The sequence below is a fragment of the Leuciscus leuciscus genome, assembly GCF_965113295.1.
Source record: "Leuciscus leuciscus genome assembly, chromosome: 1".
Classification (NCBI taxonomy): domain Eukaryota; kingdom Metazoa; phylum Chordata; class Actinopteri; order Cypriniformes; family Leuciscidae; genus Leuciscus; species Leuciscus leuciscus.
In genome coordinates this window covers 59,290,157-59,578,514 of record NC_138725.1, presented here as the reverse complement: position 1 = coordinate 59,578,514, position 288,358 = coordinate 59,290,157, and the positions used below count along the sequence as shown (strand labels likewise).

At 39.2% G+C, this 288,358-nt stretch overlaps 1 protein-coding gene and 1 long non-coding RNA gene across 4 annotated transcripts; both read right to left on the bottom strand.

Moving 5' to 3' along the window:
* Positions 1–88,076: 88,076 nt before the first annotated feature.
* On the bottom strand, positions 88,077–224,410 carry crhr1 (corticotropin releasing hormone receptor 1). 2 transcript variants are annotated; one of them, XM_082184077.1, is made up of 14 exons: positions 223,576–224,410; positions 176,029–176,116; positions 162,794–162,844; positions 160,542–160,661; positions 149,761–149,846; positions 131,821–131,927; positions 110,865–110,985; positions 105,411–105,564; positions 104,008–104,068; positions 101,927–101,999; positions 101,611–101,696; positions 98,655–98,790; positions 96,086–96,127; positions 88,077–90,120 (listed from the first exon to the last, which is right to left on the bottom strand). In XM_082184077.1, exons 1-14 carry the CDS (start codon positions 223,597–223,599, stop codon positions 89,980–89,982), a joined length of 1,290 nt encoding a protein of 429 aa, XP_082040203.1. In that variant the 5' UTR covers positions 223,600–224,410; the 3' UTR covers positions 88,077–89,979. The 2 variants fall into 2 exon arrangements, with proteins under 2 accessions (XP_082040203.1, XP_082040204.1); XM_082184078.1 differs by lacking the exons at positions 160,542–160,661; positions 162,794–162,844; positions 176,029–176,116; positions 223,576–224,410 and adding an exon at positions 154,816–154,993.
* A 24,688-nt stretch (positions 224,411–249,098) lies between these two features.
* LOC309509647 lies at positions 249,099–287,509 on the bottom strand. 2 transcript variants are annotated; one of them, XR_014209968.1, is made up of 5 exons: positions 287,264–287,509; positions 286,251–286,297; positions 286,058–286,156; positions 284,595–285,022; positions 249,099–251,682 (listed from the first exon to the last, which is right to left on the bottom strand). It is a non-coding gene; the product is annotated as an uncharacterized lncRNA (long non-coding RNA). The 2 variants fall into 2 exon arrangements; XR_014209969.1 differs by having other exon boundaries at positions 249,099–251,687; positions 284,601–285,022.
* Positions 287,510–288,358: the final 849 nt, after the last annotated feature.

Below are 288,358 nucleotides of genomic sequence, written 5' to 3'. Positions count from 1 at the left end.
TTTGTTATTTTGGGCCATGTGCTCGTGTCATTGTCTGATCCCTCCCCCTTGTTATCTGATTATTGGTTGACTTCATCCACCTGTTCTCTCCTGATTAGTTTCCCTTTTTAAGTCCCCTCTTGTTTGCAGTCTGTGTCAGTACGTTGTCTAATGTTTCCTGTTCCCCGTGATCCTCCAGGAAGTTACATGTTCTGTTTTTGTTTTGTATTTATTAGTTATGTTTTCCCCCTCGGGGGTTTTGTTTTGTTTTGTGTTTGTTTTCTTTTGTAAATAAACATTTATTCTCCTGCACTTGAGTCCTCGCACCTTTTTGCATTGTCCCAGCCGTGACACAACGTACCGACCACATGAGGACTCAGCGGAGAAGAGGTGCGCAACCGGTCTCCTGTTCACAATGGGAGCGGATACTCCAATTTAAAGGGATAGTTCACTTTGAAATTAATTTTTGGTATGTTTTAGCTTACCTCAAGGGCATCCAAGATGTAGGTGTCTTTTTTTCCGCAGTAGTTTCAATTTTGATATTTTTAGGTCAAACCGTTCGTGTCTGTCAGTCATATAATGCAGGTCTATGGTCATTATCTCAAAACACAAGCACAGAGTCCAAATTAAAACAATTCCCCGTCGTCCAAATTAAACAATTCCCCATCGTAAGTACACATTGATGGCCTAAGACACGAAACGAGCGGTTTGTGTGAGAAAACGAACAGTATTTATATCGTTTTGACCTTTTATACGCAGCCATGTCGAAGTGATCTGATCTGACGTGTACGCAGACTGGTGCATAGATATATACACTAGATGTCGCCTTAAAGACATTCATTCCAATGAACTGCCGTAGACAAGGCGACATCTGGTGTGTATATATATCTATGCACCAGTCTGCGTACACGTCAGATCAGATCACTTCGACATGGCTGCGTATAAAAGGTCAAAACGATATCTCATTCGCCATCGGGAGAGAATTGCCAGGGAGGTGGTCCCAGTTCCGGTGGTCCCAGTGCCGGTGGTCCCAAGTCCAGTGGTCCCTGTTCCGGTGATCCCAGTTCCGGTGGTCTCGAGTCCGGTGGTTCGGAGACGGAGGAGGAGAAACCCCTCCACAACGACTTGTCCGGTGCTCCTAACCCAGAGACCATCCCGGAGGTGACTGCCATCCCTGACGCGTTGCTCAGGCGACTTGCTCTGCCGGCCCCGCCCGAGCTGCTCGCCCTGCCGGCCCCGCCCGAGCTGCTCGCCCTGCCGGCCCCGCCAGAGCTGCTCGCCACGTCTGCCGATCCAGAGACTGTTCACGTCACGTCTGCCGATCCAGAGACTGTTCACGTCACGTCTGCCGATCCAGAGACTGTTCACGTCACGTCTGCCGATCCAGAGACTGTTCACGTCACGTCTGCCGATCCAGAGGGAGAGTCTCCGCCCTGGCCGCCCGGGGGAGAGTCTCCGCCCTGGCCGCCCGGGGGAGAGTCTCCGCCCTGGCCGCCCGGGGGAGAGTCTCCGCCCTGGCCGCCCGGGGGAGAGTCTCCGCCCTGGCCGCCCGAGGGAGAGTCTCCGCCCTGGCCGCAAGATGGACTGACATTTCTGCCCTGGCCGTCTGCACAGCCTGCTCCGCCCTGGCCTCCCGAACTCTATGGTCCGCTCTGGCCTCCCGAACCCTGTGGGCCGCTCTGGCGTCCTAAACGTTTTGTTTCCCCTGTCCCGCCCTGGTCTGTCCCTCCCGTCCCGCCCTGGTCTGTCCCTCCCGTCCCGCCCTGGTCTGTCCCTCCCGTCCCGCCTTGGTCTTATGGAGCATCTGGTAGCCGCTCCGTAGGGAGGGGGTAATGTCACATGCCTGTCCTGTCTTGTGCTGCACATGGGTGTTTTGTTATTTTGGGCCATGTGCTCGTGTCATTGTCTGATCCCTCCCCCTTGTTATCTGATTATTGGTTGAGTTCATCCACCTGTTCCCTCCTGATTAGTTTCCCTTTTTAAGTCCCCTCTTGTTTGCAGTCTGTGTCGGTACGTTGTCTAATGTTTCCCGTTCCCCGTGATCCTCCAGGAAGTTACATGTTCTGTTTTTGTTTTGTATTTATTAGTTATGTTTTGTTTTGTGTTTATGTTTTCTTTTGTAAATAAAAATGTATTCTCCTGCACTTGAGTCCTTGCACCTTTTTGCATTGTCCCAGCCGTGACAATTTCACTACTGATCCCACCTTTAAAGAAACCAAAAAGGACATGAGAATTGAGCTCTGTTTAGCTCACCCTTCTAAGAGGTTATTTGTGAAACTTATTGCAGCTTTGCAAGCAGTCCCATACAGTTTGATCTGCATTCTTCATCAACACTCTCTTCGGTCTTGTATTTTTTTTTACTTGGTTTAATTTTATTCTAATTGGTGGGAAAACAGTAGTGATAAGCTACAAGTTGAGTTCTGAACAAACTGAGCTTGGAACTCTGAATAAATCATCAGGAGGATATATCAAGTGAGTGTATCAGAGATTATGAAAGGATGATTCAAGTTCACTGTCTTGTTCTCCGCCATCTCATTGTGAGACTGGTGGGCAAAAAAACAAAAAAAACCACAAAAAAAACCAAACATCTATAACCTTGAATGACCTTGATAAATGCCTGTTCACACCAAATCCAGTGACTAAGGGAGACATATTGGGGATGCATAATATATTGGCAATCATATCTTTCATGATCTGTGTGTTTAGTTTCATTTTTTATAATGGACTTTTAGTTTGTATTATAGTTTGTATTGTATTATAACTGTTTTCTGTTTTTTCTTGCATCTGCCAGTCATTAGTTGTCATGGACACGCATTCAGTCATTACACCTGTTTGTTATTTTGTCCTCATCACTGTGTATTTTAGGGCGCTTTCACACTGGCAGTTTAGTGCGGACCGGGGCACGGTTCGCATGAAAAATCGTTAATGTGAACGCTGTCATCGGACCCGGGTGCGCACTAGAGTACCGAACCCGAGACTAGCTGGAGGAGGTGGTCTGAGCTCGGTTGCTCCCGAACCGTGGTGCGGTTCGCGTTAATGTGCAAGCAACACGGACTCGGGTGCGCGCTTGTTCAGGAAGTATAGTATCCCGCGCATGCGTATCACTGTTGATATCATTGTTTGATTGAGTTTGCGATGACGTAAGATCACTGCAAACGCACCTGGGTTCGATACAATTAATTGAGTGTGAAACCAGACCAACGCTGCGGGAGGCGCCGGGAACTAGCGCACTCGGGTTCGGACCGCAGCAAACGAACCCAGTGGAAAAACGCCCTAAGGCTACGTTCAGTCCCAAAAAATGGACAGCATTTTTTTTTGCAAAAAAAATAAATAAATCACAGACTTTCAGCTGTTTGCAATGAAGAAATCAAAGTAATTGAAATAACTCAAAACATGTTTCAAATGTTTCAAGTTATTTCCCAGAATTTAACTTTTAATTACTTCTGCAGTCTCAAAAAGATTTTATAAGTCATTATAAAATCTACTGTATCTCTCCCCTAATAGATTTACTTCATTAGCCTACCAAACGAAAATGGTCACTATAAAATAGTTAAAATGTTCAGTAACCATTAGCTTTTAGGCTGAGGTTGTTCTGTTTCTTCTACAAATGCAGTGGTTTTGTGAATGCTTTAGACAGATATGCACAGTACAACAGCAACGGGAAGTGAGGCAGTCATCATTATCCAGCAATGAGCCGACGCAAATGACCTTTTAAATATGTGCAGGAGGAGATTAATTCATATGTCAGAGGAGAAAGCAAAGGAGGGTTTTGAAACCCCAGGCTAGATTACACAGACATGTGTGAAGGTTTCATGTTGTGTTGAGCTTCTTATTCTATGTAAAATGTTTGAATACTAACCTGAAACAAAATCAGTAGCTAATATTTGCTGATAGTGCTACATATTCTCATCAATAACATACCATAGTCATGGATTTCCATTTTCACCATTCAGGATTAAATAAAAAAACAAATTCTGAAAAATATCATGAGCCTTCTGTCATAATTTACTCACCTTGTTCCAATATCTGTAAGACTTATTATCTTCTGTGCACTGCAAAAATTAAAATGTAAAAAATTAATTATACATTTTTATAATTTTGTGATTTCAGCATAAATTCACTTAATTTTGATTTGATGAACATATGGAGTATTTCCAGAAATATTACAAGATAAATATTAATAATAATTTTTGAAAAGCTACATATATTTTTTTTTAATTCATTTTTCAATAAATGATGTTTTATTAACAAAGTTCGGGAGGAGCAGGTTCAGATAATTAACCAAATTATGCACAGCTGGAGATTAATCAGTAATCAACTCAATGACAGAGTATAAATTCACAGCAGACCTATCTCTGTTCATTGAAAGTTTGTCAGCATTTGGCTGCGCCCTATCTTCCCAACATGTCCGAATCAAGCGCTCCCATCTGATGAAGGAATTTTCCGTCATTTTTGGAATATTTGCCAGAATCCTCGGGCGTTATATTGCGGGCGTCAAGCCAAATAAACGGGTCATTGCCACCACGGGCGAAATACCAGCGATCTTCTTCCGCACTTTTTTTTTCTTTTTTTTTTTTTTTCTAAACCAGATCATTCAAGTAACGTTTTTTCCTGCCATGGAGAATGGTCATAAGGCCTGCAAAGCACCACGCTCGCGTTTCGGGCAATGCCGCCCTCTTCACGCGAAAGAACGGGCTTCCCCAGCAGCTCTAGGCCGAAGCCACAGATTCAGTACCGGTCGGCCAGCCTACGCTCTCAACCCCGTTGGCCGAACTCCGCGAGCGCTCCGCTCCGTGGTTAAATTTCGCATCGCATTCAGTTGTTCAGTTATAACGAGGGGAACACGTTTTAAATGGTGTCGGTCCAAATTATTTTCTGTCATTAACACGCTGCTTTATTGTGGCTAAAACTCACAAGTAGGCCTACAGTAGCTCGCGGCCTCGCGCATTACGTGCTGAACGCATGCGCTCAGAATCTTTAACCTAACTTATATCGTTAACTATGTCCTGCAATTTATCTGCATAAATCACGTAGAAACTTAGTTATAGTATAAATGTTTTTATACATGGTTACAAGCAATGTGCTTCACACCAATAGTTTAGTGATCCTTAAATTAAACAAAATTAAACAACACAAAGTGCCTAAACAAAATTCATGCAAAGCGTCGTCTTTTACGTAAGCTGTCTCCTCAGAAACCAGCAACAGATAAACGAACAATCGTTATCTAAATCAGAGTGTACTTTGACGTTGTTAATCATCAAACGTTCAATAATTGATCTTTCAGCCCTGCACAGTTTGGCTAAGCTCTGGATTCCAAACGCAGGTTAAAACCATGCGTTCAGCCTCATCGAATCCTGGCCATTAATTTGAACACAGTTGATCTCCAGTCCTCACGGCAAAGAATAAATGAATAAATAAATAAATAAATAAATAAATAAATAAATAAATAAATAAATAGGACTTTCTGATCTCGTCCACCTCTCAGACAGTCAGTATCGTTCTAAGCAAACTGATATCTGTGCTCGGCCACTTAAACAACAGAAATGCATAATCCTGCAAGGATTTCATCTTTAACCTCCTCTTCATCGCGTCTTAGATTAACGCACAAAAAAGACGACCATCGGCTCTCCAAGCCCCACTCTCCTCCTCCCTTTGCTCATCCACACACTGCAGGAGCTCATTGGTTTCATGTTACTCTGGCTATTTTCTCCTCTGCCACAGCAGTGATGTTTCCTCTGCTCCCACAGGTTCTCTGTAACTCTGGCTATTTGCTCCATTGCTGCAGCAGTGATGTTTTCTTCTGCTACCACAGGTTTTAACTTACTCCAGCTTTTTCTCCATTGCCGCAACAGTGATGTCTCCTCTGCTCCCGCAGGAGCTCTGTTCCCTTAGCTAATCTTGTTTACTGCCACTGCAGTGTCTCCCCTGCTCCCACAGGATTTCCGTTTCTCTTGCTATTTTTCTCCCCTGCCACAGCTGGGATGTCTCCTCTGCTCCTGCAGGTTTTCTGTTACTCCGGCTAATTCTCCACTGTCACAGCAGTGATGTTTCCTCTGCCCCCACAGGTTTTCTGTTACTCCGGCTATTTTCTCCACTGCCACAGCAGTGACGTCTCCTCTGCTCCCACACCCACAGGTTTTCTGTTACTCCGGCTAATTCTCCACTGCCACAGCAGTGATGTTTCCTCTGCCCCCACAGGTTTTCTGTTACTCCGGCTATTTTCTCCACTGCCACAGCAGTGATGTCTCCTCTGCTCCCGCAGGTTTTCTGTTACTCCGGCTAATTCTCCACGGTCACAGCAGTGATGTTTCCTCTGCCCCCACAGGTTTTCTGTTACTCCGGCTATTTTCTCCACTGCCACAGCAGTGATGTCTCCTCTGCTCCCGCAGGTTTTCTGTTACTCCGGCTAATTCTCCACGGTCACAGCAGTGATGTTTCCTCTGCCCCCACAGGTTTTCTGTTACTCCGGCTATTTTCTCCACTGCCACAGCAGTGATGCCTCCTCTGCTCCTGCAGGTTTTCTGTTACTCCGGCTATTTTCTCCACTGCCACAGCACTGATGTCTCCTCTGCTCCCGCAGGAACTCTATTTCTCTGACTAATTTTCTATACTGCTGTAACAAGGCTGCAGGAACTGTTTCTCCGGCTAATTCTCTACTGCCACAGCAATGAGGTTCCTTTTGCTCCCTCAGGATTTCTGTTACTCTAGCTACTTTCTCCCCTGCCGCAGTAGTGACGTCTCCTATGCTCCCGCAAGCTCTGTTTCTCTGGCTAATTCTCTACTGCCACAGCAGTGAGGTTTCCTTTGCTCCCACGGGATTTGTTACTCCAGTTCATTTTCTCTACTGCTAGCAGGGATGTGTCTGCTCCAGCAGGAGAACTGTTTCTCTGGCTAATCTCGTCTTCTGCTTCAGCCTTTCTCCGTCCAGCGGGCTTCGGTCTCCCAGAGGATGTACTGTAGCATGAATCTAAGTTTTCTCTTCTGTCCAGCGAGCATTGGTCTCCCAGCGGACACTGCATGCATCTGTTTTCTCTTCTCTGCAAGCATCGGTCTCACAGCGGAGGCAGTCCTTCCGTCCAACCTCATAGACTGCCCAAATAATTCCAAACGCGAATTCTTCTCGCCGCTTGGCCACCTAAACCATGCTATACACAATTCCGCAAGGCCGCCCTTTCATCACGCACCTCCTCGCCCTAAGTTTATGGATAACTTACTCTAATCAGCGGAATGGCTTAACCTTTTTCTACGATTACATCTCTCTCCCCCTCAATTTAAGCCGTTGACAGCTCCTTCCAATCGTCGTCACGGCTTTCCCAGGGGGGAAAGTGGTATACTAACAGAATCCTGGTCCATCGCGACAAACTAAACCTATGCACTGCATCAACAAAAGTCGTTCTTACTCACCCGCGTTAATTGCCACTCCTCAGATGCCTCATCTGGAACTCCGCTTGATCAGTTGGTAATAACTGCCAAACACGTTCCAGGAGCACAAAATCAAATCGCTGACTCTCTCCCATTACTCTTTCCAGAAATTCAGGATGTTGGTGTCAGAAGCATAAAAAAGCTAATAGAGCTATCTAACCAGCATTCAGTTTTCAATAAATTAGTCTACGGTAAGCCTGCCCCCGCCATAAATAAATCTCAAACATCCCTGCTCATTAAAGGATTCAAGAACTTATCCCACTCGTCCGGATACCAGTCAATCTATTGCAATTGACATACTCACCAAATGTATTCCAACACTGTCTCGCATACCATTCCACCAACTCCATCTGCGCACTGGAAGCACGTCTGTCCTAGCTGTCTTCGGTTTTCTCCACCGCTCCGAATTGACTATCACATCTAACGTCGACTCAAATACCCATCCTTCAATCTCAGATTTACAGATCGTAGATATTGGAACCATATTTTCTTCATTAAACAAGTAGTAAACTGATCGAGCAAAAAGGTCACTTCGTTACATTTTCAATCCGCCAACCCCCATCCAACTGTACCACTCGTTTTATTTACTGCAGTATAAACGTTCAATGTTCAAATCCCCACTCGGCCCACATCAGAAGCGTTCAAAACCTACATCAGATCCAGCCGCTTCCACATCAAAACGCTCACCAAGCCATAATTAAATCATTCATTTCCATCACCTGCTGCGCTCCATCCATTGTCACTCTCAGTACCAGTACCAAGTTCCAACCCACTTCCAGTATCATTTGGTTCGCTGCGTTCAAGCTCGATACAATAAACATCTACAATACAGCGTATTTTTTACAAACAATGGCAGGCTCCCCTGTTCGCACACGTAACGGCTCCTCGTTCAAGGGCCGGGCTCTGACCCCCTTCCGAAGCGCTGATCGAGCCCTTCCGTTCGAATCGCAGTGAGAGTCTGCCCGTCTTAGTCGTCGTGGGACAGCCGCGCTCGTGTCGCTGTGTGGGCTCCCCATTCGTCGGGCCGCGAGGGTTCTGTTCCCGTGTCCCAGACCCCTTCGAAGCGCCGGTCGAGCCCCCCGACAGAGTCCAGCGGACGCCCTCCCTTCCGCTGGTGAGGCCTACCCATCCGATGCCGTGAGCATCCAAGTTCCCGTCGGACGCTGCGAGGGCCCTCCCAGTTGAATGGCTAAACTCTTTCTCAAATCATGCTCGTAAAAATCTTGCGTCATCGAGTTGACAGTTCAACTGCCGAATGGGCTTATCCGTCCGATGCCGTGAGCATCCAAGTTCCCTTCGGATGTCGCGAGAGCCCTCCCGGTCGAACAGTCAAGCTCGTTTTTAGTAAATACCTTCTCATGCCCTGCACTTTTTGGGGGGATTAATTCCACATCATTTTACGATTGCTGTCCTGCGCTCACCTGGCTTTTATGGGGGGAGTACTCTGGGTTCGGGCCTAACTCCGAGCTCGGAGCCCTCCCCCCGGACAGCACGCCAAATACGCATAAACTTATTGTACTAATTATATGTAGATGTGAACTCGTGAAATGATGTTTTATTAACAAAGTTCGGGAGGAGCAGGTTCAGATAATTAACCAAATTATGCACAGCTGGAGATTAATCAGTAATCAACTCAATGACAGAGTATAAATTCACAGCAGACCTATCTCTGTTCATTGAAAGTTTGTCAGCATCCCTCCTCCACCCCATCTCCTCACTTCCAGTTCCATCTACACTTACCAACTGGGGGGAGTACTCTGGGTTCGGGCCTAACTCCGAGCTCGGAGCCCTCCCCCCGGACAGCACGCCAAATACGCATAAACTTATTGTACTAATTATGTAGATGTGAACTCGTGAAATTAACTTTCATTTTATGAACCACGATGGAAGAACACATCTCCCAGAATACTCTAATTTAACCAAGATGAATATAAACAACGTGAAGCAGTCTAAATAGATGGAAATGTAAACAGAACACTTAAAATGAGCTGTTTTTGCCCATTTTTTGATTGTGAGTCTAATACAATCTTTGTGACTGCTTTTAATTTATTTAGCAATTCAGTAAAACCTTCATGTCTTTTCATTCAGTTTCCTTTGTGACCAATTCAATTTAAACTTGTGAATTGAAAAGAAGCCAATTCTTAAATTCAGAATTTTACTCAAACCTGACTTTCACAAATCAAGCGTATAGTTTATCAACTGTAGTCATCATTTTCTACATCTGTGCTTTCCGGATAACCGCTTCCTTTAACTTTCACAGTCTGCGAAGAGTCTCTCACTCGGCATCAGCTATGGATTAAACTTCTGGAGCATGAAACCTAAAGTCACTTCAAACAGGCCTTATTCCAACACAAACACAAAAAATCACATGCACTCTCACACACATTTCTCCTCAAAACACAAGACATTACAGTAAAAGTGCTACATGAAGTCAAGTCAAGTTTATTTGTATAGCGCTTTTCACAATACAGATTGTATCAAAGCAGCTTCACAGTATTAAATCAAAATAATACAACAAAGTTTGTTTCAAGAGGAATTTATTGATTGATAAAATTAAATTAAATATCCCCAAAATATCCCCAACTGAGCAAGCCAAAGGCAACAGTGGCAAGGAACCGAAAAACTCCATCAAGTGACCTAATGGTGTCCTAAAACTCCATCAGGTGACCTAATGGAGAAAAAAAAAAACCTTGGGAGAACCCAGGCTCAGTCGGGGGCCAGTTCTCCTCTGGCATTTATGAGCTAGAGGCCGGATTGTAGTTTGAACTGTAGGATTATATGAATGCCTGGCTGAAGAGATGCGACTTTAATCTAGTTTTAAACTGGGAGGGCGAGTCTGAGCAACGAACAGTATCAGGAAGACTATTCCAGAGTTTTGGAGCCAAATGTGAAAATGCTCTCCCTCCTTTGGTGGTTCTGGATATCCTAGGTATGACCAAAAGCCTTGAATTTAGTGATCTTAAAGAGCGCGATGGATTATAGGGCGATAGAAGATCCGTTAAATAGACTGGAGCTAAGCCGTTTAGGGCTTTATAAGTCAGTAGCAATACCTTGTAATTAATCCGGAACTTTATAGGTAACCAATGCAGTGATGATAAAATCGGTGTTATATGATCATATTTTCTTGATCTCGTAAGAACTCTAGCGGCAGCATTTTGGACTAACTGTAGCTTGTTTATTGAGGATGCAGGACAACCAGCTAATAAAGCATTACAGTAATCCAGTCTCGAGGTCATGAATGCATGAACTAACTTTTCTGCATCAGAAACTGATAGCATATTACGTAGCTTAGCAATGTTTCTAAGGTGGAAAAAGGCTGTTTTTGTAACATGAAATATGATTTTCAAAAGACAGGTTGCAATCGAGTATAACACCCAGGTCTTTTACTGTAGAGGATAAAGTAACAGGACATCCTATGATGTTAAAGTTGTATTGTGCGAGGTTTTGTGGGCGGTTTTTTGAACCGATGAGTATTACCTCTGTCTTGTCTGGATTTAATAAAAGAAAATTACGCGTCATCCAATCTTTTATATCTTTAACACACTCTGTCAATTTGGAAAATTTAGCGTTTTCATCCGGCCGTGATGAAATATATATTTGAGTGTCATCAGCATAACAATGGAAACTAATTCCATGTTTCCTTATAATATTTCCAAGTGGCATCATATATATTGAAAATAACAGAGGGCCTAATACAGATCCCTGCGGCACTCCATAGTTTACTGGAGTTATGATAGATTTTTCTCCATTTAAATAGACAAAATGGTAGCGGTCAGATAGGTATGATTTGAACCAGCTTAGTGCTTGTCCTTGAACACCAGTATAATTTTGTAGTCGATCTAAGAGTAATGTATGATCTATAGTATCGAACGCAGCACTAAGATCAAGTAAAACTAGTATTGAGATACAGCCTTGGTCAGAAGCTAAAAGTAAATCATTTGTGATTTTAACAAGCGCAGTTTCAGTGCTATGATGCGGTCTGAATCCAGACTGAAACTTTTCATAGATATCATTTTGTTGCAAGAAAGAGCCCAGTTGAGCGGACACCACTTTTTCTAATATTTTAGACATAAATGGAAGATTTGAAATGGGTCTATAATTTGCTAGATTATTATGATCTAATTGTGGTTTCTTAATGAGAGGTTTTATAACTGCCAGTTTAAATGTTCTTGGAACATGACCTAAAGATAAAGACGAGTTAATAATATTGAGGAGAGGCTCTTCCACTACAGGTAACACTTCTTTCAGTAGTTTAGTTGGTATAGGATCTAATAAACATGTTGTTGTTTTAGATGAAGTGATACGTTTATTTAACTCTTTTTGTTCTATAGTTGTAAAGCACTGTAATTGTTCTTGCGGGGTGATAATTGAAGCTGAATTATAAGGCGCGATTGAAGATTGAACGTTTACAATTGTGGTTCTGATGCTTTCTATTTTCTCAGTGAAGAAGTTCATGAAATCATTACTACTGAACTGTAACGGGATATTTTGTTCGGGTGACGTCTGTTTATTTGTTAGTCTAGCCATGGTGTTAAATAAAAACCTTGGATTGTTTTGGTTGTTTTCTATTAGTTTGCGGAGGTGCTCAGCCCTGGCCGCTTTTAGGGCCTTTTTATAACGTGACATACTGTCTTTCCACGCGATTCTAAAGACCTCTAAATTAGTTTGTTTCCATTTACGCTCTAAAATACGGGTTTCTCTCTTTAAAATTGTTATACCATGGTGCTTTATTTTTCTCTCTGACCTTTTTTAATTTAATAGGTGCAACCACATCCAATGTTCTAGAGAGAATGGTGCTCATAGTGCTAGTTAGTTCTTCTAGTTCATCTGTTTGTTTGGGTTCAGGCGGCAGCTGAGACAGATTAGATAAGCAATTTGAGAAATTATCTATGGTGGATGGGAGGATTGTTCTGCCTGGTTGATAACGCGACGCCGCATGACACATTACAGCAGTACGTAATATGCAAGTTACCATGTAGTGATCAGTGACTTCATCACTTTGTGGAATGATATCTATATCGGTTGGATCGGTTCCATGTGATATAATTAAATCGAGTGTATGATTAAGACGATGTGTTGGTCCGGTGACGTTTTGCTTGACCCCAAATGAATTTAATAAATCTGTAAACGCAGCTCCTAACGCATCATTTGGATTATCTACGTGTATGTTAAAATCTCCAACAATTAATGCTTTATCGACATTGACTAATAGGTCTGAGAGAAAATCTGCACACTCTTTTAGGAAATCAGCGAAAGGCCCTGGCGGTCTATATACGGTAGCCAAGGCTAGAGATAATAGGGATGTTTTTCTAACATCTAAGAGCGTAACATTTAGTACAAGTACTTCAAATGAAATAAACTTATAACCCGTTTTCTGAGTAACATTTAGAATATCTCTATAAATGGTTGCAACACCTCCGCCACGACCAATCAGACGGGGCTCATGCTTATAACAGTATCCAGGAGGAGTAGACTCATTAATACCGAAATAATCATTTGGTTTAAGCCAGGTTTCAGTAAGGCAAAGTACATCAAAGCTATTATCTGTGACTATTTCATTTACAATAACTGCCTTAGGTGTGAGTGATCTAATGTTTAGAAGACCTAGCTTTAGAAATAGTTTTTGTTTACTAATAGCAACATTTTCTGTTTTAATAACAATTAGATTTTTCCTAGATCCTGCATTAGATTTATTATTTGATCTCACTAAACGAGGAATAGACACGGTTTCTATGCAATGTTCTACACTAGTATTTATATCAGTTGAATTGGTGCAGCAGAGACTATGATTTGGACTTTTGGTTACTAGTCAAAGGGTATTTAACATTTTGGAGATGTTATCTGACAGAAGATCCGCTCCGAATCTGCTTGGGTGTAAGCCATCAGCACGGAAAAGCCTAGGACGCTCCCAAAACAGATTCCAATTATTTACAAAGAGCAGTTTCTGCTCATTGCACCATGGCATTAACCATTCATTTAGCGCAAATAATCTGCTGAACTTTTCATGCCCTAGTCGGTACGTGGGAAGCGGTCCTGACACAATGATCGTTGTTTCAGGCGATGTGCTGCGTACCGTATCGATCAGATTCCTGAAGTCTTTCTTCAGAATATCCGTCTGGCGCAGCCTGATGTCGTTCACTCCCGCGTGCAGGACCACAGTTCCGACGCGCTCGTCACCGTTCAGGATCTTGGGAACGCGAGCAGAGATTTCAGAAACACGAGCACCAGGAAAGCAGTGACTTTGCACCTTACTTTTACCTAACGTAGCGTGTACGTGCCGAACGATGGAATCGCCGATGATCACAGCATCGCGTTCTGTTTCGCGTAGAGGGGAGAAGCGGTTTTGTGTGGATAACTCGAAAACCGCGAGGGTCGGAGAACGTCTTGGTCTAAACCTGACTCGCGTCTTCCGCTGCGGAACCACCCAGGCTTCGTGGTGGCGTGTTGGAGCCGGAGTGAACGAGACCATGGCTGATTGCGACCGATGCTGAGGAACGCACGGAGTAGACGTGGTCGGAGTCAGCGGGTTAGTAACGTTAAACACTGATTTGTGTGCATCGGCGCGTGATGTTTCAAGAGCCAAACACCGGTCTCTCAGCTCGGCCTGTCTCAATAAAAGGTCGTGGATCTGTTTCTCAACAGCTTCCAGCTCAGACTGCAGTGCGTGCAGCTCAAATGTGGCCTCACCTGCACCAAACGGTAAACTACTTACATCTGATATATTCGCCATTTTAACAGATGGACAGTGAGTTAGCAACGAAGCTACCAGTGATGCTATCAATATTAATACTAATTTATTACTGAAGTCTTGGATATAATCTTGGATATAAAATGTTTGTTTCTAAGTGAGTGTGGAAAAGACGCGTTCAGCCGTGATCCACGGATGTAACCTTTAAGAGTATGCAGCGTTGGATCACTAATAGGCTTGAGACGCGTCTGCTCAACAGTCCGCGTTGTAACTATGAGGTTTTTTAGGTTTTTTAGTGGTAGGGGTGTAGAGTAGACGCACGATAGGCGAAAAAAAATGTTTGTTTGTGAGTGTGGAGAAGACGCGTTCAGCCGTGATCCACGGACGTAACCTTTAAGAGTATGCAGCGTTGGATCACTAATAGGCTTGAGACGCGTCTGCTCAACAGTCCGCGTTGTAACTATAAGGTTTGAGCAGTAGTGCTTCTCAGTGAGGAAAAGTAGAAAATGTTCGTTGTAAGCGAGTTTAAAGAGAAAAATCAAGAATTATAAATCAAATCGATAGAGCTCCAAAAACAACAACGCATTCAGACGCAACGCATGATAATAACAGGACAAGACATTACTCACAGTGTTTGTTGAGTGTTTCTTACTCACCTGAGCTTTTATGAACTCAAAGGCGCGAGCGCGCGAGAGAAAATAAATAAATAAAAATAGCTGAGCGCACGGGTGGCGCGTTAACAGGCTAGCGAAATTACTAGCGTGTTGTGCTAGTAGTAACGGAAGCTAGCGATGTCAGGGTTGGGTAAGCTGTATTTAGTAGTAATATAAACAACTAGAAATTGTAGTAAATGATGGTTCAAAACAAGGAAATACGAGGCAAAGACGGAGCTTACAGCACCGAAGCAAACACACTCACAGCAGGCAGCGAGGCAGAGAGAAAAATCAAGAATTATAAATAAAATCGATAGAGCTCCAAAAACAACGCATTCAGACGCGACGCATGATAATAACAGGACAAGACATTACTCACCGTGTTTGTTGAGTGTTTCTTACTCACCTGAGCTTTTATGAACTCAAAGGCGCGAGCGCGCGAGAGAAAATAAATAAATAAAAATAGCTGAGCGCACGGGTGGCGCGTTAACAGGCTAGCGAATTACTAGCGTGTTGTGCTAGTAGTAACGGAAGCTAGCGATGTTGGGTAAGCTGTATTTAGTAGTAGTATAAACAACTAGAAATTGTAGTAAATGATGGTTCAAAACAAGGAAATACGAGGCTAAGACGGAGCTTACAGCACCGAAGCAAACACACTCACAGCCAAATCGATGAAGACCATGTTCTTTTCCATCTAACCCTTTTAGCCTTAATTTATCAGAGACGTGCCCCCCTGCAAAGCCCATACATACATTCTCTCTGAACTGTGCCCTAGGACGTGAAGGAAGACCACCAAACAGCAAGGCAATGACTAAATGGACACAACAGCATACCCTTTACGTGACTGAGCATATTGTTTTGTATTTATATTTATATTACATGTCCATCTCAGTACCTACTGTGTCATTGCATCTGCTCCTTCTTGAGCATGTTCTGAGATGTTCCTCATTGAAAAGTCAGTCCTTTTGAATTTTCTGTGATTTCTGCACCATTCAAAATGTGCTCTTGTCACAAAGTGCTTATAGTGTGTGAAATGTTTCAACTGAGTTATCATCGTCATTTACTCATTCACCTTCTTGCCATTCTGATGCCATCTATTATAATTCCTTTACTCCATGAAACACAAAAAGAGATTATATAGGCTGAATGTCTGAGCTGTTAATTTCCATGTGATGACAGTGGGGGGCCTATCTTGCACCCAGCGCAAGTGACTTTGTACACCGACGCATGTATCATTCCTATTTTGCACCCGTGCAAAGCGGACTTTTCCCTCCACAGAAGCACGTCGGTAAGTTAGGAAATACACTTGCGCTCCCGGGGGCGGTTCAGCGCAAAGAGGAGGCGTGTTCCGGCGCAAACGTTCCTTCATGCTATTTTGCAGGTTTAGAAAACAATTGCGCCACTAACCAGGAAAAAATTGTTTAAAGTCAGTGGCGCGTTGTGCATGTTATTCATATGCTATTTTAAGGGCGCATGCTTGGCCATAATCAATGTAGCGTGTGCACAACGCGCATACACTTTGATTCTCTCATCTACACAGTTTTCATTTTTGCAAATCATACATTATTACGATAGATAGATAGATAGATAGATAGATAGATAGATAGATAGATAGATAGATAGATAGATAGATAGATAGATAGATAGACAATTTATTATAAAAGCATACATCTAGCTTACACATTTACCCAAATTATCATATACGCCTGTTTAACCGAAGTTAATTTGGGTGGGTTTCTCCATGTCAATGTAACTTCTCTCTTTTACGGCCGTGACGAGAGCGTTGCTCTCCTTGGCTGTGAACCGCTCCTGACGCGCCTGGCAAATCCGCCGTTACAATAGCAATCCGCTATGGAAAAAGCGCGTCTGATCTTAAAGGGAATGTGAGATGACTATCTGATTGGTTTATTTCACGTTACGCCCAAACCACACCTATGAATAATGAAGCTACTTCAGACCAACCCATTTTAGATTTGCGCCTGGCGCAAGAGTCATTTATCCCGCCGGGAAAATAGCAACAGCGCAGAGAAAGCCCACAAAGTTACTTGCGCTTTGCACTTGACACTTGCGTTTCAGATCTTTAAAATAGGGCCCTGGATGTTTTTTTAAGTAGTCTGACTGAAAGTAGTCCATATGACACATGCGTTATATCAAATGTTTTAAAGCTATATTTTAGCTTTGTGCAAGACTAAAATTCAATCTTAAATGTAAAAGACTTAAAGGGATAGTTCACCCAAAAATGAAAATCATTTGCTCACCCTCAAGTTGTATGTACCAAACCTGTATGAATTTCTTTCTTATCTTATTTTGTAAACGAACCCATTCGCTCAAGGCTACCTGGGGGAAAGATCCACTGGTCCCTGGAGCAATATGTTGATCATGCTCTGTTGTTGAGCAGCTCATCATTTACTGTGGGCTTTGTGGATGAGGAGCCCGCAATCCCACAGTAACTGCCAAGCCTGAGACTCTTCACGTCATGCCTGCCAAGCCTGAGCTTCTTCACGTCATGCCTCCCGAGCCTTAGTCTTAGTCTTGTGTGTATTTAAGCCCTCATGTCTGCCATGTGTCCTTGTCAAGTATTGTTTCCCTGTAATCACTGTTGGTGAGCACCATGTTCATGCTTTTGTTTTGAGTTTCATGCCACGCCATGCCTTTATGTTTGATCTTGCTTTTGAAGAGTGAAAACCTGCACCTGTGGAACCTGTGGAAAATAAATATGGAAAATTGTCTCAGGTTACATATATAACCCTGGATCCCTGAGAAGGGGAACGAGACACTGCATCAACAATGCAGCAAATGCCCTCAGCATGACCAGTGTCTGAATACATGTAACAAACATGCCAATTTATTGGCCAACAGCAGTCCATGGCGTCAGAAGCCCATGAATATAAGAGGGCGCCTGCAAGACACATAAACTCTTTTGTCTGAAGGAGACGTGCAGGCAAACCCAATGCATGGCAACATGATGCAGCATCTCGTTCCCCTTCTCATGGATCCATTCCCTTTCAAAGTGGAACTTCAACGCTGCGGCGACAATGACGCTATGGGGAACTAATACCCACTATGCCATGCTGAGGGGATGCCTGTCTCACTAATGAGTATGCACAAACATAGTGGGCATAGCATGAATGGACTACAGATTATTTAGCCAGAGTCAGAGTACGTCAATTTACAGGGCGCAAATGCAACTCATAGACTGCTTAGTAGAGCAGTGCCCAATATCTCTAATAGCAAGAGAAGGTAACCAGGCTTCTGTGCCCTCCTGCCAGGGAAGTCCCAGCTGATACATCCTTCTTCCCTCCCTCACAGGACAGGCAAGAACCTTAAAGGAGTAGATTACCAAAGGGAGCATTTTAACTACAACCTTCAATGTACTACTAATTACAAGGGGATAAACCCTTAAACGTATCAGAAGGGATGAAAATACAAGAGTGGCATAGAGTAAATGCCAACTCTTGCCATTACAACTCAACACCTAGGGAAACCATAGGGGAGCTTAAGCTCTACTGAATTACCCAAGAGTCATGGGGGACTGCTCAAACACTTGAGCAAAGATCTTCTCCAGGAACCACAAGGAGACTCCGTGCACTCATTTGATTATAGAGTGCTACAATTACAAGAATGGAGGCCACCAGGCAAACTGCCTCTACTTGCAAGGTTCTCCAAGCATGGATAAACTAGAGACTTTGCACGATACCCAGCCATAGGCGAGCATAAAACCCTACTTCAAGACTCAACCATAGTTGGTGAGAGTACAAATGAAATTAATGGAATTTTGCCTGAGTACTTCACACAATTTCATTCATGCTGCAAAGGGGTATCTTCAGAGAAGCACAGAAAAAAAGGTAGCATGCAAAGTGCTAAAAACCTTAGTAATTTGCCTTCCAGGCTACAACCTTCACTATTGCTGCCCATCGAAGGGGGAGCCTAAATTCTTACGCCTTCTCAGGAAAGGAGGGAGAATGAGAGCAGGGCATAATGCAGTGTGTCCAACACTTTTATCATCCAGACTCTAAACCCTCCAGGGAAATGCAGGGGAGATTAGGTTCTACTTTAAGACCCCAATATAACTGAGGTAGAACAGCTGATCTCTACTTTGAATAAGACCCATTAAAGCTAGTGCTTCTTGGGATATTACATGACAGAAAACAAGGGGGGATGCCCACAGGCAAACTTCTACTTATTAGTATTCACGAGTTCACACTTACAAATAAGTTAGATAGAATAAATGGTATGTATATTTGGCGTGCTGTCCGGGGAGAGGGCTCCGAGCTCGGATATTGGGCCCGAACCCAGAGTACCAGAGTGCTGATTACTGATTGTTGACAGCTGGTTGGAATGATGTGATAATTAGATCAATTATTTGAACGTGCTCCTCCCGAACTTTGTTAATAAAACATCATCTGTCGAACCAGGGCCATAGTCACATCCAAAGGGAAGACCCTGCTTCAAGACACAACAATAGTTGTGGTGGGAGGTAAATGAAACAGATAGAGTTTGAGAGTTTTACCCTGCTCTACTTGAGCAGCTTATCACAAGGAGCAAACAAGGTGCTAAAAACCCACAGAAATTAGCCCTTCAGGCTCCTTCAATGTTGCCACTCCTCCAAAGAAGGATCCTACATTCCTACTCATACTCAGGAAAGTGAGGGAAATGAAAAAAAGGACATAATACAGTGTGCCCAGTAACTTTCATCATCCAGGCTCTAACCCCAAACCACAGGGGAGCTCAGACCCTATTTAAAGGCCCCAGTGTCATTGGGGGAGAGCAACTCATACACTGACTAGAGTAAAGGTACTCGACTCAAAACCCACTATAGCTAGCAATTCGTCTTTAGTAGAGCGCCCATCCAAAGGGGACAGAGCAGCTAAAGAGTTTTGGAATGGATGTCAATGGAGAAGAGGGTTCACTACACTGAATAAACCGCTTTTGTGAGGATATAGCTAATCCTTTAATGAATCGACTGCCTGTTCACTAATCTTCAACATGTTTTACGCTAAACAATACTTTTGTTGGGAACGATATGGGTAGATTTTACTATGATAACAAGGTTATTTTATAAGAGAAGGCAGTGAAGGCAATGTCACGACAGGTAGAACTCATTTACGGCATTATCATATAATAGTATTTAATAGTAATATTGAGTGATATTGTATATTGTCAAAAAAAAAAAAAAAACAACAACAAAAAAAACCAGATGTTTTCTTTCTTTGGCTTTCAGGTTTGACCAGTTATGATAAAATTTGATTTGTAATGACTATTATAACTGCATATGACGCTGATATGATGCATTTTAATGAATAAAGTTATTTATAATTAAAATAATTGTATTATAAATAGTGTTATATTGTATAAAATGACTAATTATATTCAATATTAATTTTATATTGCATAAAATAAAAAGTGTTCTTTTATCGCTGCCAGGTTAGTCTTGTGTTGTAACAATTTATGTCTGCTGTGTGCCTAATGATGATGATATAATGCTTTTTAATGAATGATGGTAAAATAATGCATATTTAATTCATTAGAATTATATTTATTAAATTACAATGAAGTTTTTGGTGTAATCTCAAAATGTAGTTTGAGCTGCAAAGACAAATATTCGCAATGGTGTGTATGTGTTGGTTTTAACCCTAAATCAAACATTTTATCAAGCATTTGTTGTTTCTTAAACCCTTTCTTACAAAACCCATAGCCCAATCAGTACAAACATAGTCTGAAAGACTTAATAATTCACAAGATTTAACAAGTTGTCAAATTCGTACGATACTCTTACATATTTGTATACACGTACATAATCCATTGGATACTGCCTCAATTCCTGTACATATTTATCGCGGTATTTGTAAATCAGTTGCACCCCTTCTTGGAAAGTAGTCGGATGTCCCACACACTGTCAGAAAGTTTATATTAATTGCATTGTATTCTTTAAAATTATAACAAATTTGGCCCTGTCTGTTCATGTTCCAATGATACATGATGTCTCTCCACGCCTCATAACCTTCCTCTGTTTGCACGAGTGGAAAAGCTAATCTTACTTGTCACATGACATAAGATACTCGATTATTTGTCCCGTTTGCATGTAAATCATGTTATTTTTAAACAAGTTCATATGATTATTGCTTGCTATTAAAGACATACTTTTAATCATGCCCACATATCAGTGAACTTATTACATAAATGCAATTATGCAACTCTCTTTACATAAAAATATTCTACAGTTATGAATAAACTCACAACATCATCATCAAGTGCTGTGCTGGGCACATTGGGCAACAAGTGTCCTCCAACGTATTCGATCCGTGGCCAAGTTCTCCACATCTTCCCATGGGACACTGACATTCTTCAGGTCTTCGTGAAACATCTGTCTCCATGTCTTTCTTGGTCTTCCCTGTCTCCTGCATCCTCCTGGTGGTGTCCACTTCATAACTGTCTTTGGGTGTTGTTGTTTGGGCATGCGTAGGATGTGTCCAGCGAGGTGCACCCTTTGCTCTGTCACAGTTTCTGAAAGTCTTCATGTGAAGTCCCACTCCTCCTTGTTAAAGCATTTTGTTTTCTCTTTTCAGCTTCATAAACTGTTCTTGATGTCTGCTAATGCCTTTATCAAAAAAGCGTCAGTGCTCATCAGGTGTTTTGCTAAAGGACATATTCATTGCCATCCATTAGTTCTACATGCAGTGACTTCATGATGCAATAGACAAATGTAGATTTCTGCAAGTGTATATAGCAGGTGTTTGTCCGAACAATTGAAGAGAGTGAGAGTGTTCAGGAAAACCTTTTGAAAACAATCAATATTTTTGTAATTCTTTTTGGTGCTGAAAGTTTTTTATTCTGAGTTTGTTACCTTTACATTTAGATGGACTTAATGTTTTACATTTAGCTTCATTAAACCTTGTATTACAGTGGTCACTATAGTAAATGTCCACCATAACTACATCTATGGTATCATTATATCACTACCTGGTTAATGTAAATGTAATATACCCGTGAACATTATAGAAGCATTTTCTTGCTGACATTTAAAATCATTAAGTATTTTAAGTTGCCTTTCATTTAGTTACAATAAAAGTGACCAATAATCACAAGGATATAGAATTAAAGTTGAGAATGTAAAATGTTGTGCTTAAGTTTTTGCCTATTTTTTCTTTAAACAAAGATGAATCTCATCTCTTAGTTTGTAAAAATATTACTTCCTCATAGCGATTTTTTTTAACGTTACTATATGTGTCACTATAATATATTGCCCCTGTATATATATATATATATGAAGAGTTCAGATGCAAAAGCCTCTAAGTGCCATCTGGAATTTTCTTCTAGAATTATCATTTTTATCAAGCTCGTAGATTTAAGTTCAGTAATTTCACTTAAATGACAATTAATAGGTCATTTTCATTGCCATTTAAGTGAAATTACTGAATTTAAATATACAAGCTTGATAAAAATGATCATTCTAGAAGAAAATTTAAGATGGCACTTAGAGGCTTTTGCATCTGAACTCTTCATATATATATATATATATATATATATATATATGTGTGTGTGTGTGTGTGTGTGTGTATAAATTTATATATAACAGATTTTTATACTGTTGTACAGTAGTTTTGGCACTACAATTGTTTTTAAACAGTTTAACATCAAATATTGGAAAATGCTTTCAAAATTGTATGCATTCATTATGCTTTTGTTAAATTTTTTAATATAATTCATATACCTTTGATATACTATACATACACTGTAAATGTTAGAAGCACTTTAGTAGGCCTACATGCAATTATCTTTAATTAAAATACTGCAAAACTACTGCTGTAGGCCATTGCTTAGAAAAAAAGTTTCTCTTTCAAATGTATTTATGCATCAGTCTAATCAAGTAAGCAAATTTGTGACATTGATCATGTGAACTCGTTTTTGGATGGTAACCACACAAAGGAGTCTTTTGTTTTTAAATGTGAGTTTTATCATTTAATTAGAAGGAATACATATTTAACAGCCCAAATATTACATATTTAAGGTATCTATCCCTGCAGCCGGAACCAGAAGAGATCTGTCATCATTTACCATAAATGGGCAAGTACTTGTGACGCATCTGTTCAGCTGGGTTGTCATTGGCTGGGACTTTATCGCAGAACTCGCTGTAATTGGACTTTCTAATCGTTTAACCCATATAAAACGGCGCTTCATGTTACAAAGTATGTTTTGGTGTTATTATTACATTAGTTATACATTAAGTTAACTATAAAATGTCTCTATGTTGTGAGAAATTACTCCTTTACTGCGATCCCAACCCAAACCCTAAGCATGTCTGCACATTTCAATGAACTTCAGCACAATGTTTCCTGTTCCATTGATAGAATGACAGAGATATGTGGGTAATGTAGTTTAAAACGTTTAGTAATGAAAAATAAATATTAAATAAATGATCAATTTAATGGAAAACTGGATATCTAAATTTGTTCATTGTGAATTTGATATTTTACTGTGAGCTCTTTTAAAAAACCTTTATGCCAGCTTTTCATATATGTCTGAAAACTGTGCCCAACATTATTTATTAAACATAGCATAAGCAGGTGTCCTGCCGATTTTCTCTTTGATACACTAACCGGACTTTGAGTTACAGCCATTTGAAATGTGCATTTGTTTGCTCTTCTGGGGGCCGTTGCTGGGCAGTACAATCCACACAGATCTACACACACTATTTCTATTACACAAGGATAATGCACCATTCAGTAAAACAACAAAAAAACATTGCCAACATTTCCTTTTCATCCCCTCTGATTGCTGCTTATATGCCTGACATCAGTAATGTCTATGCTTTCATTTGAAATGCAGTAGTAGATGTACTAGAATGATCAACATGGATCATCTTCAATTATTCTTGAAGTGTTTATAGCAAGATAGCCCACTGCAGCCTCTTGTTATTCACATAGCTTCACTTTATTTCACTGAAAACTGGCATACATGCAAGTATGTGCAACTTTTGTTGCATTGTTGTCCCAAATATCATTAACCAGATCTAAATTTGTATGTCCTAAGTAAAATAATCATGGTAATTAATTATATGTAGGTGTTTTTAAATGATGAACTAAACTAAAGAAATAAGAAATTAAAATGTCTCAAATAAAATGTTCTATTTACTGTACCAAACACCACTTTCAATACACAGTATTCACCATACTTTATTACAAAACACTTTATTGGAGGACATAGCATAAAGTTGATAAACTAGCATAAAGACAAATTAAATTCAAGATAAATAAAGATGTGTCTTCAAATATACATTAACATCATATGAATCCATTCACAGCTGCTGAAGCCACAAAACGAGTGCCAGAGAATCATATTCAGTCACCTACAGAAAACAGATTTGATATTGTGTTGGAAAATAATGATTTATTATCACAGCTAAACTGGTTTCCTGCTCTTCCCTGTACATCTCTACTATCGTGTTCATGTTCTTCTTCCTCGTCTAAACAGTTTGTTCAGTTGTACCCAACAGTACAACAGATGAACAGAAGATGTGATCACTGATGTGGTGTAGCTTTTTCTCAACCAGAGGAAGAAGTCTCAACATCCCATTGTCAGGCATTCTCCAGTGCTGGTCTGAAAGTAAAACAAAAAAACACAAACAATTCAAATGAAGTAACTGGACAGTCAGGTCAGCTTATGTTCTGCGTTATTTAAAGCAGTGATGGGCTACTCTGGCCCTCAGCGTCCACTGTCCTGCAGATTTAGCTCCAACCTCAAACCCACCAGCCTATTGTCTATAAGTAAACCTGAAGACTTTGGTTAAAATTTTCAGGTGTGCTCGATTAGGGTTGGAGGTTAACTCTCCACCTCAAAAAGGAGAACGCAAAAGGGCCAGAGTTGCCAGTTCCTTATTTAAATTTACAAAGCAGCAGCAGTCAGTACATTATATAATATACACATTGAAGTAGTATATATATATATGAAGAGTTCAGATGCAAAAGCCTCTAAATGCCATCTGACATTTTCTTATAGAATGATAATTTTTATCAAGCTCGTATATTTAAATTCAATAATTTCACTTAAATGGCAATGAAAATTACCTATTAATTGTCATTTAAGTGAAATTACTGAACTTAAATACACAAGCTTGATAAAAATGATCATTCTATAAGAAAATTTCAGATGGCATTTAGAGGCTTTTGCATCTGAACTCTTCATATATATATATACAGTATATATATATACAGTATATATATATATATATATATATTTTATATATATATATATATATATATATATATATATATATATATATATAAATAAATAATATTGCAGCACATAATATAAGCTAAGTACTGAACAACATGGGTTTTACCCATAACAGCAACCTATTTTAAAAGATCTTTAAAGGGATATAAAGTATATTTTTTTCCTACTATGGAAGTCAATGAGACCAGAAACTGTCTGGTTGCTGACATTCTTCTAAATATCTTCCTTACTGTTCAGCAGAAGAAAGAAATTCATACAGGTTTAAAAAAAAACATGAGGGTGAGTATATGATGACAGAATTTTCATTTTAAAGTGGAGTATCCCTTTTAAGAAATGCACAGTCTCTTTTGAGCCTTTGCAAGTGATGCTTGATTTCTTTCAAGACAACATACTCTTCTGTCACTTGTTTCAAGAGCTTCACTTGGTCAAAAACCAAGTGATAACCTGTACAATGTAAAATTGTCAACGTCAAATTATGTACAACATATTACAGCATTGTTTCAATACAAGACATACCAATGGACTCGCACACCTTTCTGTCTTCTTTGGGCACCAGATGTTCCTTCCTCACCCGAAACAAAGGACTTATTCGATTAGTTTGCGTTGATATAAGGACTGGTCTTCCTTCTCTGCTGTAAAACAAGAAAGTCTCGACTTACTCTATGTGCAATTACTATTGTTCTTGAAACATATAAATTAAGACGGTTATATTTCAGTTAATTTACCATATGATTCAGGAGAGAACATTTGATGAGTAAATACTGATTGAAATATTCTAGAAACTTTACCTGGGAAGGGCTGGTATTTGATATTGTAGAGATCTTAAAAAAAGGTAATCCTGCAAAACATAAAGTAAGGTAATTTTAATACATTACTTGCAAGTAGCCAGTTTATATATAACTGTAGGATTTATTTCTGTAAAGATTTTTGCATAATTAAATGTTTCAATGCATTTATGTAATAAGTTCACTGATATGTGGGCATTTCTATGAATAAAAGTATGTCTTTAATAGCAAGCAATAATCATATGAACTTGTTTAAAAATAACATGATTTACATGCAAACGGGACAGTTATCAGCAGTGTAACTGATCTGATTACGACAAAATAATCGAGTATCTTATGTCATGTGACAAGTAAGATTAGCTTTTCCACTCGTGCAAACAGAGGAAGGTTATGAGGCGTGGAGAGACATCATGTATCATTGGAACATGAACAGACAGGGTCCAATTTGTAATAATTGTAAAGAATACAATGCAATTAATATGAACTTTCTGACAGTGTGTGGGACATCCGACTACTTTCCAAGAAGGGGCGCAACTGATTTACAAATATTGCGATAAATATGTACCGGAATTGAGGCAGTAGCCAATGACAGCACTAGGAGTAAAAGTTGTAGGATTATGTACGAGTATACAAATATGCAAGAGTATCGTACGAATTTGACAACTTGTTAAATCTTGTGAATTATTAAGACTCTGACACTATGTTCGTACTGACTGGGCTATGGGTTTTGTAAGAAAAGGTTTTAAGAAACAACAAATGCTTGATAAAATGTTTGATTTAGGGTTAAAACCAACACATACACACCATTTCGAATATTTGCCTTTGCAGCTTTCCGTCTCCTCAGTTTACTTGTCCTCAAACAATAATGGGCTGACTGAGTCCGAAAGGCCCTTTTGGTCTTCAATGTGACGCCGGGGGCGCTTGACCATGCTTCAGTTTTTTACGCCTTGAGAGTGAGAATGGGTTGCGTCAGCCAAGAAATTTGCGTATTTTTTATACATATTCAGACACCGATCACGCTGAGGGTGTTCCCCATAGTGTTATTGTCGACGTAGCGTTGAAGTTCCACTTTCGAAAGGGAACCCTTAATATTAACAGTACATTGGGCCATATTTTTACGGACTTTTCTTAGAGTGTAGAAGTGTTTTGTAAGTCTTTGTATGAAATCAAAAGCTCTGCTTCTTCCTTGTAGTTGACTTGCACTCAACAGAGGGCTCTGATAGCATAAACCCTTTCATTCATCTCTAGCAAGGAGAAATTTGTATTATAGGCTTACAAAACAAGATAATTTACACTGTCGCCTCCTTTAAGCGATCAAAGCTTGCACATGTGTCCTTTTTTCATGTTTCCACCTGGGTCTATTCACAGAGGAGAGAAAATGTATTTTTAATGACTGACTCACTCCTGTACCGTATGTCTTACAGGTCAAGGATACTGCAGGTATTCACAGCAGCAGTTGCTTCATGCTACATTGTTCCTTAAGTGAATTCAAAAGCTTTTTCTTGAAGATGCCAATCACAACAAATGCTGAATGCTGGTTTAAGCTCATAAAGTTAACAATAACATGAATAACAGAAAATGTAACTTTAATTCGATAATTGGATCTGTCGGATTTAGCTTGGCAGCTGTTTAACCCTAACCCTAACCCTAACCCTTTGTCGAAATTCACCAATTGCTACCACTATTATTGCTTTATTGCATTATTGCTACCACTATAGCTGAAAATGTTCTTGCATCTGGGTAAAAAAAATAAAAATCCTATAGCATCTAAATTTCATAGATTGACAGCACTAATATATATATATATATATATATATATATATATATATATATATATATATATATATATATATATATATATATATATATATATATATATATATATTAGCTGTCAATCAATAAAAAAATAAAAAAATTAAAAAACTAGATTAATCTCACTTTTTTTTTCTGTGATTAGTTGCAATTAAACCCCCAAGTTTGTATTATAAGTTTTAATATTTTATAATGTACTAATTTCACAGTTAATCTCCAAATGAATGTAGAAACAACATAAAGACAATATTAAAAATATTTGTTGTAATGGCATATTTTTATGAATGAAGGCCGGAATCATTGATAGGTGCATGTCTTCATGCATTTCTTTTTACAAATATATTTTAAATATTAATTAGCCATATAAAATTACTGTGTAATGTGATAGTATTTAACTAATTTAAGACTGCTCTTATGAAGATACTCGACACAACGGTAATTTTGGCATAACTGTGTGTGTCATTGTTCCTTCAAATGCGAAAGAGAACTGTATTCTGGCGCGCTGTTTGTGCGCACGACACTGCCGCGCGTCTTTCTGTGCGTTGTGTGTGTGACGTAGACAGGACATTCATAGACAGCTCGTTCTCTTTTGTCTTGTCGCGCTAGAATGGTTTAAAAACATTTGCATGAATAACAGCGTGATCATATAATGTAATGCTAGCCAAAGGATGACAGGAAAAATAATTTATAGACTGCATCAGACATAATTCATCAGATACCGAAAGGGTGAAATTTCTATCCCCAGGACATTATATGTATAAAATTGCATGAAAATTAACTCTAAAATACATTTTATTATTAAACAAAATGTCCTTCACATTAAGCTAATTACAAATTTAAAATGTATAATTAAAAACTTTAATAAAAACTACATAGAACACTAAAAAATTGCATTTTCTGCATGGCCCGACTCTCTATCTCTAAACTTTACTATGAAATATAATTATTAAAATCCTTCAGAAATCTTATTATTTTTTGCATTGTTTTGTGACTTTATGTCCAATCCAATATAAATCATATATGTTTTAAAATGTTTTTTTGTTGTTGTTTTTTTAAACTTCCACAAGTTCCACATTTTCAACAGGAAGTTGCATCATCTGGATCTTCTGAAGGCAATGGGAAGACCATAAGTAAGTCCTCTCATTTTAATTTATGTGTATTTGATGTAATTATGACTGAGAAGGTCAATCTCAACATACTGTCCTGTTACCTCAATTATTTCTTAGATTTTATTTGTTTATTTTAAAAATATTAACTTTTGGTAAGTCACTAGAATTTGCTCAGTGTCAATTGCTCAATGCTATTAGCATGTATCTATGTGGCCATATGCCATGTATTTGATAACTTTTTGCCTAAAAACTCAATCATGTTACTTTCAGTCCTGTTACTTATGAAAAATAACAGGATTGAGTTAAAGTAACAGGAGTGAGTAGAGTCTTCTGTTTTGTTGATTTAATACTGTAAATATTAGTAGATTTAATACTATTCACCTGAATTATGAGTTTTAAGGTTGCAACTACTTATATTGTAGACATTAGTTTTACAATGTGAACCCCATACTTCCAGGAAGCCAGTCCACCACGAAGTGACTTAAACGTTTTGTCTTTGTCTTTCTTATATTTTGTAGAAGATGGAGAAAACCCATACTATGCAGGTGCCAAAAACACCCATGGCATGCTGCAATGGAAGAAGCAATACACACCTGCAACCCTCTCTTTTCTCCCTTTTTTGTCTTAACTTCCCTCTTTCTCCATTCCTCGCTCTTTTTCTCTCTCTCCTTCTTTCTCTTTCCACCTCCTTCGCTGTGAAGTACTACTACATAGTGCATCACTTCAACACAGAAATCTTATGCACACACAGTTATGTACACTCTCTCTCATACACACACATGCACACACATATGGACACTTATTCCTGTTACCCAATGTTCATTCCTCTTACCAAGTGTTCATTCCTGTTAATATATTAAAAAATATATTAAAACAAGTTAAACCACTGTTTTTATCAGTTTTGTTTGGTCCATCCATCATTTATACAATTGTTTAATAAATTAAATTCTATACAAATATATATATGTATATATATATATATATATATATATATATAAATATAAACTTCGTTCTTTAAAATTAAAAAATGGCTTTGTGATTTTTATTAAAAAACATCTTGCCTTAATATATAGTGATTTTTTTTGTCACAAATATCAATTATTTGAACATAATAACCAACAATTTCTTTAATATAAACACTTTCTTGAGGGGAAAACAAAAGAATTAATTGACATGATTTTAAACATGCTTTTTAAATGGCACATGAGTTTCGGTAACAGGACTGAGAAAACATGCGTCCATCTTCTGCTTAGAAACCTTGTAAAAAAAATTATAAAATTGCCTGAGATTGACCAATACACATTTTGAATAGTTAAATATGTGTAGTATTAGATTCAGTGTTGAAAAAAGATAAAAAATAAAGTTTAATTTTGACATTATAACAAGTAAATGTCACAACAAGTTACAACAAGCAAATGTCACCCATTCGGTGGAATGGCCCTTATATTAGCGTACTGCTGAATAATATTATATAATATTATAAAATATTATATACATTTTTACAGCAATTTTTATAATTTTTTTAGTATTCCTTTTGATTGATTCTAGCATCCTAGCTAGAATGCATTTTTAATAATTGGCCTATAACTGGTCCATGTTAGATTATACAGCTATTGTCACTATTTATGTTATCACTGCTTCAGAGTTTAGTGTTGTTGGGAGCATTTTTTGTTTTCCCAAGTTGTTTTCCATCAAAAACCACATTAGCTACACATTCAACAGCACTTGCCTCTGAGACAATAAATACAGATTTCTGACAGCTAAAGGTCACTACAGTGTCTGCACTAAACCAATATTAAACCCACAGGATTGGCCTAGAATAGAATATTATGAAATGTTATGAAATATGTCAAACATCCCAAACTATCCCCTATCTGGGAAATTTTTTCCCAGAGCTCTGGTTAACGTCACGCTGTGGCATCTTTCCAATTCAGTTTCAGTATTTCACAAAGAATGACAAATGAATTATAAAATTTCATTCCAGACAGGCTGCCAGTCTGTGCATCAGTGGTAGGGGTTTTTCAGTCTTTTCTGTAGGTTACATCATTACACCAGTAGTTGGCGACAAAGAGATTCACTTTACGCTTCAATCATTCACACAATCGAGTTGTTCCAAAAACGATTTTTTAAGGATTGAAACAACTACTTGCAATACTATCTTTTTGGGGTGAGTCATTGAATCATTCACTCAAACAATTTGTTTAAAACACTTATTATTTTATTAATTTGAACTAAACAAGTCTATTTATACTTGAGTGAATCACTGAATTCAGTTAATTCAAAACACTAGTTCATTCAAAAAGCTACCACTCTGTGCTACTCGGAGATGCAAAATAGTTAATTCTGCTGCTGTGAACAGGGAGAGCAGCAATAACACCCCCAAAACAAAACCATATGCCAATATGCCCCAAACCCAAACTGTCAGCGCAATTCATTTATTTTTTTTATTTTTTTTATTTTTTTTATTTTGCAGTTACCTGAGAGAGCCGAAGCAAACAAGCATGTTGCCAATACCTGAAAAACTTGAACAACAACATGTTACCAACAATACCGGAAAGCCTTAAGCAACAATATGTTGCCCTTACCTGGATGACCTAAAAAAGTATGTTGCCAATACCCACATAAGCCATAGCAACAAGCATGTTGTCAATATCCGAAATGCTTATCAGTAAACATGCATTTTGCAATGAATGACATGCCGCCTGAAATGAAGAAGTGAAAATTGAAATATCAAAATGAATCAGCTGCTTGCGTGTGGTTATATATCCGCAGTCCAGTTCCAGTTTCTTTGAGTGACGACTGTGAGCTAGAGATTAGAGATGAGAGATGGAGATTCATTTTCAGTTATCTTTTTCATTGGAAATACGTCACAATACTGAAGTAATGTTGGTGGAGACTTCCGGTGCACACAGAATTAGCAACACATGTCATTAATACAGCTGGATGGTTTAATGCAACAAGCGTGATGCTGATACTTGGATATATTTAGGCTCAAATATGTAGAATTGCATAAATTCCAATCATTAGACAAGTTATTTTTTGACGTGTACTGCGTACACTGTTACCTGTCAATGACGTCATACCTTGTTATACTTGGTTGTAGTTCCTTCTGTAAAAACCAAGAAACTATGATTTTTTTACACACTACCCCCACCACGGCTGAGGCTGATAGAATGGTTACATCCTGATGTTAGCGGCATTTGTTGAGCACTATAGATCCAATCTTATGTGGGAAGCATCACCCCAAGCTGGAGCAAGCAAGGATACATAGCAACAAGCGTGTTGATGTAGCTAATTTAACAATTGTATGGGATCTATTAGGGCAGTGGTTCCCAATCCTGGTCCTGGGGACCCACAGCTCTGCACAGTTTGCATGTCTCCCTCATTTAACACACCTGATTCAGATCATCATCTCGTTAGGAAAGAGCTCTGAACTGAACTGGGTGTGTCAGATAAAGGAAACATACAAACTGTGCAGAGCTGTGGGTCCCCAGGACCAGGATTGGGAACCACTGTATTAGGGGAAGCTTACACCCCTAGCGGCAGCAAAATCTGATACAACAAGCATGTTATATAATCGTGGAACTTTTGCTAAAACTAGTGTAGTTTGGCAGGGGAAGCATACACCCTATAGCAATAAATCAGACTAACGGCAACAAAACTCAGTCAGATGCAGTGCGCAGCTAAGCTATGAATACAGCGCTCCCATCCTACAGATTCCATCGGCTGTGGAGGTGAAGATGATGACTCCCATGATTCAACGCTCCTTCACAGGACCATCAATATGATGTTGTTAGTGTTGAATAGGGCCTTAGAGATGCACACTATGGCTTGCCAACCTTTGAGAGATAAATATTTGTTGCTGTAGCTATCTATTGGTTTAGTGAATAGTGTCACATTCTTCCTTCTTGACTGAAATAAACATCACATCACTTTGTGTGTTACTGTCACGATACCACACACAGGAAACAGGGGTAGATCCAATCGCAGTTTAATGGGTAATCCGTAAATCATAAAACCAGTCCAGGCAGGGGTCAAAACCAAAGAAGCAATACAAAACATAAAACAATACAAAACAGGCAACAAAGCAGAACTCGGAAGTGGTGTGATAATAGACAAGGACTCCGTGACAAACACTGAAACAACCAGGGTATATATACACACAGAACTAACAATGAAACAGGGAACAGCTGGGAACAATGATGACGGGGAACAGCTGAGTGCAATGAACAGTGATTGGTACAGACAAGGATTGTGGGGAATGCAGTTCATAATGTGGATGACACCGTGGGGAAGAGGACCTCTAGTGGACACCAGGAATACACAAACCAGACACTGTGACATAACCCCCCCTCTACGGAGCGGCTACCAGACGCTCCAAGACCTACAAGAAATAAACAAAACAAGAGTCCAGGAGGGAGGTGGAACGGTGGAGGACCAGGGGGAGGGATGGGGGGCCAGGTCCATGGAGGGGAACAGGAACAGGGGGTGATGGCTTAGCCACCGGCCAGGGCCAAACATACAGTACATCGGGCGGCCAGCGAGAAGCAGACAGTCCATCGGGCGACCAGGGCGGAGACGACAGTCCATCGGGCGGCCAGGGTGGAGACCTTCCCTCGGGCGGCCATGGCGGAGACTTTTCCTCGGGCGGCCAGGGCGGAGACTTTCCATCGGGCGGCCAGGGCGGAGACCTTCCCTCGGGCGGCCAGGGCAGAGACTTTCCCTCGGGCGGCCAGGGCGGAGACAACCCCTCGGGCGGCCAGGGCGGAGACAATCCCTCGGGCGGCCAGGGCGGAGACAACCCCTCGGGCGGCCACAGAACAGACATCCGCTCAGGAACAGACACCGGCTCAGGAACAGGCACAGACACCGGCTCAGGAACAGGCACAGGCTCAGGAACAGGCAAAGGCACCAGCTCAGGAACAGGCACAGGCACCGGCTCAGGAACAGGCACAGGCACAGGCACCGGCTCAGGAACAGGCACAGGCACCGGCTCAGGAACAGGCACAGGCACCGGCTCAGGAACAGGCACAGGCACCGGCTCAGGAACGGACACCGGCTCAGGAACGGACACCGGCTCGGCAACGGCCATCTTGTCCGGAGACACTGGCTCGGCGGCGGCCATCTTGTCCGGAGACACTGGCTCAGCAGACTTGTCCGGAGACACAGGCTCGGCGGCGGCGGCCATCTTGTCCGGAGACACAGGCTCGGCGGCGGCCATCTTATCCGGAGACACAAGCTCGGCGGCTGCCATCTTGTCCGGAGATCCTGGATCGACAGACGTGACCAGTCTTTGGATCGACAGACTTGACGTGAACAGTCTCTGGATCGGCCTGAACAGTCTCTGGATCGGCAGACGTGACCTGAACAGTCTCTGGATCGGCAGACGTGATCTGAACAGTCTCTGGATCGGCAGAACTCCTGTGTCTCCTCCATGCATGCAATACTGCCAATGCATAAAAAAGGAAGACAGCCCTCTTGGCCGTGGCAGGACTGATGGTGGGCAGCTCCGGGACGATCTCCGGGATGACAGCGGGGACGACCTCCGGGATGACAGCGGGCTGCACGGGCACGGCCACCGGGACAACAGCGGGCTGCACGGGGACGGTCACCGGGACAACAGCGGGCTGCACGGGCACGGCCACCGGGACAACAGCGGGCTGCACGGGCACGGCCACCGGGACAACAGCGGGCTGCTCCGGGACGGCCTCCGGGTCTTGAGGGACGGTGGACGCCTGCTTCCTCCTCCTCCTCCGTTTATGATGGCGAGGTTCAGGCTCTGGGCTGGACATCTTGTCCAGAAACACAGACGTAGAGTCAGCCATCTTCTCTGGAGACACAGGTGCAGGGTTAGCCATCCCGTCAGGAGACCTAGGCGTGACTGGTGTATCCCACTGGCTCCGATGATGAAGGTACCTGGTGAACCCCCAAAAGTCCAGGATCTCCAGCCCCTTCATTTCCCACCCAGGCAATGGGTCATCCAGACAGACATTAAAAATGTCCTTTAATGCTGCATCATTGTAGTCCAACCCTCTAGAGAGCGTCCAAAAAGTCTGAGCCAGACAACCCACCGTCTGGCCCTGCTGGCGTAGGGCCATCACATTTTGGACCCGTCCCGTCCCCTCCTCTCCTTCTCCGTGTTAGGAGAAGAGACACGAAAACCCATACAGCTGGATCTATGTGTGACGGAGTCCTTCTGTCACGATACTAGAGCTGCACGATTAATCGTTAAAAGATCGCGATCTCGATTCAATCTTAATCCTGCATTTCTACGATTCTGCCAATGACATTCAACGAGATAACGCGGGTGGAACGGATCGCACTAGATTCGGTTCGGCACGCATGTGATTCGCGGATTAAATGCTAAATTTAACCATCATAGAGTGAAAGTTCATAATTTGGACGTGTATTGACTTGCCAATTTACACATTCAAACAATTTTAATCGCGGAAGAAGAGCCGAAAACCGGGACTCACGCGTTATATGTGCGCACACACTCGAAGCGCAGTGAAAGAGAGGCGCGTTTCAGACAGCGCTCGAATGCAGATTTGATTCCTCTTTCGCGTTTCCTTGCCCTTGAACGGAAACATAAACACAAAATTGTCAACATACCGGTCTAAATGACCATCTCGACAAGTATTCTATCGTTTATGTCATATGTGAACAGCTGAGAAAGAAACCGCTATTTGTCCGTTTTTTTCGGTCCGTGCAGCCGGTCTTAAAGTGACAGCACACACTTAATATTATGTATACTGTTTTCTGTCATTGATATAAATAAAACAATAAAATACAGCTTTAACAAAGATTAAACTATATTCAATTTATACAGTGACAAATGGTGTTATTTTACATTTAGGCTTAATTATTAATTTATGTACCTGAATATACTGTTAGACTTTGTAAACTTTGTTATTTAGTATTCATGTTATGTAATTTGTGTATTTGTTCTTATTTTATTACTGACTGTTCACTTGTTTTAAATAATGTGTGAACTTTATCAGTTAGGCTAGTAGTTTTTAATGTAGGCTAGTAGCTATCGAAAAACTTATCTCAATTAAACTACAGTATGAGATGGTTAAAAACAAAACTGCTCAATCACAAAGTAACGTTACCAGCGGCCAGTTGAAACAAACGTATATAAAAGCAACGCTATTCAACGCAACACCATACCCAAAAATGTTGATAGTGTTTCTTGCTAAGAATCTTTAATAGGTCTAGCCTGGCGTATACCTTTGAATGTTGTCAATGTTTAATTGTCTTTTTTTATTTATTTAAATATTACATTCTTTTTGTTTACTGCATTTATTTAAATTTGACTGAAGCAAGCGTTTTATGTCTTATTTTTTTTCTATCTTTGTAAGGGTGTGGCCAAGAACAGGCAGGACAGGTAGTAAATATATTCGATTTATTTCTTCCAAAAATAAATCATATACAGGGGCAGATATAATTAACGTAATTTCCAAAAATAAAGTCCATATAAAAATCAAAGACTTAAGATGGAAATTAACTGAATCTAACAAAAAAATAAAACAAACCTAGAAAATAAATAAATCTCCCCTGTTAACACAATAACAAACAAACAAAAACACTAAAGATCAGCAGATCATGATGTTACTATGGCTGGACAGAACACCCCTCTGAGATTCACCACTGCTAGATATACTCTTTAGCCTCTACCAAACAAAAATAAGAGGTAAATATCAAAAGAAAACGTTCCCCAATTAAGAATAATAATTACAACAAAATATACACTGTATCGTACCTAACATAATGCAATCAAATAATTGAAGCACAATACAAAAACTACTCCAAACAAACAGAACAAAATGAAACTGAATGAAACTAAATAAAAGATTCCCTCCGATTTGGATTACGATGGTACAGTCCAATTTCCTCCGGAACAGTACAAGTTTGGAGGCTAATGCCCCGCCTCTCCCTTTGTTTCCTGACACATGGAATGCGGCCGTTCACTCCATGGACCAGAAGAATCTAGGACTCAGGTAGAGTTTAACAGCAAAAGAGAATATAAGTAGTGTGCACCCTTCTATACATTCAAACTTTAATAAACTGTTAACTTGATAACTTGTCCTGTGTTTATTTCTTATACTAAGGGAATTTAAAAATAAAATAAACCCTATTAAATTAAACCTCAAAATAGACAATTTCAATCATGGTAGAGTTAAACTGTGAAGTGAGCTACGCACCCGTCACAATCTTGTTTGGTAACCTAATGTTCAGGATTTGTAGATCTTTAAAATAATAAAGCTTTTCAGAATCGTGAGAGAATCGTGATCTTGATTCCAAGCAAAAAAATCGCGATTCTCATTTTAGCCAGAATCGTGCAGCTCTACACGATACCACACACAGGAAACAGGGGTAGATCCAATCGCAGTTTAATGGATAATCCGTAAATCATAAAAACCAGTCCAGGCAGGGGTCAAAACCAAAGAAGCAATCCAAAACATAAAACAATACAAAACAGGCAACAACGCAGAACTCAGAAGTGGTGTGATAATAGACAAGGACTCCGTGACAAACACTGAAACAACCAGGGTATATATACACACAGAACTAACAATGAAACAGGGAACAGCTGAGTGCAATGAACAGTGATTGGTACAGACAAGGATTGTGGGAAATGCAGTTCATAATGTGGATGACACCGTGGGGAAGAGGACCTCTAGTGGACACCAGGAATACACAAACCAGACACTGTGACAGTTACAACACTACTGCAGTTCTGTCATTTGCCCTTGATTAAGGTACTTAACACCAGGCTGCTCAAGGCCAGGGCTCTACAGTGCGACCATTTCAGTCGCATTTGCGATTAAACATTTCTGTGTGCGTCTGACCCGATCGAAGCTAAAAACTACAACTCCCAAATGCCCTTACACGTACATTACGTATCAACAGTGACGTTTCGCACTGCGATTGGTTGCTTTTCATGCCAGTCAACCAAGCGGCACGAAAAAGTTTTGAGACGACTGTGGCGTTGAAATTTTCCTGTGTTGGGATGAAGAGTATCACATTTTACTTTAAAAGTTCTGTCTCAAATGAGGCAGAACAGAGTAGCTTCGAACAAAAAGAACATGACATTGAACAAGAACAAGATGTTGGTGCTGTTCCTTGTAAGAAGCCAGTGACAGGTAACGTTAAACAGTACAGGTTCCAAAAAGAATGGCTAGACGCTTTTCCTTGGCTACAATACGAGCAAGATAAAGATGTTATGCTGTGCAAATACTGTAAAGAAGCCGGTACAGAATTAGCAGGGCCAACAATGAAAGAAGAATCGCTAGTGAGCACGCCAATTCCCAGCGTCATTTACGCTGCAGGGACATATTCATTAACAGGTCGCAACCTAATAATCCCTGTACAATTCAGGCAGCCGCTAACAGGCAAATTAGCCTTACAAACGCAGAAGCACTCCGACAACTGAAAATCAACACTGCATACATGATAGCGAAAGAAGAGATCCCATTCACAAAATTTGGGCCATCTGATTGCTGTACATTGAGTGCAGATGCCAATTTAGAGCTTTTATAAGGACAGTTCACCCAAAAATGAAAATTCTGTTATCATTTAATATATTATTAATTTATTATCATTCTTTAATCTTCAGAACACTCTTGAAGGTATTTTTAATATTATGGGTGTATAACAACATTTGGGTTGCTAAATGGCAGAATTTTTATTTGTTGGAGATTTTCATTTGAGGACACTTCAGCATCTGTGCATTGTGTATTTGTGCATATTAAATTTATGAATTTATGCATATTTTTTGTGTTTTCTGAGGACAGCCAGTGTAATTGTTTTTCTAAAACTGAAAAAATTTAAAGGTTAACTTCTGTCACACGCTAACTTACTTCCTGTTCAACCTGTATATGCTCCCACTGAGCCATATAATGAGAAAGAACCAAATTGCTTACCACAGCTATGCAGACAACACACAGATCTAGTTAGCCCTATTGTACGGTGGCCGAGAGAGCTCAACGCGCTGCAACTGAAGAAAACACATGCAAATAGAAAAACACCTGCAAATTAAGAAAACATCTTCATCAGTTTCACAACACATGTGTGCTCCAAATACTCACAACACAACCAAATACAGAAACGCGCTGCAAAAGTTCACAACACAACCAAATACAGAAACGCGCTGCAAAAGTTCACAACACAACCAAATACAGAAATGCAAATAGGACAGAACACAACGGAAATGTTTCCGGGGAACCCAATAAGTGACGGACCCGGCTGGGACGTTTTTTATTGCTCGTGAGCATTACCTATGCCCTAATGTTACTCCCTTAAAAGGGCAGACGGCAGAGCCCTTGACGTGGGCACTTTGGAGGGAGCGGGGCACTTGTGTGCCATTATGTAGCCGTTTGGAACGGACTTGATGAAGGGAGCAACGAAAGCCAATGTAATTTCCTCATTATTTTCACCTGGGATGCTCCCATGACAACGCAGCGCCGTCTCATATTTGGAACTCTTATATGGCCTACTGTCTATGATTTGGACCCTTCATTCTAACATTTCTTATGAAACTTATTTTAACATAACATGAATGTGTACAATGTAACTGATGTATATATTAATATCTTTCCCTCATGTTCTTTTTCTCTATCTTTTTTTCTTTAATTTATTTTAGTCTTCAGCTTGTTCTTTTCTGATTAGTATTCTTATGACATTGAACATATTACAAATGCATTTTGTATATTGTATACAAAGTTGTATGTCATAAACGTGTAATCTCTGTACGTTTTGCAACAAAAATTAAATAATAAATTTAATTTAATTTAATTAAAGTAGACAGCTCCGTAAGCACGTCCCAGTCGGGTCCGTCACTTATTGGCTTCCCCGGAAACATTTCCGTTGTGTTCTGTCCTATTTGCAGCGCGTTTCTGTATTTGGTTGTGTTGTGAACTTTTGCAGCGCGTTTCTGTATTTGGTTGTGTTGTGAGTATTTGGAGCACACATGTGTTGTGAAACTGATGAAGATGTTTTCTTAATTTGCAGGTGTTTTTCTATTTGCATGTGTTTTCTTCAGTTGCAGCGCGTTGAGCTCTCTCGGCCACCGTACTATTGCCTAATGATTACAGCCCCATTGACTCCCTGTGCCAATGCATTGATTAAAGGGATACTTCAGGATTTAGCATTAAGCTTTGTATTAGTAGAAAACCTGTAGTATTTTCGAATTACCATGCTTTCCACCCTCATATCCCCCTGAGACGAGAGATTTATGTATTTTTTTGTCTGGAAAAAATCCTCCGATGACGCAAAAATCGTCATATTGCGTCATCGGAGGATTTTCTGGCCAGAGGCTAAAGACTACAGCCAGAAAGAGGGGCTGTCCCGCATGTGTTCAGCCCGCCCATAGAGGGTGGGATCTCACTCACAGAATGTACACAGTGTCAGCCGTCTTTCTTTGGAAGCTAAGCTAGCAGGCTCTTGTTCTGTGGAGAAAGCTGAGTATAGGAGAAAGCTGAATGGGTTACCATCCTCTTTTTCCCTGACATGTCCGGCGGGCGAGATCGTTCAAAATGTCCGTGATTCGGGATTCAGCTTTTTGCTTTCTGCAGTCGCCATTCATTGTTTACATGCACACCTTTTGTTTCAATCTAACGTTAACTGAATTAATTCCGAACCGATTGGTGAATCTGAATGTAATGTTTACATGAACGCTAAACAAGTGATCGGTTGATGTGCGTTTTACCATTGCTAAGAAAATTCCCGCTCCTCCGTGAGAGATGCGAGACTGGCGCGTCTCAGTAATCACGCCACCGGCCTCGCGCCGTTCTCCCGCTGCCCTCAGCCTCGTCCTGCTAGCCACAGTAAACATGATGAATGGCGACTGTCGAACGCAAAAGCCGAATCCCGGACATTTTAGGCGATCTCGAAATCCCTGGCAAACTCGTCACGGAGACTCACTAGTAGCCTTGTTGTTGTCAGCTGTGCTCTCTAACCGGTAGGCGTGGCTTGGGAGTGGCCTCCTAGGGCAGTGAAGCAAGTGCATTCTGGGAGTTGTTGTCTTTCATCCACATAAGCCAAAAATACATTTTCTGGATTTTCTCAGTCTAGAAAGCTCCAAATTAAAAAAAATTCTTCACATTTCTTCTACATAAATGACCTATTTTAAATACAAATTCATCTTTCCAGAGGTGAAGTATCCCTTTAATTAAACAGTTGGATGTGCCAAAACTTTCTTCAGTTAAAGGAACCGTATGTAAGATTGTGGCCAAAACTGGTACTGCAATCACTTTCAAATTACTGTAGAGCGGTGTATCCCCTCCCCCTCCCCCCTGACTCGAGGTTGCCAGATAGGCTGCCATTTTTTATCCGACACGTTTGTAGCTGCAGCTGTGATAACTAGAGCAGAGCTGGCAACCCGGATGCCGAAACACTACTGACTTAATGATTAGTAGATAGGTGGAGGGAGGAGCATCAGGCCAAAACACAAGATGACAACATCAACATCAGTTGAGGGCTGCAACTTCACTTTTAAATGACAATATCCTGGCCGGACTACTGTTGTCAGTGATATAAGTATTTGAAATGAACATGATTTCTTAATGTCTAGTGACATATCAGGGCCATTTTATGATTAATTGAAATAAATTTCTTACATACGGTTCCTTTAAACAAATAGAAAACTGAAGTCATTGCGTTTGGAAACAAACATGCCGTTCTCAAGGTGAATGAATACCTTGAGGACTACTCGAGGGGTCAAACAACTAAAAATCAATACAGGAATCTTAGTATGACTCTAAAGTTACGGTAGTCATGTCAAAGCAATAACTAAATCAGCATTCTATCATCTGAAAAATATTGCAAGAATTAGATGCTTTGTTTCCAGTCAAGACCAGTTTCTTAGAGAAACTGATGCATGCTTTCATCACCAGCAGGGCAGGGTGCATGGATTATTGTACTGGACTCCTCACTGGCATTCCCAAAAAGACCATAAGACAGTTGCAGCTCATTCAGAACGCTGCTGCCAGGATTCTGAGCAGAACCAGAAAATATGAACATATCACACCAGTCCTCAGGTCTTTACACTGGCTCCCAGTTACATTTAGGATTGATTTTAAAATATTATTACTAGTATTTAAATCATTCAATGGCCTAGGACCTCAATACATTGCAGATATGCTCACTGAATATAAACCCAACAGATTACTCAGATCATTAGGATCACATCAGCTAGAAATATGGTACACTCTAAGCATGGTGAGTCTGCTTTTAGCTACTATGCAGCTGGAACCAGCTTCCAGAAGAGATCAGATGTGCTCCTACAGTAGTCAAAACACATCTGTTTAGCTGTGCATTTACTGAATGAGTACTGTGCGTCCGGCTGATTACACTGTATTTTTTTTTCTTTCTTTTCTAAATTTTTTTAATTATTCTTATTTCTTTTGATTATTTTAATTTAATTATTTTAAAAGTGTAAAGCACTTTGAATTAACATTGTGTATGAAATGTGATATAAATAAACTTGCCTTGCCTTGCCTTCCACTGTTTGTGAGTCCAGTTTGGGTGGGTGACATTTAGAAAAGGGTTCAATACATTTTAGAGAGACTTAGGATATAATCTCTGTCTGCCCCTGCAACTAGCTAGAACTCCTGGTCAAAAAATAAATGGGCCAAGCCAAAAAATTGCTCATTATTTAGTGGTCTTTTAATGGTCTTAACCATTTTAATCACAAATCACTGGTCAGGAAATTAGCAGGAATTGCACAAATACTGTAGATAAAGTAAACACGGAATAGCCTTCCCCTTTGTTTTCTTTAAATGTTTAAGTCATGTGGGTAAACTTGCAGACAGCTTTTAGGAAGAAGAGTATGTATTGTGCTTCAAACAATTCACAAGTATCTAAAAAATGTCTCCCAGATAGTTTGAGTTTTAATGTGAGACCAAATATTCACTAAAGGGTTTCAAATCTGTACTCTGAGGAAATTGCCAAAACTGAGCCTGATGGACTTGTTCTCAAGCCACTTCTTGGTTGTATTTGCAATTTGGACAGGAACAGTGTCTTGCTGAAAAATATCATCTGATTATTCCTTGTTAACAACTTTTCAATTGTGGGAAGCAAGCCATTCTGCAATATTCTCCTGCACTCCAAAGCATTAAATGACTTTTCACAGTGAAGTATCTCACACATACCAGCAGCTAAAAAGGCACAGTCTCTTCCTCCATGCTTCACTGTGGTAGAGATGCATTTATTATTATATTTCTTAGCAGATTTCTGAAGACATCGCTCTGGAGCATCAACATGCAACTTACTTTTCATTGTGATTAATCCCCACACAACTTCCCATAGTCTGTGAAAAACTTAATTCTGTCTTTAATGTTTTTCTGAGACAGCAATGGCTTTTAAAGTAGTGCATTTGCTTAAATTTAGCTAATTTCCTGACCAATGATTTGTGGTTAAGGCAATTAAAAGCTTAGTGTTTAGCCATTTTGGGTTTGGCCCTTTTTGTCCAGGAGTGTACATACAGTTGCATACATACATAATTGCATATGTTATTAATGCATTAATTGCATATGTTAATCATTTGATCTAAATAAAATGGATCATAAAAATGGCTTGTTTTTTTAATTAGTAATAGCCTGAATATTTCAAATAACAAAATAATACCTGAATTTATAAAAAGAATTGGCAAGAATTGATGCCAAACCGTTGAATCAAAATGTTTTTAATGAGAAACATAAATCCAGTCATATTTGTGTCTGTATATATATATATATATATATATATATATATATCACACACACACACACACACACACACACACACACACACATACATACACACTGCAATATATATACAATTTGTAACACTCACCCTTGTAAAACAATAGCTCATTCCCCATTCAAAATACGGGCGAGATTATGGGTAATTAAGGCTGGCATATGTTAAATGTAAATCCAGAGGAGGAGGGGCAGTTTGGAATGCCAGGCTCTGAGGCCGTCAAGGGCGATTACTGGGTGCTGCGAGAGATGCTGTCCTTTCAAATTAAGCGGAGCTGCTGTCAACAGGGGTGAGAGACTTCTGGAGAAAATAAGACCCAGAGAGACAGCTGTGAAATGTGGAGGGTGGAAGAAAGATGCCAAATATGTTGAAAAGGGGGCTTTCACGACAGAATGCGATGGGGAGCTGAGGTCCAATGCAGAGATCCTGGATGGACTTCTCAGATTTAATTAGTGTCCGTATCAACAACTGATGGGGGCTATGTTACTGTGGCCAGGCTTTCAATCGACAGACCAACCATGAATTCAACTTGTTGTTCACATGTGTATCTCTAATTTGCTTCTCTACTACAGTTTCTATGAGTTACTTCTTAGTGAGCTTTTTGCACTCTAACTCACGGCACACGTCAAGGTCAATTGAAGGTAATTGCAACTTTTTATCTCACAATTCTTTTTTTCCCCTCACAATGTCAAGTTTATATTTATTTCTATTTATTATTATTTATATATTTATATTTCTCAGAATTGTGAGTTTTAAAATCTGAATTGTGAGATATGAAGTCGCAATTCTGACTTTTTCTCAGAATCGTGAGGAATAAACGAAAAATTGTGATGGAAAAAAAATGTAATGTTGAGATATATTCTCGCAATTCTGAGTATGATCTTCTTAAGTTTGATCAACTTTTATCAACAAAGTTTGATGCGAAGAGCTGCCTTTGAAATCTCTTTCAGGCGTACCAGGCCGACCTGCTGGGGGATCTCGACCAGGAGGCAGGGATGTCCCCTGAGGCAGTTGCTGAGCTGTGCCGCACCACAGACCTTGCCCTCTGGGCCACTAAACATACTGCTGCCGCGATCGGTCGGCTGATGGTGGCAATGGTGGCCACGGAGAGGCATCTGTGGTTAAACCTGGCTGACATTGGGGAGAAAGAGAAGGCCTTTCTACTCGACTGGCCGGTTTTGCCCTCTGAACTTTTTGGCACGTCCATGGAGGCGGTGGTTGGAAAGTTCAGGGAGGCGAAGGCGCGCTCAGCAGCTTTCAGGACCTGTATACCGCTGAGATCCGGATCCACTCACTGATGTGTAGTACGCCTTAACAGGCCTCCTCAGAGTTGAGTCCCAACATTGTGGGACATACACATTGTGGGACATACATTATAGCCGCGACCAGGTAGCTATCTGTATTAGGCCTCCTGTGGGCGGGCCCAATAGTTATGTTGGTGTAGTATGGTTCCCAACAGTGTATGTTTGTAGCAGAATAGACTTGCTATTAGCTAGTAGGTCCGACCAGGTCAAAATAGGTTTGACCACTGTTAGGCGGTTGGCCTTAGCAGGTCACCATGTAGCTCAGTCCCCAACCTCTCTGGTTCGTGGCATTTAGTTTCTTACATAAGAAGACTTTCAGGAAGCCGGCTTTAACAGGCCGCTTCAAGACTGAGCCCCAGGACTGGCTGGCCTTAGCAGGCTGCCCTGGGACTGACACCAGGATTCAGGGTTCATAGCGACCAGTTGTTTAGCTTGTTATCAGGTGGTAGGCCTCTTCAGGCCTCCCTGAAGGCGAGTTTCCACATAGGGTGGTTGTCAGGTAGTAGGCCTCACCAGGCCTCCCTGAAGGTGAGTTCCCACATATGGTGGTTATCAGGTTATAGGCCTCATGAGGCCTCCCTGAAGGCGAATTCCCACATATGGTGGTTATCAAGTAGGCCTCACCGGGCCTCCCTGAGGGCTAAATCCCAAGGACAGGCAACTGGACAGCTAGCCTGACTAGTTATCGGGTAGTAGGCCTCACCAGGCCTCCCGGAAGGAGAATTTCCACATTTGGTGGTTACCAGGTAGTAGGCCTCACCAGGCCTCACCAGGCCTCCCTGAAGACGAAGTTTCCACATGTGGTGGTTGGCAGGTAATAGCCCTCATCAGGCCTCCCTGTAAGTGGTTTCCCAGCGATGCTGGGTTCAGGCAGCTAGTGGCCACTTGCTATCAGTTCAGCTGGCCTTAGCAGGCAGCTTCTGAAGGTGAGCTTGCACCCTGGCTCAACTAAAGTATTCATTCTCTGGTTCCCACCCTTTTATCCTGCCTACGGCCTGGTTTGCCTACCAGGCAGACCATATGCTCCCCTCACTGAGGGTCACTATGAGTACGCGGACTCCTGAGTCTGGTCAGACGGTCGTAGGCCTCTATTGAGGCCTCCCAGTTAGATCAGTCCTTAGGCCTTTTCAGGCCTCCTCAGTGGTTTGAAACACAAGCGCTAGATAGATCTGTGGATCGAGCAGAGAAACTCCCCTCGCTGGCAAGGGTTGTAAGCGATATGCTGAGTCATGCTCTCCGGGATACCCCGTCTCTGAGATCCGGGCAGAGTGGTTCACTGTTCAGCTTCGCAGTCCCTCGGGTTGGATGCCTTATCTAAATGCAAGTGTCCAGAGGCTCTGTCTTCAGACAGACAGGAATTTGGCCAGACTGATGTATCCAATGTAAATGACACCAGGTCTTCCTGGTGGCATTTCGGGTGAGTATGTTCCCCTGAATAGTGATTGGTTGGGGCTCCTTCGGGTTACCTAGCCCCATTCCCTAGAAGGGACCCTTTCTAATTTGAAGCTGTGGTTCCAGACCCTTGAGCAGGCGCAGGTAGGCCTTTCGGCAAACAATGTTTATGGCTGTTTTCCTGTGAGGCTTATAGCTTGGGCTATGAACGTGGGGAATGCTGTCACTGACAGCCCAATGTGACCTGAGGGTGAGTGGTTCTTGCATTTCATTTGAATTTGCTGGTTCTGACAGTTGTCACTGCCAATGGACATGCACTTCCCATAGCATGGCAGCGTGGGTATATCGTTCCCCATAGCGTCATTTCAATGCAGTGCGAGTTCACTTTCGAAAGGGAACATAGGTTACAGTCGTAACCTGAGACATTATGTGCTTGCTTAGAACTCAGGTTTCCTAGAACTCCTTCAAAAGTAACTTGCCCAGAATAGTTAATGTAGCCACTGGAGATGCTAAAGTACTTTTTAAAGATGTAATATTGCTAAAATATCATAGACATGAAGGACAAGTTCAACAAAAACTGTGTATAGGGAGTTATGTAAGAGCATAACTGAGTCCAGCCACATCTTGTCAACTCAGTATGTGTTAAATCAACTCGGGAGGATTTTCTGCTGTCATTACATTGCCAGTCACAATTTAAACTGTCAATCACAGTTCAATTTGCAAAACCACTGAGATATAGCAGCCATGCGGTTAAGTTGTTATATTGGTGTTATATTATGGACATTTGAGGCATTAAGTTTCCATGAATCCATCCATTCTCCAAAATGCTTGTCTTATGTATTTTAGGTTTGCAAGAATGTTGGAGGCTATGCCAGCATCTCAGGCAGGGAAACACCCTGGCCAGTTCATCTAGTTACATAACTTTTTTTTTTTTTTATGTTTTTCTTCTTATAAATCACTCTTATATGATTTTTTTTCCCCTCAAAGTAGAACAGCTGTATATCGTTATAAATAATAATTATTTTATGCCAATAACAGAACATAAGATTGGTGAGATTGTTTTAAAAATGTATCACTAGTCTTTCTTCAAATAAATAGAATAAAAATAACAATGTACAGTGTGAAAAAAATAAGGAAAAAGTTGTCACACTTTTACTCACTTTGTTTCAGTTTGTACATTTTCCCTGTTGAGATGGTTGTCAGCGGAAACGGTGCATAACTCAATAGAAGGCAGTTTATTTAAACAGATGCAGTGAGATGGATATGAAGATGATCATAAAACAACAACCATTGTGATGATGATTAGTCCAAACAGAAGAGTTGCACCACACACACCTAATGCCAGGGATACACTTAACGACTAGCTGAAACATTAAGACTGAACTGAACACACTGACAGACTTTTCAATGACTGGAGCAGATTTTAAACACTATCTGAACACAACTGTCTCTGACTTGGCGCGTTTGGGCATGATCAGTCGTAAGTATCAAACTGGGTAAGCGATTCATAATCGGCCTTATAGTCGTTAAGTGTGTCCCTGGCTTAAGATCGCTGATGAATGGAGCCTGGCCATTCCGTGGCTGCGTTCCAGTCCAAAATTGTCATGCCCTTCACTCGCTAACTTCCCTCCGTCTCATTCACTCGGATGTACGTCATTGCTTACGTTGCATGAGTGCCCACTACTGGTGGAACCTTTGCAATAGGCTGAATTGGAATGTACTAAGCCCTTGATCACTTAGACTTCACTATGAGGTTGATTTATTATTTAATTTGTTCCCTTTCGAAATTGTTTAATGCAGCATTCAATATGTATATAGGTGTGTTTGAGTTGTTTAAAAAAAAAAAATATATATATATATATATCATAGAGTTGTTTGTGGTGGGGTAAATTAAACACAATGTGCGTTGACGTCACAATCGTGTTGCATTGTGGTGGATGGAGCTGCCTGAAGTGTACATATGAAGTATTCAAAATGAGGGAGCGAGGGTCTGTCCATATAAAAATCCCTCGTCCACTTCACGAAGTGGAACGCACTTCAAAATGGCGACAGGGAATCCCCCGAGGGGAAGTGCTTAGGGAAGTTTGCAAGTGCGTGACATATACTTAAGTTCCTCTGTTTCTGTTCATTGTAGTCGGGTCTCATTCATGTGTATGTTGTAGCTGGTTTGTATTACTTGCCTATGGATCTATTAAAGACTGCCTTGCATCTTCTTCATCATGTTTTGTGTGTGTTTTGCAACACACCTGCGTGACAGAAGACCTGACCTCAGAAGTGATTACGCTACGCGTATATTGTTTGTTCTTTTCATCTCATGTTTTTTGGGTTTAGTCTTTTTTAAATTTTTGGAAGTTTTTCACTATGGACAATCGTTCTTTTCTGTTAATAAACCTTGAACAAGGGAATCTCTCCCTCAAGGAACTCTTAAAGGATTTCATTTTTTTTTCCGTCGCTACGACTCCATCGCGTTTGCCAAGGTCTTCGGTCTCTCTGTTTGCCAAGGTCTTCGGTCTCTCTCCGCATCATTAGCTAAACGTGGTCATAAAATGTATCACTAATTATTCAAGTGTTATAAGTCACTCTTTAAATTTTGATCTAGACCATTATTTTAAAGTGAAAAAATAAAATGAAAAAAAAAAAGAAGAAGAAAGAAATTGCTTTAAAGTAATGGTCCAGATAACTAGTGAATTCAAAAGATACCTCTAAAACCAAGGCCACATAAAAGTATGCTTTCACTGTTCTACAACCAAGCTTAAAAACTATGGTGTATATAGCCAAAAATACATTGTGTTCGTACAGTTTGTCTGCCTTGGCTCCGACACGTGTATGTGGGTGTGTTTTTGTTTTTTTATGTGACTTTTATGTAGTCTACACCAGTGCAGCATTTGCATTGCACTAACTGTAACTGTATCATTCAGGACAGTTTGTGTGGAAATGACATTTGTCACAGCATGTGCACAGCACGGTGATCTCTGTTTGTCTAATCTTCAAGCTCCTGCAAAGAAAAGCAATACAAATGAAGCTGTGTTTTCAAACTGCCAATATGCAATCTGCTCAAATGTCTTTTCCGACAGACTTTTAGTCATATTTCCTTGGCTTTCTGCTTAATTTGGGCGGACATCTAAAAGCTGTCTGCCTCCAAATGCTCACGTGCAGGTCTACTCCCTGAATGACAAATGCACATGGCCAGCATGGTGTGTCAACCAAGGAACACTACTGAATAAAGTTGATTCAAGGCTCTTGTGAAAGTGCCAGAAGCTATCAAATGGAGAACAGCATAAGCTGGATGTGGGGACATAACCAGTAGGGATAAACCCATTTTCTACTGAGTAACTGTGTCAATCTGGCGCCGTTCCACACCTCTCCACTGAAATTTTTTTTTTTCTGTGCACGAAAAATTTGCTCTGCAAAAGTCCCTTAAATAATTCAACTTCAGGTGAGCAGCAGTAACATTTGGGTGGGAATTTTCTTTATTTTTTGCCTGTGAATAAATAGTATTCTGTAACATGGTATACAGTACATGTATACAAACCAGAGAAGATGGCTTAAATTAACAATAGGGAAAATGTAAAAACGGCTACTTCATGTACACTATGGTTCAAAAGTTTGGGGTCAGTAAGATTTTTTTCAGTAAAATATTAATATTTCTATTCAGCTAGGACATTGTGCAATTGTACAAAAGTGATGGTTAAGATATTTGTAATCTTACAACAGATTTCTATTTCAAATAAATGCTATTCTATTCCTCCGAATTTTTTTCACGAAAATATTAAGCAGCACGACTGTTTTCAACATTATTATTAATAAGACGTGTTTCTTGAGCATCAGATCAGCATGAATGATTTCTGAAGGATCATGTGACAAGACGATCATTGTGACAATGATGCTGAAAATTCAGTTATTAGGAAAACTGTTATTTGAAATTGTAATATTTTACAGTAAGGGACTTCTTCCAATAACATTACAAATATTATTGAGCCCAAAATTCATACATTAGGATTCTTTGATGATTTAAAAGAACAGCTTTCCTGTGGAATAGAAATCTTTTGTAGCATTATAAATGTCTTTACGGTCACTTTTGATCAATTTATTGCATCCATGTATTTTTTTAAGTATTTATGATGTTTTATTGTGATTTTTGCTCATTGTCTCCATCCACTTACATTACATGAAAGAAAGAAAGCAGAAAAAAAAAAGAAGTAATGCCAGTTTGTAAAGACACAAGGGTAAAATAATGAAAGAATATACATTTTTGAGTGAATTATTCGAATTGAAGAAGGATCACTCTACCTCTGAGGATCAGTGCAGTGTTGGAATTCCATTTAAGTGCACATTGAAATGATGAATTCAGTTAATTTAATGATGAATTACAATGATAACGCTAAAAAAGAATTACCTTCTCAGACAATCTCCGGACTTAACTGAACTGAAAAACATAAAACATTGAGCTAGCGCTGCTGCTTCTGTTATTCACAGACCTAACCTACTTCTGTCTCAGGTCCAGTATTTATTATACCCACCTCAATACCCTTGAACTCATAACCTATTTTAAAAGCCAAACACATTTTCAGTTCAGGCCTGAAGGACAACAGATAACCACATGTTTGAGGTTTCATCACTTTCACCTCTAACTTGAAAACAATGTCTAATGACTCCTGCACACTCTTTGACCTATTTTTTTCCTCAAACTGGGCCACTTTTAGGCTCTCTCTCTCTATATATGACTTCAGCAAAAAAAAAAAACTATAATGTACATGGATAGTCTTTCAGTTAAAGTCCCTGTTTCCCTGATGAAAATAAGCCTATAAGTAGACCCGACCTTCTTTGTCATTATTTCACAGACATAATATGTAAAACTGTGTGCTGTTTGACAGAAAAGAGGGTGTATATGTCACTGCGTTCTTTATCATGAACATTTTATGGTACTTTTTCCAGCAAACTGAGGATCCCATGAGGATTCATTCTCTTGTATCCAAATTTTAACCTTTATCATACCATAAAAATGTCAACGCTCATCTGAAACGAGTAAGAGATTCTTTCGTGTCCTACTTATTCATGAAGGAGAACAAAAAAGAGACTCTTTTCACTTTTCTCAAAACTGTCATCGTAACTTCAGCACAATAATGAAATAACATGGGGGGAAATAACATTGAATAAGGTGCATTTTATAATGAGTCTAATTTGCATAGAAAAGATGAAAAGACAATGATTTAATTTAAATATGCAGCACTATTTACATAGAAATTATTTAAAACAAATTGCATGCAAAAGTGCCGCAGTTGTTTATGTGTGCAGTCTCCAGACTCCAGTTCTGGACCATGAATCATTTTATACCACTACAGCAGAAGAAATATGAATTATGCAAGTCTTTATTTGAAATACCAGAAAATCATTCTTTATCCATGGTTAAATGATCCCATTTCCAATAACGATTTTACTCGTTGTATACTCATGCAGTAGATTACAACCGGACCGAGCATGTCCAATTTTCATATATTTTTAATGGAAGTTTTGTATGCTCAATGCTGCCAGCTTTACTACATTTCTGTGGTAAAGGAGGCCAAGATTAGCATCTGCCACCACAGAGACTCATTTGCTGGCTTTTATGTGTGCACCAGTGCTAACATGCACTGATGCAAATTGATTTAACCTAAATAGAAGATACCACTTCAAGTTTGTCGATATTCATTTAGAGAGAGCTTTAGACTCTCTGTCAAGGTTTGAGATTCAAGCTCATTTGTGTGATATAACGAGGGAATAAATGACCAAACAAACACTTCGCACACATTCTTGTATCACCCAAGGATTTATTTTGCTGTAATGATTGGCTGACTGCCATGACCACACCTATCAAATAATTAAAAATGTGGAAATTAAATATTGATTTATTATTATGATTTTATGATAAGTAAATAATTTTAAAATGTTACCAAGTCCTTTATATTTAATCTTGAAGCTATTGCTAAAAAATAGGCGGTTTCAGTTCAACTCCAACACTGATTCAGTGTTCCATTTAACACCCTGTAGTGTGCACACTGAGCAGTGTTCATTTCATCAGGGCTAACCCTTGTGGGGCCTACATGGAAACTGAGGACCAAACTAGCTGGACCCCAGTTAGATAGCCCAGGTCAAGCCCATTTCGGTCCCACATGGGTGTGCTGGCCGGGCAATGGTCTTCATTGGCTGCACGCAAACAACGTCTACTTTGACCCGCCCTCAAACAAGTTAGCTGAGGCTTGGAAGAGTTTGGTTTGTGTTGTCAGCATATCCAGAAGACACTGTTTTCTGCTCTGCGAAAGCAAATCCACTTTGCATGCACTTCCAAAGGATGAGGAATCTGACTTGAATTGATAAGGTAAAACCGACGCCATCATTACTCTATCACTGTGTATTAAGTGATAAGGAAGGTCCATCTTACCAATCAGAGCAGAGTAGCTCTCGGAAAGGAGGGGTTTAGAGAGATTGAATCCTTTATCGAATCAGTTCAGACACTTTGAGAAAAGAGGTGATGCTGTAATATAATATGAGGAAATGAAAGTGTTATTTTTATTTATTTATTTTTTTACCTTGGATGCATGTAAATATATTGTAGGAGACCTGCAAAACAAAAGTAGAAACCTTTACAATAGCACTTAAAATATATAGGCACTTTAAATATACCGTATGCAAATGTATACTGTATATTTTACAAGTATATTATCCAGATAAGGGAACTGTTACACAGTGTTGCATTGGACAATGGGAAATATTAAAAAATATCAAACTTGCTGTGATTGACCAATCAGCAACATATAAAATTTACTTAAAGGCCTCCAGACACTGAAATGTGTTTACAGTATTGACTACTGAAAACATCCTGTCAAGCAGTTTTTCTGCCACAGGAGAACAAAAGGACCCGCAGAAGGCGGTACAGTACATTCATTTTAACATATCACAAGCATGGTTTCTTTGGGGGATCTTAAGTCGTGGTTTACCATCAGTTTCTGGAACCACTAAAATGGATGCTTCCCCCCTCAGAGATTTTGCCTACAAGTGCAGAGATGTTAAATATTATATGGATTTTTGGTCGCAGTCCCAGTTTATAAGGTAAATAGGAAACAGAGCGCTGCAATCTGATTATTCAGAATGATGTCTGTTCTTGAGACAATGTCGCATGTGGAAAAGATTTTTACAGAAAATGAAAAATAGAATTTCCTTTAATTGACAGCAGAAAGCAGTGCTATTTTTTTATATACTGACACTATTTTTCCATGTGGTTACAGTGAATCAGCAAGATTTTTGACAGCTGAAATATGCACACTTACATCCCCCCCCCCCCCCTTACATCCCCCTCCCCCCACCCCCACCCCCACCCCCCTTAGAGAAAGAGCTTTCTTTATGATCTTTAAACGTGAACTCAGATGTTTAAATGATTCATGCACTTCATGTTCGTTCTGCTGGCTTGACGTCCAAATTGCAGTGACATAAGTGCATTGTGGGTGTGCAGGTAGATGATACTCAGGTTAGAGAACAAACTGTTGTAAGATATTCAGTTCCAGCAATTGCGAGCAGATGAGAGAGAGGTGAGAAACACTTGCAAATTGTAAAATCAATGACAAAATTCAGTTCTGAACTTGGTATAAAAAAAAAAAAAAAATTCTTTAACATTCTTTTTAATGATCATACATGTTTGGCAGTATATTGAATCATTTTGCTTTCAACTGCATATTCTATAGATATTTAAATAGTTTCATGATAAATTTGAAGGGCAATCTCATTCATATTCGTAGATATTAATATACATGTACATTTTATACATTTGGATAGTGTCACGGTGTGGTGCAGGCAGAAGAAGACGAAGAAGAGTCAAAAGTTCCAATGCAAACATTTACTCACAGTATAAATCATACAGGTACATCAAAGACAACACACATGGCTTTAATACATAGGGAAACAGATCAGGGAAACGAGACACAGCTGACAAGACTAACAAGGAAACAGGTGTGACAGATGAAATAATGAAGGGTACCGTGGAAACAAATGAGTGGCGGGAAAACAGAACAAAGGAAGACATATGACTAATAAAAACAAGACTCAGACAGAACACAGCTGTGACAGTACTCCCCTCCCCGCAAGGTGTTGATGGACCAATGGCGGAGGGAGGGAGCTCAGGAGGAGGACGAAGAGTAGGTGAAGGGCAGACAGAAGGCAGGAGGGACCAGGAGGGAGCAGACGGTGCAGGCGGCCAGGGCAGAGCTGGCTGTGCAGGCGGCTAGGGCGAAAACAACCGTGCAGGCGGCCATGGTGGACATGACCCTTTAGGCGGCCATGGCAGAGACGGCCCTTCAGGCGGCCATGGCGGAGACGGCCCTTCAGGCGGCCATTGCGGAGACAACCCTTCAGGCGGCCATGGCGGAGACGATCCTTCAGGCGCCCATAGCGGAGACGATGGAGGGAGGAGCCATGGTGGAGAAAGGGCAGATGACTCCAGGGGGCCAACTGACGGAGACGGAGCAGGTGGAAGAGGATACCCGGATGGAGCCGGAGAGCCGACGAGCCAGGGCGATGCTGAGGATCCCGAGGGACATGGCGATACCGACGGCTCTGGCAACCGAGGCGCAGGCGGGGATCCAAAAGGCCGCGGTGGAGCCGGAGCGACAGAGGACCAAGGTAGAGCTGGAGGGAGTGAGGAGCCCAACGGAGCCAGAGGGACGAAGGGACGAGGCAAAGCCAAAGGATTGTAGTCCCGAGGCGAGGGCAGGCCGACGAACGACCAAGGCAGAGCCGGGGGGACAAGGGAGCCCGACGGAGCTGGTGGACTGATGGGCCATGGTAGAGAGGAGGGAGGTAGGAGCCAAGGTGGAGCTAATGGACCGACAGGCCGAAGTGGAGTCCTGGTCGCGGAGGTCGGAGGCTGAGACCAGGGTTCCACAGACCCTGATGGAGTTGGTGACTGGCAGACCTGCGGCAAACCCACATCGCTGAAGATGGACTGAGGGTGAGCTGAGGGGCTGACAGGAAGCAGTGGAGGCAGGGATGAGAGATGGATGATAGGAGGAGGTGGGAGAGGGAGGCTGAGTGGGAGTTCAGAAACAGGCTCAGGTTCTGGAACAGATTCTGGCTTGGGAACAGACTCAGGAACAGACTCAGGCTTAAGCTCGGGAACAGACTTAGGCTCGGGAACAGACTCAGGAACAGATTCAGGCTCGGGAACAGATTTAGGCTCGGGAACAGATTCAGGCTCATGAACAGAAGACTCAGGCTCTGGAATGGGGACAGGAACAGGTCTGGGAATATGGACAGTCCTTAGGGCAGGAACAGGTCTAAAGACAGGAACAGGTCGAGGAACAGAACGGGGAACAGGAACAGGAACAGGTATTGGTCAGCTAAGGCTGGTCAGGCATGACGTGAAGATCTGGCTGGTCAGACATGACGTTAAAAAGCCTTGGGTCTGGCTGTGTTCCGGGTCGAGGCACGACGCTCTCCAGACACTGGATGACGGTCTCCCTCCAGTCTAGTCCGGTGGTGTCAGGGAGGTCGATGGGATGGTTGAATGTGGCCCCGATCTGGAACAAGGTCCGTCGTCGAGGGAGCTGGTGACGGCAAGGCAGCAAAAGTCCTTGGTAAATGAAAAAAAGTTTTGGCTCTCCTGAGCCATGAAGATCATTCTAACCCTATCGTCCATTTTGGCCGGTCCGATCTTCTGTCATAGTGTGGTGCAGGCAGAAGAAGATGAAGAAGAGTCAAAAGTTCCAATGCAAACTTTTAATCACAATATAAATCATACAGGTACATCAAAGACGGGCAGAAGGTTTACACACACTTAATACGACATAGATCAGACAATGAACAAGGCAACACACAGGGCTTAAATACATAGGGAAACAGATCAGGGAAATGAGACACAGCTGACAAGACTAACAAGGAATTATATATATAAATTATATATAAAACTACAAAAATATGATAGACAGACAGACAGACAAATAGACAGATAGATAGTAGTATATGTTTGAAATGACACATTCTTTTAAAGTGATCAGTCACAGGTACTTAAACATTAAAGGGATAGTTCACCCAAAAATGAATTGTGTCATTATTTACTCACAGTCATATTCTTCCAAATCTGTATGAGTTTCTTCTGTTGAACACACACACACACACACACACACACACACACACACACACACACACACACACACACACACACACACACACACACACACACACACACACACACACACACACACACACACACACACACACACACACACACACACACACACACACACACACACATATATATATAGAAGAATGTTGGTAACCAGACAGTTGACGGCACCCATTGAATTCTAAAAACGATGTAAATCAATGGCTACTGTCAACTGTCTAATTACTAACATTCTTCAAAATATATTTTGGTTTGGAACAACAGAAAATGTTGACAGAATTTTTATTTTTGAGTGAACTGTACAATTAAAGAGTATAATATACTAAGTATTTATAAGCAGCCAGTTCCCTGCACAGACCTAAAGTTTGACATATAAATTAGTCTTTGTGTTCATTATTGTTATCAGCTTTTATTGTCAGGGAGGAGTGTATTGATGCGCAAGGTATTATATTGTGCATGTTAACACAATGCTGGATGAGTGGTGAATTAATAAACCTGCAATTCTGCATTCAGAACAGGGACACGTCATTGTACTAAACCATCCAAGTGTGCAGTATTTACTCTTTAGATGTGTGTTCGTTGTTCCCGGTGATTTAGTAAAGAAGCGCTCTGCTATCACTCAACATAATTACCATAATTATGTGGTATCTATGTTTTTAACAGAAGAACAATCCTATTACTCTTAGTGCCCATGGCAACTGCTAAGTGGTTTGCCCAAGACCAGCTTAAGAGCTTCTAGAGTGGCAATTTGGGATTTATTTGAACTGTTACAGTATAAACACAATGCTGGCATGGGACCAGTATTACATTACAGGCACCAGCAGGTTGCTCATAAGATCAGATTCTTAATGGCAGATAGATGCCAAATTGGAAAAGTTTTAAGGAGCAGATTCATGACTAACCTGTACACCTTTTGTAAGTTTGCCTTGCCCTTGATTGAAGGACAAGACTTATGAATAAATGTTCTGTAAGCTCTTTGAATGCATGTCTTCAATCATTATTTTGTAAATAACTATAATAATTTTACTATGAAGTGATGCAAAATTTATTATGATAGTTTTGTTGAGGTGTGCTGCACTGAACCAGTCTAGTGATACAGTACTTGCTTTGTTCTTTCACAAAAAAAAAATCTGTTGTATAAAAAAAACTCTCCATAAAGAGTAAATGAAAGGAACAACTTGCAAATGTCCTTAAACCTTAAGTGAATACAGAAACTCAGCTCTCCATGTCTAATGATGAACTGGAGCAATGTCAGAGATGCTAACTTGGTCCAGCTCTCGCTTCAGCCTGCTTATGTGCTTAAGATGTCAACACATGGGTTCTGGTCAATTTCTCTTCTGTTTCACCACAGTTAGTCTTCTCGTTAAAATTTGCTGTCTATTTTCCAGGATGTACAGTTAGGAGCCCATCTGTGAGGTGTGAATGGAAAAGCTGTCAGCAAGATGTGTTGACCGGCTAAAAGCTGCAAAAATGTTGACACAAGCCATATTTGTGCCCATGTCCAGAAATAAACCTGCTACCTGTTTTGGAGTGGCAACTCAGGTATTTAACCATTAGTCCACCTCAACTCCCTCAGCTGTTACTTCATCGCTAAAAACATGGCTAAATGTTTCTAATTTATGTTTATTGTTTCTAATTCTGGTATTACGGTAAAGCACTGTTTCGCTAATAGATTTCCTAAAAACGAATACTTAATAAATGAGTAACACTTTAGAATAATGGTCGGTCATTAATAAGTAACTATACAGGAAGCAATGCAGGACTAATGAGTAGTTCTACATTAACTCTTCAGCTACTACTATTAACTAATATAGAAACAAGCTTAACTAATCAGTAGTAATTTCAAATTTAGGACTAAGATAGTTCCTTATTAGGAAATCAATAATTACTTAATGAGATTGGAATCATTAAGAATAGGTAATTATGACAAATTATAAAGAATTACTAATTAACCCTCTGGGGACCAAGCTGTTTTTGGGGCCCTTGAGATGTTCTGACATGCTCTGACATTTGTGCTTTTTTCAGTTATTTATAAACATGTTAATGGCAAAGGTGTAAATTCACTCTATATAGCACAAACAGGCCTACCATAATATGCGAGCAACATGTATGTAGATGTTTGTATTTTTAAGAGAATAATGTTTATGCGTGGTTATTTAAAAAAATAAAAATGAAAGTTGCTGAAATAAGACCACAAAACTCATACAAAATATGTGCCCACAAGACTTTTGACTAATGGATGTTGTCCCTTTCAGTTCTAGCTTCAAAATTATGTGAAAATAGTCTTGCTTTATCGTTCACAAAAAAAAATACATTTATTTAAATGGTGTAAAACAGGTTTTGCTTGGAAAGCCAATATGCGAGGGGGAGGAGTAGTTTACACCTTAGTCCCACCCACTCTGCATAATGACTCTGCATAATTAGCCATTCATTCAGGTGTGACACTGACTGAGCCACAATGCAAAGACAAAATATATATTTTGAAGAAGACTTATATTGACCATTTAAGATTTTGCTTACATCTATCTTGTAAATATGTTTTGCTATTTTATTAAAAAGGTTACAATTACAACAATAATTACAATTTCAGCAATATTTCTGCAAAAAAGTACTCTTTCTTTGTAAAAAAAAAAAAAAAAGATTATAGGCCTACATTTTATCATATGTATTCATTAGTTTGAATATAGCCAACATTGGAACATCTTAGTCTATGACTTTATTTTTGACAAAATAGTATTTTATATATATTCAGAAAAGCTTATTTGATGTGACAGTATATTCTACAGTAAAAACTGTACCCAAATCTAGTCAACAAAATGTTGTCTTTCATACTTCGCCTGACTGTAACGCAGTAACTGTAACTGTAAAAGCAGTTTATTCTTTCACACACAGACGCGCGATTCATATTTAGGCTAAACACTCTTTACAAATAGACGCGCGATTCATATTATAGAAACGCGATTCATCTTTTTGTTTACATAAGCCTACAACGTTATTCCATAACGTTATTCCACATTAACACTTGAGAAAGGATAACTTAGCCTACCTCACTCCTCAGCGGGATCTGCTCCTCATATCAGCACGGAAAATTTTCTCCATAAGGTAGGCTATATTATGCCTCTTTGTTTACAGCTGATGTGGGGGCGTTTCACAGACTGAAATGGTTCTCAGAATTTGCGTTTGAATAGCACGCGCTCTCCGGGGAGTGGTCACATTACTTTTGAATGGCTCCTAATGAGCTCGACTGGAGTCGCTCTCTTTTTATACAGATTACAGAAGCTGATAATATTTGTTTTTTATATAAATTACTTCATTTAAAAGCTGCGATCTCAAGCTTTATGCCCGTGGGTCTGTTTGCCTGTTTGACTGAATTTTCGCGGAGTTATAGATAATTTTCGAACGCGTTTCAAATGGGAGTTTACTGACAGAGAGAAGGCAGAAATAGCATCATGTTAGTTTTTCTTTATTTGTCAAAAAGCAAAACACTTTATTTGTATTGTGAGTATACAGAAAAAAAATAGAAACTGAACAGGATCGATTGATGTATTACACGAAAATGAAAGATCAAAATTAACAGAGCATTTTGTGTTTATTTTTCATTGCTAAAAAAAAAAACGAGCAAAACGCGTGGGCGCGTTTTTGGTCCCCAGAGGGTTAATAACTAATCATAACATTAACGTGTCTGAGACATTAGCAATTGTCTTTTTTTTACTCTCAACGTGGTCATAAAATGCATCACTAATTACTCAAGTACCTAGTCACTCTTCAAGGACTACTAGTGATCTGGACCATTATTTAAAAGAGAAAAATATGTTTTTCACTTTAAAATAATGGTCCAGATCACTAGTAGTTCCTGCATAGTGACTAACACTTGAGTAATTAGTGATGCATTTTATGTCTATATTCAGAGTAAAAATTATGACTGATTACGTCTCAGACACACTATAATGTTCTTTATAATTTGTCAGTTAGTTAATAGTTCTTAATGAGGCTAATCTTATTCAGAAATTATTCATAAGGAACTATCTCCTAAATTTTATATTACTTACTTAGTTAAGCTTGTTTCTATATTAGTTAATAGTAGTAGCTGAAGTGTTAATGCAGTACTAATCATTGGTCCTGCATCACTTCCTGCATAGTTTCTTATTAATGACCGACCCTTATTTTAAAGTGTTACCAATAAATGCTGTAGAAGTTTTGTTCAGTCTTAATTCATGTTCAGAGAATAAAATAGAAATATATAAAGTAGAAAGAATAGCAAATCTTTGGTCAACTAGTAAAGGGTTGCAGGAATCACTTTTTTTTTTCTGTATATAACACTTGCATTATGTTGTTTGTACTGTGTGACTTTGTAGCATAACATCTATAAAATTGCAACTACATTGGCTTGTAAAGTCATTTTAATTTATTCAATATTCAAAAACAGAATATTGTTCAATATTATTACATTTTGCTTGCTTAATCAAAAAGTGTTTCAAAACAGTATTTTAAGGATCCTTTACAGATCTATTTATTGAAATGGTGAGGTCACCAAAGTTACAAAAACTATTCTGACAGATGCCATGGTAAGAATCAAGATAACATTTGTGTTGTGTGGAAGACATTCAAACATTCTGCGCTTACCTAACCATGACCAAAGGACATACTGGCATGATTTAATTCAATGTGTTGTAGAGCTTTAGTGCCTTAACTGCCTTTCAGTCTTTATTTTTAATTAGGCAAAGACAGAAATTGTGGATGAACTCCGTTTTACCCCCTCCTTCAGTGTCACTGCCTGGAATAAGAAATGCACTGCTTTAAAAAAAACAAAATAAAAAAAAAACTATTAAATAACAAAAAACACATCTTACAAACAATAACTGCAGCGTAATAAGTGACATTTAATCACATTTAGTCACGGTTCACAGGTTTGTGTGTTCATCTTGCTTGTCTTGTGTTGACTGTCACCTGTTGGCGGCTGGAGTTGCTGGGCAACACTTCTCAGCTGATGAGCTAATCAGCTCAGCGCACCTGAAGCTTGTCAGTGTTGCCTTTAAATGTGCTGTGTTTGCTTGTCTTTTGTCAGATTGTTTTGGTGTTCATGATCAAAAAGGTGTTCAAAATCCAGTTTTGTTTCCATTTCTCTGTGCCATTTGTTTCACTCCCTGTTTGTGTCTGTATTATCTCTGCATCATTTCACTGGGTTTTTCATGGCACTATCTACTAGTGATGGGCAGATCGAGGCTTCGTGAAGCAATGAAACAGTTGAACCAAATGGGCCATATTGTTTCGAGGCTTCGAAACAATCCGACACCCGTCTCAACGGTGACACCTAGTGGTCACTTGCAGGTGTTGATCTGAAACAACCATGACGAAACATTAAAAAAAGTGTTGTTTTTTTATTATTGTATTTTTCTAATATGTGAAGCTTGTAACCTATAGGCTCCTCACTGTGCATAATGTTATTTTGGTCCTGCAAAATGAATATTAATAAAAGAAATCAAGCCAAAATGTCTCACTTTTTTAGAGATTTTTATTAAAAAATATTAATTTCTCTGCTGTGGAAGGACTTAGCCTACTTCTTTTTTTACAGATAATTTCTCCAGCCTTTGAAAAAAATCCTCTCACAAGGGACACTTGATGCTGGCATGCAAAGATATTTTTTAGCTAGGACATACAAATGAGGAAAGATTACTGCTCTCTCTTTCCAGTAAGTTAGTGGATCATGAGTTCTGGGCAAATTTCAAATTCTCCTCAAATGGCGCATCATGGATGATGTATTGTTGGAGTAGGCTAGCTGCCGATCACAAAACACACATCTCACTTTATTTGGGGTTTCTAAACGGAAATCCATCCATCCATCCATCCATCCATCCATCCATCCATCCATCCATCCATCCATCCATCCATCCATCCATCCATCCATCCATCCATCCATCCATCCATCCATCCATCCATCCATCCATCCATCCATCCATCCATCCATCCATCCATCCATCCATCCATCCATCCATCCATCCATCCATCCATCCATCCATCCATCCATCCATCCATCCATCCATCCATCCATCCATCCATCCATCCATCCATCCATCCATCCATCCATCCATCCATCCATCCATCCATCCATCCATCCATCCATCCATCCATCCATCCATCCATCCATCCATCCATCCATCCATCCATCCATCCATCCATCCATCCATCCATCCATCCATCCATCCATCCATCCATCCATCCATCCATCCATCCATCCATCCATCCATCCATCCATCCATCCATCCATCCATCCATCCATCCATCCATCCATCCATCCATCCATCCATCCATCCATCCATCCATCCATCCATCCATCCATCCATCCATCCATCCATCCATCCATCCATCCATCCATCCATCCATCCATCCATCCATCCATCCATCCATCCATCCATCCATCCATCCATCCATCCATCCATCCATCCATCCATCCATCCATCCATCCATCCATCCATCCATCCATCCATCCATCCATCCATCCATCCATCCATCCATCCATCCATCCATCCATCCATCCATCCATCCATCCATCCATCCATCCATCCATCCATCCATCCATCCATCCATCCATCCATCCATCCATCCATCCATCCATCCATCCATCCATCCATCCATCCATCCATCCATCCATCCATCCATCCATCCATCCATCCATCCATCCATCCATCCATCCATCCATCCATCCATCCATCCATCCATCCATCCATCCATCCATCCATCCATCCATCCATCCATCCATCCATCCATCCATCCATCCATCCATCCATCCATCCATCCATCCATCCATCCATCCATCCATCCATCCATCCATCCATCCATCCATCCATCCATCCATCCATCCATCCATCCATCCATCCATCCATCCATCCATCCATCCATCCATCCATCCATCCATCCATCCATCCATCCATCCATCCATCCATCCATCCATCCATCCATCCATCCATCCATCCATCCATCCATCCATCCATCCATCCATCCATCCATCCATCCATCCATCCATCCATCCATCCATCCATCCATCCATCCATCCATCCATCCATCCATCCATCCATCCATCCATCCATCCATCCATCCATCCATCCATCCATCCATCCATCCATCCATCCATCCATCCATCCATCCATCCATCCATCCATCCATCCATCCATCCATCCATCCATCCATCCATCCATCCATCCATCCATCCATCCATCCATCCATCCATCCATCCATCCATCCATCCATCTACAGTATGTATCTATCTATAATCTATCTATGTATTTATATATGTAGGCTATATATAATCTATCTATATATGTATCTATCTATTAATCTAGCTGTCTATATATATATATATATATATATATATCTATGTATCTATTAATGTGTCACTATATGTATACTCTGTCTGTCTCTAGCCTATCAGTCAATGTGTTGTGTAATTTAAATGTAAGCCTAAATAGCCTATAACTAATCAAATCGCACTATGTCACTATATCACCAAAAATCCACTATCTCAAAATCAAACTCCTCTCACAAAAACCCACGAGGTCAATATGCGTTGATTTCACTTTTATACAGATGTGCGATTGTGTGGTCTGTTCCCGACCGTGTCAATCAAACGCTGATTCGGCGGACCACACCTGATGAAACACTTATGGCGCTTTTCCATTACCAGTACCAGCTCAACTCGACTCGACTCGACTCGGCTCGCTTTTCGCTCCGTTTTCCATTGCAGATTTTAGGCTTGTTCGACTTCATACAGCTCTGCGCAGACCGATCGGCGGCTGACTTGAAGCAGTGCATGCCGGTTAGAAATTTTGTCCGACTTGATACAGCGCCGACGCCACGTGACTGTGACATATGCCATCAAAGTACCGCGAGAGCATTTCGAGAGTAGCCGGAGAACTCAGCCAGCGCAGCTTCTCAAGAGCGGCTGCACTGGGTTGCAGGAGGGCTGATGACGACACAGCTGTCCCACGATTGGCCGGATTCACCGCATGACAACGATCACGTGTGTTTCGTGTTTATTCGAACACCTTTAGTTACTCTAAAGCTCACAAATCAGTTTTTTATAACAGTAAACACTCTTTTCATGTCGTATGTTATATTGTGTCATGTTTATCAAATTAAAACTGATTAAAACACGTATAGACTCCACTTCATTAATAGTAGCAATTATGTTGAACTTTATTCTTGTTCAAACAGACGCTGTATGAAGCAGTACATAAAGTAGGCCTATTGAATGAAAATGTCTCTGAAACATCTGTGTATTATTTGGCCAATATTACATTTATTTCACTTCAGCTGTGGTAAAGTACGCGAACACCACGTGAGCGGTCACTACGGGAACCAGAAAGTGTCCGACTTCACGTCTCCGTTTGCAGCTCCTCCCCGCCTGCACGCGGCTACTCCCGCCGATCGGTTACATCCAGCCGCAGCCGATGTCGAACACACCTAGTACCTCCACAATAGTACATGGTCGCCATAGCGACGCCGCAGGAAACTGCCGTGACTTTAATCTTCTACGCGAGGCACCCGCTACCCACACACACAGGACAATGGAGGAAATCGAGTGTATGCTGTTTTTGGATGTTTTTGTTTTTGCTGTTTTTTTATTCAGGATACTCCGTCTGGCACGTGCAATGATGACGCAGTGAATAGTGACGATTCTCTCTGACCAATCAGCAGTCTGCCGTGTTTTCACGTCACATTTTAGTATCGCCTCAGCTCGCTCAGAACCTCGCCGGAGGTGGTACGAAAAAAAGTACCTGGAAGCAGGTACAGGTACAACTTTTACACAGTGGAAAACCAAACAGAGCCGAGTCGAGTCGAGGCGAGGCGAGCTGGTACTGTGTAGTGGAAAAGCGCCATTAGTGAAACACTTCGAGGCTTCGTTTGGCCATAGTCAGTCACGTGGCATGGGTGTTTTGAATCACGCTTCGGATCAGTGATTCGAAACATCTGCGCTTCGGGATCTCGCAAAGCTTCGGAAAGACTGTTTCGCGTCAGCCATCCCTATATCTACCAGCAGACGACGCACATCCCTTTGCAGTTTCCTCACTGCCAAGGCCAGCCATTCACCATCTTCTACCCACAATTCTGACCATCTTGCTTGACTATTCTGTTTATAAATAAGCTGAATTTTCTGCATTTGCGACTGGATCAGGATGGATGGATGGATCAGAATATATAATAAGTATTAATTAATAACCTTTGGAGTCAAGATAGCAATATCTAGAAGGGTAAAGTGTACATATTGTGGATATCATTTTTCTTATTTTTCTTTGCGACTCGTCTTACAATACAGGGATAGGCTTAACCTAAAATCAGTCAACCGATCTCACGCAGTGCCTCCAGTCAAATGTTTCCGCCCTGTCTGAACCATTTTGAGATTGTTGTCACCAGACATGCCCGCTGATCTCATAATGCCTGAAACTAAGGCGAGTAAAGTAACTGCATTTGTCAATTCTACTTGTGCTCATGTCAGGCTTTTTTTACCCTGAGGATGAGATTTGGTGGAAGTTTCTCATGTGTACGAGAGCTCAACAGATGGTCTAGTGTTTGTCATTGAGACTGTTGGCTGTCCACCCATGGACAAATCCAGAGACACAGTCCTGGAGTCCCTTCCAACGTTCATCCAGCCATCACTAACAGATTCACCAGAGAAACTCTGGAATGACCATACATCCTTTAGAGAGCTCTGCTTCATGATACATTAGGAAAGGATTTTCTTTCAGTAAAATTTTACACATTTTTACTGGAGAGAATGAAAAGTCTTTTTGACCCGCAAATGACTTTTGCTAAAAAAAATTAAAAATGTTCTCTTTGTCCAAATGGTATGAAACCTTGTACGACTCTCAACACTTTCTAGATCTACAAAAAAAAAAAAAATTTTTTAATGATATCTGTTTTTATGTTAGTGTAAAAAAAAAAAAAAAAGTCACAGACCCCGCTTAGAAAATGGACAAAGTTCATCATCAAAATCATAAACAACGCAGCATGGGCAGAAATGAAGTGGCACAATAAAAGAAAAAGCCTTTTTTTATTGTTATAATTGTGATTTCATAATATTTAGATATGAATCCAACTAGAAAAACTTGTGAAAAAATATATTTTAGTTAGTCAAATAACAAATAGCATATAGTGGAGCTCTATAGCATCTAATTGTCATGATCCTGCCATATAGTCCTTGTGTTTTTATTAGTCTTGAAGCAGGATCATGACAGACCCATGTTTTATGTGCAAACACATGGCCTTTTGTTGGGCCATGTGCTTGTGTTGTCTAGCCCCGCCCTCCTTGTTATCCTCGTTTAGTCATTATTGCTTCCCCATTATCACCTGTTTCCTTCATTAGTTTCTCTCTATTTAATCCCCTCGTGTTTGCTGTCCTGTGTTGGTTCATTGTCAAACTTTGTCAAGCACATTTGTGAGTAACCTGTCAAGAGTTGTCGTCTTGTTGAGCTATTTCTTGTATCAGTTGTTTGTTTTCTTCTAGTTATCAGTCAAAGTCATAGTCTAGTTAGTCACCATTGTCCTGTCTTGTTTTGCCCCCTCGTGGGCTTTGTTTTCCCTATTATTTGTATATAATAAACTGTGTGTTGTGACTACTGCCTGCGATTGGGTTCATTCCCTTCATCACCCTTCCAACATCATAACACTAATGGCTAAAATAATATTTTTTTACTTTTAAAACTGCATTGTCCAAAGTATGGTCAACAATTTTACACTAAACCATCATGTTATCCCCATACATTTTTAAATTTGGGTCTTTTATAAAGTGAATTACATAAAAAGCTGTTGTATAAAAACATTAAAAATATTAAAAATATTGTAAAAAGTGTTTACTCCAAACACTGCACAAATGTAAAAAAATAAATAAACAGAGTAAAATTTAATAAAAAAAATAAATAAAAAATTTACATTTTGTTGCCTGGGGTCTCTTGAGACCCAAGACCATGCGTGTATACCCCTATACGAAGGCCGCTCAAGGGTTACGTATTTTATATATGATATTTGATATTGGTATTGAATAGGTACTGAACAAATCTTAATATTGCCAACATATCCATGTGGGCCCCCACATGGGTTTTATCTGGGTTATGGGTGTCATCATGGGGACATGGGCTCAGAGTGGGCACTTTAATGGGCTGAATGTGGGCCCCAGCTTAGTTAAAGGTGAGGGTTAGGTTGTCCATTATTGTTTATTTGAGGGTCCCATATGCACTTACATCACCTTTCCCACGAGCCAAAATGCTTGGCGTGTGTGCAAAAAAAAACAAACAAAAAAAAAACACTCCCTTCACTCACCACATTATCATCTGCGTGTCAAGGGACATTTTTATATAATTGGATAATTTTGAAAGATTTAGGAATTCAGTAACGGAAGACTCAAGAATTAACGAACTTATCGAAGCCAGCCAAACTACTGCAGTTAAACAGCTATGTAAATAATGAAAATGATAATATTGGTAGCTAACTAGCACATTTTGTATGTCTCTCTTATCTGACACATTAAATTCATGGAGCTCTCATCTAACAAGATGATGATCTTAATCAGGTGTTCTAATCATGTTTTATGCTGTTTGCACATTTGACCAGCTGAATATCACTAATTCAATGTATTTTCTTTCTTTACTCTTTGGGGTATGAAGCTGAGGAGTTGGTGAGAGCTTTTCATGCTGGTGCATGAGTTCAAAAAACATAAAAAATAAAATAAAAAAACAAACAGATTCTGAGTTGAAGTCATTCTCTTTACAGTTCAAAAATGTTATCATATTATTTAAAATATATAGAGAAACATAAAATCAGGTGAAAATAGGCATTTTTTGTTTGGTCAGGTCTAGGTGGTTTGATGTGAATTCTGCATAGTAGCTCATTGTTTGACCCACTGGAATCTTTAACGAAATTAATAAATGGGGCCCAATTTTCAGCCACTGTGGTCCCCCCCCAAAAAAACATAATGAGGCCATTTGTGGGTTCAGTGTAATTCCCAATGTGGGCCCCATAAGGTTATTAGCACCCATTTGGGACCCACGTGAGCCAATATAATGAGCATTTAAATGGGCCCCACTTAGAGCCCACTATGGACCCATCATGTGCCCCTATGGGCTAACATACATGTGGTGCCGGTAGACAAATTTCTCTTGGCCCCCATTTGGGTTGCCAATGCAGGGCCCAAGTGACACCCTATCAAAAACCCACATGGAAATGTTGTCTGGGGTAGCATCCCAGCATAACTAAATAGTTCTGGTTAGTTTGCTCATATTTGCAAAGCATCATGGGAATGTGCTATTTTACAATTAATTGAGTGCTGTTGTGAAACGTGTTGAGTTTAAACTTAATCGATGGATGTTTCAGAACGAGAGTGCTGTTTGAGTTAAGCTCCTGATATACCTCAAGCGAAATCGAAGAACAAACTGGTGTGATGTCATTTTGAACAAACACAACGATGTTGGTTTTGTGTTTGTTTTGGGAGTTCGAAACCGCTTCCATCGAGGTTGGATGTTCTCAAGTAAAACATGAACACACTGGAAAGCCACTTTACAGTAAAAAATGAAGTTGTAATTCTAATTAAAAGAGACCCTGATACTGTTTTTTTTTTATTTTTTTTATGTTTAATACCGTAAATCTATTGTGTAAAGTGGTATATACATAAGCATAACTTAATGTGCCGAATTGCAGAGCTCCTGCAAACATCCACATCGCTTATGAACAGATGCTTTCTTATACGGTTTTCTTACAGCTGTCATTTTTGTTGTGTTTATTTTGTTATTGAAAGGAAAGTGCGCAGCACATATTTACATATTCATCTAAACAACACTGTTTGCTAAAGGTATATTGCTGGTCTTGTATTTCAAACTTCTTTTTACCCCAAAGCGAAGAACAAAAAATTACTTTGCAGTGAGTATATAAAGGCCTTAAGTTTTTCTTTGGTCATAATGTATCTTACACAATTTTGCTTCTCAAGTAAATTGAGCTTGTTTTATGAGAAAACCAAAAAAAAAAAGAAAAAAAAAGAAAGAAAGAACAAAAGCCGCAAAAACATTATGAATTAAAAAACAAATCTTATGTGCCCTTCAAGACAGCACTTAACCTTTAGACAATCTTAACCCCTTTTGATCTCAGTGATTTTATTAAATCACAGAAAACAAAGCCCTAAAACCCGAATAGAAAGATCAAATTTTAATAACTGCATTTCAAGGTTGAGGCGAAATTAAACTTCTCTTGTGAGTCAGACAGTTTTTCACCTCCCATTTTACTTTACAGCTCTTAATTTTTAGACTGCTGGATTGAACGTATATGCTATGATGTGACTAATGATACTACAGTTACAAGAAAAATGACACCATAAGAGACACTCAGTCTCAAACCCTTCACTGGTGACTAATTTCATGGACATTTTCATGGAAAATTGTGTTTTTGTCAAAGACTACATCCAGATCGGATTCAAAACACTGATCAAAACATAGATTGAGTCCATCAACACCCCTAATGCTTGCACAGTCCTATAGCTCGTCCTGGGTCGACATTTCATTCAGTAAAATTATATAGGCAGTTTTGATTTATATGCGGTTTAATGTTGATGATCGTGTTATTTTACGTATGCATGATTACATATAAGTTTCTGCATATTCTTCGCATTTGTTTTGATCTGGAGATTCAGTACTCTTTTCAGAAGATGTGTAATAGCGCCCCCTACGGTATAACAGTGAAAACACAGAAAGCCAGAAAATTCCGTCAATGGCGAGGAAGCGTTATCTCATAAATTACGTAAATGGTGGGGGAAAGTTAAAGTCAGGCAAAATGAAATATTTGCACTATTGATGAATGAAAAAATATAATACATGTATATTTTCAAATGGTCACATGACAGGAAGTCCCTTGGTATTGCAAGATTGGTAGAACTCTGCTCATGGGGGGAATGACAACACACACACACACACACACACACACACACACACACACACACACACACACACACACACACACACACACACACACACACACACACACACACACACACACACACACACACACACACACACACACACACACACACACACACACACACACACACACACACACACACACACACACACACACACACACACACACACACACACACAGAAGCTGTTTCACTCGGATTATATATGTCACAGTAGAGAGGACAAGACTATCATAACTTCAAACTGACCTGATTAAATCACATATTAATAACAATATACACATCACCAAAATCAGTTATTAATTACAATATAATTATACATATATACAATTAATTGTAATTGTAATACAAAACAGTTAAATATTAGCAAACATTTGGATATTTCCCCACAATATTTCATTATCCTTTCGAGTCTTGTGATGATATCACATTCACTTTTGTCAATTTTTTGAGGGATGTACTGTACAAAGTTCCCACACATGCAGGCATTTTAAGAACAATGCAATTTGTGAAAATAAAATTAAGCTATTTGCTGTATTCTGGGAGTCAGTGACTTCTAATTAACTTGATTTAATTAAGTGAAACATACTTAATGACTTAAAGTTGATGCAATGAGTTTATCAGTCTCTACAAACAAACAAACAAACAAACAAACAAACAAACAAAAAATACCATTGTATGGTTATGAGATCATTTTGGATGTAGAGATGTGTTTGAAAGAAATGTGAGAAAAGAAAGCCGGAGGGTGATGGACAGTAATGCAGGAAGACACTTGAAACATTTTAATCATGTAAAGCTTTGACATTTGTGCCCAACCCCATTAAAAAAGCTTTTACTTACTTTGCCATCCAGGGCCTGGAACGTTATTGCAAAGCAAAAAAGTTTTGTTTAAGTTTGAAAGGTTTTATGGAAATGTTTTCTGTGGGTGTAATTGCTTTAACTGCATTGCACTTTAGATGTTATTGTCTAATTCTCTGCGGGTTGATCCAGTATTGCCCTTGCATTGATTAATTTAAAACTAGTAATACAGCAGTTCGTTCTGGTCCTCAAATTTCAATGGCCGGGCTGCGTTCCAAGAGTGCTGATATACAGCAGCATTAGGACTTTTCACCGTTTTCACACTGCACTTGTCTGTGTTTGCTGAATTCCAGAGTAAGTGAGTGACACAGATTGGAAGTGCAGCGCAGAGTTTGTCTAAGTGATATTAGAACAAAGCAATTATAAAAAATAAAATAAAAAAAATGTTTTAGTGCTGGTTAGTTTGGATTTTCAGGGAAGCCTGTTTTCGCCACGGAATAAAAGAAAAGGTAATTGCAACCTTTTATCTTGCAATTCTGACTTTTTAGAATTGTGAGATATAAACTCGTAACTGTGAGTTATTAAGTCAGAATCACAAGATATAAACTCACAATTCTGAGAAAAAAAGTCTGCTCAAATTCGGACTTTTTTTCTTGCAATTGCGTGTTTATATCTCACAATTAAAAAAAAAGAAAGTCAGAAATGTGAGGTAAAAAGGTGCAATTACATTTTTTCATGGCGAAAACAAGCTTCCATATTGTAGTGCTGTAGCATGTGAATCAAAAAAACTGGTTTTGTTAATCAATACATGATTAAGGCAAGTACCATTATAATCATAATCAATAAAATATTTTTTTTTCTGCAAAGGAAGATAACTTATCCTCAGCTAGCTGTCAGTCAGTGTTCAGCTCAGTCGTGACTGATGTGTGTCAGTATTTGTCTTGACATGTCAAGTACTGTAGCACTAAGAGAGAGCAGGTTAGGTAATAGAGTTTGATAACTTATTTGGCATTTAGAATGAGACTAATCCCCCAGTGTGTTTAGTATTTAATATGTGCCATCCCTAAAATGCACTGCAATGTTTCTTTTGTTGACAGTTTCATTAATATAGCTTGACATGCTGTTCTAACATCTGACCCAGTAGGCTTTGCGTTTGGGTAAATAAATCCAACCTGGTTGCATCACCGCCTGACCTGTCCAAACAGTTCTAGTGCAGTCATTTCATATTCAACTGTGGTTATTATCTTACTTTACTGTGAAATCTCCTTTTATTTTCTCTCCATGTTTGGGGCTTTGTATCAAGCAGTCATGCAGACCTGTTCTTTCACAAAGGCCTGTAGAGGAAGGAGCTGTGTTACGAAATAGACCTTTTTGGTTATTTCTACGCCAGCCTCTTTCAAACTGTTTTAAATGACTCGTGTTGTGTAAAGATTTTCAGGGGTCCATGAACCTTTCTAAAGGATTCAAAAATGCTTAAATACTGACAGCAATAACTGTTTATTGATAATCAGGCTATTAGTAGAATCTCCATAATAATTATATATAAAAAATATTGATTCCTCTTAATTGAAGTTCAGCAACTTTTATGTAAAAAAGAAAAGAAAAAAAAAGAAAGAACACCATAGAATGATTTTTTGTGTATTTATTTTTTTCAAGTTAAGTTGTATCAAGTGTTTTTTCAGCACCGAAAATGTCTACTGTAGGCGGATTTTCACTCTGAAAGCTTTAATGGGTAGGAAATGTATGGATGTGTGTGATAGAATGAGACATAATATAAGAATATACAGTATATATAAGATACTCAAGGCACCATTTGGGGTTTCTCAGATCATGGAGCAAATAAGTTCCTACAAGAACTAAAAAGATGGTCAACAGTTCCTCCAGTAACTCCATCATAAAAGAAAATAAATTAATCATAATCGATCATTTGGAGTGGATTTGATTTGAGGTAATTTGTTCTTTCTTTCTTTCCATCAATTATTTTATTTACTTTTTTTCGTTTCTTAAATTTTAGTTTACATACACTGCAGGATTTTATTTTTACTAAAATGTTATATTAATCAAACTCAAAAATGGGCCTTTATTGATCATTTTATTAGCTGGGTGAAGGTCCTATATTGCAGTCCGCAGCCATTTCAACCAATGTACCAGACCATTTTCAAATACTTTAGGGTACAAGGCAAGGTCACACCTTGCCCTCCGCCCTCTTAGTTACCACCACAACTGAACCCTTGACTGATGTCATTAGTCCTTCACCCTCTTTGCATGGCGTGCAAGTTTGATGCCATGAATCACGAAATAAGCCAGCGACATCAATGCCAGCTCTGCTTAGCAATATTGATTCATTCAGCAAATTTTTTGGTTACAAAATCAATTTTTACAAAGCAAAAATCCATTGGGGAGGTTTCAGGGGGGCCTCTGAGATTTAGTATATCCAGGTTAATTTATAACCCTTACTGTAATTTTAAGTAAATGTAAAAAAACACAAAGGTTAAAGTTCGATATGTCATATATATATATGTATATATATATATATATATATATATATATATATATATATATATATATATTTTTTTTTTAAACCCAGCCTGGTTTCTATTTATTTTAATTTGACTGCAATGTTATATGTATTATTTAATAATCTGTACTCTGAAAATTATTCATGCTGCTGTCTGAGCTAAAACAGTGCTTTGTTGGTCATTTAGACACTGATTTCTAGCGATCCTGCATGTGCTTCCAGACAGAGTTAAGTGGATGCATGAGGAATGTAATTCCGAGTGACATTCTTCCAGATTTGTACATTTATTTTTTCCTTCGAAAGAAACCATGAGGTTCAGAAATAGCTCTAACACGTTTAATGCATTCCAATGATGTTAGGAATATTACCATCTCAGCCTGGATCTTGTCTATTTTTCCTCTTTGAAACGTTCCCTCATGAGGTATCTGGTGATGGAATGTCAGTGTAAGTCTGTGTGGTAGTAAAAGCTGTCTGTCAAAGCAAAGCAACACACATGTTAAGATTTTTGAGTCATGAATAAGCTCTGAAAGCACTTATATATATATATATATACAAACCAGTGCTATATACTAAGTATTTTACTATATCAAATAATATAATAATATTGTTTTTTATGTATTTATAATTGTATTATTTAAACTTATACCCACTATGGTAAAATCTATGTAATGTATGTCTTTAAATGGCAATATGATAAATGAATATGATAAAGGACACCCATGTTCAATAAATAATGATAATTATTTATTAATGATAAGAATCACAATAAATAATTCTGCTGAAGAGTAATACAGTTCAGCATAACGGTTTGTTACAATTGCAGAGCAACTTGGATTAATATAGAATTCAATAGTGCATTAGATTACAAACAAAGGTGTATCACTACTTTTTCAGTGCTGTAAAAAAAAATTCTTGACCAGACCTGACTTCCCGTGAGCTTCCAGCTCCTTTCTCAACAGCTCACAGCATTATCTGACATTCTCCATCTGTAGCTATCAACCAACCACAGCGATTTAATCTATGAAGCAGTGTGTATCCCAAAGCACAACCAGGGTGTTTGGGGTGGTTGGACAGATAAGAGGTGGTTTCAGAGCAAGGCCTGCACCATGAGCACTTAACCTTATCTGCACCTGAGTTCTGCGCAGTGTGCAGATAACGTGTGTGTGTGGCATCGCTATGAACCTAAAAGTTGGGCTGCATTGGATGATGGATGGAAAACTGCAATACAAGATCTATAAATGTTTCGATGCTATACTAACATTTGTCTACTTACAGCATTACACAAATAACACAGAACACATCAATAGCAGCCAGATGTTCTTTTAGTCACAATGGCCAGACTTATCGGCCAGTATGAACTGAATGTCCCAGAATGGACCTGGAATTTAAAGCTACACTGTGTAATTTTTTTAAGTTGATTCTTATCAAAAAAACATTTTGTTCTTTCAAAATTATATGTGCTCATTCATGTGTAATTACTTCCCCCAACTAAGTATTCCCGTAAGCGCAGAATCTGCCATTCAGAATACATTCGAGTGAGTCGTTCGAATGGTGGCAGCATAGACAGTAAAATAAATGGACACAGTGGATTCAACGGAGAAAAGGGAAGTCAATTAGAAGCACTCACTTCCTGATGGCTGACCGTACTGCGCAGACTCAAACTGAGCTTGACGACGTAGATGTGACGTGAGCAACCCGTCTGTCTTCTAGTAGCTGTGCCAAGAGAAATCTGAATCATTCCCTTCCGAAACTTGCAGAGACGGAGAGTGTGAGTAGGAGGTGTCCATGAGCTAGGAGCAGGAGCAACTTTTGCTAAGTATTCTGATTAATTATTTTGTCATTTTCGTGTTTCTTTAGAAATAAATAATGGAAAAATTGAGTCTTTAAACGCCTCAGATGTAAAGTTATTCGCTGTCAAAGTGACGCCAAAATGAATGGGAGTCAATGGAATGCTAACAGCAGGTGATGATCTGCTAATCAATGGCGGCGCCCGGGGAAGCTTACATTTTTTCCGAATGATTGCCCCCTGGGTGGCAGCCATGTTGCGCCTCCATCTTGAAAATACATTAGCCAAAGAGGGACATACCGGAAAATTCAAGCTTCGCCTTTCACGCTTTTAAACTCAGTGACACCGTGACGAATGCGAGGGGGAGATTACTCGCGACTGCCGGCAGATTTGAAAGCCTGTTGAAGATGGAGGATCACGCCTATTCTCGAGGACATGTAACAGAGTCGCCAAGGAAGCAAAAGAGAGAATTAAAATGACAATGCGACAGGCAAATCAACAAGACCAAAGTCAATATTGGAGTGGCTTTTCCAAGATGGAAAGAGCTCATGAGGAGCAAGGATTTTAAAAGGGACGCCGAAGTTGCCTGCTTTCTTCTCGACAGGTAATTCAGCCTATTTGTGTAAATTTGAAGTTTTATAGTTGCTTGGCTAACTATTGCATGGTTGTGCATAACGCTAGAACGACGTCTAGGAATAATACGGCTACCGTAGGAGTTAAAACGCCCTCAGAATATGAGGGGCTAGAAAGTAATATTCAGTTGGTAGTCATATACAATTTCACCGCTAGATGGGAGAAAATCTTACACGGTGCAGCTTTAATGTAAAAATAGTTGCAGGGCTTTTAATGATCTTTTAGTTCATAGCATCTGTAAGGTCACAAATTAATTTACTTTCTCAGGTCCTCTTCTGGGCTAAAGTTAGGTGTGGAGGTGCAGTAGCAGAGCTAGCTATTTTTAAATCTGACTGTTAGTAGAGGAGAAGTCTGAAATAACACCGCTAAAGGTGACCCTACTGAGGGAAAAAATATATATTTTAAGTTGTTCAGTGAGGAAATTTTAAGCTATATGTCATCCTGTACCACACCTCAACATTCCAGTAAATGCAATTAATGCCTCATTGTTAAAAAACTGCATTCATTCATTATTAAGCATATATATATATATATATATATATATATATATATACATACACCCTAATGCTCAAAATAATTAATTGAATTAAGTAAGGTACACTTAAATTTAAACAAATTAGTTCTATTAAATTATCTTTTATGAGTATTTAGAACTTTCTTTTTATTTTGAGTTCACAAAAATGACACATGTTAAGTAATCGGAATTGTTTCATTGTTTTGAGTTTTATGACCTTTGAACTTACAAAATAAAATTTAACTGAAACTGGGCTGGGAGAGTAAATGTTAAAATTGAGTGTTATATAATGTTTGGTTTTTTGGTGCAAGATTAATGTTTAATGGGAGATTTAATAGTATTTAATGTTTTGCTATGTTCATTTAAAAGAGAGTTTCTGTTATGTGTGTGTTTTTTTTTTTTAGGGGGTTACTATGGTGACAAGCTTTAATATTTGCTATTCTCATTCTGAAATTGCAATGCTATGCTATGCTATGCTTTACTATTTTATGCTATTTTTAATGCTATGCTATGCTGCTATCAAAGCACTCTGTTACCATTTAGCAAGTTAACATTTATTAAATTAGCTAATTAAAGCTAGACAAGTTACCACAACTAAAAATAGTTAAGATTAGTTAAATGTGTGAATTATCTCACACTTCAAGTTGAGCAATTCAAATGTATGTACAGCGCCCCACAAATTTCCAATGTAAATCTGTGGTGAAAAATGGAACTGCCATTGGGGCAGATTTCTGGCTGCCCCGCTTATTTTCACGTTAGGTAAACACACCTTACGTAAACCTCGCTCCAGACCAAGACGATATCAGTCCGCTTCAGCTATGTGCATCAGCCAGGTCAGTAACTTGGTGCTCTCTTCTTCCAATGTGGAGTAGCGCATCAAATTAATGAACGTATAAACCCTTTAGTTTAAACATGCTCATTTGAATAGCTTTTATACAGTACAGTAGTTCTGTTGTGTGCTTTATGCTTGTTCTGAGAATAGACATGACTTTTTTTCCTCACTGGAATTCCTTCACAACTTGCAACATTCTAAAACAACATTCGGACGCAATAAAGACATTAGGGCAATTCTAAGATGGCATTCTATCCGTTTTTCATGTACTAAAGTCAGTCATCATTAGAGCGCCTCCCTCAGGGTGAATAACGCGACATTAGAATTCTGCCAAAAGTGTTCTACATGTGTTCAGCGATTAGAATATAAAGCTTACAAAATGTTTATTATAAACTAGTGCTAAGACGCAGAATCTGCCCTACCTAAATTTATGCCCAGGAGCCGCTACTGTGTATGAGTACAAAATAAAAATCTACCTTACTTAAATTTTGAATTTCTTTACTTAGTTTACTTATTTTTATTGCCAACTTATTTGGGTTTACAGTACACTGTAAATACACACACACACAATCTGAATCAATTACCATCAACACATATATATATAAAAACATTTAAGTCGCATTCCCTCTATAGATGTACGTGTTCATAGACAAAAAGACTGAACCAGAAAAAAACAAAAAAACCTTGCCCTTAAAATGGTTTAAAAATGTTTTTAATCATCTTTATTTGAAATGAAGTCATTTGTTGAATAGTGGAGTTCAGAGCATTGCGTTAAATTATAATAGAGGAATTTACATCTGAAGAACATGAATGTTTGTTTATTGGCTTTGAGACTAATTTCTGCCAGCTTTTTACAACAATCTGATAAAGATGGATAAAGATGAATAACGATGAAGTAAACAGGAAGTGAGCATCTTCATATCTGGAAGTCTTAGAGGGCAATGTGCCCTTGGGCAAAGTCATGACGCTGTTCCTAACATCAAGCAGGGACCGAGGGACTGTTAAAAGCATTGCTGCCGCATTAGAGCACATAAATGTGTCACAAATGCGAGCTGTGATCTCCCAAAGCTGCCATCATCTACTGCAATTAAGTGAATTTATGTGAAAAATGCCACATCTATTAATTGTTTGTACATACTTAATAGGTGACAGTAAACTGTAAATATGCAATTTTCCTCAGCATTAAGTTGACAGATATATGTAGTTTGGTAAAATGGGTCAAATCCCATTACTGTAACTCAATGTCAAATTCACTCCATCTGTCATAAATATCCATCTCATTGACTCAATCACAAATGTCACTTGAAATTAAACAAATTATGCTTTAATGGCTCCAGTTTTAGTTAGATGACTCTACAATTCGCACAATATGCTCATATTGAGTTTGATGTAGAGTTTGAGGTTACTTACCGATTCAGGTAAAGAGATAACATCATTAGACAAACTGTTTTTATGTGATTTCAAAATACATTTCTCTCCATTTTCATTTGCTGAAAGATCAATTTAAAGTTAAAATACAAATGTGCATTCAAATAAAAGACATTAGAGTTTAACGAGAAGCTCTTGAACCTGCAGACATGCCAATCTAAACCGAGAGTTTTTGGATAAACACCTACACACTCTTCAGCTTGCAATAGTTAATTAAAGTGGTCATACTGTCAGTTTTAATGAAGTTTGCGCAGCATAGAACAACTGGCCTTGGAGATGTGACATAAGTACGTATTATGAAATTCATTACATTTGTACTTTGGTTTGAGAATGTCTTTCTAACACTGAAGTAGCTCTGGTAATGGTTAATAAAATGTATCACATTTTTCAAGATCATGGGGTTTATGCACTTATATGTCCTTCTCTTTTGTCTCTGATATTATTCTGAAGATTTCTGCAGGATTTTGGTGGTCTTGAATGAGCTGGGCAAGCTCTGCATGCTCAAAACCAATTTCTTCTGTGGGCTTTCAAGACTTATTGAGGTCATTGTAATGTGACCCTCTGCTCTGACCTCTTTTTTTTTCTTTTTTTTGGCCTATGTGGAAATCTAAAGTTATTTAAAGGAATAGTTCACCTAAGAATGAAAGTTTTGTCCTTATTTACTCACCCTAATGTAATTCCATGCAGTATGAACTGCTTTCATTATGTGTATTTGGTGTTTTTTTTCCTGTTGGGAGCTTGACAGCTGTGATTACTATGAACTGTCATTATATGCCAAGAGCTATGTGCTTTCATGCACGGAAAAAATAACAGCGTATGGGTTTTGATTGACATGAGGGCAAGTAAATGGTGTGCAGATATTAGTAAAAAAGCAACATAGGCAGAAAATCCTGCTGAATATTTTTGCATCCATTTGTTAGGTTTTACATTTATTATGTTGATGACGTTCTAACAATTTCCAGGACTATTATGGCAATTTCTCTGAAGCAGATTGCTTTCAAAAGCATCATTGTAGCCGTAATCATATAAAATAAATCCATCTCACAATAGGTTAATCAAACTAATAAAAATGTGTATCCATTTATGCATTTTATACTAATGCATCCTGATCCCATAGGCATTTATCTTGTTTCTAATGAAAACCAGCCCTACATGATCCATTATCTATTATAGTTCTCTTTGATTTATACAGTGCTGATGTTTTCAGGTTTGTTTTTGACACACACACACACACACACACACACACACACACACACACACACACACACACACACACACACACACACACACACACACACACACACACACACATGTAGTGTTTTCATTTTTTATGGGGACTTTCCATAGACATAATGATTTTTATACTGTACAAACTGTATATTCTATTCCCTTACACTAACCCTACCCCTAAACCTACCCATCACAGAAAACTTTCTGCAATTTCACATTTTCGAAAAAACATCACTTTTTTGATTTATAAGACGTTTTCCTCATGGGGACCAAAAAATGTCCCCACACGAACAAGGATTTCGGATATTGCCATCCTTGTGGGGACATTTTGTCCCCACAACGTGATGATTACCAACTCACACACACACACACACACACACACACACACACACACACACACACACACACACACACACACACACACACACACACACACACACACACACACACACACACACACACACACACACACACACACACACACACACACACACACACACACACACACACACACACACACACACACACACACAATAAATCAATTGATTTCATTGCAATGAACACGGTCATTTTTACTATCTGTCATTGCAAAAGCATTAAAGAAGCTGAAGGTGAAAGTCTACAGGACGGATCTGAAAGGGGTGTCAAGGTAATCAAATGCTTATCTTTGTAATGAGAAACAACAAGGGAACTTGAGCAGGAAACCCACAATTTTAAAGAAATGCTATTTTGAGCTTTTCAGGCCAAATGAACCAGATAAAAATAGTTTTTTTTTTTTTTCTATGAAACACGAGAACAAGTTTTTTCTTCCGAGACAGATCTTTCTCCCTCTCACATTGTTCTGGCTTAGACTGCATGTTATTTCAGAGCTTTAGAGCATATCCTGAATAAAATATATCAGCATTTGAATACAGATAGCTCATATGTCACGTAAACCTAAAGAGGGCTTTCAAATATTTCTGTAGAATTACAAAAACATGATGTAATTGAAAGGAAACACCATGCCCTTTTCAACAAACTCGATATCTTTGAAGTGAGTGACGTGATGTTGCAGCATTATTTGAATGTCTTGAACTTTTAATATCGAACCTGTGGACATAAACACACCACAAAAGAAAAGGATTTTAGAAAAGAAAAACAATTTAATGCACATCTTGATCAGCACAGTACTATATGCCTTCAACATATGACTTTAATCTTTGTGTTGATTTAATATAAATTTCTGTACAGTTCTGTCAAACATGAAATCAGTCATAAAACAAAGAGGAACAAATGAGCTAAAGTAATAAATAGAATGTTCTTGAAGCACTGGAGGAAATGACAGAAATTATGGCAAAGATTGTCTCACAGAATCACACAAAGCAAGACATAAGATTACATTGTCTTCACACATTCTGGACATTAATGTTATGGATATATTGATATGAGTCACATAGGATTGTGTTTTCTGACCTATTTAAATAGTGAGATAAATATATAGATTTCTTTTTCTTCTGTGCCATACATGTATAAATAAATTTTTTTTTTTCTTTGTACACTTTCACATCAGCGACTAAACACAACATAAAATACCCCCAAAAAATTACATATTGACATCTTTGATACAAGTAGAGCTACACAGCTTGTACTTGTTCGGACCTTCTGTACATTTCACAACTTTGGAAGAACTTCTTCACAACCTCCAAAAAAGGGAAAATAAACTTAGCAAAAATATTTTTCTTAATCATTTTAAATATTTTTGTCTTGTTTTCCAGTGAAGAACTTAAACATCTTTACAAAATAAATCGTTTTTTTAATGTTTTATAATTATTTTAAGAATAAACCGAAGAAAATCTTTCTGTACACAATCATACCTTTTAAGTAAATGTATGCTTTAAATGTATTCAAATGTATAAAATCTTTACTGGAAAACGAGATAAAAATAGTGATGAAGAAAACTATTTTTGGGGATTAAAAGAAACAAAAGAACACAGTCACCAGTGTTGCTTCTCTCAGATATAGAAAATCAAGCTCACCAACACAGAAAAGACAGCACTAATAGAAATGACTGAACTAATACTGATATACAATTCCGTCTGGAGGATGGCGGCCAACAAATCTGATACAGACACTGACCTTACCAAGAATGGTGAGTCTGAACATTTTTATCTTTGAGCAGTAGAAGGTATTTGAGTTATGTGTAGAGATGAAATGACAAGTCATAAGCAGAGATTGTGTTTTAGGCCTTTTTTGAGGCACGCTGGAGGAGCACAAAGTGTGCCTTTGGAATATCGCATATGTTCGAGGGTATGGAGAATGGTGGTTTGCTTTGGAATGGTGACTTTTGTCTGACTAACCAACAAAAGCCAAAGGGAAAGAGAGATACAGTGAGTACTGAACCGGTGGTATTACTACACACGTCACAAAATCAAATTACATTTTTTATTTTTTTATTTTTTGTGGTTTAAAGTTGAAGTGTGTCATTTATGTGCCTCTAGTGCTTGCTAAGGTATTCTGAATGAGTTAAGCACTGGGTGGTTGCTAGGCCAAAGCCAAAAGAGATATGGCTCAGGTGCCTCCTTAAATGTCAGTCTATGGGATTATTCACTCGTGTTATCACCTACCAAGAGAAAAATCAAGAATCTGTTCATCTAGAAAACTAACAGCACACCAGGCAGTATCACCTGAAATTCAATGGCTGAATCAAATCCGTTCGAGCAAGTTCACAGCGCCATAGTGTTTCACATTTTTCACAACTATAAATGGCTTACATATAATTGTCTGCATATTAAAATGGCATACATTTACACACTTCACCTTTAAAGAAGAGCTTAATGTTCTAAGAGAATAGTGAAACCATCAATTCGTATCTAATGCCACTGACAAAAACAGTGGCAATACTGTCCAAAAGTGATTGATTAATGATTTGTAAATAATATACATCACTGGATTATGTCTTATGTGGTACATGAATGGTTTAGGTACTGTTAGACACTGTAAATACTAATAGACACAAGAATATGGCTCCAACTAACACCTAATTCACTAGACATGACTAATTTAGCTCTTTAGGAGGATAATACACTATAATATCATTTTATGTTGTATAGATTGTATGCATCTCTAAAGGGCCCTTCTACTAGTACCCCCTTAGATCTGTATACTAAGTGAACACTTGAGCTGTTTACTGTCAAACGGCTATAAATAGTGAGGCAAAGGCTGATGGAGTGCGTCTGAGCAGTGCTGTAAAAGTCTTCATTCCCACGATGCTAAATCAGATCCCTCAGATGACACATGCACCAGCAAACAGATCTGTTCGACACAAATAGTAACCTAAGCTTCTCTCATTTCTGTACACATCATATCTGTCACTGTCTGTGGAGTTTTGCTATTCAGCATCCAGCTTGGTTTCTCGATTTCTTTGTTTTCATTACATGTTTTTCTGGAATACTAGATTCTAATTGGTCAGCTGCGGTCAGATATTTTTGACCACTTTACTTCACAATTGTCCCTCAAAACTAATTTCTTGTGTTCTAGTTCAATAGCACTCCAGACTCTTCCTCCTGACATAATCAAATAATTTCAACTGAAATCAATATTAATTCATATCTATTTATGTATTTAAAAGGAAAAGCAGACATCTAATAATGTAAGACCATTATCTGTATGGCCATAATCTCAAAATAAACCCATAATGACTGGATTGACAACAATACAACAACATCCATATGTGGTTTGAAAACATTTTAAAGGGGTCATATGATGCGATTTCTTGTTTTCCTTTTTCTTTAGTGTGTTATGTAGCTGTTTGTGCATGTATAAGATCTGCAGAGTTACAAAGCTCAAAGTGTCAAACCTAAAGAGATATTCTTTATAAAAGTTAAGGCTCAACGCCTTCCTAAAACGCTTCGTTCAAACACTCCCCACAAATCTACGTCAGTGTGTGGGGACAGAGTTTCATAACACCGCCCAAATGTATACGCAAAGAAAGAAGGTGTAACTTTTATTTTTACTGTGTTATGGTCCTTGCACACTGAGTCCGAAATTTTCGCATGCGTTTTTTCGTATTCGTGAATATTCGTGATTTGGTGGCTCTAAATTGTCAAAACACCATTCAAAATGCTTGCTACGGATGCGAAAAACGCAGAAAATCAAACCTGATCCAAATTTTTTTTTGACGGACTAAAGTTTCGGAGGCAGTGTTCAAGTGTGATTGACATAACGTGAGGTCGTATTTATTTTTTTAGCATTCATTTTCGGATGCGAATTTCGGACTCAGTGTGCAAGGGCCTTGTTGCCGCCATGTCGTGGAGACACTGTGTTTTTCGTTGCAAAAGCCAAACTACTTTGTTTGGCCTTTCAAAAGAGGACACAATTAGAAAACAGTGCTTAAGCTTTATTTACAACACTGTTAAAGAAAAGTACAACTACAATTTTTGACTGTGTGGTGCGCATTTTTCGGAGGACTGTTTCCAGAACCTGGGAGAGTAGCTACTAGGCCAGCTGTGCACAAAGGCTGATTCTAAGTACATTCTGGCACTTCTGACTCACAGACACAGCCTGTAAGTATGTTTTCATATTTTAAGAATTTGCTACTGACTATTCAAATGCGAGTTTTGAGCACTATAGAGTAGCGCTTGCTTGTCGTTTCTACGATCACAAATGCAGACAGTTTTATAGTGTTACACACCCGTAGCGCGGCGCGACATGAAAAAATCATTATAATCAATAATTATGTCCCCAATGAAATAAAACCTTACCAATCTGTGATACAGTCTGGTCCAGTCGCTATGGCAAAGTTGATCGATCAGGGGTGCGTTTTCCGAACAACGACGTTACTCGCTGCTATTCACGACTGTTTCCAGAAACTGTACTGTCGCAAATTGGTTGTTCAACCACGTTGGTTTATGACGTCACGCACGTGGTGAAGTAATAACTTATTTTAATGAATCTGTTTGAGATAGAATTAACGCTAGATGTTTTGCTATAAATTACAGACATGACATCTGAGGACTATTTCAAATTTTTCTCAGTTATTTTGCTTTATTTCCAGATTCAATCATATAGGCTCGTTCTTGCATAGTAGAGCACGTTCGCACATTCGCACTCTTAAAAAACGGTGCTTTAAATCTCTTGACAAACTAAAAGACGTAAATTACATTTGTATGTATTCTAAATAAAAGACACATGTTGTACTGAACATCAGCTTGCTTATTTTGCTCAAGATAAGGATTTATTAAGTCCACATGTCATGCTAGTTAGAAACTATGCTTCTAACCACAGGTCGAGAGCTGTCGTTCCAACTACACAACTTTGCGATGCTGTTTGCGAATGTTCGTTAGAACGGTGGTTTCGGGAAACACTGACTCGTTGAACTATACTGATAATGACGGAACTTGCGAACATAGTTGGCTAAGGATACTTTTGGGAAACGCACCCCTGCTTGGTTATCTTCATTTTCCGGTTCAGATTTGGGCTCAAATTGATAAGGTAGTACTGACATTATCATCCGTCTTTATTGCTTTGGGAGCTGATCGTTCCAAATATGGTAATGGACATGACATTTCCATCACACGCTTAAGGTTTTTGGGCCAATCACAATGCACTGGATCACTGGCCAATAAGAGCACACCGCACTTTTCAGAACGATGAGCTTTGTAAAAATCGACGCGTTTCAGAAAGGCGGGACATAGAGGAGCAACAATAATGTACAGTATGTGTAAAATATATATTTTTTTTTAGTCTTTTAAAAAATACTTTTTTTTAACCTAAAACCACGTAAACACATTGCATTAAACCAAATACACAAAATAATGTTATTTTTAGAACCATCATATGACCCCTTTAAATCTGCCTTTCAGTCTAAACGTCAGATCATATATATATATATATATATATATATACAGTAGGCTACTGTGCAAAAGTCTTAGGCATGTTAATACACCCCCCCCCCCCCACCCCCCCAAAAAAAGGTTTTAAGTCAGTTATTTATATATTTTGCTGTAGTGTGTCAGTAGGAAATATCAGTTTACATTTCCAAACATTGTTTTTGCCATTAATTGTAATAATCCAGTGAGATTTGTGTATGCACAAGGAGTCTGAGATATTAACTTGTGAGATATTAACATGCCTAAGACTTTTGCACAGTACTGTATAATATATATATATATATAAAGAAATCATCATTCGGAGTGCTACATCACATTCATACTTCCATTCAAAGGTTTGGCCTTCGCAAGATGTCTTTTAAAAAAGCCTCTTATGTGCACCAAGGCTAAAATAATTTGATCAAAAACACAGTAAAAACATTCATATTATGAAATATTATAACAATTTAAACAATAGTTGAATATATTTTAAAAGTGTAATTTATTCCTCTAAAGGCAAAGCTGAATTACTAACATTTTTGTGGAAACCGTAATACATTTGTTTTTTTAGGATTCTTTGATAAAGTTTAAAAGAGAGGCATTTATTTTAAATTTGTTTTGAAACAATGTAAAAGCCTTTGATGCAATTTATATCAATTTAATGCATCCTTGCCGAATAAAAGTATGAATTTCTTGCTAACCTAAAATGTTCATACAACATTCTCAATATCATCTTGGGTTGTGTCAGAATACACTCTCTCACTCTTTCCTCATACAGTATAGCGAACTATGAAAGCCTTCACTATGTGGTGAATAGTGAACAAATAAGTGGTTTTGGACACAGTGTATATGCATGAGTACAATACCCATCACTAATGTTCTCTAATGTGCCTTGTGAGTTCAGCACAGCGGCAAGATGTCATGATATACACAAGCAGAGGCAAAATTTCCAGCTTTCCATCCTCTCTTTCCGCCAACAACTCTTGGATGTTGTATGAAAAAGCCTCTTGGCATCCGGATATTTACTACATTGTCAGAACAAACGGATCAGATTTCACTGCAAAATGACAGTGTGCACAGTCTAAAAACAGATTTAAGAACCGAACAAGCCTTAACGTAGAAGCAACACCAAAACAAACCTTGTGTTTTTGTTTTCTAGCAGTGGCATGAGCTTGGTCCTCAGGTTTGTCAGGAATACACACTGCTATATGGTAATTAGCAAACTCCACAATCCTACATACACAACTAGATGTCTAATGGACATGTACACAACAAATGTGGAATCTGCTGAAGCCTTTGCAAAATATTCTGTACAAGTACTTCAGGAAGGTCAGAAGAGCACAGAGGCATAGATGGAGGTCCTGAGTCAGTTTTTTTTTTAACAACCTTGCTCTCCCTATCAGATGTGATTGATTGGATGTATGTGACACAAAAGCTAAATCTGCTTTACTGTGCTGAGTCAGCAGTGAGCGGTCACAGGACTCGGTCATTGGCGGCTCAGCTTAGCGAGGGTTTTAACACATGGATAAACGTTAAATGACCCTATGCGAGGCATGCAGATCTTCCTTGACTCTTTAATGATAACAAAGCAGATTTTGCTGAGGTGATTCTTTTGACTGATTCTGTTGGGATTTGAACTGTTGGGAGAAGCTGGTCCTAGATCAACACAAAAGCACACTACTCACCTATTTGTTAAATTTAGAGATTTCCTTCCACACAAAAAAAGCTGTCCAGAGAAGCTAGAAAAACAAATATGGTCCACCAATAGCAATGTAAATGTTGAAATGCACTTCGTTTAAAATAAATAACTGACATTTTTAAAGGAAGAGTTTACTCAAAAATGAAAGCTGTCATCACTAAGTCACGCTCATGTTGTTCTGAACCCATTTGACCTTCCATCTTGAAAAGCACAAACCCCTTTTAAACCGATCGTTGTTAAGTCAAATCCTTTTGAATCATGAAATGAAGGCAAGTTTGCAAAACCAGTCTGAAAGATTCATTCACAGATAAACTGATTCAGTTTAACTCAGTGACATTGATTTGTTGAGGTTCTCAAGTGAATAGCTTACTGGAGAGGAAAATTATTATATTAAAATAAGTTTGTTCTATTTTAATTGTTCAGTGTCACATGATACTTCATAAATGCTGATTTGGTGCTCAAGAAACTTTTAATTATTATCAATGTTAAAAACAGTTTATGTGATGTGTTTAAAAAAAAAAATTTGGTCTGTCTTTAACTATTACTATTGATCAATTTAATGCATTCTTACTGAATAAAATTAGATTAAAAAAAACAAAAACAAAAAAATAAATAAAAAAACAACAACCTTGAACAGTAGTGCACATTCGTCACAATCTCTAATTTTGTGTCATACAGGTCAAACAGGTTTGGAACAACATGAGGGTGAGTAAAATGTTCAGTTATGCCTATAACCTTGTACAATAACAATAACAACGTCCAGTCATGTGTGATTAGAATTAGTCTTTTTTTTAAAGAGTCTCCAGAATCCGATTTCCCAAGTGTTTAGTACTATGATCATCTTGTAAGCCTGCATGATAACTAGGAATTTATATGAAACTATGCATGGAAATGAGAGCTGGAGTTATTAATTGAAATACATTCAATTTCCTGCTTGGCTGAGAATCCAAATGCAGGATAAAATCAAAATCCTTTCTTTGTTCTGAGATAAACCTCTTATTTAAAAGATTGTGTTAAGTGTTTAGCATCGGAGCGTGCCGTCTTCTACTTAAGCACGCATCAGAGTCTTTCATGACGTTGTTCTCTTTCCTGTGAGCTTCCTTCCTCTTTCTCCCTGGGGTTTAGATATATCATTGAGTCCCTGGATGCAAACTGGCTTAGAGAGCATTAACACGTACCTTTCGTCTTTGTTAAAATTGTTTACAGTTTTCGCACTTGCACTGCATGATATATGCAGCAATAGATGTACTCATAATTTCATAGCAAAAGCATTCATGTTGAATGATTTAGCTCACAAAAATGTATGAGAATCAGAGGAAACTAATACTAGCTGCAGTAACGTGTAGAGCAGCGAGTGAAGAGAAAAGGGTCACAAACTGAACTACTCGGAGAAAACTCTATACATTTATCTCCAAAGTATCGAGTCAAAAGATTCAATAACAATAATGAAAGTTCACATTGAGATCTGTCAAAGATATTCAGTTTGTTTTCCAATTCCAATATACTCCCAAAACCTAAAACTAATACACTATATGACCAAAAGTTTGTGGACACCTGAAAACCAAACTCACACTCTTAAAATGTTCTATAAGGGTTCTGTCAGGTGCTTGATATATAGACCATTTTAGGGGTTCCAATCATGGGATCATTTTATGGATTTAGTTTTAATTAATTTTGTTTTCATTTTAATAAATTTGTATGAATTAAGCAGCTTGTAAACATACTTTATTAAACATTAAAGTATTATGGAATAGTTTAAGACATTTCTCCTTATATAGAGTCATTTTGGCATAAATGTTTCTTTAATCTATTAATTTAATCTAATCTATTTATAACCGCATTTAACCTTTTTTATATAAGAGTGGGTATGTGCTTCCTTGCCTTAATTTCAAAACTTTTGGCATTACAAAGTGTATCCCCCCTCACAGCTTCCACTCTTCTGGAAGGTTTTCCAATAGATGTTAGAATATGGATGAAGGGATTTACTCCCATTCAAACACAGTTCTGGCTCACAATCACACTACTTTTGGCCATGCAGTGCATATTCAATATTATGCTACTCTGACAGTTCTGGAAACAAGTTAGTAATAAACTGAGGTCTCCAATCAGAGAAGATAGGAAAGCAGATCAGGAGGAGATAATGTGACATATAACTTTAGCTATTGAATAAATACACTCTGTCTGTCTTTATCAAACTTTTTGTTTGTATATCAGGTTCCTTCCACAGTCTCCTATCATAGTCTGAGACCACCGATGCTCTAATCTGTTTCTGAAACAGATTCTTCTTCTCTGTGTTTGGCAGGTGGACCTCATTGTTTGTGTATATTTCCACCCTTCATCTGTGTTTCAGCTGAGGATCATACCCTGTTTGGCCCATAGCTGTTATCCCTGGGTTTTGCAGAGGACATGGATGATTAGCTGAGGACAGAAAGAGCGGAAGCAGAAGAAACGGGGATGGACGCTTCGCTTCTGTTAAGGTCAGACGGCCGACGACTGCTTGATGCTGTGGAAACTGACTCGCGTTGGAGAGGTGGGAATAGACATGGCCCGCGCTACCCGCGCCCGAATGGAGTGCTTATCCTGCCAGCGATGCCACCGTTTACGAACGGCTGAGCGAACCTACGGACACAGGAAAAAAAGACACTTTACTAAGAATATTAATAATTGAATGTAGCTCAACTATAGATAAAAACGTTTCACTGCAAGTTAGTAACAAAATGTAGCTAACGCCATATATGAGGGGAATAACATTTAAATTACATATCAAATGACATAATTCACATAAAACAGCAGTATTGATCTGTCACACACACACACACACACACACACACACACACACACACACACACACACACACACACACACACACACACACACACACACACACATACACACACACACACACACACACACACACACACACACACACACACACACACACACACACACACACACACACACACACACACACACACACACACACACACACACACACACACACACACACACACACACATTAATTAAAAAAATTAAGTGACTTTAAAGTCATTCGGCCTAATTTATTAATTACACTAATGTTGTCACAAATATGTTCTGTTTTGGCTTAGTTTCTTTGTGTTTTAGTACTGTTCCTGTTTGCCTGTGTGCCCTCTAATTTGACCCAGTTTCCTAGTGTGTTTGATTAATCATTCCGTTCACCTGTCGTACGTTAATTACCTAATTTAGTATGTGCATATATACTCCGTTTCATTCAGTTCTTGGTCCGATTTTGTCTTTGTGTAGTGGATGTGTTACCCTATGTTTCTGCCCTGTATCCTGTGGATTATTGGATTTAAAAGACTATTTCCTTGCATTCTTCATCTTTGTGCGCTCTATATAGTCACCCGTGACAAATGTATAGTTCTGTCATTCATTTGTCAAACATGGCAACAAAGAGCAGCATGTATTTTCTGTCAAACCTGTCATGCTACTGCTCGTCACACCAGCTAGAATTTGCATTACATTAACCTTGTCAGATATCCTACTATGCTTTAAAATAACAGGAGAGAGAAGTGACAGTTTTTTTTATTTTTATTTTTTTATAGACAGGTCAGTGTTCTTATATTTAAATACAAATTTCTAATTCAAAATATTCACAATTGAACAATTGTAACTTTTATCTTTGTTCAAAAAGATTTAATGAAAAAACATAAAAATGTGGGAACTTTTTAAAATATATATTTTACTCTTCGCAATGAAGAAGAGTTATATTGAAATGCAATGTGTGGGATTATTATGCGCATGATGGAAGAAGTTTTTCTTTTTGAATACCACACTACTGTATAACTCATCTTCATTGTGAAGAGTAATATTAACAAGACTAATAATGACTTACAGTGTATTCTGACTTCCCCACGTGTGAGTGAGAAAGAGCGAGAACAGGTGTATACGTGCTTACGTGGGCAGGGAAAGAGGAAATAAACATGTGAACCTGCGTATCTGTGTGGGTGCATGTGTGAGCGACTGTGTGTGTGTGTGTGTGTGTGTGTGTGTGTGAGGAGCATATACGTCAGAGAAAAGAGGTTTAATTTACAGCTAATATAGAGAAAAATATGGACAAAGTGGATGAGTGAGAAAGAAGGTAGTATAATAAATATATTTAATATATTTATAAATAATAATTATAAAGTATTATTATTATTATCATCACATTATGAGTGAAACGATATAATCCAATAAATAAATATAATTTCAAATATACAATGCCAGTTCTGAAATGGAACTCAACACTACGTCTTCGATTGACACTATAGGGAACATCACCAGCTTGACCGGTGTCTGAAGCACGTGTGTAAACATGACAATTTTATTGGCTGACGACAGTCCATGACGTCATTGCCGGAGTGCCCGTGAGTATAAGAGGGTGTCTGCAATCTATGTCATCATCTTTGTCTTCTGGAGCCGTTTGCTTGTATTAGCACGTTAAAGGCGATCATCATCTATTAACACTCAAGCAAGTGTTTCAGGAAGTGTGTGCCTCCATGTCCCAGGTTTTGTGTTTGGGTGAGGAGCATGTGCATTCATTTCTCAATGGTTCTGAATGCACCCATTGTGAGAAATTCACAATGACTATGCTCTGTACGCACTTGGTCCTATTCTCGAGGGATATAGGACAAGTGTTTGAGCCCCGCAGCTTGGGCCCCTGAAGTTGTGGGGATCGCAGGTCAAGCTGGCTGAGGAGTTCGAGAAAGGTATGGCTAAGTCAATGACTCAAGTGATCTGCTGGATCAGGATCTACTGTCTCTTATATCTTCTGATTTAAATCTTTAGTCCGAAAAATTGGATTGACACGCCCATTAATTTTAAGATTTTCTCCTAAATCGGCAAGTTAAGAGCTTCTTTTAGCCATAATATATCTTGTGAATACGGCCCCAGATCTGGATTTTGATCAGGACTTGTCAAAGGTTAGGATCATCAAATAATTAACATTTAAATCACACCAGTGTGATATATGCCAGCAATGAAACCCTGCATCATTTGCATACTCAGCGTAGTATCATAGCAACCAGGGAACCCTCTCCCTAGCAACCAAACCTATGACATTTCCTTAAAGGCCCCCTGAAATCAAAATATCAGTTTTTTAGCTCTAAGGATGAATATGTTAGCCTTAAGCTGGTGTGTTCCAAAACAATGACAAAATTTGCATTTAGGAGATATAATCATTCACAACTTACAGTCTCTCACTTCCGCTAAAATGGATCACGGATTTTTATGATGTCACCGCGGACTTCAGCTTTTAATCACATCTTCTGTCCAATCAACTGCTCTCTAGAATCTGAAGCGTCCTGCCCCCTATGCTATAAATACCACCAGGCCAAAGCGACCGTGGCTGTACCTGACTGTGCGTTCGGTAGTAAACACATGCTCAGTCTCAGCTGCTCGTGCTCATCAGTTCCATCAGTTAACTGTCAGAGTTACTGGAGTAACATAAACATATCCTGGAGGATATTGTTTATTTCGAGTCGGAGTGACTGTCAGGCACGTCCGAAAGTGAGTAACTTTAGAAAACTGGATCAGCACTGACTCTGTTTTGAACGATTCAGTTCGATTTGTTGAACTGGTTCGACCGGTTCACAGAAAAAGAAAAAGGTTCACGAACCGGATATCACTACTGTTGTCACGTCACGGAGCAATATGGGTTGGAGATGTGTGTTCGGTTGCTCAAACGCTCAAGTTTTATTCCGTTTTCAGAATTAAATGGCTAGAAATTATTCACACCTCTAATGTTACTATTAAATCCAACGTATCAGCGCTCAGATTCGTTTCCATGGTGTTGTCAAGTACGACTCGCTGTCAGTGAGGTAAACTAAATGCTATTAGCTATTTGAAAAGGCGAAGGAGACATTCAAAATGTCCCGCCTTAGCTTCCTGTTTCAGTGGAAATTATTTAAACGCATCATACAAAGCTGCATTATTCAAGGCACTTCAATTGGCTTTTTAAGCTGTGCTGTCAGAAAAGGTTGACATTGTTATAGTCCTTTGACAACTAAAATGCAAAATACAGGCGAGGTAACCAGAAGCCGGTGGTCGAACCAAGCGTGTGAGAAAAATCTGAATCAATTTTACTGAATCAATGTGTTGGCTTTCAGAAAGACGGGTGTGAGTACTGTAAAAGGTCTCTCTCTCCACAAATCAATGAGATGGATGTCAGAGTAAACATTTAAACCTCCTCTCTGTCTCCACCTCATTTAATGTACTTCTTAGGGGGCCTGTCTTCGAAATGGTCGGCGGTCAAATATCTGTGGGCGCTCCAATGCACAATGGATAGTGCACAGCTTCCACGCCAGTTGCTCTCTGACCAGATTGAGGTTTTGATTCGTAGTCACCAAAGCATGTGTCAACAATGCTGCCTGCACTGGAATTCAAACCAGTAAACACTTCACAAGCCGCTGAAGCAGAAAAACATGGAAAACTTCCAAACATGTTTATAATTCAAGTCACTGTTATTCATGCTCAGGAGCTGAAGGATTTTATATTGAGTAGACTTGTGTGTGTGTGTGTGTGTGTGTGTACTGTATATTCACACACATATATATATAGAATTTAGTGGAGTGCAAAAGTCTGAGATCACTAGTGAACTGAATTATCAAAGATAAAATATTTATTCTGCATTCAAGGTGCATACTTGGCTCAAAAATCTGAGGGGCCACGGTTTGAATGGGCATGAAATAGTTGCTGGCAGCCCGTGGCACAGCATGAACAGTTGGCCATCCCTGTGAGGGTCAAAGGTCAGTCTCCACAGTTGATCAGAAGTGAACAGTAAAGCTCTGGTGCTGTATGTAATTAACTTCTGTGGTGGGTGTCAAGTGAGGGGTTCAGAAGATCGAGGAGGTCAAACTCAATCGCGATCAAAAATCCATCTAGAAAAGAAACTTCCTACTTTGCTCTAAGAGCTTGAGACTCTCTTTTTATGTTTTTCTGTAAAAACATAAAACCCCTTGGGTCAGTGACTGCTGACACTTAAAGCAAGGTTTCAAATACAGCTTTCAGAGCATTTGCTGAAAATAATCCCTGACATTCTTTTTTTCCTTTCAGAACGATAAACAAACTCTGCCTGTCCCAAGTACATGTACAAGAAGGATGTAGTAGACATTAATATCCAAAACCTTACAAAAAACTCAAAAGCTTAGGCTACAATGATTTTTAGAGTTATCATGCTTTTCACTTTAGAATACTGATCTAAAATTAGTAATTGCTTCTGAAGGATTTGGTAAATACTTGAGTTATTACTAGTGGGTTCCCATGATCTTCACTTCAGAATTAATTAATCATTATGCATTATTCACATTCATTATGAACCTGTATATTCAGTAGTTATTGATTAGCTATCGTGAACTACCACATTCGACTAAGCACTATTACTTGCTAATTCGTTAATCAGAGTTTTTGTAAGTTAAATAGTAGTTACTAGAGTGTTAATAATGTGATACTAATTTGTCCCTGTGTAGTTATTAATTAACAGTATTCTAAAGTGTTACCGAACTGGTCAAAGCCAAGCTATTAAAGCTATACTCAAACTCATGTGTAATTTGTATACCTTATGTTCTGAATTATAGAGTCTTAACATGTGAATAAACATCCATTTTTATTCCATTCAAAAGACATTTTGGACATTTTGTTAAAAATATGCAATGAACAACAATAAACTATCCTTTTAAATAGTTTTAACCTTAATAAACTGCAATGCAACACATTGAGAGAAAGTGAACAAATGAAATAAAGTGCTTTATTGCAGTTCCAAGCCAGATCATTTTTGGCTTTTCTAAAAACTTGTGGCAAGTATTTATTATTGTTGCTGTAATTCAGTACCACAGGCCTTTTAGGTCTGAACAGGTTTGCATAGACACATTGGAGCCAAAGGCACCTTCTCAAGGTTCATAACGTCATGCATCAGACATCGCGGTGTACCTTTCATATGTACCGGGAACAGATCAATGTTATCACTTTGACTTTAAGCAACACTGTACACTCTACTTTGCTTGTGTATTCTGATATCTATCTGTGATTCAGGGTGACCTCAGATCAAGCCCCACACTTTTCTGCTTCCCTTGAACTTAAAATGACAAACAAAAGAGCCCAGACGGATCCGATCCTGGATCCCTTTACAGCACCTTTAAGCGTGTTCACTTAGAGGGACAACATGATGCCTAAGATACTTACGTTTGAAATCTGGGCACAGCGCTAAAGAGTAATATTTTGGCTGGAAATTCCCAAAGGTTTACCGTTTTATTCAAAGGGCATGTAATACAAGCCAAATTTAGACTTCACAGGAATGAATATTTTATGAGTGAAGTAGGTTTTTATAGTTATTGACTGCCAGAAGGATGGCTTTTGGTTAACGGATAGGGTCTCGATGTGATTCTTGTTTTGGCCAGGTCTCATCGGGCTGCCATGGTTGAGGAAATCTGAATTACCCGAATTACCTAGACTGCTTGCGTAGCACTTCAAAGAGACCATCGCTGTTGTAGAACTACGAGTCAAAAGCAGAGGGCACATTTGTGCAAAATAGGATGTAAACAGAAGATCGGGAAAAGAGCTTTCTTACCTCACTGTTCAAAAAGCAGTAGAACACTGACACAAAGAAGCCCTGTAAAGAGAATGAGAAACATTTACACTTTATAAGATACATGTTTTTTTTTCTTCCAAGTAACACTCAAATTTCACATACAACTCTATTTCAAAGTCACCATTCACAACCCATTTTTATCTCACATATTGTCTCAAGTTAAATAGGATATTCAATGTGAAATGGAACAAATAAGAACAATTTCAACCTTTCCTAAATTATTAGTTGTCAATCTTAAATGAATCAATTCTAAAGTTGAGTTTGTAAAATATGATAAAAAAAAAAAAAAAAAAAATCCTTTCAACATAAACTTCAAGAGGGAAAATGAAAATATGTGAAAATTATATCACATAAGCTGTCCCACAAAAAAATAAACACTCCAAAACACGTGTGTAATACACAGCTCATCAAAAACAACAAAAAGCCAAAATTCATATTATGATTTTGTAAAAAAGAACCAATTGTCAACCTCTCCCTTCTGAATCTTATTCATCAAATGATGAAAAATGCATTGACTTATTTGAGATGGATAATATTAAACCCTCCATGGGATGATTCCTAATAAAAGTCTTTGAATGAACCAATAAAGAGTTTTATTGTCAATATGGTCACATTATATCCTGGTGGTTATTTTAAACTCATTTTCTGGCATGGCACATGTTGTGGAGGACAATGGAAATTGTATAACAATTAAGACAATGTAAGCATTTTTCCACCCATTAAAAAAAAAATCAAATGAGTTAATTAGTTTCCTTTATTTTAAAACATTTACAGTTAAATTCATTATTTGCATGTTATAAGGAACTGTTAAATTTGTTCGTTGCCTAATATTATGTGACAGTGGAATGGATAAGGATAGACACTATGGACAATAGTGCATTTGTTATATTATGGGTAACATTTTAATAACCGCATGCAATGAATCATTAGTTAAGCATTTGTGAATAGTTAATTAATCATTTATAAAGCATTGTCACTACATTAATAGACATTAATAGTTAAAAAATACAGCAATAAATGCTTTATTCTTGATTTATAAGCATATCTATATTTTGTTTAATAATTGTATTTTCATACTTTATTAATGATCAATTTATCATTTCTAAATTAAGTATTACATTATTTACAAACCAGTTATTTAGGAGTTGTCGTTTAGAAAGTGTAAGTAAATGATTAAACTACTTAAATGTACATTTATACAGACATCTACTATGTTTTGTAACTACCGAGTAGCTATTACTATATGTCTAAATAATAAGATGTTAACTATTTTTGCGAGCTCATTAAATTTGAGGATTATTTATGCCTCGTAAAGCTCTTACAAAGGAGATTTAAAGGCTCAGTTAAAAATAGTTAACATCTTATTATTTAGACATATAGTAATAGTTACTCAGTGTGTTAACAAATGCTTTATTAGTATTCTTACTGTAATCCGTGATTAATTCAGGTAGTTATAAAACATTTTGTAGTTGTCAGTAACAGCAACCAATCAGCTGCGCTATAGATGATGATGCGATAGCTACCAAATTGAGTCAAGGACCTATCAGCCAGCGCCATCTAGAGTTTCATGCCAGAACTTGGTGTTTTTTTAAATTTATTTATCCATTATTAAATGATCGGCCTTATTAGTATATCAACATTTGCTGTTTTTAACATTAAGTAAGCTTAGAGCTTTTTTATAAAATGTAATAATATACAAATCTATTTTTGATTAATTTCTTTCCAATGTCAAAGTGTTTAAAATACCTAAAAAGGACCTCCTCAAATCTTAATTTTAGGTTATTTTATTAATAAGATACTTTTCAGCATAAGATCCGTTTCAGCATGTTTTAGATTAATAAACCGTTCAGCATGTTTGTCTAACGAGAGCACCCTAACATACAATTTTCTGCACAGATGAATTATCATTCCCATGAGGATTTGGACAGATGTGGGGCCAGATGAATCTGTGGAAAACATGGCTTCGACATTCATGAGAGACCCCCGGGTCACACCAGGAAGCAAATGGTGCAAAACAGGGGATAGAGTTGACCTTGTGTGCTTTGGGTGACATGAACAACTGTCGACTGATGTGAGAAATGCAGCACAAGGAAATGGAATGACCGTTTCCGAACACGTGGGCTAGACTTCATAGAAAACGAACTGGTTTGACCTGATTGTTTTTTGCAAAAACAAATGCATTTAGTGATTAGTAGCAAGAGCTGCATCACTTCAGTATGTGATGTTTCAGCACAAAACCTGCATCTTATTCATTAAGCATCTGCAATCCATTTTAACCAAGAGCTAAATGCACTTAAATAGCACTGAGCCGTATATTTAGATTCTGTCATTGTCATTATATTCAATGCAAATTAGGCTTATTAGTGACTTATTCAGACTTATTCATTAACTCAGCAGCACTTTTTTTGGTAAAAGACAGCATGTGCAAATAAACAACTCTTATTAGTGGGTACAATTCATTCTCAGAATTTCCACCTCCGAGTTGTAAAGATCAGATTCGGATCTGTTTTTATCACAATTAATATGGGTAAAAACTGTGCTTGTTTACCTGAAAGGACTCAAGGAAAGAGTTGAAGTATATGAAGACAATCTGTGAGATCTCATCCTCGCCAGGGTTGACGAAGAACAGCATGTATGTGATACCCAGCAGGGGCAGAAGAACCAGTGTGGCTTTTACTGCTTTCCTGTGAGATTCAGAGAAGAAGAGATGAGAATATGGAAACCAGACTTATAAATAAAAGTCATGTCTCAGATATTGCAAAACTGCTGTAATTTCTGCCCTACTAGTTTTAATAAAACAATAAAACATACAAACAGGTTTCCAGAACCTGCAAAAAAATAGACACAGCTTTAATGTTTTAAAGATATGTTAAGACAGGCTTTAGAGGAAATAAGTTTAGTGCAATCTAATCTTAATGCCAGCATTTACATTTACAGTGTAACTTCTCTGATTTTCAACCTGCTTTGTATTGTTACAATGTCGGTAGCAGTGGATCAGCATCTGGGTATGCAGGGCATGCATGTGCATATGGGTCTGGGCGCATTGGAGCCTGCATTCATAAAGCTATGACGTCATTCGCTTTCACAGCGATCAGAGATCGTGCAGCACACACACAGAAACATTTAGGAGTAGAGAAACCTGTTGTAAACGCTGCACGCGACTTAATAGCTTCATTACTGATTTTATGTTTTTTCATTATTACACTAGAAAAAGAGCATTGAGAAACACTGAAAAAGTTTTCAGAAATCAGGCTCAATCTAAAACAAGTGATTTTGTATTAATGCAGGTCTGCGTGTTTATTGGAAATAGACGTTAGACATGAAGATTGCCTATTTTTCTGAGTCCTTCGCTTCACTATTCTGATTTGTGAAAGGTTTCACAGTACAGTTTTAGTCAGTTAACCCTTTCCAGACTGCCTAACATCACTATGTGATTTGTAAAAACTTTCACAGTACAGTTTTGATCAGTTAACTCTTTCCAGAGTGCCTAACTTCACTCTTCTGATTTGTTAAAAATAAATAGCACTGAAAAGGCATGAAGAGTTTTATTTTTGCAGCTGACCTTATTGCATAATGCATTTGTATACGTTTGCCTTTCAGACACTAAATTAATGGGAGGAGAGTATTTAAATGAATCAAAGTGATTTTCTAAGAATTCCGCTAGTCAATTTACTGGTATTTGCGCCATTGTTTAACACCCCCGAAAAAGCATGTCTTAGACCAGACGCTAATTTGCGCTGCTCTTGGTCTGTGTTCTTTAATGTTTGCATTCACATCGTCAGTAAATCACCTGCAGAACTTTCCACTCCCATCTGCATTTTATGGGATTGTGCTATCACACTAATTTGCCCTGTTTAGTAAATCTGGAAATCCCTATGTCATCAAATTTTTTTCTTCAAGACTGATCCTTACTTTGTATAAAAAGTAAAATTGGTCTAATTTGTAAGTAAGACAGATTACCTCTCCTCTAACTGCTACTATAGTTGGTCAAACTTGTTCTTAAGACTTAACATAGAGGCTAAGTTTATGCAACTGAGCCCTGATTTCCATTTGATTGACAAATATTATTAGATTAAACATAAATTTAGCAATATATTCTACATAAAATATAATTAATATAATATTTTTAGCCAGGTGATGTCTGAATAATGATACACAGAGTAACACCACAGTTGCTGATATACAAAGAGTTCAACGCTATGACATTGAGATGAATCTGGCTTAATCAGTATGTATTGCATTTGCTATGGCTGACTGACTGACTGTAAAGGACATTAGTCATAGCTGAAGGGAATATGAGTATCAAACACAGAGAGAGAGAGAGAGAGAGAGAGAGAGAGAGAGAGAGAGAGAGAGAGAGAGAGAGAGAGAGAGAGAGATCCTCAACATATCAATCATCCATCAATCCCTTCCTCTCTTTTTTACACAACAGTTTGGCACAGCAACTAACAGCTTATTATAAAGTTCCAGAACTCAGAACAGACACAAAACATGATTAAATTCAGCATCTCAGTCTGCTCATCCTCCTCCATCTACCCAACAGGAAAGCCAAATCACAGCGTGCAATGTTTTGGATGTTAAAATATCACATTTTAATATGCAGAGGCAACTAGATGTAAGCCATTTATATGATTTACCCATATAGTGTAAACAGTGTGTACCTATTAAAACTGCTCTGTTAGCCAGAGTCTCCGAGCAGCCCAACACTGCAAAATTTGCTTACACAATAGAGTTATGCTTTCCAGATTAATATTCTATCTCTAAATTCTTACTGTATGCCAGCAGTTGTCTACTATCCTATCCTTTTGTACTCATTATTATTTCACATAAGGAGTTTAGGATAAGCGTCTGAGGTAAAGTAACATTTTCTACACTCATTTTGAGGGAAATTATCCAGAATTTTGGCTTTAAACTTTGTAAAATACAGTACCATGTTTGGTGTCATCTTTTACTCATCAGCCATCTATAGTAATGCTGGTCTTTTGAACTTTCTATTCATCAAAGGATCCTGAAATAAATGATCATGGTTTCCACAAAAATATTAAGCAGCACAACCTTTTTCAACATTGATGACATTTTTCCTGAGCATCAGTGCTTATTAGAATGATTTCTGAAGGATCATGTGACACTGAAGACTGGAGTAATGAGGCTGAAAATTCAGCTTTGCCATCACAGGAATAAATTACATCTTTAAAAATATTCCAAAAGAAAACTGTTTTTTTTAAAATCATAATAATAATTATAACAATATTACTGTTTTACTCTATTTTTGATCAAATAAATGCTAAGTGCAGCTTTTTCAAAAACCTTTGAATGGTAGTGTATATTGCTAAGAGTACTACTAAACTCATTTGGTAGGTAACAGCCTAGTTTAATTAGCCAAAATGTTTAATAAATTAAAACCTATGTGGCAGGGGCATTTTATGTTTCTGCATGAAGTCTCCTAGCCCTACAATGAGCAACCTTTCTTTTGGGATCTGTCTGTGCTGAATAATCTATCTCACCTGTACTGAATGGTCTCTGAGGTAGTGGAGGCCCTCAGTTTAGTCATCAGGATCCTCACAATGTTGAAGAGAAAAATGAAATTAATCTAGAGATGGAGAGAAAGATGGAGAGAAAAGGCACTCGATTTTACACACTATAATGGCAAATATGAATTATCATCAATATGAAATTACACACATAAATCATGGAAGACATAATGAGACTCATGCGAAAGAGGAAGCACCAAACAAATAAAAAATGCTAAATTACTTGTACACACCAAATCTCATGAAACGTTTGTGTAAGTGGACATGAATCAAGACTGTGCTGACTCACCAGTAGGACCAGTATCATGGGACCCTGGTAAATATAATCAGTGTAAATGCCGGCCCGCTTCCCAAACCAGCACCTGCACAGAAAGAGTAAGATCCCTTACCTAATGATGAAGCACCTAAAATTATTATAAAGTATATATAATATTTTGAGCCTGTTTCTTCATACAGCGTAACTGTTTATGCATGTAACAATAAAAATGGATTTGGAGATAAATGTTTATTGTTATAGTACAATGATTAAACAAGCCTAGTAAAACAAGTTCAGTAAAGTGATTAAAGACGATCCACTGGAAAATATCTAAAAAGAAGCTTTTCCATAAAAAGAAAAGAAAGAAACAAAGCAAGGAAGAGAAGGAAAGTGTGTCCCAAGGGCAGATATGCACCAGATTTGTTAATCTTACAGTTTCAGTTGGGTACACGGCATAATCAAGACTGTCTCGGCTGAGTGTGTCAGTTTTACAGGAAGGGAGAAACATCTGGCTTTTGGGGATACGTCTAAATGGCAAAATGCTGTCATTTGTGGAGCTCAACCAAAGAGATGCACAAATTCATCTTTTTTTTATTTAATTTTTTTTAAATACTTTTCTGGGGTCATCTACATCTGGTTTGGGTTTGCTCTTAAGGTCAAAGAAAATGACATTGAGATGAATTTGGTTTAGGCAGTTGGTTAAGGGCTAGACTAATCTGGCAAGCCTCTACCAAGGGATGAATACATTTTCAAAACTGAACACCCGGAGTAGCTGTACAGCCATTGATATTAACAACATAATCTGTGTACACTTGTATGGTTAGCTGCATTTTGTAATTAGCATTTAGCATTGTTTTTTCCTTTCTGTGCAGAGCTGTGACCCATTTTTGGCTCACAATGCAACAGTGGTGAAGCGCTGCTCCACAGTGTTCAGCAGATGTAAGTGAGAAGGTAAATTAAAGAGGTGTTAAGGACTGTTAAGAGAGACTTTTTAATTTGTTTAGTTTGGTAGCACCTCATAGGCTCTGTTTAACAACAATTCACATATTAAGTTTAAATTTGCCAATGTTTCTTCATTTCTATACACAGTCTAAAGGAAATAAAAAGTTCACTTTTTATCCATCGATCCATCGATCCATGCATCCACCCATCATCCTTCCATCCAATCATCCATCCAAAACATCCATCCATCCAAACCATCCATCCATCCATCCATCCATCCATCCATCCATCCATCCATCCATCCATCCATCCATCCATCCATCCATCCATCCATCCATCCATCCATCCATCCATCCATCCATCCATCCATCCATCCATCCATCCATCCATCCATCCATCCATCCATCCATCCATCCATCCACAAATTATTACACACTCCCTACTTACTTGTGACATAATGGCACAATAAATCGAATTAATGTAACTATTATTTAATTCATATTATACATGGTAAAACTATTAGTATTTCACGTGCAGAAGACAGTAAATCTGCAAAAATGGAGAAAATATTTTCAGATAATTACAATAATGCCATATTTCATGCATTTAACCCCAAATATAAAGCCTGGACAATGGACATTATATACCCCTCTACCACAATTTAATATGAATAAATTTTCATTTTTCACAATGACACATCGTTTCTTTGTAGTGTCCCATCTTGGGACTAACGAAGTTAATGTGGGCTTTAGTAGAATATCCACCCTAATCCATTCTTTAAAAGTGTCTAATAAAATAAATGTTCGTTTGTTAGTCAGTTGTTCGATTTATTATAAAGTGTCTTTTTATTTAGAAGATCTTTTAACTGTATATATCAAGTCTTGACTACTATTGAACTGTTGAACTGGGATGTTTACATCAGTGTCAATCATCAATTCCGTGAGTAGCAGGTGTTAATTAGCATCACTTACAGAACGCTTCTCTGGCTTTACCGTGTATCGATTGTTTAATGAGCAAGACGAGGGTAGATGATGGAGATAATTGGGGTTAATCTAACCTTTAATTGCTTTTATTGTAAATGAGGTGAGTGAGTTTGTGTGAGTAGAGTAAAATGCAGATATTATACAGAGATAAAAAAGGAAGAAAATGACAGAAAGCGTCAGCAAACTCACTTTTCATTGTCATAGTACAGCTTGCCAATTGCCCATGCGACAATAATGGGGAATGGAATACCTTTGGAAAAAAGCAGAGCAAATTTCCACTCACTTACTTTGAAAATCAAAGACATTGTACAAACAGTATAATTGATACTATTAAGGGACTGTGTGATAAATCCTCGGCAATGACTCATTTGCAATGCATTTTTAATGAGGAAAATCCAAGGCTTTTTTTTTTTCGCATAATAACTCGCCCATGGTTCACAAGAGAACCTGATCAAATTGCAGTCCTCATTAGTGTAATTATCTACTACTGTAGCTGTGTCTCTTTTTCAAGTTATTAATCAAAAGTAATTTAATCAATGATGTACTTTAAGGTGACAAACACAGCAAGATCAGGATTGTGCATTACATGAACTAAGAAAGCAAAAACAGGTCAGTTCTGATTTTCTGTTGCCTTTAAAGGGTTAGTTCACCCAAAATTTTTATTCTGTCATTAATTACTCTTTTAAAAAATATATATAATTTACTCTACTTTCATTTATCTTCGGAACACAAATGAAGATATTTCTGTCCCTTCATTGACAGCTACGCAACTACCAATTTGACGCTTCCAAAAAATAAAAAATAAAGAGATTTGTAAAACTAATCCATATGAATTGAGTGGATTAGTCCACATTTTCTGAAGAGACACTATCGCTTTATATGATGAACAGATTTAGTTTAGGCTTTTATTCACATATAAACATTCATCAAAGCACACATCAGTTATGATAAATGAAAGCTCAAGCATGTTCACTTGACGTGTGAGAACCAGGTTCATTCTTGTGTTATGCAGCTTGGTTGAGCTTCCACAAGAGGTTTATTCTCACGTGTCAAGCAGGTATGGTTGAGCTTCTGTTTACAGTATGTTCACTGATCAATGTTTTAATGTGAATAAAAGGCCAAATTAAATCTGTTCAGCATATGAAGCAATCGTGTCTCTTCAGACAATTTGAACTAAACCGCTAAATTCATATAGATTAGTTTTACAATCTCTTTATGAACCCTTTGAAGTGTCAAAGTGGTAGTTGCGTAGCTGTCAATGGAGAGTACAGAACTGGCTCAGATTTTATAACAAATATCTTCATTTGTGTTCCGAAGTCTTACGGGTTTGGAACAACACAAGGGTGAGTAAATGATGACAGAATTGTTCAATCTTTAATCAAAACTACTTTCCTCTTTCACTGATGTCTTAAATCCAACCCTACATATGCTATGTGACACAGCAATACTTTAGATTATGTACGTAATATGGGTTGTGTATTGTGTGTCACGTTAACTTTAAAGCAAACGGACATGTTCAGGGTAATTCTATGAAACAGGTGCATGATCCAAATCTGGATCATTTCCAGAGTTGTGCATCATGGGATACTTACACCAGCCTATACAGATGAACATCCATTTCCTCAGTTTGTCTGTGGAGTATGTCAGTACTATGGCTGTGTGCAGATAGCAGCCCTCTCCAAACATCCAGAAGAAGTTGGTCACATGGAAATAATTATACGCTGCTGTGACCAGCCTGCACCAGATCTGAGAGCGATGAGAGAAATCAAGTTAGATGAGAAACTGTCCTAAATTGTACACTAGGAGATCACCATACCACTTCTTGTATGCATTATCTGTTTTAAAATGCTTTTATTTTTATAGCTTGAGGAAATGAAAGCTTGTGCGTAATTACGTGTGTGTGGAATGTCTACTCTTTATGATTGAAGCTGAGTTCAAACACCAAGCAGGAGATAAAACCTTTCTACTCCAAAAGAAGGGACATTACAGATGGTGGGGGGGGGGATGGAACAGATTTAGATGAAAGTATGATAAAAGCCAGTGGGTTATCGCTTCTCATGACAGGACTATCAGAAGTACAATACCTCTCAGATGGTCCTATCTGAATATCAAAATATTTATGGGTTTGACAGATCAAACGTAGTAGAGAACACTGCAGAACGTTAACTGCAGCACAAATCATAAGGTTTCATATATAATCTTTAAAGTGTTCGATTTTTTTTGTAAATATTATAGGTGTATGAATGAAATAGTCCCTATGAATAGATAGTTTATCAGTAAATACTTAAGTAATAATAACAACAGTGTTGTTATTATACATACATACATATATACACATATATATATATATATATATATATATATATATATATATATATATAGAGAGAGAGAGAGAGAGAGAGAGAGAGAGAGTGAGTGCTTAAACCACTTTCCATTCGCGAAGTGCTTAAATATAACCTTATATGGAATCGTATTCTGAACGTTTAGCCTTTTATTTATTTTTTATTTTTTTATTTAAAATTATAACAACAACAATTCAGTCTTTCCAGTTCACATTCGTTATAATAGTAACAACACAATACGTTAAAGGTAAAAAAAAAAACAAAAAAAAAAAAAAAAAACATGAAGTTACCAATAAAGACAAATAAATTTTGTGACAGATTTGTATCCCATGACAAAAATAGTTTAGTGTCATATTATCCATTAAACATTTCTGAATGAATGTTCATTACTGATATGCATTTCTTGTTTGTAATTAATTTAAGAGACTTAAAATAAAAATCCACCTCTATCAAAAACAACTTAAATGATGGTGAAGAATTCTGGAATTTACATTTATGGATATGAAACTTGCCTAAACAAATGTAAAGGTTTACTATAGTACGTAGTTTCTTTTCTTTGAAATCAAAATAAGTGATAATGTTCTTCCCCTCAATGTTGATTTTGTGTTTTGTTTTACATAATATATAATTCTCAAGTTCTTTCCAAAATGCATTACTGTATGAACAACCATAAAACAAATGGGTTACATTTTCAAGTTCATTTTTACAAAAAGTACATTTGTTATCAATATCAAGAAATCTTGAAATGTACATCTTAGATGGGTATATGTTATGTAGTATTTTTAGATGTAATTCTCTAATTTTATTTGTGACACAAAATTTAAAAGGAACAAGCCATGCCTTCTGCCAATTAATATTCATTAAAATAGCATTCCAGAAAAATTTCCCCCTAGGTATTATTTTTTTGGCATTGTAGAAACATTCTCTGATATGTTTATTAGTACATTTTTTGCTTAGAATGTCAATACAACGTTTAGCCTTAATTATTAGATTTAACCTAATAATCGTCATCTGTGGATTATCAAGACAAGTCTAAAGTCTACATTCAGGCGGAGATAGCCTACTGACAAAATGTATTAAAACAAACAAGAAAAGATACCTTTCAAAAAAGATGAAATTAATGTAGGCCTAATTTTAGAGGAGATAGAGCGAAACAAAGATGTTATTTTTAACAGATTTAAAGGACACCATACAAATAAGGAAAAACAAAACATCTGTGTGGACATTGCAAACTAACTGCAACCCGGGGATCAGGGAAGGTGGTCTCCAAGAAATGCCCAATACATGGCTGGTTTTCGTGCACGTCCGCAAGTCATTGACAGATTTTTTTATTTCAGATTTTGCCCAGTCTTTGAAGCATATTTCTCACATTACTTCGTTCTTTTATGTTTTTTTTGTTTTTTTTTGGTTTTTTTGTTCATTCATTTAATTTAGATGCGTATTTTTTTCTTCCCTTTTTTATTATTTAATTTATACATTCATTTAAACAAAAAACAAGTACAATAAAGTGTACAATAAAAAAGTACAATCAAAACCTTATATTTGTACTCACTTTGCAGTGTAATCTGTTAAATCTAGATAAAAGTGTAATCTACCGTTTGTCCTGCAGGTGACCTCATAAATCTGTCTTCTTACGATGCACTTGGGGATTTACGATTACTCCAGAGCACTCGTAGATCTACGATGATTTTTAAGTGCTACTTAAGTTACGATGCTTTTGGGAAACAGACCGTAATAGATCGTTATAGATCAGTATAGATCAGTCGTACGATCGTTTTTACGAACAACTTAGGCTTACGATGCTTTTGGGAAACGCAGCCCTGATCATTTTAAGTTGTGTATGAATTAGCTTACTCAAATATTTCAAATTAAGAGCAATAAAAAAATATGAGTACAAAATAAAAATTTGCAATTGTAACTGTAACTGATTACCTCAAATTATTTGAGTTTTGCCAATTTATTCGGGATTACAGTGAAGACTGTGTTTCCGAAACGTGTAGATCTACTTTTAACTGGATTTAATGATTTAACCCAGATCATTAAAGGCTGTTTACTTTACCACGTTATTCTACATTTATGAAAAAATATAGCAACAACTGAAACCACACAAAAAGCACTTACTCTGTACGGCCTTATAATCGTGTTATAAAAGTTATATTTCATCCTAACATGACTATAATTATATTAAAGTATGTTGAATTAATTAATGTTGCAAAAATTATGAAATAATACAATTTAATTTCATCTTAAATACATTCCATCAAATAGAGTTTAAGAGTAAGAAAAGCTGCGTTACAACCTTCAGCTGCAAGGTTTCTCTGAATAACGCAGATATACGCATATGTACAGCTGGCTAATGAGAGGTCTGTAATCTGGGTCTGTATAAAAGGTGTTTATTGTGAGAACTGGTGAGAATGGCACACTTGGCATTGCTCGAGGATCGGGCGAGAGCGCGTCTGCAAACAGTGTGACGAAAGGCTTTAAGGAAAGCGTGTGCGGAAAGCTCTTATAAGAAGATGGTTTGGGCGTGTTTTATGCAAATGAATAACCTTGTGCACGTGGCCGCTCATTTAGAATACTCCAAATTCCCTAACAATAGAACGATGTTAAGAACAAATTCATGTGCATACGAACGTGTTGTGAATTAGGTGGAGATTTTTCGTGAGAAGTTCTCCTGTGCATACAAATGCAAAATAATCCACGCTATTTTTAGGAAATGAGATCCAATGTTCTTCTGCAATATAGGGTATATACTTTTTGTATACACATATAAACAAAGCTGATTAATAAACCAACTGACAGAAGAAAAAAAAAATAATCAAAAACAGTATGACAGTACTGCAGCTGGATGAAAAAGCTGTGACGCTCCTGATATTTGCCAGTCATACTGGCTTCTGTGTGTGTCAGCGCCCTGTTTAATCCTGTTTAATCCTAGCCTCCGTTCTTTTGTTTTGGTCATATTTCATAACTGAGCTCTGTCATGTTGTCTCACGAGAAGATAAAAAATCTGTCACTCTCGACTCAAGATTGAAGATCACAGCTGTGAGTTATGACTGAAGTGGAAATTCAAGTGTCACTGAAAGATTATAAACTTTCAGACCTAAGGCTTCTCATTAAAGGGGGTGACTTTTCTCACAATCTGTAGGAGAATGCAAAATCTCAGTCTAACACTTATATCAGCCTTATAGGGGCTTGAGAAACTATTGTAGACTCATTTATTCCAGGCATTAATCAGCAAACTAATAGTCCATAGACCATTACATGTATTCTGGTAACGATTTTATTTCAACATGTGAAATAGTGGGAAAAATGAAAAGCTCTCTTAGTCATAAAGCCTTCCAGCTCTCAGAAGTACTTATTTAGAAATTTACAACCCTCTTTCATAATAGGCCCCCTGGTGTGACAGGAATTTAGGACCTTGTAGAGATTACAAGCTTCTGTAGGATCTTTATTGCTAATTTTGCAGTTATTTACGGAACAATGTCTTTCATTAACTGGCATTGTGTAAATTCTCCACAAAGTGACACTTTTCACAATAAATGTGACATTTTGCGCTATAAAAGTAAATGAAAAGCAGTTGGCTCTGACTTGTGAGCCTTTCCTAAACGAATGCATCTTGTACATACAGCAAAAAAGATCATGCAAAGCTCAACCCCATTAAGCGAAGCGGATCGAATGAGTCAAGATGTTCTTTGTATAAACCACAAGGCAACTGGGATCACTTGCTTGAACCGTAATTGGAACGATTCAACACAAGTGCATCAATGACATTGTGTATTTACACAATTTTATTCACAGTTAAACAGACAACTCCCCATTTTGTCCAAGAAGGCTCATTTTATTTCATCTAGACAGGTCAATAGTAAGCATTTGTCTTCAAATAATTTCTTATCACTTTTGAACATCTCAAAGGAGCTTTACTTGAATGTAAACTAGGAGAATCAGGCCACTGCTATCTATATACAGACCTAGAGGAATGTGTAATAGCCACTTCCGTCTGAAAACACCTTGCAAGTTTTTCTCTAGGGGAGTTCAGAGGTAGAATTAATGTGCTGCTGTGCAAAATCTTAGCATGAAGAGGCAATTAAGTCGGCCCTTGCATAAAATACAGACAAATTATGCTTTGGCAACAGCAAAAGATAAGTATCAAGGACAAACAGGGTGGAATCGAACTCTGATACCATCCGAAAAGCCATGTGCATCATAGAGTATATGGTTGAATTTGAATGTAAGATGGTAGAGCCCTTTGGGACTGAAATAGACGTGGTGGTAGATGAATTAATTGCTTGACTCAGATGAGTTGATTAAGGAAGCACAGAAATGTAGAGGGTAATTAATTCTCAGGGAAGCATAGTGGACGATGAGCTGTTTGCATTCCTCCCAAAACACCCACAGATACACATCTAGTGCCAGTTAGATTTCCACGCCTGTAATGAGTGCAGAAACGGAGACCCAGGTGTCAGGGACGGTTTTTGAATGCAATCAACAAACTTGTGTTTCTCTGCATGTGTGCCAACAGAATGAGGGAATAGCAGCGGGTTGAAGAGAGGGAAATAGTGAGAACGAACAATGGATTGAACAAAAGAGCGGGTGTGCACATATTGTGAGAAAGAATAACAGATTATGGGTGCACTGTTTGTGAATTTTGAAAGGAAAGGTAATAGGAGAAGGAGAGAATATTTGTCTTCGTATGTGTTTACTCACCACATTGCTCTCATGCACCTCTGGATTCATGGTGAGCTGCACCACAAACCAGGTGGCATTTCGCAGGATAAATGCCGTAATCAGGTTCCAGTGGATGATATTTCTCAGACACCGGATACTCCTGAGAATGGAGGAGAAGGAAAGATGGAGGAGGCGAAAGATGGAAAGAAAGAGTTAAGATGTTAGATGAAAAACACTCTTCTTATCAAGGCTTTTAGTTGTCTTTTTCACAGGGTGTGAATACACTCGCAGCTTGACTTCATTTTGTTGTATTGGTAGATCCATTGTGTCGTTGAGTTTTCTCAGCATGCAGTCCCATCAGAGCACATTATGTTTATCTTTAAATGGCACACCGACTGTGTGAAGCGGTTGCATCTTCAAGTACGCAGAGTTTATATTCAGAACTCGTATGATATATACAAAGGGAGTCAATTGATTAAAAACTGACTGACTTAATGACTGACTTTCTTATATGTAGCACAAAAGACGTATTTTGAAAAATGTTGCTAACAAAACAGTTTTGGTGACCATTGACTTTGGACAAAAAAGAAAAAAAAGAAGAAAAAAAAACCTGAGACATCTCTCAAAATATTTTCTTTTATGTTCTACAGAGGATAGAAAATCATACCAGTTTGGTAAATAATGACCAAAGTTGAATTTTATGTCAACACTTCACAGTGAAATGTGTTGTTTTCCCATCGTCATTCTTTTCGTTTGATTCACATCCATTAGAATTTTGTTGTCAGGGTGATAAAAGCAAAGAAAAATGGTTTGGTACTGAAAACAATATTAAACATTGTGCCTAACAGTCCTTCTTTGTGTGTTTTTTACTGCAGAAAATGTCACCAGTGCCTCAGGAGAAACATTTGGATCAGGCTGCTGCTTTGAAAAGCTACATTTCAACATTTCAGCATTTTACAACACGTTTCCTGGTTCTGAAAGGCTTCAGCAGACAGAAGAAGCTGCTCTTATAAGCAACACACTAAACTGGCAGTCAGGATAGTGTTTTAAAGAATTTAACAATTTAAAGCAGGTCAAGAAGTTGAAGGCTAACTCAATGCACTTTGAGTGAACTTGGCTTTCAGACTGACAACCCAGATTTGTGTCATCAAGCGTTGAAAGGTTTTGCCCTAATGGAAATCACAGCATAAACACAGTCAGAAAGGCTAAAGAATATTTTATGCACATAATTCTTTGTTATCATGTTGTATATCGTCATGTGTGCTGGTATAGAACAGCATCAAGATGCATTTCTCTGTAAGCTTCTATTTTTACAAACACATTTGCTTAAAAATTTTATCTGATGTTTTGTTTTACCTTTGCCTTAAAACTGAGAGAAAATTTGTTATTAAACAATTTACTTAGCTTCAGGACTGTTTATATGATTTGTGACATCTACTGGGGTGTCATACTGCTATTTTTTATGAGGGGACCTAAGTGCCAGTTTTGGCTCAACTTGCCTTGGCAAGATAAAACATGATAAAACAAAGAGAAAAAAAAAAGAAAAGAAAATAGTTAGAACTAGAAGTCAGATGTGTTGGTCAAGTTTTCGATTAGAATGCAAGAAGACTAGGGTTCAAAACCCAACCAAACATTTTCTGAAATAGATGAATCAAAATCGTATCTGATCTTGACATTCAGTGATCCTCATGCATTTTTATTCTTTCACAGCGTGTGTTGTAATTTACCCTTTTTTTCTGCTTCTTTCTCTTATTATAGTTATTGCATACATAACAGAAGTGCGATTCAGAGGTCAACTTGCTTGTGATATCAGCTTCAGGCTGGAGCCGGTATTTACGACTGACCAAAGACCAACAGTGACCTCCAAACCAAAGCTGTCATCATTATTAGATAAGCAGCAAAACTTCCCAGATCAGAAGAATAAAAGAATAACTTACATAAGGACGAGAATTTATGAGTAAACTCTTAGGGCGGTTTCTCACTGCCACAAATGAACACCAAGTGGAACGAAAATCAATAGAAAATTCGGTTCTCTTACGAGAGGTACTCTCGTACTGCGTAATATCTTACGCTAGGGGAAATCTCTTTTCCGCGAGATACTGAAGCCAAAAAATTATCCTTAATTTTGAAATAATGTAAAACGCGTTGCGGCAGCATGCAGACATAGGCGAGACAGCTCGCGCGCCTATTGGCTGCCCTGCGGCAACTGCAGCAGCCTATCGATAAGGCCCTATCGTGACGTCATCACCAATGGGGGCGCTTCGCGCCCCATACGTCACGTCCCGCCGAAACGGGCGTGGCCTGGGGCTATAAATATAGCATCGAAAGGCTAGCTTACCGGTTTTTCATCTCTTCAGCGGAGCTCACGCATCGCTGGATCCAGAGAGAAGAAGCCGCGCCGTGGAAACAGCATTTCAGCGGGACGAGTTCGGTACCTGGAGTCGCTGGCCGCGCCGCCTTCAACCACCGTTCCTGCTACGCTATCCGGCGTTATATCCTTTTATTGCTTTGTGTGTGTTCGCCGCCGCGACTCACACTCCTTCTCTAAAAGAGCAGAGCGTCTTTTTCAAGATGTCTCGTCCATCCTGTGGCTCGTGCCGAGCCCCACTCAGCGACGGGGACCGCCATGTCATCTGCGTTTCCTGCCTGGGTGAAGGACATGCGGCTCTAGCGCTCGCTGACGGCGGATGCCCTCACTGCGAGCTTATGCCTATGGCGACTCTGAGGACTCGCATGGCAACTTTCCACGAGCCTGCACCTCCCGCTTCGACGCCGCGCCGTAAAAAGCGCCGTGCTCAGCGGATCCCTGAGCCTCCCACCGAGAAAAGCTCGCCGGTGCGCCTGCCAGCTTCGCCGTCTGCTTCTCTCGAGTCTCTCACTCCCGGACAGTGGCCGCCGCTGGCCGCCGCTTCCGCCGGAGATGACAAGGAAGAAGCGGCAGTTTTCGAGGAGGACAACTGCTCTATCCTGGCTTCGGACAGCGAGGATTGGGCGAGCTCTGTGGACCTCGCCCCTTCTTCTGCCCGCGAGTCGTCAGGAAAATGGGCCAGCATTGAAGCTGAGCTGATGCGTCTGCTCACACAGGCCACAGAGAGCCTCGGCCTCGAGTGGTCCGCGCCCGCCGAGCCTACACGCAACCGTCTGGACGGCTGTTTTCTACAAGGGGACCGCGTTTCCACGCCCTCAAGACCCGCCCCGTTTCTTCCTGAGCTTCATGAAGAACTGGCAAAGTCTTGGAGCGCCCCTTTTTCAGCCAGGCTACGTTCCTCTGCTTCGGCGGCATTCTCCGTGGTGGACGGTGCCAAAGACAGAGGATACCTCGCTCTCCCTCTAGTGGAGGAGGCAGTAGCAGCCCATCTTTGCCCGCCCTCTGCTGGACGGCGGACTAAGACGGCGCTACCTTCAAAAGCCTGCCGCGCTACTTCCACCCTGCACAGTCGCGCTTACACCGCCGCTGGGCAGGCTGCATCAGCGCTACACACTATGGCCACTCTCCAGATCTTCCAAGCTAACCTTCTCCGAAAGCTGGACGAGGAAGGCATGGAAGCAGTCAACGTGGCGGATTTAAGGAGCGCTACGGACCTCGCTCTCCGCGCTACGAAATCCGCTGCACAGGCCATAGGGCGGAACATGGCCTCTCTCACCGTTGCTGAGAGACACCTCTGGCTGACGCTTTCAGAAATGCCGGACTCGGAGCGCTCTGTGTTCCTCGACGCCCCCGTTTCTGCTACTGGCCTCTTTGGATCGTCCGTCAAAGATTTCGCGGACAGATTCGCTGAGGTACAAAAGACGTCGCAGGCCATGAAGCACTTTCTGCCAAAGCGCTCTAGCTCCGCATCAGGCCGCTCTAAACAGCCGTCTGCTCGCAGCTCGCAGCCACCGCCCCCCGCCGCCGCTTCACAGCGTCGACAGGCCCGGGACCAGAGACCACGCTCTCGCTCTGCCGGCCGCCGCCCCCCACAGCGTGGGACTCGGCCGAAGGTTGAGATGAAGCCCGAGGCCTCAAAGTCTTCCTAGCCAGCTTAGGAAAACGACGGTGTTCAAGCCCCGCTGCGGCCGGGTTTCCACCAAAACTTCCCGCTCGTCCAGTTCCATTACATGCGACTGTTCCAGTGTACTCTGCAGTAAACAAGTCGGTTACATTACCCGCTTGCCTGTACACAAACGCCGTTTTCACGGCGACCCAGATAAATCCTGTAAAGAGTGTATTTTCTGGTATTCCGGCCACGGCCGACGGTGTTATGAGTGTAGTAAAAATGCCCACTGCCCAGTGCCCATTCCTACACACAGACACAGCCCGCCCCACAGGGCTCGCGCACATAAAATCGACTCATGTCGATTGCGCACAGAATGTAGTGAACGTGCCCACGTCCCAGTGCCCACAAACACTACACGCTGCATGTCTCTCGGTTTCTGTAAAAACGAAACCAACACACATACAACCGACTCAGGTCGATGGTGTTTTCAGTGCAAATGTGCCCGCTGTCCTGCGCCCACATTCACTCACAGACATGACGAATCCCTCGGTTTCCCCCACGCTCGCCGTCTCTCAGCTACCTGCCGTGAGAGAGCCGAGCGCGGGCGAACCGCCCGCTGTGATCAAAACACTCCCAGCCTCGAGCGCTGCAAATGCGGTGTCTATAATACAGCATACCGAAGCTCCCCGGTCGCCACTATGTCACGACCAGAGCTCCGATCTCATTCAACCCTTAGCTATGCACGCACATGCGTGGGCAAAGCTTCCCGGTGTATCAGAATGGGTACTGAACATTATAGAAAGAGGCTATTCACTACAGTTCGCTCGACGTCCCCGCCGTTGTGCGGTGCGAGTCGAAACCACGGTAGAAAAGGAAGTAGCAAGTGTACTTCGTACCGAAATTGCGAAACTGTTGAGCAAAGGGGCAATAGAGCCTTTATCTCAAGCTCAGAGCGAAGGGGGGCTATACAGCAGATATTTTCTGGTTCCGAAAAAAGACGGGGGTCTCAGACCCATTCTAGATCTAAGACAACTGAACATAGCGCTTTCAAAACGCCGGTTCAGAATGCTCACAACCAAGAAAATCCTCGTGCAAATTCGCCACGGGGACTGGTTTGTGTCAATAGATCTGAAAGACGCGTATTTCCAAATACAAATAGCGTCACGTCACAGGCGATTTTTGAGATTCGCCTTCGAGGGCCAGGCTTATCAATACACAGTCCTACCGTTTGGCCTGTCCCTAGCACCCCGTACATTCACGAAGTGCATGGACGCAGCCCTCGCTCCCCTGAAACTTCGGGGAATGCGAGTTTTGAACTACTTGGACGATTGGCTGGTTCTAGCTCAGTCACATACGGAGCTCATAGAACACAGAACCATTTTACTCGAACATCTCGAGAATCTGGGTCTCAAAGTCAACTGGGCGAAAAGTTCACTGTCTCCCAGTCAGAGAATATCTTTTCTGGGCACAGAACTGGACTCGCTGTCAATGACAGCTCAAATATCGCTACAGCGCAGATTGACTATTCAGCGCATGACAGAATCCTTCCGCCGCGGCACTATAGTCCCGCTAAAGAAGTTTCAAAGGATGCTCGGTCTCATGGCAGCAGCATCCACAGTTCTCCAGCTGGGTCTGCTTCGCATGCGCCCACTGCAGTTCTGGCTACAAGCACGAGTACCGCGTCGAGCATGGACTTCAGGTCTCTTTCGTCTCAAGGTCGATCAGGAATGCGTCTCAGCACTGATACCCTGGAGAGCGACCGACTGGTACCAGTCAGGTGTAAGCCTGGGGACTTCCTCGAGTGTGAGGGTGGTGTCCACGGACGCCTCCACCTCGGGATGGGGAGCACTGCTCGAGGGCAGACCGTTTTTCGGCCAGTGGTCAGAACGGGAAAAGCTTCTGCACATAAACTGCCTGGAAATGATGGCAGTCGACAACGCGCTGAGGCGCTTTCGTCCCCAAATAGCAGGACACCACGTCTTGGTCCGCTCGGACAACATGTCAGTGGTAGCCTACATAAATCGCCAGGGAGGCATCACATCCCGAAACCTATACAGGTTAGCGAAACGCCTCCTGGTATGGGCTCAGCACAATTTGCGCTCGCTCAGAGCAGCGCATGTGCCTGGCCACCTGAATGTGGGACCAGACAGACTGTCGAGGAACAATGTTCCAGCAGGAGAATGGTCACTGCATCCGCAGACAGTCCAACTGCTGTGGCAGACATTCGGCAGAGCAAAGATAGACCTGTTTGCGTCTCAAGAAAACGCTCACTGCCCGTAATTTTTCTCAAAGAGCAGGGATGCGCTGGCCCACGTCTGGCCCCGCTGCCCGCTCTATGCCTTTCCCCCCATCACGCTCCTACCTCAGGTATTAGAGCGGATCAGGGAAAGCAGATGCTCAGTGTTACTGGTTGCTCCGTTCTGGAAGAACCAGGCTTGGTTCCCAGTTCTTATGCAGCTGACGAGCACTGCCCCATGGCCAATACCAGTGAGGAGGGACCTCCTCTCTCAAGCCAGGGGCTCGATCTGGCATCCTCGCCCGGAGCTTTGGTCCCTACATGCGTGGGCCATCAACGGGTACCCTCTGATATCCCAGAGGGAGTGTTAAACACGATCATGCAGGCTAGAGCTCCCTCTACGAGACGGCTCTATTCCTCAAAATGGTCAGTGTTCTCCAGCTGGTGCACAGCACGCGGCTTTTCACCCCTGGACTGTGGAGTGACGGAGGTTCTCTCCTTCCTACAAGAGCTACTGGATGAAGGCAGAGCCCCATCCACGCTCAAAGTCTATGTGGCGGCTATAGCAGCGTTTTCCAAACCAACGCTTGGTCAGTCACTAGGAAGGAACGATCTGGTCATTCGGTTCCTTAGAGGAGCTAAGAGGTTAAATCCTCCCAGACCTCCCTCAGTCCCCATATGGGACCTTTCTACGGTCTTGGAGGCCATGAAGGGTGCCCCATTTGAGCCTATCCAGTCAGTAGATATCAAACACTTGTCTTTCAAAACGGTGTTTCTTCTGGCTCTCGCTTCAGTGAAGCGCATAGGGGACTTACAAGCGCTCTCAGTGAGCGCGACGTGTATGGAGTTTGGGCCAAATGACTCGAAAGTCATACTCAAACCAAGGCACGGGTACGTCCCTAAATCCCTCAATACACCGTTCAGGGCACAGGTAATTTCCCTGTCTGCCCTGCCGGTCTCTAACGAGGAGAAGGACGCCAGCTTCCTTTGCCCAGTCAGGGCGCTAAGGGCTTATGTGTCCCGCACGTCTGTTTTCAGACAGACGGAGCAGCTCTTTGTTTCACTCTACGGACGTTCTAAGGGACTCGCCGTTTCGAAACAGAGCCTATCCAGATGGATAGTCGATGCTATAGCGCTGGCTTACACCTCTAAGGGCTTGCAGTGCCCATTAGGTGTCAGAGCGCACTCCACGAGAGGCGTGGCCTCGTCGTGGGCTTGGTCTAGTGGGATTGCCTTGCAAGATATCTGTATGGCGGCAGGCTGGGCCTCCCCGTCTACATTTATAAGGTTTTATAACCTAGAGGTTCCCGCTCTGCAAGCTAAGCTGCTTTCAGTCTAAAAAACGGTACTGTCTGCCCCGAGTACGTCCGGCCCAGAATACCGAAATAGCGCGAGCAACGCTCGTTTAGATCGCGCAGCTCTATGGGCAATGTGTAAGACCCACTATATTCATCAGTCCAGGCCGGGGTCGCCCTGACTGAGTAAATACCATCACTATAACTGTTCTTATAGGATGCTGCATTACAGGAATGATGCTATTCTAGCCACTCTTCCTGGGCTCTCTGTGAGTCACTTATGATCATGTACTACATGAGCCCGGGCACCTGCCCTTGGGACTTTGGTGCTGGATCATAGCATGCACGGCGTTTTACACTGTTTCCCCTAGCGTAAGATATTACGCAGTACGAGAGTACCTCTCGTAAGAGAACGTACTCGGTTACTAACGTAACCTCGGTTCTCTCTAGAGAGGAAACGAGTACTGCGTATCTTGCCGTGCCTGCGCACGCTCCGGTTCGCTCCGGCGATGAAAAACCGGTAAGCTAGCCTTTCGATGCTATATTTATAGCCCCAGGCCACGCCCGTTTCGGCGGGACGTGACGTATGGGGCGCGAAGCGCCCCCATTGGTGATGACGTCACGATAGGGCCTTATCGATAGGCTGCTGCAGTTGCCGCAGGGCAGCCAATAGGCGCGCGAGCTGTCTCGCCTATGTCTGCATGCTGCCGCAACGCGTTTTACATTATTTCAAAATTAAGGATAATTTTTTGGCTTCAGTATCTCGCGGAAAAGAGATTTCCCCTAGCGTAAGATATTACGCAGTACTCGTTTCCTCTCTAGAGAGAACCGAGTACGTTTTAATCATCTACGAATCAAAATTAGAAGCAAGCACCATTAAATAATCTCTATTTTTTAAAATGTAACTCTCAAAGCTAAGGACAGATGGGTCATAATGATCACATGTGACATATTACCAGTTCATATGGAAAATGGGCTGACATTCTCCATGCATGTTGAAAGTGGAGTTATGCCAGATGAAATGTACCCAGAAACATGAGGGTTTATTCCTTATCCTTTCTCTGGAAATGTTAACCTATTAAGGGTTATTAAGTGATGATAAATAGACACATGGCATTGATTTTACATCACTTATTTAAACCAGTTTATCATATGTCATTGATTAGTTTAAGTTCCACTGGCTGCTGAAATGTTTATGCTCATAAGAGCTGATCTTTCACTCTCTCTATGAACTTCTGACCTCTTTTCCAATTAATTCTGACAGCTCGAAGGAAACAAATGTAAAACAGAGAGATGGGAGATTTTGTTGAATTGACCTCAACCAATCAAAAATGTGTCGCTTTCATGTTGTCTCCGACCAATAACATTTCCTGTCAATTAACAAAGAAATGGGAGTTTCAATTACTATGCTGTGATAAAGTCTATAAAATAAATGAAAAAAAAATCGAACATTCTGGAATGCTTATTTTTGTAAATATTAAACTAATGCATTTCACATTCACTACAGATCTATAAACACATTTGAAACACACAGATCCCATAAACACACAGTTAGCAGTTGCCTCAGTTGTGCATTTGTGCGTCATCTCAGCAGGAAGATGCTAGTCATGGAGAAATTCATTTATTGCAAGGGATGCAAGGAAACAAATTATGACATTGCTCAGCACCAAAGCTTTTATCTCTCTGCCTGTGTATCTCATTAGCAGATCAAACTTAAAAAGAAAACAACATCAGCATGAGAGGCAAATACTTTCCTAAACATTTCCTTGCAAAAAGAACATAAGTTTTTAATTAAATGTGCTATAGTGCAATTTTATGCTTGAATTGTAGGCGGGTCCAGATGGCGGGCAGTTTTCTACAAATCTACAGAATGGATTTAAAGCTAAGATTTTTTAAGCATCAAGACATTGATAAACAGACAGACAGATATAATTTTACTATATTACTGTTTCTACAGTTTTTTTTTTTTCAGTAAATTTTTTTTTAAAAAATAAGATTTTTTTTTTATAAATGCAGCCTTGGTGAGCATAAGAGACTCCTTTCAAAAACAGTATACACCAGAATTATTTAAAATATTTAAAATATCTAATATATAGCCCAATTATTTCCCATCTGTCATTGATGAATGGGAATGCTAATGGACAGACATATTTCTCCAGGTATTACAGACCTCCTTGAGATATAAACACCCATTCAGCTGTGATGGTAACATATCAAAGAGGTGAGATGTCTTGAAAGTGACATCGGAGAGTGGCTCCATTAGAGGCCTGGAATAAAGATAAAAAGTATCCGTGAATGTTCTTTGTAAAAGCCTCTCTCACACAGACATGGAGTCACTATTCTTTAAGCAGATCCTTTACCCAAGCATGAGACGAAACAACATTTCTCAGCTGGAAGCTCTACCTCAGCTAATTATTTTTTACTGTTTGTCAGATTTTACAGCAAGATCAAAGTACTGAAATGACATTTTGTTTGAGAAGGGATATAAATAAACTCCCGTCTATCAAAACTATCTGTGATAAACACGTTGGGGAGAAAAAAACATCTGACATCTGGAGGATGGATGGATGGATTGTGAAAATGATGATGCAATTTTCTTTGTGACAGATGGGAAGGCGTGCCGTCTTCTGAATGGTAATCGCCAGCTTCAGAGATTTATGAAGAAGAGATGAGATGAGACTTGACGTCTAAACTCAAGTCATCACTGATGTTTTTGTATAGTGTCTCGGATTTATAATTGCATATTAAAGGTTATCTGACTGAGTGCCAAATGTGCTGTCAAGCTTTCTCATTTCATATCTTTTTCATCTAATTTGATTAGTAATATTACAGTTAGAGCTGACAGTTTAAAACATTCGTTTAGTGCAATTAATAAAAAACAAATAAAAAAAACAAAGATAATACAAAGAAGAATCCATTGTAGCAAACTTCAACAAAAAAAAGAAAGAAAAAATTCTGTTTGCTGAAGGCCAGTGAATATTTTCAAAATGGAAATAAAATGAATCATACATTGACTTTTGAATCTTGAATAGTGATTCATATATTGACTGAATATATATACAGTGGGTATACGGAAAGTATTCAGACCCCCTTAATTTTTTCACTCTTTGTTATATTGCAGCCATTTGCTAAAATCATTTAAGTTCATTTTCCCCCCCTCATTATTGTACACACAGCACCCCATATTGACAGAAAAACACAGAATTGTTGACATTTTTGCACATTTATTAAAAAAGAAAAACTGAAATATCACATGGTCCTAAGTATTCAGACCCTTTGCTGTGACACTCATATATTTAACTCAGGTGCTGTCCATTTCTTCTGATCATCCTTGAGATGGTTCTACACCTTCATTTGAGTCCAGCTGTGTTTGATTATACTGATTGGACTTGATTAGGAAAGCCACACACCTGTCTATATAAGACCTTACAGCTCACAGTGCATGTCAGAGCAAATGAGAATCATGAGGTCAAAGGAACTGCCTGAAGAGCTCAGAGACAGAATTGTGGCAAGGCACAGATCTGGCCAAGGTTACAAAAAAATTCTGCTGCACTTAAGGTTCCTAAGAGCACAGTGGCCTCCATAATCCTTAAATGGAAGACGTTTGGGACGACCAGAACCCTTCCTAGAGCTGGCCGTCCGGCCAAACTGAGCTATCGGGGGAGAAGAGCCTTGGTGAGAGAGGTAAAGAAGAACCCAAAGATCACTGTGGCTGAGCTCCAGAAATGCAGTCGGGAGATTGGAGAAAGTTGTAGTAAGTCAACCATCACTGCAGCCATCCACCAGTCGGGGCTTTATGGCAGAGTGGCCCGACGGAAGCCTCTCCTCAGTGCAAGACACATGAAAGCACACCTGAAGGACTCCAAGATGGTGATAAATAAGATTCTCTGGTCTGATGAGACCAAGATATAACTTTTTGGCCTTAATTCTAAGCGGTATGTGTGGAGAAAACCAGGCACTGCTCATCACCTGTCCAATACAGTCTCAACAGTGAAGCATGGTGGTGGCAGCATCATGCTGTGGGGGTGTTTTTCAGCTGCAGGGACAGGACGACTGGTTGCAATCGAGGGAAAGATGAATGCGGCCAAGTACAGGGATATCCTGGACGAAAACCTTCTCCAGAGTGCTCTGGACCTCGGACTGGGCCGAAGGTTCACCTTCCAACAAGACAATGACCCTAAGCACACAGCTAAAATAACGAAGGAGTGGCTTCACAACAACTCCGTGACTGTTCTTGAATGGCCCAGCCAGAGCCCTGACTTAAACCCAATTGAGCATCTCTGGAGAGACCTGAAAATGGCTGTCCACCAACGTTTACCATCCAACCTGACAGAACTGGAGAGGATCTGCAAGGAGGAATGGCAGAGGATACCCAAATCCAGGTGTGAAAAACTTGTTGCATCTTTCCCAAAAAGACTCATGGCTGTATTAGATCAAAAGGGTGCTTCTACTAAATACTGAGCAAAGGGTCTGAATACTTAGGACCATGTGATATTTCAGTTTTTCTTTTTTAATAAATGTGCAAAAATGTCAACAATTCTGTGTTTTTCTGTCAATATGGGGTGCTGTGTGTACAATAATGAGGAAAAAAATGAACTTAAATGATTTTAGCAAATGGCTGCAATATAACAAAGAGTGAAAAATGTAAGGGGGTCTGAATACTTTCCGTACCCACTGTATATATATATATATATATATATATATATATATATATATATATATACACATACATTTTCTTATTAGTTGACATAATACGGTAAAATTATAGACACAATGTTAATGTTAATTTAATATTTTTAAACTGAAAGCCCCAACTATTATATTTAAAAGACAAACAAACAAAATTCCCCTCGCATACCATCCAAAAACTGCCGTAGATACTGAAAACGCTGCATTTCAAAGGTTTTCGCCTCAAGTCTTTATTTGATTTAATTTCCTCCACAGTTAACTGATGGAAGCTTGGCTGAGCTGCAATTGCTAGTGTGATGGATGAATGTAGACAAACAATGGTGGAGGGTGAGGATGACTTTTATCTTGAGGAAAGACGCTGTGAGGCCAGTGTTGTCCTTGTGGAAACAGAAGCTTTGGGCGTTTAGCAGCAGCGTATCTGCTGCTTATGCAGTTCCCTGACCTCGTTCACACAACACTCTGAGCAGCTGCCTCTGACATTACTTTCTCATTAGTTACGGATGAACAAACTGCACGCACGCACACACACACACACACACACACACACACACACACACACACACACACACACACACACACACACACACACACACACACACACACACACACACACACACACACACACACACACACACACACACACACACACACACACACACACACACACACACACACACACACACACACACACACACACACACACACACACACACACACACACACACACACACACAGTGTAAATATACTATGCTGGCAAGTGTTTGTGGATAAATGTGGCTCTACTTTTCTGTTAATTAAGTCCTGTTAAAATGGTATATTCTTTGAGATGTTTCTGTTAGGATGTGTTTTCCCAGCTAACAGATCTGACTCTTACTGCATGACTCATTAATTTTACCCCCTGCAGTTTTCAGTTGCTTAATGCCACTTCAAAAAGAGAACTGATTAATGTTTTTTGTGTTTACAACATAAATATCTGTGTAAAAAATATTGTTGATAAAAGAAAATTGTGCTAGTCATTAAAATGTGTTGTTAATTTGTATTTAAATCCATATGCTGTTGTTTTTCTGTGAAACACACACACACTTCACTTTTTCCCATACAATGACAGTTCATCCTAATCATGTCAAAAAAAGAAAAGAAAAAAAAGTAGTGTATATTGCAACCCCTTGGAAAACCAGACTTCAATTTCAAAGTGAAATGTGCAGTGATTGGCATGCGACAGTTGAAGTTGAAGTTTACGTTACATTAATGTTGCACATACTGTGGCAGTTCGGGAATAAAATGTCCGGTGAGTGGCGCTAAAAGGTTAATATGCCGTCACGTTTAATGTACCATTTACACTAAACCCTACCCAAAACATAAGGTCATAACATAGTACTTTTCAAGGAACTATGTGAAAATAAGTTCAATAATTCAATAATCTGCTCCATTAATCATAATTTGTGTGAAAATAAATAAAAATGGTTGGTGTTTTACTGCCACTACTGTTCATTTCAACTGGAAACTGCAGTGAATTGTATGTATAGGTAAGTTTTTGGAGTTTTAAATAAATTACACAAATATAAAATGAGCCCATGTTGTTATGTCTAGAGAGCAATAATCTTCTGAAGCCATTCAATGGATTTGTTTGATTTAAAAAATATATATATTAAAAGAAAATCTTTGATATTCTTCCCTGAAACTTATTTGTGTCCAATCACAGATGCCTTATCAATGCATCACACCATGTTTGACAATATTGGCAACAAAACGGCATTAGTTCGTGCATGTGTCAAAAGAGAGAATGTTTCAAATATTCTCAGAATATGTGAAATGGAGAATGAACTGACTATCGTGTTGTATGTCAAAGAGCTGTGTAAAGACTCATCGTTTGTAATCCAAGCGGGGGAAAAATAACACCACAAAGGTCTGAAACAACATTGTGATGAGTAAATGATGACATAATTGTCCTTTTTGTGTGAACTATTTATTATCAGACCAACTCCCTGAAGCTCAGTGACGTTTTTTGCAAGTGAGTCTTATCTTCCAATGACCTTCCAGTAGACGTGCACATGGATGTCCACTGTGGCTCTACTGGAGTGTGACTGACCCTGTTTCCCATCCCCCTGTGCTCCAAACAAGCCTCTAAATCCCTGTGAGCCACGCAGGAAAAGGCCACACATGCAATACCAATCCAGCCTACATCATCTGGACATGAACCTCTATTTGATAGTGTATTTGTGTGCAACACATTTAGTATGAGCAGCTGTGTGAAACACCTAAATTATTCATCATTAAACATCAAGCACTGGAAAATCCACTCCTGATCTAAGTGGAAAAAAAACAGTTTTATAATAGATATAAAGGACGCAGTTCCTTCTGGATCGATGAGCACAAACAAGAAAACATGATGAGGTTCGGGATGGGATGTAAGATTATGAAAAAATTAATTATATGCTGGTTATATGCTATTATATGAAATTATACGCTAACAGATGCTGGATTTTGCTCTTCATTCAGAAACAATTTATGGTTTCAAAGCTAGCCTGCTATTGCTAGCCTCTCCATACCCTTCCTTAAATGTTGTTATGTGACTGGATGGTCAAGAAAAAATATCAAGCAAACTAATTAATAAGATACTTAGTATTCATGCGTTCAGTCTTTGTTATTCTTAGTAAATCCACATAAGTTTAAAGTTGTACTTTTTATTGATACAAAGAAGCTAGCTTCATGGTTTGTGTACAAAAATAATTTTGATGATGTTCATAAATAACATGGCTTACTGGGATAGGTGTATGAGTATTCTTTATATAAATAAACAGCCAGTGTTTTAAACTCCAAGGGTTCCATATGTGAGGACATGGATCATGGGCCAGGAACACAATCCTTCTCCAGTTACCACCCAAGCAGTTAATCAGAGCACTATTTTTTGCTATGACAGCTCACAGATTTCACCTTGACAAAGTGGAGACTAATTACACTTTTTCCCCCCTAGAGTGTCTTAATAACATGTGTCAAGGCCTTATCACTGTTAGTACTAATATTGGTTGTCAAAAGTAAAGTTTAACTGACTGAGCAAAAGAGGATGAGAAAATTGTGATTGATTTATAAACCAGACATGAACGTAGAATTCTTTTAAGCAGCTAATAATTAGAGTGAGTGCCTTAAAATCTCTTCTCATTCTAATTGGCTGGCACTTATTAGAACAAAATCCACTTCTTAAGCTGTCCATTATGCCACACACACACGCACGCACGCACGCACGCACGCACACACACACACACACACACACACACACACACACACGCACAGAAATGAAGCAGATTTTAATCTTGGTATTTTAAAGGAATGTTCATGTCTGGTATGAACAAAACATTTTCACAGGCTAATCAGATGTGAGGAAGAATTGTACTAATTAGGTTAATAAAGCATTAACTCCTTTCATACCAGTACAACCCCTAAGGACTAAAATGGTGTCCTTAATTTTTTTGCAATACCTCAAAGCGGGAGGTCAGCAAATCTTTAATTGTTCAATCCACACTCAGATCACACACAGGGCCTGAGTGCTCATGTTGCCAACCAACACCATTGCCGCTGAGGGTGAGGGTGGTGGTGGGGATAAGGGGGGTACTCGTGGTGGTGACAAGCTGGCAGTGCTGGTGACAAGTGGCCATAAGTTCTCCCCAGTGGAAACCTGGGAGTGTGCCTGCTGTAACATTCATTAAACAAACTATTACCACAGAACGAATCCTATTCATGCAGCATAATTATGATTGAAATAGAATTTCTTTTACAAAAGACAAAAGTGTTGTTATTCAGTTCGAGTCAGTTCAGTGTTGATTCATTTCAATTCAGTTCGGTTTGGCCTAAGTGCTAAAATCAATCCTTAAAACATATTAATCCCCACTCATTCAATCTCCATGCTTTTTTAAGCATCTCTTCCTTTCACACGCCTCTTACTTCTGAGTCTCTGTAAGGGTCTTGCAATCTTCCGGTGCATGCTCATGACTGCATGTGTTTTGGTTATTAGTATTCCCAGTGCCTGCACTAATAGGAGTGCATTATCACAGCTGTCTATTCAAGTCCTCCCCCTCATCACTCGCTTCCTATTGATCCACTGCCCCAGGCCTTTTCCGGTTAAGATGTGTCCTTTCAAGAATAATCACCCGCTCAGAGCGTTTGCTATCAGTTGGGCTCCACAATCGGATCCTCTGCGGCTAATACTGAGGAGGGTCACAGGCAAAAGCACAGAGTGAGACAATTTTAAGCCATAAACAAAAACTATAAACTTTCAGGGAGCTAAAGCATTTCAGGCCGCTCTGCAGGGGGTCAGTGCTAACAAGCCATGGCTGCTTTGCGCAGGGCCTGCGGCACTAGAGGAACGAGCACCCTAGAGCGTCCTTGAGCCCAAATGGTGTGCAGATGTACTGGTAACATCCCGTGCTGGGGCCCAGTAAGAGCGACCTGTCTGTCCACTCGCACAGAATGGTGGGGGTGCTGGCGAAGTGCCATCGCCTCATACAGCGGCCATGTGCTCTGAGGTCTGCTGACTCTATCCCCCTGCTGAACCTCATTGCGTAAGCATGTACGGAAATAGAAGAGCAGAGGTCCTCCTTATCTAGTGCTGCTTAAAGTAAGAATAAGTTTTCTTCTGAATGTTTCAGGAGTGAGAGAAATCACTCGCATTTAAGAGGTTAATGGAAGGCTATCACATCACTAAAGCACTATTCAAATGGGAGCACAGTACTGTTCAAAAGTTAACATTTTATAATGTTTTTGTAAAAAGTCTCTCATGCTCTCCAGGGCTCCATTTGTTTGGTCAAAAATACAGTAAACACTGTAATATTGTGAAATATTATTACAACTTAAAATAACTGTTTTCTATTTTAACACATTATAAAATGTACAGTAATTCATTCCTGTGATGGAGAAGCTGTATTTTCAGCATCATTGCTCCAGTCTTCAGGATTCTTTGGTGAATAGAAAGTTTAAAAGAACATTTATTTAAGAGCATTTATTTGAAATAGAAATCTTTTGTAACTTTCTAAATGCCTTTACTTTCACTTTTGATGCGTATCTATACATAGAGATTGATTGATGCGTACATATATGCGTAGGCATATATGTGTGTATGTTTATATGTATGTAATGTTCAGATGGGAAGCCAACAGTACTACCAACTATTATTAAACCCAGAAAGTTGGCAAAAATGTCCATATTGAAGGAGCAGCAGGCAGTAAAACAATTTTAGCTCATAGTATTCGACAAAGGTCAAAACAAATGAGGAAAAGCTATGTGAAATAATAATATACCACAATCACAGACCTTCCTATCCAGACAGGATTACAGTTCTCAGAGGACCATAATTATTCCATTATTTTAACTGAGGATGTTTGAGGGAAAGCACCATCATGTTAGATTCTGACAGGATTAATAACACAAAATGGATTTGTGAAACACAAATTTACATGACCACCTGAGGGAAAACTAGACCTGTCCAAATAGGCTTTATCTTTAAAAACATTTACACCAGAAAACTGTTAAAAAGCTTATACTACTAATGGGGCAGTTTTAACAAAGTGCTATGTCGTCATTTTTATAAATTTGTTTTTGCCAGAGGACATCTAATGGACAGTTCGTCAGCAAAATGTAACAGGACTCATGCTAATCTAGTTAGAGAAAGTAACAAGCACAATTGCTTTGTTTGGTTTTTGTTTTAAATGAAAGCTTTGATTGTTTGAAATAATGAAGCATTATTCAATTTAGTTAGACACACATAATCAAAGCCACTATGCAGTTTTCAAAGAAAAACTATATGTACTACTTTCCCAAGAAATATATATATATATATATATATATATATATATAAACACTTCCCCTGTGGGGTAAAGATTATGAAAGCAGCCTCTATTTTCAACTTGCATTTATTTGGTTTATTTTGAGGCATTATATGCAGAGAAATGCTATGGTGTGTTTACTGTCAAACTCCTTCAGTGAATTCCCTCCTGTCTCTGGCCTCAGGGCACATGCAAGAAGGTTTTTGTGTCACACAGGACAGGAAGGTCCTCCCAGTCTAGCCTTTTGTCAAGAAACAGGATGAAAACAGCTAGCTGCCAACCGCGTCTTGTCATTATGCCACAGCAGCTTTGCTCTCCTTTCATACTTTGATGCCCCCTGTTTTTTACCCAGCACCACTCATCCTGTGAATGACAGAGGAGCCGGGGTAAACTCCGCTGACAGGTGAGCACTGGTGTGGAATACACAGGCCATTCCTAATATTACCTTTGAGGTTACAGTGTTTTGTCATCTTAGTGAGAGTGTAGTCAATTCCCTCTTGCTACTGTCAGTATCGGCATGTTAACATTTAGATAGGATGCCTTTATCTAATATGCAGATTATAAGTCTTATTTTCTGCTCTTACACAATGCAGTAAGGCACCAAACATTGCAACTGTATTTACCTAATACAGTAAGTCCTAAATATATAGTTCTTAACTAAATAAAGTTGCTAGTTCATTTAATGAGGGTAAGGTCCATTAGCTCAGTGAGTACTTCATTCTGATTGCCTGACTGGATCTTGTCTAAACACTACAGCTGAATGGTTTGGTTTTATTTTGATTATTTGACAAATATTGCAATCACAGTATGATATACAAAATCCCATATTGATGCTGCTGTTTAAACATTAATGCTACCAAAATAAAATAATGCAATTTCACACAGTTGATCTTTCAGGGTCTTCACATTTGGGACCTCTTTAAATAAACCAAACACAGAGCACTTGAGCCAACATTTATAATTAATGTATACATCATTTTTTTTTAAAAATAACATTTATTAAATTAATATTTATGATTCATGGAGGGTGTCCTAAAAACACTGCCAAATCCGGGAACCCTTACTGTGCAAATGCTGTTTGCTAAAACATTAATAAGCCAATTTAATACTCCTGTCCTTCTGTCCTTGTGGGCAGACACAGCATGGCTGGAAGGTCTGAGAACAAGAACGCTTGGTGTTTAACCTGAACATCTGTTCACCGTGTATTTCATTACACAGTTTCCCCTGCTAGAGGACCCAATTCAGCCAAACTGCAACTTCACGACCTCTGTACACTTGCACCCAGCCTCAATCGATCCATGGCACACTGACTTTGGAACATTAGCTAGACAGACAGAGGGTAATCAGTAAGGCACATTGTTTGAAAAGCAGCATCCAGTAAAACTGCGTATAAGCTGACTCCTAGCGTGATTTTGATTAGAAATCCAGGGAAAGATGCCAGAATATCTTCCCCGGATTAATCAAGGCAGATTAAGTCTGAGATAATCTAGTCTAAATAATCCTAAACAGCATGGATATTTCATCTGTCCACTTGGCCCAATCTGTGGCACTAACACCAAAGAGTGTGTGGGAATGCTGAAATATGTGATGACCCTCCTCCTCACATCCAGTTTGCCACGCCATTGATCCAGGCTAATTAAGCATTGGACACGATCCCACAGAAAACAAGTCTCTCAGTTTGATTGAGTATAATATAATGAGAGCCAGCTCAATGATACTTCCGGACTGGAATAACCCAAGATGAAGAGGAGTGTGCATGCCCTTGATATCCCGGTAAGGTATCTTCATTTCTACACCATCAGTCTGAAATCTCATTGCCGGGGAGCACTCCGCTGACCCATGGCATATCGATTACTCAGGTGCCTTGACAAGTGAGAGATAACCTATACAGGTTGTCCTTGGACCTCAGAAACTCAGAGTCCAAGAAGGGCTTGCCGCCTATGATCTCATCGAGGAATATATAATTCTCTGTTCCCTGTCATTCGGATGGCCACCTGATGTATAGTTTCGGTCAGCAGCTGGAAAATCAATTGATGTACTGAAGAGATGTGACAAGAAGACAGCCTATATTTGTGTTTGGGGCTGGGCCCATGTCTCTCTTAGTTAAACTGATTTAAAGTTGATCCAAGCAAAGGACACTGGACACATTAGCAGAGCTGTCCAGAAAAGGGATCATTCGTGGGGATATTGGGATATTTGGGATTATTTGCACAGGCAAAAGCGATCTACAGAACCTAAGATTTAAATCTGAAGCTGCCACTGAAGGAGAATGCTGTGATTTATATGATTATCCAATGGCAGATGGGGAAGCCTCTTTGAAATGTTATTTCTGCAATTCCATTTAGTTAGTGGCAAAGAAATGACACAGTTCACCTTTAAATGAAACATAACCAAGGACTCCATTAAAGGGATAGTTCACTCAAAAATGAAAATTGTGTCATCACTTACTCAACCTCGTGTTGTTCTAAACCTGTATGGGTTTCTCTGTTCTGTTGAACACAAAAGAAGATATTTTGAAGAATGTCGGTAACCAAACAGTTGATGAACCCCATTGACTTCCATAGTATTTTTTTTCCCCACTATGGAAGTCAATGGGGTCCATCAACTGTTTGGTTACCGACATTCTTCAAAATATCTTCTTTTGTGTTCAACAGAACAGAGAAACCCATACAAGTTTAGAACAACACGAGGTTGAGTAAGTGATGACACAATTTTGTATCCCTTTCTATTCTGAACTATCCCTTTAAGACTCCTGAGTAATAATGGATCTGTGCAATGAAATTCCCGCCTAAGGTAAGAAACTAAATCCTTTACTGTCCTGAGATCCCTTTGTCCACTCACTTTACAACGTAGTAGCAGCAGCAGCAGCAGCAGCTCATACATGATTATCTCTCATGCAAGTCCACCGGTGTGACTAATACAGAAGTTCAATTCCACTCACTCAGCTCTTGAAAACCCCTCACAGCCAAGGCACTCACCCACCTGAGTCTCATAAAGAGGATGAAGGCGACCAGCAGGGCTCCCAGAGAGATGCAGTGTCCCAGGTAGTTTATGATGACTGCAATGTGGTAATGCAGCTTGCTCTTCTTCTATAAGATCACAAAGGGACAGACACACACAGAACACATTAGGAAGATTAGAGACTGATGTCCTGTAGATATCTGGCATCTAAATCCCAACATGGAATAACTCCTAAAAGCTTTTTGGGGCATTACAGGGACAGAAAAAAAGAAAAAGAAAAAGAAAAAAAAACTTGGCGGGATAAAAAAACAAAAACAAAAAAACATATGAGGACTCAGGAACTGTTATTAAATATTTTAAAATTCAATTGGAAGGTATTGAAAAGGATCCTTAGTCAATAATCAAAGCAGCATCCATTTTCTTATTTGAACTATTCAAATAAAACTGGATTAATATGCAGTGTCATATTAAAAAAAGTTTGCATTTGTATTTGTTAAATTAAGAAATTGCACTCCCATTAGTCCTTTTTCATACTGATTGTATTGACTGCCTTTACAATCCTTTAATCTTTACATTTTCTAGATTATTATGCTTATCTGGTGCTGCCACATTAGACTTGTGTCCCTCAGTGGCATTATTGATAAAATACGCATTAAATAACTTAACATCACACAGACTGACCATTAACCTAATCCATAATCAATGGCCTTGCACATCACATTCCACCGCTCTGCTTGACACTAATGATAACAGCATCTAACCAGCAACTGTTTCCAACTCTTATGAATAGTTTGCTCTGTGATGAGTGAGGCAGATGTTCATGGTTTCCACTATCATGATGATTGCCAACCTGACATAATTCCTTTAATTAAGCGATTAGCTTTGGCTCAGTCAAATGGATTGCTTGCTTATAGCACAACAACTCACATGAAGCTGAAGTTTATGCCTATGCATATGCCTATGTTAATCCTAACATGTTATGTTTTTGGACAAAATCATATCAAAAGCCTGGCCAAATGATTCCAGGAAGCATATGTTGATCACGTAACACTCAGGTTAGTGTGTGTGAGCATATAGGCATCATGTGCTTTTCCATCATGGGCCCAGCACCTTTCCTTTCTCTTGCCCCTGACTGTGTCCTCCTGGTGCAAAAATCTGTCGCTGAATTCCTGTGGTCGTCACAGGACAGGCCTGTGATGCAAACCCCCACTGGTCACTGCAGACCCGGCGGACCACTGAGACCAGAGGACCAGACTGTCCAAGCAGGTGGAGGAAAGGCAATTCTGGAATCAAGTGCCTACGAAATCTATAAGGCTCATGAACTAGCCAGCTAGCACAATTTAACCCAGAAGACATTGCTCAGACGGCAAATCAATCAGAAACAGCAAGAGCGGATGTGCTTATTGCTTTAGGGATGAGGTAATACTTTGGAGAATTTGGAGAACAATGAATACATTTATTTGCTCAACATAACATAGCAGTCCCCCAAAGAGGCATTAAAAATATTACTTTTTTATACATTACTTTTAATGCATAAATACGTCACCCAGATGTCTGCCAAAGCATGCATCATCTAAAAAGCATTATGATCAATTTTAAAAGGTGTGTGTGTGTGTGTGTGTGTAAAAACATCTGATAACAATTTAAAGGGATAGTTTACATCCCCAAAAAATCTCAATCTCAATTTACGTATCCTCATGTTCCAACACCTTCATACGAAAACACAAACACAGATATTTTGAAGAGTGTTTGCCACTGTTTTGGCCATACAATGTAAGTAAATGGGGTCAACAACAGTGGATACCCACCCGACAAAAAAAATTATACTTGTATTCTTGTATGTTCTAAATAAAAGAAGATAGGTTTGGAATGTCATAAGGCTGCGTAAATGATGACAACATTTTCATTTTGGGGCGGACTAACCATTTAAAAATAACGGATTCACATTTGCACAAATACCATTTAAAATTTGGGGTTTGGTATAATTTTTTATATATTTCTGTTATATTTTCAACAATTTTAAGCTCACCAAAACTGCATTTATTTGATTAAATATACAGTAAAACTATTTCAATATATGCCATACTTCAGTCTTCAGTGTCACATGATCTCTCAATCATTCCAATATGTTAATTGTGTGCAAAAAAACAAAACATTTCTAATGATCAATATTTAAAACAGTTGCAATGTTTTGTTTGTTGTATTTTTTTGAGCCTGTGATGCATTTTATTTTCCGGATTCTTTGATAAATTGAAAGCTCAAAAGAACAGCATTTATTTGAAATATAAATCTTTTGTAATATTATAAATGTCTTTACTGTCACTTATGATCAACTTGGCAACTATTTCAACTTAATAAATCCGTTTAGAAATCATTTGGATGGTTAAATAACCTGTTCTGGTGAGAATGGTGACTTTCCCCGCACCCCCCAGTGTTCCCCGGCGGAAAACCAACCTTGCAACATGGGGACTAACGTCCCGGTAAGTTGGAAATAGGAAGTCTCGTGAGAAGCGATAACGAGCGAGAAACACGAACTGCTTTACGGCAATTCAATAAACATATATATAATATATAATATATAAATATATAAATTTAGTGCTGCATATATATAACCCCCCGAAAAAAAAAAAAAAGACAAAATAAAAAACAGAATGACCCCAAACTGAACATTAGTGTATATTCTGAAATGTCACAAAAAAGTCACAAAAAAAAAAAAAAAAAAAAAAAAAAAATATATATATATATATATATATATATATACACAGTTCTTTTAACTGTATAAAATAATATTAAAATAATAATATATAACATGCAGGATATACCTATATATATATATATATACAAATGAAAATGAACATATCAAAGTCATCAAAGGTCCAGGAAACAGGTCCAACTCCCACCCTAAACTTACTGCATTGGTTGAGCCAATGACATTACGTCCGGCCCATTCAGGCTGTTCAAACGAAAACATTACAATTCTGTTGGGTGCTGTTCTGAAATTACACACTCTACCTTTAAACTTTCCCTTTCAACTGTCAGACTAAAGGACTTTAAGAACCCTCCACGTTTTCAATGATTTGGGCATTAGTAGGGGTTCACACTCTCCCCGTCTGATGCCACTTCTTTTAACTAAATCCTGAGAGAAGGGCTTTTCAAAGCAGCCTCTCCTGATCCCTGCATTGTATCAAGCTTGCCCTATTTTAAGAGGAGGCTCGGCGCACCAACACACCCGTGGCATGCTCACCAATACAGCGCAAGATGTTCCCCCTCGGGATGCTGCTGTCTCCAGGCTAGACTACGAGTCGTCTATAGCCAGATGGATTCACAGGCCATGAGCCTATGGGAGCGCTTGCACTCACATTCAGGATTTTACTGTCATTTTGTGTTTTTATAATACAAAGTCTCCTGCAGGCTTTTGGAAAAATTTATACTTCACTAAATACATGAAATGCTTCCTAAAAGTGGGGCGTTCTCTGTGGATGCAAGCTGGGAAGGGGCAGACTACATTCTTGCATTAGCACCCTATCTCTTACAGACCCCGCAGGGAGCTTGTAGGCAATGGGAGACGCATTGTCGATGCCCTCTTGTTGCACTTTCCTCTGTAGAGTGCTTTCTTGTGTTGAGAGAGCATGGGGGTTTAGCAATCTTAGCACCAATGCAGCCTGAAAAATACTTTAGGCAGTTAAAAAGAGGAAACAGTCTTTTAGAGATGTCTTGGCTCTTTAACTTCTGTCTATACATGACTACAACTACAGATGGAAACTTCATCAGTAATATTTAAAATAGTGTCAAATTTCTGAAAATAAATTTGCTTTTGAAAACATTTCCAGTACAAAATCCACAGGAAATTCAACTATTAGCTGGAAATGTCAACATTTCCTCTGGGAAAAAGCGCATACGGTGAGACTAACAAGAATTTTAGGACACTTAAACATGCCCGAATGGCATTACTGTCACGTTCAGTTCAGTTTAGTTTTGTTCATGGACTTTCAGTGTGTTTTCTTTTGTCACATGTTACTTTGTTTTTTACCGTATCAATTCGAGCCTGAGTCCTCATCCCTTGGACGTGCATGCACAATGGATTTGCTTTCGCACCGCAGAAAACAGCATCTTCTCAACATGTCGAACCAAACTTTTCAGGCCTCACCTACAACTACATTGTTTGAGGGAGGGTCAAAGGAGACATTGTTTGCTGGCAGCCAACGGAGACCATTGGCTGGCATAATGCATATTTGATACAAAGCTACGTAGGTTTGTGCAAAAAGTAAGACTGGACTTGTTTCAGGCAGTTCAGAATCTGTTCTTTCTTTTGTGAGACAATATCTCCATTTATCATGGATTTTGATCTTTGAAACTTTGCAGATCTTTTACATTCACAAACAGCTAAAAACACACACGAAAGGCGACATCCCAAAAAAAAAAGAAAAAAAAAAGAAAAAGCATAACAGGACCACTTTAGAATTATTAATGTACTTCACACTAAGAGTCTTTGTTTTAAAAACTGTCCACTGAAATGGTTTTGTAATGCAAAATGATTCTTCTATGATGAAACACCCTGTTGGAACCTTTATTTTTAAGAGTGTACTGTAACTTCTCAAACCAGCAGGTATAACTTACACAGTCCACAGGAAACAAATCAGCTATTGCTCCACTCCTGATCTTCTGCATGTTTCTGTCTCATAACCCGGTGGTTTGAGGGCAATTGCTCGTTGAGGTTTAGCACTATCAAATCTAATATCGTCCCCTATGATCTCCTTTCTGCTACATGGAGTATTTCACAACATTAGTTCAGTTTTTTTTTTTTTACATTTTATTTTATTTTATTATCAATAAAGAGGGCGGGAGAGGTGGGGGAATGGAAATTGGATTTTATTATGGGAAATATGATTTATTTAGTAATAATGGCAATCTGTGAAAAAAAAAAAAAAAAAGTTAAACTTTAGATGAAAGAGCTCAAAATCTTGTGGCTCATTGAACATCTGAAGGTAATGATTAAATTGTGCAATTGGATTAAGAGCATCTTTAGACATGAGGGCCTCAGAGAGCCTGAACCGGTCACTGGCCTTCATTAACTTGTTGCACTCTGCCTGTGGTGATTCCTTTAGTGTTTCAGATTGCGATCATATTATTTCTGAGACATTGGATTGCTATGTGCTGCTTCTGTGATTCAGTTTGTATATTTTTGGCTCATAGTTAAATTACTTTTTACTGCTTAAATCAATCCCCAGACCATCTCTGGCTATTACAAACTTAGTTTTCAAAAAATATGTTTTGAATCTTTTAGAGGGGAAGACACAACCTTTATTTCAGAAAGTCCGGGAAAGGTTACACAGAAAAGTGAGAAAGAGAGAGAGAGAGAGAGAGAGAGAGAGAGAGAGAGAGAGAGAGAGAGAGAGAGAGAGAGAGAGAGAGAGAGAGAGAGAGAGAGAGAGAATATCATTTGAATGAAATTCAAATACTGTAATTTGAACCAAATAGAGGATGAGAAAAACTTTATATGGAAGCATACCACTACAAGGGGAATATTTTTCCACAATTTGCAGCACTAACTTTTTCATTAGTAAATGAAAAATGAAATTTACTAATTTCAATGATTATTACAATTATATGCTTTAAAGAATATAGAATGCAAAGTATAGCAAACAAATACAATGGATTAACCATTTTGTATGGAGTGTAAGGTACTGTATATACATATTTTTCAGCTTGTTTGGCTGCTATGCCATCCTCGGAGAGGTTAAAATGGTTAATCCATTGTATTTGTTTGCTATACTTTGCATTCTATATTCTTTAAAGCATATAATTGTAATAATCATTGTAATTTATAATTAATATTAGAATAGATATATTATCTGTTGCTTTTGTATTATCGACTGTTCCTCTTCTGTTTTGTTTTTTCCCCTAATATTATTTTGGTGGTGTAATTTTATTCTGTATTTACATATGAAGACCTCCGATACAAAAGCCTCTAAAAGCCACCTATGTCAAAAACGAAATATTAATAATATTGAGTGAATGCACTCCGAACATAGTATACGTTCATCAAATACTTTCACTTCAAACTCACTAAATCCCAGCCTCAGCCCATGTCGGTTAGGTAGAAACCTATACATAGGAGCCTGATAAAAATGTTAATATTAAAGAAAAACGTTTGCATCTGAAGTCTTCATATGCTTTGGCAATACTATATTCCAAATGTCATGGCAATAAAGCAACTTGAACTAAAATATCTTGGCTATCTTCAGTTTTTGATACTTGAAAAACAGATGAGCAATAAACTATTCTAGTAATAAATTCCTTTAAATTTTGAATAATGGTGATCGTCAAAAGTGGAAGAAGGACTGGTTCCCTGAATATTAAATCAAAATGTACCATGTCATAACATACTGACAATTACTGGATGTTTCTTCAACTATGTGCACTTTAGTCCGGTGGATAAAAATAAAAACGCCATTAACATTTCAAACCCACTCGTTTATATAATGTGTCTACTAACACTGACAATCAGCTTACATTCTGTCATTTTTTTCCCACCTGAACAATCATGAACAAAGGCTATATCTATCATCCATTTTGTGGTGGAAATATTTTTTAAATAAAATGTCCGGCTCCTTTGTTTGACAATGTCTAACTTTTTACACAGCATGTTATATATCTTAAATGCACATAAAAAATATATATATATATTTTCATGCTTTTTGTATAAACTGTGCACACAGCCTCACACACCCCGAAGGGCACGCACGCAGAGAGAAAGAAAGGGAGGTGTGTTTCAGACACCGCTCAAACACCAAATTGATTCCTCTTTCGCGTTTACTTGCACTTGAACGGACACACATACACAAAAATATGTCAAAATACCAGTCTCGACAACTATTCTCTCGGTTATGTCTAGTGGTCGAACGATATATCGCCAAGGCCGATATATCGGCCGATATTTGCCATTTTTAAAATATCGGCATCGGCCGATAAGTTTTTCTGATTGGCCGATGTGTTGGAAGCGGGAATTTTTTTTTGACGGCACTCCGGACTTTTATTTTGACGGGTGACGCTGAGAACACCAGCGCCTGAGAAGAGAACAGCAGCGCCTGATCACACAGCGCTCACTCACATTCTCAGTCTCATTAGTTTACGATCTCTGTCAGTCATATTTAATACTTTGTTAGACAGAACTGGTAAGCAAAGAAAGTAAATGGTAAGCGAAAAAGTAAAGCGTTTGCTTTTATATTATTTGTAACAGAAAAGGCAAACAATCAGGCTAAAATATTTTCTCATTTACCGTCAACATTCAACAAATGCGCATCTACATCATTTAAACAAATCTCTGAATATCTAATAAACATTTAATTTCACAAACCTTGCAGATTTAATCGAATCCAGCTGTGATATCTTGTGAAGTGTGCATTTGTAGCCTGCATAAACGTGTTACTGCGAGTGACGGAAGTGCGAAGTGAGTGAATGCAAACAGAAGATCAGCCTCACAGGAGACACATAAAAAAACTTTAAATCCTTCATTTTAAAATATGCTGTGCTGTATCCAGTTGCCCACTGTGTCATATTCATATCGTTTTCACTGTCGGCTGTATGTAAAATTAGCGTTACCTTGTCTTTATTTGAAAAACTATGATTACCATTGCGCATGAAATTACCAGATTACCGAGTGCCCTGTTACAGTGTTTACTTCCTTTTTATTCACATATTCATATATTTATTCACATATTCAACAATTACTTTATTTGTGAAAAAAAAAACTGTAATAGGACTGGAGATTCAAGAAGTTGCCATCTAAAGTATAATTTATAAAATATTGATTATATTAAAAATAAAGTATATATATATATGCTTTCTAAGATATCGGCATCGGCCATCAAAAAAACAATATCGGTCGACCACTAGTTATGTCATAAGTGAACAGTTGAGAAAGAAACCGGATGGGTGTCAGTATATTCGGGCCGTGCATTCAGTCTTAAAGTGACAGCAGCCTACTGTTGTCTCTGTCATAAATGTTAATAAATAAATTAAAACTTCATGTTTTTGGGGTGTTCGGTGTGTTGACAATTTGGGTAAAAAAATATGTAATTCATTTTCATACAATAACTATTGAAAATCTGTATTTAAAATGTGGAAAAATAATATTTTATGATGGATCTACTGTCAAAAGTAAACATTATGGACATAATTATAAAAATGTGTATGCAAACCAGTCCATTCTGCTTGAATTCCATGACAGCTGCCACACTGCAGCGTCTCTCAGTCTTTTCTTTTCAGCCTTGAGTGGAGCGATTGTAGATTTTCAACCTGCCTGGAGGAGCACCAAGGAGTCACCACATGTTCGCCTATGTGAGCGAACTTATTAATTATTAAATCAACAATCCCGCAGGAAACAGATGGCACAGATAGCGGGCAGCTAACGTACGTCTGCCTGGTATTTTGTGTGTGATACAGTAGGTAAGTGGGTGGTTTTAGACTACCTAGGATCTGTCACATGTCCCAGCGGCACCTTGTGCCAGTTGGCTTGCATGCAGAATTGTGTGTATCACATAAATATCACTAGAGAGGATAATTGCAATAGCTTTTTATTTGTTTTAATTGTTTTCAAATCCAAACAAAATAGTTTTTTTTTTTTTTTTTTTTTTTTTTTAAAGGCATCATCACCTGCTAAAAAGCCATCATTACCTCGGGTTTAACTACTTCTTTTTTTTTTTTTTTTTTTTTTTTTTACGAAACACTGCTGTGTTTATTTTAATGCACTCTCAATTTGCATCAAGAGACCTGAATGAATACCTCCCGCTGTGGTTTGCTTCTACAGCACACAGTTCACGGATCAACACTAAACTATAATGGATGGTGGTGCTAAAAACATACTTTAACACAAACAAGCCCCATTTATTAAATGTCAAGTCAGATTCTTTCAGAATGTTTCTGAAAATATGTTTCAGCTGTTTTTACTGGGCTGTCAATTGATTAAAAGATTAAATTATATTATATGCTGATTAATTAAATACATTCATTGCAATTAATCACATATATCAATATTTGCTGATAAAAGCCTGTAAATTATGCATTATTGTGGCAAAAAAAGTAACTCGTTGAATAGACATTTCAAAAAGTAGCTTCAGAAGTTTTTAATAATTGTTTGTACTAAATTAATAGCGTAAACTGACACTCCTGGTATACATTTTCACTGGATTTCACAAAGTAATTTAACATCACACTTTGCACCCACAATGCATAGTAATATACTTGGCCTTATGGTGCAGCTAATGTTGAACCACTGGCTTAATATATTTTCTCATGGTAAAGTGAGTTTTGTTAATTGACAAGGAGATGTGTTCTGTGAAAGTCGCTTTTGCAAATCATATGCTGATTTTGAACAAATCTGACTTGATAAACTCTGCTGCTTTCCTGAGAGCAGACGGTCTCTCTCGGTGAGCTTCACTGCCTTCTGTTTCTGATTCTAATTTAATTTGAATTTGAATGTGAATGGCATTACCATCAGTGTTCATTCTGTTTTTAATCTTTTTTTTTTTCATCCTGCTAAAACATGATTCTTAAATAGTTGCCAAGTGATGCCAAAGACTTTGCAACAACAGTTTGCTGAGGGTGACCAGGCAACAGCTTGCGTCTTGAAGTACTCTTCAAAGACCACAATAGACAGACACAATTACAGAAGAGCAGGGGGAGCTGGAAAGCATTTACATCTACAATAAGCCAAATGACAATCGAAGTACAATCATTAATTTAGCTCTTCTGATAGCCACATTTAAAATATTCTTCAGCAAGGACATACTCCACTTCCATTTGTCCTGCAGTGCCAGGCCCAAATGCCAGGCGGGTCCACTGGGGACTCTGTCTTAGGGCAGAAAGGCTAAAAAAAAGATTTAAAGGCTGCCGTTCCTCTGCCGTTCCTCTTTTAGGCTAAGATACCAAAGCCCTGGTAACCCTGCTTTACTTGATAACCAGACATTTTTTGCACTCCTTTCCTCTTACAGACAATGTGCACAAAGTTATGCCTTAAGATGGCAAGAAAAGAAACTGCAAGGAAATATAATAATTTAATAATTGTGACGAGCAGGGCGAAGCAAATGCACCATGTGAGTCACACAGGTCTCAAGTCTCATGAAGGAGCTCCAGAAGGGTATAAGAAGGAGGAACGGAAATAGAAGACAAGGACTTTATGTTGGTGTTTTATTTTGTTTATGTGGCAGTCGCTTACTTTCGTTTTGCTGTTTATGTTTATTTTGTCATTAAAGTTAAGTTTGTCGTTTGCTGTTGCATGCTGTCACACTATGTGGGGAAAGATGTCACAATGAAACCGTGCCACCAAATAGGATATTATAGTTTTAGTTTTTTTAATGAAGGGCATCAAGAAAATTGTGAAAGGCAAAAATATCGAAGTATTACTTTGGCAAACCAAAATAATTATAGTGTCAATTGTACATTGGATGAATGATTTCTCTTGTCGCCAGCCCTGTGTGAACAAAGGCTGGTTAATGCCTACACTGAAAACATTTTTATGTTGACTTTACTTAATTTTATTATGTCAAGGGGTTGCATGAAATAAATTTATCTAAATCCAGATATATTTTTTAAGTTGAGTGTACTTATATTTTGTAAATTGGTTGTACTTATATTTTATAAGTAATTTCAGATTAATTAAATTCATAATTTTAGCTAAACTATTTTGAGTTGAATTTACAATTTTTTTTCAATAATCAGCCTATGAATCCCAACAATGGTGACAATTATAAAGCATGTTGCAGTGCATTCTGTGTGCCACCAATCAAAACTCATTCATGGCTCCCATCATGCATTGCTGCATGAATAAATAATGAGCTTATGATCAGAGGCGATCTGTTTGTCACCATTGCTGAGATTCATACGCTAATTCTTGATGTCTGTGTGTGCCTACATAAAAATAAAATGTTGAAGTTTTTTTTATTGATTTGATCATTTGGATTTCATTGAAAAGGCTAAAAATATTATACTGTACAAGGCCAGTGCTGCTATAATTAATGAAGTAAACCTAACTCAGAAATTGGGCTCTATATGAATTCAATGGTTCAGGTCAAATGATTGTGAAATAATGATTAAGTTAAATCACAACCAACACCATCAGATCACCTTTTCTATTTGTTCATCTGGCTGTTGTAACTCAGGTACAACACTGAGGAGCCAGAATGAACGTTTTTATGACGTCTTTTTTTGACGTGTTCTGCACGTCCGATATAGACGTTCATGGAACCTTCGTACAAGGTTATAACTAGTTCAGATGTGGCCATTGTGGACATATTTCAACGTCATTTATGGTCTCATTTAGTAGTGATGTATGTCTTGAGACCGGTCTTGGTCTCGAGACCGGTCTCGAGACCACTTTTACGTGGTCTCGGTCTTGTCATGGCCTTGACGGTCTTTGGTCTTGGTCTTGTCTTGGTCTCGGACCTCTCGGTCTTGTCTAGGTCTCGCTGTCTCAGACCGACATAGTGGTCGGGGAATTTAGCAATACAATACTACAATATCCACGACGACACAACGTTCGATAATGCAACATTATTATCCACAACGGAACGGATTGAAGTGCGCGTCCGAGTGAAAGTGCGGCGTGTGCGCGAGCCACACCAGAAAACACTTTATCCGCGCCACTGATCGCAGCGGCAACGAGCACTTTGATCACTTGATTTAAAAAACACATATCAGTGACATGATGGGTTTTATCTTCATTAAGGAGATTGTGGGTAACTGCACAACTGACAGATGACTTTGAGCGCACCGCCAACGGTGTGTGTGTGTGTGTGTGTGTGTGTGTAACCATAGCGACAAAACTACCAACTTTCGGATCCTGCACTTCAGCCTATAATTTCGTTTTTAAAAATTGAATTATGTATTTAAAAGTTGCAGAATGGATTAATTTGGAGACTCCGAAATCGGCAGAGATAGGCAGGCATTTGCTTAGATGAATTTGTGACTTTGATGGATGTGTGTGTGTGTGTGTGTGTGTGTGTGTGTGTGTGTGTGTGTGTGTGTGTGTGTGTGTGTGTGTGTGTGTGTGTGTGTTGTTTGATTACAGTATTGTATTTAAGATGGTGTTAGACTAAATAAATGGTCTTTTAAATATCATATGCATATCTCCGTTGTGTTGACTAAACATTAGGCCTAATCCAAGTTTACAATTGTGTATCTTTAATTTGATTTTACGATTTCATCTACACATTAAGTATAATTTCAATTGGTTACATATTTCTCATTCTTTAGACAGTTGTTGGAGGAGCAAGATTGTGTTGGAGGTGTTTGATGTTTTGTCAGATGAACCAGTCAGTACCAGTCATGTCAGTCCTCAACAGTACACAAAAGTTAAGGGAGTCTCAATCCTCTAATAGTGCAGTAACAGCCGTCATGCAATTGCTACACATAGTTGATCTCACCCAGTCTGCAAAAACATTTACAGTGAGATCACAGTCACACACATGACATGGTCTGTCTCTGTATTGTTCTGTAGTTGAAGTAATACCATCTAATATGTATTGAATGTAAACTGCGGCTGAACCCTAGAATGCTGCTATTCTTGAATTCATACAAGTTTCTTAGCTTCAACACTGTTTTTTTCCCCCTCCGGTCTCGACTTGGTCTCGGTCTTGGTCTCGACTTGGTCTTGGTCTTGACTTGGTCTGTCTTGGTCTTGGTCTTGTCTTGGTCTCGATACCCTCTGGTCTTGGTAGTGTCTTGGTCTCGGTTTAGGCGGTCTTGACTACAAGTCTATCATTTAGACATAATTACTTTGACTACTGCTGTCAGATGATCTTAGTGAGAATTAACAGAGGTTTAGATGTTGATATTTGTTTAATTTGAAGTGTCACCATTGTGGTGATTAGTGTTTGCTTTAGTTGGGCTCTTGGTCCCCGTTCCTTTTACTTTAACTTTTATTTGACTGCTTTAACTGTGTGTTTGTAAAACACAATTGTTGTGACAGAGAAAGCCAATAATAAGTAAGATGAGCTGTTTTCAGCTTATTGATGATGAAATCATCACAAAAAAAGCATCTAATGTTGTCAGATGCTTTGGCATTCATAACATCCAACCTTGCGGAACTGCGATATTGGTTTCAAAAGCATTAAAATTATCACTTATTTGAAGGTGTATAAAAAGCATGTGCACATGATGTTTTGAACAAGTGTATCATGTAAACACACAGACATCAAGATTTTGCATATGATTCACAACAACGGTGACAATCAAAACAAAAAAGCTTGGGAATTAAGGATGAGTTTTGTACTATGAAAGCTACCCATCATGCATTGCAGCAATTGTCACCATTGTTGTGAATCATATGCAAAATCTTGATGTCTGTGTGTTTACATGATACACTTGTTCAAAACATCATGTGCACATGCTTTTTATACACCTTCAAATAAGTGATAATTTTAATGCTTTTGAAACCAATATCGCAGTTCCGCAAGGTTGGATGTTATGAATGCCAAAGCATCTGACAACATTAGATGCTTTTTTGTTATGATTTCATCATCAATAAGCTGAAAACAGCTGATTTTATGGTGACACAATGGTGACACTTCAAATTAAACAAATATCAACATCTAAACCTCTGTTAATTCTCACTATAAGATCATCTGACAGCAATAGTCAAAGTAATTATGTCTAAATGAGACCATAAATGACGTTGAAATATGTCCACAATGGCCACATCTGAACTAGTTATAACCTTGTACGAAGGTTCCATGAACGTCTATATCGGACGTGCAGAACACGTAAAAAAAAGACGTCATAAAAACGTTCATTCTGGCTCCTCAGTGGACGTCTTTTCAACGTCCGACTTTTGTGACAAAGACGTTGAAAAGACGTCTTTTGGACATCATTTTGCTTAGTGGGTCAGGTGTCTTCAGTGTTGGCAATACAAAATAAAGAGTTCTTAATTAATCTTTGACGTCTGTCTGTTATTCAGATATTTTTGTTTAAACATTTTTAAATGGTTAACTTTTAAGGAATTGATTTGATTAATTATTACTCAATTCTAATGTGTTAAATTTAATTAATAATATTGCTTGTAATCTGCACAATTTTATTGAGTAGATATAGCGTATTCATTTTACAGTGTAAATTAAATTAAACTTATTTTCTTCTAATTACTTTTAATTCAATGAAATTAACTTGTTTTAAACAAGGGCAGTGAATTTGAAAATTAATAATAAAAAATAAGTAGGATTAAATGACACATTAAAATCAGTGAAATTAACCAGATAAAAACATGTAACATTTACAAGGGGTCAGAATCATTTTTTTTCAGTGTAGTTAAATTACATTTAAACCCAATGTGGCAATACAAATTTGAGATATATATTGCTTGTGACAACTGCTGTGCTTATTTTAATGCACTCTCATTTTGCATCAAGAGACATGAATGAATACCTCACGCTGTGGTTTGCTTCTACATCACACAGCTCATGGATCAACACTAAATTATAATGGATGGTGTTGCTAAAAACATACTTTAACACAAACAAGCCCCATTTATTAAAACTCTACATCGCAGAGAATCTGTCAAGCCAGATTCTTTCAGAATGTTTCTGAAAATATGTTTCAGCTGTTTTTACTGGGTTGTCAATTGATTAAAATCTTAAATTATATAATATGCTGATAAATTAAATACATTAATTGCAATTAATCACATATCAATATTTGCAGGGGAAAAAAAGCCTGTAAATGATGCATTTTTGTGGCAAAAATAACTTCGAAAAGTGATAAACGGCCTCAGTCTCCTCTATTTTTAATATGATTTATAATATATACATATCTTATTAAAGAAATACAATTACTGGTAAGACCAGACACAGATTTTAACCTACTCTGCAACTCCTGCATGACCATCACAGTATCCAACTTGCCTGGATCAAGAGTAGCTACTAACTAGGCTACTAAACAAAGCCTCCAGCAGATCACATGCTAACAGCATGACACGATTAAGAGGCTCTCTTCTTGTTTTAAATATAATGGGGCTCTCTTCTAGTTTTAAATACAATACATATGAATTCCAACAGTACTCTCAGTAGTGAAGATAAAAATCTCTAGCTAAAAAAACAGCATCTAGTGGTCATCACATGCTCCAGTAAGCCACTAGCTGTGGTGAAAGCCCTCCCTTGCTGTCTAAATATAAATGTGAGCATTATCCTTGCTAGCCCACTCCTCCGTCCGACTTGGGACGATTGGATGAGCGATTTCTCTTTTCGCCAGCCCTGTGTGAACAAAGGCTTAGCATGCCTGGTTAAATTGCTTCCTTTGAGGAAAGATAAAAGCCCATACATTATTAACCCCCCCACCCCACCCCATGTTACTTCTGTTACACCAAAGGACAGCTAATGAATCTTGTAGACATGCAGTATCAATGTCTCTGTCTAACAGCCATGCCTGTGTTTCAGAGAGATTCACCTGCAAATATGTTCAAATAAACTACACTTGGTGGATGCTCTATACTAAATGTCAAAATAATACCATTAATCGAGATTTAGGAAGGAGGACTGATATATATAGGCTTCTAAAGGCTTTAGAATTTTTATGAAATATGTATTCAATTTGTAAGAAAATTTATGTAAATTCTAAAAATAAATTCTAGAAGCCAAAAAGCCAGTTATGAGTGCATTTGCTATTTATATCCAAGAATCCAACTAACTTTGCCAACCAGCATCTAGCTGGGACATTTGAAACACATAAAACAGCATAAAGATAAGCCGCAAATAAAAAGCAAACCATGTCTGTCTATGAAGGTCGGATGACAGTCTTGCTAAAGATTCCAAGTGACAACTCTCAACAAGAATGCATTGACTCTATTGAGCAGTCTTTGGAGACTTAGCTTCCTGAATGAAGAACGCTAAATGCCTCAGTTTCTCCTGAAAACATGACAAGTGTCATTATTTCAATAACACTACTTTAACCTTCACATTACATTAGATTCACAAAGTCTAAAGGTAGTAAAAATGGGAACTAACTGATCCAGAGCGCAAAGAAAAGTAACCTTCAGCAAAGCTTTTTGCATTGGTTTGTATGTATGGAGTCTAAGGCCACAAGTGAAAATGCTTCACACTTCACACAATATTAACTCTTATTTAATAGAATAATTTTTACTTCAAACTATTTAATGAGTAGTATGTGCTTCTATGCAAAGCAAGAACATCTGACCTCTTGCACAAAGAGGTTCACGTGGATTTTTTTTCCATCTTTATCCAAATCCTTCAACTAAAAACCATTAAAACCTTATAGAGTGATGGGATGATTATGTTTGAAGGCCAAAACCCAGAAACAATTTAGCATTTTAACACTTCCGGTTTCATCATCCTAAAGTCAATGGGTTGCATGGGCTGTTGGTTAAATGCTTGAAATAAGGTCCATGGTGAACACAAGCTCATGACATTTTCAGATTTTATGTAAAGGTGGGTGCTGGGTGCACACTGTGCAGTTTTGGCCACGATTTGACCGTCTGAGACAAAGGTTAAGATGTTCACCGACAGCCGATTAATGACCGTTGCGATAAAATTTGACCTCGGACGAAATTCTGGCAGTGTCAGAAGATTTGACTCACAGTCCTGCAGTGTGACTTCTCCTACGACGACCGTCGAATCGTCTTCGTTTTTCAAGACAAGCCGTGACCAAAATTAACGCTAGAGATTTCTTTGTAGCAACCATTTCAATCCTGCGTGTAATGCAGCTCACTGTGAACGAACGTGTCATTGATTGATGATGTAAAACTCCGGACAAGTTTTCTTGTGTGCGTGCGTGCGTCCGTTTTTAACGCGTCTTGACTGTCGTACAGTCTGACATTAATGACAACTGAGATCTTACAGTGTGACATGGATTATAGCGATGATCATGTTCATACAGTCTGACAGAGCAACAATTGCAAATGACTATTATAAATCGCAGTGTGCACCCGGCTTAAGGGATAATCCATGGCTATCTGTGCATTGAACAATTTTAATGCACAACATTGAAGGCCACCCAAACCACCCAACGCAATGTGTGGGTTATCCCGCTAATACCATTGTCATTTCCCAGCATTGACAACTTAAAGCTGTTATTGATGTTTGCAGCACAATATTTGTCCGGAAGGGTAAAATTTACAGTTATTTTTGTCAATTACGGCTCATTAGATCTAGCATTCTGTCTGCTTTGAATCAGATCACAGAGATAAAGTAGTGCGTAAGATTACATTTATTTGAATTAATTAATTGAATTAAAGCGTGTGTGAATTACCTGCGTCTGTTCAGCATCTATCTCCATTAACAAAAAAAGGAGTGAGTTTAATTACTTCAAAACCAGCAATGTTACACCCTCTTTGCTGAGAAATATAATGTGGCAATTCAGTAGCGAAGCAATTGTATTAATAAAAGTCTCGGGCAGCGCTGATAAGTTCCTGTGCTCCTGAATGTTTCTGTATGGGCAGCACAATCTCCGCTCTCTGTGTGCGGTTGACATATGTGTGTGCACGCTTCAATGAAAACAGTGCATTAAAACAGAACGATGATAAAACTGACTTGGAACTAACTATCAAAATCAAGTATTCAGACAGACCATGCATGTATAATCAACTATATAAAATACCCTTGTGTGATAAAAAAAAAAAAAAATAAAAAAAAAAAAGAAGCTTTTACTTGTCTTGTAAAAGTGTCTAAACAGAGGTTTTTGGAGACATTAAATGTTATCAGCTGAACAGGTAAACTCATCTAGTTTACCTCATCTAGTTTACTAGTTTACCATAAAACTAGTTTGCTTTCTCAAAGACTGAAAGTGTTGTTATAAACTTAGTGACAGTGACGTCGAAGCCATGCGACCGTGGTGTAGTTCGTTTATAGCCTACGTTTAGCTTTTGACTTCTGCCGATTATATTTACACTTCAAACTCAAAGTTGTGTTCATTTGTGAAGATTATCACAATGTATAATGTGTATGTGGAACCACATACCTCCTCGTTGAGGATTTCCTGACATTGGGTGTAGTTTCCTTTCTTTGCCCAGGTGCCATTAGCCAGACATTCTCTGTACACATTATCTGGGGGGGAAAATACATATATCACACTGGTTATTGACCAATCCCCAACATATTTATTTATTTCTAAGGCAGAAAATGTAACTAGTTTATATAATGTTTATTCTGAACATCTGCGGACAGATCTGTCACTTCTTCATTGCATGACGTAATTCATTACACAATTAAAAAAATATGCAATATGACCTAAAACACTATTAATAGGGCTTCAATCAATATTTGATCTCAAAGTGCACATAGGTTTGATCTTAGCATGGATATCTGTTTAACCTGGACTTTGTGGTAAAATCTCTCACATAAAACTGATCTACAAATTCCAAACCCTCTACTACACCCCATACTGTGCAGCGACATGAAGTATAACATAATATTGAAAGACATCAAACATCTTTTGCTCAATTATAGTTTACAAACATCTTCTGAAACATAAACCGTCTGTGGTAAAAATCAGTCATGGGTGCAGGCATGTATGGATGAAAAAAGTGATTTTAGGTTTCATTTCCCATTTCCATTTCAGTGGATTCCCATTTCACTGTGGTACATTTCCTCTAAGGCTTATATTGTGCTTTGAACAGCTTTTGTTAGATCTGGTGAAAGTTTTCAAAATCCCATAAAATAGGTTGAAATTCAACAACATGAGAATCTGGGGCACAGAGAATCCGAGCACTCCAGAACTCTGCTGACAGAAATGTTGAAATACAGAGGAGCTGTGAGCATTTTATCCAAAGACACTTATATTACACTCCTGCAGGAACATCCAAGCATCTCACTCTACAGTATTAAGGTTGGAAATGGGGTTAGTATTTAGAGATACACCAAAAATTTGCCGGCCGAAAATGGCATTTTCGTTTTTTGTCCAAAAGAGAAAAAAGGCCGAAAATATATGCTGCCTCGCTCGCTCAGTGTTTAGCGCTCAGGTTTCACTCTCGCCCAGCTTTGTTTTGTAACTTTGCGAGCGACTCTGCTTCCAAAGATGCACAGCATTGCGTTTTTTTCAGTTGAGACACCTAATACGTAATATCCGCGAAAGTGTTACTAGTATCTAATTTCACACATACCTTTTTTGTTTCTGTGTTGATTCTATATTAAAATGTCTATACTAAAATAAAATGTAATGTATTTTCTCTGGCTCTTGTTTTAAATAAATTTTTTTCCGTTATTATGCTTGTTGTTGTCATCTGTTGACGTTGTACAAGCAGAATGTGGCGGTTGGTCGGTGTGGTATTAGTCCCGCCCCTCCTCCACTGTGATTGGACAGTTGGGTAAAAAGTGACAAGTGATGAGCGCTGCGTTTCACCCAAAGTTGAACATTATTCAACTCTCGACGACCAGCAAAAAAAGCCGAGCACTCAGCGCTTCAGTGTGAAAAAGACGTTCAGCACCTCGTTACGCTCATGGCGTTTTAAAAACGCGGCGTTCCCATTGAAAAAACACGCCAGCCGCGTGAAAAAAAGTTTTAGTGGACACACGGCCTAAGGCTAATAAATCTTATAAGATTTTCAAAATGTGAGACCACAAACATGACGATAAGAAATCATAGATGAATCATAAGACACAGATTCTAACAGATCAGTGTTCACTAACAGATTCCATTCACAAACAAGCAAAATCTCTCACTTCAAACATGACTTTAAAGTAAACAAACATGGTGGACGACCGGCAAGAAGAAATGGAGCTTAAGAACTGCTTTTTACAGAAAAGATTTAGATGAAGTCATGGAGACGGTATGAACATGGACTTTACATTTTTCCGCGCGAGCTGGAGGTGGGTCTTCCGTCAGCTCGCTTTCTGATTGGGTTTTGTTTCGTTTCACGTGATAATCTCCAGAGCATGTGCACGTTTGTCCTTGGGGTTCCCACATATTTCTGATTGTAAATATTAAACAGGTTGTTCTTCCAAGCAGATTCAGTCACTCTTAACACACCTCACACCACAGGAAAATCTGATAAGATAATCTGTAGAACCATCAAGATAATTGGGAATTTACCTAGGATTACCTATGATTTAATACTGATTTAGAATATATATATATATATATATATATATATATATATATATATATATATATATATATATATATATATATATATATATACCGTATATGTATATATATATATATATTTTTTTTTTTTTTTGCAGTGCATTGCAGTGTAGACACATATTTAAACATTCAGACCTTGTAGAATACTTTAACGATGCATCTAAATATTCATTTCTTTTTAACTATCTGAGAGTGCACAAAGGCTTTTAGCTATTATGAGAGCCATCCACCATTTTGAAAAAAAAGAAAAAACCTTTGTCACAGAGTCTTCTGTCTCATACTTTATTATAGTTTCCATGGGAACTGCTGCAACTGTTGCAACTTTGTCAATTTGTGCGGGTATGTAGAGCAAAGATTCAAGTCGAGGTGATGCTGCAAGATGATTAGAGCCCTGATTGTCCTATGGGCGCAGCATCAGCACCCATCATAACAAGACGCAATTATGGGAATGATATCAGCAAGAGATGACCATCCATCATGGAGCTGTGACAGTAGAGGTCAATGGAATTTAAAGGACATGGCTATTTTCTCGCAAACCATGCAGGCAGGAGACACACTTTGCACACTTTATCTATCTATCTAAACTGTCACTCACCATTTCTCTGGTCAGCTGCAAACTATTTAGTCAACATCTTACAAGCATCCTCCTAAACCAATCAGACATATCTGTCTCTCGAGTTGACTGGCAATGAAATTGACCATGTGCAAAGTCACTATTGCGTCTAATAAAATGATAGCCTGCTTCTCAAGTGTCCGACACTGATATAAAAATTGCTCACAGTCACAATAACTCACAGACATGGTGCTGATTCAGCTCGATTGTGTCCCTGGTCAAATTAACAAAAAATTTGCTCATCTCTGATGTAGCAGTTTATAAATTACATTTAGAAATGTATTTTGTTACCTTCACACCAAAAATAAATAAATAATAATAAATAGAAAAGTTTGAATCACCACCAGTATTTTCCTGTGATTCAAAGTTCATAACTGTTTTGTCTCCTGGGAAAAAATTTAATACTAACATAAACAAGTAGTAAATAAGCCAATGGTAATTTGAAGCACCTTGTGAAACTTCTGATGCAACTCAAAACTTTAACTTAAAAATAGCTGAAGATCCCAGAGAGAGCCTTGAAATAGTGACTCAAACTCACTTACAGGTAAAAAAAAAAAGAAGTGAACTCAGCCCAAACACTTACTGCAGGGAAGGAAACACTCTTTCCATTACTCTCTAACTAACTTCCTCTCGTCTTTGCCTTTTGCTCATGGCAATATTGATTGAGCATCTGAAGGTGAATGGCAGCTCCATAGATCACACAAGCCAACAAGGCACAGAGGAATCACTACACTGTGAGTCATCTGCCTCCTGTAAACCTCCACATCCAGCCTGTCTGAGCAACCACACAATTGCCTGAAGCAGATCTGATGGTGTGACGAGACAAATAGACGGTTGTCAGTGCTTTCTCAGCTGGCACAGCCATCTTTTTGATGATAGTGAACGTCACTGGAAAACAATTCAGTATTGTGACATTATTTAAAGTGTGCCAAAATATTTGTTAAACAGTTGCTGTGCGATTATGATGAAGGGCAAAGAGGGGTGAAAATTCTATTGTACTACTTTTGTATGTAGCATGGAATCTTTTCTGACATGCAGCACTCTAAAAATGTAGGGTTTTTATGAGCATGGTAAATTATGAATATTATGAAATACCACAATCAATAAAACAAATCAATACTATTCAGCAAAGATGCATCAAGCTGATCTAAAGTGACAGTAAAGGCATTTAGAACAATATATATGTATATATATATATATATATATATATATATATATATATATATATATATATATATATATATATATATATATATATTTTTTTTTTTACAAAAACTGTTTTATTAACATAATAATAAGAAATGTTTCTTGAGCAGCAAATCAGCATATTATGATTTCTGAAGGATCATGTGACATTGAAGACTCGAGTAATGATTCAGCATATTTACATATAAATTACACAATTAAATTACATATTTTCAAATAGAAAACAGTTATTTTAAATTGTCATAATATTTCACAATATTACGATTTTTGTGTACCTATGATAAAAATGCAGCCTCGTTGATCATAAAAGACTTCTTTCAAAAACATTTCAAATCTTACCAAACCCAAACTTTCGAGAGGTATAATCAGCCGCTTATTGTCTGTATGGGCATGAGGGCAGAGCCCCAACACAATACTCATCCAAAACATAGACCACTAAGCTGAATAAATAATAAACTGTAAATGTATTCAGCATTCTGCAACAAATATTTTTCGGATTTTCTAGACTGTTTTGCTGTAAAGTGAGCAGGACATATTCAAATGTAGTGCATGGATTTGGCAGGCATGTATTTATGATACTCAGCGAGGCAGCAGGTCTCTGAGCCCTCCCTAGCTCCACAGTGTCCCAAAAATGCCCAATGTAAATCTGTGGTGAAAAATGGAACTGCAGTATGCTCTCATAGAGAGCCATTGGGGCAGATTTCAGGCTGCCCCGCTTATTATCAAATTAGCTTGCATAAACCTCGCTCTAGCCCAAGACGATATCAGTCAGCTTCAGCTATGTGTCTGCATCAGGTCAGTAACTTTGGCATGTTTGTTGTTCCTATGTGGAGTAGCGACGCGTATCAAATTAATGAAAGTATAAACCCTTTAGTTTAAACGTGCTCGTGTGAATAGCCTTTATATAGAACTGTTGTGTTTGTTTTATGTTGAGTGCTATTCCTAAATACGTTAATCAAATTTTCTTCTTAGTTAATAGTAATTACTAGAATGTAAATATTACATTCATAATGTGTTCCTGTGTATGACGCAACAATATTCTAAAGTGTTACTCAAAAGATTACTGTGAAACAATGAAGGAATGATGACAAAAATTGCACATCGGTACGTACAGAATGTTGTCACAGCTCCATTTCTCTCACATGCTTCGCTGGTAACCCATGGAGAGCAAATGTCACTTAGCATAATGAAAAAAGCCCCTGCTCAGCTGCCACTGAACTGGCTTTCTCTACCTGTCATAAGAGCTCACTGAAACGGTGCTGAATTGCAGGCTTTGCCAAAAAAAAAAAAAAAAAAAAACGGCAATAAAAGAGTCTGTCAAGGTCAGAGAAAGACTGACAATGCCCGAAGGAAAGCAGGAAAAGTGAGACAGGAAGAGGAAGAGAGTGAGAGAGAGAGAGAGAGCGAGAGAGAGAGGGAGAGAGAGGTAGAGAGAGGGAGAGAGAGGGAGAGGGAGGAGGGATGAGGAGTTATGTCATGTCATGTAAAATCCTCCTCCCACAGTGGGAGTGTAATTAACTATCACACACTTGCCCTGAGGTGGCAACTCAGAAGTTGAAGCTTTTTCCTTCACATTTTTCCCAAGGGCCGTTATGTTCTAAAACAAGCCTTTTATACAGTAATCTATTTTTAAACTATAATTTAAATATGAGTGCACTATATAGGGAAGTAGCAAATGAAAAGTATTGTTAATTCCAAATTTGATCTAAATACTGTGAACTAAAGAAAGGTTAATTGAACCTAAGGCCTTTGCTCGGTTCAAAATCACTCATGTTTACTTTAACTAGTGAATGACACAAAGTGCACTAAAAGGGAAAGTAGTCCTAGTGAATAATAAAACATTTATAAAAATAGTATGTTCAGACTCTTATAATCCTGTATGCTAGAAAGCACTCAAACGACAAAAGATTTGCATCTTTGTCTAAAATGGTTCACTTACTCACTAATCAATATTAAGCAAAAGAAAACTGATATGTAAATCCTGTGTCCTAGAGAGTTGAAGAAACGGCTTCATCATAAACATGTGCTATTTATTGGACAAAACATTATTTAAAAAAATAACAAATAAATCCAAAAATTGTTTCCTTAGTCATTAATCACTATAAATTTAACAAAATGAATAAATTTTCAGATGCTGGTGTAAATGTGTGCTGGAGAGTTGCACTGCATAATCACAGGACAAAACATTGTTAATTTTTTTTTATAAAAAATAATTAAATACAATTTGTAACTATAAATACATATTTTGTCTCTTGTTAATTTTGTTGTTGATAATAATAAAATATAGGAGAATAAAAACAAGAATCAACACGAATCAACACATAGAATAGCATGCAATATTTTACCTTATTTTCATCCCCAATCAAACATCTCCGCATACAAAGAACACAGTCGCCGTAATCAGATCTACTTACTAGAGAGTAATTTTGGGCTGAGAGCTTGATTAAATAAAATCAGAAATAAACGAGTGGAAAAAAAACCCTGAATAGTAATTGTGTGTATTGATTTAAAATGAATAAATCAAAAACATAAAATAAATCCACACACTTAATCAAACTGCAAATACAAAGAAACGTGAGGCTGAGATTAAGTATTTTACTAAGGAATTGAACAAAATATACATTCTATTGCTTCATTTGAATAACTAAAGACAGTATATCTTGTAAATGTTTTTGTTTAGTACATGTATATTCTGCACAACTACACAACTACAATTGACACTGTCTCTATAGTTAATCTATAGCAATATACTGCACCTGCTACAGGTTTTAAACTGATTTTTATCAGCAGATGTGTAGCATTAAGGAGGCTGTGTAGTTTCTGACCCATTGATTGAACTCTATGTACTACATAAAAGACAGCATCTGTTGCTAGCTCCATATTGAATTAAAAGTTAAAAACATTGAGCGTACATGTGTGTGATTGCAAAAATGCTGGAATTTTTTTCTCTTCAAATTCAAAATGGTATTTTACTGTCCGCCATCTAAGTAATGGCAAGTAATTTCAAGATGAATAAAAAAGCATACTTTTCAAAATCTGACTAACCATTTTCTCAGCCTGTTTTTCTTATTTTCTCACTTTACTAAGACTGTATATTTTCCCGCACATATGTTCTCCAACACTACTAGATGTGATGAACCTTAAATGTTGTCAAGTCCTGTTGCTGTGCTCAAAATTATTTTGGATTTGATCATTCAATGTTAAAGTCAATTGAAATGAATGCACATTATTTTAATTACTGTGAGATTGTTAAACACAGCTGTGTCATGCTGCATGATCTTTAGAAAAGAAGACTCTTACGTAAACGCTTCAATTTTATTTCATTCTATCCAATAAGCTAAACGGTCAGCATGGCGTAGTTGGTATTGACGTCCTCGTAGCGTCAGCAACTGATGCAGCGTTGAGTTCCCTCGAAAGGGAACATCTAAGGGTTACATACGTAACCGAGACGTTTCCTGAGAAGGGAATGAGATGCTGCATTGCATTGCCATGCTTCGCGCAAGCCTGCACGTCTTCCTTTACGTGTGCCTCAGACACTGTTTTCCACAAGGATCAGCAGCTGACGCAGCATCTTGTTCCTTTCTCAGGAAACCGGTGTTACATACGGAACCCTAAGGCTTTGTGTGTGTAGTCTCAATATCTAAGTAACCAAACTTTTTTCATGTTATATGATGTTTACCATATACTGTACATTCAAAGTGTGTGTGTGTGTGTGTGTGTGTGTGTGTGTGTGTGTGTGTGTATGTGTGTGTGTGTGTGTGTGTGTGTGTGTGATTGTGTGAGAGAGAGAATTTGCAATTTGCCATTAAAGAGCACGATAAACTGTTAGAAATAATGGATGACTTTATGGGCAAAAAGCCCATTAGAGAGGTCAGGAAGATGGGCAAGTACATTTCTGACCATTCTAACATAATAATTTACAGTACTGACAGTTATACTACTCTAATCTACTGACAGAATTGACACAAAACCTCATGGTGGTGTCATTAGATATTACAAACATTATGGATTTTATGTCAGTTTGTTTGGGTAATGCAAGATAATTTTGTAATGTGATGACTACATTTCAGCACTGAGCATTTTCCATTGATTTTAAATATGTATCTTGCATTGTTTGCTATTGATATAACTAATGCCCACCTCATTAACCTCTCTGTCAGGCCTCATTTCCACAAGCTCATTGATTTGTTCATCTCCCTTGCAGTCTGTCCTGTTCTGTGTCGACAAAATGCAAATGCTGAAAAGAGTCTGCATATAGTGATCAATAGAGGCAATTCAAATAAACTGGCAACACTGTAATGAAAATTCATTATTATTAAATTCATTTAATTAATTATGGTTTTATGTGGTTTTAAAATAATTAAAACTTTTAATTATACCAACGTGAATAAAAAAATAATAATTCCAATAAAAAAGCATGCACACATAAAGATAAAAAATCTTCTTTCTTCCAATCTTTTCTTTCTCTCATTTAAATACATACAGATTTCATCCCACTGGGGTATAAAAACCAGAGAAAAGCCAATATAAGAGCACAGACTTTGTGCAGTGTGCTGTGAATATTATATATGTTCCTGATGTGCCTGAAGCTCTGCAATATGCTGCTGCCAACAGGACTTTAAAAAAAAATCAATCGTGTTATCAGCTCCAGTGAATCTTAATATACACTAATCAACTAAAACAGCATCTATGTAAGGCCATTCATTAGTGTGTATAAGAGAGTTAATTAACCCAAAAAAATATATTAATTAAATAATTAAATAAATAAAAAATATTGTGCAATCCAATGGCAGTCGGAGTTATATTAAAAAATATCCTGGTTCTTCCAAACTTTATAATGGAAGTGAACGGTAGCATTTTTTTTTAAGCCCAAAACAGTGCATCCATCCATCATAAAAGTAATCCGTACGTTACCGGAAGCAAGTAATTACAGTTTATAAAGTTATAAATACGGAAATACGCTAATTCGCTTTAGAAGGCCTTTATTAACACCCTGGAGCAGTATGGATTACTTTTATGATGGATTGATGTGCTATTTTGGGGTTTCAAAGTCTAGGGTACCAGTCACTCCCATTATAAAGCTTGGAACAGCCAGAATATTTTTTTAATATAACTACGATTGTGTAGAAAGAAGAAAGACATGTACACCTAGAATGGCTTGAGGGTGAGTAAATATGGGATAATTTACATTTTTGGGTGATCTAACCCTTTAATCATTGAGTTCACTCTGTCCCCTGGCCCCATATATTTCTCATATATTTCATAATTAATATTTTATCTTTACTCTCTGAGTTTCTCCTCCTCTTTAGAATTCCTAGTCTGTACACTGTTGTCAGTGGATTGTACAAATAAGTGGATTGCAGTGCAGATTCACTCACACTTATTGTGGTGATGCATATTGTTGTGCTTATTTGCTCTCAAAACGTTTTGTAAATTGGAAGATGTTACCACAAGAAAGATTATGTGGTACTCATTATTAGGTGGAGATATTAGTTTGTTAATTAAGTTTTAGTTACCTTTAAAATTAAGATTACATTCAAGTTTAATGTTTAACATTTTAAACACCAGAGTTAAGAGACATGCAATAGCTTGTGAATCTTTAGCCACAGGGTTTGTTTGACAGAGGTAAACCAGACAGAACCAGACTGAATTAACAACTCAAAAGAAAACACAAATCAGTATGATAATTGTTAGATATGAGGGAGAAAGATGTAAAGGTAGGAACAAATTTGAAATGTAGGGAAGCGGGAAAAAAAGACAAAAAAGAAAAGCAGGCTGACAGGAAAGAAAGAAAACATAAGGAAGGAAGGAAGGAAGGAAGGAAGGAAGGAAGGAAGGAAGGAAGGAAGGAAGGAAGGAAGGAAGGATCAAATGAAAAAAGAAAAAGGAAAAAGAAAAGATATAGGAAGAAGAAAGGATGGATAAAATGATAAACAAAGGAAGGAAGGAAGGACGGAAGGAAGGATAAAATGAAAAAGGAAAAATGAAAAATGAAAAATGAAAAATGAAAAAGAAAGAAAGAAAGAAAGAAAGAAAGAAAGAAAGAAAGAAAGAAAGAAAGAAAGAAAGAAAGAAAGAAAGAAAGAAAGAAAGAGGGAACATTTAGAACTTGGTGTTAGTCTCTGAGGGATACTGTAACAATTTTGTCACAGCAGTGTGTCTCTCTTATTACAGTGCGCGCGCGCACACACACACACACACACACACACACACACACACACACACACACACACACACACACACACACACACACACACACACACACACACACACACACACACACACACACACACACACACACACACACACACACACACACACACACACACACACACAGATTCCTTCACCAAAGAAGATATGGTCGGTACACTCACATTGGCAGAACAATAAGTGACTTTGTTAGCAATGGTAAAACATAACATGGTAGCATGCAAGAGTTCAAAAACTGACCTACATGCAGCCTAACACACACAGGCCAATTTGGCACTCAGACATGAATTTAAAAGCTTGTTATGTACTGTAGCTCTCAGCTGTCTGCTCGGTTACGATGCTCAGACTGCTGCTGTTCCTATCAAGCAGTGCCAGATGTATACATTCATCCAAAACATTACTTCCAGAAGTCACAGGCACAGACATATCCCAAATGACCTGCCATTGTTTGAAGTCCAACAACATCAGCTTGACAAGAGATGCAAGAATATATGAGTCGAGTGACTAGGTCTTCTATAAAACAGATATATAAACTGTCTGCTTGTGCTGTCGTAAACAAGAGCAGACGGAGCCGTCCAGATGGGACTAGCATGAAAGAGTGATTCAATGTGAGATGCTTGGCACTTACTGGTGGTGTTGTATCGAACCCCGAGGAAAGTCTCCGGACAGGGGCGGGACACCACTTCTCCAGCACTGCTCCTGGGCCAGCATGTCCCAATGCCATCAATCGAAGTGTTACAAAACAAACCTGAAAGATAGAGGGAGGAAGAGAAAGAAGGAAAGCTTTGAGATTGAAACATTAGCCCTCAGTTTCACAGTTTGAGCTGTTTTAACTGAAAGCAACATGCACTGACAAATCTTCAAATATGTCAGTGCCCTTGTTTTGTCTCAAGATTCAGACTATTTTTTTTTTTTTTATAAAAGCTACTTAAATGTCCTAATTGAACTAAGGCTTAATCCTTGCTTAATCTAAACCCTGTCTGTGAAACCAGGCGTGTTATATTATGCAAAATATAAACACACATATTTGAGCTTTCTATTTAGTTAAAGTATGTTTCAGGCCTAAATGTGAAGAAATGTCGAAATATAAAAAGTATATAAAAAGTGAAAGTATATTACTATATACTAATAACTAGCTATATTTTTTCAGTAGTGTGATTGTAGTTCAGCTGTTTTCATAATATTGTAATTATTATTATTATAATGATTGATTGATAAAAAAAAAAAGAATATCACAGATTTAATATTATTTAATATTCACAGTGTAAAAGCCCATTCACACCAATAACTTCAGCTGAAAAAAATCTTTCTAAAAGTGACTCCAAAGATAACGTTCCTCTGTCTCATTATTGTTATAGTTGTGATGTGGAATTAGAATGTCAATTAAACTTTATAGTTACAGTTATCATCCTTGGTTTGAATGGACTTTAAATCATCCTCTTTTATTCAACGTGTTTACTGGCACGACAGCGGGACAACCTGTCACTCACATGACATCACAGCAAACCACAACCATCCAACAATCCAAACAATTCTCAGTGGACAAAATCAAGTCCTTACTTTTATCGTTAAGTTATCGTCCTTGCTTTTAATGGCTTTAAATCATTCTCTTTCTCATTTGTAATTTTGGGAAGTCTGATTCGTTTTAGTGTATCGGTTCAATAAACAACGGTTCACTGATTTACTTACCTTGTGCAGCATTTAGCATCTCTTTTTTAGCTAAACGCTGCTGTTCGTTACAATGTTATCAAATATATTCTAGGTTTGTACAGCATTTAGCATTAAACTGATTAAGTTTAATGTAGTCACCCTAATCTGATTAAATTAGAAATGTTATAATCTGCTACATATTTAAAAGATGTTCATTCCTTAATACATCAAATGGTTTTAGGTTTTTGGTGTTAATAGCTTATAGTCTAGTTGACTACTTAAAAAAAAAAAAAAAGCTTGACTGTAGCTGGACTAAGTTGCGAATGACTTGTGTTACAATATTTGCTGAAATCTGCTGAGCTTTCCACTACGCACACACAATCAATATTTTAAATTGAGTCAATCAGCTCCATGTGTTTCCCATTACATACGAAGGAGATCATTTAACACTGGTTATTTTCTATGTGGTATCTTGGCAACGATCGAATCTCACAATTCCTAAAGAAACGTTATTCTCTAGAAACTTGAGAGGCTCTGGCATAAGCACTTAAGGCTATTAGTGGTGATTGCTGCATGGGAGACACGTGGGATTCTTGAGGATGGTTTAAATTGAATATCTTTTTATCCATCTTTATCTCTGTGTTTTTTTCTATGTGTTTATGTTAGCTGCAGGGCACACTTGTATAATTCTTTCTTTCAGGCCTCTTTTCCAGAATTTAGAGTTTTTCCTTAATCAAAACGGATCTCTGGGACCCAGCGGAGATTAAAACATGAGTCCTTAATCCTCCCAGGAGACTTCCACATATATGTCTACTGCATTCAGGATACATTTTTTTCACAGAAAGAAAATACATTTGGCCAATAGAGGATCTAAACATCATGTGACCATCTGTTTTACCAACCAATGACAGACTGTACATAGGTTGTGTTTGGCAAACCTGTTTTAAAGCAGGTTATTTTATTTTTACAGTTCTGTCTGGTTATGCTATAGGCACAGAAATGACATACTTTCACCTTTCAAATTCTGAATTTACTATTTGTAATTTATTATTATAAACAGAATCGCTAGTGCATGATATCATGGCCAAATTTATTGCAGGGTCTGAAGTAATTTCACATGTTCAAAGCCTACACTAAATATTTTCTAGGGAATATCACAGATATGCCCACTGGCTATAACACAGTTTTTCTGTTTCCATTTACAGATTGTAACCTGAGGTGTAAACTGACCTGTAGAGTTGGTGGGACTAGACGTCTGGTTCCATAGGATCAAAGTGCGAGCTGGGAAAGAAAAGAAAAAGAATTAACCTCATAGATGTACAGTATGGGGTCATGTCTGCGATATGTGACTTTTAAATATGTATTTTTAAAAATTATATTAAATACTTACATACACTATATATACATCATATATTATCAAATAAAATAAAAACATTTTAAATGAAAAATAGTGACATGATAAAATAAATGCTAAGCGCCACTTATCAATATTTCCTGTACAGAAATATAAGCTTCTTACACACAATACAATCTTATCCATAACCTTTCTCCATTAATAGGTTTAATGATTTGCGACACCTTATATTGCTTGATGACTTGGTGGATGATGTCGATCCTTGCTGAAAGTGTGACATTTAAAAACACTCCCACATTCTCTCGTTCTTTTGTCTCAACGCAAATTGCCTTCAGATTTAATTTACAGCACATATTTATTGGTTTCTCACTGACAACTGATCGAAGCCTGCAGATGTCCCTATGTAAATAAAACAGGGTATACAAAAAGTTGATCTTGCAGGTAGGGCTGTTTGTAATCTAATCTAATCTACTAATGCACTGGGTATTATTTTTAAATGACATTTTTCATCCTGCCCAGGTGGACCGCTGATGCCTCAACCCGTCCGACGGCCGCAAACCCTCAGTCTGCTCATCACCGAGGTTGACCTCCTGCGGCATCCTCCGCTCCCGCTAAGCCACCGCAGCAGCCATCACCCAGGCCTCAGCGTGGAGCAAGCCGCAGGAAGTCGGCCCCAACTATCCAGGCCGCTGCCAAACCAGGAGGCAAGCGGAGGTGTAAACGACCTAGGGCTTCGGGTCAACTGGGAAAAGAGCAAACTCTTAGGATCTCTTAGGAGATCAGAGGATCTCTTTTCTCGGTATGGAGCTGGGCTCGATCAACATGACAGCGCATTCCATTCCGTGTCCATTCAGTATTGAACTGCGTGAGCTCACTCAGACGCAGAACAGCGAAACAACTGAAACTTTTTCAGAGGCTCCTGGGTCATATGGCATCTGCAGCTGCACTATCGCCGCTCGGATTGCTTCATATGAGGCCGCTCCAACACTGGCTCCACGATCGAGTCCCAAGATGGGCATGGCAGAGCGGCTAGTGCTGGGTCTAAATTACCCCGCACTGTCGCCAAACTCTCAGCTTGTGGTCGGACCCTCCACGTACAACGGGCATGCAGCTTCAGGTCTGTGGGTGGGGCCTCAACTGCATTGTCACATCAATTGCTTCGAGTTGTTAGCACTACATCTTGCACTGGGCTGCTTCAAAACGCCGCTTGCGCCGTTGCGTACATCAACCTTTCTACACTCCCACCGCATGTCATAACTCGCCCGCCATCTCCTCCTTTGGAGTCAGAAGCATCTGAGGTTGCTTCGTGCCATTTATATTACTGGAACTAGCTGACGACGAGCTTTCACGGTAGCAGGTGCTACTGGGAGAATGGCGACTCCATCCCCAGGTGGTCCAGCTGATATGGATGCGCTTCGGGAACGCACAGGTAGATCTGTTTGCCGCTCCGGACACGTCCCACTGCCAGTTGTTCTTCTCCCTGACCGAGGGCACCCTCGGCACAGACACACTGGCACAGAGATGGCCCCGGGACCTATGCAAGTATGCATTTCCCCCAGTGAGCCTTCTTGCACAGACCCTGTGCAAAGTCAGGGAGGACGAGGAGCAGGTCTTGCTTGTTGCACCGTATTGGCCCAACTGGACCCTGGTTCCCGGAACTAGTGCTCCTCGCGACAGCCCCTCCCTGGTCCATTCCTCTGAGAGAGGACCTGCTCTCTCAGAGACGGGGCACCCTATGGCACCTGCATCCAGACCTCTGGACGGGACGCAGAGGTTCTAGGAGACCTACCCCAGGCGGTAGTCGACACCATCACTTCTGCTAGAGCCCCCTCTACGAGGCGCCTCTATGCGTTGAAGTGGAACCTGTTCGTTGAGTGGTGTTCTTCTCACCAGGAGAACCACCGAACTTGCTCGATCAGGGCTGTGCTTTCCTTCCTGCAAGATGGGTTGGAACGAAGGCTGTCTCCCTCCACCCTTAAAGTGTATGTTGCCGCTATCGCCGCACATCACGATGCAGGTGAGGGGAAAGTCACTGGGAAAGCAAGACCTGATCGTCAGGTTCCTGAGAGGGGCGAGGAGATTAAATCCTATTTACCCTATACTCTCTTGGGATTTGTCTCTGGTCCTTTCGGCTCTTCAGAGACCACCCTTTGAGCCTTTGCAATCAGCCGAGTTAAAAATTCTGTCCTGTAAGACTACTCCTGATTGCATTGGTCTCCATCAAGAGGGTAGGGGACCTGCATGCATTCTCGGTCGACGAATCGTGCCTGGAATTCGGTCGGCTAACTCTCACATGATCCTGTGACACCGGTAGGTTCCTACCACTCCCTTCCAGGAACAGGTGGTGAACCTGCAAGTGCTGCCTTCGTATGTTCTTTGTCTGGTGTTGTCCTTTGTTCGATGTTTCGTTGATGTTCTCTGTTCTGCTCTTTGGTTGTTATTATTTTAATAAAGTTATCCTGCACATGGATCCTGCCTTTGCTCATCTCTGAGAGCACTCTGTGTTCCAGAGTGACTCTCTTTATAAGTGAGTCATTGTCTCATTCACTCAACTGATTAATTCAAAAACACTGATTCACATATTTGGATCATCTGCTCTATTTCTTTTGTGATATTGTTTATTTAATCACACGCACCTTGACCATTATGAAAATTTTATTTCCCAAAGTTGAATTATACTGTTTATTTGAAGCTGTATCTTTAAAACAGTGCTGGAAGCACCAAACCAGAATAAAAAAGCTTGAACTAGAAATTCATTGAGGTCTAAGCTGGTCTTTTCAGCAGAGATGTGAACAAAGCCACTGAGCAACAATAACATTCATTGTTGTTGTTTTCATCAGATCTTTTGTGCATCTGCATTCAAAATGTTGTTTACAGGGTCTCATAAGTTGTAAACATAGATTTGGATGTTTAAAGCAAATACAAATAGACAATGTGAAAAAAAGAAGTAAAACAAACTTTTTAACAGTACAATATTGCCTCTGTTTGCCTATCAATCCTTTGCCTATCAATACATGGTTGAATTTGTTTCTCTATTCACCCTCCTGTCCGCTGTTCAGCAAGATAAAACAAGCACACATCTATTAATCTTCTACTCCACAAATACGATGGACAGTTCGGCTGGAGCAGAACACACTGGTCCTAATAACCCACACTAGCATGTCACAGTGTCTGCTCATCCTCTGGCCCGGAAATAACAGGTGAGTGGACAGGGATATCCATGCTGAATAATTCATAAAGGATATGAGCATCTCTGCTCTCAATTTCTTTTCAAATCGCAGAAACGGATGTGCAGAACAATGTATTCTCATTATCGTGCTGTAAACATATTGATTTGAAAATGAGGTTCCACCCTACAGAATGAAGTTTGTTTATTTGGCAGCACAATGAGGGACATTGTTGTTTCTGCAAACATAATTTTTCCTAACATCCATGTTTGTGTTTATGTCAGAGATTTTATGGGAACATTACGCCTCTTAGGAAATAAAAGTGTATGATCTTGATGTGCTTTATACAAGCTACTGCACATCTCTCTCTCTCTCTCTCTCTCTCTCTCTCTCAAAAAAAAAAAAAAAAAAAATATATTCTTGGATGTGATACTTGGAAAAACTGCGCTGATAGTTTGAAGTTTACTTTCATAAATTTCTCAATACATCTGCTGATCTGAGAAGCTGGAAAAAAACATGATAATGGACACAGATCAAATACATTTATATTCCTATCTACAATTTATGGCTAGATGATATAGCTAAAACAATAGTATCAAATGTTTTTCTCACAACATTTTATTTAAAAAATGTTGTAAAAGGAAAATACAATCAAAACAATGTTTTTTCATAATGTTTTCCACTAAATGAACAAGAAAATGGTAAGCTGTTTTATAATTTAATTATATTATTTTACAACAATCATTTGTAATAAACAGCAATATTTACATTACATTTATTTTATTTTTTTTACTCAAAACGCAAACAAACAAGTTTTGAATCAATTCATTCAAACACACATCTCGAACTGATTCTCAGCTTTTAAACAACGCTGAAACACTTAATCAGAACTTGAAAAGGAGAGTTACTGAATGCGCGTCCTTCAAAATGTGTTTTGTACTGAAAACCCGAAAACAAGATGTTCAGCCCCCACTATGTTGTTTATGTATGAGGTCAAACTACATGTGATATCGGTGCCAGAATGATGCTGAGTGAGGACACCCACGGCTCACAGTGTGAACAGACAGAAATGTTTGCGTGCAGATGTATTTGTGTTTTTCTGTTTGTGTGTATATGAGACAAGGAATTACGAGTGTTCACAGAACAGGCTAAACGTATTTGCGGTCACATGTTCAGCATTTGATTTACTTTAAAACAAGCATACATAATTTATTATGCATGAAGCGGACTGCACTTGCGATACGTGTAATTAAAATACATAAACGTGAAGGGTTAAAATTAGGGCTGGGGGAATTAACGCGTTAATCTTTGCGATTAATTTGAGATGTTTAACGCGTTAAAAACAAAATAACGCAATTAACGCAGCACTTTTTTTTTTGCCTCGTTTTAATGATTTGCTGTTGCGGCTGCTATTGAAAAGAAAAGAAAATATGCCGTCCCGCCCCTCGTGTTTGCGCTGTGCGTTCTGTCGTTAACGGCCCAAACGCTCCAGTCATGTACCGATCACGCACTGGAAAAGCAAAGTCCGCTCAAATAACGTGAAATTTCTCAGTAGTTAGACTTCTGCTTGCTGAGCTGGTATAGCCATGCTGGGCAACAATGGTAAAATGACCTGCTCTGATCACATGCTCTGGTAATAATAGCTTTGTAGGACTAAATTTTATTTTGATAATTAGTAAAAAAAAAAATAACAATCTGTTAAATTGATTATGTTGATTGATTATTGAAAAAGAATAATATATTGATATATTGATGTTTAATATTATTTTAATATAGGGCTATTTTCTGTTCCTTTTTTTTCCGTGTTTAATTTAATTAGGTGATTCTAAGTTTAAATGTTGATGATTACAAGCTTGGGGGAATTGCAATTAATTGCAATTAATTACAGCAAATTGTGCAATTAATTAGTTTTTTTGTTTTTTTTTGATTCCCAGCCCTAGTTAAAATGCATTTAAATGAAATCAAGATGAATTTTGCAAAGTGACATCCTAACAATAAAAAGAATATATTGTCGCAAAAAAATAAACAAACAATATCTTTCTTATTTACTTATTTTAAACACTGTATTCAATGTTTTCATCTGCCACAATAACGTAATGTCTTAAGTTACAGGACTGGACAGGATGGAATAGTCATTCAACTGTTCAAATTCAAAAAACTAAATTTAATTGCAATTAATTTTATAAGGTAATCAACATAGTGTATTTCAATAGCAATTGTTTTATGTAATATTTAGTATGATTTAAAATTTGACTGACAGACTGATCATTCTTGACTAGCTGATAAGTCTCAAATTAGTGCTTCTCTAGTAATGGCTGAAGTCATTGTAAGCATTTGAGGTTTTTGTTATTTCATTAATTTCAGCTGTCAAATTCAAATAATGCTTCCTATCCAACAATCCTCTGGAGATCAGCAATCCATGACAAAGCTCTTGACCCATCCTGATATAAACACAAACAGCCCCTTGTAAAACAACAGGCAGCGTTCAAAGGTCAGCTTGTTAAACTTCTCTTCGTCAAGACTCTCAATTATTATCACTATGGTTACCACAGACACACAAAGCAGATAAATCCAGGTAGTCAGAAACACTTGATTAGCCCATTTCACCTTAAAACACAGTCCGTTTTCCAGCTGATGCTGCCAATGAGGGACTGTCAACATGGGTGTTGTTTTCTGTAGGTTACTGTGAAGTGTTTACAGCTAATTAAAGAACTAGACGGCACAGAACTCTACGTTTACAAACTTTTACTAAAAAACCTACCAAGACACAGATCCAATAGGATATCAAAGCCAATGATATGGTTTCTGGTACAGAATAAAAACGACACATCCATCCAGTGGCGGCTGGTGAAAAATATCTTAGGTGGGGATGTGCCATATTCAGTCAGTTTCAATAGTTTGGTAATCATGGTAGTGCGTTGTGGCTTTCAGGTTGTGGAATGCTCTTCCTTAAGACATCTGTCAAGCATCCACCCTTCTCATTAAAAAAAAATATATATATATATTTAAAATCACATTTTTTTATTCTCTGAATATTACTCCTCTCACAGTCTGTAAATTCTACCTTATTATATGTTGTTTGTCTGAATCCCTATTTGTTTGTATCTTTAACCTAATTTTGTAAGTGACCTATTACTTTCAGCCCTCTACAGTAGTCACACCTTTTTCAGTAAGGGACAACATTTGCCCCCTTAAATCGATATTTACAGTGCATTTTTTACCTTTACAAATACCTTTAATAAAATAAATAATGCTTTAAATAAAGTAATGTTAAATAGAGAAATAGGCAATGATTGTAAAAACGAAGTGATGCTTTTAAATATTAAATTAAATCCGCCAGTAGGTGGCAGTTAGTCACTGTCTTTATGAGTGAGTCATCGATTCATTCATTCAGTAACGAAAGTAAATGGCTGTAATTATGAATGAATCATTGACTCTCACGATTTTGTTCAAAGCCGCAAATTCGTTCACAAACACTGCTGTGGCTTTCGTTGGAGCTATTGTTTTGTTGCAAAAAATACGGTCAATACCGTGTTTAAAATGAGCATCACTTAACATTAATACCTACTGTTTGTTGAACTGCTATATAAAATCAATGTCACATTTGAAATCGTGTGGATATTCGTATAATGTGATTAACATTAAACACAGGAACTCACAGGGTATGTTTTTGTATCGAAGAGAGTTTGAATCTTAAATTAATCTCTATGCACATAGATCTGTGTCTCTGTCTATATTTGTTCTTTGTGTTATGTGCTAAATACCAACTTTCAAAAAGGAACATGGTCAAGAACGGCAATATAACGCATTTTACCAAGACAGCATAATCTGCACGTAACCTATGCTCGCTGAATGCTGTTTTCCGGTAATTTGACCAGATGTCACATAGCCTATTTATGGCATTTTACCGGCTAGAAATACAGGCTCAGTTTTTTTGTTATTTTAAGGTGGAGTAGAATTAAATGAACGTCAAAATTCAGCATTTTGTTCGCGTACCCCCTTCTGTCACCTCACGTACCCCAGTTTGAGAGCCACTGCCTTAACCTATCTTTGTAAAGCGACCTTGGGTGTTAAAAAGGCACTATATAAATAAAAATCATTCTTCTTCTTCTTCTTCTTCTTAATAACCACACAAACACAATACAAACTGCAGGATACCAGTGCTCTGTGAAAAAGTCAGTAATTATTTAATGCCATTATTAAAAGGTTGAGGCATTCTTACACAAAAACAAACATTGCACAAACTTTCCATTTGCATTTGAAATTGAACTCAAACTGTTTAGTTACTATCTCAGACAGGTGCTTCATATCCCTCACTTTTGTCCATGCTGGATTTGTCCCCGTTGTTTTAAAAAGTAAGAATGGAAAGCAAATTAAGGCATTAGCATGACCGCATCCAGCTAGCCAGGCCTTTCTTCTGTACCAGCTCCGAGAGAAGCCTCGCAGGCTCGCGCGACCACTTGGGGCACTAAAAGAATCACCCATAGCTGACTAGATTTGAGCTTGCTGATTGGCTACAGATTATGTCAAACATTTATTTCTTTGATCAGCAATTGGCTAAGCTGCTCCACAGACCCGCCTCTCTGGGACGATTTCTCTAGCGCCCCAGAGCTGATGAGACGTGCAGACAGGTGGCGGAGACGTGTAAAAAAAAATCATATTTTTCACATATACTGGGTGCATTTAATATCTCAAACACACAAATATTGGCAATTTGTATACACAATTTATGTATGTATTTACTTTTAAACTGTAACCCTAAAGACGGCATAATTTGAAAATAAATTTTCTTTGAGAGTAAAGGTCCACGTATTTTGGACTGACACTCATTCCAGACTCAGATATTCAAGAGACCTTTCTATCTTGTTCAGAAAGTCTCTGATAGCAACTAGGAGAGGAAGTAACATTCGACATCATCTGTCTCTTTTCGTCGATACTGAGTGTGACAGATGGGTTATTAAATACAAGGTATTACTCGGCATTTCGTAATCATCCCCACAGGGACCAGCAATCCCTAAACAGCCATATCCCTGGCCTGTTTTCCTTCCTTGAAATGCAGAACACTCAATATTAAATCTAAGACTGGCAGACATAGCACATCCATTAAGAACTTTACATTTTTCAGCTCAGATAGCCAATATGAGTGTTTTTTTTGTTGTTTTTTTATCCAGTAAAATTACACAACATTGACTCCCTGTGAGTCTGCAATTGTTGCACTGGCACCAGCAGGCTTTGTTGCCGCAGCTGTGCTGGATATTAGTGGTTGAATTCTTCAAGACCTGTGTAATTATATCATCACTTGGTCGAGCCGGCCAGTGTAAGGTTCTGATTTTACAGGCGTTCAGGACAGATTAATTATGCGTTAAATGGTGAGCGATGTTTAGTCCTGGAAAATCTTAGCTAAAATCACTCAATTGTATTGCAGTGTTAATGCTGCACAAATAATTACCAACACACTATTGACTCACCGAATGGTTGTATGACCCTGTACACATATAGTTCTGTGGTGTAAACATGTAATCCATTAATCTGTCTGTATTGTCTGTATTTAAGAGGAAAGCCACACTATCAGCAGTATGTGAGAGATTTACTCTTTGAAGTTTTAAGGATGGAACGCTTGCCAGATTTCACACAAGATTGGTTACACCTGAATATCTAAACAGGATCCACTTTTCAGCATCCACTACTGCAAGAAGTCAACATCTATAATAGTTTAGGTAAAGAGCGTCTAAATAGGTCTGCAAGTAACTATTGCTGTCCATAGTGAAGAAGAGAAAAATAGAAGAAATAAAATTGGGAAGTTAGGAAGTGGGCAAAGGGCAGGCAAACGGGACTGGTAAGGCCAGGCCAGGCCAGAGGCAGAAGGGACCAGGACAGAGACGGAAGCAGAAGCAGCAAGGCAGGAACCTCCAGCAGAATGGTCAGGATGAAGGTCAACGGCAGAGATGATGGAGGGGGAGCCATGATGATCCAGGGAGATGACTGACTGAAATGGAGCTGTTAGTGGAGATACAGGCGGTATCCAGAATGATGAAGGTCATGCAGCGACAATACAGGCAGAGGTGAACAGACAGGCTTCACAGGAGAACACAAGAATGAACAACATGAATGGCCCTTCTGGCCTACGAGGAACAGGCAGGAAACTAGATTCATACAAAACAGGCAGAGGAGATAGGAGCGGGAGGCAAGGTGGGAATGCACATTCTAAAATGTCAGTGCTGTGTGCAGGAAGAGGTTCGGTGCAGGAAACAGAAACAGGCAGGATGCATTCACTCTCTAAGTCTATAAGCAGTGATTCGCCAGCCACGGTTGAGGGGGTGAGGCTCCACGACATTCCCTTCAAACTCCACCAGTAAATCCACTGGCACGGGCGATGTTGCCAGCTCACACACCTGGTCAGACGAACTGTCGGGCTCAGGCTCTGGGATGATCCATTGCTCAGTCCATGATGCTGGCGCTTCGATTGTGGCAGATCTGGGCACATGCTTTGTCATCGCTGGGCTTGTGGCTGGCACTCTGCTTTCCTCAGCTCTTGCAGATTGTGAATGGGGAACCGTCGTGGAGGAGTACCTACTCCATGTATTTCTTAAAGCTCCCCAGAGTCTCATCTCCGGGCAGGCACGCCCTGGTCTTCTCATTAAAGCCCGCCCGAAAAAAAACCACACGTAGACTGGTGTCGTCATAGTTGACTAGATGTTGTAAATCCAGGAAAGCCCACGTGTGTGTTTCTATGGACTGTTTCCCCTGCGAGAGCAGGAGGATTCTGACTGCCGCTAGATCCATAAATAGGGTCTATTAATCTGTCACGACTGATGAACCAAGATGAAATGGATCTAAACACAACCATTTTATTTAACAGAACCCTCAGGACCAAACTTGAGGCAAGAACAGAACAGCCAAGCACAACATAACATTAATGGACAATTTAACTGAACACAACACTGAGCTTAAATAGACCAAACTAATCAATTAACAAAATTAACATCAGGTGTGATGGATAATAAAGCAATGAAAAAACATGGAAAATAACAGAAACACAGAAAACACATCCCACAAACAGAAATAAAACAGCTTTGGCAGCAACTGAACCGAATTTTATTCATTCTGAATTTTATAATTGTAGCAAAGTTAAGCGAATTTAAATATATCTATGGAAAATGCTGGTTATTATTCAGGAGTAATACCTGTATTCCAAGAACAGGAACAATAATTTAAGTAATTCACAACATATTTACATGTGGCTGTCAATCACAAAATGTTGCAGTGTGTACAAGGCCATAGTTAATTTCAGGTTTCTTTTCTCTGAAACAAGCATCCTCTGTGCCAAATACAAGCATGATACGATCTTTAAAATAACTTTAACCAATTGCTCCAATGCCAATTTAGTCGAAAAATGTAATTATCAAATGGCAGTGGTTTTTGTTACTGTTACCATTGGTATGGTCTGCAATCAAAAGTTGTACTGAGATCAAATTATGTGGGGCATGCTGTCTGCATTAGGTTTTATTGCTCTTCACTCTGGCTCAGTGTCATCTTTTGTCTTATTTTTTGCCTATTTTTATTTTCTTCTCAAGAGTTGATCCTTAAATTAAACATAATGGAGAGCACAGCTATAAATAAGCAACCGTAAAGCAATTTTCCCTGTACAATGTACAAAACACAACACGTAAACAGAGTTTATGCAGCATTTTACTGTTTAAACTTTAGTTGCAGAAAATTTGTATACAGAAAATCTGTTACTTCATCCCCTTAGTGTTTCACACTCGCTAATCCATTGCAAAGCCCTGAACACAAACAGATCTGTGGTGTATTCTAGCATGCATTAGTTCTCGATATACCCTTGCTTCAACTGCAAACCAAAATAAACCCCAGTAAGTCTTGGGCTTTTCAAAGCAGCGCAGAAAACAGCCAACTGAATCCAGCCACCACAACTTTCATCTCCTTATATTGCCTTTTCTGAGCACATGAAGTTTTGTCTGCACTGAAAAGTAAATGTCACATAGGGCTATCCCATGAAAGACCATGGGATAACAATCAATAAATCTTGCTGCACCCTGTATGTCCCCTTTCGTTATGGACAAATTAGTTATGAGTTCACAATATAAAAGCATTAAACCAGGGCTACTCAACTTTAGAGAGCTCAGGGGCCACAAAACCGGATCCTTTTAGCCACAAGGGCCTCACTCCTAATAATTATGTCTAGTTCAGTCATGAAACTCTAGAGGGAACTTTACATGCAATCTGCAAGCAATCACATCATTACCAAAAGCGCAAGCTGATTGGCCTCTGATGTTTTACATGATACAAGGAGTGAATTAATCATAAGCAAAGCTAGCATGAGAATATGCATTTTGAGTTGATGACAGCAAACGCAGTAAATACATCTGTTCAAAATCATGTTTGATGTTTTAAAGTTGCATATGATACAAAGGGTGTATAATTAGGCATATAAGCAAGCTAGCATGATAATATGCATTTTACGTTGGTAGAAGCAGTTAATACACCTGTTCAAAATCATATTTGATGTTTTAAAGTTGTGTATGATACAAGGAGAGTATAATTAAGCATAAGCAAGCTAGCATAATAACATGCATTTTGCGTCAAAAATAATTACAGCAGCTGTAGGAAGACAACCTTTCTGCGAGGTTATAGGCAAACAAAGCTTGCATGAGAACCCATTTTAAATGAAAATCGTTTTTTTTATTATTTTTTTTATGAAGAATGTTCAGCAGTACATGTCTTGGCGATATATCTGCTTGTTTGGGGGACTGTAATGTCCTGTTGTCTTCCTATAGTCTCTGTGTGAGGATTATCTATGTCTATTAATGCACCAGCATGTTTTTACGTACTCTTGGCACCAGGCGTGAGTGTTGGCTTGTATTGTGTCATTCTTCTTGTTCATGAAAGCTTTAGCATAAGTTCTGCTGGGAAGACTCAATTGTTGCGTCACTTATTCTCATCTATCCAATTATGTTCTAATACTAGAAGTATAAAGTACACTTGTCTGAGCTCGGATTGCGAGTTACGGACGGGGCCTACGCCAAATACTTTATTGCATATATTGCTTGCTGGGTCACTTATAAATGCATGATTGTTACAATATCTATTCTCCCGAGTCTTTCTGGTAGAACTACTTTGTCGGGGGATCTACTCCACCAAAACCAAACACAAATTGCTATATTCAATAATATGCTGGGTCCTTTACATTCAATTTGCAAGCAATCACATCATTACTGCATGGCACGAGCTGATCGGCCTCTGTTGATGTTCATTGATTGCTGTGAGCTAGTCCTGCAACATGCCATCAGTTCCTTTGAAATCCACCACCTCCCCCAGCTCCACCTGCCTAGTTCTGCTACAGGACTTATGTATGCCTATTCATGCAGCAGCAGCATATCTTACATGCTCACAGCAGTGTGACTATATATCTAGCAATAATCAACAGCAGCAGAAACAGCGTCACAGATCTAGAATGCCAAGACCAAATACAATAACATTGCCATATTCAATAACATGCTAAAACTATTCTGAGAGTTGTCTTGATTTAAATAGTATTATTTTATATTAAATGGGAAGTTTAATTTAAAAAAACAAAAACAAATCTGTTATCATTTACTCACACTCATCATGTCACGAAAAACAAAACAAAAGAAAGCCGTACAGGTTTTAAAACGACATGAATAAAGACCCAAATCTCCTGGAAATGTCTTCAGTAAAGGTTCTCGAGGTCAACAGAATCCGTTTTCAGATGTACTGGTGATATTCATCTTAACCACAAATCCCATCAGCCAGCATGACACTTTATCAATACCTCAAAAGGGAGACCATTAACACCATAGGCCATTAAGTTGACTCGCAAAACTGATCTATGACCACGCTTCCCCAAACCTTAGCCTTACATACCACCAAGCAAAATTGGTTTCAGATCAGTTATGGAGACTTACCTGTAAGATTTGTGGAGAGTAGGAGCAAAGCGTCGCAGGTCAGGTCAGCTGTTGCCCTGGAGATTAGTGTAATCCAGATGGTCAACACCTGCAACGGTAGTGCAAAAAAAAAAAAAAGGAAATTTGTGGGGGGACAACAAAAGTGTGGCTTTAGCATCCATCTGGACATCTAGCAAGACACGGCATACAATGGAATAGTAAACCAGGTCAACATCTGTCTTATGATAATGCAGGTGCGCTCGGGTACACAGTTGTGCTTCTGAAATCAAACACTAGCTAGACTGACATTTAAGATGTGCAACTTTACTTTCTTACTGCAGCTGAGTGATGTGGTCAAAAACATTATCACAATATTTTATCATTTGATACAGCTATTTATCACAACAGTCATTTCACACCATTAAAGTGGAAGGAAATACATCCCACATATTTGTCAGACCTAGTAAAGTAAAGTCTTCACAGAATAAGCTCATTTTATTTATTTATTTATAATTGAGGGCCCCATGAAATCAGTTGTATTCTTTCCAAAATTGTGTTTTTCTTTTTTAAATTCAAAACAAGTATATCATTAAAATGTATGTAATTAATTAATTAAACTTTAACAATTTAATATAATATTAATATAGGACAACTTTGATGAACTTTTTGATCCACTTAAAAAAAATAAATAAATATATATATATATATATATATATATATATATATATATATATATATATATCTACAGTATATATAGTAGTCAAATTAAAATATGTAAATTCATTTGCATTTCTGTTTTTGTCAAATAAGGTGCTGCACAATAGAACAATATACTGTATAAAAACATGGAAAATATGAATAAAAATGTATTGGTTGTATGATGTTCCTTAAAAAAAAAATAAAAAAAAAAAAAAAATAAAAAAAAAAAATATATATATATATATATATATATATATATATATATATATATATATATATTATTGTTGTTGTTGTTGTTGATATTGATGTATTGCCCTTCCCTAAGTGTCTTGCACTTTAAAAGACTACATTTCAGTCAGACTTAAACAGTAATTCATCTTTTAAAACTGTAATGTAAACCCTTCATTCCAGCTGATTTCAGACCATTTTTTTTTTATTTTTTTTTTTAAGTCAGACTAAACCGTGACAAATATCTACTACAATGTTGAGTCTGATGTTTAATATATTTATACACAATATTTGTGACTAAACAACGTAGCACTAATTTTTTCTTCATGCTTCATTTTCCTGTTATTTCATTTATCTCATACTAAAATTCTTTTCAGCATTGATTTAAAATATTTAAGATTTAATGTGCAGGAGAACAGGGCTTTCATTTCAAAATTACGTTCAGGAAATGAGAGGGAAAATCACAGATGTGACCCTTGTGCCCTAACATCAAGCTGGCTAAATGATTCCCTGTAACTGAACTAAATGCAATTTATATTTTTCAAGCAGAATCCATTAGACATATTTAACTTAACCACAGCTTTAAGACTAATGGCTCTTTGAACGGCAAGAGAGACGGAGAGATTCTGCCCATGTTTGATTTGCTGTTATGAGACTCTCTAATTCATAGCCCTGGAAACAGAGGTGTCGAGGAAAGCAAATACCCTTAACAGCATACAAAGAAACACACACACACACGCACACGCACACACACACACACACACACACACACACACACACACACACACACACACACACACACACACACACACACACACACACACACACACACACACACACACACACACACACACACACAACACACACACACACACACACACACACACACACATACACACACACACACACACACACAAAGAATAGGGATAAATTAAGTGATATCACCTTCTTAAAATAGAAAGGGACAGCAGCCCATGACTGAATCCAATACACTGCCTTTCCATTCTCAGAGGGATAAAGTTTGCAAAGGCCCCGCATGGTCACATGACCTCGAAAAGCTTTCAGGTCGAGCTGGATGATCCATCCACACCCCATAATGAAACCATGAAAATTTACACCATCACCACAAACGCATTATGTCAACGGAAAGCAGCATTGTCTTGCAGAGTGAGGACTTTCAGCTTAGCACTAAAATTTTTACTAGCTGTTTAAAAATGTCTGAAAGTTCCCAGTGGCATGAGGTGAACAGCCTGCCTTCTGCTGTCTACTGTTCTCTGACCTCAGTCACATGAGGACAGGTTTACAGAGTTCAGTGTTGACAGCTCTAAAGACCGTCTGCAGCACATACTCAAACTAGCGAGGGATTGAGTTGGGAAAAACGGAAGAAATACAGCTCCTGGTGTATTTTATGAGCTGGCAGACTAACACTCATCTCGCTGGTCGGCTGCTGGCTCTCTCGACAGTAATCTTCTTGAAGCCTTGAACTGCCTTTTCCTCAGGTCCTTCCAGAAACATCCCAAACGCTCTTGCTATTTTTTTTCCGGTTGTCCCAATCCATTTTCTGTCTCTTTCACAGACCTCATCCTGGCTCGCTTGTTCCGCAAGGGTGCTGAAGGCTGGCTTTGTGTCGAGGGACGGTTGTGCCTTCAGACTTCCCTGTCACTTGGAACAGTTTCACTTCATCACCCTCAGCCACCACCACTGTAGGGCTATTGTAGAACCCATGTGCTGGACAGGATTACACATGAGGGCTTCAACCCATACTGTACACACAAAAATAGCTTGACTAACTGCTAGAGAGCTTCATGCTGACATGACCAGCAGGGGAGTAACTAATCAAAACTAATGATGCTACTAATTTAACTACATATTTCAGTAATAGTGTAACTTGTCCAGTAACAATCCTTCACTTTTTAAGCATTTAGAATCTGATTCATTTTAGCAATTCAGTCATCTAAGTGAAACATTTAATTGAACTAATTCAAACAAAGGACTCACTGACTTCCTGCCAAGATGCCAGCCTAGATTAAAAAAATAATACTATTATATTTATTATTTTCAAATTCATATATTTAGTTAAATGCTGCTGTTTATCTGTGTGTTTTTAATTATTTTTTCATTTAAAAAAGTGTTTTGGTAGTTTGTAATTACTTGTGAAAAAATGAAATAGAAAAAAAAAATGTGTATGAAAGGGATTAAAAAAAATATGTCTAACACAGAAACAAACAAATAAATAAAAATGTAAAAATGTGTTAAAATGCATAAAATATAACAAGAAATGAAATGTAAAGCCGTGGCCAAACATTTTGTCTCACTCAGTCACTCAGAGGTCCTCACGCCTTGTTTAACGCGGGTCTCACGATCACAAGCTCGCCAGCTTCGGTCACCAAACAGAGGTAATTGCCATATACCTAAGATCGGTCGCATTCACGCTTACACAATCAAAGATACTTTGGTATAGCCCCCATGATTGCATACACTTGAAATTAAAGTAACGTTTACTTCAGTAGAGGTATGGCCACTACTACAGATATAAGTCAACCAACTTTACTTGTCTTATAATAGCTTTGGAAACAATAGCTTTTAAATTAAAACAGTGGTAAGACACACCCAGATTTAGGTTGGTCAAGCAGCACTTTTGCTGCCTTAAACGGAAATTCACTTCTTGTCTTTGCAAATACGTACACTTGAACTAGTGCCAAATATTATGCGTCACTAATCTGAGGCAAAACTTGCGGTAAAATACAAATCTGTTTAATCTAATTGGGAAAAAAATTTTCACAGGCTAATTTGAGTTACAAATCACCACGAGCCTTCTTCAGCATCTCCCTTAATACCCAGACCAAGGCAGAAACCTCATTTCAAATGTAAACATGAGTTCACAGTGGGAATTTGCATTAATCACCGTCCCAGACTTACTGGGGACAGAAGTAGTGGTGGAAATTTTGATTCTTTCCAGAGACTCGTTCATTTTCAGTTCGTTCACCAAAATGATTCGTTCAGATTCGTTCACTGATTCGTTCAGTGATAATTTCTTCATATTACATATATACTGCAGCAGGTGGCGAAAAAGAGTGTATTTTATGCTATGTTTTAACGAACGTATTTACTTGTTACAGAAAAACTGATTTGGCTTTGTTAAAATTTGTGCCTTATTTACTAAATTAATAAAATAAGTCTAAATAAGAGGTTCAGATGACCAAACCAAGGTTTTCTTGCATAATTAACATTTTAATTGTTTGGTCAGACATACACATTTATAAATCTGGGATTATATTAAACGTTGAGTTATGTTATGTATGTTAAATATGATAAACAATTATATGCACACCTATAACTGCGCTTTGAATGAGATTTAATCACATGCTAAATGACCGATCTACCCAGTACTCTCATTCACGAACGAAATGTACCAGTTTGATCAATTCGTTCACGAACGACATCTCTCTCTCTCGTTCAGACTCGAAACAGAGCGATCTCGGCCAGTGATGGGCGTATTCGTTCAGTAGATCCAACCAATTACATGCCCCTTCACAGCCCGAACTGAAATGCTATTTGCTGACGTTACGCAAATGAGACCTAACCAATACTGTCATATTTTTTGGTTTGTTTTAGTTTTTAGAGAAGTGCATATGACATGAATAAAACGTAATTAATTCATTTTTGATAATACAAAATGAACACAAGTAGTAAAGTAAATTTTTCAAAGTGCAAAATACCACAAAACTCATTAAAACACACAAACAAAAGAAAAGAAAAGCAGGTCAAGAGAAGTGTAAATTTAAATCAAGTAAACAGTCAAGTACAAAATGACAATGTTAATTTGTCTTTGTAAGCCTATATTTAACCATGCTTGCGTTATTAAATTGTTTTCATTACAATGGTAAAGTGTAAATTTCATTCTTTGACGCAAATATGCTGACTACACAAACCCAGCTCTATCGGTTCGCCATCATTATCGTTCAAACAATTGGTTCTTTTCGTTCACGAACGACATGTACCAGTTCGTTCACGAGAAGATCTCTCTCTCTCTCGTTCAGACTCAAAAGCAACTCGGTCACAGTCAGTGAAGGGCGTATTCGTTCACTACATCCAACAAATCACATGCTCCGTCACATCTCATACTCGAAGGCTATTGGCTTGAGGTTTAGTCATTCTTGACAGGTTGAAAACACAAAGCTACCCGGTTCACTGAGCTGCGCATGCGCTGCTAATAGCGCCGCGCGGCTGTGGAGGGAGGAATTTCAGTGAACGAGAAATATGAGTCAATGGATTACGTGAACGAGAACGATTCGTTCACCTAAAAGATTCGTTCAAAAAGAACGATTCGTTCACGAACGTAACATCACTAGACAGAAGTTGATTTACATGGGGGCACACCCACAACAGTTAACAAGATATCTCTAAACTCTCCACACCTTATTACCTTTTTGGTTTACTTCTGTGGGAATGAGACCTTTTGTACCAGTCACACTGAGACATTTCAAATGATATCAAACATGTTTAATACTGTATGATAATTGTTCATATTAAACCATATAGATTTTTGGGTGAATTCAGGTAGGGATGGGTGAAGGGAATGATGTGTAAATTGGGAGATGATCAACTTAAGTGTGATCGTGTCTCGAATGGGGATGGTAATATAGCAAGAGAGTTCAAATGTTAATTTCCTTTGTTTTCTCAGCGAGTAGCCCTTTCTTCCAGTTCCTCCAGTCTTTAAAGTAATAGAAACCAATACAAATAATATAATCAAAATGATCCAAAATATCAGTTATCTAAATAACCTAAACCTTTGACAAATTGATACATCTCAAAATACACCCGTCTGCACATTACCTAATATTTTCTTTAGCAAACCATGGTCAACCAGTTTCACCACACTGAGCTTATCGGTTTGGCTGAAGAACTGCACCAGCTAGATGAGCACCAAATTAGCTCTAGTAATCATAAACAAGCCATAACCAGTATATACATTCATGTAGGCCTAATGTGATCTTTTTAGCAAGGAGAACACCAGTGTATTTTGATCTCCTTCAAAAGAACAGTGCAAAACACACATTACTTTTCATTATCAAAACACCACAGTCTCCACAGGGAGCCTCTTAGACATCTCTCTGATGCTTCTCCTAAGAGACAAGATAGAACCGAACTAATGAAAAGGCATTAAGTCCAGAAATTAACTGTTGTTGTTCCAGTATATCTTCTCTACATGCTGTAGGTGTGAAACTACTAAAACATTTCAAACAAAGAACACTCTTTTACCTCATGGCCTTTGCCTATTTTTTTTTATGTATTAAGAACGTTTTTTCTTGGTTAATGTGAACGTTAAAGTAACATTCCATTCACTCATTTTGAAAATGTTATTAAACGTTATTTCTGAATGTTGTTTAAACGTTGAAAACGTCCATTACATTTTTTTTTTTTATTAAGAACGTTTTTTTCTTGGTTAATGTGAACGTTAAAGGAACATTCCATTCAATAATTTAGAAAATGTTTTGAAAACATTATTTCTGAAAGTTTTCTGAATGTTCAAAACATCCGTTTTTTTCTTGGTTTATGTGAACGTTACAGGAACATTCCATTCTGTCATTTTGGAAATGTTATTTTTGAATGTTTTCTGGACATTCACATCACCCTGAACGGATGACCCGTCCATCACCGGGCTTAACATCACAAAGACGTTCCATGAACGTTGTTATAAGAACGTTTTCACTCAACATTATGAGAGCATCAGTCAAGTTCAAATAACATCACAAGGACGTTCCATGAACGTTGTTATAAGAACGTTTTCACTCAACATTATGAGAGCATCAGTCAAGTTCAAATAACATCACAAGGACGTTCCATGAACGTTGTTATAAGAACGTTTTCATTCAACATTATGAGAGCATCAGTCAAGAACAAATAACATCACAAGGACTTTCTAAAAACTTTGATCTAAGAACATTTTTCTCTCAACGTTACGAGAATGTATTTATAAACATTTTAAGAACGTTCCAGAAACATTATTTCAGTACGTTTTTTACTAACATTTACATAACTTTTACATAACGTTAGTGAAAGTTATGGGAACGTTCCCTGTTAGCTGGGTCGTTCTGTCTCTCTCAAGGAACTCTTGAGATTGACCTCGAAGGAACCCCCTTCTGCAAAGCAGAGGTGAGAACTCCCCTATCACGCATGTACGGGTCCGGTCCCTGAAGAATGGTGGACAAGGAAAGACTACTAATTGCCTGAGAAGAGCCAGAAATCCTTAGCAGAAACCTAGGTCATTTAAAAAGAGCAAGGATGAAAAAGCTCTGATCTCTGATTATAAGACCTGAACAGATTAAAAAATATTGCCTTTTATAATTGGCCAAAACAGTGCATCTCAAAAAGAGATTTTTTTTTTATTTTTTATATATATTCCACCAAAACTTTGTGAGGAAAGCTCAAGTACTCCTTCATTGACCAAAAACATGTTCATTTTAATTCATACTGGACATCATTTAGTACTATCATTAATATTACTTAAGGGGCCATTATGATGATGATTCATTTTTAAACTGTACCTTATGTTTGTTTATCATTGTTTCAAAAAACAAAATAATAATACAAAAAGATAATAAAATAAAATGTGGATAAAAAAATAAATAAAATAAAATATGGATCAATAATAAAATAAAATAAAATAAATTATGGATCAATAATACAATTTAAAATAGATAAATAATAAAATAAAATAAACAAACAAATAATTTATTAATTACCGCAGACTCACCAAGTCAGATGCTTGAGCTTGTGTATCACAAGTTTGGATTTGGGTTTTCTGAGAACAATAATCTTTCCCAGAAAAAGAGATAACAGCAAATTATTGATTTGATAACTAGATAACAGAGGTCACAGTAAATTGCAAGCTTTGTGTGGTGAAATTTAATTACCAGGCATGAGATATCATCCACAGATCATATTATGACAAAAAGTATAATTCACTTTCTTTTTGCACGCACGCACGCACGCACGCACGCACGCACGCACGCACACACACACGCGTGCACACACACACACACACACACACACACACACACACACACACACACACACACACACACACACACACACACACACACACACACACACACACACACACACACACACACACACACACACACACACACACACACACACACACAAATAGTTAAACCTATTGACAGCACGTCATAATTTCCCCTGGTACATCCTAAAATACTCTCTGGGGTATATGCTGTTAGATGCTTGGTTAAACCAGGAATGAGATGTGACAGAATTCCCCATGCTCTGGCACAGTATATAAACTATTTATGAGAAAATGATATATGAAAGATGGCATCTTATAGTAAATTTACCTAATGGCTCTTAACCGTTACTTTCCATCTCCCCATTGTGACTTGCAAATAGGATGTAAAGGAAATGCAATTTCAACTCCCACCCCTAGAACTGATCTGTATTCTAGCAGAACTTTATAAGACTGGCTCTTTAGAAGCCATTGTTGAACAGCTTAGAGAAGATCAAATTCTATCCAGCATTGCCTGCATGTTTCTCCGAGGCAGGTCTATTTTGGGCAGAGAATCAAACATCTAATCCTCCTTACAGTCTGAGAGGATAAAGAAGCCACATTTTAACTAGCTATGTCCAAACTACACCAAACGATATCCACCTCTTTCCTTCTGATTCTGTCTTGCCATCTATCCCTGCTCTTTTTATCCTCTCTCTATTTCCACCCTGTAGTTGCTCTTGATACTGAAATTCTTCAGATTCAAACCGACAGACTGTAAGCAATTGGAAAGGAAAGGTCTGGCACTGAGCTGTTGTGTGTGATACGACAAAGCATTTAGCAAACAATAACCAGACTTAGTCACAAGTCGTTTATCGCTGCCACACAGAGGTGGCAGCTAATCGACTCAATCCATGTTTGCAAAAGCCAGGTCAGTGTGCTAGATAAAGTATTTTATTTATAAAAAAAGATTTACAATAAACAGTGAAACTAACAGAGGCTGTGATTTTCATGAAAGACTTGGCTAAGACTTTCATCAAAGATTCCTGAAACATTTTTGTGGTTTCCACAAAAATATTAAACAGCACAACTTTTCAGCATTGATAAAAATAAGAAGTGTTTCTTGAGCACTAAATCATATGATTTGTGAAGGATCATGGGACAATGAAGACTGGAGTAATGATGCTGAAAATGTAGCTTTGTAATCACTGGAATAAATTACATTTTAAAAAATATTGTTATTATAAAATCATAATTTTACAATATTACTGTTTTGCTCTATTTTTAATCAAATAAATGCAGCCTTATAAAGGTGAGCATTCTTTCTAAAACATAAACAAATCTTGCCCCAAACTTTTGAATGGTAGTGTAGTGTCTATATGTTTGGTCTGCGACTGCAAATGTGGCAAACAATAGAATTGGAATGGTGATATAAATACAATGTTCCAAGTGTAGTTACAATGCATCAGCATTCCGGGAACTCTTGGAACACCTCTTGTCCAATCAAATTAGTGGACTGAAACTAAACGTTGTACAAAATCTTAATGACAAACCCTGGCACTAAGAAACTGGAGAAGCAACTGGCGAAATGTAGCCGACCGCTCTCCAGCATGCTATTGCTAAGAGGGAAATTAGCCTGGGGAAGATACTCAAAGAGCTAAGAGAATTCAGGAAGAAAAATAATGAAAAACCAGGGGACATTGAGGATTTTAATAATACAAACAAGAGGATTGAGGAAACTGAAGGTCATTTCGCGGATGCCAAGGAACAAATACAACTGACAGGAGAGGTGCTGTCTGAACTGTTAAAACTTCAGACTCAGCTCGAGGCTAGGCTAAAAGATCAAGAGGGCAGGTCTAGACGGTATAACATTTGAATTTATGGGGCCCTGTCTTGCACCCAGCGCAATTGACTTTGTACACCGATGCATGTATCATTCCTATTTTGCACCCAACGCACAGCAGACTTTTCCCTCCACAGACGCACGTCGGTAAATTAGGGAATGCTTCTTTGCTTCTCTACTCTACACAGAAGCAGCAGTTGCCATTTTTGCAAACCAAACATAATTACAAGGGAAAATATTCCACACGAGGGAAATCATTGTGGTGTCCATGAAGATGTGAACAAAATAGGCATAAATCTAGCTTACACATTTACCAAAATTATTATACACCTGTTTAACCGAAGCTAATTTGGTTGGGTTTCTCCCATCCCCATACAATGTCACTTCTCTGTCTTTTACGGCCCTGACGAGAACGTCGGTCTCCTCGGCTGTGAACCGCTCCTGGCGTGCTCCTGGCAAATCCGCCATTATAATAGCCATCCGCCATGGAACAAGCGCGTCTGCTTTTAAAGGAAATGTGAGATGACGCTCTGATTGGTTTATTTCACGTTACACCCAAACCACACCTATGAGTAATGTAGCTACTTCAGACCAACCCATTTTAGATTTGCATCGGGCGCAAGAGTCATTGTGGCCGAGATCCGCCCACAAAGTTACTTGCGATTCGCGTTTTATACTTGCGTTTCAGATCGTTAAAATAGGCCCATGGAGTTCCAGAGGGCAGTGAAAATGGTTCATCAACCATTAAGTTAATTGAAGAATTTCTGAAGGATGGGCTGGGACTTGACCCATTGATGGACCTACATATTCAGAGGGCTCATAGAACCTTGGCGCCAAAAACAACGGACAGTACAAAACCCCGCTCCATTATCGCCAAATTCCTGAGCCTCAAAACAAAAGTGATTTTGGGACAGGTGTGGAGTAAAGGTGGGCTGAAATGAAATAATGCCCGATTACATGTGACCATGACTTACCCCTCTGATGTCCTAAAGAAACTAAAGGAATATGTGCAGACAAAAATAGCGTTGAAGGAAAAGAAGATAAGGTTCCAGACTCCATGTCCGGCGAAACTCTGGGTATTCTATGAAGGTGAAACGTGCTCTACAAATCAGTGGAGGAGGCGACAAATCTTGCAGGTTCACCATCTGGTCCCAGAAGAGAGTGGTAGGAACCTTGGGCACATAGCCAGGCCGGGGTCTGGTGAGGATTCTCTCCCCCCACTGCTCTCCGGGCCCTCTTCGGACCCAGAGATGAAAGAAACTGCTCTTTTATTGAGAATTTGGGAGATTTTTGGAACAAAAACAAAAGGGAACAAAAGATTTTCCACCCGGGGGAGGGAGCGGTGTGGTCATTGTCTCTCATTGTCCCTGCCTGCGACTGGCTCCACGGCGCCGTTTAGGTGGAGGCTGCTGCTGCGGCGCGGGAGCGAGGGCAGACGCAGAAGGCCACCCCCGGCGACAAGCAGACTGAGGGGCCGCGGGCGATGGGGTAGAGGCAGCAGCTGACCGCTGCGGCAAGATGTGTTTGATGGCCTCAGCCAAGAGAACAGCCGATAAATGCTGGGCGATGTTCTCGACCGCGTCGCCGAAAAGTTCCTTGGCCTAATGGACCTGCAGCAACACCATGGTGTGCATGGCAGAGGCGGCTTCCCCACAGGCCTTGTAAGCCTTGCCGGTTAAGTCCGACGAGTACTTACAGGCCCGGAAAGGGAGACCAAGTGGAGTTAGGACACAACTGCATAGCAACGGCCCACTCCACAGGTGGAATGGCCGCCATCAAGGTTGATGAGGGAGGAGGACCCACCTGGATGGTTTCTGGCAGTAAAAGGTGCCGTCCACGTCCCCGTGAGCTCCTCGTGCACCTCTGGGAAGAAAGGCACTGGGGTGGGTTGCTGAGAACCAGCGCGCGCCACCCATAGATACCAATCATCCAGCCTCGAGGGCTCGGGACAAGGTGGAGGGTTCCACACAAGCCCGATCCTGTTGGCGGCCCGGGAAAGCATGGCCATCATGTCCGGGTCCGATTCGGGCACTGCTGGCACAGCCGAAGGAGGCAGCGGCGCAGAGTCGATGTCCGCAAAGAGGTCTGACCCACCCTTCGATGCAGCGATTGACATCTGTTCATTGCGGGGAGCACAGAAGGAAACGACTGGTACACACCTCGAGGATGGTCCAGCGATTTCCATTGGCGGCTCTACTGGCTGCCCAGCGTGAGGGATGAGGGCTCCTAGGGGGTTGGTTCCCCGAAGGAAGCGCACTCACCTTTATCCTCAGGTCTCCCGTGTCAGTGCCTGAAGGAACCCTCTGAGGAGGGTTAGATCGAGGTCCCTTTGCAGAAACGAGAGTCTCGACCGCAGCTCCGAGATGGTCATCTTCCCACAAATATGTACATGACTCATCCACGAAGGCTGCCTCAGAGTGTTCGAGGCCCAGACACACGAGGCAGCGATCGTGACCATCCCGAAATTCCAGGTAGCGACCGCATCCAGAAACACACAGATAGAATGTCATCTTTAGAAAGACGCATTCTATATGTGTAAGCTCTTTTCGGGACTGCTCTCACTGGTGCTGAAGCACGCAGGGGAACAGTCACCGCGAACACAGACAGGAATGTGCACCTGTCTATGCGCTGTCTCTCTCTCGCTGGTTTTACCAGCCGTAAAAATGGCTTTTAGGCGCTCTCAGCTGCCCAATAGTTTACTGGTGCAATATTACTGGTGCAATTCAAAAAATGTGAATTGCAAGACGCTCTAAAATTGGTTGTGTGCTTTTGATACAGACTTCAGTGCAAATAATCTAAACAAAAATTTTAAGAAATAGATTAAGAAAGGAGTTATATTATACTATTCTAACAAACATTTTTTTTTTTTTAATATAATTTAAGAATCGGTCCGGGTTGAGAAATAACGACTTGCATAGATACTTTAAAATAAGACACTACTTCCACTCAACAATGAACAAAAAGGGGAATTGGTAACAACATGATTTTGTGAAGATTCTTGTCTGCATGTAAGGCTATACTACAGTTAGTAAGGTAATTTTATCACTGTCCTCAAAATCATAAATCAAAATCTACCTCCTATGACAGAAATAAATTGGAGAAGGAAGGAAACATGATTATAGCAGAAGAGGCTTGGTTAAAAACATGTACATCCAAATGGAAACTATACAGGCTCCTACCAATGGCACTGGAGATCCCCGGCCAGCGAAGGAAGGATGATCTTGGAATACAATGGCTAGAAATCCTGGGGATTGATGCCAGCCTGCTGGTTGAAAGCGTAAAGCTAGTGTGATCCCACAGCTCCATCTGACAGTTTTAGTCTTTGGGGATTTAAATCTGAGAGCTAGAGGTACTATAAAGTCTTTTTTATTAAATGTTCTATGGATTAATAAAACTGTGTGTAGCTTATGATACTGATTTCACTGCACTCTTGAGCCTTTTTATCCTAAATATTCGTTTTCTTTTTCAAAAAGATTTTTTTTCAATTAAAATTCATGATAATTAAAAACCCAGCTACCTGTACATGATTTTCCAGACTGCTATGGTCCAATTTATCCAACTATTGCAAAGAACAAAAATATAAGTGAAAAAAATTGTCAGCCAAAAGTTTGCAAGAAAGCACGTTAAACTGACACCAAAAATGTGCAAAAAAAAAAAAGAAAAAAGAAAGAAAATTCAATCAAATGACAAATAGACTTTTTTAAACTTTAAACCAACAGTAAAGAATAAAATGTTTGTATGAAAGGGACAACAATTCAAAACTAACACTGAAACAAATGAATGGCTGAACTTGACAAATGCAGTCAACATATGCTATGATAAATGATAAATGAATTAATTAATAAATACACAAACAATACAATACATCTTGTGTAGTTTTCATTTACACGACAATGGCGTTTTGGCGGCCCTGAAAATACAAACTTGTAAAAACGAGTTTCAAATGGCAATTTTTTTCAAAACGATACGGTCATTGTCTCTGTGTAAACCTCAAAAATGTGAATTCGTGAAAACGGTGGCGTCATGCTCATGCGTATTACGTGTTCAGTCTAAAGACATTTAGTGTTTATTTACAAAGTGACATCGCCAACTACTGGCCTGGCATAATAAAGCGTTTTCATTTTCGCGGATCCGTGTGACCGGGGAAACGTCTTGACAATGTTGTCATCTGTACACGAAAAACGCTATGTTTTTAGTAAAACTTTCTCGTGTAAACGTGGCCTTAATTTGCCTTGCAACCTTAATTTACCTCACACATGCATTTTAAAGGATCGTAAAATACAATCTAACATTTGCCAACAGTAACATTCGACTGTGATTTAAACTCATAGGTGAATTATTGTCAATTTCTCTTTTATATAATTTCAGCAATGAACCAAACTGAGAAGACTGACTCTACTCACTACATGAAAATAAACTCAAAAGCAACTGACTTGTATTTCCACTGCACAAATTACCAAATTACTTTTGTATGGCTTGTGTGTTTTTTTCTTTCTTTCGGGATTTGATCAGCTTTCAGCTTTCCCTCCGTCTAAACCTAAATGGGCAGTCGGATGAGGTGTCAATGTATTGTCTCACTGTGACTTTAGACTTCTCAATCCAACACAGTGTCATTCACCTGCTCCTGACTGCCTTAGTGCCAAGCCACAGACCACCACGACCATATGGCCTGGCATGGGATGCCAAAGCAGGAGAAAGAGAAAGAGAGAGGAAGACAAATAGGATTGGGGGAGGAAAAAATACTCCAACCAAATAATTTTAATGACATTTGTTTACATTAACAAATTTTAAATGTCTGCATTCGTCTGCCAATGTGGGTGGAACACTGTACCACGATATCAGTCTCAGTCTCCGGCTGCATGCCCATGGACAGCCCACAGTTCATTCAATGTTGCACACACACAAAAAAGCACTTTCTCAATCTGGAAAACTCTAATCTGTGTGGATGAGTTTACTGAATTTTTATACAGTTTTGAGGATGAAATAATGAATTTGAAGACACTACTACTAATATAACAATCTAGATATCCATAAGTAGAACTATCACTAAAAACAAACAAACAACAAAAAAGTAACATAAAAGTAAGAATTTTATTCATAGTCATGCAATAGTTTTGTGCAACAGACAGACTAAAATGTAAGTCTTTATTCACTGCTAATCATAATTAAAGTCTTTAAGCACTTGAGAGAGAGAGTTGAACTCGAGAACTGAATCAATCCATGAACTAATCATTCAGATTTTAGTGGAACTGGATCAAGTGATTTATTGAAAAAGTCTGAATCAAAAGAATGATTCGTTCACAAATCATATACTGTTCAAAAGTTTGGGGTCGGCAGGATATTTAAATGCGTTTGAAAGAAGTCTCTTATGCTCAGCAAGGCTGCATTTATTTGAAAAAGATTAAAACCCATAATATTCTGAAATATTATTACAATTTAAAATAACTGTTTTCTACAGTATGTTAATATAATTTTCATTTTAATTTATTCATGTGATGGCAAAGCATCATTAATCCAGTCTTCAGAGTCACATGATCCTTCAGAAATCATTCTAATATGATGATTTGCTGGTCAAGAAGCATTTTGTATTATTATCAATGTTGAAAACAGTTAAGCAGCATGCTTAATATATGTGTGAAAAGTGTGATATGTTTTTTTCAGGACTATTTGATGTGTAGAATATTCAAAAGAATAGTGTTTATTTGAAATAGGAATTTCAGTAACAATGTAAAAGTCACTTTTTTCAATTTAATGCATCCTCGCTGAATAAAAGTATTAGGGCCCTATTTTAACGATCTGAAACGCAAGTGTCAAGCGCAAAGCGCAAGTAACTTTGTGGGCGGGTCTCGGCGCTGTTGATATTTTCCCGGCGGGATAAATGACTCTTGCGCCAGGCGCAAATCTAAAATGGGTTGGTCTGAAGTAGCTTCATTATTCATAGGTGTGGTTTGAGCGTAACGTGAAATAAACCAATCAGAGCGACATCTCACATTCCCTTTAAGAGCAGATGCGCTTTTTCCATAGCGGATTGTTATTGTAACGGCGGATTTGCCAGGCGCGCGCCAGGAGCGGTTCACAGCCAAGGAGAACAACGCTCTCGTCACGGCCGTAAAAGAGAGAAGTTACATTGAAATGGAGAAACCCACCCAAATTAACTTCGGTTAAACAGGCGTATGATAATTTGGGTAAATGTGTAAGCTAGATGTGTGCTTTTATAATAAATTGTCTGTCTATCTATCTATCTATCTATCTATCTATCTATCTATCTATCTATCTATCTATCTATCTATCTATCTATCTATCTATCTATCTATCTATCTATCTATCTATCTATCTATCGTAATAATGTATGATTTGCAAAAATGAAAACTGCTGCTTCTGTGTAGATGAGAGAATCAAAGTGTATGCGCGTTGTGCACACGCTACATTGATTATGGCCAAGCATGCACCCTTAAAATAGCATATGAATAACATGCACAACGCGCCACTGACTTTAAACAATTTTTTCCTGGTTAGTGGCGCAATTGTTTTCTAAACCTGCAAAATAGCAAGAAGGAACGTTTGCGCCGGAACACGCCTCCTCTTTGCGCTGAACCGCCCCCGGGAGCGCAAGTGTATTTCCTAACTTACCGACGTGCTTCTGTGGAGGGAAAAGTCCGCTTTGCGCGGGTGCAAAATAGGAATGATACATGCGTCGGTGTACAAAGTCACTTGCGCTGGGTGCAAGATAGGGCCCTTAATGTCTTTTTTTTCTTTTCTTTAAAAAAAAAATCTTATCAACCCCAATCTTTTGAACAGTAAAGTATATCACTACTTTGTTGACCTTAATAAGAGCAAGGTTTGATGTCAATATAGAGAATAACTTCAAAAATGTAGTCTGTTCCTCACTCAAAGCTATCATATGGCTTCATATGAGCACACGTCATATGAAACATTTCCATGACACTTTGATGGTGTCTTTTGTGTCATTTTAGAGCTTGACAGGAGAACGAATCGAGTATAAACACCTCTCAGAGCAGGTGTGCATTAGCCAGAGGTGATTCACAAAGTGATTCGCCTGAGCGCATGAGTCAAAGATGGCTTAACTCACGCACAGTTACATGCTAAGACAGAATCCCTACCAAATGCTAATTTATAAAGAGATTTTTTTTTTGTAACAGAAAAACATGACAGAAATGACAGAATGACAGGAAAAAAACGATAAATTAGATTTAATAAAAAACTTTGATCATTAGAAACATTGGTAGGGATTCAATAGTAACTTTAGCATCTATACCAATACTATACTTATGACCTAGAAAGAATAAAGAGAGAATGGCCTGCGATTCAAAAACGTCACCATCATTAGTTAAAGAAGTGCGTCATCACTACTTCGAGACATGCAATCCCCTACACTTAAAATGCTCAACCCATCCTTCCCATATACTGTTCTGAAACCAGTGTGTGACTCATGGGTGCTAAATTGGAAAAGGTGCAAGAAAACAACTCTCCCCATCTATCTTAGGCTGACTTAAACGGCCAGGAAGATGTACGGGGGAGGGTGTCACTTCTTTTTTTTTTCGCACAGTGATGATGATGCATCTATCTGCCCACAGAAAGCACGCTCCTATCTCTTCATCTGCTTTAATGACTGGTCTGCCTGCCGAGGATGGCTCACATGCCGTCGTGTATGTGCAATTGAATGTGTGCAAGTATGTGTTTGATTAGTTGCGTGCATAATTAGCATGCAGAAGCTTTGTCGTGGGTGACAATAAATTGAGCAAATATGTCTGCGTGTGAGCATGCAATTTGGTTTTTAACCTCGGCTGCGTGTCTATTGATTGGCTGCCTGAACGTCTTCAGCATTGGGGACCTCTGTGACGTGATTGGTGGAAGGGGAGAGTGTTTCTCAGTTTAATTAAATTGACTTTAATTAATGAGCTCTGTGACCCAAAACCATGAAGATCATAAATTACTTGCAGGGCAAAAATGAGACCTGTGACGATGATCTCAATGACTACCAATTTTTGGTGCTTTTAAGTCTGCCAGTGCCAATAATCATTAGTGTTTGGGGATTTATTTATTAAAATGTATTGTTTGAAACTCTCTGAGGAGCCTTAAAGTGTCAGTCTCTTGTGTCTTGTGTTCTTCCTGGTGTTTTTTAAATACTAATAGACATACATTGCACTTTGCCTTTTTAACATATATCTGTTGTGACCTTCTAACACTTTTTTTATTACACGCTCATGTTGCTTGATTACAAGCAATATGTAGAAGTCTGAAAAACTCTTTGGGATGCATAATAATCTGTTCAGGTTACAAGAACAATAACCTCCATTAACACTATGAACAATCATTGATGCTGTTTATAAAATAAAAAGAGATGCTGATAATTAGCCCTGATAATATGAAGTGTTAATCATCTAGCACTACATGAACATGAACAAGTCATTTTGATTATGAGTGCTTGAAGCTCAAATTGTCAAGTGGATTCACAGCTAATTCATGCCCAGCTAGTAATGGATATAGCAAATTATGAATCTTGCATCAAGGCCATCATCATGGGAATGGACTGATGGCAGGATGAAAGAGAACTTTATTATAGCTGACTAAGGCCTCATTTACACTGTCAGTGAAATGTGACCCAATTCCGATTTTTTGCTCATATGTAACACAGATCGATGTGTTCTATGATCGTGTAAAACAGGAAAAAAACGCATGCATTCAGATATTTCAAGATCAGTTTCAGTTCATATGTGGAAATAAATCAGATATGTGCCAATGCAACTGTCATGTAAACAGGCAGATCGGATTTTCTGAGGCATTAGGCTACGTCTCCGCGGTTTAATGACGAGAGCAACCCCAACGTGGATCTGCAAAGGGACGGAATGGCCAGACAAAACGTTGTGTCGTCGTAGGAGAGGAATGTGGACACACGTTGACACAACACATCAAAGGTTGGCTTGCTCATCCTAAAATTTCTGACCCACTGCTCCTCGCTAAAGCCCGCGCACGATCTCATGAAAGTGTGTATCTATAGCGTTTTTGAGTGATAAGCAAATTCACTACTTAAAAAGCCATTGCTGTCTCAGAAAAACATAAAAGACAGAATGACGTTTTTGGCAGAATATGCTATGTTGTGAATGAATCACAATGAAACGCAAGTTGCATGGTGATGCTCCAGAGTGGCGTCTTTAAAAGTCTGGTTAGAAATAGCATCTCTACCACAATGGAGCATGGATGAAGAGACTGTGCCTTTTTAGCTGCTGGCATGTGTGAGATACTTCACTGTGAAAAGCCATTTAATGCTTTGGAGTGCAGGAGAATATTGCAGAATGGCTTGCTTCCCTGAATTGAAAAGTTGTTATCTAAAGAGGAATGATCAGATATTATTTTTCAACAAGACAATGTTCCTGTCCAAAGTGCAAAGACAACCAAGAAGTGGCTTGTGAACAAGTCCATCAGGCTCAGTTTTGGCAGTTTCCTGACATTTTTCTGACTATATTATGCAATTCCATCCACATTTTTCGCATTGTGGATTTCATAGGGCCCATTTACATTATTACACCAGTAGGTGGCGACAAATGAATAAAAAAAAATACTGATAGGAACAAAAACAAGTGGATGGCTATATCTGAATATGCATACTTTCCTACTTAACAGAAGGCAAAAAACAGTATGTGAAAGAGTACAATGTCTGAACGGAACCTACTCAGAGTATGTCATTTTGGATGTAGCTATACAGTAGTCTTTATGAATGAATCATTGAATAATTTATTCTTCTGATTAATTTAAAAACAAAGGTTAATTCACATTAGGGTGACCACCATCAAACAAACCAAATGTGGGACGATTATACGTTTGTGTGGGACAATGTGGGACATGTTACCAACACTAAAACCGAATCACCGGTCCACATTTTGATTGACAGCCGTCACAACCTACTAGTGACCGTGTTTACTCCTTTCTTTTCAACCACTGGATAGGATTTAGAAAACGGCTGTTGTATTTGTACTTCTGATGAAGCGCTGTTAATATAGGTGAACAACTACGCCGCAAAAATAATAAATAAAATGCTTTCTTAAAAAGGCAAAAGAAAGCATGCACGTTTTCTTAACATGATAATAAAAAACCAATAGACTGATGAAAATGCGGGACATTTTCCCAATATGCGACATGCGGGACAAGGGGTGAAAATGCTGTGCGGTACAACGCAAAGCAGGACGGGTGGTCACCCAAATTCACATGCATATTTCTCAATTCACTTGAATCATTCACCTGATTCATTCAGAAACATTTGACTCTTGCAATAAAGGCATTTCCGTGTGTTGCTTGGAGACACATGTTATGACCCAATGGTAAATAACAAAATGACAGAATTTTCTCTTCCTACAAAGTGTCATACAAATAATTAGTCAGAAATTACACTAATGTAGGTTTCACTTAAAATTTGCATTAATGTTTATCTAAAAAAAACGGAAAAAAAATTCACAGCACCCAGTCTAACTGTTCATCAGTTACAATTCATAAGCTCACGACTGATTTTGTTGTGGCACGACAGATTCAGTAGCGGCGCAGGAAGCAGTAAACAGATTTGCATGGCAGAATACTATTGAGCTATATTTGGACATCAAATGTCTGTGTAAGGTTTCTCGGCTCTGTTCGCATGAGGTCTAGATGATGGTGGGCTTGATTTGAGTCATCATGCACTGTGGCAGATTCTCTGCATCATCAAACACAAACCCATCCAGCTTAATGAATGATCGCTGAATGATAAGAAATTAAGCAGCTGGAACATTAAGCAGATTAAAGGATCAAAGACATTGCGCTCTAGAAACATGGCTAGTTTCTACACAAAAACCAGTGCATGTTGGGAATCCACACGGCCATAAATTTTAATAGGCTGTCAGAAGCTAAAGTAAGGCAAAAAGCACCAATTTGGCTCCAAGTACAAATGTGTTTTGTGTCAGCCTCAGTGCTGAAATAGCTGATCTTTATTCTTTTGCACTTCAAAGACAAGTCTATCAAGAAATGAATGAGAATATATTGATGCTTATGGAAGCAGGATAAAAATAGCCATTCATCCCCTGTGTGTCTGGGTGTCTACTCGCTGGCATCAATTTTATACCAGGACAGCTGAGCTTAGGACAAGAAGGATAAGTGTATGTGTGCGCATATGTTTGTGTGAGCAAGTGCACACGCAGGCAAGCACAAACACTAAAACATCCATTATTACTAGTATTATTAAGTACTTTCCAATAGGGGTGTGCTCAAAGCCGAACCATGTTCGGAAATGACGCGTAATACGAAGCCCGTAGAGACATGGTGATGAAAAAAAAAAAAAGAGATGGGAGGAATCTGCATAGGGAGCGGCAGTACTGACTGCACATTTTACAAGATAAGATAGTCAATGACACTGTTGGGCACCAAATCCTCTGACATCATCCTGTCAGTCATCTCTCCTTACTCTCTTCACATGAAATCTGATGTCCACTAATGTAACCGACTACCACAGCAAGTTTAACCATGTCGCTTTAGGGGCTCTGTGGAATTTTAGACATTTTCCTTGCCTCTCCGAACACGAAATGAGTGTTGGTTAATGAAGTTATGTCTTTGTCTCATATTGTCTCTTTTTGAATTGGAATAATTCTATAAATAATAATCAAAACTCTTATAATAAAAATAACAGCAATAATGTTGGCACATCCTGTAAACATCAAGCTAAGCTTCCATAAAATTGGTAAATGTACATGTAAAAACAAACTATTACATTCTTTTAAATATGCTAACCGTAGAAACCATGGAAACCTCGGTCGTAAGTATGTCTTTAGCAGAAGCAGGAGGGATTACTTTCATCTCTTCAGATGAGGTCCATTACACTTGAAAACTAAGGCTGCCAAAAATTCACTCTATTCTAAATTACGATGATTTAAAGGTAAGATCTGGAATCTGGAACGACTCTGCTTGCACCTGAGATAGTTTAGCGTTATGTTTGAACATGTTACTGAAGCTGACACTGAATACAGAGACACATAACATAATTAGAGTTAAATCTGCTGTAGGCAATATTTTTTTTGGACTGGTACCGCACATAAAATATCCTATCTGACAGATGTTACTGAAATCTGTGTTCTCAGACATCACAAATCTCTGTGACATCACACGTCTATGTAAACAGTACATAAAGAAATATTAGCCAATCAGAAAAGCTCTCGGGCAGTGAATAATTTTGCTTCATTTCAGGGTTGTTGACATCGGATTGTATGGCATGTCTTTGGAGAAAGAGTGTGATGTTGCAGTTAGAAAAACCTTTCACAGCGTCTTTAAAGAAATACTTCACCTAAAAAGGAAAAATTTCTCATTTGTCACCCTCAAATCAATTCCCTTTAAATAGTGGCCATGAGCTGTAAAACACCCAGACAGACAAATAAATCATCGTTAAAATGACTCAGGCTTTACATTCTGAGTCCTCTGAAGCCACCTGATAGCTCTGACATCAATGATGCAAACATCTGCTTCTTGTGTGTTGCAATTGATCATGCCACAGCCAGGTTAAATATGCGCATATTCAAATCATTGTAATGTGATTCGAGAGCTACAGCACAGGACAAGCTTTTCAGTAAAGAATGACTGTTGAATATTCTTTTGTTCCTCACAGAAGAGTGGATTGGCCACTTTATTTTATATTTTTGATAGCATGTGGTTTGCAATTCATCATCAATCCTATCAACAATTTTCTTTAGTGTTCGAAATAAAGAAAGTAAATGTTTGGGATGCCATGAGAGCGAGCAAATGATGACAATTTTCACTGTGGGGAGAACCGTCCCTTTAACAAGAATGATTGCTTTTATGGTGTCATACCCTAGCAGAAGCAATAATTTCAGGATAAGAGTTCATCTGTTCATCATCCTCAGGCTCACAATTTCTCTTTTCTCTGTGTATTGTGTTGTTCCATTTACACTGAGAATATGGCAACAACAAGAGAATGCTTTCAATTGTCACATGTCTTTCTGGCAGCGGTGGACAACTTCAGGCATAGTCTCTGAGGGCTATTTATCTGTGAATGCAGGAGGACAACTGAAGGATGCTTTGAGACTATGAGAAACTAACCTCTCCTAAAATCAGTTCAGTAAGGTCCCACGGTATTCCTGCCTGGATGCAGATAGTTTGTTTCATGTAATTCTGCTTGTTAAAACATCTGGCTTTGAACAAAGATGATAAACAAGACATCAGAACGAGATTTATATTATGTACTCTGACTTTGTACAGGGAAAAATGAAGGTGATGGAGCAAGTGGTGTTTGTAGTTGTCGCACTAATTGCGGCATAAGGTTTGGCGCTCCTATTGGGTTTTGATTTGACCGTTGTCGTAGGAGAAGCCACACTGCAGAAGTGTGACTCAAAATCTTCTGACTCTGACTAGAGATCAAAGAGTATAAATTGTAGCCTAGGATCAGATGAATCTAATTCTTAAAATGATCCAATGATCCATCCATCCATCCACTTTTTAAATAAAGGAGTGTTTTCAAAAACATTCATTATTTTAATTACCGGTGTTCGCATTTCATCAGCACATGGGGAAAAAATGAAAATGGGAGAAACTAAAATCTACAGCCAGTTTTTAACATATTTGAACTTTAGCAGAATTTTTTGAATGTCCTAAAAGAGGTGAAGAAATTAGCGATTCAAACTTACAGCTTAAATCCAAATGTTGGATTTAGGGGTGACCCCGAATAGTCGAAGATTCGATGCTTCGATAGGAGGAGCCTGATTCGACTACCGATCTCACGGTCGAATCTTCGTTATGAAACGAGGATCATGCCACTTTGGCTATATGAGGGCGCTCAATGTCTGATTTCACATAGAACTAGCTTTTATGTAAATACGTTAATATTCAGCCTATTATGATAATGCTGTAGGCCTATAAAAAAATGTGCAAAGAAAGAAGCTTTTAATAAATATTTTTTAACGTGCGTGAATAAATCCAAACACCCCGTGACAGATTTAAGTTTCACTTTCAATCCGTGACAGACAGAGGAGCGTCTTCGCGGCAAGGATTTAAATCTTTAACAATGTCTGGGATAAGAAAATCTAAAGTGTGGATGTACACGATTAGAAAGGATATTCTCCAAGGCGGGATTTAGCATCAGGAAAAACATGATCGCACTTCTGCCGGCCAACGTTAACATGTTTCACGCATAGACTGGGTTTCACGTTAGAATGTATTTTATCCGCACGCACAATTTGAAAAGACTCCAACGGACAGACAGAGTGAAAGACTTTCAGGATTTGTTCTCTCGATCAGGTAGGTACAAGTGATAACAAAACTTTTCAGCCGGTTCTAATTTTATTTTTGGATGCTGTGAACATTTTTAGCTAAAAAGACTGCCTCTCCAGTTTAGCATTTATTGTTGTTTCTGCAGTTAAAAAGACAAAGTTGAAAATTCTGGCTACTATCGTTATTTTAATAATTTATTTATTTTTATTTTATTTATTAATCTGTCAGGGTTATCTAATCTAACTATTTGTGGCTTGTGTTTTGAATATATGTTCCCCTGCACTTTAGGCATTTTGCACACATTTGCTCCTCATCCTGTGACTTGATTCTGATTTATTTCGTTTTGTATTTTTATTTATTAGAAAGGTATATTCTGTTCTAATTTAATTTAGTAAATTAATTGTTTATTTTTTCGGTGCATCGATGTTGTGCTGTAGGCTGGCCTGCTCGCACAGGTAATTTAGCCGATTTAATTTGATTTGCATGTGAAATGCAAATCTGCAGTGTGGCCTTTCTGGAGTTATTTCTGTTATTTCTTAGTTTTATTGATCAAAAATGTTTTCATACATTTTCTTATATCTTTGTGTGATTTTCTGTACATCGCGGCTTTGAAACGTTAAAGCCCCGCCCCCAGCCCCACCCCCACTCCCATACACATGATTCGACTATTAGTCGACTATAGGCAAGACATGACGATTCTGATTCGACTATGAAAATCCATAGTCGGGGACAGCCCAACTTGGATTACAATTCTGAGAAGGCCAACAAGACGACAAAATTATAACTGCCATTCAATTGTCACAGTGGTATTCAAAGAGGGTGTTGAAAGTGTTAAACGCATCTGTGGTTTCAGCACAATTCTAATGAATACCAAACTACTAACCTCAGGGGTTAAAACACATGCCAGGCTGTCAGAAAGCAACTTCATGCTTGCAAACCACAATAAGTTTAGGGGGAGCTAAAAATTCTGACATTCCTCTTAAGAGTTTCTGCCATGAAACAAAGTTAAAAAAAATAAACAGACCTCATTAATTCAAGAACAAACTAAAATGATGAGGATATGGCTGCCGCTGCCAAACAGATCAGGACAGCTCAGTGAACTGTGATTAAAAAATGACTCTGAACGTCCAAGGTCTGTGGAGTGAGGGATGCGATTCTATATTCGCTTTGCCTTTTCTTCTCCCGGCATGACACAAACAATATATTAAGAGCTGAAGAGAAAAAGCCAAACTAGTAGAGTAAGAAACAGAAATGCACGTGTATAGGTATTTGTGATGAATGGCTTAGGTAGTACCTTCTCAACAACACACAAGTTCTGGGGCCTTCAAACACTTCAAATGCCTGTGCCCTCCCGAAAGCTGAAAGGTAAAGGGGAGGGAGATACAAAGAACAGTGAGTGACTCCGAGAGGTTCAGAGAGCGTGCTGTGAATCCATCTGGTTCATGTGAGCGCTCCTGCTGATTGCTTTTGCTGGCGAAATGCAATAGGAACCGAATCTTTCAATATGTAGGTCAACTTTTGCAAAGCCTTAAAACTGATCCATGGATTCACCGCTGCCCTATAGTTGTGGGGGAACCTGATAGTAAGCGATGGAAATTGAATTGTTTTGCACTCAACGGAGGTCCATGGGGGTTCGCTGGAAAGGAGGAAGCAATCCTCAGAGGTGGTCAGGGTTAGATTAGCTCTTCTCCGATCACGCGGCTCGGCTGTGAGAAAATGATCCTCCACTCAAATCCACAGTTAAGACACACTCCACCAGTGATGCTGTTGAACAGTTGCCCAGTCACTAGGCATCATGGATGCCATGGAAACTGGCATGATATGGGGAGGGGTTTGGCTTGGACGTTCAATGAAACTGCACCCATCAAATAAACAGAGAAAGATGGGTGCAGAATTCAATTTGAAACCTTTTTTTTTTTTCACTGTCACTGCTTAACGTTTATAAAATGTTAACTGAGAAATTCACCAGATCAAACTAAATATTACATGAACTGTTTTAGTTTCTATCAGTTTGTTATGAGGCAATTTTTGAAACCCTGTTAACCCTAAGATTTGGGACATATACTTGGTTTTAAAGGCACAATATGTAAGAATTTTGGATTAAAACATCCAAAAACCACTAGAACAATGATATATATATTTTGTTGACTTGTGTTCTTACTTTACCGCAAATGTTTCTAATAATGTTTAAATGCAGAAAAATCAGCAAGTTTAACGGCCTGTGTCATTGTCACCTGTCAATGATGTCATATCTGCCTTACCTGCGATTTTCCAAAGATGCTTTAATATATTATGTGTTCTATTAGACAGGTGATCAACTATTTGGATACCTTTATCGACAGAAACTAATAATTGTTATATAGCTCAACACGGCTAGTCTTATTGTTTAAATCTCTTGTTTTCTTGATTTACTGCGAGTAACATGTTTGTACCTTAGAGACAACACTATTTTGTCAAGACTGGCTAACATAGCATAATGAGAAAGAGCTTTATTTTTAGTAACAGTAATACAGCATTTTCTCCACCATAAAATATATATTACAATAAACTGCATGCCATTTAGCAGCAAAAGTCATCCAGCTTTTATTTATATGATATTCTAATATAATCTAGCTTACTGCAATGTGCAACAAGTGTCTCAAACCAGCCACGAAGCAAACACACAGAGTAACATTAACATAACTCAAATGTATTTTAGTATTGTTCTGACCAAGTAAAACAGAGCTGCATTACCCAACAGTTTTAACTAATCAAATAAAGTTACCTGTATGAGTAGTAATTCAGCACATGCAGCTCTTTCATTAAAAAAAAAAAAAGAAAAGTGATTTTAAGTGATCAAACATAACAGAAACATAGTTCAAGATCAAGGAAGGAGGAGGCGGACGTTAAACGTAACTTTAATCGTAAAATGAACACTCAAAAAAACAAAAGAAGCGGCAGTGGCCGACAGCAGCATATAAGCATAATAAAAGCTCCGGAGCTCCTCTATGGGACTCGAGACTGGTGTGTTGGTGTGTGGTCTGTCTCTCATTATCATTAACTCCACCGGCCTCGTTCCGCTCCCACAGCTCTCGGCCCCACACAGCTCAGTAACGTTAATAAAACTATACATTAGCTCATCCATGAACACGATTTCTGCCTGAGTCTGATCGGTTTGCTTTCCATCGGCTGTGGAGGTGAAGACGACATCTCACATTATTCTACACTCATTCACGCCGTCAAGAGAATTTGTTGTTTATTTGTTTAGCAGCAAAACTTACACACTGTGCCTTTAAATATACTAATCCTCTAATAATCAAAATTAGATATCATTTTATTTTATAAGTTTTACAAGTTATTTTTTCTTTATAAAGTTAAATAAATAATTTTATAATTTAAAAAATAAATATATATATTTATTTTATTTTAATAAATAAAATAGCAAATTTAGCCAAAATAAAGCTGCCACTTAGTAGGATCTAACTAATCTGGGACCAAATTTTGGTTTATAATTAATGATAAGCTTATACCTAATGAATTATTATTATTATTATTTGATAAGATATTTTTTCTGTAAATAGTTATTTCCACTAAAAAGTATGATTTTTTACAATACAAATCTTTAAAGGGCACCTATTATGACCCTTTTCACAAGATGTAAAATAAGTCTCTTATGTCCCCAGAGTATGTTTGTGAAGTTTTAGCTCAAAATACCCAACAGATATTTTTTTACAGCATGTTTAAATTGTCATTTTTGGGGGCTCAGAAAAACGCGCCGTTTTAGTGTGTATCCCTTTAAATGCAAATGAACTGCTGCTGCACAGCACAGGGGGCGGAGCCTCACGAGCTCCCGCTAAGAGCCAGGACAATCTCATCTGATAATATCAAAACAGAAACTCTCAGTAGCGGTGTTCATTTCGACTCGGAGTCGGACAATAATGCCCACAGAGCCAGAGAATATATACTGTATGGAGATAGAAAATGTATAGTTTAGCTTAATTGTGGTTATAACTTATTTGTCATCTGCTTTTATCCACTATTAATACAAGCCTGCTGTAGCAGACCTCGTCCGAATGATGACCAAAATATACTGATGAGTTCAATTAAGTTTATTGTACATGACACAAAAAATGAAGCCTTAGTTTTACTCCAGAAAATCACTGTAAGGGCAGCTAAATAAACACAGTATAAGATGTGAGCATTTAAGTCTCATCCAAAACTCTCTCTCTCCCTTTCATTAGCATGGAACATACACAGTGAAGTACACAAAACACTCGTTACAACTAACAGTAAACAAATATATACACACCTTTTCAGTCTGTGCTTAATAAACTGGTACACTGTATATCCGTAAAACTATTCGATGAGCTGTCATAAAGTGCTCGCTCTCACTTTCATTTCTGCCGTGATCAGTAACGTTAGTCCTGTCGCTCTGGAGACTGTTAGCTTGATCACGAACAGTTGGTACAGATCCATCCTCGAGTAACAACGAGAGTAAATGAAGACTGCTATGTTCATTCATACATCCAACAACAAAACACCTCAATCGCTAGGAGACATTCTTGTCTACAGCTGCTCAAGCATCAAAACAATGGCGGACTGTGTGTGGCTCACTCAGGGCGGGTCTATGCTCAAACTGCAGTGTCAATCAACAGTCGTGGGAGGGGCCTGTGCAAAGTGACGTCACATTGCATAGAATCTTAGACCAGCTCATTCTGAGACAGTGCTTATGATTTATTGAGATTGTAAAAAAACCACTGGGTGGATTTTTATCATTCTAGGGTGGTTTTGCTCACACACTGCCAACACACATTTATGTTCAAACACCATGTAAAAGTGAATTTTGCATAATAGGTGCCCTTTAAAGGCCGTTTTCTCAAAATGGGTTTGTTCTCATACTCTGAGCCAGAAATCTCCACTTCAGCGGCACTTACATAAACCAAATTTTCCAGTTGTATTCCTATCTATATTCTTAAGGTTTTTACAGAGGGGTTTGTTCATATATCATTCAGATTTTGATTTATACAACATTTTATACCTAAAAACGGGGCAAAATTGGATTTTTATGGCTGTTGACAGTTTTTTCTGATAAATGGAGTGATAAAAGGAGATATCCAAAATCGCCTCTTTAAAAACCTTTGACTTTAATATGTCAACAAAATGAAACAAGAATTTTGAATCTGGCTTTATCCAATGTTCAGATTTCTCTTCTGGAAATATATGCAAATTAGTGCATTTTTAATGAGATATTACCTAATTTGCATATTTACACATAGATATTCTAAAAACTTGTAATACAAAATATATTTGTCTTAATGTCAGTAATCAACTGGAGAAGTTTCATGCTGATATCTATTAGTTAATTATAATTTTTTTCTATTCACCTGGGGTGTCTTCCCTTAAGTAAGCCATGGGCAAACCACATGTACCATATTCATGGAAAGTGTGTTTTATTCCTGCATTTGCTTGTGTCCAGTCTGTTTGTTTAAGATGTGTCTGCTGTTCTCTGTCTGTGTGAAGGAGCCTGTTTATGACTATAATAGTATTTACACAGGCTGCCCTCCATTACCCTATTGCTTCTTTATCCCATAATAATCTGAGTCCTGTGTGTGCGTATGTTTACTCAGGAGGCAGTCCTTTCATAGGACATGGGTGCTATGCAAGTTTGTGTGTTAGTGTGTGTGTGTACTGTGAATCTCTGCTAGAGTACATGGACAGACATGTGACGTAACTATCTGTGTGTGTGCTTGCAGACTTGGGATGCTTCGCGCTCAAGTGGGACGCAGATGAATGAGTAACCATGTGTGGCATTTGGACAGAGTGTACGAAGTGTGTCATAGTTCATATTTGTGTATGTGTGCATGGATGTCTACAGACACAAGTTGGAGACTAATCGTGACCGTAGCGTAAAATCATTTGTGAACTTCTCTAACATGACAGCTGGTCTGAGCAAGACAAGCAACTAAGAGTTACAGAAATGCCTTTCACATCAACTTAGCAAGCTTCCATTAGGCAAATCATGCTTGATTTTGCCCAAAACTAGACTCAAATCAGAGACTTCTAACTTCAGTTCTGAAACAGCACAATGACATGGTATGAGAACAACTCAAGATATTATACATTATATATTTCTCCTTGTCGTATAACTCACTAGAACAAGTTTTTTTTAAATGGCTGGCATATGCCTAATCTAGTTTCTAACCTGACCTTGACCCTGTTTTAAAATAAACCCAAGCAAATACTAAACTTAACCCTAGTCTAACCCAATGCCTCAAAGTTAGTTAGCAAAGGCTTCTGCTCAGCTTTGAAGATGCCGCTTTATGCAGCCAGCTAAAGCAAACAAAGCAAGCAGCCAAGCAAACAAAACTCTTAAATGTCCCATGAAATCATAATTTAGTCTATTTTTATGAGCTTTAAAGCTATATACAGTATATGCTAATGTACTGCTTAAAGCTTACAAATATAACGTAAGCCGTTTTTTTCCACTGTTGGGCCAAACGGTTCTAGGAACGGTTTCCACTTGAGCCTGGTATGGCATGGCACAATTACAAACCATTCTTGTTCCCGGAATTCTCAGCACAGTTTGCTAACTGTGCCGAACCGTGCTGGTAGAATTGGTCAGTTGTCCGTTGCCTGGGTATCAGTTTCTCTGTAGCTGGCAAACCGCGCTATTTGAGTGATGTAAATACAAATTAATAATACAAGATGAAATATCTTATCATCCTCCATTACGCAGTTCGCTATTTACATCTCATATCATCAGTAAACCATTGTGTTGGCAACCACTGTTGTTATCAGCCCCCCAGTGGAAAATGAAACCATGTCCGTTCTGGCTGGCACGGAATAGAACGGAGAATGGTTTGGCCCGACGGAAACACTGTAAAAAATTTCTAACCCTCCCAAATCAAAAATTTCAAGTGACCGATAACATCAACATTTTTCAATTGGCCCAAGTGAAATTCTTGTTGCAATAGTCTGTTAACATTGGCTCAATGAGAAATAATACGTCAGACTAATTGAAAAATTTAGATGTTATCGGTCACTTGAAATTTTTGACTTGGGGATGTAATTTTTTTTTACAGTGAAAGCGGCTTTTAGATATATATAATTTAAAATGTTCATGCTTTTTTTTTCTCTAAAGTTCTAGTACTTGATATTTTGATCTGTTTAAAATAAATCTGGCCACTATAATATAAAAATGTGATGCCAGAAATGAAAAAAAAAAATATTAAATTAAATAAAAAAAAAAACACAAATTCCTCTCTGTCCAACCATCTAAATAAAGGCAAAAAGCCCCAAAATATAACTTTAATAATAATAATAATAATAATATTTAAAAATAAAAATTAAATAAAATAATAAACTAAACAAAAGAAGATAAGCTAAGATAATATAATAAGATAACGTTGTGTACTGTACCCCTGACCTTGAGGCTGCACTGCTTGGCTCTACTTGTTGTGGGGGTGTTAATTGTGATAAATGGAGATGACACAGGCTGCAGTGTTAGCGCAAGGAGTCAATATCTTTTATGCCAGCGTTCCACACAAGCATAGCTGGGTAATTAATGAAAGATGCTTGGATGCAGTGCCCCTCCACCTGCCTGCAGACTTCATTCAATAATCCCATGATAGAGTGAGAGAGAGGTAGTACATACCAACGCATTCTCATCCTTGGGCGTCATAATACTGACGCTTTTGACATTTCGTCTACATCGAACGCACATGGCACCCTTTAGCGTCAATATGAGACGCACAGAGCTTTGTTCGGTTATGGGTAGGTTTAGGTGTAGTGTAGGGATAGGGTTAGACCGCTAGGAGGCGCCTTCTGGCCCATTTCTATCTGCGTCTCATATTGACGCTAAAGGGTGCCATGTGCGTTCGATGTAGACGAAATGTCAAAAGCGTCAATATATGACGCCTTGGGATGAGAACGGGCTGTACATACAGTACGTGGGTTACATTTGTCAATTTGTGCAGGCATAAATATGGGTGTTTTCTATTTCCCCAACACAATGTGCAAAATCTGTGTGAATGCGTGTGAATATGACTGTTACTAACACGCAAGCGTTTTTTAAATATAGGAAACATGCTCACACAAATAAACACACTGCTCAAGTATGCTTGGAAGAGAGGATGTTGTCATTGACTATATTCCATTGGGACACATAATAGGGCCCAAAAGACCACATTGAAAATCTGGGATTCAAAATCCACTTTAAACCTGCAAACAAACACAAGGTTTAAGGATTTTGAAAAGTTTAAAACAAAGGAAAGTTATGGAATAAACTAAAGACTCAATAAAGAGTCTGCACTTGTTACTAGTGTTCTTTTGGACCATTTTTGGACCCAAACCATTTTTATATTTTTATCTGCTCAATTCTGAACTTCAAATGATCGGATGAAGGGTCTGAAACTTCCTGTAAATATTATGATAACAGATATGTTATCATGGTTTAGAAGGTCGCTTATGAATTCTATAAACACTAGTCCATATTTGTAAAGTATATTTCTGTTTGTGTCAGTGTCAACCATGCATAGATGTAGTGCACTATCAGCATAAAATCTATTTTAAAAGGCTGTGTAAAACCTCTATGAAATTGTACTATTCTGCTTGTTCAAAATGAAGAAACAAAAGAGACAGAAATGTAGAAAGTTAATGCCTAAAATACTCCTATCTATTAGACAAAGCCTTAAATAGTCGCCACACTTAGTCTTTGCCTGCTTCTATGCATCTCAGTCTTATCTGATTGTCTCGCTTTCTGACTGTAAAGATTATTCTCTATTATGAGGAATTATTGCTTGCTTTACTTTTAATTAAGGCTCAATTTAGCATGTTAATTTAGTGCAATTAATTGTAACAAAAATAACATGCTAAAATTAGCTAATTAAATAAATCACAACACAGAGTGCTGTACAATATATTTACTTTTTTTTGTTGTAACTCTGAGAGCTTAACGCTCCTGACACAATAATCTCAGCAAATACTGATATTGTCACAGTATGTTCAGTGTGTTTAGTTTTCATGGACTTTCAGTTTGTTTTCATTAGTCACATGTTTTCCTTTGATCAGTTTTCACTTCTTTGTTACATGGTGTTTCATTAATCATCCTCATTTGTGTTTGCTGTATAAGTTGGTCCCTCACATCCATTCTCTGTCCAATCACTGTTGTAAATAGTGTGTGTTGCTGCCTGTTCTGCTGTCCTGTGGTTTGATCATCATTAAACCTTTGTGTTGAAAATAGGGATGGGCAAATTAAGCCTCATGAAGCACTGAGGCTTTCCCTTGATTGTTCCGGGAAAAGATTCGAAGCATCATGAGTGTCGAAAACAGTGCCATCTTGTGGCAGGTCAAATTTATAGCAGCATAAACCCGAGTGCGCAGCGCCGTTGTTTTATCTATTAAGCACAAATAAAAGCCTGACAACTCTAAATGTTCAGTTTTCTGATAATATAATTCACATATTAAAGTGAGTCAATAAATCAAATGTAACAATTATATTAATACTAATTATAAAAATACCAAAAGAGTTGATCGATGCAAGTAAATGGTGGTCTATTATTTTATGGTTTATATGCTGTTTATATGGCAGAATATATGAGCATGTAACATAGGCTATAGGCTTATTTATAAAAAAACAATTAGCAAATGGACTTAAACTTCCAAAAACCTGTAGGGTAGTGGTCTGGGTTCAAACATTCCGACACGCAAAGTGAAGCATTCACATGACTGGAAAGAAAGTGAGGCTTCGTTTTTTCGTTGATCACGTGTTTCTCTGAAAACAATACGCGCTCCGGCACAGAGCTTCATGAGAAATTGCGCTGTGTACTCGATACACATTTTGAAGCTTTCTGCCATATGTAACATCACTAGTTGAAAAGATACCTTCATCTTGTTCTGTCTTCCTGCACCCACCCGTGACAGATAATCGAACCCGCCCAATATGGACGAACGGGCAAAGTTTATCATCCTGGCTCAGGAGAGCCAAAATTTCTTTTCTTTTTTCAAAGATTTTGTTTGTTTGGCCGTCACCAGCTCCCTAGATGACGAGACCCTAAAGAACCTGTTCTGGATTGGGGTGAACTTCCACAACACCATCAACCTTCCAGACACCACCGGACTGAGTTGGAGGGAAGCTGTCGTGAGGTGAGAGTGTTGCGCCCCGATCCAGAGCCCTTTTCACCAGCATCGACCGCGGGACTCAGATCCGGCTCCTCCGGATTCCCTCGTTCCACCGGCTCCCCCTTGGTCAGTCGTCTCACCACTTCCACCACAGACTTTTGGGCCATCCACTGCACTCCAGCCCTCCACCCCTTCAGCTGCAGCAGGTTCCTCCTTCCTGTCGGCATCGCCTCTGTCCTCGCTCACACTGTCGCCGCCCCAGCCCTCGGGTACTCTGGATCCACCTACAGCGGCCATCACTGCGACATAGCCTGGGTCTCCTGCACCAGTGATGTCGCTCAGCTCCCTCAACCCTCAGTCTGCGCCTGGGGATCCATCAGCCTCGTCTCCCTCGGTCATCCCCCAGCTGTCGTCAGCCACTACACCACCTTGGCTCCTCCCTCCCTTGACTCCACCGTGGGCTGTCTGCACTGGGGAGCTCTGGGTCTGTGCCATCAGACTGCTTCCACCTTCACCACCAGGGGATTGTCGTCCACTCACCACCATGCCATCACCACCGTCTGCACCACTCTGGACCCTTTAGTTCTGTCTCCTCCCAGTCAGCCATCCTCCGCCTGAACCTCCTCCAGCTTCATCTGCCGGCATGCCTACCCTTTCGCCATCTCCTGGCTCCTTGCCTGCGGCATCGCCTCGGCCACTTCCAAAGCCTCCTCCATCCCTCCCTCACTTATTCTGTTACGGCGCGAGGTCACGCCTACCGGGAGGGGGCGTTCTGTCACAGTATGTTCAGTGTGTTTAGTTTTCATGGACTTCAGTTTGTTTTCATTAATCACATGTTTTCCTTTGTTCAGTTCCCTTTCAAGGGTATCTTTCAAGGGAACTCGCGTTGCGTCGAAACTGACGCTATGGGGAACGCTTTGCGTGATGACGTCTTGAAGCACATGTAAAATCAGTCCAATGGTGTGGCGGAACGTCAGAGGCGGGTGACGTCACGTACCAGGAAGCTATAAAAGCCGGCCCGAAACAGAAAACGAAAGCTTTCTGAGTCTTCAGTTGCGCTCTGTGTTGAATCTGTCCTTGTTATTTGGTGTTGTCTGTCTATATTATATATATATATATTCAGTATGGCGAGCAAGCAGCAGTTTAGAGTGTGTGTCCATCCCTGCCCGCGTTATTTAACGGGAGGTGATACTCACACTCTTTGTGTTGTTTGTTTGGGTGAGGAGCATGCCCAGTCAGCACTCGAGGGTGATGACTGTGTGCATTGCGAGGCGCTTCCATTGCGTACGCTCCGATCCCGCTTGGCTCGGTTCAATCCCGATCACGTTCCCCAGGGCTTGGGTCCCGCCGCTGCCGAGGCACGGCGTCGATCTCAGACCTGGGGTTCACAAATGGATCTATCAGTGGATGTTGAGACGGGCTCTGCCTTATCTCAGCCTCTTTCTGATAGATCCAGTGCCTCTCATCGGGGTGTGGAAGCACGCGCTGCGGTTTCTTCCCCCCCGATGGAGGCACCAATACTGCAATTGTCCAGCTCTGAGGAGTTGGACGTTGTTAGTATTGAAGCTGAGTCTGAGGATTCGCCACCTCAGTCTCACGCTTTTGAGGAATTGCTCGATGTTGTCACGAGAGCAGTTCAGAAATGATCTATTGAGTGGCCAGAGGATAGGCAGGACGTTCGTTCGAAAAGTAAGCTCGACGAACGCTTCCTGCCATCTCGTACACAGCCTCAGCGCAGGAGCCTTCCGTTTTTCCCACGATCTCCACACCGAGGTGTGGAGATCGTGGGGAAAACCAGTGTCTTACAGAGTGTACACACCACAAACATCTCACTATTCTTCCATTTATAAATATAAAGAATATGGTTATGGGGAGATGCCGAAGGTGGAGGAGACGCTTGCGAGCTATCTATCTCCAGCATCGGTATCTTCCTTGAAGGCTCCTTCACTTCCCTCTAAGCCAGTTAAATTCACATCAGCACTGGTTCATAAATCGTATGCAGCCACTGGTCAAGCTGCAGCGTGTCTGCATACGATGTCCCTTATGCAAGCTTATCAAGCAGAATTATTGGGAGATTTAGAGGAGGGCGGGGGAATTGGTCCTGACACGGTGGCCGAACTACGCAGAGCCACAGATCTGTCTCTCAGGGCCACCAAGGAGACCGCTAAATCAATCGGGCGGTCTATGGCAGCCCTGGTGGCCACTGAGAGGCATCTGTGGCTCAATCTGAGCGATATTAAAGATAAAGAGAAACACGTTCTCTTAGATGCTCCGGTCTCCACTGTTGGTCTTTTTGGTGATGCAGTTAACAGTGCTGTAGCTAAATCTCAAGAAGCTTCTAAACAGGCAGCTGCACTGCAAAAGCTTCTCCTCCGCCGTTCGTTCATTGAGGCTGCTGAGCGGGAGCAGCCTCACTCCTCTAAAAAGAGCGCTGAACATCGTGCCACTCAAAAACAGAGTGTGTCCTCCCGTGCTCCCCCACAAAAATCTCGGGGACACGGAGGGCGCTCTCAAACCCAGCAGCCTTCGAGGGGTAAAACGGATCTGCGGACCGTTATTACCGCCAAGAAGGCTGCTGGGAAAAAGTCCTGACGTCCGAGGGCTCAGGACAAATGAGGGTAGTTCCCCCCGAAGCAGAGCGGTTAACACCTCTTTTCACGGTGCCCGTCTCTCTTCGGTGCCCTCAGGGGACCGTTCTGCCAACCCTGCCGCCTCCGGTGTTACAGGGCGCAGCGGTCTCCGGCGAGCACATATCTCAAGGTCCACCCGGAAACGTAGTGGCCTCGGGATGCCCGCCCCCTCTGAGGAGGGTGCTAGAGCAGTCTGTTCGGTCGTTCCCTGCCGGTGCGCCGTTACAGGGCGACGAACCGACTAATCAACAGCAACAAAATCCAGAAACCAGTCTCGAGAGGCTGGTACCTCTAGTAGAATCTTTGACAGCGTGGAAGCTACTGTCAAATGTTTCTCGTTGGGTCCTGCAGACCGTGGAAAAAGGGTATCAGATACAATTCAAGAAACGCCCACCTCGGTTTATGGGGGTCCTGCCCACAGTGGTGGGCCCCGAGCAGGTTCTGGTTATGGAACAGGAAGTAAACACTCTGTTAGAGAAAGGGGCCATAGAATATGTACCTCCCTCCAACAGGGAAACCGGGTTTTACAGCCGGTACTTCATAGTTCCAAAAAAGGACGGGGGATTGCGTCCCATTTTAGATCTTCGAGTTCTGAACGAGTCAGTCATGCAGCTCAAGTTCAAAATGTTAACTTTGAGACAAATCGTGCCACAGATCAGGTCCGAGGACTGGTTTGTCACGATAGATCTCAAGGACGCATATTTCCATATTTCCATCCGTCCGTGTCATTGGAAGTTCCTGAGGTTTGCTTTCAGGGGCAAAGCATACCAATATCGAGTTCTTCCATTCGGCCTGGCTTTATCACCCCGCACTTTCACCAAATGCGTGGATGCAGCTCTGGCACCTCTGCGCCTCCAGGGTATTCGCATCATGAACTACATCGACGATTGGTTGATTTTAGCTCAGTCGCATCAGTTGGCGGTTCAACATCGAGATGTTGTTCTCGCCCACATGAAAGAGCTGGGGTTACGGCTGAACGCCAAGAAGAGTGTGCTTTCTCCACTTCAGAGGACCACTTTTTTAGGTGTGGTTTGGGATTCAGTGTCGATGCAGGCGCGCCTGTCACCGCCACATGTATATTCCATCCTTGCAGCTGTGAAAAGTGTAAAGCTAGGCCAGCTACTCACTGTCAAACAGTTCCAGAGACTGCTGGGTCTCATGGCAGCAGCTTCCAACGTGATACCTTTTGGACTACTGCACATGAGGCCCCTGCAGTGGTGGCTCAGGACCAGAGGGTTTTCCCCGAGGGGCAACCCATTTCGCACAATCAAGGTCACGCAGAGTATGGTTTCCCGATCTTGTGTCCCTCCTCGACGGGCATCCTCTGGAGCTTCCTGTCAGGAGGGACCTTCTGTCCCAAGCAGGGGGCTCAATATTTCACCCCCGCCCAGAACTGTGGAACCTGTGGGCTTGGCCTCTGAGGGGGCCCAGCTCATAGAGTCAGGTCTCTCAACTGAGGTTGTTGAGACCATTCTACAGTCCAGAGCTCCCTCCACGAGGAAACTTTATGCCCTGAAGTGGAGAGTATTCACTTCTTGGTGTAGTGACCGTCGGTTGGATCCAGTCAACTGCCCAATTGGTACAGTTCTGGAGTTCCTGCAGGACCGGTTCACTGCAGGTCTGACCCCGTCCACCTTAAAGGTTTATGTGGCGGCCATAGGTGCTTACCACATTCCTTTGGGTGGAATGTCTGTGGGGAAAGACCCTTTGGTATCTCGTTTCCTTCGTGGCACTTGGAGGCTGAGGCCTGCAGTTCGCTCTAGGGTGCCACCATGGGATTTGTCCGTTGCGCTGCAAGGCCTTTCCCTGGCCCCCTTGAGGTCATTGAGGAGGTTCCTGAGAAGTTTCTAACTCTGAAAGCTCTGTTTCTTCTCGCCATCTCTTCTCTGAAGAGAATAGGGGATCTCCAGGCATTGTCGGTTGCTCCGTCATGCTTGGAGTTTGCTCCGGGTATGGTCAAAGCGTTTCTTCACCCTAGACCGGGCTATATCCCCAAGGTCCCCACTAATGTGGCTAGACCTATTGTTCTGCAGGCCTTCTGTCCTCCTCCTTTTCAAAATGCGGACCAGGAGGCTAATAATTTGCTTTGCCCAGTTCGGGCGTTAGACGCTTATGTCCACAGAGCTGCCCTGTGGCGTAAAAGTGATCAATTATTTGTGTGCTTTGGGTCTCCTAACAAGGGAGGTCCGGTGTCTAAGCAAAGAATGAGCAAGTGGGTGGTTGAGGCTATCTCACTTGCTTATGAGGCGGCGGGACAGCCTTCTCCTTTGGCTGTCCGGTCGCACTCTACTAGGAGTATGGCGGCCTCTAAGGCCCTTATATCAGGAGTGTCTTTACAGGACGTTTGTGATGCGGCAGGCTGGTCCTCACCGCACACCTTCGTCAGGTTCTACTCTCTGGATTTAGACTCTGCTCCAGGGTCTCATGTTTTGTCTTCTTAGTGCTGCTCACTTGATTACACACAGGACAGACATTTGTAGCTATGGAGGCGTTGGTATAGACGTTCCCCATAGCGTCAGTTTCGACGCAACGCGAGTTCCCTTGAAAGGGAACGCCTCGGTTACGACTGTAACCTCGGTTCCCTGAAGAGGGAACGAGCGTTGCGTCGCCTTGCCATATCTCCTTCATGCCTGTCAGCGCGACTTCAGACTTTACGAAGCTTTCGTTTTCTGTTTCGGGCCGGCTTTTATAGCTTCCTGGTACGTGACGTCACCCGCCTCTGACGTTCCGCCACACCATTGGACTGATTTTACATGTGCTTCAAGACGTCATCACGCAAAGCGTTCCCCATAGCGTCAGTTTCGACGCAACGCTCGTTCCCTCTTCAGGGAACCGAGGTTACAGTCGTAACCGAGGCGTTTTCCCACCACTCCTTTGTTACCATGGTCACCATCATGAGTTCATTTGGCTCAGCTGTGTTTCATTAATCATCCTCAATTGTGTTTGCTATTTAAGCTGGTCCCTAACATCCATTCTCTGTCCAGTCACCATTGTAAATAATGTGTGTTGCTGCCTGTTCTGCTGTCCTGTGTTTTGATCATTAAACCTTTGTGTTGGAAAGATACCTTCATCTTGTTCTGACTTCCTGCAACCACCCGTGACAGATATATGCAATAAATAGTCAATTAATCCATATATCATGTAATTCATTTGACAAATGCATTTTTCTATAATCTAATAAATAATTATGAATAATAACCATTTAAAATTGATTGATAGCATAACTGTTAACATTCTCATTTTATTTCATCGTTGCTAAACCGATGTGCGTTGTTATGTGCCATTAGCTTTATTCTTACCAATAAAACTGAAAAATGAAATTGAAAATTGAATGTGAGGAAATAGATGCAGCGATAAACACAGGGGAAGAGGAAGAAACATTTGATGAAAGTCTTTGCTAATATTGTACTTTTTCATCTTGGATTTGACACAGTTAAAAAGATCATATTTAGATCTCTTCAAATAGAAATTATATTCACAGAATAGGAAGAACAAAAGAATGCAAAAGCAAAATATGCTTTCAACAGATATCTAATTTAGTCTTCTCAAAACAACAGCTTTTTCTCATTTACATAATCTACTGTGAGAATACATTTCCCCCCCAAAAAAACAACAAAAAAAAAGAAGCGAACAAGAACATCCGTCCCTTTCCTAATGGTGCAGCATTGCGATCAACAAATATGAAAGAAGACATGCCTTTTGGGAACCCGTTGCAAGTTCCTCTGATGTAAATGTGTTCCGTTTTAAGTGGGACGCAAGTTGTGAAAAATGCCGGATTGGAAAAGGAAAATCGATTGGAAAGGGATGAATGAGGTTTTGTCTCTTCTTATGCAAGAGCTGCCAGGTACCAGCTGCTTGTAAAGAGCCACTGACAGGCTAATTGAGTTAATACACTCATTTAATTTAAAAAGGACGAAGATCTAGGACAAAGTAAGCATAGTGATTACTGACTCAGCGAACAGAATATATTTCTTTCTCAAGCTGTGAGAGAATCCTATACTCTGTTGCACAAAACAACGTGTTGCATAACCACACATAAAGTTATGCCCATCAAAAATGAGGTGGCATGTGTGGCAGAAAACCCCCATTCTAATTTTAAACATGTCACTAAAACCAAGTTCAGATATGATAATATGATAAACAGTCATTTTCCGCTTGTGCCATTTTTGCTTTCAATGGCTAAACCTAATTCAATTAAGTGTTTCATGATTACTAATGGGAAATCAAGGATGGAACAATACGTTCAAGTTATGAAATCCTCCAGACTTGGCAATAATAACCTTATCATATTTTGGAATGATCACCTTCATGCATCAGCTAATATTTAATTTTAAAATGTCCAACATTTCTCCAAAATATTTCTGCATCCAAGATTGTCACTCAAGAAGTTTGGTAAAGTCTGAAACGTCATCTCTTTTTTAGTCACAATGGGACAGGTAAAAATAACTGAACAATTAGAGCATAATGAAATATGCAATTTGTCATTTTGCACAGTACTGTATTTCACTTTAAGTAAGGATATAGTAAGGAAATAATGCTACATTTAATGTACTTGTGATCTAATGCATTTCTGATGGTTTCTGGTCTATTGTTTTTAAGGACTCCTAGGTTGCCAGCTTCATCTTAGATTTAAACATACTCCGTAATTGCTTTAGAGTCCCCCGTAGTCAATAATTGCATCCCTTAAAACTCATCTTTGATCACCAAAATTACATATTTAAATGTTTTTTTTTTCCTTGAAAAAATTTACTCATGCCTTAAAATAGCTTGAATGTAACTCTACACCCTTGCCTCATTTAGTATATGCGGGTCTATGAATATGCAAATTAGCCCCACCTCCACTCACTTACACCAGCTCAGAGATCCACTGACGATCAAACGATGACCCAATTGGTTACAAGGTAGTTTGTGATGTCAGAAACACCAGCGATTTCAAACCACGATTTTGAGACTGTCTTTGGTTCACTGCAGTTTTAAGGAGAAAATACTCAGCAATGGTGCTGACTTACGAATTTGTACATGGTTTATCTTAAAGCGTAACATTAAAAACTTGATTTTAACCACAGGGTTAAAATGACATTTGGTGACATCTGGTTAAACAGACATTTAAGTGACATATCCAAAAACTTTTACTGCACCCTCAGCCTTTTCAATTCAGCCTTTAACAAAAGTGTGCTTCCTATTCCTTCATCAAAAGCCCATCTCTGTAAACATCGGAGTATGTTCACAATCACATATTTCTGCATTTGCACAAGCCTTGGCACTCTTTAGACATTCTCGCTTTTTCCTTTGCCAGCTATAGCTACTTCAGACAGACCGACGCTCCATGACTAATAAAGTGAGTTTAAAGAACAAATACATTTTGTACAAGCTGTCCAGCTTTTAAAATGTCCAGAAGCTTTCAAAACTTTCTAAATTACTTTAAAGCACAATCATAATTTAACTGATTTATGATAACCCTATAGGCTTTTAAAATTGACTACGACAGTCTGGGGGTGATAAAAGCAGGTCTTTAAGTGATGTTGATATGTCAGCGCTCAACTTTAAATCTGTTATGTCTTTTTTGGGTGAAAAGAGCTAAAATGAAGTCATTGCTCTCCCAATAAACTATTTAAACAATTAAACACAAAGCTTCTATAAAACACAAAGCATTTTATAATATTTTTTCATACAATATAAGTATTGTTTTTCACCAACTGTTTTGTGTATTTTATATGGAAATACTGCAGTTAAGCACAACAGACATTTCAAAAACAGTTAAAACACCTTACTAATCTCATGAACACCAGTGTGTGTGTATATGTATGCATGTATTAATACTTTTTTCTTCTGTTTTATAGATTTAAAAGCAGCAGAATCAAAATCTTTACAAGTACCCCCATGAAACTGTTTAAATACACAGTATGATTTGGTTGGGAATTACTGATTTAAACTATGGCCTATTCTGGTAATGAGAAAAATACCATTAATGCAGTTTGCACTGGTGAAAGCTATGAACAATTGCTTCTAATCTCTGTTTTCATAACATTAATTTCATACTTGCTCCAAATCTCACCCAAGACACCCAACACAGAGAATCAAGAAATATTTAAACAACCAATTCAAGACCAAAATGATAGGAACTGTTCAATTCTGAATGACAGAAGAGCATAAGATCAAAACTATCCCTTAAAGGTTGGGTAGGTAGGAATTGTCTAAAAAACTTCTTTTCCAAATTTGTTTAAACTTTATTTATATATCAATACATAATTAAAATGTAAGTACTCTGAAAAAGAAAGTATAAAAATCGAGTGTCTGTAGACCTCTCACGACTGTTTTAAAGACAGCTCATTATTTCCATTCACTCCATCCCCTCCCTTCTGGGCTCCTTCCAAAGCCACGCCCCCAAAACACATGAACGCGCGACTCCGACCGCTGAGCTGGAAGACGCATTATTTCTACCTGAGACGAGCGGAGAGGAGCGCAGTGCATGCAGTGACATCATGTCAGAATCACAAGTAATAAAAAAATCTAACTTTATCATTATGAATATAAACAAATAAGATGTATTTTAGTACTCACTATCAAGCTAGCATTGGTAAAGTTTAAAGCTGCAGTAGCGAGCTTTTAGAAAACGTTGACTTAGCCTGCAAATTTGAACAAGCACAGCTTACAGGTCATTCCCCCTCGCTCTCAGCTGCGCTACAGCCCTCCCTCCACAGCGGAGCCTGCCATGAACGCGCAGGCTAGTAAACATGCAGGGACACTGATGACGGCGGATAAACAGTTATCGCACATTCACTGGTAGGGACGAAACATCAACAATATGCTTTACATTGACTATGGCCTGCCCATACTTTGACTACAAACTTGGTCCTCAAATCATTACGTATTTTGCAATACATGTAATGTAACTTCATAACGTTGCACTCTTTCTATAAGTTATAAATAGCTAGCAAGATAATAATGGTAACGTTACAGTATCTAAGTAATTATTCTAGCGATGTGTAATGCTAAATAAGGTTTGCTAGTACATTATTTCAGCAACATGACAAGCCAGTGAATTAGCAGGTTTCTATTGTTGCTTTGCACAGTGCGTGACTTTTTATCTGTATGCTATGCGGCCAGAGTTTTGACACTGAGTCAATGGGCTCCGACGGGCTTGTTTATCGTCATCGGTCTTTTTCCGTTTACCTGTCTTTGTTGCATGAGCTGGTGCCACTCGAGAAATTGGCAGTTTTGGTTGTTTGTCCGCCATTAGCACAGCTGCGCGGCACACCGGCTATCTTGATTTTGAACGACTGTAGGCGCTGTGCGAGAGAGGGGGGTGATCAGCGCGTACACAAGCATGATTGACACTGCTAAGACACTCCTCCTGGCTCTGATTGGTTGTTTCTTACCGGGAGCGGTGTATTTCTGCAAATGGCAATAGGACCACTGGGAGGAGCCTGGGAGCTTGATTTTTTCACAGATTATCTGTCTCATATTCTACTGTCAGGACATAATGACAGTTTTAACAAATATGTAAAAAATACATTTTTACAGAAGTTACCAACTGCTGCTTTATTGGCAACGATCTTGAAGGCTTGAGATCCTGCAATTCTCGGCAGCAAGCTCGTTTTCGGATTCTGAGAATTGCAGAGGGGATTTGAAAGGATACGTTCAAAAAAGGAACTCCCAAACAGCTTAACATTTCCAGGAGATGCAGCAGAGGAGCAATCACTAAAAGAGCTCCCAAAAGAGATACAGCACTGCTACAAAATACCTAGTAGGGTTTCAGCACTGAATAAGCCACCATTTGCATTGCCTGCAACATCGCCTGGACTGGTTAATAGACAGTGAGACTATCGACAAAAAGAACAATGTGGCCCAACGAGAAGTTAAATTCTAGGTCTCACAGAAAATATGCTCTGGGAATCATCATCTGTTTTTATACTCAGTGCATGTTAGATTAGTCACGCAAATACACTGCGGTGCATGAGCCATGTAAATCATAGACACGATATTGACCTCTGGGATGTTAAAGCTAAAAAAATAATGGGCAGTATCTGTTGTTGCTAAGACAGAGTGAGTGCTGAATGCCTTTGGAAGCGCTTGAAACCTCAAAGCCCCTAAACCTCAACTCTACCCTCAAAAAGGCTGTTCCATCGGTGCAGACTTAATCTATCTCAAAAGACAGCAATCATGTATGATAAAGCTTGTGGCTTGGTGGCTTCCCTACACAATGGATCTGAATAGTGTGTTTTAAAGAAGAAAGACTCTTCTTTAAAACAGACACTATTCAGATCCATTATGAAGAGAAGCCACCACAGCTACAACAAATCAAGACAGCAAATAAGCAAGCCAGACCACAACAAAAAGCTCAAATTCTGACATCTTGAGGAGAAACTGATAAGTCCCCTGCACGCTAAAATCTTTAGCTCGAAGCTGTTGGGTCTGTGGAGAGCGAGAAGCTTTTCCGCTCCTTACATTTCTGTGATGAGTTAATTAGAGCTGTGCGTATTTAACTGTGTTGACTGTAATTTAACAAAAGCTCCCTGTGCATAACCTGGCTGAAGGAGTTGTGTGTACAGGTGAAATTATTCTCCCTGTGGAGTGATATAAACACACAAACAAACACGTCTTCTGGGGCAAATGACCTCAAATGCTCTCGTTTCCACCTGGGATCTAAACTCACAGATGAGTAGAAAAGGATGTGTTCTGAGCTCCCATCAGGTGTAACAAGGCATAACAAATAGCAGCAGCATTGTGATGGAAATATGCTATCAAAAGAGATACATCGAGGGAGGAGAACGAAATGATAACGATGTCATTGGTATCTGAGAGGGCAAGATTACACATTCATAAGCTTTTCTCTCTCACAGATGGCTCCGTTTTCTTCTGGTCTCAATGTTATTATAATCATCAGCACAACAAGTCAGTCGCCTCAGATCTGACTTTCCAACCTCTCTAGCTGCACGCAAAAAAGGTTATTCAGCCTTTAAATGCTATGAAACGTTCATGGGTATAGCATTATTTGAAAGATCACAGCAACCACACTGATGAACTGAGCAAAGAAAAAGAGTTAAATCTCGAAAGTCGATTAGCAGTTGTATCGAATCCTAATTGCTTTTTTGCACCCCTGCTAGCCTCTTGGGACATTTCATAACATTGGCAAAAGCTGCACAGCGAAAATCACAGGGCCATGTCTTCACTCAGTAAGTATTTCACAACACACATTCGATCAATCGTCACTCAAATCATTTTCAGAGCAAAATACTCTCCGCAGCTCAAGCAGTCCACAGCGCTGAAAGTGATAAAACACATATTAATGGTAGCTGAAAGCTTGTACTGTATGTTTTGACTGTCAGAGTTTCAGCACATTACTCCGTAATGGTGCCAAACTGGGCCACAGTCCAGAGCGGAGACTGATAAACTTGCTGCATCTTTTTTTAGGGCTAAAAATAAAGCTTCTTTTTTCTTTACCTTTCAGTGATGTAATTTTATATAATTTAAAATCTATGATATGCTTGTGATGCAGTGCCAAGCTTCTATTATAAGCTAGAATTGACATTCTTTTCAAATGTCTTGCGGCTCAGCTGAGGACTGGCAGGGGATTGTGTCCTGTCCCTGCTTGTATTTACTGTCTACAGAATTCAATAGCACCCACACACTGCTGAGTCACATTGGCAATGATCTCCCCCGTCGAAGGATAGTCATTAATTACCTCCACAGTTTCGTTTAAAATCTCAGTGTCAAATGATAGCTTAATGACACACTTTAAGTGCCATTCAACTTAGACATTTAAACAAAACAAAACAGAACACAAATGAGAACAAATAAATCCTATGACAAGCAACATAATTTTAAGAAAGCAATTACAATAGCTGAACTAAGTAAGCTTTTGGTGAGAAAAATCAATGCAGCTAGTTTTGAAAAATGTAAATGGTTAAAATGTGCACAAAAAAAAAAAAAAAAAAAAAAATACAATTATACTTATGGGGGGACAAAACTGGCAGCTCTGGTTTCCAGAAGTTTGCAGTAAAAAATGTGATGGCATTTTTTTATAACTATATATGTAAATTACGTAAATATTATGTAAATATCCTGGTATACTTGAGCCATGACAATATGTTTTACTATACAGTTACTGACACCAACACTGACAATGGAAAGCAACACAATGCATAAAAAATAGCCTGTGTAGTGTCACAAGTACCAAACTGACATCATCAGGTTAATACACACAATGCCCCTAATATGAACAAAGCAACATAAAATGCAAAATGAAACAATATAATCTATAATTCACATATCAACACTAATAAGAAGCATCTAACTTTCTAAATGACACCTAAACAAACGTGATTGTTTGTGTAGGGGGTTCTAGGAATCCCTCTTTTCCAATAACATTATTTTAACAATATTTTACCATATACGTATTGCCATTTTTAGAAAATTATGAGGTAATACACGTTATCCTTATAAAAAAACAAAAAACAAAAAACAAACATTAATTTTTTTTTGCATTTACAATACAATTTCATGTAGGCTATTTTCTTCTAAAAAAAAAAAAATGTTGCAGCGTATATGAACTTACATTTAACCAATTAAAATGTTTTACATTTAAAAAAATGCTAACTTGTTTCACATAGGCTATGGACAAACCCAACCGTTGAGTTTAAAATTTATTTTTACCAACGGTTGGGTTTGTTCATATCTGACCCAAACATGGTTTGAAACAACCCAGCATTTTCAGAGTTTAGCCTTTTTACATTCTTTTCTCTGTCAAAATGACTAACAATTTAAGTTAAGCTTCTATACGCTTTCACGGGGTAATATCGTACCTGTGTGTGGAGGATGCGACTCATTGCTCCAGTGTTTGTCTGCAGAAACCTTCAAACAGCACAGCGCTCCTTTGCTCCAGATGCAGCTGTCCGGATGCTCCGCTCCGGGGTGACAGACCTCTGTTTCAAAAACAATAGATATGCACTCCAAGGATGTTAAGTGAAGCACTTACAACTGGAAATAAACTGGTGAATTCTGCGCGCATTTGAATCGCTGCCTCATTTTCACCCAGTTGCAGATTAGTTATTATAATTAAAGTCGATATATCCTTCTTTTTCGGGGTTCCGATTGATACTTAATCCACGGTAAACAATCTAATGTCGAGTTTGAGTTTTTAAGGTCCTCGGAGGCAGGTGTAAATGGTCTGTTCAGACGCGATACCAGTCACGCGCAACACTCAGTCAGTGTTCCCTGTTAGATATGATAAGCGTTTCGACCTGCTCCCCTGCGGCTGGAATTGAACTTTCCCAAGAGTACTGCCACAATTTGCTCTCTTTTCCAAAATTATTCGATCCTTGTAAACACGGCGGACCCTCTTCACGTTGCCTCCTCACACTGAGTGACCCTCTGTTTGTGTCCCATCGGTCAACAGTAATGCGTTCACATGAAGCCCTACATGACAGCAAGGAGGCGTAGCCTACTGCGCGCGGATAAAAGGAATAGACGTTTTAGATTTTGCGCTCTTGTGGCTAAATGCGAGCAATATGTGACGACAATATTATAATAAGTCTTGCTGAGCGCGAGCAGAGTTCGCCGGTGCAAACTAATCCATGCAGTTCCCACGCGTACTATGCGTCTTCATCCTAACCGGTCCACTCTCTCGCGTGCGCTCAGCAGCAGACTCAGGGCTGAACAGGCTTCATAATGAGTGAATTCCTTTCGAACGTGAGCATCACTATACCATGCTCACTCCGAAGGGGGAGAGCACTTGAAGTGAGTACTCTGAAGGGAACAGCGCGGGCACATTATTTGGAACACCCTACACGAAAACATATGCATTCGTGAGTAGGCTATATCCTTTTATTTTCCATCAGAAAGTTATGCTGAATGGACACAAAACGTTGAAAAATCGATATACCGCCAATTAAAAAGAAAAAAGAAAAGAAACGAAAAAAAGTTTGCGTCGCTAACAGATTGGCTAGCCTATTTGTCCTTCATTCAAATATATTTCAAATAGTGTAGGATACTGTCATGTGCCCCCTAAAAACCTTAAAAAACAAACAAACAAAGAATCATATAGGTCTAAGCAGTATTTCCCATATAATCGCAACCCTACCTTAATTTTAAAAAATAATTTAACGATCATATGAAACGGTAAAAATAGCCTACATAAGAACTTGTTTCATTAGGCCTAAACAAAATCTAGGCTACACTACAAATTTGAACCAGAACGTGTCATACTGTCGCGTTCACCTAACCATTGCCATAGAAGTGAGTATTTGCAATTAATTTAGATTTAGTGTTTTGATTAATAGGCTATATTTTGAGTTTGTCTTATTGTGCTGATCATGACAAATAACAAGCTGGGCTGCAGTGAGATGCAGATGACGCATAATTTATTTATTTATTTTGCTACTAAATTGGAATGAAGTTCTCTACAGGAATGCCCTGCTGATAGGAGTTAATATTCAGCCTGACTCATATATTATCTGGATAAGCAAAACAATAAATCAATGAGAATCCATTTATAATCTTATTCAATTTATTAATTAATTCATAAAAAAAAAAACATAAAAAAAAAAAAAAACTATTTACATGCACCTTTTAAATCTCTATTTAATTATCAGTTCAGCATTCTAAATTAAAAATTTCTCAAACTCTCCTAATACTTCAGTTATTGAAGATCTTGCACACTGACATCTTTAACTTGTAGCCTACTAACTTGTTATTAGACTTTGACATCTAATAATAACTTGTACTTCAGCAAATGAATACTACCGGTAATACCTGTCATTTTTCAACTTTTGAGTTCAGTGTTGTTTGTGGTACTGACCCCTCTTGTAGGTGACAGCACAGCAAATCTTTCTCATGTATTTCCACACACTATCCTCTTTAGATGTAAATGTGCCCTCAGGGTCAGCTCACTTGAAACGGGCCTCACAACAGAAGGGGCCTCTGCTTGCGCTCGAAAAAGAGTCCTGCCACCCAAAAAATGAATCCCTGTATGAATTCTTGTTTTTAATAATTATAATAGCCTATTTATATGTTCATATAACTCAGGGTATAGAGTGCTGTTTTCCCGAACATCAGGACTATTGCAAACTTGATAGCATATTGATTTTATACAACAGTGCAGAGCTAAAAATTTAGCTTTTTTGACCAACTTTTTCCACGTTTGATGTTATTTCTAACGAGAAATTACTATATGACAAAGGCCGTCTCTGACTAGGCTTGACCCTCCACAAGCTTATCTAAGGAGTCGGACAGAGATCTACCTGATGATTCAACTCATTTTGCATTATTAAAATTGTTATGAGAGTGTTGACAGGAATGTCTGCTGTTCATATAAAAAGCTGTATTACAAGTTGGCTTTTTAAAACTTAAATCGAGAGTTCACCCAAAAAAAAAAAAATCTGTCATCATCGTGTTGGTTACAAGCATATGACTTTATTTCCTTTGTGGAACATGAAAGAAGATATTTTGAAGAATGTTTTTTAACTACTTTTGTCCATAATGAAAGTCAATGAGGCCCAACATTGGATCCCACTGATTTTCACTGTATATTTTTCAAAATATCTTATTTTGAAAGAAATGCATACATGGGCGTAATTTGCGGGTGGGACATGTCTCCACCACTTTTTGCCAGTGTTTATATTGTCCCCACCACTTTTTGAAACATCTCGCAGCACGGATGTACCTTATACAAAAGAAACATCTCCATTTGATTAGCAACAGTGTTCTCTTGGTGCTCTTGCACAGGCTTCACAAAAACAAGCGCTTCAATCTATCGCTTAAGGCTGTTGCAGAGACATTCGTTCTGGTGAAATCACAAAACAAAATGCACACAAACAAGTCCCTGCTCTTGGTATACAATCACTGGTGAACAACTTTGGTTTTAATGAGAAAAAAAAAAAAAAAAAAAAAATATATATATATATATATATATATATATATATTCAAGGGTGGCTTAGAACTCAGAACCTAACAAGAATTCTATACCACCAGTCCATTAGGCTAAACAAATGTTTAATGTGGATCTACGTATTTATTCAGTACTGTAAATAGTCTCAAGACTAAAAATATATTGTATTATAGAAAATAGTGTTTTTGTACATTTCTAACATAACCACCCTTACGAAAAAGTACACTTCAAGTTAATTTTATGAAGTATTCTTAAGTAATGTTCAAGTATATTTTTAAGTATACATTATGTAGTAAGTATACTAATGTCAATATGTACTAGTAGTAAACTTGTAAGTGTACTATTTTAATACCACTTGGGACTAAATTGGCCCACTTTTATATAAAAGTTTACTATAAGTGTAACAGTAGTAAACTTTAAGTGCACAACTAGTTCATAATTACCTTTCTCATTTGTACTGCAAGTGAACTTATCGGTATAGTTTACTATTTTAATACTTGTAGCAACTTTGAAGTTTCCTCTCAGTAAACTACAAGTTTAGTAGTTCTCTTACGAGAGGTCTCTCGTACTGCGTAAGATATCTTACGCTAGGGGAAAATCCTTTTCCGCGAGATATTGAAGCCAAAAATTATCCTTAATTTTGTAATAATGCAAAACGCGTTGCAGCAGCAATGCAGACATAGGCGAGACAGCTCGCGCGCCTATTGGCTGCTCTGCGGCAACTGCAGCAGCCTATCGAGCGAGGCCTGGCGTGACGTCAGACCCAATCAGGGCACTTCGCGCCCGCTGCGTCACGTCCCGCCGAAATGGGCGTGGTCTAGGCCTATAAATATCGCTCGCTGATTTTTCATCCTTCAAGCGAAGCACACCGCCTTCCTTGCCTTCCTGCTGCGCTTTCCGGCATTATATCCTTTCTCTGCTACTGTGTTTATGTATGTGTGTGTGCTCGCCGCCGCGACACACACTCCCATTGCACTAAAAGAGCTGGGCGTCTTTTTCAAGACGCCCCTTTTCCTGATCACGCAGCTCTCGCACTCGCTGACGGCGACTGCCCTCACTGCGAGTTAGGTACTGCCTATGGTGACTCTGAGGACTCACCTGGCATCCTTCTCCGAGACTGCTCCTCCGCCCCCCCCCCCAACCCGCAAAGCTTGCCGGTTCGCCCGCTTGCCTTGCCTGCTTGGGGGACGATACCTGTTCTCCCTCTGTTCGAGCCGCGCACACCGCGCCGCTCACAGAGGATGTCAGGAGCGGGCGGTCACGGGGCTAGCTTTCTCTCTCCCTCTGTTCAAGCCGCGCAAACTGCGCCGCTCACAAGGGAGGCTGGAAGCGGACGGTCGGGGTTAGTTTTTCTTTACGTTATAAGAAAGCTACCCTGCCTTCTGCGCCCCATTCATGCGTCACTCACCGGCGAAAGGAGAAAGATGTGTTTTTTAGTCCCTCCGAGGATGGACTGACCTTCAATTTCTCATACATATTCCCAGTTCCCTGATCATGCGACTGGAAATATCAATATTGCAGCAGGCGAGCCTGTTTTAATACAAGCGCGCCTGCAAGCATACGCCGAAGAAAGCATGTGACGCTCTTATATGCTCGTGCATCCGAAAACCTTTGCGTTCCCCCCTGTGGCTCAGTGGCGGAATCATTGGTTTTTCTCACGAGAGACCGGAGTTCGAATCCCGGTCTAGCGGCAGTTAAAATTATGCCGCCAATGCTTCGCTCTGTCAGTTCCCTGAAAAGCGACTGCAGACGTGCATTTTGCAGCCAACGAGCGCGTTGCACAACCCGCTCGCCTGCACCCAAACACCGTTTCTATGGTTTCCGTGCGTCACTGGCGAAAGGAGAAAAGAGCGTTTTCTGGTCCCCCCGCGGACGGACCGACCTCCTCTTTCTCGTACATTTCTCATTCCCCTCTGAAGTTCGGGCGACTGGAAATGTCAGTATTGCAGTGAGCAAGCCTGTTGTAATACACGCATGCCTGCAAACAAACGCCAGCACGTTGACGCTCTCTTATAATACTCGCGCTAACTGAGTTACAATGTGTCTCCCCCTGTGGCCCAGTGGCAGACTCTCAGGTTTTTGCACGCGAGAGACCCGCGTTCGATCCCCGGGTCTACCGGCAGATAAAATTATGCCGTCAATGCTCGCTCTGTCAGTTCCCTGAAAAGGCGACTGCAGATGTGTATTTTGCAGCCAACGAGCGCGTTGTACAACCCGCTCGCCTGCACCCAAACACCGTTTCTATGGTGTTCCGTGCGTCACTGGCGTAAGGAAAAAAGGGAGTTTTTCTGGTCCCGCTGCGGACGGACCAACCTCCTTTTTCCTATACATTTCCCATTCCCCTCTGGAATTCAGGCGACTGGAAATGTCAATATTGCAGTGAACAAGCCTGTTGTAATGCACGCAGGCCTGCAATAAACGCCAGCATGTTGACGCTCTCTGTTTCTATGGCAACTTCTCGCTCGTTCAGTTCCAGTAAATTCGACTGTTCCAGTGTATCCTGCAGTAAACAAGTCGGTTCTGTCACCCGCTTGCCTGCACACAAACGCCGTTTTTACGGCTACCCAGATAAATCCCATAAGTGTGAATTTTTCTGGTGTCCCGGCCACGGCCGATGGTGCTTTATGTGTAAGAAGAATGCCCACTGCCCAGTGCCCATCTCTACACACAAGCACAGCCCGTCACACAGGGCTCGCGCACATGAATCGGCTCAGACCGATTGCGCTTCAAACATGGTGAATGTGCCCACTAACACCACGTTATGCATGTCTCATGGTTTCTGTAAAAACGAAACCAACGTGCACTCGCTTCACGCAAGCGAACGATGCTTTCGGTGTGATAAATGTGCCCGCTGTCCCGCGCCCACATCCACACATAGACATGACAGTTCCCACGGGAACCGCCCAGCCCTCCCCCTCGCGGTTAACCACCGCAGAGGAGTCGAGCGCGGGCAATCTGCCCGCTGTCATCAGCGCGCCCCATGCCTCAAATGTCACGAGCGACACGCTTGTGTTACAGCACACCGAAGCTTCTCCATCGCTGAGCGAGCGGAGCGCGCTTCGTATTCGACCCCTAGCTATCCATGCAGACGCATGGGCAAAGCTACCCGGGGTTTTCGAAGTGGGTGCTGAACATTATAGAAAGAGGCTATTCGCTGCAGTTTCGCCGACGCCCTCGCCGCTATGTGGCGCGCGTCGAGACCACGGTAAAAACAGAAGTAGCACATCTACTTCGAGCCGAAGTGACGAAACTATTGAGCAAAGGGGCCATAGAACCTCTCTCTCAAGATCAGAGCGAGGGAGGGCTATACAGCAGATACTTCCTGGTACCGAAAAAAGACGGGGGTCTCAGACCCATACTAGATCTAAGGCAACTGAACAAAGTGCTTGTGAAGCGACAGTTCAGGATGCTCACGACCAGGCAAATCCTTGTGCAGATTCGCCAAGGAGATTGGTTTGTGTCAATAGATCTGAAAGACGCGTATTTTCAAATACAGATAGCGTCACGTCACAGGCGATATTTGAGATTCGCCTTCGAGGGCCAGGCATATCAGTACACAGTCCTGCCGTTCGGTTTGTCCCTAGCACCCCGTACATTTACGAAGTGCATGGATGCGGCGCTCGCACCCCTCAGAATGAGAGGCATGCGAGTGCTGAACTATTTGGACGATTGGCTGATTCTAGCGCAATCTCGCGCAGTGCTCATAGAACACACGACCATTTTACTCGATCACCTCGAGGATTTGGGTCTGAGTGTCAATTGGGCAAAGAGCTCCCTGTCACCCAGTCAGAAAATATCTTTCCTGGGCACAGAACTGAACTCACTATCCATGATAGCGCGACTATCACAACAGCGCGCGGTAGACATTCGACGCACAGCGAACTCTTTTCGCTGCGGCGCGTCTGTCCCGCTCAAGAAATTTCAGAAGATGCTAGGTCTCATGGCCTCAGCATCGTCAGTGCTCCAGCTGGGTCTGCTCCGCATGCGCCCGCTGCAGTTTTGGCTGAAAGCGCGAGTCCCACGCGAAGCGTGGGCACCCGGTTTGCTTCGCCTCAGGGTCAATCAGAAATGCGTTACAGCTCTGAAACCCTGGAAAGCGAACGACTGGTACCAATCAGGTGTAAGCCTGGGGACTTCCTCGAGGGTGAAAGTGGTGTCCACGGACGCGTCCACCTCGGGATGGGGAGCACTGCTCGAGGGCAGACCGTTCTTCGGCCAGTGGTCAGAACGGGAGAAGCTCCTGCACATAAACTGCCTCGAAATGCTGGCAGTAGACAACGCGCTGACGCGTTTTTGTCCCCAAATAAAAGGTCACCACGTCTTGGTCCGTTTGGACAACATGTCTGTGGTGTCCTACATAAATCGCCAGGGCGGCATCAGATCCGAGAAACTGTACAGGCTGGCAGAACGCCTCCTGGTATGGGCTCAGTGCAACCTGCGCTTGCTCAGAGCAGCGCACGTGCCAGGGATCTTGAATTTAGGACCGGACAGACTGTCCAGGAACAATGTTCCGGCAGGCGAATGGTCTCTACACCCACAGACAGTCCAACTGCTGTGGAAGAAATTCGGCAGAGCGGAAGTGGACCTGTTTGCGTCTCAAGAAAACGCTCACTGTCAAGAATTTTTCTCCAAGAGCAGGAGCGCGCTGGCCCATGTGTGGCCCCGCCGCCCGCTCTATGCTTTTCCCCCCGTCTCTCTCCTGCCTCAGGTGATAGAACGGATCAGGGAAGAAGGATGCTCAGTACTGCTGGTAGCACCGTTCTGGAAAAACCAACCTTGGTTCCCAGCCGTGATGCAGTTAGCAAGTACTGCCCCGTGGCCAGTACCAGTGAGGAGAGATCTCCTCTCACAGGCCCGCGGCTCGATCTGGCATCCTCACCCGGAACTATGGTCCCTTTATGTCTGGGCCATCAACGGGTACATGTTGGACTCCCTAAAGGAGTATTAAACACGATCACGCAGGCTAGAGCTCCGTCTACAAGACGACTCTATTCTTCGAAATGGTCAGTGTTTTCGGGCTGGTGCACAGCCCGTGGTGTGTCACCCACAAACTGTGATGTGACGGAGGTGCTTTCCTTCCTACAAGAGCTGTTGGATGGGGGCAGGGCCCCCTCCACGCTCAAAGTTTATGTGGCGGCTATAGCAGCGTTCTCAGAAACAACGCTTGGTCAGTCAATAGGAAGGAACGATTTAGTCATCCGCTTCCTTAGAGGGGCTAAGAGACTGAATCCTCCCAGACCTCCCTCAGTCCCCGTATGGGACCTTTCTACGGTTCTGGAAGCCATGAAAGGTGCGCCATTTGAGCCTTTACAGTCAATTGATTTGAAACACCTGTCTTTCAAAACGGTGTTTTTGCTGGCTCTCGCTTCAGTGAAGCGCATAGGGGATCTGCACGCGCTCTCTGTGAGCGCGGCGTGCATGGAGTTTGGGCCCAATGACTCAAAAGTTATACTCAAACCTAAGCACGGTTATGTTCCAAAATCCCTCAACACACCGTTTAGGGCGCAGATTATCTCTCTGTCAGCCCTACCGGTCCCTGATGAGGAAAGAGACGCGAGCCTCCTTTGCCCAGTCAGGGCATTACGAGCTTATGTGTCTCGCTCGTCTGTTTTCAGACAGACGGAACAGCTCTTTGTTTCGTTTAGCGGACGTTCTAAGGGACTAGCCGCGTCGAAACAGAGCCTATCCAGATGGATAGTTGATGCTATAGCGCTGGCATACGCCTCCAAGGGCATGCAGTGCCCTTTGGGTGTCAGAGCGCACTCCACAAGAGGCATGGCCTCTTCGTGGGCCTGGTCAAGTGGGATTGCCTTGCAAGATATTTGTATGGCGGCAGGCTGGGCCTCCCCGTCTACATTTATAAGGTTTTATAACCTAGAGGTTCCCGCCCTGCAGGCCAGGCTGCTGTCGGTCTAAACTACCAGTATTATCTGACCTGATGCGTTCAGCTCAGAATGCTGCGTTTGCTGAGCACAGCTCAATGTTCGACAGTATAAAGCTGGGCAAACTGTGTAAGACCCACATTTTTCCCCATCAGTTCAGGCCGTACCCCGCCCTGTCTGTATGATGAAATTCGCGTCCCATCGACGCTACTTCATGTGGAAAAGTGAGGCTGCACCCCTCCTTCTTCCCGGACTCCCTGTGAGTTCACTGAGTGATTGTGCACTATATGTACCCCAGGCTTTCGCCCTTGGGTCTTTGGTGTCAGATCTCAGCATGCACGGCGTTTTACATTGGGTCCCCTAGCGTAAGATATCTTACGCAGTACGAGAGACCTCTCGTAAGAGAACGTACTCGGTTACTAACGTAACCTCGGTTCTCTCTAGAAGAGGGAACGAGTACTGCGTATCTTGCCGTGCATGCACACGCTCTGGTTGCTTCGATGATGAAAAACCAGATAATAGCTGCCTGCGAGCGATATTTATAGGCCTAGACCACGCCCATTTCGGCGGGACGTGACGCAGCGGGCGCGAAGTGCCCTGATTGGGTCTGACGTCACGCCAGGCCTCGCTCGATAGGCTGCTGCAGTTGCCGCAGAGCAGCCAATAGGCGCGCGAGCTGTCTCGCCTATGTCTGCATTGCTGCTGCAACGCGTTTTGCATTATTACAAAATTAAGGATAATTTTTGGCTTCAATATCTCGCGGAAAAGGATTTTCCCCTAGCGTAAGATATCTTACGCAGTACTCGTTCCCTCTTCTAGAGAGAACCGAGGTTACGTGAGTAACCGAGTACGTTTTATACAACAAGTTTTCTTTTAGTGTACTCTCTGCATGAATTGGTAAATGCAAGTAAAAAAAAAGTAAATCTGAGTAACTGCATCTGGTAGCTACATTAACAAATAAAATTGAGTAGAAATAATTTAACATTTAAACATTTAAAAAACAATGAGTAATATTAACTGTTTTTATTTATGAGTAATATTAACTTTTTTTATTTCCTCTAAACCTTTGTAAAATAGTAGCCTATTCCAGTATACATGACATTGGCCTTTATTGTCGATGAGTGCAGCAATACAGCATATTTTACACTGTTTTAACATGTATACAATATTGCCTTCATTTAACAAACATTTTAGAAGTATAAATGAAACAATTAAACATTCAGGTAGCCTAATTCAAGTGTAACCAACCAGTCTGTTATCCAATATCCACCAGATCAGCGCTGGTTCTCGTGCCGGAGACGGACTTCTCTGCGGTGAACTTCGAACTTTAGACCGCTGTCCTGCATTTCACTCATAGCCGAAAGATACTGCGAGCGACTGACTCCATAACCTGCCAATAAACAAACAGTGACAGTTATGAGGACATTTTATCATCCAAATTAATTATATTCATTATCATTAGGAATAAAGTCGTGTGTTTATGCAAGTCGTATCAATCATGCGAAAAAACAGGCGCGAGTCGCGCGACTCTCGTTTAGGTGTCGAATTACGCCCCTGTATGTTGTTTTGCATTAAATAAAATGATTTAAAGCACAGTAATGATTTTATAGATAAAATGAAACATACACAAACCTGAATTTCACAGAGGAAATGCACCAAATCTGCTATGCTGAGAACTGTTGGAGACTGGAGAGTTCAAACAGCGTGCTCACTCAACCAACCGTCGAGTTGTCGTCACGTCAGAGGGTGGGGGAGGGGTGCATTGTTTTAATTGAGTAAACTTACTCAATTTCTTAAGAGTGTGTTAAATATATTAATAATATTGATTTGAATTAAATAAATAAAAATGTTCTTGAAACAGATCAGTTTAATTCAACATTCTCAAATATTTTGATAGAAATTTCACAAATATATTAAATGTATTATAAAGAAATAATTGGTTAGTCAAATACTAAATCATTTTATAAAAAAAAAAAAAAAAAACTTAAATATATCTGTACATTTTAGATAAAATTAACTGTTGGATTTTTACTCAATTATTTTGGTATGTTTAACTCAAACAATCAAGTAAACGATATTCAGAGATTTTATTAAGTTAATAAAGTTAAATATTTCTGTGATATTTACTAAGCCACAGAATTATTTGTTAGAGTGTGAGTTACGCTTCATTTTATTTGGAAACACTAATGCTGGGTACACACAAAAAGATAATCGGGCTGATTTTGGGCCGATTTTGGGCCGATTTCCCCCCTTCCGACAATCCTAGCTATGTCCCGATTATCTTGATGGTTCAACAGATTATCTTATCAGATTTTCCCTTGGTGTGAGGTGTGTTAAGAGTGTCCGAACCTGCTCGGAAGAACGTCGGAGCCGCACCGATCGCGAATCGTAAATATTCAACATGTTTAATTTTTACGATCAGAAATCCTGATGTGTGGGGGGAACTCCGAGGACAAACACGCGCACGTTCTGGAGATTATCACGTGAAACAAAACAATATCCAATCAGATATTCCAATCAAAAACTATGTAAAAAAAAAAAATATATTTAATAGGCTACTCGATCAAAAGAGTTAACACAACTACAAGCCAAGTATTCTTGGAATAGTTAATTATACTTTTAAGTATATCTCGATCAAAAGACTGAGTACACGTATAGGCCAAATATACTTGGACTTTTCTCTCAGTATAAGTCAAGTACACTTAAGTGTAATTAAGTATATTTCTGAGAAGTACATAAAGTATATTTTTGAGAAGTGTATATAAAATGTAGACTGAAAGTATGCTTTCTTCTTTTTAGTTGAAAAGAGGTTTACTAATAGAACACTTGAAATAAACTTATTTTTCGTAAAAGTAATTATTATCGCTGTGTACAAGATCAGGTTCAGTTCCATGCTTATTTTATTTACTCTATAAGCTATTCCACCCGAAAGCTTGTTAAACTTGAACATGTTAGTTCATAAGACAGTGTGTAATATTATGTTTAAAATAAAAAAATAAATAAGCTACTCAATCAAAATAGTAAACACAAGTACAAGCCAAGGATACTTAGAATACTTAATTATACTTTTAAGTATATCACGATCAACAAGTATAGGCCAATTATACTTAGACTTTTCTGTCAGTATAAGTCATATACTTAAATGGAATTTGAAGTATATTTCTGAGAAGTACATAAACAGTAGACTGAAAGTATACTTTCTTATTTTTAGTTTAAAAGAAGTATACTAATAGCACACTTGAATAAACTTCTTTTTCGTAAGGGCAGCACCAACCAACAAACCCCCAGACCACCACCCCCAACACTCTTGTCCCATTTTTTAAAACAAAGTTACATCACTGCATACCCAACCACATAAGGGTGAGTAAATTATTTTTTGAGTGAATTTTTGAATGAGTTTTTGTGTACTATCTCTTTAACCTGTAGCTGCAACAGAATTTAAAACCAGCTTAAATATAAAAATTCAAGGCATTAAAAGATGCAGACTACATACATTCCAAAGAAATGAACAGCAAAATTATTCAAATTATTAATTGGATATTATATTATATTATATCTGCCACATACATCTCATGTCATGATGTCAGAAATATTTCTGAAATATTCTCTCTCTCTCTCTCTCTCTCTCTCTCTCTCTCTCTCTCTCTCTCTCTCTCTCTCTCTCTCTCTCTCTCTCTCTCTCTCTTCCACACTTTCCCAAGTGAACCATTCATGACGAAACCATTCATTATCACAACACCTGCTGTGCATACGTCTCATTTTACTTTATGGTATGCTGTCAGCTCACCAGTGAAATATTGACATCCGTTTTGAGACTTTTCTGCATGGCTTACAGACTCATTCATCCTGTATCGTCATTAATCGTCACTGGGACATTTTTTTGAAATGGTAAGGGTGATCTTGTCTTTCCAAAAGGAATGGCCTTTTTAGGTGGACTGAATTTCAAGAATTTAAGAGACATTAATAAAATATGCACTTCTGCACTTGACAAGATCAGATTTTGTTTTCCTTTTAGACTTGGGGAAATGGAAATGAGAGCTCTTTTCACTTTTAATAGACTGGAGAGTGATTCTTTTTATGTTTATTTCATTTACCATTTATTTAGGAAATGATTTGACCCACACACAGGCAATTGTTTGACTACAGTGTAGATATGGCATGTTAAAAGCAAACCTCTCCTAGTTTAAATGGAATAGGGCATCCTAATGGTTCATTTCAGTCTAAACATAACAGCTTAATTTGATTCAAGGCATTTTTATGGTTTCAGGGGTTGTTCCGTTTAATTGGTATTGGTCTTCACTGCTAATTTAAGAGAAAGAGAATGACATCATGAACGTTCTTCCGTAGGTCAATCGTAGGTCAAGTGCATGAAAGTAAAACTCTGATGTCCTTAGGCATGCGGAGAAAAGTTTGAGTCATTCCAAATATGTATTTATTTATTTATTTATTCCTTCTCAGTTTTTTTTTTTTTTTTTTTTTTTTTGTGTTTTTTGAACCTCACTGACTTTCACTGTATGGATATTTTTCAAAAATCACAAAAATATTGTTTTTCATTAAAGTCCCCCTAGGGTGAAAATCAAGCTTTTAATGTTGTTTATGTGGTGTTTTTAATATGCTTTAAGATAAACCATGTACAAATTCTGCAGTGAACCAAATACAGTCTCAAAATCGTGGTTTGAAATTGTTGGTGTTTCTGACATCACAAACTACCTTGTAACCAGTAACGATGTGTGATCGTCAACGAGTGGATCTCTGAGCTGGTGTGAGTGTGTGGGGCGGGGCTAATTTGCATATTCATAGAAATGAGGCAAGGGTTACATTCAAGCTATTTTAAGGCACGAAGAGCTTTACTTTTTTCAAAAACATTCCAAATATTAATGTTCCCAAACTTGTGGAAGGTACTGTATATGCATGTTTTTTTGTTTTGTTTAGTTTTTTTTACTTTAATTGTACTGTAAACAGAATATCATTTACATCATTATTTAATTTTAAATTAGTTTGACTGCATTTCAGAAACAGTAACGGTTTCCACTGCAATAGACATGTATATTCAGCTATATTGTAACAAATACAATACAATATCCGAAATGAAATGCTCCTTTGATCTTTTTTTTTCACCTTTACTTTTTATCTTCTGGAATAAAAGGTAGACATACTTGTTGCTTTGCCACTTTCATCAGCCTTGTTGAATTTATGTCGTCATAAATGAAAAACACAATGACATATAAAAAGGGCAGTCATCAATATTATTAGAAAGGGTCAAAGTTCCATGGCGAATTGAATTTAACATCACACTCCAAATGTTTGAAATGGCTTTTAAATGTTAAGCATGCATTAGAGAGTTCATTGAGATCTATAATTTGCAAACCTTCTGTAAAAATGAAGATAACTGCCTTGCATGTTATCCAGGAAGACTAAACATATCCAAATATTGCCTGCCACCTTAAAATAAACCCAGGTGTAATGCAATGAGAAATATACGTAAACTCAGCAAGTCTGTTTTTATTTTTTATTTTTTTTTATGAATGTGGTGATGACAAGTGGCATGTCAGGGGGAAAAAACAAGGCTAACTTATCTGCCTAACCCTTTTGAAGCCAATCCACATTTTTATGGCTCCTGAAGAAAAGAATGATTGCACTGCAAAACAAATGATCAGATCAGCAGTAAAGCAGAGACTGTGAGATCACAAGTCTCTAATCGTTATCTGAGATGAAAATTAGATCAAGTTATGACTTCTGCCATCCTGTTCTACAGAGTTTCAGAAATGGAAATAATGCACTGCCTGTGACTCATATGTCATACAGATATGCTATGTCCCAGTTTTCAGACTTGATGATATTTGTAGGTCCCCGAGTCGACACAATCACGTATTCCTCTCCAGAGGAGTTAATGACCAGAATGTTGTCTAACTTGCTTCCCTCATTCTACAGAGGTCTTTGACAGCAGCTCAGACCTCAGCCTGTTGTCTCTAAACTGTAAACAAATGCTAGTAAAGGCCTGTTAGTGACCATTTTCAGCAGTATAAAAATGAAAATTGAAAACGTAAAATCAGTTTACCTGTCCTGTACACTGTTGAAGTCAACTGTTGGATTAAAAAGATTAGCAAACAAGGCACGGTCAAATCAGACAGCACAATAAATACTACTGTAATCTGACAAAATCCAGCTTAAGGGTGAGTTCTCAGATTCAGAACCTGCTAGACCTGAACTATACAATACTGCTTTTTTTGATTATTCTCTGTTCTCTCACTAAACTTTCCTTGAGATTTCATCCATTGGATTTCATCCAAAATGGCACAATATGGTTGGAGGAAATGAGTTGAAAGCAATTGTGACAACCAAAAATGCTAAATCTTTCAATATAAAGGCATTACAAAGACAATTAGTAGTGCACAATAAGATCAGGAACGTGCATTAGGGACACCTTTGATTTCATGTTGATACTTTGGATATCTCCAGTAGGGAATCGATGAAAAGAGTGAAGGATGATGAAACAGTTCTTTTTAAATAAATCCACTGTGTTGAGCGTTATTGTACAATTTCTCATTCACTGACATTAATCTCTTCAGGATATCATGCATCAAATGCATCATATCATAATGCTTATTTCAGACTGAATGAGGCAACAGAGAATGTTTACACAACAAACTCTTCTATGAATAATTGCCTCTCACGCACAGTTTAGTCTCCTGTTTCTGCTGATTTATTCAGTGTTGTGTGAATCCATTACTGTGGTTTTATCCACCATAGCGTAACCTGAGAGGTCTACAGAAATGCTCACAGACGACAAACCCTCGACCCAGATCCCAGCCCCCAGAGATTGTTGACAATCAGAGTGACCTGTCCTGTCTGCCATACAGCAAGCCAGCAAAAAAAGGTGACCGCGTTTGGTTTAAAGCCAGAAATAAACAGCAGTCATTTTTTAGCCACCAACAATGGAATGAAATGTTGTCCTCTGTAATCAAGTGAAACTGCTTTACCTCAAAGCTCTACTTACTGCAGAAAACCTAAAGCTAATACTAAAAAGGTTCTGGACAGTTTTGTGCAGGTTTTAATAGTAAAGACAGCAATAAACCCAACGCAAATGCATCATACCTGACATGAAGTGCTGAGCTCTACAACACACGAGTCAAGGTCACAGCTGATGCAGATGGAGACCAGATGCACCTTGCCTGTTATAAAGTACATTTTCATGTCCCCATCATATGCCCATATGAATTAAAATTAATATACAGATTAAATATAGAAATTATTTTAGTTAGTTTAAAGGTTAGTTCACCCAAAAAAATAAAAATCTGTCATTAATTACTTACCATCAAGTCGTTTCAAACCCATTAATCTCCAGAACACAAATAAAGATCTTTTTAATTAAATCTGAGACCTTTCTGTCCCTCCATTTACAGCCTACAACTACCACTTTCAAGCCCTAGAAAGGTAGTAAAGAAATCATAAATGTAATCCATTTGACCCAGTGGTTTAACCTCAATTTTATGAAAGTAATGCAAGTGTTTGGTTTGTGAAATTATTATTTTATTTTTTTTAAATACCTTTTTATTTACAAAATATTAATTTTCAGTGCTCGTTCACGAGAGCACCACGACTCATGCGTGTTGATGCGAGAGCAGACGGTGTTGCGTGAACATGCGTTGGATATTAATATTTTGTAAATAAAGTGGTAAATTATGTTTTTTTTTTTTGTGTGTGTGTGTGTGTGCAAACAAAGCATTCGTGTGTATGGACTTATCTAACTCTGGGGGATACGGTGAATAAGCTAAAGTCCCAAAAAGTCGGCGTGTTCCTTTAAATAAAATATCTCCCTTTCAAGTGGACTTTGAGCTTTGAAAACTTGCAGATCTTTTTTATGCTCAAACAGCAACATTACACACTGACTAAAGTTGAAAAAGTACATGTAATTTCATGTAATTTTATGTTCTGGTGTCCACTACAGAGGAAATAGCATAACATATTTGTTTCTTACTATTTGTTTCTCTAAACAATGTGATGACATGAAAAAATACTAAATTCCAAAAACTTTTTTTTCTGGGTCTCAGGAGGTCATTATCCTTCAGAAAGTGGCATTGTTTTGGTGGGAAAACAACAGCACAAACATCAGTCATCCAAATGTTTTACAGTATTGGATTAATTACAGTAGAAAAATTGAATAAAAAAAAAAAAATTATTTATCAAGACAAACCGACATCGCATAACGCAAAAATGTGAAAGTTATCAAAAAAATAAAATAAAATAAAAATACCTCACCTAGCATTGGCTGTCTTTATCTCTCTATTTTCATCCTCACATGAAACTCTGGTATACCCTTTTATAGAATTACATAATTATCATCATCAACATCAAAGCTTTATTCAAGACACACATGGTCCAAAAAACACAAACAATAAAACAAATACAAATATAAAAAGAAACAAAAAATAGACAGAATCCACAATATCACATATTTACATATAGGCTAAAACGCCAATGGTTCCACATACTGGAGAAAAACCTGACTGAACTTAGTGTTGGGTTCGTCAGTGTTAAAATTATACCATTTACAGAGTCAGATAACCCACACATACATCTGTACATGCTATTGCGCAGCACAGCAGAGCAGGTGGGCACGCCAACACTGACAAACATTTGGCTTGCATGGTCCATCGTGGCATCTTAAGCAGCAGCCTCATTCCATCATTATATGCTACACTGAGTTTCTGCATGCTGCTTATTCTATAGTGATGCCACAATTGGGCAGTATAGGGGTACAGAATGCTTTAAAAAGTGTAGTCTTCACAGATCCTGAGCACATACTAAATTTGCGAAACAACATTTTAGCTTGCGCATACATCATACATCACACTGTCTGTGAATGTCCCTATCATCAGACAGGTCATCAGTTATATAGTGTCTGTCCTAAGTATTTAGCCTCATCACAAACTTTAAGGAGACTACCACACAGAGAGAATTCAGGAAATGAAAGTTTCCTGTCCTTCCTACTCCTAACAATCATAATATTACTCTTCTTTGCATTGCATATAATGTGAAAGTCTGAGCAATATTGAGAGCAAACCCTCAGCAACTGTTGAAGGCCCGCACTATATGGACAAAAACATCACCAAATCATCCGTGTACATCAAGTGGTTGATGATCGTGTTACCAACCATACAATCTGTTCCACAGCCGTTTAGCAGCTTAGATAAATCGTCCATATAAACATTAAAAAGGGAGACAAAATGCTTACCTGTCTTACTTTGCATACATTGAAAGCAGCAGACACAGAGTTACCCCATTTTACATACATTGACAGGTAAGCATACCAAAAAAAAAACCCAGAATTCACACTAGAAATTTGGGAACTCCTCTATTGTGTAACTTGTAAAATAATTTTTCATGATTTACACGATCAAAGGCTTTAGAGGCATAAATAAAACATAAAAATTGTGGAAGTATGCCTGTTATACAAATCTAAAATCTCTTAAATGTTTAGGTTTAAGGTCAGAACAAACTGCTCCATCTTATTCAGTAACGTTCTCTCAATGACCTTGGATAAAATACTGGCCAGAGCCAGTAATTATCCATGTTATTTATTTTGCCAGCTTTGTCTTTAATAATAGACACAAACATAACAGATAATATAGAATCAGGTAAAATACCATGAACTAAAAACCCAGTAAAACAAATTGCAAGCAGAGGACAGTTTTCTACTCGCAAATGTTAAATGTTCAGCAGATATCTTATCAGTGCACATGCCTTATTATCTTTTAGCATCATAACTGCATCATATACTTATTGTGGGGAGACAGTCACATCTTCATCATTATCAATATAGCCCACTAGTAAGAAGTTACTTTTAACAGTTGAACAGCTTGTGATAATGTCTTTGCCACAGCTGAGTAATTTCCTCTGAACTGCTTATACCATCAATATTAGTTGGTAAAGATGTTTTACAGTTATACATTTTTCTGATTTCTTTCCAGAAATCATCTGGGTTATTATTTTGCAGTTTCCTTGCAAGTGAGTCAGACCTCATTGTGTTTTCATTCCTTTTGAGGAAACGTAGGGCATATTTAAAATTTGCATTTGCCTGTTTTTTATATTAAAAAAAAGGGCCATGTTTATGTCTGCCTGACTCAACCCAGACTTTAAGATGCCTTCTAGCCTCAGCATTAAGCTCTTCAACATATTCATTCCAGCCTGGCTTGGCTTTATACCTCTTGGTCTTGCAAAGGCCTGCTTGAGGAAAGAGGGGACTCCACAATATTATCATACAAGGAACACAACTCAATACCATGTTGCGGGTTCTTACAGTTAACATCACAGCTGCATAAGTCGATATTACCCAACAATGTGTCAGACTGAACAAAATATACTTTAAGATCCTCCTCAGTCAAATTAGACCAGTCTATTTTAGACTGTATTTTAGACCCCAAACGCATATCGTTGTTCACAGACAAAAGATTAGGTAAATTGCCCAGATTTAAGATAACAAAAAGGGCACATGATCAGTAATGGCAAATTCATAATTAATCCTCATGGACTCTAAGGAGTCATGTGCATCGGCTGCGCAGATGCAGTGATCTAATCATGAAGTTGTGTGCCACGCCTCACTGATGTAATATAGCTATCAGGTAAATGCAATTTACTGGAGAAATTCAAACCATTATCAGAGCAAAACTGCATTAAATGATTGGCAAATAAAGAGCTACCATCAGAAACATCCGCATTCATATCACCAACAATAAAAAAAACATGTGGAAGCATTATCCTGAATAAAAGACATAACACAAGCCAACCTGTTAAGATCTTCATTTTGGGAACTCGGTGTATGTTCAGAATGATGGACTTTTGAACAGTCAGTACATCACAGGTCTCCAATAGTTTATCCACAACAAAGCGGCGCGATATATCTACTTCACTGTGCCCAAAGCGCAATCCTCGGATATTATGTGACACGATATTGATATTCATTTATTTAAGTTTATACCGGGCATCCGCATGGCTGCTGCTCTCCTGTAGAGCTACAGGTGTAATGTCAGACACTGAGCGCTGCTGTAGCAGATCAGCCTCCCCTCCTGATCCGCAAGCCGCACTGTCACTGTTAGCTCTAGGTCTACGAGCCTCAAAATAACGGCGGACATAGATATAAATACTTAATTACAAATTAGGAATATATATATATTTTAAATGTTACAAAGATCAAATGGTATTTCATAACCAGAATGAACCATCTCATTCCAGCATACATGCATCTCAAATGAATGCAGCTGTAATGCAATGACTTCTTCAGTGAACAATCTAATAATGTCTCTTCCTGCTGTCTTCCTCTACATCTTGGGAATATGATAATCTTATAGCCGTTAGTACTTCCTGTCTATTAATTATTCACCGCCACCTGAGGACCGGCCGCAACGGCGCGCTCAAGTCAGTTATGTTATCTCTCAAATTCTGAATGCCAAGTTACAATGCAACCTTTTCAGACAGGCCAGAAAGGAATCCACTATTTTTAGGTCCATGTCACTGGATACCTCTGAGGGCTTGCTAATGAGGTGATCTGCGTGTATTCTTCATGCAGTCGTCTTCACTGTGCCCACTGGTTGGCCCACAGTAACTCAATTGCACTCCCTGATGGTTATGCTGCGGCCCATCTTCATGTTCTTTATTATTTATTATGATGTATTTAGTTTATACCAATTGCTTTGTTGCATGCATGTCCTTATTGTGCTCAATACTTTTACTGTCAGCCAAACAAATCGGCTCTTGTTAAAGTCCTGAAGTCTGCGAGCCAGGTTGGCACAGACCGGAGGTAATGTGACTCAAAATGCTTTCATTTCACACTGAAATGAGCCTGTTGTCCACATAACAAAACATACTCTGGTATGGCTTCAGTCGATTTCAATCCCTCAAGGTCAGCACTAATTGAGCATAGTGCCTATCAGACAAGAAAGATCTGACCTGGTTACAGTGACATACATACGCAAACATCAATGGCAGCTTCTGAAATGATGAGGCAAAGTCTTCTCTCTGATTTTTTTTTGTTTTGTTTTTGTTTTTGTTTAATCTAATATAATTTCCAGTTTAAATTATTGTGAAATATAATTTATTCACTGTAAAAAAAAAATGAATCACGGGTCTTGTAATTTTCATTAAACAAAATTAAATATATATTTTTGGACAATTTTAATTTTGATATAAAAAAAAATAAAATAATAATAATAATATTACAATAATATAAAATATTAGTAATAAAACAAACTAATACAATGCTAGATGTATCTTGAATTTGTTACTGACTGCTGTAATAATAATCATTTTATTTTATATTATATTATTAATATTAATATATTGGGGAAGTTGTGGCCCAATGGTTAGGGAGTCAGACTGCTAACCCAAAAGTTGAGGGTTCGAGACACAATACCAGCAGGAAATGTCTGAGGCATCTAACTCCCAAAATGGCTGCCCACTGCTCCGGGTGTGTGTGTTCACTATACTCACTACTCCTAATATGTGTTCACTAACTTGCATGGAAGACAAATTAGGAGTATGGGTTACCATACTTGGCCTTCACATATCAATTTCACATTCACATTCATTATATTTATTGTTTCTTCTTAACAACAACAATGATGTTGTCTTACTATTAAGAATAATAGCAATAAATAATAAATATAATAATGTTAACTATATATATTAAAAAAAACATTACTGTATTTAGACCATTAATCAATAATTTCTTGGTTAAACAAAACAAAACAAAAACACACACACAAAAAAAAAAAACCCCACAAAAAAACCCCTCTGGCTCACCTATTTGGGGTAAAGCTTCTCCCCTTTGTTGAATGACGAGCGGCAAGGTAAAGGTTCGTTTAACAACATAAAACTTTACTAGAGGAGATACAGAAGATCAACATGCAAGCATATAACTTCATCACCGTAACCCATACTCGCGCATGCGTAGAAGCAAGCTTTTACAACTTAGTCTGTTGGATTTAAAGCTACAGAGCACTATGTTCTACATCCTCCTTCTTTAATTGTGACAGATATTCCGTAATGAAAAGTTCCCTACGAAGTTCCTTACATTGTAAGTTAACTCAAAGCCTTTATCTTTATAAGAAACACATTTAACAGATTAGTTAAGCTGAGAGTAAGAAAGTCTATTTACACTTTACCTTTTTTTAACAAAGTAATGTCAACATTTACAAATTTAACATTTTGTTACTAAATAACTGAACTGTTTCCTTTTTTTCTTCATTCCATGTATTTAGGGTTTGGTTTGCAAAGGCGACCTGCTCTGGTCACATATGGAACTGTGGAAATAATTCTTGTTGAATGTTTATTCAGCGGCTTCTTCTCGGCTCCTTGTGGGGTGCATTGTTCTTTGACTTCACTTGGAGTGGAGTATTTGTGCTTAGATTCAACAGAGGGGGTCTGCACAAAGAGAAATGACATATCGCTGTGCTCGAACTGTTGTGGTTGTGGCTCCGCGACAGGAAGGATATGTTTTCGGTTTCGTCTGTATTCTTTTCCTTCAGTCTCCACAAGATATGACCTTGGTACATCACAGAGCTGTTTGACGAGTCCGATTCTGTCATGGCCTTTAGAAGTTGCAAGTCTCACTATCTCACCTTGTATGAGTGGCCGGAGAGCTCTGCTGGACTTGTCGTAGTATGTCTTTTGACAGTGTCTCTTCTTTGAGAGTTGAGTCTTGACAGCAACTTTGTCCTTTGAGGCTGGCACCAGAATGGACTTGCTGATTGGCGCATCTGCCTCGACATTAATCTCTCCGCTGGCGAACCCAGTGTCTCATCGCGTGGAATATTTCTGAGGTTGAGCAAGTTTTGAAACACATCCGAGCCATCCCTTCTGGATTTCTCCATTAGATGTTTTTCACTCCGTACTGCCCTCTCGTCTAGCCCATTAGCTTGTGGATACTCAGGGCTACTGGTAGTGTGTTTAAAATCCCAGGCAGCAGCAAATTCTTTGAACCGTTGGCTTGAAAATTGGGTACCATTGTCTGAAAAGACTTTGTGCGGACTCCCATGAACTGCAAAGTGCCTTTTGAGTTTTGTAATCACTGTACTGGAGGACAGGTCACGAAGCAGATCAATTTTGAACCATCCTGAATAGGAGTCAACTAGTACGAGATAGTGTTGACCATTCCACTCAAAGATATCTGTAGCCACACTTGACCACGGAAATTCAGGGATGTCGTGTAAGTGAAGAGGCTCTTTTTGTTGAAGGGGCCTCATACTGTTACAGACAGAGCACGACAGTACCTCCTTTTCAATGTCTTTGGTTAGAGAAGGCCAGAACACAATGCCTCGTGCCCTGCGTTTGGTTGCATCAAGGCCGGGGTGACCTCTGTGAATTATGGTGATAAACTCGCTGCGCAGTGATTCTGGAACAACTGTTCTCGGCCCCTTCATGAGCACATCTTCATCGACTGTGAGCTCATCCCTGAACGGAAAATACTCACAAATTTCTGCTGGCAGCTTTGATTGGCTAGAGGGCCATCCTGACTTGATAACACTGCAGAGCCGTTGAAGGATCGAATCTTGTGCTGTGTGAGTTTGAAGCTCTTTCAGTCTGGAAGACAAGATGTGTTGAATTGACATGACCTCGAAGTCAGCTCTGTCATCAGTGTGTTCTCTGGTGAGTCTCTGGGGGAACGTGACAATGTGTCAGCAAGGAACGTGTTTTCCTTTCTTGTATGTGATTGTGAAGTTGTATTTCTGCAATCTTAGCATCATGCGTTGCAGCCTTGCTGGAGCTGTGTGGATAGGCTTGTTACTGTGCGTTCACACCGCCGCCGGCGGCGAGCTCCGGCGAGGGCGGCGCGGCGCGTCTTGGACGGTGAGAGCGACGAGAAGTGTTGAAGTCAGGTCAACTTTATGGTAATAAGCTCTGACGCGGTTCGGCAGCAACCAATCAGAATGTAGAAGTCCTCCGCCTGAGAGGATTCCAGAGAACGCAATCCTGTAAACACTGGTTTAAAAAGATCACGTCTTCGATCTACGTCAGAGCATCAGAGCGTCCCCGAATCTTTCTCCAGCGTCGTTGGCAGGGTGGCGAGAGCGAATTTTGTGAACGTACAGTTAAGGCTGATTACCAATGGCTGGTGGTCCGATTCAATGTGAATTTGTTTACCATACTGTATATGTAGTCATTGAATTTGGTGCACGCGAATACCACAGCCAGAAGCTCTTTTTCAATCTGCGCGTAACGCACTTCTGTTTGCGTCAGAGTGCGAGAAGTGTACGCGACAGGTGCATCTTCTTGAAGACACGCAGCCCCGAGTCCAAACTGGGAAGCATCACAGGTGAGTGTGACGGGTTTCTGGACGTCATAGTATTTCAAGGTAGGTGGACTGAAAATCCTGTGCTTCAGATCTTCGAAAGCATCCTGATGCTGTTTAAACCAGCACCACTCTGTGTTTTTACAGGTCAGCTCACGCAACTCACTGAGGTTTGGTATGAATTTGGGTATGCATACCCAAGAAATGCTGCAGTGCAGTAACATTGTCTGGCGGCAGCATTTCTGTGATTGCTTTTGTTTTAGCAGGGTCAGGATGTAGTCCCTTGCTTGTGAAAATATGTCCAACATAGCTCACCTCACTTAGGCGGAATTTGCACTTTTGAGGATTCAGTCTCAAGTTCACTTCACGAGCACGGTCTAACACTTTCTTCAAATTTGCATCGTGTTCCTGCTCGCCGTTGCCCCCCACAATGATGTCATCAACTATGACTGCACACGGGTAACCAGCGAAGATCTGTTCCATAGCACGCTGAAAGACCTCGCTGGCTGAATTAATGCCAAAGGGCTTCCGAAGAAATCTAAATCTTCCAAATGGCGAAGTAGTCAGTAGGGAAGACTTATGATCCAGTGAAATCTGCCAGAATGAGCTTTTGGCGTCTAGTACTGAGAATACAGTGGAGTTTGGCATCTGCGCTGCCACTTTTTCCACTGTGCGCATGGGGTGATGTGGACATTTTAGAAACTTGTTTAGGTCCCTAGGGTCTATACACAATCTTATTTCATCTGAGTTTTTCTTGTGAGTGGCCACCATAGATGACACCCAATCAGTTGGCTCAGATATAGGAGTGATAACGCCGATAGCGACCATTCTTTCCAACTCTGTTTTTACCTTGTGTTGCATTGCTGAGGAATACTTCGTGCTGGATGGACGACAGGTTGAGCTTCTTTGTCAAGTTTCATGCAGTATGTTACAGGAAGCCTTCCTACTTCATCTAGGAAAAGATCTGCATACTGTATTCTGTGTTAATCTCCTAGGCAAAACTTGAGTACAGCAATGGCTGTAGATTTATAAAAAAAATTTCACCACGTAGAACTGTAGAGAATAGTTCTGGTCACTCAGGTTGCATGATAACACAGTTGAACCCGCAGTCTGGATCTCCTCTCCACCATACGCAACAAGCTTCACAAGGCTTGACAACTGAAGATTCTCTTCTTGCTTTACCTGTGCAAATGTCTGCATAGACATGATGTTGCATGAGGCTCCTGTGTCGATCTTTAGTTCGAGAGGCTTTCCATTGGTTTGGACTGTGATGAAGTGATGAAGTCACTGATCACTACATGGTAACTTGCATATTACGTACTGCTGTAATATGTCATGTGGCGTCGCGTTATCAACCAGGCAGAACAATCCTCCCATCCACCATAGATAATTTCTCAAATTGCTTATCTAATCTGTCTCAGCTGCTGCCTGAACCCAAACAAACAGATGAACTAGAAGAACTAACTAGCACTATGAGCACCATTCTCTCTAGAACATTGGATGTGGTTGCACCTATTAAATTAAAAAAGGTCAGAGAGAAAAATAAAGCACCATGGTATAACAATACTACGCATGCTTTAAAGAGAGAACCCCGTATTTTAGAGCGTAAATGGAAACAAACTAATTTAGAGGTCTTTCGAATCGCTTGGAAAGACAGTATGTCACGTTATAAAAAGGCCCTAAAAGCGGCCAGGGCTGAGCACCTCCGCAAACTAATAGAAAACAACCAAAACAATCCAAGGTTTTTATTTAACACCGTGGCTAGACTAACAAATAAACAGACGTCACCCGAACAAAATATCCCGTTACAGTTCAGTAGTAATGATTTCATGAACTTCTTCACTGAGAAAATAGAAAGCATCAGAACCACAATTGTAAACGTTCAATCTTCAATCGCGCATTATAATTCAGCTTCAATTATCACCCCGCAAGAACAATTACAGTGCTTTACAACTATAGAACAAAAAGAGTTAAATAAACTTATCACTTCATCTAAAACAACAACATGTTTATTAGATCCTATACCAACTAAACTACTGAAAGAAGTGTTACCTGTAGTGGAAGAGCCTCTCCTCAATATTATTAACTCGTCTTTATCTTTAGGTCATGTTCCAAGAACATTTAAACTGGCAGTTATAAAACCTCTCATTAAGAAACCACAATTAGATCATAATAATCTAGCAAATTATAGACCCATTTCAAATCTTCCATTTATGTCTAAAATATTAGAAAAAGTGGTGTCCGCTCAACTGGGCTCTTTCTTGCAACAAAATGATATCTATGAAAAGTTTCAGTCTAGATTCAGACCGCATCATAGCACTGAAACTGCGCTTGTTAAAATCACAAATGATTTACTTTTAGCTTCTGACCAAGGCTGTATCTCAATACTAGTTTTACTTGATCTTAGTGCTGCGTTCGATACTATAGATCATACATTACTCTTAGATCGACTACAAAATTATACTGGTGTTCAAGGACAAGCACTAAGCTGGTTCAAATCATACCTATCTGACCGCTACCATTTTGTCTATTTAAATGGAGAAAAATCGATCATAACTCCAGTAAACTATGGAGTGCCGCAGGGATCTGTGTTAGGCCCTCTGTTATTTTCAATATATATGATGCCACTTGGAAATATTATAAGGAAACATGGAATTAGTTTCCATTGTTATGCTGATGACACTCAAATATATATTTCATCACGGCCGGATGAAAACGCTAAATTTTCCAAATTGACAGAGTGTGTTAAAGATATAAAAGATTGGATGACGCGTAATTTTCTTTTATTAAATCCAGACAAGACAGAGGTAATACTTATCGGTTCAAAAAACCGCCCACAAAACATCGCACAATACAACTTTAACATCATAGGATGTCCTGTTACTTTATCCTCTACAGTAAAAGACCTGGGTGTTATACTCGATTGCAACCTGTCTTTTGAAAATCATATTTCATATGTTACAAAAACAGCCTTTTTCCACCTTAGAAACATTGCTAAGCTACGTAATATGCTATCAGTTTCTGATGCAGAAAAGTTAGTTCATGCATTCATGACCTCGAGACTGGATTACTGTGATGCTTTATTAGCTGGTTGTCCTGCATCCTCAATAAACAAGCTACAGTTAGTCCAAAATGCTGCCGCTAGAGTTCTAACGAGATCAAGAAAATATGATCATATAACACCGATTTTATCATCACTGCATTGGTTACCTATAAAGCTCCGTATTAATTATAAGATATTGCTACTGACTTACAAAGCCCTAAACGGCTTAGCTCCAGTCTATTTAACGGATCTTCAATCACCCTATAATCCATCGCGCTCTTTAAGATCACTAAATTCAAGGCTTTTGGTCATACCTAGGATATCCAGAACCACCAAAGGAGGGAGAGCATTTTCACATTTGGCTCCAAAACTCTGGAATAGTCTTACTGATACTGTTCGTTGCTCAGACTCGCTCTCCCAGTTTAAAACTAGATTAAAGTCGCATCTCTTCAGCCAGGCATTCTTATAATCCTACAGTTCAAACTACAATCCGGCCTCTAGCTCATAAATGCCAGAGGAGAACTGGCCCCCGACTGAGCCTGGGTTCTCCCAAGGTTTTTTTTCTCCATTAGGTCACCTGATGGAGTTTTAGGACACCATTAGGTCACTTGATGGAGTTTTTCGGTTCCTTGCCACTGTTGCCTTTGGCTTGCTCAGTTGGGGATATTTTGGGGATATTTAATTTAATGTTATCAATCAATAAATTCCTCTTGAAAAAACGTTGTTGTATTATTTTAATTTAATACTGTGAAGCTGCTTTGATACAATCTGTATTGTGAAAAGCGCTATACAAATAAACTTGACTTGACTTGACTTGACTGTGCAAGATATTGCGGTTTTCTTTGACTGTTTTGGGTCAATTTCTACCACCTTCATTATTACCTCGAAGATTATTTACCTCGGAGATTTAAGGAAAATCCGTCTATAAAGAATGAATCTTCACTGCTGTTTAAAGCTCTGGCAACATCAATTTGATTCACAGTCTTTTTTAGATTCCGTGTACAATGAACTTTCATAGATTTGCAGCATTTTTGGAAGTGGTTCCATTTGTTGCACCTGTGACACTGCTGGCCATATGCAGGACATTTCTCCCGTTTTGCCTCATGGTTGCTTCCACAATTGCTGCAATTATTAATTTGTTGTGAGGCAAACTTGTCTGATCTGTGTTTGGGAGTACGAAACGTTTTTCTTTTTACCATTTGTTGAACACTGTCCACATTTGCTAAATTATGCTTTGGTCCAGCTAGTGTTTTAGTGTGCTGGTCTGTCAGTTCATGTATTTGACATGTTTCAGTGGTTTTTGTCAATGTTAGCTCATTGTCACGCTGCAGGAGTTTTCTAATTCCATCATTGAGTATCCCACACACAGGTCGATCCCTTATCAGTTCCTCTTGTAAATCTCCAAACCTGCAACTCTGCGCCTTGTTTCGTAGGTTGGTTACATATGCTTATATTGTCTCTCCTGGCCTTTGATTTCTTGAATTAAATTTGTGTCTTTCCATCGAGCCAGCCAGATTAAGCAGTATGAAAGCTTTTGTGCGAGGCTCTTTCTCTAAATGTGCAGCAGCAATAAATATGTCAAATTCCTGCTCAAACACACGCCAATTTTCGCCGATATTGCCATCAAAGACAAGTGGATCAGGTCTGCGAAACCCCCCTAGCCATGTTTTATTGTGCGATGAACGATGGTGGCTTACTGTGTGAATGTTCGTTGGAAGAGTATCTTCTTTTCTTCGCTGCATTCACGATTCCGTGAGGACCACTTCTGACACCATGTTGAATGACGAGCGGCAAGGTAAAGTTTCGTTTAACAACATATAACTTTACTAGAGGAGATACAGAAGTTCAAAAGCAAGCATATAATTTCATCACCGTAAAACCCACACTGTAAAAACTAAAGGAGCCTCATATATCCTGTCGGATACTCAAGGAACTTCAAAATGTAATTTAAGTGCCTCAAAGCTCTTTCTCCTATAGTAGGGTTACTGGCGGAGCATTGACAATCTTTGAGGTTCTTGCTGGAACTTATGGGATCCTTTAAGCACTTTGTATTTAGTTCAGAGGTTCAGGAGTCACCTTTTCATTACCATGAGACCTCAAAGTGCTTTGGGGGAAAATAGAGGAACTTGAATGTGATAAAAGGGTTATTGGAAGATCTTTTAACATTTAAGTGGTTCCTGGAATATCTCTTATGTTAAAGCCAGCATCTGGAGGAACTCAATGGTTCAGAACTCAATGGCACACATATATAAAAACTAAATTTATCATACACTGTAAAAACTAAAGGAGCCTCAAATATCCTGTCGGATACTCAAGGAACTTCAAAATGTAATTTAAGTGCCTCAAAGCTCTTTCTCCTATAGTAGGGTTACTGGAGGAGCATTGACAATCTTTGAGGTTCTTGCTGGAACTTATGGGATCCTTTAAGCACTTTGTATTTAGTTCAGAGGTTCTGGAGTCACCTTTTCATTACCATGAGACCTCGAAGTGCTTTTAGGGAAAATAGAGGAACTTGAATGCGATAAAAGGGTTATTGGAAGATCTTTTAACATTTAAGTGGTTCCTGGAAGATCTCTTATGTTAAAGCCAGCATCTGGAGGAACCCAATGGTTCAGTGAGGCCAGAATAAGATTATTATTATCCTATTATTATTATTATTATTATTATAGGCTACTTAAGTTTGATTCAGTATACATGCCCAGGTGAAAAAGACGTACTATTAAAAATGTACTTGAGTGTGTTTTTAGTAGGCCTACAATACAAATATACTTTAATACATTTTTAATACATTTAACAGTAGCCTACGTCTTTTTCACCTAGGTAGATTACATTTATTTAGTATCTATAGGCCTATTTTATTGATTAATTTAAACCTTAAACAATAACACTAAATTATAATAATATTAATAATAAGAATTCATTAATTATTATTGAATAAATAATAGTAATAAATTAATAATTTTACCTACTTCTTCATAAATTATTATTTGAAGAAGAAGAACCAGGAGGAGAAAAGTTTTATTCTGTCACGAAACTGCTGCTATTCCTCTACTGTCGTCGCTTCAGTTCCTCGCGCTGCTCGCGCGCAACAAAGCTCAGTTGATCGACGTCATCGGATTTGAAGTAACGGCTACTCTCATCAAAGCTTCCGCCGTTTGCTCGGCTCTCCATTACAAGGTTTGTAAATTCGCCAAATAAATATAAATACAGAGTCTACTCACTATATATTCAAACACACACATATAAACTAAATTTATTATACATTACTACTTTTTTACAGTGTTTACCACTCGTTTATTGCACAGTATCTGGTATGAAGGTTGTATAGCCGCGATGCTACGTTAACGTTAATGAACAAAAGGAAATGATTGACTTATTGTCTTAGATTGATTTAGTCATTCAATTCAACATATTCTGTACAACTGTGTCTTCAAATTGCTGATATAGCCTAACTAATTTAGCTGATTCCTGCTGTCGTCATTGACGTTTGTTATGAATAACAAATATAGTTTGGTCTGTTTTTGTTTAGCCTAACTTTACTTACTACAGGTGCCCTCATTCTCTCAAATACCATTTTAAAGCCATTTACTGGTCAATAAATATTATGTTGTGAATAATCAGCTTTGTTCTTTTGTTTCCCCAGAACAACCAGTACATTTCTAAAATAATCTGAACATTTCAGAGGCAACATTGAATTACAGTAAGTTACCTATACACCACATGCAAGTACTTTATTACTATGAACTTTCTCTGTGTGAAATTGTATTGTTTGACTGTGTACTTTTTTAATCAGTTATTCTCTGAAAATCTTCCCTCATGCTCTCAAATCTCATTCATGTTACTCAGAAAAATAATATCACAGGTTTGGAGCCAATAATGCTATGCATTTTTTATAGGCTATTGAGAATGAGGAGATGTCGTCACGACACAGCGCCCCGCCCTCAGAGACTGCATCATCCTCCCCTTTCCGCCATTTTGGGAGGATACACGCCAGCACCGTTCATTGTTTGTATTGATAGTAGAGGAGGTTGTTGCACTATTTTAGAATGCCTGGAAAACACTGCTGTGTAAAAAACTGCTCCAGTGTCTCACACGATTGTCATGGAAACCGTAGGAGCCATGTATTACAGTTTTTTCGTATTTTAAAATTTAAAAGTAAAAAAAAAAAAAAACATTTTTGTTTGGCATTGGTAGTAAGTTTCTCCCTGTAAGGACCCTTTTCTTTTGCCGCATTCTTCTCCATTTATTCTTAATTTTCTCGTAATTTCTATTATAATTCCTCGAGCCGTCTTTCCTGCTCCGTCTCTGTATTGCTCTTGCACTGTTGCCCCTGGCAACCCATAGCGTATCCTCCCAAAATGGTGGACGGGCTCAATTCGTCACGTGACAGCAAGCTACCTATGAGTATGTCCTCATTCTCAATACCTTAATCATATGCATTTGAATATAAGACATTTGAACCCTGAATTATAACTTCAAGTTTAGTCTTTTTCGAAAAGAAAAAAAAGGAAAAAGCTATTATATGGCTTCATAAGACTTACAACACAACCCATAACACATGAGTTGTGAACTCATTGATTATTTTTGGGATCTTTTCTGGGACATTTTTGGAGCTTAACCATTTTTACATAAATTGTTGCATTGAACTGAACTAGACAAGTGTACATAAGAATAGTTTCATGAATGAATTACACAATTTTTTTATGCTTGTGTTTCATGCAGTGATATTGAATGGTGACGGGTTGCATTATGCCTGAGATCTGCTTTCGGGTTCCACAGACAGAAAGTCAAACAGGTTTGGAACGTCACAAGGCTGAGGAAATTATTTAAATTTCCCAACTATCACTTTAATAACCTTACTAACAGTAAATGTTGTACTTTGCAGGGATCTCGGTAAGCTGAAATAGAAGTTTGATCAAGAATAAAAATCCTCCTGTAGACCTGAAAATCACTGAAGTGCCTGGACCATCCACCAGAAAAGAGGAAAAACAAACAGGAAAATGAAGCTGATGCACCTTTTCACTTTTCTAACTCGTTAAGTAGCCTACCTCACGTGTCCCTTGTGAAGATTTTATAATTGATTGCATTTTATGTTGCAGCGAGTAAAGGTGCATCACATTTGTGAATTTCGTGAAATTACGCAGGCAAAAATGTCCATTGACCGTTGTCAGCAGTGTAGCGATGTAATGTATGAAGCACCACACAAAATTACTGATCGAGTGAATTCACCAGTGAACATTCACAGAAATGAAAGCTTTAGCATAAGTTCTGCTGGGAAGACTCAATTATTACGTCACTTATTGCTTCACTTCTATCCAATCATATTATTATGCTTATTGTATAAAAGCACGGTACTTACACATGTTTGAGTTCGCAGATACTGAAGCGACGATTACCCCCATCCTCCCCACCACCACCAGGATGGTCCCGTCCATACCTCCCAGGAGGGGGGTCGGCTGCGCCCCTGCCTTCATCTTTAGGCAGGAATTGCAGATCCGATACTCTCGGACTATGCACTACGGACGGGGCCTACGCCAAATGACTTTGTAGATTATCAGCTTGCTGAGCTGTCAATAAATGTATGGTTTATTGAAATAACTCTCCCGAGTCTTTCTGGTAGAACAACAGATAATTTTACTGCACCTTAACTCTGTTAAAATGGAAAATGTTTTCTGCTTGTTGTGACATAAGGAATACTGTTTCCGTGTCGAAGCCTCTACTTCTACTTTCTCTATCTTGTTTCTAGATATTGAGAATACTCAACAGCCATTTATGGGAACTGTTGATTCAAGTCACACATTTAAGCTTTTCAAAAGCCATAGTGTACATAAGTCTCCAGTCTAACAGCATCCCAGACTTAAACATTTTATGATTCAAAATAGCTGAATAACTAAACCATCTGAGATTCGGAATAGAGATAAAGGTTAGGATCATAATTTTCAGGAATATTACAGCACAATGAGTGTATATTAGCACTGTTTGTTGTTTGTTTTTGGCATCTGATAGAGCTTTTGGACTTGGAAACAGTGACGTCAGACTGAAACATGTTTTAAAATTAAGTGAAGATGGACATTTTTAATTCGTCAAAATTTTTATTTTTTACATTGATTTATTACTTGGAACATGTTTTTTCCATGCATTTTGTTGAGATGTATTTTCTTGTGTAGCTTATTGTATACACATGGTTGATTATTCATGTTACTTATGTATTATACAATTTTGTGTGTGTGTGTGTGTGTATTCATTGATATTAATCTATTACTAGCTTTTTTTTCCAAGTGCATGGAAGTGTATTAAAATGGATCTAAAATATGTAATAAACTATTCTTATTTTGTATTTGGTTCAGTTTGGTTATTATAATAGAAGTTAATGGTGGTAACCATAGTAACAACATGAAATTAATTTAATACAAATAAAATAAAATTTAAATTTGGTTCCTGGAGGCACCACACAGTGCCTAATATAAGAGTTCCTCAGGAAACCTGTGTGGTTCCTCAGAGAACCGCCCCTTTTAAAGGGTGCCTAGAGGATCTACAGACGGTTCCGCCGGTGTGGCAAAGTGAAGAACCCCAAAAGGTTCCTCCAGGCACCTTTTATTTTTACAGTGTACATTACTACGTTTTTACAGTGTTTACCTCTCGTTTATTGCACAGTAGCCAATCTGGTATGAAGGTTTTAGCCGTGATGCTAACTACGTTGATCTAAAGAACAAATGAAAATTATTGACTTATTGTCTTAGATTGATTTAGTCATTCAATTCAACATATTCTCTACAACTGTGTCTTCAAATTGCTGATATAGCCTAACTAATTTAGCTGATTCCTGCTGTCGTCATTGTCGTTTGTTATGAATAACAAAAGCAGGTTAATATAGTTTGGTCTGTTTTTGTTTAGCCTAACTTTACTTACTACAGGTGCCCTCATTCTCTCAAATACCATTTTAAAGCCATTTACTGGTCAATAAATATTACGTTGTGAATAATCTGCTTTGTTCTTTTGTTTCCCCAGAACAACCATTACATTTCTAAAATAATCTGAACATTTCAGTGGCAATGTTGTGAACTCATTGATTATTTTTAGGATCTTTTCTCTGACATTTTTGGAGCTTAACCATTTTTACATAAATTGTTGCATTGAATTGAACTAGACAAGTGTACATAAGAATGGTTGAATGAATGATTTACACAATTTTTTTCTGCTTGTTTCATGCAGTGAAAGCGAACGGTGACAGGGGTTGCATTATGCCTGAGATCTGCTTTTGAGTTCCACAGACAGAAAGTCAAACAGGTTTGGAACGTCACAAGGCTGAGGAAATTATTTAAATTTCACAACTATCACTTTAATAACATTACTAACAGTAAATGTTGTACTTTGCAGGGATCTCGGTAAGCTGAGATACAAGTTTGAACAAGAATAAAAATCCTCCTGTAGGCCTGAAAATCACTGAAGTGCATGGACCATCCACCAGAGGAAAAGAGGAAAAACAAACGGAAAACGAATCTGCTGTACCTTTTCACTTTTCTAACTCTTTAAGTACCTCGCATGTCCCTTGTGAACATTTTATTATTTATTGCATTTTATGTAGCAGCGAGTAAAGGTGCGGTCACATTTGTGAATTTCGTGAAATTACACAGGCAAAAAAGTCCATTGACCATGATTGTCAGCAGTGTAGCGATGCAATGTATGAAGCACAGCTCACACAGGAGTCACTTTCAACCAGCTTTCTGTTGGTCAAATCTAGCGAATTCCAGTGACCAACTTGATCCCATAGTGACATTTTTGACCACAAACGAAATTGCTGATCGTGTGGATTCTTATTGAAATTACTGAAATTCACCAGTGAACATTCACAGAACAACAGATAATTTTACTTCACCTTAATACTGTTTCCGAGTCGAAGCCTCTACTTCTACTTCCTCTATCTTGTTGCATGAGAATACTCAACAACCATTTATGAACACTGTTGATTCAAAGTCACACATTTAAGCTTTTCAAAAGCCATAGTGTATACATACAGTCTCCAGTCTAATGGCATCCCAGACTTCAACATTTTATGATTCAAAATAGCTGAATAACTAACCATCTGAGATTTCGGTATAGAGATAAAGGTTAGGATCATCATTTTCAGGAATATTAGGCCTACAGCACAATGAGTGCATATTAGCACTGTTTGTTTGTTTTTGGCATCTGATAGAGCTTTTGGACTTGGAAACAGTGATGTCAGACTTACCATCGGACTGAAACACAAATGTTTTAAAGTTAAGTGAAGATGGACATTTTTAATTAGTCAAAATGTATTTTATTTTAATTTGATTTATTACATGGAACATGTGTTTCCATACATTTTGTTTAAATGTCTTTTCTTGTGTAGCCTATTGTATATACATGGTTGATTATTCATGTTGCTTATATATTATACTTTTTTTTGTGTATTTATTGATATTAATCTATAGTTAGCTTTTTTCCCATGTACATGGAAGTGTATGTATAAAATATGTAATAAACAATTCTTATTTTGTATTTGGTTCAATTTGTTTATTATAATAGAAGTCAAAGGTAACCATAGTAACAACATGAAATTAAATATTTAAAAAAATGAAATTTGGTTCCTGGAGGTACCCAAAGTGGTTCCACACAGTGCCTAATATAAGAGTTCCCCAGGAAACTTGTGTGGTTCTTCAGAGAACCACCACTTTTTAAAGGGTGCCTAGAGGATCTACAGACGGTTCCGCCGGTGTGGCAAAGTGAAGAACCCCAAAAGGTTCTTCCAGTCACCTTTTATTTTTACAGTGCATACTCGCGCATGCGTAGAAGCAAGCTTTTACAACTTAGTCTGTTGGATTTAAAGCTACAGAGCACTATGTTCTACACCCTTTATCCTCATTCCTGGTTTTACTGACACTGTTCGCCAAATCGGTATGTCAAGGCTTGATTCTGCAGTTCATATAGCAAGGCTTAACACAGTCTACTCAAAGAAGAAATCTATTTAAATGAAGACACTGAGAATGGTAGAGTCAAAAAACATGGACAAATAAACAGAGCAATTCCAATAGGGTCCTCACACCATCGGTGCTCAGGCTGTAATGATTTTTGTGTAAAATACGATAGTTTAAGATTTGCGATAATAGGTCACAATACATTGTCCAAAGAGCAGTACAAGACCTGAAAGGCACATAGATATTTAAAACTCTGAGATGGTGCAAGCACATTCTGTCACATAAGGTTAATTTACTAACACAGATATGAATTTTTAAAAATGCCCTGCGGAAATCCTTTAAGGCTTTGCTCTTGGAAACAGTGACACTATATATTCCCTTTTCAAAACTGAACATAATAAGTTATGACACTTTTGATAGTCCATCTAAAATGCACCTGTTATTTGATGGTAAGTGGGAATTCTTGCACTGCAATCCACCTGAGCTCTTGCGTTTTGATTTGTCATGAACTAGTATTAGGGAAGCTGCTATTTCTTGTCAGACTATACGTTACTCATAATGGAGTTGACTACGGACATGCTTTTAAATTAAGTAGCTAGTTTCACTAGACTAACAGAAAGTAGTTACATATAAGGAGTTAATGTCACAAAAATATTTAATAATATACAATATTATAAGATAATAATTAGGGTGACAGCATCAAACCTAATGCACACCAAACACAACAACCCAGGCTCATTGGGAATACGTGCATGAGGCAGCATTTCTGCAAAATTATATTACATTGCTTTTTGCATGCTTCACAACATGTTTAAAGAGAAGTATTAGGAGAGTGGCACTAAAAGTGCGTTATCCGAGAAAAAAAAAAAAAAAGAAAAAAAAAGATTGTTAATCTACGTTTTGTGTAGCAACGTTTTAGTACATTGTTTGTTGTTGTGTGGAAGTGAAGTTCGGAAATCAAATGTCTGGCGAGTGGCAATAAAAGGCTTACTCTCTATCGTGTTTGAAAATAATCTACATTAAACCCTACCCTAAACATAACCAATAGTGTTAAACGCAACCGTGAGATAAAAACACATTTGCAGAAACAACCATGGCATTTTAGCTTGCTTGTAAAAATCTTTGAACTTGGTGTTTCACAGGACTTGTAGCCCAATTCATGGAAAGTGCAATGTTAACCAGGTGAAGCACCAAGCAAGTTTATGGTGTTAGAAAAGCAAAACATATGGAGCTGGTTATGTGATGTAAACCAAAAAAAATTACTTAGTTTACAAACCATGCACTATGGTAAAAGTGTTTTGAGGTCATAACATAGTATTGTGCAAGGGGCCATGTGAAAATAACAATTTTTTTAATCAATAATCTGTCCCTGTCCCTGAATGAAAAGGAATAAAAGATGTTGGTTTTTTAAAGGTACAATATGTAAGAATTTTGCATTAAAATATCCCAAAATCTCAAGGCCAGTGTTATATATTTTGTTAAGTTGATTACTTACAATATCCCAAATGTTTCCAACTATTTTTAAATCGTGAGAAAATTGCGATTTTAACCAAGGAAACGGGGCGTTAGAGCAGGGGAGAGCAGGGGAGAGCTGGGAGTCGCCAGTCAATTGCGTCATATCCGCGTTACCCTCGGTTTCCGCTCGTACTGCGTGGAGTCCTGGACAAATGCGGAAGTTGTAGCGTCTATCAAGCAACAAACGTTAGCTTGTTTCGTGCAGTCGTTATGGAACACAATTATTCTTTACCGATTGCTGCTGGTTCTGTCGACAAAGCATGCCTAATTTTATATTTTCCAAATGTAGCATTCGGTAATAGTTATGTTTATGTAAGGAAAGTATTATTGCTTAGATTTGTGTTTAGTTTATTGACATTGTTTATCACGTCTGGTGTTTATGGCCATGTACATAAATATAGCATGTGTTATACATAAAGATTAATCAGTATTTTGGAAAATGATGTGGGTATGTTCGAATGTACTTTTACAACAATTGTTTAGAACACGTAAAACTGCGCAGTGTTATCACAACAATGAATTCAACAAATACAGTAACATCTATGATAACCAATTTAGTATTAAACCTTACTTTTCTTGCGGTTAATTCATTTTAATGAAATAAAAGTGTGATGAGGTTTAAGAGCCAGGAAGGAAGAAGACAGGGGTCGGCGCGTGACTGGGACTCGTACTTTATTAAAATAAAGCAAAACAAAAAAGCAGCGCACAACGCGCATTCACTGTGGCAGCCGTGACGGCACAAAACAGTTCAAAAATGAGAGCTCGGATCCACCGGTTTTCTTCCTCTGCGTCCAGTTTTCTCTCCAGTCTTTCTCTCGTTCCAGCGCGGCTTATAAGCGGTCTCTCCACGCCAATAATACTGCAATAAGACACAGGTGTTCGTCATTTGCACTTGACCTACTTGCTCGTCTCTTCTCTCTCCCATCACTGACCGCGCTGAGCCACGCCCCCCTCGCCACAAAAAGCATGTCATTAAACGCAACATTTATAAAAATAGAACTTTACTTCATCCATGAACATGATTTTTCGATTCCCGTCTGACTGATTTACATCCACGGTGGAGTTTAAAACGACAGTTCCCATCATTCCACGCTACTTCACATCGTCATCAAGCTACGCCGTTGTTGTTGTTTGGAATGTAGCGCCCTCTAACGGCAAAAAATTCTTGCATATTGTACCTTTAAGTCAAGTCAAGTCACCTTCATTTATATAGCGCTTTTAACAATATGAATTGTTTCAGAACAGCTTTACTGTGATAGGCTAATAGGAAATTACAGTAACAGAGATTGTTTTGGCTTTACAGCAGCTCCAGGATAAAGTTATTGTCCAAGCTAAAGTTAGTTTTAATTGATTGATTCACTTCTGTTGTGAAGATGATTAGTTATTAACTTAGGTGATAATACACAACACTAACCACTAACCGCTAACACAACACCGTTCTAACAGAAAACCCTCAACGCAGAGCCGGAGCGGCCGCCAATCCGCACAAAACAGTGCCTGACGGCTCGAGAACGCACTCCTGGAAATAGGTTCCAAGGTGCAAACGATTATCAGTTATCTCTGCGCAAACACAGACGTCGCGCACATGCGCATCACGTGTTCAGTCCATAGGTTTGCATAAGTTAAATCAACCCTCAACAAACTACTTTACTGCCACTAGCGTTCATTTCAGCTGGAGACTGCAGTGAATTGTATGCATAAGTGCATTATTGGTGTTTCTCAAAAGCATAGAGGCAAGTTTTCCCATTGAGCCTTTGTTTAAACAACCAATGAAATCATAAAAGAATTAAAAACAATGATGAATGCAGCATTTTATTGAAGATATCATATCGGGCGGAACCAATAATGCTTAAATTCTCTGTTCCTGTTGTGATGGATTTTAATTAATCAACTTTAATAAATCAACTAACATTTGTTTTTCTTGCAGGAACGACATTCATCTGCTTTTAAATGTTTCCAAACTCTTTGGGGAAAACTTGTGACTTTGAGTGTGTATGTGTGTGTGTATAAATAACAAATAGGGGAAGTGAAACTAGACAGATTACTAGTTCTCAAACCTTGTGATATGTAATCATAAAAACAGAGTTTGCTTGTGCCAGTGACAGAGGAAAAAGGTTGGGGCTTTTGAACCAATTGAACCAATCATATTGAAGGTGACATGTTAGTCTTATTTGTTTTCTCGATTCTATAAAAAACTGTTGTATCCATGTTTTACGGTGGGATTCTCAATGGAATTTGTCTGAGATCCTCCGGCCTTGCTTCTTGGGAGAGATTCCCTGAGAACTGCTCTGGAAACTCTCCCGGACGTAATTAAAGCATTTAAAGGACATTTGCAGGTCTGTTTGTCGATTTATTCCTGTGCAGGAAGCTAGTTTAGGAAGGAAGCTAGTTTAGGGAAGCAAGTTAGTTAGAGTAAGACTCGGCCAGTTGTCGACTGAAGACGCAAGAGCTAGAGTATAAAGGTTTAAGAAATTGGGTTTCGATTTGGAGACGCCCCAGATAAAGGTATTGGTGTCGATTTGGAGACGCCTCAGGTAATAAGATCAATTGGGTGTCATTTGGAGACGCCCCAGATAGTTAGGTTTAGGGAAAAATCTAACACACTGTCCAGACTCCAATTTTCGTCACGCCAGGATGCGGCTGCAGTGGTCCATCACCGGTAAACTCAAAATAGAAACAAATATAAGTAACAGATACAACAGAACTAATTTGTGTGCACTTCAAATCAGTTACAATGTATATAAAATGTGTTGTAAATGTAAACATATGCAAACCTAACAATAAAGAATTAATGAATATTGTTTGTTTTGTGTGGTTATTATGAGCTATCATTATACTGAAACAAATGAATGTGAATGACAAAATAGGGAAGTTTAAATAAAGATTATTCTTAAATGAAAGCATGTAATTCGTGTAGATGTACTGTATGTATGTGTGTGTGCACGCATGCATGTGGAAGCATGTTGTCATGAACCAGGATTGATATTTCTCCTCTTTCCCTCTCTCTCACACTCACACGCTCACGCACACATTCTCTCAGCTGATCCTCATCGCAATCAACGTTCATGCTGATCTTCTCCACACCTGTTTTCTCTTCCCTCCTGATTTTCCCTGCTACTTCTAGCCTAACGTTACCTCTCTGCCTGTCTCATTGCCAGATTATTGTTACTATTATAAGGCTCGTTCCTAATGGTCTACCATTATCAGTGTTGTGTGTAACGCAACTACTTTTTTGGGTAAAAAGTAGTGTCACGCGCTACTACTGAAAATTTGGTAACGAAACATAGTTCCTTTTTTAATTCGGCACAACGTTACTTTTCCCATGGATAGATTTGACAGTGACACTGCCTTCTCAGCTGCATGCTTGAGAGAAGAGAACTGTTGAGAACTGAAGAGAACTGTTCCTATGGTAGTCTTCTACCAACCCTGGAGACCCTGATGTCAAGGACGCTCGCACTCCAAAATGGACTGTCAAGGATGACAGCAGACCTACCGGGTGTAATTGTACAGGTAAGCCAATTCGTAATAGCCTATCTGAAAGTTAGTAGCTACAGGCCTACGTGTTGTATCCTAGTCATTAAAGAAAACTATTTAGTTTCATATTTATGTTTAAATAAAATAAAATAAAAATTTTGCGCAATATATTGGGAGACAAATGGAGTGGACAGACATGATTTTGACCACTTTATTAAGTTTGTTTTTGTAGAAAGCATTTCTTTAAAGTGAATTTCGTTTTGTATTAATTGTATCTTAATTTTAATCAATGTTTTATCAACCAATTGCCTGAATTTAATAAATAAGTAAATTAAAGAAAACAATTTAGTTTTATATTTATGTTTAAATAAAAATTTAAAATTAAAATATTATTTCATCTATGTTGATTATATGAAAAGTGAAAAGCATGAGTAAGATCATAAATTTGCGAAATATATTGGGAGACAAATGGAGTGGGCAGACATGATTTTGACACTTTATGAAAAGTGTGAATCTTTATTATTAATTTTAATCAATGTTTTATCAACCAATTGCCTGAATTTAATAAATAAGAAGTAAATATAGCATGCGATATAATCATGACATGGAGGCACCGGTGCGTGAACTGGAGCTCATCTCATACTGTAAATGAACCGAAACTCAGATAAGCTACTTGCCTCACAGACCTGAGAAATATATAGAAAGCTTGAAATGTGTACTTTTTAACAATTTTTTTTTTCTCTCAAAGTCTCTTTTTTTCTCCTACTCCCTTGAAAGAGTGAGTCGTATGTCTGAAAACTAAGCTTATGTCTTCTATATCATTTTGTCCTAGGCTATCAAGACGCGATTCGCACTGGTGTTTGAGAGCAGGGAATCTTTATTGGCTGCCTTGACATTGCCGAAATTTAAAGTTCGGTGGATAGGGGGAGTGGAGTGGAGAGAAGCGGCGCGTGCACTCTGCTCATCGCGGAGTGTCGCACTCTACCCCATGATGCAGAGCCGGCTGAGAATAAAAACAGAAGTTGCCGCACACAGCAGCGCCAATGAGAAGGAAATTTTTTCTTTTGAAATTGATACTATTTTTTATAATAAAAAGCACAAAAGAAATCCCTGTTATGTCCTCCATAGTATAACTTTATGTCTACACATTTAGGAACAGATATTGGGTTCTGCCCAAAGTCAAGCAACAAAAGTAACGTAAAAGTAACTAGTAACGTAAAAAGTTACTTTCCAAAGGGGGTAACTAAGTAAAGCAACAGATTACTTTTTTTAATAAGTAACGAGTAACGAGCAAACACTACTTTTTAAAAAGTAACTTCCCCAACACTGACCATTATTCCTCTACTGGTTAATCCAATCCAATAATCCACCTTGTTATGCCGGTGAGCCCACCGAATGTCACTCTTTTCTAACACAATGTGAGGTTGTGTTTTCTCATCAGCCCATCACCTACGCAGAGGACTGCGCCAGAGTCATTTTTGTGGTCTCCTTACTGACCGGACGGCACGTGAGTGGGGAACGGCCATCTGGGACTCGCAGGCGGACTGCTGCGACCAATATGTGCTGTTTAAGGAGGAGATAGTCAGGGTATTCGACCGTTCCACCTATGGTCGCGAAGCTTTACGACTACTCGCTGCGCTTCGCCAGGGGAAGCGGACTGTTGTCGACTTCTCCATTGAATTCTGCACCCTGGCTACTATGTGCGGCTGGAACGAACCGGTGTTAGTCGCACGTTTCCTTGAAGGGCTGAATGCGGATATCAAGGATGATATTTTTTGTCCCGCGAACCTCCAGCCCATCTCGACCAACTGATCGAGTTGGCCATTCGCCTCTATAAGGCCCCTCTAGTCCCTTCGCCGAGGACTCGCACTACGTTTTCTGCCGTCCTCCGCTGGCCTGGTTCTATAGCCTCATGTATGACCCTAATCGATTCAGGAGCCGAGGGAAGCTTCATTGATGAGTCATGGACTCTCGAACAAGGGATTTCCTCAGTAGATTTAAAGGATCCCACCACAGTTTTTGCTCTTGACGGTAGTGTCCTCTCTAAGGTCCATCGAACCACCATCCTGGTGAGTCTCACCGTCTCTGGCAACCATCAAGAGACTATTTCCTTTTTAATTTTTCAATCTCCTTTTATTCCGGTTGTTTTGGGCCATCCCTGGCTAGTGCAGCATAACCCTCAGATCAATTGGTCCAAGGCAGAGCCATAGAGAGAAAGAGTTGAGACACTCCCATAGACCTCCGTTGTAAAAAATGGCGGCGCTTTTAACCGGCTACTTCCGGGATTTGAAGATCGGATTAGTTCCAAACACTGTCACTTGGGCATTGGACCCCATTCACTTACATTGCTGCGCGTCGAGTTGTTCCAGAGGTAAGTTGCTGAAATATCGACCTTTTTTGAATTGTCAACTGTCTATATTGTATCAGAGGCCCTTTGCGATGCTTATACTGGTCTTCATTTGTACATGCACAGCGTAATTATTTATATTTTATGTTGGATGTTTCAACCAATTTTCAAGCACTGCCTGCTAGCTAGCGCAACTTCGTCAGCTGTGACAGTATGAGTTCGGTAATGAATCGCTACCACCTTTATAGCAACTTTAATTTAATTTAATTTTTTGGCATATACTAACTTTTCATTATGTTTTGTTGTCTTGAGTGAAGCGGCTTGTGAGAACAATGCTGGACCTCTAGGATTGTTATGGCCATCACCAGTCCTGTTTGTTTCATGGATCACCTGCCCCTGGTTTTTGTTTTTCTTGTTCACACACACTCACACAAGCACACATTTTTGTTTTCTGCCATTGTTTAATAAAAAAATATTTTATTTGAAAACCTTCATTTGTCTTCAAGTGTTTTGTTAGTTATTTGCTTAAGTTACTTGCTACCCTTACTCTACTACTCTGTACACCAACCCAGAGCCATAGAGAAATCTTCACTCTGCACTTACCTATATACCCAAACATAAAAGCGTAAATTCGTTTTTAATCTGTTATAGTTTTGATAATGTGTATGGCTTAATCTTAAAATTATGTTCTTAGTCTTAACATGATCATGTTTCACGTTGTGGTCCTGGGGGTGGCCACTTTCATCAGAAGAAGTGAGCTAGCTTCTAAGCGAATTCTGAACGGACCGCCACGGCAGACCTCTTTGCGTGATCACGAAGGTAGGCTAATGGCTGAATCGGAATTTATAAGCAAAATCACGGGAATCAATAGCCTAATACAGCCCAGTTGTGCTAAAATAAATATCATGAGACGTCCATCATCAGATGAATGATATGGAAAAGTTAAGTTAGAGCCGCTAAAGCCAGTGCTACTACCCATGCAAACATGAACACTAAGCTTTTCCCTCCAAAAATATAGCCTAAAACTTATCTCCAAATGCAAAACTGACATTAACAAAATGCAATAATGCTATAACAGCTGAAAAAGTACTTGGGTGTGTGTTTTATTTTATATATACCGTTCAATAATGCAATCGCTGCTGTCTGTCCCATAGAAGAACATGACAGCCAGCATATGTTTTGGAACTATTGGGACTTACATGAACCACGTGACAGCCATAGCGGCGACATCAAAGAGTGTCGCAACTCTTTTTCTCTATGGCTCTGGTCCAAGGGAACCATTCTCTCTTGGAATTTGTCGTGTCATGTAAAGCGTTTAGTGTCTGCTGTTCCTCCCGTCCCCTCTGTTTCTGTCTTTCAGGAGGAACCTGGTGATTTCTCTGGAGTTCCTGAGGAGTACCACGATCTGCGAGCAGTGTTCAGTCGTTCCCGGGCCACTTCTCTCCCTCCTCATCGACCATATGACTGCTGCATTGATCTCCTCCCGGGTACCACCCCGCCTCGGGGGAGGTAATATTTATCGACACCGGAGCGCGAGACGCTCGAAAAATATATCTCTGATTCTCTTGCTGCCGGTACTATTGTTTCTTCTTCCTCTCCCGCCGACACTGGGTTTTTATTTGTAAAAAAGAAAGACGGTTCCTTGCGTCCCTGCATTGATTATCTAGGGCTGAATGACATAACTGTCAAGAACCAGTATCCTTTGCCACTTTTTGTCATCGGCCTTTGAGATCTTGCAGGGAGCAAGGATTTTCACTAAACTGGATCTCCGCAACGCGTATCACCTAGTCTGTATAAGGGAGGGAGACGAATGGAAGATGGCGTTTAATACGCCTCTAGGGCATTTTGAATACCGGGTTTTACCGTTCGGGCTCGTCAATGCTCCCGCCGTTTTTCAGGCTCTTGTAAACAACGTTTTGAGAGATATGCTTAATATCTTTGTTTTTCGTTTACCTAGATGACATACTAATTTTCTCAGCCTCTCTCCAGGTGCACGTTTGGCGCGTTCTTCAACGTCTCTTAGAGAATCGCCTTTTCATTCACGACGCTGTCCTATGGAGTTATTATTTGTCCCTGTGTCGGTGCATCCAGCCGTCCTCCAGTGGGGTCATTCATCTAGATTGGTTGCTCACCCTGGGGTAAGGGGTACTCTTGCCACCATCTGCCAAAGATTTTGGTGGCCTACAAGAGAACGGGATATCCGTCGTTTCGTTGCATCCTGTTCTGTCTGCACTCAGACCAAGTCTAGTAACTCTGCGCCCGCTGGTCTTCTCAGACCTCTTCCTATTCCGTCTCGTCCGTGGTCTCACATCGCCCTACATTTTCTACAGGACTTCCTCCGTCGGCTGGGAATACTGTAATCCTGACGGTCGTCAATCGTTTCTCTAAAGCGGTTCACTTTATTCCGCTCCCTAAGCTCCCTTCCCTAAGCACCCCGGTTTATCGGACCCTTTCGCATCATTAAGGTTCTTAGTCCAGTTGCAGTTGAACTCAAATTGTCTCGCGATCTAAGACACTTTCACCCTGTTTTTCATGTATCATGCATCAAACCCGTTATTCGAATGCCCTCTCGAATTCGAATCTGTTCTCATGGCTGGAGTGCAGATTGTGGCCTACCGGCCCTGGGCCGGAGAGGACACGCAGAGCAAATGGTGGGAGTTACGATGGACTTCATCTCCATTGAATGAAGACATTGTGCCAAACTCCTGAGGTTGTCCTTGATTCTGTTGTGGTTGAGAGAGTCCTCTCTCTCCTGAATGAGCACATGGCTGGTTGTGAGTCGAGGCCTGCTGCCCTGGGGCCTGCTGAGGCCACGCTGGACAGCACGGCACCCTGAACATACCGAGAAGGCCAAGAGTTGATCGTTGCCCATTCAGTGATGGTAAGGTTGCAGTTTTCTTCTGAGTTTGATTGAGGAAAATACAGTCTGACTCCTTTGGGAGAGTGAAAGCATCTTGACCATTTGCATGTGCAGCTGGATTGGTTTCTGATGAAGAAACTAAGAAATATTATGTTAATAAAGACTAATATGTTGCGCAGCTATCGCATATCATGTACACAATCATTTCGATCTTCAAAGTAACAATTTATAGAGACCAAACATGGTATAGGTGAGGTTACATTGACCGTTGGTTCTGTCATAAAATACACAGTATCAAAAAATAAATAAATTGAATTAAAAACACTACACAAGACAGTAAATCATTCACACAATTTTCTGGGATGCATATTCATTTATAGATCAGATGAATGCAGCAAAGTCTGTTTTAAAGTCTGTTTCTGTCTTTCCCATTGTCTCTGTCTTGACCAGTGACACATTTTTAACAGCCATAAAACCAACTTATCTGATCGTGGTCATGGTAACTAAGACTTTCTTACCCTTGTTGGGGGGATGGGAGCACAGATCCCAGAGTGAGTTTTAAATATTATTTGTTAAACTACTGTATAACAAATACTTGTGTCTGATTTGTCTCAGTCGTTACAGATGATACATCCACGCATTACCACTCTTGTGTGGCCACCACTCGGGTCGTCATAAATAATAAATTTACAACTCAAACTTACATTTTCTTTACCCTCAAAACTGAATTCTTTGAATTACTGAGAATGGCTGTCAAGACTGCATTGAGTCATTTTATACAAAGGCTCTAGCTGTCGGTGGAGGTTGTAAAATTTTGCTGAACTCAGACAAGTTTTGCTTTCTACATCAATGGCCCAGATTATGGTTACAGATGTAGGTTGCAAATTCTGATGCTAGTAACAGAGACATGCTTTTATCTCACGAGAAATCTGTCTGTTCAATCAACCTCACTGTCAGTCCTTATCAGCTAGATGCCCTCAGTACAGGGTCACGTGACTGTCTGGCATGGATGACTCCCATAAGGACTGACTACACCAGGGATGACATAGGCCTATTTTTTTAGGGAGCACCAGTGGCAGTTTAGGATCACTTGCTGTCCCTGGTGAGAAACGACATGACCGAATTAAATAATACTAATAAAACATAATCTTAGCATTTTTTGGGCCTCTTTTGCTTACTGCCTAAATCAAAACGTTGCATGTCATTCTGATATATTTTTATATATTAATAAAAGAGCTTCTCTTAGCAGATAACTCTATGCTAACTTGTAGGCAAAGTTGTAAAACAGAAAACACGAAGTAAAATGTTAATTTGACATTTTTAGCTTTGGTAATATAATGTGATTGTGACATGTACACTTCCATTCAGTTTGGAGTTGATAAGAAATCTCTTATGCTCAGCAACGCTGAAGTCATTTTGTACCATTTCTAATCAGGCACATAATAGAGTATCTACTTTCCCATCATCCTTCCTTTGTGTCATCATTTTGTCATCCTTGCTTTTGTCATCATCACCACGGAAGCACGAGACTCAGTTCTTTCACAGTACATGTCAGTCACGCACCCATAACATGCAGATGAAGGATCAGCAATGCCTGTGAGTTGTGGGATGGCAGGACTTAACAAGGTCACGGTGGAGTTGGTGGTAAACTTCTGGCAAACCTTGTCTATTTTACTGTTTGATCTTTTTATGGCAACCAGGCACCCGGTATATGCCATTCTCCTTCGAACCTACTTTCCTGGAATGACAGCTGTGGGTCATAAAGCAGATGAGGGCTGAAGGCACTGTAAACGCCTTTCATTTACTGGGCATTCTTGATGCCAAATTCTTGGCTTGTCTAAATAGAGATTGGGGAGGGACAGAAGGGCTAAACCTTCATGCCAACTGTTTCCATGATGATAAGAGCACACTTATTAAGAAAACATAATCACTGCATGTGGGTAAGTGCAGATTTTATTAATTGGAAAACTTTAGGTTTTGAAAAGATAATGGAAGACCTGTTCGTGTGCCTTTTCATTATTGATGTGATAGTACATAGGACTGTTAGCATATGCCAATGGGTAAAATGGCATATTCTACACAGAGTACAGGAATTGGGGAAGATTTTGTCACGGCTGGGTGGTTTTTATCACAAACCTCACAACGAAGAAGATGAATAGCTCCAAAAAAGTCTTTATTAAATCCACAAGGAACTATTTGGAATAAAAGGGAAAACCTAAACCACTACGGGAACAAGGAACAGACAGAAACTCAATGTATAAATAGTGAAAGTAACAAGCCAAACTAAACGATTAAAACACCTGAACTCAGTGAATCAAACCATGTGTAACCATGGTAACTGATGAGAAGGGAACAGCACAAACAGAATCAATAAACTAACAGCAATCACTAGAACAGAAACGGCAATATTTATTTGATAAAAAAAAATAAAAAAATAAAAACCGAATGGCCATTTGATTTTATTCTCCTCTAAACCACCAGATGACACAAAAACGCCTCGGTTACGACTGTAACCTCGGTCCCCTGAAGAGGGAACGAGCGTTGTGTCGAAATTGACGCTATGGGAACGCATTGCGTGATTGCATCATGAAGCACTTGTAAAATCAGTCCAATGGCGTATAGGCGGGTGACGTCATGGCAGGAAGCTATAAAGCGCACCCAGACCAAACATTGTCAACTTCTGATAGGTCGAAGCAAGTCGATCACAGGCACGCCGGAAGTATGGCAAGGTGACGCAACGCTCGTTCCCTCTTCAGGGAACCGAGGTTACAGTCGTAACCGAGGCGTTCCCTTTCAAGGGAACTCGCGTTGCGTCGAAATTGACGCTATGGGAACGTCTATACCAACGCCACCATAGTGACCAGTGCCTGTCTTGTGTGAAATCAGGCAGAGACAAACAAAGACAGAATAACCTGGGACCCAGGAGTGAAGCCCAGAAATAGGTTTTAAACCCGATGAGTGTGTGCGGAGAGGAACCGCCCGCCGCATCTAGCACCTCTTGTAGGGATACCCCTAATACAAGGCTACAAAGCCGCCATACTGCTCCTGCTTCAACGCACCATGGAGGAAACCGGTTTGCTTCCTGTGCAGGGAGCTCTAGAGATCGTGGCCTCAACAACCTCAGTTGAGAGACCCGAGTCTATGAGTTGGGCCCCCTCAGGGGCCAAACCCATACTCCCATAACTCTGTTCTCCAGAACTCCCGGAAGTAGAACAATCAGGGAAACCATGTACAGATGCTGAACTGCCACGTCCGCAAGTCCATATGAGCTCCACCACCTCGGGGTGGAGTCTCCCTCCCCTGGGCCTCAGCCCCTGCCTCGACAGGATGTCTGCTTCCTGAATCTGGTGCCCAGGGATGAAGAGCCTGAGCCATCAGGTGATTAAGTGCCAGGTGAGATGGTGACCCGTCCACGGGCACCGAGCGACCATCCATGATCGCACCCCAGCCCGTGAGCGAAGCATCCGTCGTAAGCGTTAAGCGACGACAATGAGCTCCCAGCACAGGATCCTGGGGACAAGAACCAAGGCTTCTTCCACATAACTAGGGCACGTAAGCATTGCCGCGTGACCCTGATCATGTGAAAGGGGTTGCCCCTCGGGGAAACTCTTTGGTCCTGAGCCACCACTGCAGGGGTCTCATGTACAACAGGCCAAAAGGTATCACGTTGGACACTGCTGCCATCAGACCCCACAGTCTCTGAAACTGTTTCACAGTGAGTGACTGGCCTAGCTTTATTCTTTTCACAGCTGACAGGATGTACTCTATGCGTGCAGGTGAGAGGTATGCCTGCATCAACATTAAGTCCCAACCACGCCTAGAAAAAGTGGTCCTCTGTAGTGGAGAAAGCACACTATTTTTGGCGTTTAGCCGTAACCGCAACTCTTTCCTGTGTGCGAGATTGACATCTCGATGCCGAACTGCCAACTGATGACACTGATCGTGAAAGTTTGGGGTGATAGTGCTAGGCCGAACGAAGAACTCGATATTGGTATGCTTTGCCCCCAAAAGCAAACCTCAGGAACTTCCTGTGATATGGAAGGATGGAAATGTGAAAGTATGCGTCCTTGAGATCTATCATGACAAACCAGTCCTCGGATCTGATCTGTGGCATGATTTGTCTCAGTGTTAACATTTTGAACTTTAGCTGAATGACTGACTCGTTCAGAACACTCAGATCCAAAATGGGACGCAACCCCCCATCCTTCTTTGGAACGATGAAATACCAACTGTAAAAACTGGTGTCCCTGCTGGAGGGAGGTACATGTTCTATGGCCCCTTTCTCCAACAGGGTTTTCACTTCTTGTTCCATTACCAGAACCTGCTTGGGGCCCACCACGGCGGATAGGACCCCCATAAACCTGGGCGGGCGAGACCCGATGATAACCCTTTTCTATGGTCTGCAGGACCCAACAAGAAATATTTGGCAGCATCTTCCACGCTGTCAAAAATTCTAGCAGAGGTACCAGCCTCTCGAGACCGGCTTCTGGATTTAGTTTTTGTGGAACAGTCAGTCCGTCGTCCTGTAACGCGAACCGGCAGAGAACGATCGAACTGACTGCTCTGGAACCCTCCTTGGAGGGGGCGGGCATCCCAGGACCACTACGTTTCCGGGTGGACCCTGAGATATGTGCTCGCTGGAGACCGCTGCGCCCCGAAACACACAAGGTGGCGAAACACACAAGGTTAGCATATAACGAGGTGTTAACCACTTCCCTTCAGAGGAGATTGCCCTCATTGGCCTGACCCCTCGAGCATCAGGAACTTTTCTCCACAGCCTTCTTGGAAATAATAACGGTCCTCAGATCCGCCTTACCCCTTGAAGGCTGCAGTTGAGAGTGCCAACCCAACCCCAGTCTTTTATTGGGGGATCAGGAGCAAACACTCTGTTTCTGTTGAGATATGTTTGGCAGAAGTTCCCACACTGCCAAAAAATCTACTAAGAGAACCAGGCTCTCCAGACTGTTCTAGGTGTTACCTAAGTGACCAATTCGGCGAACCGGCAGGGAACAACCGAACTGACTGCTCTGAGACCTTCATCAGAGGGGGCGATCATCCCAGTGCCGCTACGTTTACGGGCAGACACGGAGATGTAGGCTCGTCAGAGACCGTTGCGCCCTGACGCACACAAGGTGGCGGGGTTGGCAGAACGGCCCCCCAAAGACATCGAAGGGAAATGGGCTCCATATAGTGAGGTGTTAACCACTTCCCACCAGAAATTAAGAGAACCCGCCTCTCGAGACTGGTCTCTGGTATTACTCAAGCGACCAATTCGTTGCCCTGAAGCGGCGCACCGGCAGGGAACAGCGAAAATGATTGCTCTGAGACCCTCCTCGGAGGGGGCAAGAATCCCAGCGCCGCTACGTTTCCGGGCGGACAGTGAGATAAAGGCTCGTCTGAGACTAGAATTCACTGGAGACCGCTGCGCCCCGAAGCACACGAGATGATGGGGTTGGCAGAACGGCCCCTGAGAGCACCGAAGGGAGATGGGCACCGTATAATGAGGTGTTATTAATTTCCCCCCAGGAATTTCACCATTTATTTCCTCAGAATTAAATGCAGCCAAAGATCAACCAGACAAGTCAACACGGTCTGGATGAAAGGCTGAATAGTATATTAATACCGAAATCTACCTCCTCAGAGGTCAGATAAGTACATATTTAATTTTCTCAAAAATTAAATGCAGCCAAATGTCAACCAGACAAGCAGAAATGGTCTGGATGAAAGGCTGAATACTATATTAATATAGACATAACTCCTCAGAGATCAGAAGAGTACATATTTAATTCTCTCAAAAATTAAATGCAGCCAATATCAACCAGACAAGTAAACACGGTCTGGATGAAAGGCTGAATACTACATTAATATAGACATCTAACTCCTCAGAGATCAGATATAGAAATTGGTCTGGATGAAAAATAGAATATATTATTTTCATACATCTTCTTTCAAAGCCAGACAAATATTTAATTGCCCCGAATTAAATTCATATTATATTCTCAAACAAAAAGAACCACAATAATAGTCTACAAACACATGATTAGTTTGCAAACAATCATAATAGAGAAAGAGAGAAAAGGAAATTCCCGTCTGCTCAGTTCCCTGTGTGTATAAATATATCAGACCTATTAATCTACACGTTGCCTCGGCAAACGCGCGATCTGAGCCACTAGATTCTTATTGCAGAGATGCAGACTCATAATTTACGCGCTGCCTCGGCAAACGCGCGATCTGAGCCACTAGATTCTTATTGCAGAGATGCAGACTCATAATCTACGCGCTGCCTCGGCAAACGCGCGATCTGAGCCATTAGATTCTTATTGCAGCCCCGTAATCTACGCGCTGCCTCAGCACACGCGAGATCCGAGATCGAGTCACAGAATCTTTATTGCAGACCCGTAGCCTTAAGGCCAATTTATACTTCTGCGTCGAGTGTACGCCGTAGTGTACGTCGTAGGGTACGCACGTAGGCGACGCCGTCGTGAGCATTTATACTTCTGCGAATGTCTGTGTTGCTCTGCAGTTACACCGCCGAAACGCTAGTTGGCGCGGGTGGGTTTTAATGTTCCAGTTCCACTGTGTTTACATTCCTCGCGGCTGTTTTGAGTTTAGGTTTCTACGAGCAATGGCGACTGAAGGAGTCATACAGATGGCTGTATTTCTGCACTTCTTCAAGCAATCTCTCGGTCACTTGGTCTATTTCCATGGCTCTTCACTGATCTTCGGAATTTAAAAATGGTGGGCGGGCGGTGCAGAGTGCAGAAGATCATTCCGGAAATGCGTAGGAGGAAACGCGATGCTATCCAGCCGACCAATCACAGATCTTGCGGTCCGCGTCGCCGCGACGCGTAGTTACATTTTTGAGGAGGTGCGCGTCAGGGTACGGCGAAGGGTACGACGTATGGTACACGTCAATGCGTCTGCTACGCCGTACCTTCTACGCGAACCCGACGCAGAAGTATAAATTGGCCTTTACGCTGGGTTCACACCGGACGCCGAAGCGGCGCGGAATGGAAAATCACGCGCAGTCCGGCGCCTGCCTGTTCACACCAGACGCGTATTCTCCGCAGCGGTCGACAAGCGCTTCTGCTCCGTTGTTGTTTATTCAGAGCTATTTTTTACATCATGGGTAAGTAAATAACCTCATGAAATGAATACACCATGTTTCTGTAACCAAGAAGTATGTACACTTCTTTTATTAATCCGTTGTCGAGACACACACGCAGCCAGAGAGAGAATATGGTAGACAGTTTTTTTCTTTGTTTGTTTTCATCTTTCTTGTCTGTTTAGATACACAAATATGATCGCATTTGTCACTCGCGGTATTTTAATTTGAAAATTGCTTTTATTTTGACAATTGACCGGATGTCTCGTGTTCTTGGTGTGACTTCCTGCCGGAATGGACGCGGATCACTCGCGGTCGCGCAAAAAATAGACCAGACGCCGAAACTGGCGCTTCACGGCGCGGGCCGGCCACGGCATGCCGCGGCGCTCCGCGTCTGGTGTGAACGACACCATAGGTTAACATGGGCGCCGTTCCGCGCCGCTTCTGCGTCCGCTGCCTCGGCAAACGCGAGATCCAAGCCAAAGAATCTTTCTCGACTTTCTTCCCTCGAGAAGAAAGCCAACAGGAGCAGAGCTAAAACTCTCGAAGTGCATATGTTACACGTCAGGAATTATGAATGAACACTGTCAGCCCCATTTTACTAGAGCTGACCGTGCATGCTCTTCTCCCAAACAAACAACACATAAATCGCGTGTATCCCCACTCGTAATGAAGCGAGGGCGGGGAGGAACACACGATCCAAAATTCTGTTTGCTCGCCATTATATTCCTGTCTAGATATATAATATGCTTGAGGACAAACAACAATAAATAGACAGAGACAGATTTCACAGAGAGCGCTTGCTGAAGACACAGAAGCTGACAATGTTTGGTCTGGGTGCGCTTTATAGCTTCCTGCCATGACGTCACCCGCCTATACGCCATTGGACTGATTTTACAAGTGCTTCATGATGCAATCACGCAATGCGTTCCCATAGCGTCAATTTCGACGCAACGCGAGTTCCCTTGAAAGGGAACTTGGCGCAGCACTTTCCTAAACATCCACGCTTCAAATGGAAATGTGGCTGATCCTTGATGCAACTGGGGGCAGCAGAGCAAAGTTGATTCTGTGCTAAATTTATCTAATATTTAATGTGTTTTTTTTAAATGTTATAGAGAGCAAATGAGAAATGCTAAAATGATTGAATATATTTTAAGACAAAAGTCTAGTTAAAGCTAGGTACACTGTAACTTTTGGCCCTGTAGAGGTTAAAAAACAAAACATTCTCCTGCACCGATGGACTTCCAATGAATCGTCGGCAGAATCGTCTCCCAATGATGAAGGCGAAAATAAACCAACCGTCTTTGGAGACAGACCGTATGAGCCAATTAACGTTACAGGGCGGGATGATTTAGATTCTAGAGAGCATTTGATTGGACAGAAGATGTGATGAGAAGCTGAAGTTCGCGGTGATGTCATAAAAATCAGTGATCCATTTTAGCAGAAGTGAGGGACTGTAAGTTTTGAATGCTTATACCTCCTCATAAATGCGAATTTTGTCATTGTTTTGCAACACACCAGCTTATTCATAACCTTAAGGCTATATTCATCCTAAAAGCTAAAAAACTAAAATTTTGATTTCAGGGGGCCTTTAATGTCACAAGTCAATTAACCAATGTTTGTCTGTGTCATTAACCAACATTTTCATTACATTTTCTACGAGTTATAGAATCATTAGTAACATGGTATTTTTTAAGCTTATTAGAGCAAACATTTTATGTGATGTACTTCCAGGGAATCCTGTACTACCTGATCAACTGCCATTGAGATGAACACTATATAGACCTTGACCTCTTTTCAAAATGACAAATTCACACCACTCTGAACACTACAGCACAATGTTCTGAAGCACGACCACTAGTCCACACAATCAACATACCCTGAAGAGGAATACAATGAACTACAATAGAGCCCATGGTCAAATGCTGAAGAACGTGCATCATACCCCTTGCTAAAGGAGGCAACCTTGCTTTGATGTGTTTTTCTCTTGTTTTCAATGATCACTTAACCTTCTTCTGCATGGGAGAACTACATCCATATTTGTTCAGAGATTTACATTTGACATTGTTGTCAGTGGCACTAGAAAATGAGACATGGACATGTGTGAAAATGAATCTGCAGTAGCCTGCAATTCAGTTGATCATAGGAAATACACAAATACCCCCTACAGATGCCATTCAATACCTTTCATTAGATTGTTCCTCATGCACAGTAGCTCAGAAAACAGGAAGAGAATTTTGACAAGGCCTGAAACATGACTCACATGCCCTTTAAAAGACGCTTAAAATGCTTGCCACTGCAACGTGTTTAAATGCTCGTTTCTGCGTAACATAATCAGCTTAAGAAACTCAACAAATTACTCTATATTGTGTGTGTATGGACCAATTAACACATGTTAGATACCCTTTCTTGCTGGTCTTATAATTCTCAGTTGCTATCTATAATTAGATGTTAAACACTATTCTCAGGACACTAAATCTTAAAGGGATAGTTCATCAAAAGTTGAAATTCGGCCATGCTTTTCTTACCCTCATGTCATTCCAAACCTACTTTCTTTCGTCTATTTTTTTATTTTTTTATTATTTTTTTATTCAATGCAAATCCTTCTAAACACATAAAAGGTTATTCTGCAGGAAGACAGACAAGGATAACATATATACAGGGCATTATAGCCTGTTATGTCAAAGTAAAACTTACACTTAAACTGGACTCTTTTCCAAGTGGATGGATGTTCTATTTATGTATGAGATAAGACCTCATACTTCCACTTCATGTTAAAGGGGGGAAATGTGCACTAAAGATGTGATAATAATGTGAAGGGCTGTTGCTGCTGTTTAGATGTTGATGTTGAGAAATACTGTTTTGACAGACAACATGATACTGTCAACATGTTTCCTCAGCTCAGTCAAGTTTACTCTACCTTACACATCAACCTGTTCCTTCTGAGGACAAGGAGGCTCTATAAAGAACCCTTCTCAAAATATAGGCCTACATTACCAATCAAAAGTTTGTGGTATACACAACATATTCAAAAATTTACTTAAAAAATGTACACTGCAGAAATTAACACTATGATTCTAACTACGGCACAGTCAAAGAGGATTGGAACCATGTTGGAGAAACATAACATATTCAGTTGTGATTTCTAGCCTTTGCAATTACATTTGTCAGACACCTCCAGACACATACCAACTCAAGTGCTGCTATCATTAAAGCAAAAAGTGACTTTGTATCAAATACAAACAAATTCTGCAATGCATGAAAAAGTCTTATTTGATGAATGAATATTAATAACTGACATGCAGTGAGTGTTTCAAGCCACAGAATCATATATCCAATTTGTACATGAGCAGGGAGTCACTACGGGCAAGACTGAAAGGAACAACAAAATAAAAATGAAATAAAATCAAACCGAACAGGCTATTTGCTTTTAGAAGTAAAAGTAAACAAAGTGCAAGTTGAATAAGAATAAGCCTTAAGTTCAGTGAACCAAGTCCCGCCACACGAACACTCAACATTCAATCAGTCTGACAGGTCATATGTGTATAGCTCAATAATAATGAAAAGGGCTCTCTGAAATGGTGTTGAATTCCAACGGAGAGTCACCTTCAGCCCGAAATCTGCCTCATTTCTCCCACAGAAAGCTTTTCCTTAATCTGACATGTGAGAAATCGGGCATCAGGGGGTGAGAGATATGACCACTCCACTCAATTCAATCGGATGGCCATGAAGAAAGAAGGATTCCCTTTCATTCATTCTATTTTCCTCTTTTCATCCATCATCAACCGCTGTATGTTATTCACTCTATAGCTATGGTCAAAGGAATAACATGGATGCTCATAAATGTCAACAATGTCATTTGGTACATAGTGAGTGGGTGTACAGGTAGTTCTGATTAATATTACTTGCTTTCTAAGAAAAAGCAACTGTAATAGATTTGACATTTACCCAGAAGGTGTATTTGTGTGTTTCAAAGACATCTTTTTGAAGCTTGACTTATAGATTTAGAAGCTTGCTAACATTGTTTTCTTTGACACTTTGTCACTACGAGGTCCAGAAAGGCCAAATGCTCTAAAAACACAAATTTTCCGGCCTTCCCATGGCTATTTTACCTTTAACAGACTCATGTAGTCCTCTGGGTGTTTTAAAGCCATTTCCTGTAAGTCATTTCATATTCCAGAAAACAGGGTCTTAAAGCAACAGCTTCAGCCAAGAAAGTCAAGAAATGCTATTACATAGTCCCAATGTGGGGAAATCTAAGTCCAAATATTGATAAGTGTTCTTCCACACACGTAAGGGATTCATCCACAAGGTTGCCTGCATAAAATCCAGGGAATAGAGTTTTATATGTATGGAATGCAAGCATTGTATTTATTGGTGAACAGAGACTGACTGTAAAAGATAAGGCAGATATCTGATCTGGAGTATCTGTTAAAGAATTCTATCAAATCTCATTCCATGAAGATTTCAAATAGAAAGAAAATGAATAGATTGTAACCATCAAATTATCAGGAGAAAGATGTTGAGTCAAGGAGTTTGATGTGCCGAACCACACCAGCAGCAAGATAGACTAGACTACTGCACAATAAAAAGAGAGGAGATGCAAAATGTATACCATTTGCATTTTGATTGCATTATTTTATTATCTCTGAATAAAGCAGTGCATTTGCATAATTTTTACTCTACACCACACATTTTGGACAGGGAAATATCTTTTTTAATTAATTAATTATTCATTTCTAATAAGACCCTGAAATGAGCTGAATCTCATCTATCGGTGTTGGGTGCACCCATTTCCCGTTAGAGTGAGAACTGAGACAATATTAAACATTACAATCATACTCAAACACCTGTTGCTTTTATGTGAAAAGGATCTTCAAGCAAATTGGCATATGAATGACTTTAGAAAAGTGACTTTCCAACAGAATAGTAAAATACTTCTGTAGTATTACTAAACCTTCTTCTTAGGGATGCTGGGAAGTGACTTTTTTATTTTTATTAATACATTTAATCAGCAAGGAGGATATTGATCAAAACTGACGGTAAATAAGTATGTATAATGTTACAAAAATATACATTTCAAATAAATGCTGTTCTTTTGATCTGAAGGATCATGTGACACTGAACCTGGAGTAACGATGCTGAAAATTCAGCTTTACCATCATAGGAAACAATTACATTTTAAGATATATTCAAATACAAGTTATCTCAAATTGTAATAATTTCACAATATTATTGCCTTTACGGTATTTTTGATCAAAGCATACAAGTTAATTAATCTCAATTAATCACACAAAACATTAAAGGTTTTTAATATATTTTTATATTGTAATACTTTCACACTGAATCTCCAAACTAATGTAGAAACAACATAAATATAGTGTATTTTAAATATTTGTTTGTTATGGCACCTTTTTACTAAGCACTATAATGAAGGCCTGTATCACTGATACCACAACCTAGTGTCATTCAACCTAGTGAAAAGAAGTCTCATCAGTAACCACAACATCATCTTTGACCTAAAGCAGGATGTTTACATTGTCCCTTTTTAGTGAAGGTTACCGTCTATGCAGCTATATTGAAATGCCAAACAACAACAAAACCATCTGGTTTTGGTTTAAAGCCTTAAATAGAAAAGACTTCAAAAAAAGTATGATATTACAGGAAATGATGTGCAGACAGCAAAAGCCAAAAGCCTATATACCTTTGAGTACCAAATTGTTAGCTGGCGTTCTGACGTATAACCCGGAAGCACTGCAGTGTGTTTACTATGTGAATCGCATATGAGAATGACGTTGAGGAAAAGAGATTTTTGAATAAAGTTGTTATTTTTGTTAGTTTTTTTTTGCGCACAAAAAGTATTCCTGTCATTTCATAACATTAAGGTTAAACCACTGTAGTCACATGGACTATTTTAACAATGTATTTACTACCTTTCTGGGCCTTGAAAGTTGCAATGACGTTGCTGCCTATGGCTGGTTCTTAATTCGTGTTCCAAAAATGAACGAAGGTCTTACGGGTTCAAAAAATTATATTGATGGTTGGTAATTAATGACAGAATTTTAATTTTTTGGTGAACTAACCCTTTAAGTAAAGTAAGAAAATTCTCGACAAAGTGCCTATATTTGAGTGTAATTTCTTTGTACTTTTTATACGTTTGATTTCTAAGGCATGAAAAGCACACAAGATTTTGGTCAAATACACTTGTGTTTTCATAAAATGTTGAGGGAAACAAGTCCTTTACATAACAAAGATGAATGCACTTTTTCATATGTGCTAATGTAAGGTTATATGCATTTATGTCACCTTTGTGCTGCATTAAACAGTTTGTGTAAATACATCTAAATGTCACTTCAGATGCAGCTTCTGTGTTTTCTCTGCATTGCAAAGACAGATTTTGTTGATACTGATTTAATTTGATTGGCAACAGCCCCATTGTTTCTAATTATTCTAATTGAATTTATTGATTAAATATAATAGTTTGACATAATAAATGATGCATAGGCTAAATTTAATTAGGTAAGAATAAATTCCCCTTATAAAGGTAAAAATGCAGATAAAAGGTAAAAATCATTTAAACGTATTGGAAACCACCACACAAAATATGAAGAATAACAAAATCTTTAGGAGCCAGCTGTCCACAGCAGTCCTAAACCTGCCAAGGTACCAACACAATAACACACTCTGCAAAATGTTTCAAATCCTCGTTATCTACACAAATCCAGAAAATATCTAGATATTTTTTCTATCAATATCGAACACCCCAAGACAGTAGTAATAATGGGTTATTATTATCATTATCATTTTCATCATCATAATACATAAATAAACTTTCTTTGTGCACAGTATGTGCACTGAAAAAAGTGCATTTTAAAATGTGCTTCATGTTGTACATCTAAAAAAAAACTAGTCCATTTTTTAAAGGTCAGATCAGGTAGCTCTTTAAGGTACACTGTAAAAAGTAATACCTAGATCTAACTTATAAAAAGTGAGGCAAGTGGCTGCATTGGATGTTTTATGTTGATTCAACTTGCAGCCTTTTTTAAGTATATTGAACACTTTAACATTGCTTAATACAAACGCAACAAAATCGAGTTGAGTTAACTAATAGTACTAGTATTTCTCAGTTAGATAAACCTACTTTTATTGGTACAGGTAACTTATTTATGGGTTGCTACAAGTAACCTGTACTCATTTTATTTGGTTTTATTAACTTTATTTTCTTAGTAAAATTAACTTAATCATATGTGAATAAACATTTTAATTGAGTCCTGGCTATAACCTCAGAAAATAAATCTAAATGTCTATATCCTGCACTACAGTGATTAACTTTACATAAACAGACTTTGTCAATAACAATTACAAATTCAATTGAAGAAGAAAAAGATGAGAAGATAGATTGAAGACAATAATTTATTCAATATATTCAATGTCAACCAGTGTCACTTTTAAAAGTGACTACAAAACAGCAAATAAATGTGCCCGCACATGTACACTCTAATATAAAACAAACACTGTAGAAGTGTATTTTCAACCTGTTCTGAACAGTACAGTGAAATATCCAAACTGCCCAATCTGCAATGTTTGGATAAAGGTAAATGTGAGTCATAACATCACATTGTATCACACTGGAACTGCAATGTCAAAAATGACATGATGATGGCTTAGGATGCACAGGGTCCAATCCCACAAAAAGCCTCTGATATATCTCAAGTATACACCAGTTTTGAGGGGTACTTGCGGTCGAGAGCATAGGTAAGTCCAAACAGGAGGCAGCATGCTTTCGACAGGTTTGGCACACCTCTGACCACGGGCTGTCCTTATATGATAATCCCAATTGTGTCGGGGTGATGGCACATGTAAATTTTCAGTGGGCAACTGCCAAGCTCAGCGTGCACCTCTGTTTCAGCCCGACTCTATTGGTGGAGACAAAAAATAATCAAGAGTTTGGTCAGACAAATAGGAAATGAGATGAATATAGCAGACAGGTAGAAGACATAACACACAAAGTCAAAATTGTTAATTAAGCTACAGTTTAAATATCTTTCAAGAGCAAACATAATCACCCCATATCATCACAATATTAATACACCCACTAAGCCAAGTTATGTCCAAAAGACGTCATTTCAACATCTTTGTCACAAAGACGTACGTTGAAAAGACGTCCACTGAGGAGCCAGAATGAAGGTTTTTACGTCTTTTTTTTAGGTGTTCTGTAATGAACGTTCATGGAACCTCCATACAAGGTTGAAAACTAGTTCAGATGTGGACATATTTTCAACGTCATTTAAGGTCTCATTTGGACAATTTATACTTATTCTAGACCAAATAAACACTCTCAGGATATATTAAATTAAAACGCACATTTATTTCAATGTAATTTCCATGTGTAATTGCAAAGCAATTCACAGACAGTGAAGTTTCTTTTCATGATTTTTGGACAAACACGCACTGACACCTTTAGACAGCTTAGCATCTGTAATTCACACATATTTGGATCGTGAATGAAATCAGATTCGAACCAGGGACCTTAAGCTGCCTGCCCTAAATAGACAGTAATGATTTCATGATTCATGAACACACACTGTCTGTGAGTTGCTTTGCAAATAGAAATTACGTTGAAATAAACATGAGTTTTAATTTAATGCATCCTGAAAGTGTTTATTTGGTCCAGAAACAGTTTAAATTGTCTAAATGAGACATTAAATTACGTAAAATATGTCCACATCTGAACTAGTTTTTAACCTTGTATGGAGGTTCCATGAACGTCTATATTGGACTTACAGAACATGTCAAAAAAGACGTCATAACATTCATTCTGGCTCCTCAGTGGACGTCTCTTCAACATACGACTTTTTTGACAAAGACGTTGAAAAGACGTCTTTTGGACATAACTGTGCTCAATGGGACAGACATAAAAATAGACAAGTAGCTTTAAGCCCAATACATACGTGGTGGACACTGATGAGGTCTTCCTGTCTCTTCCCCATGTACTCAATCAGGCATCTCAGGACCACTTCTCTCCTTTTCTCCACAGAGGCAGATGAATCCTGTCAAAAAGTATAATCTGATCAAATTGTAATTGAATTATTTTTATATTTTATATTGAATTAAATTATAATTATATTCTGAAGTTTTTCTTACCTGGATGTGAAGCTCGAAGACCCCAGGTAACGAAAGTGCTTGGGTATCTAAAGACCAGGAAAATGCATGTTAGAAAATCAGTTGTAAATGTAACTTCTTTAAGTAATAGGTTAGAAATAGTTTAAGGTTTTTTTCAACCAAACATCTGTCATTAATTGACTATGCAGCATTAAAATAACGTGGATCAAATCTCTAAAAATCAGACAGACTACTAAAGTATACTAACATAACATACTAACATATACTAACATAACATACATACTATCAAAAGTATACTAACATAATTTCTGAGTCCTGTCAAAGACACAACAAACAAAACAAAGTGTTGTCCATAAAACACCACATCTTACTTTCCCTTATTTGCCCGCACAACTATTGGCTGAAGAATCGAAATTGCGACCGTTTCGATCGCATATGATCCCGAAATTTAATCTGTGCAATTATAAAAATATAACTGCATTTGTGCAACTAATTATTACCTACGTAACTATGTGTTTTTAAACACTGCTGCTGATAACGCGAGCACCCCACGGACAGCTGCATCCCCCACCGGCCACCGTACTGTTCAAATTAATTTTAGTGATGTAGTCATTCCTACTTTGTGTTTTAAGGATACTTTGGCTTTAATTTGACCAATAATATCACTTTTAGTGTTAACTTAAACTAATATTTGACATTAAACAGTAAGCTAAAAGTCCTAAGTTAGATAAAACACGTTAACTAGTACTATGCTAGTTTAAGTTTACGCTAACTAACGATTAAAAGAGATATTATTGGCAAAATTAAAGCCCAAGCCTTAAAACACATAGTAGGCATGACTACAGCACTAATTTCATATTAACAGCACGGTCTCAACCGCTGTTGTCTGCCGATCGACCACACTGTGCAGACATCTTAGCTTACCATGTGTGCAGGATAGCTAGCTATACAATTTGCAAACCTAACCTCAGCTCCCTAAGCAATTTCGCGTGACTTTACATCACCAGTCATTCGGCTAAATTTGCTCAACTTACCGTGTTAATCAGACCCTGAAATTCAGATCCGCTGCAGCGACCAAACAGTTGAAGTGCCGAGGAAGATACTGCATCTGCCTGGAAGGTCCCCGCCAGTGAAAAAGGGATAATGCCAACTTATAAAATTTAAAATATTTACGTTTGATGAACACACCTGCCACATCGACAGCTGCTCAAATAAATTGTGCATTGTCAACTCACTTTTATAGCATTTGTTGTACACAACAACCACATACAAATAACTACCCAAATAAATTGCATGGGTTTTATTTAAAATATATTGTTATATAAAATCTGATATATTTTAAGTAAAGATGAAGTATTTTGATACTTTTTTGTATAAAACCAATAAAATTAACTAGATTACACATATTTTAAATATATAAAACCTACTTTGTGGGTGTAGCACTTTTTACAGTGTAATAATTACATGTTTTCACTTTTTGCAGCGTACATATGATGAAAGAAAATCATTCAACATACGTCACTATATAGCAACAAAGTATAGATCTACTGTATGTATGGACACTGATAGTGTTCCCCCAGATAACCCTCTTCTGCTGCATGCAATTTTCCCTGGTTCTCCTACTGGAAATGTCTGGGTTAACCACCTCAGCAAGCTATACAGATTGCATAACAGAGGAGCAGTTTGTTCTTACAGGGGAAGATCTGGGGTTCATGTCATCAAGGTCTTAGCTAGAGACAGGTTATATCTTCATCAAACAGCAAGTTATATTGCTTCTGCTTTCCTACAATACAAATCCTATTTGCTGTCTCACTGTACACCGCTATTATTTTTCCCAAACAAATGTTTTCATTTTCTGCACATGCTACTGAAGCATCCATGATAAATTACTACAAATGGGATTGACAATCAGTATGCAGATATGATACTTTTTTGTTAAATCGTGTTTGTAAAATAATGGCACTTTGAAATGAGTTTCTGTGATTTTCTGCCAGAGCTGTGGCATAGATTTGAGTTCTCCCAGGGTTATATGCCCATCCTGTTCACCCTCACTCTCCCTGAACTTTCCAAAATACTACTACTACTACTACTACTAATAATAATAATAATAATAATATATATTTTTAAAA

What these genes read in the sequence shown, in the direction of transcription:
- crhr1 (XM_082184077.1), bottom strand. Translation starts at nt 223,599, where the DNA reads ATGAGTCGCATCCTCCACACACAG. An exon ending in ACTCTCCACAAATCTTACAG is followed by an intron (nt 162,845 to 176,028) that starts GTAAGTCTCCAT and finishes TTTCTTTCCCAG; the next exon opens with CTCGCACTTTGATCCTATGG. An exon ending in AGGAAATCCTCAACGAGGAG is followed by an intron (nt 131,928 to 149,760) that starts GTATGTGGTTCC and finishes GTGATCTTATAG; the next exon opens with AAGAAGAGCAAGCTGCATTA.